The following is a 269,038-nucleotide window of genomic DNA, read 5'->3' on the forward strand; positions in this document are numbered from 1 at the left end:
TATTCACTGGAGCTTAACTTATGGGAATTAAATGTAAAAACCTGGTTCGAATGCGAATAATCGATAATGCGGTGACAGAGTAACCCGCAAATGCGGAAAATCGGACCAAATATATGTAAAAGTTACATACATATTCCTTGCATTTTCTGCAGTTTATGTATGATATTGTTCATAATATGTATCAAAATATTCTTTGAATGCTTATTCATTAACTATATTTTCCGATTTTACCTTGTTCTTTTAGGTTTTATTGCGAGAAGTTCGATAAATATGGTACCTTCAAATATAACGCAAACGTAAATATTAGGCAATGCCATATGTCCGTTTGTCACCACAACAATTATCCCGCACTCAATCTTTACGAGTTCCACAACTAACGAAATTATCACCCTTCAACTAACCTAGGCCTCAGACAACATTATAGAGAAGTCCGTAGAATAGATTTCCAGGGCGGTGTCCCAATATTGTGCTCCTGGCAAAGTATGTGTTATGCTTCAATTTTGGTCGTTGTTATGTAAACAAGGAACTATATGTCAGTATTATGCTCCAACTGCGTCTTCCTACACCTTGTCTAGTTTTTCAGAATCCGAGTTATGTTCATATGGCATTGTGTTAAACAATGCTGAATGAGGAATTAGATTAATTTTCTTTCTGACATGCATGCTTCCATGCATTGCTTAATTATACTAATTAATTTGAAATTGTGTGAAAATATTGTGTTATATTTATATATACTGCCTCATGTGCAACATGTGGTCTGTTCTTGTATTAGAAAATAGCAAATAAATAAACATAATTACATAGCCAGTGTGTATATTGTTGTGATCATACAGTCTAATTTCAGCTGCTTCCGTAATTACAAAGACCCAACTGCTAGAAATATGGGCCAGAGTCTCATCTGCTTAAAGGCTTTCTTGCATTTACTCACTAAACAGTTCTCGGAAACTGCTGATTTTCATTTTTTCATGCTTGAGATGATGATCAACACAGCAATTAGCAGTAGTTTGTATAGGCTGTCCCACATAACTGATACCATACTCACAAGGAATATTATAAATCCCTGGTACACTGAGCCTGAGAGTATGTTTGTCAGGTCACACCCTTTCCTTAATTTTCCTTGGTGACAGAAAGACTCATCCGATTCCTTGCCTGTTTACACTCTAACTTACTCATTGCACCACAGATTGGAAGCCATGCTGTGTCTTTGTCCTCATGACTTGGCTGATGATTTCTTCAACAGAATTGACATAATTTCATATACAGAATGTTTGTTTGGAGGGAGGGGGGATTGTGAAAGTGCAGTGGGAAGATGAGGTATGGTCAAGGGTATAAGTAAAATAAATAGTGATTAAATGGTGGTGGCAGGGGGGTGGTTTTGAGTCATAATAAATACAAATCCAGAAGAGATTATGTCACAGCATTATGACAAGACTACGGACTACATGTCATAGGCACGATCCCAATTTATACAGTAGTGTTCTATTTGAATTAATAGCAAACTTACTTCCAACTGGGAATTTGCATAGATAGCCAATAGATTTATTACATGCCTAATACTGCAAAGAATTCAAACATTATAAACAATATCATGCTTTGCTGAATATGCAAACACACACAACAATTCAATAATAATCATGAGGATAAAAAACATTGTTTGTACTATATATATATATATATATATATATATATATATATATATATATATATATATATATATGCCTTCAGCTGATTCCAAAGTCACAGAACAGAACAGACTAGTATCACAAAGACTATCATACTACACCTAATGACTGCCAATATCAATCATTATAAGATGATATCCAAATTTACCTATTAGTGTTGACATTGAAAGCCATCAAAACATAGAGGGTATTTTTTGGAATGTAGTTCCACAATCAAACAAAGATTTTCCTCTCTTCTGCTCTTATTTTGTACACATCCATGCCCCAACCCTCCTTCCACTGACCCTTTAATCCGTGTTCTGCTTACTTCTTTCCTTGATCATGAATGCTCACTTTACCATGTGCAGTCCACTCCCCCATCCCAATGATCTGTCTCAATGTTGACCCTTTGCCTCAAGTGATGCAAATGTATTACCGACTGCCACTCACCCTATGGTCAGGGCAGACCCACCACATCAGATACACTAGAAGGTGCCTCAACGGCAGAGCCTATGGTGAAACAAATGATACCTGAGCTGTTCCAAGCAATACAACAGTTTCTCTGCCACCATTACACCTGAATGCAGCAGCCTGAAGACAGGTGACCATAGTTAAAAGCACCTTCAGCCAATCATGAACTGCAGCCAGCTCCTATTGTGTCCAACACACACCCTATACATCCTACCATTTCTAACTTAAGAATTAAAGTATGAAAACAAACAAAAAAAGCTAAATATGTGACTCACTACTGTTTGACAGAGGCAGATGGCTTCTCCCCACTCGAATAACATTATATTGAATATATTGTGTGTTCTTATCTAAGTGCTGGAATAATTTAATAACCTGTTTATGCACTTTAAAGAAATTTCACCTTCAACTTATTATGCGTATGCGCAATACCTAATAGACTTACAGTAAGCCTCTATTCCCTATTTTAAGTTTATTAACACCAGAGATTGCTGGTTCTCATTTACATAAGCTGAGATTAGTTTGGAACCCTCTCACCACATCCCCCTTGCCCTTCCCTTCCCTCCGTTTCTTGCCCATACCACCCATCTTAATACTGTTCTTTTGTTCCAGTGTGATCTTTGCACTCTCAATTGCGATTATTAGTTTTCCTAAAGGAATAAAAATCATTTAGCATAATGTACTGTTTTTATGGTTTTTCAGTTGATTTTTTGTTAATTATCTGTCAAAATATGACAAATGAACCCAGCACTTCTACAACCAAGTCAATTAGTGGTATGTTATAACAGCTAATTATGTGATGGCAGAATGCTGTGAGTTGAGAGCTCCGAAGTTATGATAGATAACACTTGGCATGATACTCTGAAGTAAAGTTTTTTCTCTCTGGTATGTTAACTTATTTGCCTATGAATCTAAGTACGCTTAATGTGTCGTACATATTTTGTGATGTTTCTGGACAGATATTCTGATAATGGGCAATGTCTGAAATGCATTACTAATTAGTCATCAAAAGTGGCTAAAACATATACTGTTTGCTTAACATTTTCTGGTGATTTACCCATAATTATTTAATCCTTGCACACTATTTCCTTTTGCATTTATTTTAAATAAAAACTAACTTCCTATACAGATATAATGGTACATTGTACATGGAAATTCAATCTTTATTTTTTGTGTCATGGTCCTGCTAGTGTTTCGCTTGTATTTATATTATTTATTTTTAACTGAATTATTAGAATTTTTTTCTGTTTTCAGTGTGTTCACTTAAATTATGAATAATTTAAAAGTACATAAAACATTAAACCATATAACCTGCTGAAATACTAATTGTAAGAAGCACTTCCAGAATTTCTGTAGAATGGGTTAACACCATTATTCCGATCACTTTACAGAAAACTATCGAAACAATCATTTTAACTCTTTTACTTTACAATTTATTACTGTATTTGGTGGGATGAATTTGTATAAGATACATTACTTCTTGAAAAGCTGCTGGCAACCAAAACTTTTTTTATTGAAAATGTATGTACAATATTATGCAAGTGTTTATTTAGGCAAATAGTAATATTTAAATAAACTGAAAGTTAGTTGTTTCTGTACGCTGCAAGATTTTGAAATATTTTCCAATTAATTCACAAAATTTAGTTCCTTTATGCAATTTTCAAGTGCATCTTTACTTCAATGATACTTACTCTTTACTTTCACTTGCCTCTTTTTTTTCCATCACCTCAGTTAACTACCTTCATTTCTTTCTTTCACAAATGTGTGCCAAGTCATCTGGTGTAGCCTATCTAACCGATAACCAGTGTGGTGGGTTAATACGGATGCCAGGGAATTTTGTTTATGTTTAGATTGAATGCTTGTAATTGTAGTGCTTTAGGTGTGCATACTTTGCACTCTGAACTGTAAAACCAAGTGGTTGTGTTCAGAGCAGGTAAGTTTGGGGCCAGACTGACCCCACAATACTGCTTGTGGGATTTCTCTAGCGAACTGTTTCCTGTTCCTATAGATGCAAACGATGTTATATTCTCGTAAAGAAATGAAAATAAGTGATCAACTCGATGAATGGCTACAGTCTATCCTTGACTAAGTACTGTTACACACACTGATTAACCAGAACCTTTTGACCATCTACCTAATAGCTAGTATGTCTATCTTCGGCACGGATAACAGTGACAATGCGTTTTTGCACGGAATCAACAAAGCCTTGATAGGTCGCTGGAGGGAGTTGGCACCACATCTGTGCACACAAGTCCCCTAATTCTTGTAAATTTTGGGGAGTGAGCTCTGATGCCACGTTCAAGTTCAGTCACATGCCAGTCTGTGTGATGGGCAAAATCAAGTGTGTCTGTATGATCATCCTGTGTGAACGAGTTCTTAAATGCAAAATTTAGGACTTCTGTCTTCCTTTTGCCTTCTTCTACAGAAAGTAACCAGCTACAATGTTGAGTGGGGCCTTTATCGGGATTATATAGCAGCCATGACAGTAATTCAGAGTTAGGTGAAGAAGAAGAAAATGAAAACGAGGTAGAAAATGAAGAGGTGTTGGAAGAGGTCATATTTTGATCTAGCACTTACCAGGCATTGGTCCTGCATAGGTCTCCAACATTCTTGTTCTGAATGCAGCATCTGGTCATTCCATGTAATGGGTAATATTTTTGGAGAAATTCTTAGAGCAATTAATGATTTTTTCTTCTTTTTGTGAATACATCAGAGGTGGGTGCAGAGGGGTGCAGCTGGCTTCAAATTCTTGTGAAAAACCTTGTACCAAACAGCTGTTTTACTTTTTATAAATCCTTTACTATATGCAACTAGTTTCAGCATCCCATTAATCTTAAGGCTATACATAAACCACCAGATAAATATATCACATAGTTGGTCTGCATTATGCAGGTGCCCCCAGGTTTTTTTACTAGATTCCACGGACTTCTTCAGACTGACGTGGACACCTCAGTCATAAGACAACTAGTTATATTTCTGCAATTATATGCATGGTATCCATTCTTCACCATGCATACAATTTTATCTATACATAGCCTAGCTTGGCATTGGAGAACTTTCTTCAGTTCAGATGCACTCATACACTCAGAGCCATTTGCAGGAATATCTCGTGGATACAGCGAGTGAGATGGACTGCTGTAGTAGTGACATATGGAATTTTGGGTCAGATGGGAGACTTGCTGAGGTAATCCACATAGTCGTGATGGGCACTGTGTCTGGGTAGTGAAGTAGTCAGTGCAACTGCCTTGACAGCAGGAGTGACGGGTTCAAACCCCGATCCAGTAAAAATTTTCTTGTGTCACCATTGATATAGGTCAACACAGCAAGAAAGCATTTAATAAAGTTATCATAATACTTTTATGTCAGAGACATCCACATGGAACTGAAGGAGACATTCACAGAATCTAATAAAAAACTGCTGGGACCTGCACAATGCAGACCAACTACATAGACATGTTTATCTGATGGTTTGCATACAGCCTTAAGATGGCTGCCATTGGGTCACCAAAACTACATGCATGTAATAATGGATTGATTGTAGAAAAACAGCTGTTTGATACAAGGTTTTCCACAAGAACAAATGAAAAAATTCTGAGAAACCAGACTATTCTCCAACAGAAAATACCTGATTGGTGATATGTGTCATGCAATTTAAGGCATCTTGAGATTATTATCCAATTCAGCTTTCTTGAAGTAAAAATGTATTTACAATGATGCCTACACAAGTTTATCTTGTTGTCCATCTTTTCTATAACCTTTGCAAGCTTTATAAAAAAATTTGTATGAAAAGTTTACTGTACATGTTTACTTATCCTATAACTACAGCTAATTGATGCATAACATAATGCTATTGTGATGGGTTTACTCATATGTTAATTCAACCAACGGGTTTGGTTCTTAAGGTTTCAAGAAAACATAATTCCATATATTATGCACATGTCAGAACCATTTCAATGTAAACATTTAAATTATGGTGAGGAGTATGTGATTTTCAACATGCTTCAAAAGTTTGATTTTAATTGTTTTAACCAAAGAAAACTAGTTTGAACTTCTCGCACAGCCCACTTTTGTATATTATCCCTTAAATGTCACAAAATTGCCAGCAGCCATGGCAGACGGCTCTGCTGTGGCTGGTGTTGGCCTCATAGCACTTACCATGTTAAGTAATTACCAGACATTAACTGAATTTTGGGCAAAAACATTCCATTAAAGGAAAATTCCTCAGACAGACATTAGAATTTTGGCTGCACTTTTTAAACAAGACTTCTAGATGCATATACTTCATGCTGTTAACACATCGACTGCAGTATTGTCACTAAAAGCCACACACCTGATGCCATATGCCTGGTGACAAAACATGCATCACCAAGCATGTCATAACCGACATGTTAAATATAGAAAATTAGACCAAGAAAGTTAGCAAAATAGATTCTCGGGAACTGTTTTAATATAAATAATAATAATAACTGGAACTGAATAAACAATGTTCAGCTTGTCCAAGCAAATTCTGCTTTTTACTTCATTCAGTTGTCAACTGGAAAACATTCGTACTGTAGGATTCTGGTGAATACTCATACTTTACCTGTGAAAAATAGCAAAACCATTTGAAATGACTACGTACATAGTCCAATTAATGTTACAGTTTAGTAGATATTTCAGTTACATTTTGTTAACTATATGCAATAGGATAAATGAGTCAAAAGAAACACGCAAACAGTGACATTTTCTTTATTAAGTACACTCGGATTTCCACATCACCCTGAGGTACCGAGTATGATGCGTTACTCTCTTTTTTTTTTTTTTTTTTTTTTTTTTTTTTTAACATTTGACTTTTCAGCCAGGGTTGGTTTACCAACACTTTTTGGACTGAAGTTCTGTTTGTTAGATGTTCGTTGAACTGGCATCTTCTCATTGCTGGCACAGTGTTGACCTTCTTTCTTGAAGCGAGAGTTAACAAGTGACAGCAATTTCCTCCCACAGCTTCAGAATTTGCTCACTATCTCCTGGTATGTCTAAATTGTTCCTTTTGCTACGAGAAATCTGTTACACATGAAACTGGATTCCAATCTGGGTTCCATGCGTTGAGCGATACGAAAAAGAAACAGTTTATTCACAAATTATGGACAGTAAAAAGGTTTGTTAATTACCCATTGTGGATTACAATGATTGTGACTTAAATGTCTTCTAAGACTAGGCCGTTAATACAAATAATCCTTTCATGTGAACTGAAAGAAACTTTGCAGTACAACATTGCACCAGATTACTGAATGCACAAAGAACGAAATTCTATTGTTTTACCAGAAACGATCCTACTATTGAATAGTAAAAACTTATTATTATGCGGTGTTTCTTACCGTCCATTGACTGGAATACAATCTTTTCATCCGCAGTTCGAACCATGTGATTTTTCCTCCACATGTGCTCTCAAACTAGCCGATGTATTGAAGGAATAGCTGCAGTCGTCTTGTGGGCACTTAATCTTACCTTCTGTATTTGGCTCTACATCATGCAATTTCCTGATGTGCGGGTATAAAGTTTTTCGAAGCTGAAATGCATTATCGCACACAAAACACGTGTTACTGCCATTATAAACATAGACCTAGAACACACAACAGTGAAGTACTATAACGAGTTAGCCACATAATATCTCGACAGACGAATGGCCTCGTTTAAAGAACAGCGCGTTTCAGAAAGTCGCAACGATCTGGATTGGCTGGTGTGAGAGACGACGTCATGGCACGACGTGGCCAATCAGCAAAGCCAATTCTTTGGCGTCCCCTAGACGCAAGTTATCTTTATTGGCTCACAGTTCTCGCTCTCTGGCAGTTATCGGACTACCATTACAAGTAACCTGGAAGTTGGTAACGGAATAACTGTGTGTCTGTGTTCCTGATACAGAAGCGTCTCGCGGGCCCCGAGGAATCATGACGTCACATCATGACATGACGTCGTCTCTCACGCTAGCCAATATCGCTGGTAGTTTTCGAAACGCGGATATTCTTTGAACATGACATGCTAATGCCTTGTGGGTGTGGGTGTATAATGGCGGGTTTTGTGATTTGTGTGCGTTAAAGCTTTTCAATCACGGAAAAAAATTGACAATACTTGCTGCAAAAGCAGAGGAGAAAGGATAATTTATATTCCAGATAATGGACGGTAAGTAACTTCCGTTAGTAATCTTATAATGCTCAAGAAAAGTAAAGTGTATGGTAAATCTACAGAAATTTCATTCTTTGTGCCTATAGTATTCAGATGCATTATGTTACCCAGTAAAGTTTCTTTCAATGCATCTATGTGGATTATTTGTGGTAACGGCGTATTCTTATAGCAAATGGCTTCGGTATTTATGTTGCAATCATCGTAACTTTTTCGTGATCAAAAATTGTGTAGTAACTATTCTAACGTCAGTAACCTGCACATTTGAAAACTTTTGAATGTTCAAAATTACATCATTCGTCATAGTCGGTATTTTTTATGGTAAAATAGGTATGAATTGCAGTGACTGAATCCAGATTTGTGAGTGATGTAATCTGTTTTTGTAATGGATGTTTCAGTTTCTGAAATGAAAATCCAAAGAAGAGAAGACAGCGAGAAGTAGCTTTTTGCCTGTTTCATGGTTTATAGGCCTACTGGGGAAACTCGCCATGTAAAAAAACGAGTAACGCATCAAGCTTGGTACTTCTATGGTGATGTGGAAATCCGAGCGTTGTTAATAAAGAAATTAATTCAGTGTGTGTGTGTTTCTTTTGATTCCTTTATCATGTTGCTTATAGTAGACCAAATTTAATTAAAATACCCAGGTGATAATTTCAACATAAATTGGACTAAGGGCATAGCTGTTTCTAACGGCTTTGCTGCTTCTCAGAGGCAAAGTATGAACATTTACCTTCCTCAGGCATGTGCGTTCACTAGTCATTTATGGCAAAAGAAATCACTGACTGACAGCATAATTTGCTTGGTAGACATAATTGGAAATGGCCTTTTTAGTTATAATTTTAAATTTTTGGATTACAGTACTCCCTGAGAGATTAACTTCTGCATTTCTTGACCCTGACATGATTAGTAATGGATGTTTCACCACCAGGTCAGGCATACAGCATTAAGTGTCCTGCTCTGCTGTGAGCAGCATGGTAGTCAATGTGTTAAGCAGTGTGAAGTATATGCATCTGTACAGTCGTGGCTAAAAAGAACAGCTAGAATGCTAATTACTGTTTCAGGAATTATCCTTTACACAGTTAAATATGTATCTAAAAATGAATTCATGAATAACTTTGTAGTCATTTACTCGTTTGGTTTTGTAAGACATTTAAATAAAAATACTGCAGACCCAAAAATAGTCTGGAAATGGCAAGGAATATCAGATATAAGTAAATATTTTTCCTCAGTAAGATTAAAGAGTAAAATTGCAGATACCTGGTTGTTACCATATCACTGCTGGCCCTAGCTGAGCAGTCTGCTGTGACCACCGGCACCTTCATGCCAGCTAACGGGTTAATACACAAAATAGGGCAGTGCAAGCCTTGTCCGTAATTCTCATTGGTTGAAGCAACTAAAATCAAGTTTCTGAGGTGTGCTGGAACTGTGTTGTTGGTATATTCCCCAGCATGATTTAAAATTTTTGCATTGAAATGGCACTGACAGTGCGTAATATATTTTGCAATTGAGAATAGATACTAAAAAATTTATGTGGGAATATATTTCAAGAAACCCTTTCATACCGAACCTGACAATTATATTGACACACAAGTAAACCCACCTGAATGGCACACTGGGTTACACAAGCATTAGCTGTAGGTGTAGAGTAGGTAATTTACACGGAAAACTTTTCATACAAATTTTATTGTAAAGTACACTAAAGTTAAGGGAAAGGTGCAATGTCTAGATGAGATAAACTTGGACACACAAGAACTGGTTTTGCTCAGATATATGGAAAATTAACTGTAGTATTATATAACATACAACACATCTGAGGTGCAAATTTGTGGAGATGAGAGATTGCATTGAACCTGCTGTGTATGTATGGTGCACATTTTGTTGCAGTTCTGGGATGATGTCATCCAGATTTCAAAATTAGTGGTCTAGTAATGAAACTCTCATCAGTTTTAATATTTAAAAATAAACATGCCTGAAAAAGGAAGCTGAATTAGGACTTTCAATTAAATTTCAAAAATGTTCTTGTTTTGCACATTCACTGTGGATGACACTTAAAAGCACGGTGTTAGTAGCTCTTATTGACCTTTGTGTCAGCCACAGTGAACATGTTGAAGGTTTTAAAGTAACAAAGTAGTTGTTGACATTCAGGTATTAATGGATGACAGCAGCAAACAGCAATGAAATAATGTGAATTACTTAAACCAGGAATTAAACAAGTCTACATAGCTTTGAACACAGTCAAAAAATGGTTGGTTCAAATGGCTCTGAGCACTATGGGATTTAACTTCTGAGGTCATCAGTTCCCTAGAACTTAGAACTACGTAAACCTAACTAACCTAAGAACATCACACACATCCATGCCCAAGGCGGGATTCAAACCTGCGACGATAGTGGTCGCGTGGTTCCAGACTGTAGCACCTAGAACCGCTCGGCCACCCCGGCCTGCGAACACAGTCATTTCAAACTTGTTATTCACTGTATATTTGTATGCTATAACTAATACAGCAACCTTTTATTTTCTCATCTTCGATCTGGGACACGTGTCACATCTTACTTGTTTTCCTAGAGCAACTCTAGGTTTACAAGATCCACATTTCAGAATTCTGGTAATTGCTAGTCCTACCTCATGCTGAAAGTGTGGGTTGATAGCTGTCTCTTCAGATATGATCTCATCAACTGCCATTTCAGAAACTTGAAGCAAAAATGTGATTATTCAATTTTCTGTCAGTGGTTAATATATCACTAATGTATAGCTATATTCATGATGGTATAGAACAGTGCAGGGCCATCTTCTGGAACACCTGCTGGGTAGACTAAACTGTGCATTTCACATCCAGTGCATCAATTTCTTCATAGGTAGTATCACAGTACACTACTATCTCAGACTTGATTGTTGCGATGCTCAACAGCTTTATGCCTTGAAGACACTAAACTAACAGCCTTCTTAAGTTTTACATTTTGCTGTCAGGAACTCTTTTGGAATCTTTCCTTTTATTATTATTTTGTACATGTGTGGCCTTTTTGTTTCCTCTTCCCAGCTTGACAAGCTCATCTGATTTGCTTAATGGGGATATGTATGGTAACAAAAAAAAAAAAAAAAAAAAAAATGTGGAGACAATGAAACCTCCAAACCAAGATCATCCTCCAAAACTTTACGAGCTTAGGAAATAAGCACAATGATTTGGACATAATAGCATGTTTTAATAAACCAGATGTTTCAGTTATTACTGAGCACTGGTATACCAAAAAAGAATCTTATTATGCACCCATTAACAAAGAATTTCTGCTCATCTTTCAGTAGGGATATCAAACCTTATGGTGATGTTGCAAAAAGTGGCAATAATTGGTGCTCAAAGATGTAATTCCTTACGTGTTGAAGGTGTTACTGAACTTTCTGCGATAAGCTATAGATGGGAAAGGAAACATAATTTTTGATATAGAAAGACCTCCATCTGAAAGTACAGATATTTTTTTAGCTAATCTCTATCAATTGCTTGTAGAGAGAGATAGTAAATACTCTGGGAAAACAGCTGGGTAATTATGCTGATAATTGTTCACAGTTTAATAAAACCTTATCTAACACAAATCAGTTTTCACTCTTAAGGATGGTGAGTGACACACACAGATCTAACATTGCTGATATGTAATACAGGGTACCCAGGACTTTGTACTGGGATACTTTCTTTTGTTGATTTATGTAAATGACAAAATACTGCTCCCCAAATTCAAGGATAGTTCTGTAGTCCGATGCTACATCCATTTCACGCAAGTGTAAATATCACAAGCAACTACAAAAACTATGAAACTGTATTACAAATGAAATAATTCGGTATTTCTATGAAAATCATCTCATTGTCAGCACAAGATACCAGCAGTAATGGATTTTCACCCCACAAGACAGATTTTGAAATTCAGTTGTGCACTGGAACTGATATTGTCATGAAAGAAAACTACTGCTTGGTTACAGTTAAACTTTCTATATTTAACATGTTATAACGTGGAAACTAATTACCGTGCAAGAACATAACTTGGTAGCATTAATGTCAAGGACATGGGGAAGAGAAATAATGCAGAATCAATTCAATTGAAACACTTAATGTGCTGCTACAGTACACCATACCAGTACCATTACTGGTGATGGTGATGGAGGCTGTTATGAAAAGCTTGCAATTTCATTCAAATCTGATGTGGCAAGTCAATAGAACTTTTTATCCATGTGAGTAAAATTATTGTGTAAAATCGATAGCGCAGCTTCTTACAGAAGTCTCTTCAGGGCCCTTCGGAGTCTTTCACTTACATGTCAACATAGTTACTCCCTAGTAGTATTTGTTGTTCATAATAGGGGTAATTTTACTCAGTTCAGTTAAATTAACTTGCAAAATACTGGAAGTAAAAACAATGTCCATGTAGACTATACATCCATGCCTACAATTCAGAATGGAATTTCACATTCGGATCGAAAGTCTTCAATAGGTTGCTGCTAACCATCAGGCAGAAAACTGAAAATCCTAAGATATTAAAAAAATACAAAATAAAAAAATTATTTTACTAGCCTCTCCTTGTATAATTATAATTAAACGTAATGTTTCGACTCAAGGATGCATATGCTAGTTAACACTATGGTTCAAATTAACAGGAATTTAATTTTATCATTTTATGCAGGGCTGACAGTACTCATTGCTTTGTACGAAGTATGAGAGAAAAACAGAACTTGAATTAAAAAAAAAAAAACTTTTCTAGCTGTCACGGTCATTACTTCCTTCCTTTGTGAAGATGAATATCTTTTGTGACTGGAAATGAGGGGAAGATCACTTACGCCACCCGTATAGAACACTTATGTGACACATTCATGAGGATTGCTCCAATGTTTGAGATCCAGGTCAGATTTAAGCAACACACTGAAGCAACTCACAGGTTGGACACTAGATAGGTTACCAGTAGTTTCAAACTATGTGCGAGTATTATGAAGATGCTTGGCAAACTCACGTGAGAATCCCTGGTGGGGAAACAATGTTCTTTTTGTATAACACTATTGAGAAAATTTAGAGGGCATGAGAAAACAGGGCTCGGATAGTAGATAGCCTATCTTCCCTCTCTCTATTTGCGAGTGGAACAGGAAAGGGTATGATTTGTAGTGGTACAAGGTACCCACCACCAGGTACCATTTGGTTGCTTGTGTAGTATGTATATACATCAAAATACGAAAGAAAATTGTGACTGCTTACTACATTAAGAATGATAGTTGAACTAACCTACAGCTTCGTGATTTACTTCAAATGTTTTTTCCCACTGACACACTCTGACAATCAGTGACTTGCATCTATAGCAGTCTTACAATTTGGAGATGTCAGTATTGCTTAGATCTATTAATATTCCCTCAGTGAGCTCTTTTTATCTTAAGATCACATAAACTGGATTTTTGAGAAACTACACACAGGAAGATGGGCTATAGCTGTTTACAGTAAAACAACGATCAAAATTTAAGCATATCGGTAACACACACTGGGCAAGAGCACATATCTGGGCTAGAGCACTATACTGGATTTCGCCCCCATTTTCCCTAGAAACCTTGGCTGGAGTTATAAATTTATTTGTAGCATAGTCTGAGGTATAGATTAGGGTGAGAAGCGATAATTTCGTTGACAGTTGTGGAAAACAGCAAATGAGAAATAAAGGTTGTGGTAACAGACAGACGTGTGGCTTTGCCTAATATTTGTTTGCGGCATATGTAAATGTATTTTCCCACATTTAACGCATTTCTCATAATTAAAAAAAATAATAAAACTACTAGGTCATCCACAAATACGTATATTAGAAAATGAACAAGCATCCGACGTGTTTTGATGCATATTACGTACAGATATCGTACACAAACTGGAAAAATACAATGGGCATTCCACTACGTATCCTTTACCATATTTGATTCGTTTTTCCGCATTTGCTACTGCTGGTATGGGTTCAAAGACAAATTCGTGCTGCGAACGGCTCAGACGGTAGTTAGCCTACATTAGTAAGCTGCAGTTAATGCGTTAAAAACATTTAGACACATTGTCCTCAATGCGTAATATGTGTTATGCTATAAATCACTCTGCCTTTCGACCAATAATTTGTAATCAGTTGGCTTCAATCAATCACGTAAGACTCTAATATGTAACTTTGACTACGCTGCGGATTATTATGTCACCACAATCCAGATTATTCGCATTCAAACCTTCCTTCTACATTTAATTCTGTTAACGGAAGATTCATTCAAACAATCTGGACTGATTTGACTTTCCCAACGAGTTGAAATTTTAACTCGTTGGACTTTCCAAAACAACAGCTGAAGGCAGGTCTGTATAACCGCTGTTATGACGTCACTTGTTTACAGGTCTAGTCACCAGGCAGCGCTGTCACGCTTTCAGCCTTTCTGATGACGTCATGAAGCGATTCCTCGGGGCCCGCGAGACGCACGTTCCTGATACAGTGACTCCAGTCTTAGACCCCGGTGATATTACAGAGACGATAGTTACTGGAGCGAACAAATATTTACGTACTTCTTCGGAAATAGCCGCTGGCCGTCGCGAATGACAAATAACATGTCAGAACGTATAACATAATACAGTGGAATATAATAATTATTATCCTCATCATTTGTCAGGAGATTGTCAAAATATATGAATATATCACAGTAACTGCTAATATTTACAGAATTGATACACTGTCAGAATAAAACACAGATACACACTTTCAATACATTTATCATACACAGAATACCCGATCTTGACTGTTGCAACCTAGTGCTGTCAAAACTGAAATATAGCAGAATTTTTAACTAAGTTGGTCTATCAGTCTCTGTTACGATATTCATCTACAGAGTAGAAGGAGCAGTCAATGGAAGCGTCCGATTCCACCCGTCTGCTTCGACGTAAAGGTGTTGTGGTGTGTGAATGTCATTACGGCACGGTGTTTATGAGTTGGTTTTTGTGTGTGTCGATCTAGGTTGCAGTGCCGGAATTTGCTGGTGGTAATTATTATTTTTTTTTCTAGCTGTGATGTTTTGTGTATTTATGAAGTATTGAATGTGATTTAATTTATGTAGGGATGATTGATTTGCGGACTTTTGGGATTGTGGTTTTATTTTTCGCAGTTGTAGGTGTTGGTTTTTTGGCATCAGTAGCTGTGGTGGACCTATATAGGTCACCGGAAATGACTGATTCCCATTTTCATAGTTGTATGTGCTGATGTTTTATTATCGTCATCTGAGGTTGACCTATGTAGGTCAAGGGAAATGTCCGATTCCAATTTTCGTACTTTTAGTTGTGGGTATTGGTGTTTTGGTATGGTTACCTATGGTTGACCTATATTGTTCAAGGGAAGTGTCCGATTCATGCAGATTTTTGTTGGTGTAGCAGAATGCTGTATTTTTTTTCTTTTTGTTCTTCATTTTCTGTTTTGGGATCATGGTGTGTTTTTTTTTTTAGTAGTTTGTCCTCACTCTAAAACCCCCAACTTCCCGCAGTTGTCCCGTTGGTTTGATTGTATTTTTGGTGGGAAATGTTATTGTATTATTTATATGTATCCTCGTGTTTGTTGCCATGTGTATGTAGTAATGCCATAGACACACTTAAAATAGCTATTTCCGGCATATTGATGATGGGTGGACTCAGATACTTCTGTATCAAATAGTCTTTCAAACACACTGTAAACCGTGCTTTATCTGAAACCAAGTTTTTAATGGTTGCTGACTTGCCGGCAGTTTATTGAAAATGCATGTTCCTGAATAATAGACCCCTTTTGGACCAAGGTAAGTGATTTTAGGTCTTTATGTAGATTGCTGTTCCCATTTCTAGTACTGATATTATGTATTAAGCTATTGGTTGGAAATACTTGTAACAAATTTCATTAAGGAATAAATATACTAGGAAGCAGTGGTTAGATACAAAGTTCCTTGAACAGGTTCCTACATGATGTTCTTGAATTGATATCACAAACGATTTTTATTACACGCTTTTACATGCGAAAAACTTTTGCTACGTTTGATAAGTTACCACAAACTATGCTCCCTTATGAAATAATAGAATGAAAAAATGTGGTATGCCCTTCCCAACTGAATTTATTATCGAGTTGTAGTCCCAGAAAAGTAACACTGTCAACCTTTTCGATCTGCATGTCTTCATATGTTATAAACATGCTGTAGCTGGAGAAATCGAGCAGTTTCCAAATCTGACATAAAACTTGGATTAGCGTACTCACACTTTCCCCAATAGGACTAGCTTTTACAGCACAAGAGTAAACGAATCTGTCACATTACGCATATTTTTTGTTGTATTACTTTATTCTATTATGTGAGCAGCACAAGAAATTAAGCTTCGAATTTAACCTACAGTACTCAGTTTACATATTACTTCATACTTAAAAACGCACGTTGTTAACATTTTACTTAAACAGTGCTTTGGCAAAGTTCCGCATACTTTCTGTCGCAGCTGCGAAGATAATATTTCTAATAGCGACCGATAACCTACAAACATATAATCTGAAACACTAATTAATCGTTCTATCATCAACTAAAATGTACCCGGAGTTAATAAGCTGAGGTTATGACACGATTCATACGACATTCCTGCTATTTCACACTACTCGCAGTTATACTGATAACTAAACTGATGGATTCCAACTATGTCGTTATTTAACTGTCGGAGTTATCGGTATTCGCTAGCGAAAAATAACTTAGCAGTTATTAATAACCATTAACGATAACGGTTATCAAAGAATAACTGGAACTGTGATAACGGTTACTCCAGAATAACCGTTTGGCCCACCTCTAAAGTAATAGAACAAGTTAGCCACACAATGTATCGACTTCGGGATATGTTACAGATCAGTGTCACACCAAGATTGTGGAGAAAGAGGGGGGTGGGGGCAGCATGACAGTCTCCAACAAGTGTTTACCAATAAATATGTGGCGGAAAATTACGGGTATAGGACGGCTTAACATGTGGAAAATGAGATTTTCATTATTCGCTCACTGTATTTAACATTTATTATTCCTTTAAAACCGCACAACTACTTCAATAAAACACAGTTTAATCACTCATCTGCACACTTATTTCGCAATAATGTCACTTTTAAACTGCAAATCCTCTAAGAGCTCTCTTGAATCTTCATGAGTCTCTCCCAACAGCCTTGATGTGGATAGATACGTACAGCAACCAGAACTGTGTCTGCAAAATCACAAGGATTATTAAACAATTTTTGCTGTCACTAATTACAAGCAATATAATTGACAAAGTAGATTGCTAATATTTGCTGTAATGAAAGCCTCTCAATGGGGTATATTTCACATTTGCAAGAACGATCTCACTTAAGTAATTAAGTCCATCGAAACACTTAGAAACTAACCTCTCGTCTGACGAAAACGGTCTAAAGACGCAGTGGCAATTTCTCCAGATCTGCTGACAATGATTTTCGAGTTATCACTTTACTGAGTGACTGAAATGTTGTTCAGGTACCTGAGAACATAACAATATGTTAGAATTCATTTTCTAAACACGAACTATTACGGTACTGTATGGCTACTTACATATTAATTACACTATTAATATTTTCACAGTTGTTTCATTAATACAAGATTAAAGCCAACAGAAGAACAAACGTAAAACATACTTACCAATGACAGGTTTGTTGAGATGCAATTTTCTGTGTGGACAGATGTAGCTTTTTCATACGGTGGTAAGTCGCAGAAATCGCAGGAGTCACAGAAATCGCAGAAGTAGCAGAAGTCACAGAAATCGCAGAAGTCACAGAAGTAGCAAAAGTCACAGAAATCGCGGAAGTAGCAGAAATCGCAGAAATAGCAGTGGCGGAGGGATACGCGACTTAGGCTCCTTAACTGCGACAAATCACAGTTGAGAATAAAAGATACTGAAAAGTAGCATTCACAGAAATCACTGATATCGGAAAATCGTAGTTTAGCCCATCACTATTAATTACACTATTAATATTTTCACAGTTGTTTCTTTAATACAAAATTAAAGCCAACGGAAGAAAAAACGTAAAACAAACTTGCCAATGACAGGTTTGTTGAGATGCAGTTTTCTGTGTTGACAGATGTAACTTTCTCATACGGTGGTAAGTCGCAGAAATCGCAGGAATCGCGGAAGTAGCAGCGGAAGTAGCAGAAATCGCAGAAATAGCAGTGGCGGAGGGATACACGACCTATGTTCCTTAACTGCGACTCTTAACCGCGACAAATCACAGTTCAGAATAACAGATACTGAAAAGTAGCATTCACAGAAATCACTGATATCAGAAAATCGCAGTTTAGCCCATCACTAATCGACAGACGAATGGCCTCGTTTAAAGAACAGCGCGTTTCAGAAAGCAGCAACGATCTGGATTGGCTGGTGAGGGAGACGACGTCATGGCACGACGTGGCCAATCAGCAAAGGCAATTCTTTGGCGTCCCCTAGAACCTACGGTTGCAATCAGGTAAGGGGCCTCCACATGTTAAATATTTATTGACAATACTTGCTTGGCAGACCTACAATATATTGAAGCGACCTCACACTGTCAGCTGACACCGCGATTTTACAGTGTTAAGAATTGAAGACACAAACAAAAGCGTGTGATGCAATTACGTTAACAGTAGCTTGCAAGTAACAGAAAACAACGAAAAAGGGGAAGTGGGTCTGAGATTGGTGGAAAAATGGAGTCACTGGTCACTCGTTAATTTACTGACTCTTTGCAGAATCAGGGACCCGAAAGATGTTATACATTATTTTTCGATGAGTTCTACATCGTATGACACGTTATTAGTGTGGATACAAGATAAAATAAAGAAGCAAAATATGTTAATGGGAGAGGAAATCCCTTTCGACGAGAGATTAAGAGTAACTTAGGGATGTCTGGCGATAGAAAGGTCATTCTAATGCTCGATGTTTAATTCTCTAATATCAGCAATTAGTAAAATGATATGGAAACCTATGCAGCAATTATATCTGCCTCGCAAGGCTGTGTTCAGGAAATTAACATCAAATATTTTTTTTTCTCTTTTGCCCTTTCGATAATTTTGTGGAACTGACATGCATTTGCCAGACATCTTACCAGTTGCAGCAGATATACAACGTATTCTTCGAGATTGAAATGTTGTTTTAAAACTGCTATGTAACACAACAATCTACACTGTATTTTCGAATTAATAAAGCAATATAATTGAGAATCCTCCGTTAACCATCAAAATTGTCATGTACAATGATTACCCTTGCACAGGCCTATTAAAATTCTTTTGTGTTAAAGGGCTCTGTAAAAATTGAATCTATGGTATGTACACAACGGCAAATTGGAAATAAAAAAAAATAAACAGTGCACACTAACGCTGCGTTGCTGGTTCCTGAAACTCTGTCAACATCTGAATGGAGAATATTCATAAACAGATAACATTTGACCTCACATGTTCAGTATGTATTGTTAATATTGAGAATATTTTGAGATCCATCAACACTGCTCATCAATATTTTTAGTATTGACAATACATTGACAGTTTGACAATATTACTGAACGTGTCCTCTTAAAGAGGAACCTAAATGTTAAATAATACTGTGAAACCGACAACATATTGACAGTCTGAGGGCTCATACATATGCATTGTCAATACCAGAAATATGGACAAGCAGACCTTCAAAATATTCTCAGTATTGTCAATACATACTGAATGTGTAAGGTCAAGTATTGACGGTTTGACAATATTCTCCACACAGATGTTGACAGCTTCATATATTGGCCAAATTGTGTTATTGTGCTCCGTTTGTTCTCAATTCGCTTTGTTAGTATCATACCCCCAATTCAATTTTTCAATCGATTTTTTAACATAAAACAATTTTAATAGACCTATGCAAGGGTAGATTCTATATGACCAGGGCCCACTCTAGCATTAACGTCACCCCAGGTGAAAAAGTTAAAATGCCACTCCTCGTCAAGCGCGCATCCAAGGAAGCACGGAGTTGGAGGTGTTGGTGTCATGATCCACACATTATAATAAAATATTTATATTTCTGTTTTACAAATTTATAGACTTTGTTACATTATTATTATTTCTATTTTTCTCAGACCTTAGGTCTGGTTAAAAATGGAAAGTGACGCGGACCTTCATCAAGCGTGACTACCTTTTAACTGTACGGTATATGTTACATTGTATTTAGGAACTTTCGGGTTATTGAACACGTATCAATAATTATGGATTTCTGTAGTTGTATGTATACATTTGGATGTAGCTGTATTGCGTTGATGTACTGGTGGATACTGTGTGGTATGACTCCTGTAGTTGATAGTATAATCGGTATAATGTCAACTTTATCCTGATGCCACATGCCCTTGACTTCCTCAGCCAGTTGGATGTATTTCTCAATTTTTTATCCTGTTTTCTTTTGTATATTTGTTGTATTGGGTATGGATATTTCGATTAGTTGTGTTAATTTCTTCTTTTTATTGGTGAGTATGACGTCAGGTTTGTTATGTGGTGTTGTTGTATCTGTTATAATGGTTCTGTTCCAGTATAATTTGTATTCATCATCCTCCAGTACATTTTGTGGTGCATACTTGTATGTGGGAACGTGTTGTTTTATTAGCTTATGTTTTATGGCAAGTTGTTGATGTATTATTTTTGCTACATTGTGATGTCTTCTGGGGTATTCTGTATTTGCTAGTATTGTACATCCACTTGTGATGTGATCTACTGTTTTATTTGTTGTTTGCAAAGTCTGCATTTATCTGTTGTGGTATTTGGATCTTTAATAATATGCTTGCTGTAATATCTGGTGTTTATTGTTTGATCCTGTATTGCAATCATGAATCCTTCCGTCTCACTGTATATATTGCCTTTTCTTAGCCATGTGTTGGATGCGTCTTGATCGATGTGTGGCTGTGTTAGATGATACGGGTGCTTGTCATGTAGTGTTTTCTTTTTCCAATTTACTTTCTTCATATCTGTTGATGTTATGTGATCTAATGTTTATTGTTTACCACTCATCTACACAAAACATCGCGGCTACACTGGTCTGTGCATGGAATAATATTATTATTATTATTATTATTATTATTATTATTATTATTATTATTATTATTATTATTATTATTATTATTATTATTATTATTATTATTATTATTATTATTATTATTATTATTATTATTATTATTATTATTATTATTATTATTATTATTATTATTATTATTATTATTATTATTATTATTATTATTGCTGTTGTTGTTGTATTCATTTCACACAAAATGACTACTCCAAATCACGACCCTGTCAAAACCTGGATGGTGACTTTTCCCATCCTGAAAACCTCCATCTGCACGTGCCCCTTGTAATTAGGTAATTTAAATGTTTTATTTATAGTAATAAAATTTAAGTCTTTAAATAATATAAAAATCATGTATTTAAATGGATATAAGTTACAAAACTACATAATGTGCAAGGCAGAAAGTGTCACATTAGTAGAATGAACGAGTACAGCATAATCTCATAACTATATAATATTCAAAACTTAGGTAAACTCACAAATAGCACTGAAGACTTTTAAACTGAAACACTTTCCAAAGTTACATTCTGTATAAGATACTAAATGATGCATCATTAAAATAAACAAGTAGTGCAGTCTCATTACTACGTTTCTTAATATCAGCGTTTCTCGCTTAGGAAGTCCTTTTTGGCAACCACCTCATGTTTATTGTTTACCACTCATCTACACAAAACATCGCAGCTACACTGGTCTGTGCATGGAAGCAATATGCCCCAAAAGCACGGAACACTGCCAAACATTACGAAAGAGTGAAAAACTGAGCGGAAAACTGAACACTGTTGAGTTAGTAATATATTGTAGTATGAAACCAGAAACATAAGCCATTCAGACTCAGGAATAGTGTTAGGTAGATATTGTAAAATGCAGTAAACAGACCTATTCTTTACCCTGTGAATAGCACTCCATAACATTTACACACAGCAGAAGAGAATTTATGTGCTTTAAGTGAACCATAAAGACTGAAAGGTTCAAGACTATAAATAATATATTGCACCAGTAAAAATTAAACCTTATTCATAGTGCATTCAAACCTGTCAGCTGTCAGAAATGTATTAATGCTATTCGCAACACATAAAGTGCAAATAACTTGTAGTATAAGACATTAGGTAACTAGCTATCATTTTTAAGTTTTGATTTCTGGATTTTCAACCATATAATGCACATCACAAAACAATTTATACCTTACAAAAGGATCCAAGCTATGAAGTCTCTAAAATATTTTTCCTCACTTATAATACTGCAAACTGTTTAGTTACCTCTTAAGTTTCTTTCATCCGCTATTTCATGCTTAGTCGCCAACATGGCCAAACCGTTCAATCGATTTTGCTTATTTGTTGAGCACAAAAAGTTCTTTATTAGTTTTAACTTGGAGAAACTAGTTTCCCACTTGCAACACTTACAGAGATGGTAAGTAATATTCATTGTGCAATGCTAAGGTTTGGAGTAAAATTTAGAGTGGTTGTTTATTTCAGCACATGCCTTGGGCTTTCCTTTTTAACCAAAAGCGCAGAAACAGCAGATATTTTTTCTGCTAATTCTAAGCCATTTATATCATCTGATTCACTATCAGGTAAAATAATTTCCAGATATTTGCAGAAATTTATTAATTTTTCCTTAGACATATTTTCTAACTGATATATGTCATACAAAAAGTGAAAATAGTTGTGGTGGTGATTCAGTTGCTCAAATCTAAATTCTAATGCAGTTAATACCTGATCAAGTGTGACGAAGATGAAACCTGTTTTGTAGTTTTCTTTTGCATCTTCGATCATGTCATCTCTGTTCCCATACAAGAAACTCATTAAACTTATTAAACAGGCTGACGGAATTACAAAGTTCCAAAAGAAAGGGCTTATAAATATGAACCCGAAACCACCTGTACTCAGAAGCCAGTTTAAACTGCACAAACAAAATCATCCGATCCGCACTGTAGTGAATGGTATAGGCAGTCCACATCACACTCTTGCTAGGCGCCTCCATTTTAAAATTAAAGATGCTTTCACATTTGAAAATAACTTTTCTATAAAAAATAGTAAGGAATTAATTAACAATATTCAATCTGTAAGATGTACACCTGACACTAGACTGGTGTCCTTCGACATCGTCAGCCTCTATACAAATGTCCCGGTTGATGAAACCATAGACCTTGTAAAAGAAAACCTTTTTAAGCATAAAAAACTAAGTGAAACTCAAATTGCTGAACTGATTGGTTTGCTTAAGATCATATTAAAATACAATTATTTCACATTTAATGGGAAAATGTATATACAGCCAGATGGTCTAGCAATGGGCAGCCCCCTCGCCGGTATTCTAGCAGAGATTTTCATTAACGCCCTGGAAACAGCATTTTTCAATTCTAGTTCAGAATTACACCAAAAAATCCGCTATTATGCACGTTATGTGGACGACATTTTCATTGCTTTTGATGGCACTGACCATGAGTTAGAGCAGCTCTTCAACACTTTCAATGGTTTACATGAAAAAATTTCCTTCACAAAAGAACTTCAAAATGATAAACGTGAACTTAATTTTCTAGATTTAACAATTTCTATACAAGATAATACCTTCCATTTCAATATCTTCCGCAAGGAAACATATTCAGATAATGTCATTCCTGCTGACTCAACTCATCCTAAAGCGCACAAACTGGCGTTTTTTCATTCCGCCATTCACCGAATGGTAACTACGCCTTTATCACCTGCGGATCAACAAAAGGAACTGAATGTCATCAAAACGATTGCTGTTAATAATGGATACAACCAGAATATGATCGATCACTTGCTTAATAAGAAAATTTCCCAAAATTGTTCGACTTTGATTAATAACCTCCCCACAGATACCACAGAAACTAAAAAATTTATTTCCATCCCTTTCTTGGGTAACATATCGTATAGGATTAAACGTCTTCTAAATAAAAAATATAACTGTAATGTCTCCTTTTCTACAGACAACAGTTTAAAAAGAAATCTTATAAATTCAGTAGAAATTGCTAACGATTGGTTTTCTAATTCAGGTGTATACAAACTAACCTGTAATAACTGCCCCTCATATTATATTGGTCAAACAGGCAGAGCTGTTAAAACACGATATAAAGAACATCTATTAGGTAAAAAAGGAGCTAATGTTCACAACTCTACTTTTGCTGAACACCTCTTGATAGCCGGCCATACGCCTAAACAGTTAGAAGACACGGTTATCCTACACAGACAAGTTAAAGGATGGAGACTAGATCTGTGGGAAGAGTTATTTATTTTTTAACATCTAGAGCTCAAAGACGGTAATATACTCAACGATCAGTTGAACCTTGCCTGTAGACAATTTTTTGAAGGCTTTAAACCCGTACTATTTAATTCATAACATTAATGTTGATAACCTCAGTAGTCTATTTCCTCAGGAAGCTATAATGCACTTTTATATCTCTAAGCTCACTACCTTTTATGCAATGTGATTTACTCATGATGTATGGCTGCCACTACACTGGCCCTCATGTAATTCTCGCTTATCCTAAAACCTCGGATCCCAGTGAATGTATAATAACTAGAATGTGGACCAGGTCTCGTAATTTATGTCTTAAGATGCCATTACTGTTTATTCTTAAAGTTTTGACTTATATACGTCCTATGTGCTTCACTAATATGGTAATATAATTTAATTTGGCTGTATATGCCACTGCATGTAACTCATGGCGTATGCGCCACCTGCCTTTTTGATGTATGTTTCTACGTTATTGTTTCTAAGGCTCCCACATTGTCATAATGGGAATGTTAAATGCTTTCCTTTTATTTACTGCCACTCTATCTAAGGACGCAAGTAATACACTCCTGGAAATTGAAATAAGAACACCGTGAATTCATTATCCCAGGAAGGGGAAACTTTATTGACACATTCCTGGGGTCAAATACATCACATGATCACACTGACAGAACCACAGGCACATAGACACAGGCAACAGAGCATGCATAATGTCGGCACTAGTACAGTGTATATCCACCTTTCGCAGAAATGCAGGCTGCTATTCTCCTATGGAGACGATCGTAGAGAGGCTGGATGTAGTCCTGTGGAACGGCTTGCCATGCCATTTCCACCTGGCGCCTCAGTTGGACCAGCGTTCGTGCTGGACGTGCAGACCGCGTGAGACGACGCTTCATCCAGTCCCAAACATGCTCAATGGGGGACAGATCCGGAGATCTTGCTGGCCAGGGTAGTTGACTTACACCTTCTAGAGCACGTTGGGTGGCACGGGATACATGCGGAAGTGCATTGTCCTGTTGGAACAGCACGTTCCCTTGCCGGTCTAGGAATGGTAGAACGATGGGTTCGATGACGGTTTGGATGTACCGTGCACTATTCAGTGTCCCCTTGACGATCACCAGTGGTGTACGGCCAGTGTAGGAGATCGCTCCCCACACCATGATGCCGGGTGTTGGCCCTGTGTGCCTCGGTCGTATGCAGTCCTGATTGTGGCGCTCACCTGCACGGCGCCAAACACGCATACGACCATCATTGGCACCAAGGCAGAAGCGACTCTCATCGCTGAAGACGACACGTCTCCATTCGTCCCTCCATTCACGCCTGTCGCGACACCACTGGAGGTGGGTTGCACGATGTTGGGGCGTGAGCGGAAGAGGGCCTAACGGCGTGCGGGACCGTAGCCCAGCTTCATGGAGACGGTTGCGAATGGTCCTCGCCGATACCCCAGGAGCAACAGTGTCCCTAATTTGCTGGGAAGTGGCGGTGCGGTCCCCTACGGCACTGCGTAGGATCCTACGGTCTTGGCGTGCATCCGTGCGTCGCTGCGGTCCGGTCCCAGGTCGACGGGCACGTGCACCTTCCGCCGACCACTGGCGACAACATCGATGTACTGTGGAGACCTCACGCCCCACATGCTGAGCAATTCGGCGGTACGTCCACCCGGCCTCCCGCATGCCCACTATACGCCCTCGCTCAAAGTCCGTCAACTGCACATACGGTTCACGTCCACGCTGTCGCGGCATGCTACCAGTGTTAAAGACTGCGATGGAGCTCCGTATGCCACGGCAAACTGGCTGACACCGACGGCGGCGGTGCACAAATGCTGCGCAGCTAGCGCCATTCGACGGCCAACACCGCGGTTCCTGGTGTGTCCGCTGTGCCGTGCGTGTGACCATTGCTTGTACAGCCCTCTCGCAGTGTCCGGAGCAAGTATGGTGGGTCTGACACACCGGTGTCAATGTGTTCTTTTTTCCATTTCCAGAAGTGTATTTATGTTTTAAATGTTGCTTCAGTATGCCAATTGGCACATAGTACGCGACCTGAGCGCCACCTGCCCTGGCCGCAGTGCTACCATGCAGGCCGATTTTACTCAGTTGCTTATACGCTCTCCAACTTCCATGTACTTAATTTTATTTATCTGACAAACCCTACTCTTAGGGCTATATTTTATTTGGACTATTGGAGCTATGGAGATGTTTGTAAAAATGGCAATGACGTATCACTCCATGTTAATGTAATACTGTAAGTACAAGAAATTCTTCTCATATTTTGTAACAGAAGATTCTTTTAATATATGTTAAACTCTAATCTTGACTTTGTGTATACCTTTCATATAAAACACGATGTTCATTTTCCTCAGGCCGCCTTCTGAAGAAGATAGGTTTAAACCTATCGAAACCTAGGTAAAGATTACTTTATCCTTTGCAACTGGCTGGTTGTTTTTAATCTAATTAGTTATCAGTAATGTGAGATATAATAGGATGACGAACATGGTCTATTATTTCATTCTGCGTATTTTTCCAAGATAATGAGCTTTGTTTCCCTTCTTCCTAATGTATCTTCATTTCCTTTCTGTCGATATGGATTCGATGCTTGAGCTTCATGCTCTGTTTGTGTTCCCCCATAACAGGATCAAATTCAGACACTAACTCAACAATTTGTAAAAAAATTCCATTGTTGTACTCAAAGAATTTGTCGCTTGTGCCTTCAATAGCTAAACAACTTTTACCAAGCATTTTAATGATTAATACTATGTGTAGCAGCACTTGGTATCAGTGATTTATTTCTGCATTAGTTATTCTTTGAGCAGCTGAATCTATAGTTTGACTGGTTTTTAACCTTTGACTGAATTCTGACCAAGAGTTTTCAGTCTGAATACGATTTTAGAAGTTTCATGCTCTTTTAAATTTCTAGTGATGTACTTCCAACTCATAAAAACCTTCTTTTGAGAGAGAACTAGACATGTAGCCAAAAAGTTTGCAACAGAAACAGTATACGCAGTTTTTTGAAGTGGAATAAACTAACCAGTCACTTGTGACTTGCTTCCAAATTCTTAAAAGATGAATATAATACTTTTAGCTAAATTAATGACCAGTGTCATCATACAGAAATCTATAATCAGACCAAGTGTCACGAAAAAACTTCTGTCTGCATCTCCTAAAATTATAAGTCACAAAGCAGGATCCAAGCTCAAGGATGGTGAAATACTTTCAGTCGGTAACAATGTGCTGACTTTTGGTTTGGAAATACACTTCTTTAGTGGCTCTCCAACACTATCTGGAAATAATGTATCTTCATTTCCTTTCTGTCGATCCAGATTCGATGCTTGAGCTTCACACTCCGTTGTTTTGTGTTCACCGAAACTACCTTGTAAATAATTGGCTAAAGCTCCAGCTTGTTTCTGTATATTGGCTTGCTTTTCTAACCTTCTCATTTTTTACTGACAGCCAGACATCCTTTTAGGCTCCGCAGACATTCTGAAATAATAACATCCAAGTAAAAATGTGTACTAGTAAAATAATAGACGAGGAAGCAGAAATAAGACTTCCCAACTAGCCGCACCGTCTAATACACTGCTTCCCGAGTGGGAAGGCTTGCCTGTTCTTGGCACAAATCCGCCTGGTTGATTCATATCGATGTCCTGTGTGCCGGCCAGCCTGTGTATGGTTTTTAAGGTGGTTTTCCATCTATCTCAGCGAATGCAGGCTGGTTCCCCTTATTCCACCACAGTTGCAATTTGTCATCGATTGCTGTGCAAACACTGTCTCCATGTATGCGTACACCATAATTACCACGCAACCATTGGGGCTACAGACGTCTGGTTTGAGACGTTCCCAGGAGTGGGGGGTGGGGGGGAGGGGTCCACTGGGCACACAATAACCCTGGGTTCGGTGTGGGGCGGTGGGACTAAGCCTCCTGACGTTTCTAGATCCCCAGTTTAACACATGCGTACATACATACAAGCAGAAATAGCTTCACACCTTTGTTCTTCTATAAACTAATAATTGAATGGGCTTTTGTTAAAAGGGTAAATAGGATACTTTTGCCAAACACATTTTAATCAACTATGCATATTTTAGAAAAACTGCATGTATGTGTGTTCAGCACCAATGAAATCTCCTCATGTAACAGATCCTCCCTGACTGTGCCGCAATTGACATGGTGGCAGAAATCGCTCCAGGTCGGTGCAGGCTCATCGTCATACATTCGTTCCAGCCAAAAGTCATACTTCTGTGAATTTCGTTGAGACGAGTGAGTGAGATAGGGTTAGCTTAATGGAGGGAGCAGTGGCGTTAAGGAGGTAAGTGGTATATGGGAATACAAAAGCTTAACTACAAACATCGGTTCCTGGATCGGGTTGTAAATAGACTTTTCAGCCTGGAGGCAACAAAGGATTTTGCCACAACGCCAGAGGGATTCTTCCTATGAGACTCCTCCCAGCAGACCAAACTCCACAGTTTGGACAACATAGTGAAGCGACCGACTTCTGACGACTAGCCGAACCAACGACCATCACGAAGTAGAAATGTTATAAAACATGTTTTCCACACCATCCCAAAATGCCGCCTCTCAAATTTGCCACCCGGTAGAAGTCCATAATGTTCAGCCCTAGAGCGGGCCCTGTCTATGAAACTGGTTACTTTATGATACTATAGGTTGGTGAATTACATAGCAGTTGGGAAAAAAGCTTCCGCTTCAAAAATACATAATTTATCTGCAGTAAGTAGTGAGAGTGTGATGTACCTTTTGCATTTCTTGCTTTTATGTTTTCGTTTTCTTTAATGTCAAAGAGAGAGGGTGAAGCGGTAGCCCAGCGTAGAGCCTGCTCCTGAAATAACTTATTTTTGATTCTCAAATGTTAAAAAACATAAGATTATTTCCTGTTACCCAGTAACAGGAAGGACTTGCTGTATGCTAATGAACGAAAGTACATGCATGTTTTTTTTAGAGGATAATCAGAGGTAGCCATTTTAGTCATGTGGATAAGTGACATGTCTGTATTTTTTATGTGCATTGAAGGAAAGAATGTAGTATTATTTTTCTAACTCAAAGATTGTATGAGTCGTTATTCCAAGTACTACTGTAATAACAAGAACTGAAGCCCACCTATGTACTTCAGAGTATTCACGAGGATCCGATTAACGCAATGTGGGCACAGACAAGATGTTGTAGGCGGCTAGGGCAATCGGACGTAGTATTACTAATTGGTAAGCACAAATCTATGGCAAGGAAAAGAATATTTTGTTCATGTAAAACTAATATGAATCTGTTTACAGGTATGGCCCAGCTTATTGTGCTTGTCCAAGTGCCGAAAAAAGAATCTCGTTAATTCCATTTATCTTAACATTTTTTTATAATATTATAAAGTGGCGACAAGTGATAGGCACGATATGTAGTGAGCAAAAGTGTGATTACTAGTATTTTTAAGACAATGAATGTACATGTATGTAAATAAATCTTTCTGTTCCATGTACTCTGATGATATGACGGAGACGATGATGTAACACAGGAACAATACTAACTGAAAGAAAAAGAAATAGTAAATAAATTAGAAGGAAGAAGACAACAATACCAAGAGTGGACATCAAAGCACAATAGAGGGAGTACCACTTACAAGACAAAAATAAGGTAGGACCACGCAATGCCAGTAGAAAATGCGTTCCTAGTAGACCTATTAGAAAGTCCAAGCAGCTATTTTCTAAAATCCGGAACCTAAAGCTTCAAACATTAACGCAATTGCAATCAAGTAAAGAGAATGACATTTCTTTATCAGTATGTAAAGCATACTGAGGTAACAACAATTGACACTCATATTATATATAGCTTTAGATGCATTCTGTCGCCCAAGAAATAGCGCAGAAGTAAAATTGAAACAGAGAAAATATTAATTTTGGTAACTGCAGAGATGTAAAGAATCCTATAATGGATGGACAAAACAAGGAAATGTCATTCCAAAATCAAAATGATAATATAGTAGACTTGCATTTGCAAAACGCAACAATGAGTGGTTTGGAACCATTAAGTGGTGATTATTTGGATGCTTGGTGCGACACGCCATTGTTGCATTCAACGCCTGTGAATACAGTACATTTCATTACAAGTAATACGTTGATTACCGTAGACACCTCATGGCAAAGGAATATTTTGAATGAAAGTTGTATGCATAGTACAGATGCAGATGCTGACATGCGTAGGCCAGAATTGACTAGGGAAGATATGCAGGCCTTATTTTGAGCCTTAACAAAAACAATACAAACAGGCATGAATGCAATGAAAACAGATATAAATTCAAAATTTGGGTTTAAATTCAAAGATGTCGAGTTTAGGCACATTACAAACATACATAAATTCAAAAATGTCGAGTCTAGAAACAATACAAGCAGATATGAAAACAATCAATTCAAAGATGGCGAGTTTAGACAGAGTACAAACAGACATGAATAATATGAAAGCAGACATGTCCACAGTAAAGACCGAGATTGGAAAAGGTAAATATAAACATGACATACATTTCAGATGAGGTAAAAAATTTGCGCACAGAGCTCAGTAATCTGGATGTGAAGTTAACACAGCAGATTTCGAAAATCTCCACAGAAGTGGATGGGAAAATTAACGAACATGTACAAACTTCAGTTCACGATATGAATGAGAAATTAAAACGCATAATGGAAGAAAAATGTTAAACACTCATACGCATATATGGACAGGAGCTATCTGGAATCAGAGAAACTCAGGATAATTTAAAGGTAATGCAAAAGAATACGCAGGTTAACATAGATAATGTACAATCAGAAATAGTGAAGCTGCATTCTTTCTGTGATGATTTACCAGAAAATGTAGAGAAAATCGCAGTTGAGATAAGATTACTTAAGTTAGAACATAAACGAATCAACTCGGACATTGTGCAACTTTACAAAACAGTGAAGGGTAATACAAAAGATGAAAACACAACGCTCGCGGAAAAATGTGTACGTGAACAGCGTACTTATGTGGAGGTGGTAAAGGAAGCAATAGGGGACAAGGAAGAAGAAATTTTAAAACACGTAGAACATTATATCAAACAGGTAGAAAAAAGGTTAATAGACGAAACAGTTGACAAACAAACTACGGTAATATCATCGTCGGGGGCGGTAAGCAGAGCTCTAAACAGCGGTCTGCCGGTGAGAGAAATCAGTGACGCGGATAACAATGCACAAATCACGCCGCGCGTCCGCATGCCGACGCGCGACGTGAGCAACCAGCAAAACTTCCGTGAAACAGATATGTCCTTACCGCATACAATGCTCTTCCGACCTGCTGGATAGCGTTGTTAATGGACGAGAGTGTAATAAAACATCGACATTTTCCTGTATTTTCAAATGAAAACAAAGCGAAAGCACCCGGTAGTGTTTTTCTGAGCCTTTACGAATGTACTGCCTAGGACTTGGACAAAAGTTCAAAAGATGAAATATGTGGTATGACACACAGAAGATGATGCCCTTTTGTAGGCTATGGACATGTCGGAACTCTGCGAGACACACGATCAGTTCGAGAATGCATTTTTAGATAAATACTGATCAACAGCTATCCAGGAGAGATTAACAGGAGAAGTATTTAGCCCAGTATCATACCATCCAAAATTCGGGGCGCTAAGAAACTATTTTGAAACATATCTAAACAAGACCCGCTACTGGACTAATCTGATATCTCATATCGATGTATTGAAATTCTTAAAGAACAAGTTACCAGCAAATGTTAGGGAAAAATTCGTAACCATTCCCGAATATGATCTCGAGTATTTTCTCTCAGTGCTTCACTCAATAGATCTAATTCATGAGGATGGGCAAGCCATGCCTAGTTATCGTGACGGTAATGAACACAACCCAAATGGGAAGAACGACTATGGTAACGGCAATGGCTTTGGAAACTATAATGGTCGTGTGCATATGAATGAATGGCATCCATATGCACCGCCGCAACACAACAGAAATCCATATGATCGGTTTACCCATCAGCCACAGGATGACTGAAGGTACGAAAATAAATATCAGCCCCATAGGTACGGCAATGGCCGAGATAGGAGAAATTCGAGAGAAAACTTTGATACTAGGCGACAAGGAAATGCAAATTACCAGGATCGGAACGTGGAACATAGGGATCTACGAGAGAACTGGCAGCCCGTACAGTCAAACCGAAACAACGGGACACGAACTGGGGAGCACGTGAACATACGATGAACACTGAAGTAGTGACGACAGGAAATGAAACAATACCTTTATCGCTACCAGAAAATAATAATCGAGCATGAGTAGAGTTATAAGGCAATGGACTGTCAGTGTGCCACAGTAGTAATATTAGCGACATAAACACTAACACGAACAGAAAGGAGGAAGTAGACACTGAAACAAACTTACACGTACAGCATATCTCCAATCTATTTTTAAGGTATGATAAGGGAGCAGAAATGAAAGAAGATTTGTTTACTGAAGAGAAAGAAACAACACGTAAGGTAAGTGAAATTATTCAAGCAACAAAAAGGTAAAGGTGGGAAACATAGATATACCAGTTGTTTTGGATACTGGCACATCAACAAGCCTAATGTCAACTAACTTGTTTAAAGAGATAGTGTGGGAAGTAAATGTACCCACGCTACCACAGAACTGCAGAAATGCCTTAACAAATCTGTATTGTGAGTGTAAGCAGACATAGGCGACATAAAAATGAAAAAGCTTGCATACTTTGCCTACTTTCATTCCATAATGTCATATGGTATATTTTGGGGTAACTCTACAAGTCAACCAAAAGTTTTTGGAGTCCAAAAGCGTGTAATACATATTATTTGTGGAGTAAATTTATGGATGTCCTGTAGAAACCTCTTCAAAGAACTGGGTATACTGACTACTGCCTCTCAGTATATTTACTCCTTAATAAAATTTGTCCTAAATAATATCTCTTTTTCCAACAAACAGCTCAGTTAACACATATGATACCAGCAACAAAAATGATCTGCACGAGGACTTAAAAGCACTTACTTTAGTTCAAATAGGGGTCCACTACTCAGGAACACTTATCTTCAATAATTTGCCAGCACACAAAAAATTTAGTTATAAATAATGATCAGTCTGAAAGACTTACTAGTGGCCAACTCCTTCTACTCCATTGACGAATTTTTTAATAGAAACAAATGATGTATTGTATATACTAATATCATTAGTATTGTTATTTCAGCTTAAAAAATGATGTGTTGTATATACTCATACTATTACTATTGTTATTTCAGCTAAAAGAAATTGACATTTCTACATATTGTTATTTCCCTAATATGGGACGACATATAGAACAAGTTATCACACGCTGTGCGGTTTGTCAAAAGGTTAAGCATCACAAGAGGACATGTCTTAACGAACTACACCCCATAATACCAAAGCAACCAAGGGATCTTTTATTTATTGACGCCGCAGGACCTTATTCCCAAGCCCTCAGTGGGGTCAAATACATCATAGCCCTGTACGACGTTTTTAGTAAGCATCTCCAACTATACACAGTCATAACAATTAGGTGTGGACCAATAATAAGGCGGATTCTGGAAGACCTACGTACCACATGTTGGGAAAGCTCGTGCAGTACTAACTGATAACGCATCAAATTTTACAGGTGACCAATGGAAATCATTTTTGAAATCACAAAACATACAGCATATTTTAGTATCCAAGTTCCATTCGGAAGCAAGTCCCATAGAACGGTGCTTTCGTGAATTTAATAGGTTTATCCGAACATATATACCACAGAACAAAAAAAAAATTAATAGAATACCTGGGTCCATTTCAGCATATAGTAAATCACTTACCGCACACATCAACAGGGTACACACTGGACAAACTTACGTTTGAAAAGGTGGAACTAGATGAATGGGCAAAACCGACGTAGCCTTCGATGAGAAAGTGCGATGAGTGCTAATAACATTGGAAGAGCAAGCTCAAATAAATAAAGGAATTTACGACAGGAAATTGAAAAACTTAACAGAATTACAGATTCGGCAGGAGGTACTACCTTGAACTCGTCCAAAATCATCGAAGTTAAAAGCACTGAATAAAAAATGGCAATTGTTATATGTTGGTCCATATATCATTGTTGACAAGCCACATACTGGGCGCTACTTGATAGGAAATATAAGAGATGGTAAAATAAAAGGCATGTATTCACATAAGGATTTATTAAATGAAAATTGAAGTCTCGTTCTTTCCTTATCTGTTGCATCAAAAAAACACCTGAAGGTAGGGGCTTTGTCGCCCTTTGACGAATAAACCGACTGGCGCTCGGTTCCTCTCCAGCTAGGGAGTACAATACTCATATTTCCAGTACCCTATCCCTCTTTTACTATTTTGTTTAGTCAATAAGGAATTTTTTATATATATAAACAAGAACTAGAAAACGCAAACATAGGTGGTGGAACGCAAATTGTGATGAAGCCATTGAGAGAAGAAAGCAAGCATGGGACAAGTTCAGTAGCTACAGAAATTCAGAAACATGGAAAGAATTTCACGAAGTTCAGAAACTAGCATCGAAGGAAATCAGAAGGGAAAAACGAGCATATGACAATAACAGACTAAAAGAAATTGAGGAAGATTTCAAAAGAAATAACACAAGAAATTTTTACAGAACTTTCAAAGAAAATATTAAGGGCTATCAATCCCCTAGCCTCTGCTTCCGAAGAACAGATGGATCCCTGGAAACAAACACAAAAGAAAACTGTAAAATTCTCAAACATTACTTTGATAAACTTCTTAATTGCAAAAAACCTACAGGAAAATTAACATTCCAAAAGACCACACCTAATGCCGATTCTGATCCACCCACAATAGAAGAGGTAGAGGAAATCATAAAACAAATGAAAAATAACAGAGCTGCCGGAGAAGATGGTATTATCGCCGAGATCTGGAAACTCCAAGATGAAAACATCACCAAAAAAATCCATACGATTATCTCCGAAATTTGGATCACAGAGAAAGTGCCAGAGGAATGGAAATGTGCATTGATCCATCCATTACATAAAAAGGGTGATAAGTCAGATCCAAACAATTACAGAGGCATTTCGCTAGTACCAGTTACATACAAAATTTTCTCTAAGGTGCTATTAAACAGACTAGAACCACAAGCGGATCTGCAAATTGGGGAATACCAGGCAGGCTTCAGAAAAGGGAGATCATGCATCGAACAGATCTGGAACTTGAGAACACTTTTGAAAGCCAGACAGGCAAGAAACACTGTAGTTACCTTTGTGGACTTTAAAAAAGCATATGATTCCATAGACAGACAGACACTCTTTGACGTGCTGGAAGAATATGGTATCGACAGAAAAACCAGGGCACTTATACAACAGACGCTTACAGACACTACCTCCAAGATTAAGTTCATGGGAGAAATTTCGGAACCCTTCCACATACACACAGGTGTCCGACAAGGAGACGGGCTCTCACCAATCCTGTTCAACATGGTGTTAGACAAAATTATCAAGCAGTGGGAGGAACAAGTTAAAGGAATACAGCTGGGAAGAACACGTGAAACCAAAACAATCATAAAATGTCTGGCATTTGCAGATGATATAGCCATACTCAGCAATAATACACAGGAGGCAAAGGAAGCACTGGAATGCTTGCATGAAATAGCTGCCAAAACAGGTCTGCAGGTATCTTACGAGAAGACACAATATATGGAACGACAGACCAACAATGTACACACCATGCATACTGTATATGGATCCGTAGAAAGAGTCGAAAAATTTAAGTATTTAGGAGAGTACATACAAATGGGAGGATCAAACAAGGCGGCTAACATGGAACGAACGAAGAAACTCCAGAAGGCATACAAACTCACATGGTCACATTATGATAAGAAAAGCATATCGAGGCAGGCCAAACTTAGGCACTACAAAACAGTTGTATTACCAGAAGCATTGTACGCGTCAGAAACAACCACAATTGGAGCATCAGGCATCATAGACACAGAAAAAATAGAACGCAAAATTCTCAGAAAAATATTTGGACCAATTCACAGAGATGGCATATGGATGAAGCGACCTACCAAAGAGCTGTACCAGCACACTGACAGACTAACAGACGCGATCAGAAAACGCAGATTAACTTTCTATGGGCACATACAGAGAATGGACAACAACCGACTTACAAAGAAAATTTTTGATGTAGTAAACAGCTCAAGCAAGAAAACAAATTGGTATCATGAAATAGACGAAGACTTAAGGCAGATAGGGATCAACAGGAAATACTTCAGAAACAAAGTTAGGAGTGCAAAATTTATTGTAAAGGAGAGAAAGAAGACAGGAACATTATGGACAGAGCAAAGGAAACAGGAGCACAGCCAAAGGATGAAGAGATTTTGGGAAGAGAAGAGGAAGAAAGGAAAGAAGTGAAAATTGTGTCATCATGTGATTTTCGAGTTCAAACACTGTCCATAAGGGCAACAATGAAATGAATGAATGAATGAATGAATAAACAAGAACTAAAACAACTATACACAACACTGAACGAGCGAGAACCATTAGATGACATAGTTATACTACATCAGGCGCAAAAAACTGATGAAAAAGAAAGGAATTCACAGAGCACATGTTTTAAGCAGAGTCATGAGTGGTGAAGTGTACTGACAGTGAGATGCACAGCCACTCTCAAAGCAGAGCATACATTAACAAGACTATATGCAAAGTGGCTAACAACTGATCGTAGGGGCAGAGTATGCAAAATGCAAACTTGATTTCAGTGTCCCCTTTTAGGTGCGCAAAGACACACTGCGCACAGCGACGGAAACCATTTTAGAATTTAAGCAAATCGGCATCGACAGTACCAGGCCCCTACAACCGCACGAGTGGTCGACTGTGGAGAGCGGACAAATTGAACAGCTGGGCGGCGGCCATTAGAGTGGTAAACTGACACGTGGAGTTCGAATGTTTATACATCGCTTTTGGTTATAAAATACCTTCCCTTGAGTTAGGTCACAAACATAATGCCTCATTTAAATACGTTACTACAATATACTTTTTAATTTATGAACAAACAGCAAATAGTCACTGTTTATGAATTTATCTTACGTACTACATGGAATCTGCCATAGCTAAAAGTTATGTACTGGACCCCTAGCATTTTTCGTAGTTCATTTACGATAGATGTACGCAAAATGCATCAAAATACTCGAAGATTTGCCCACTATATTAATACATATTTTCTGACTCTACCTTGCTTTAGATTTTATGAGGAGAAGTGCGTTATATATGGCATAGTGCTTTGGCAACTCACGACCAAATTATCAAGTTTCAACCTAACCTAGACCATGAAAACACTACCGATCAGCCAACTTTCTTCAAAATGATTAGAACATATAAAATGGTTTTCTGTCGGTCGGAAATGTTGCCTACTGACAGCGTGTAACCATTTTTGTAACAGCTGTGGTTTTGAGAAAGGAAACCTGCAAATAGATGCACAGACATTATGCTAATACCGTGTTACAAAAACATTTATTAAGCAAGTGCACTGATATACAAAACAACTTAAAATATTCACATATCTGTGAAATGTAATATTCGTTCCTTTCTCGAATTTATTTGTACAATTAATCGCTTCACGACTCTTCACATTGTACTTCGTTTGATTGGAACGTACAGACAGTAGAATTACGAGTGACAAATACTGTATGTACATCCCAACAAATATGCAACGTTGAATCAGGGTCTTCATAAACAACAGTACTACACAACACATCAGACTACAACTACTATAATGGCGTCCAGCCGAAGGTTCAAATTATCCCCCGACTGCAGCGCCATCAGTGAGTCTAGTTATTTTTTACAAGGTCTTTGGACAGTACGCAGCCAACTGGGCAAAACAGAAGCGATACAAAATTGAGTACCTATCAGCTGACTACTCTAACATAAATCAGTTACACAAACAGAACGAATAGAGACATTTATTCCCAAGTCTGAGACTATACTGTAAAGAGCACTAATTTTAAGAGTACATCATTAAGTTAAGCATACATAGTTTTAAGAAAAGGAGCGCATCGGCGCAAGTAAAATATAAGGAGCGTAGAAAACGTTAAATTTGTAAATTAACATATGCTAGGTTTAAATTAAGTTTCACAAAAGAGAAAACTATCAAAATGGTCTACAGTGACCCTCAATTATCTTTAATTACTTATTTAACTTGGCGTAAATTACAGTGGCTGATGTGGCTTCTGAATAATTATATAACAGAAAAATTATTGCGTTTCAGATTTTAACTTACGTAGCAAATGTGAATACCACGATAATTGACGATCGGCGCTAGTATTACGTAAAAAGGGGATGTAACAGATGAGACTTCTGCAGTTCTGAGTGAAGCGTTATGTGCTGTTATGCGGCATCGCGTGCGTTCATTACCTTGATGGTGTTTAGGCAGCGTCAGGGGGGCTGCGGGCGGCGCAGCTACACACCTCGTCGTCTCGGAAGCAACTCCCTCCTAACTTCTCCTTACTACAATTTACCGAAGTTGGTTTAAAAAAAAGCTATCTGGCTGTGTTTTCAACTGACCAATCCGCCTACAAAAATTCTGTCTATCCAATGAGAAACGTTATACTTTTCGTGGTGGGGCAATGTTTATAATGTTTGCTATGTCATAGAGACATGAGAAAGTCTCACGCTAAAACTTGCAGCTGGTGTGGCCCTTTTAGTGTTATCGTAAGATCTATACTGTTCTTCTGGAGGGCTCTATCTTTTAACATGGGCTGGGGGGTTGTTTTGGCTGTCGGCTGGCGACGTGGGTGTCCGTCCCTTATCGTAGGGACTCCTACCCTACACGATTCTGCTCTCAGCTTCTATTCTCGTTTCTCCCCTCAGAACTGCGTCTGTTTCACGGTGCAAAGGTATGACATGCATTTAGGCGTTCTTGTGTTAGTCTGTGGTATTCCATTTGCTCACTCATTGATCGTATTACTTTGGTTAATTTAATGTCAGGATTTATTCGGAGCTATGTGACATACTGTCGGATTTGCTATCATGTCAGGGTTTTCATGGAAGGTGTTGGATTTGTCTGACACCTTACAACTGAAGTAGGGAATTTTGCAAATCAGGCTGGACATCAGACTATGATGTAACTTTATGTGTGATTTCACAGTTGCAGTGGTGTCAGAACACATAGTAGGTGCGGATTTTTGGGCACATTATCAGCTGTTTCCCAACATGGTGAATACGTGGCTTGTCAACGGCATCAGTGAGTTAAAGGCTGCATGTTTTCATCGAGATGCAGCAGTGCACATGGCTAAACTTGTGCAAGACCCGAATGATTCACACACAGATCTGATCCCTAGGAGCATCAAAGCAGATACCACATGACAGAGTGCATCACATACAGACTCCTGACAATCTATGCTCTTGGCACCATATCAACTTGCCATAGCAAAAGCAGAATTTGATGGCATGATTAAAGGAGTGAACAGCCCCTGGTTGTCTCCACTACACTTGATACCAAAGAAGAACAGCACATGATGCCCTAGTGGTGATTATCAGGCCCTAAATGCTAAATCAGTCCACAATCATTACTCTGTATCATTACTTTGGAATTATAATTATTGCATTATATGGTGTGACTGTATTCAGTGTCTTAGAGTGTGCAAAGTCATACATGCAGACTCTGGTGGCAGAAGCACATATACAGAAGACAACCATAATCCCTCATTTTTGAGAGTCTGTTCATGTGTCTGGCCTATGAAATGCAGTGAAAACGTGGCAAAGGTTCACAAACTCCATGTTACAAGGGCTAACCTTTTGCTCGGCTTACCTTGATGACTTTGTCTGCTCTACCTCTCCAGAGCAACATCAGCAGCATCTTACAAAAGTGTTCACAAGATTGGAACACATGGTGTCCTTCTAAACTCTGCAAAGTGTGTCTTTCACCAGGTACAAGTTAATTTTTTGGCCACAGGATCACATCGTCACACTCGCTATCCTTGCTGGAGAAAGCTGAAGCCATCCTGGAGATTACCCGGCCAAAGATTGGCAAGGAATTGTGTCATTTCCTCACCGTCCTCAATTTCTATCGCTGACTTTTATCTCGCGTGGCAGATTTGCAAGAGTCATTAACAGCAGCACTCGCTGGCCCAAAGGGTGAGGGAACTCACCAGTTTCTTTGCTAGATGAAAGGACCTCGGCTTGCAAAGCAGCCACGTGGAGTATATTTCATATGGCATTACTTGCATACCCGGAACCAAGTGCACCATTAGCACTGGTAGCTGACGTGAGTTGGACAGTAATCGGTGTAGCATTGCAACAACTGCATGATGGAGCATGGAAGCCTCTAGCTATCTTCTTGCACAAGGTTCCTTCATCTCTACAGAAATGGTGTACCTACGTCAGAGAGCCTTTGGCAATCTACAAAGCCATTAAACATTTCCGATCTCAGCTGGAGGCCAGAGAACTTACCATCTTTACCACCCAAAAGCTGCTCACATATGCATAACATGAATTGTCACCTTGACAGCACAATCAGTTGGTCTAAAGTTCTCAGTTCAGCACATTTCTGGAATAGACAATATAGTATCCGACTGCCTCTCCCATGTTGGCAGCATCACTTGTTTGATGTATTTCACAGAACTCATGGTGGGACAACAATAAGACTGGGAGCTGCTTGAATACTCTAAATCATCATTCAAACTCCAGATAGCAGAGATGCCTCGCATTGATGCCAAGTTGTACTAATGTGTGCCCAGCAGCAAACCTTGCTGTTTCGAACCCATGGTGTTCAGGAGGTGTGCTTTCGATAGTATACATAACCTGTGCCATCAGAGTGTTCTTGTGACAACACAACTGGTCTCCAATCATTTTGTGTGGCCAAGAGTCAATGAAGACTGCCGAGATTGGGCACAGATCTATATTAAATTACAATGCAGCAAAGTCAACAGACATGTGGATGTGCCAGTGGGCAACTTTCTGGGTACAACTGGTGGATTTGCACTCATTGATATCTATGTGGTTGGCCCCTTACCTCGATCGAATGGCTAACATTATGTATTAACACTTTCGCTGCGGCTGACGCTTATAAACTTCACAACGAACCATGAGCCAGTGCGGCTGATGCTTATAAGCAGCTTCGTTGCAGCATCTAAGCTAGCATCAAAGCGTGTAAACTTTTGTTTTGTGTGGTCAGTTGTCGAACGTATATTGTTCGTAATGCCGGCTAATGGACCGACACCTGGACCTTCCAATGCGAAAAGGACCAGGAAAAGTGTTAAATTGACAGAGGAACAGTTACTTAGTGTACTAGACGAATGATTTTCTATGTAGTGAGGACGAGGCATACCACGGAGATTGTCACTGAAGAGGCTGCAGAAGAATTGCAGAAAGATGATAGCGTGGAAGCACAGCTTTCAAATCTGTTTCGTGACAGTTCCGAATATGACGATACGGATCACGACGATTGTGTAGAAATCTACAATGAAAAAGAGCCCGACCTGTCACACGGAGATAATCCAGGTGAGTCCTGCCATAAAGAACCACATAATATGCAGTATCGCCCATTTACGAAGGAAGGAGTTTTGCAAATTCATCCTGCTGGCAATTCTCCTATGGATTTCTTCAGAATATTTGTAACGGACGAATTGTTGCAACTTTTAGTTGACGAAACGAACGATAAGGCATGCCAAATATTGCTAAGTGAAAATACAAAAGAGGGATCTAGTATCTGTAAATGGAAACCTCTAAGTATAGGCGAATTACTAGTTTTCCTGGGTGTTTCGTTACATATGGCTAACGTTAAATATCCGCGATTACAAGACTACTGGAAGAAAGAACCGCTGTATGAGAATAGAGGAATAGCGACGAGTATAAGCAGAGGCCGGTATTTGATCATATTACGCTCTCTGCATTTTGCAAAAAATCCACTTCCAGGAAACCCGAAACCAAACGATCGTTTATATAAGATACGTCCTATATTGGATTATTTTAACACGAGAATGTTTCAGGTGTATTAGCCAGGAAGGGATTTATCAATAAATGAATCAATGATTCTTTGGAGGGGAAGATCGTCATTTTGACAAAACATAAAAAGCAAACGTAATAAATATGGCATTACGATGTACATGCTCAACAATCCAGGCAGTTTCATAAATAAGTGCTCTGTGTACACGATAATTAGTGGAGATATGGGGGGAAAAGGTCACGCTGAAAAGGTCTTTTGCATTTGATGGCAGAAAAGCTGCATGTTGGTCATCACATTTACTTGGACAATTATTATAACAGTTTTCTTTTAGCTACAACTCTGTTGAACCTAAAAACGCTTTCCACAGGTACCCTGAAATTAATTAGGAAATATACCCCGAAGACGTTGTATGGGCAAAACTTGAGAGAGGAGAGACAATTGCTCGGTATTCTAATGGAGTTATGGTTGGAAAATGGAAGGATCGATGGAGATTTCCTACATTTCCAAAGAACATCTAAATGTTATGAAGCAAGTGACAAATGCGCGCCAGCAAATAGTCATGAAACCTTTGTCTACTATTAGGTACAATATGTGTATGTCTGGGACTGATATACAGGGTATGTTACCGTATTATTTATGTGAACTAAAGACTATCCGCTGGCCGAAAAAACTATTCTTTCATGTCATTGAAACGCTAGTTTTCAGTTCTCTATATTTGTACAACAAATGAGGTGGTCCGTTCCAAAACTTGCCTTATCCATGATAGAAAATTTTACAGAAGACACAAGAAACTACAAACTTCTTAATGCCGACAGAAACTGAACTCTTTTCCTGCTAGGAATACATAATTTTAATAAATATAGTCGTGATTAATTGGGAATATTAGGATTAGACAAGTTTTGTTGCAGCACACTGCAAGTGCTTAGTTCATGTATTCAGGAATATACTTTTTGTGCATTTGTGATAGAGCTGATGCATTCAGTTTATACTCATTTATTAGAACTTAAAAAACACAGTCTACAGTAAACAATAATGATTCTACATAATTATTCATAGAGCAGGATTCAAATAACTAAGTCTGTCAAATCCTCATGAGTTTCACGATATTCATTGATTGTCTCTTCAGGGGAGTAATTTGTTTCTCCAGTATTGGATGCTAACAAATTCTTGTAGAAAGCCAGTTCTTCATTCACCTTCCACTCCAATCCAAAAATGTCTTTGTAGCAAATGCTCTACGTCCTTAATCTTGGCTGGTTTCAAGGGCACTCCTGAGGACACAACTTGTGGAACATCCATAGTCATCAAACATTTACCTTTCTTCATCACAGACCTTCCTGAACCACAGTCTACATTGTAATTCGGTTCTCCTTGTAATGTACCGTTTCCTTCAGACGTTTTGCACAAGATGAACCGCTTTGCTAAAGAAAATTTGAAATGCCAGCTACTTGGTTTTTTCATCATATTGTCAGCAGCTTTCTTCCAGTCTCTCACTGTGCAGTCCACACCCAATTTAGAAACCTGAGCACAAAATGCGAAAATAACTTCATACTCCTTTGGGTTGCAAATTACTTGCCTGGTCCTAATGTCGTCCTCTATTTGTCCAAAAACTCTGTCTGATGGCAGAAAGGAGTGTCCTGAAGTGGGGAATATCAGTTCAATACGCTTCACATTTGGGGGACTCACTTTTGACAGAAAATGTCACACTATCACTGTAGAGTTTCTATTCTGTCCTCCGCAGTTGAGGAGTTCGAAAAATCACGTTTAGAAAGTCTGTCAAATATTGCAGAGGATATCTCATTTGATCCCTTTTTGTATTCATGTTCCATCCACGTATATGTGAAAACATTTTGTACTGCCAATTCAGTATGTGAATGGCCCATGACAACTGTAACATTATAGGTGTATATCTGACGACTGTAGTAGGCAATTTAATCCGGTATTTTAGAATTAACTAGATTTTTTCTGACAAATGACATTGTGAGCATATCATCCCTTTTTTTCCTGCAGCTTTGTGTAAAAAGCTTTAGCTTTTAACTTATGAATCCTAAACTGAATAATAATCGAATTCTTTTCTGACATATCCTTTGCGTGCTCAATTTTTCCCTTAAGTTCAATGCATGTAGAACATGCATCTTTTACAAGTGAACCAACACCGATGTTGTAACCTGTTGTGAAAATGTTGCGAAAGAACCATCGCTTCACTCTCAGATCATGACAAACCTCTGCATTATACATCCTGTGTAACTTTGCAATGCTTAAGTTTTCGGGAAGATATTTTCTTTGCAACGATTCTCCTCGACAATAGTGACTTTCACAGCACTTCAAACGTTCAATAAAAGACTTTACAGATTGTCTCTTTGCATCGCACTGTGGCCTGTCTCTAGCACCACCTCTTTTCTCTTTAGGTATTTCACCGTGATTTCTGGCAATTCTCTGAATTCTATCTTCACTGACATGTAGAATATTGAGAAATGTTTTTCGGCACATTTTTACTTGAAATTTATCGGTATTTGCAAGTTTAACAAAATACTCCATAGCCACACTCTTCCTACTGCTACCTTCTTTTGCGCGTCTGTCTCTTTTAGGCTTTTCTGATCAGATATTGCAGTATAAAAGTGTCTTGCTCCATTTTATTGGGAGAGCTATGGAAGTTCTTACGGAACTGTTGAATGTTAACATCCTTAATTTCCTGCATTTGTATGTTGGTCCATTATGACTGCATTGTGGATATTGTGGTGGTTCCAATGGCCCATGCCTGTAACGATAAAAATAATGGCCTGAAAATAGCTCCTGATGTAAATGGGACATGAAGAGGACACCTTCGTGTTTCATTAAATCAGAGGAATATAATATTGTTACATTCCCGTTTTGCAGTGGCAGCTGCTGTGTAAGAGCACAAGAGCATGTGAACACCCAAAGTTTTGACACCTTGTGGATGTAGTAGTTATTAAATTCTTTGAATACTGTTAATAGTAACACAGAGTTTACGTCAATGCCACTAGGTGGCAGCACATTACGACAGACGTTTGCAAGATGTATGTCCCCCTTTGATTGACATAAATCCCGAGAGATGGTAGCACACTCATCAGATATGCCAATAATTTTTTTTTACTACCATTATTACTACATTATTATTCTCAGTGGTTGCAGTTGTATAAATTTGTACAGACCGTCATCATAACTGTTACAGAAAATGCTATTTAACACTGAGGTTTACCTGAATCAAAAAATTTGTATGGAGTAAATGTTGGGGCGATCTACTACAGATGATAAAGCCCTGAGAGTTTTGAAACTGCTCGTCACCATAAATTAAAAAAAAAATATCTGCGCAACCAATCTATTGTATAACTAAAATTTTTTGAACACCTAAAATTTATTTTCAGCAGCCACCACCGCCGTTTTGTTAACCTTTATACGTTCACAGATCATTGACACCAGAGCCTAAACCAGCAGTTAAACACACTGCACATATTTGACGTCTTTCTTACCTTTCATATTTTTCCTTGGTTTCCTTCCATAAAGCAGGATCACTTTTACGGCATCTTGCTTTGCCTTTTGGAGCTGGAGTAATTCTTTCTTCCATTGTAATCCTATTTTGTCACAAAACTGAATACGTCTTCAGACTTCACTGACGACAGCTGTAAAAACGCGGGAAAAATATCGCGCGTTTCCTTTGACTGGAATATGAAGAATTTCATTGGCTGGTAGGATAAGGCGACTATTGGAACGACACTTTGAGTAAATAAGGCAAGTTTTGGAACGATGACCGATTTTTAGCTAATGATTTCTACTAAGAACAACTTTTAAGTGAATATAGACTAGTCAGTCAATACGCCGGGTACTGAAGAAAATCGGAGTTCGTAAAAAACATTGGATAATACCAGTTTTGGAATGGATCGCCTCAAATAAAATGACGTTGTACGATTACAGAATCATCATTATAAAGGGCTTCCTTCCACCAATGGACATTCCACGAAATGTGCGCAACAAACATCACAAACAAACGTTGTACAAAAGCGGGAAACTACTACAGGGAAGAAGCAAGTTATGAGGAAGTGGTGTAAGACTTGCGCGGAACAAGGGAAGCGCAGTGATACACCATACGAGTGTACAACCTGGTCAGACGAACCTGGATACTACTGTATAATTTCCCGTAAGTAGCAAAAACGCGATAATACCGCTTATCAAAGACAACTTTTATTTCTTTTGACATTGCATGGTTTCTTTTTATGACGTGAAAGGTTTGAATTTCTTTCACGAGCACTCAGAAAATGAGACTTTTTGTGTCAAGTCGACTTATTTCTTATTGCGTTGTAAAACGTCCTCTTCAGTTTTTTGCGAAAGAATTTGTTGTGCTAAAGTTGTTTTAATAACCCTGCAATTGAAGCGATGGGGGACACGAGAGGTCTCCACGTAGGGTGTGATTCGCTTACTAATTTCTATGATAAATGTAGATGGCTAATTCTCTCATACCAGGAGCAAACATGCTACTAAATTGGCTACCTTTATCGGAGACAATATTAAAAATGCGCATTTGAAGTAAATATAATTTCAAATGAATCCAATTTCCTTCTTAAGAATCTGCGTTTTGGAATCCAAATTTTTCCTGAATGCAATGGATTTGTTGCTTCTTTGAATTGGCTCTGAGCACTATGGGACTAAACATCTATGGTCATCAGTCCCCTAGAACTTAGAACTACTTAAACCTAACTAACCTAAGGACACCACACATATCCATGCCCGAGGCAGGATTCGAACCTGCGACCGTAGTAGTCGCGCGGTTCCGGACTGAGCGCCTAGAACCGCGAGACCACCGCGGCCGGCGCTTCTTTGAATTATATATTTTTTGTTACATTATCAACAAATCACGAATATTTGAATGACGCCTGTGACCCCTATAGGTCTCAGACAGCAAGCAGACTTAAAAACATGACTACAATACAGTCGAAGCTTATTTGAAGTAATGCATCTAAGGTGTCATTATTAAGTCAGTATAGAACATGATCCTACAAGGTTTTGACGTCAGCCTGTCGTTCAGGTGTGTTTAGGAGCATCGGCTCCGAGCGGTACCTGCCATTTCAGAGTGTTACCGGCCCGCACTCGCATCTTACCGGGCCGCACTGGATTGTTGCGCACCTGCACCGATGCCGCAGCGGAAGCGTTAACAATGACATGGCAGTCCTGATGTGGCATGATGCAAGTTGAATTACAGCCCCGCCAATGATTTGCTTGGTCTGAGAAACATTTAAAAGCCAGATTTGGACTTCAGCTGCCAAACTTGTGTAAGGTGAAACGTTATTCCTGCCAGGTAGTGTGTGGATCCACAGCCCTTGTAATTACCCAACTTGACAGATTGTGATTTTTATTTGTCAACTGAAAGACCACACAACTACATCTGGCATTGGCAAGTATCCAGACATGACACTGGTCCTATGTATGCACACCAAGTCCTGCACAAACATAATGCTCTGCTCAGATGGCATCAAACCGCCATTACAGTCACCTTACTTAGGATCATGTGAAGTGGTACAACAAGGAGACCACATGCCTCACATTATCGTTGTAGGGTGTATAATAATTGTATGTTATTTATGGTTGTTCACAGCAGAAAAATTCGTAAAGACTTATTATAGGTTAAGTGAACATTTTGGAGACTGACATGTTAAGCAACAATATTCGCAAGCAGAAGCAGTCGAACAAAGAAAGCTGGCATGTGTGTCGAAAATGGTCACCTTTCTGCCCAACGTGAGAAGGCCGATGACCAGCAGAGTTTGTGCAGCAGCAGTCCGCACTTCGACAGATCGACTGAGCAAACAGGCAATGCTTCCAAGGAGAACAACGACCAGTGCAATTTGCACATCAGTGGTCAATGCTCCAGTAACTGTCAGCATGTGCGATGTATGTGACGATGCAAAGCCAGCTCATGTGTCAACATTGGTCATGTTTCCTTCCAACCTGAGAAGCATAGACCGACAACTGAAGAATCAATCGCTGCCCTAGAAACTTTGTGACACCGAATGAATACCTCCGACAAAAGGGCGTGAGGAGGTCCTTCGAGAGGAGAAAGGAGACTCGAAGAAACATTGCCTGGTTGACCGGACCAATGGTTAGTCAGCGGATGTCATACTTCACTACGACTACACTACACTACTCGACAGAAGATGATGATGGAATTGCGCTAATAGGGCATTGCAGAAGATGCCATCCTAGATGTTATCAGAAAGAAATTCATGTGGTACTTATCCCAGTGGCAGAGGAGAATGAAGGGACAGTGACCTCATCAAATGAGTCACCTTTGAACTCTGAGGTTGTTGAACTCCACCAGAAGGCGCCAAACATGAGGGTTGTTGGTTCGATTCCAGGATGGAGAACTCATGCCATTCTGTAGCAGCTTGTTAATAACGCAACGAGCGAATTCACAAGGAGAAGACCACGCCACCGTCGCAATGAGCGACGGGTGTGGTACTGAATGGAAAAATATGCCATGAGCGTACATCAGCGGTCACCGGAACCTGCTGGCTCTGACCCCGCCGCTTTGCTTCCACGAGAAATTGAGCGAGTCAAAACACATTGTATTACTCTGTTTGTTTAAAGGGTCTTGTGTCTCAATAAATGACTGTCAGTGGAACCACCAATATTTCTCTCGCACCTCACCCACTGAGCCAAGTAAAGAACCTATTCCACAGCCCACGAAGTGTCGCTTTCTCTCCCGCCATCCCCGACACAATAATGACCTTTGCTCCCCTCTGTCACTGACACTGAATATCTAGTGTCACTAAAATCCAACCTGCTACATCATTAATGGCAAAACCACTTCAGTCTCACTGCACCATGTGAAACCTGCATACCTCTTTCAAGACGAAATTCCAACTAGGACAACACAGCATGATCCCAACACAGTTCCAACAGCTTTGTTGCTGCCAGCTCAGCCAACCATCGATGTGAAGTAACCATTAGAACACACAACATTATTAGGTCAGCGAGTCAATTTCCCTACGAGGTTTTTGGACATGCTCCACTTTCTTGGTGGAGGCTGATGAGCACACAATGCGACACTACAGTGCAGTGCAAAATGTGAGGTTTTCGTGCATAATTTTGTAATGCTTCTGAGCCAACTGCCAGAGGCACTGCATTCTACGACACTTTTGGGGGTACTTCCATTGTCAATTAGTTATGGAGTTACATTTGAATAATGAATATTCTAGACGTTGGGTCTGTTCTACTTCCATGTAAAATGCCTCAATATAGTTTTCATCGTCAACTAGCTGCCTTTGCAATTGAATAAAGTGTTTACTGATTATGACGTATAGAGTCTCTTTCACTGTGTTGGTGGTTAATAGTACTCACATAGTCATTTGTTTAGACAGCTGCAGACTCAAGGCTACTCCAACAAAAGATTCCGATCAGTAACATCTAAAACAGAACTTAGGTAAAACTCTGTGTTACTTGTATGCCCTTTTTCTTGTAGATAAGAGAATAGCAAAACACAAGTAATAGTTACTGTTATCTACAAGATAAAACTTAAACTATGTTTCATATGATCCCTCTTCATTGGAATCACTTGGAAAGCAGAGGATGTCAAAACAGAACAAACTCAGCTAATATATTTCATCACCCCCCAGCACCAGATCAAATAGATTTTGTTACTTTGCTTAGTTCTTTGCCATAAACAGTCCACAATGTTTTTTTTTTAATTTTTTATTACCATTTCCCTGCTTGTCATGGGATCAACTGCTCATAATTTCTCTATTGCAGAATTATAAGCAGCTGCCTTATCTTGATCACTGTATTTCCTGCTCTTAATTTTCTATAAACATGTGTGACTCCTCTACATTTCAATAAATTCAGTAATGAACTCTCTAGAGCACTGGCATGTATATGATATATTAAAATGTACTATACACACACAGAAGAGAAACACTAAAATGGTCAAATAGCTGTCTCAAACATGCCACAGATCAGATTTGTGGCGATCTTTTCACACACTACGATTCATCTGCACAGGTGAGTTTGATGCCCAAAGATTTGTGCAATTTTGCTCAAACCCCTAATTCCAACTTCCAGATTGCACACATATCATATCTACACAACTTTCCTGCTCATACACAACAATCTGTCTGCACATATGTAATGTGTGCAGACATTTGCACATTCTTTGTCTCATTTATATTAATATGTTGACAGCCACACACATGATGTTTTACTGCCGGGCCTGCCCAGACACATGATGTTAAGGCATGAGGCAATGCTGTGGCCGTCAATGGCATTGTGGTAGACAATGTGTTAATGATACACTTCAGAAAATGCAGGCAAAGCCATGTTATATTGTATATATTATATTCATCAAAGGAAACCCTATACACAGCTACTGAAAAAGTTCTCACATATGTCCAATCCTGGTTGACAGGAACATTAATGAGACGAATTACATGCAAATTGGGGAAATAAGGCAAAATAAAAGTCTAAATATGAAGTCAAATGATAAAAGTTTTAGAAACAGAACAATCTACAAACTACTTGGTATTAATGTTGACAAAAACTTAAATTATATGGACTATGTAAAGAAACCTGTACAGGGAGTCAACTATCTGTTTTGCTCTAAGAATTATCCTGAGTGTTTGCACCACGTAAGTTCCTTTTTAGTAAGGAAAAAACACTAACTGATCTGACCTGTACTGTGTGAGTGAGTGGAAGACATTACATGACCCATACACTGGCTGAGAATGTTGTATCTTCCCCATATTAGTTACTTGTGTTGAGAGTGTGATAACAGTAAAATACATGAAAGTTACTCTTGACTTAACCAGATTGCTTTCCTACCATAACAACTTACTACCTTCTGCATGCCAAGGTCATTCTCATTTGTTACTAATGCTATTTTTGTAGAGCTAAAGAGACTGCAGTGTTCCATAATAATGACTGACTGACCCTACCATGCCATTGGCATGTGTCTGTATAACGTTTTTTTGCCACAGCAGAACAGTCAAACTGCTGAAAAATCAGAATAAGCAGAAACAGGAAGTTCATAAATGGAACTAATTACATATTGTGTGCAGTAGGGTTCCATTTTTTGGCTCACACTTTGTGTGTGTGTGTGTGTGTGTGTGTGTGTGTGTGTGTGTGAATCAACATTGTGACTGCCATGAGCAGAACATTATGCAAAATGACATGAGCCCGCCGGAGCCACAATCAAGCCTCACCCCGGATGCTGTGGCCAGTAGTCAATGTGTTAATCAAAATAGTAATATTACCAAATGCCAATAGTTTTGTTTGAAAATGACAAAAATTTCAATAAATAGCAAATTAAATGTAGTTTTAGAAAGAGCTGACAAAATTTTCATCAACATTTATAACTGGCTTCTACACAATTCACCCTTCTTAAAATTGGAAAAAAACTTCCTATATGTAATTCACAAAATGCAAAAGGTTGTCTCTAATGACCTCATTGTCAACAGGACATTAAACCCTAATTTTCCTTCATTTTTTCCCAAGATGTTGGCTGTGTCAAACTGTTGAAATGAAATTTGATGATAAATCCAAGTTTGAAGCTGAATGAGTATGCAACAAACCTACTGGAATACAGAGATTAGGTTAGGTGTACCTTTTGTTCCAGTGGATTCACAGCGAGGAGATTCATCAGGATGTTGAACAGTCAGAAAAATATGAATAAACAATCAATACAGGTTGATCAAACCTGAACACATCTGCCTGGTGGGGAGTACATTTCCCCATCCATGGCAATGGCTTAGTCTGTGTAGAACTCTTGCACAGGTAGCATATGTTTATGTGACAATACAATATGTTGAGTGAAAGTGTTTCAAGTCAAATGGAAAAATGTAGGTATTCTATTTACCACAGAGTATTCATGTACGAGTCTGAAGTGCACACTGAACCACGTTCAGGTTTCAAATCGAGTATGATTTATTGATTGATAAACAAATTTAATGAAAGGGGAAGTGTTCTGGACAGGAAATAGACAACCACATACAGTACTCACAGAAGAAGCTCTGGATAATATCAGGCATGCTATGGAGAGGTCTCCTACAAAATCAGTTCAATATCTTTCTAAGCAGATGAGAATTTCTTATGGCTCTATTCAAATAGGTACAAAGTTACTGAGTTTACAACTCTATAAAATAACTAGTGCAAGAATTTAAACCAGACAATCCTGCAAAAAGACTGCAGTTTTGTGAATGGATTCTGAATAAGGTGTATGATGGAGAAACTGCCTCTCACCTAGTGGATAAGTTAATGAACAAAACTGTTCCACTAAAGTCATACTGGGGTATGCAACCTGAGTTTGTTTAACTGAATCACCTTCCTACATTGAAGTTCCACTGCTCCAGGTGTGAAAAAAAGGAGTACTCCATGTTAATTCTAAACGTAAATAAGGCTCCACACTTCCAGCAGCGGTTACTTAATAAAAAGGAAATTGCACTGGAGTGCAATTGGAAATGATTCACCATACCCTCTTATATAATACAAACGATATAACTGATAGAATATTCGGTAACATCAGCATGTAGCTTTCAGAAAACAGATTAATGCTAAACTGCAACAAAACAAATGCATACAGTTAATGACACACAACTTTTTTACAAGCAAAATTTCATTGTCCCAAGGTAGTCAGTAAGGTCAACCATTTTAAATTATTAAGGCTGAGGGTAGATGGGATGCTTCCTTGCTAGTATCACATTCAACATCTTGTGCAGAAACTGAATGCTGGTATCTTCACTATAAGAGAAACTTCGCTTAGTTTCACTCTATTGTGTTGTATGGTGTGGCGTGTCTTTCCATTTCTGGTTAAAAGGGAAATGTACCTTTCAAGATGGTATCTGTCAAAGAGTGTTTTATGATTTCCCTCTGTATTCTATAGATTCCGAATTCCTCTATAACACTAAATAAAATTTGTCTGTCAGTACAGTCATATGCTTTTTTTGAAATCTACAAAAATTTGACTTCTTATCGCTCTAGTTCTCAGAATGTTCTTGAGGTTAAATATCTGTTCCATGCGTGACTGCCTTTTCAGAAACCAGCTTGATACACACCAATGATGTGACTGGACTGTTCTGCAACTCTTCTCAGCAGGACTTTTGGGAGTACCTTATAAGCACCTGAAAGTAGTAAGACCCTCTTTAGTTCTTTGGATCCATTCAGTTACCTTTCTTATGGAATGACTGTATGAACGCATATTTCCAGTCTTTCGATATCTTTTCAGTCTTTCATATTTGTTCTACAACGCAACTTATTTCATCCTCATTGACTTAGCCTTCAGTCTTCCACACTACTGACACAAATTATCTTCACATGGTGCTTTATTATTCTTGAACTCCTTGATTACTTGCCTAATTGCACTAAGACTTGGCAGTCTAGAAGTAAATTAGTGTGGATTTGTTTTTGAGCATCCATCCTTTCTGAAGCTCTTTGTATTTTAGCAGCACTTTGAAATACTCTGCCAACTGTTGACACTTCTTTTTTGTTGTTAGTTACTATGCTTCCATCCACGCACCTCAACCACATATTTGGTGGTTGATACCCCCATAGCTCCTCGTTCAAGATTTTTTAATATTCCCTGGCATTGTTCTTTTTGAATCTACTTCTTCTTCTCTGCTCTTAACAATCTTGGCCATTGCTTTCCTTGTATTCTTGAAATATTCCCATTTTTCCTCAGTCTTTTTAAAGTTCCACTTCTTCAAGCATTTTAATGTTCTTTCGCATGCTTCACGACACTTTTCATTCCACCACTTGTGCTTCAGTTCTCATGGAGGGTTTACTAAACTTTCAGATGCTTTGGTTCAGGATTCTTCCATTTCTTCCCAGCTGTTCGTCTTCATATTAGACAAAATTTTAAGTACTTATATTTGTTTTGATCTGATGTGTCTGTGTCAGTTGTAGGTTTCTTGCTTCCTTTAAGCTTTGGCCTGTTCTTACTTTGGTCTCACACAGGTAGTGGTGTTAATCTTGACACTCTTTCTCACTTTGATGTTTAGTGTTTCTTTTCAGTTTTGGCTTGTTACTGCAGCATGATCAATTTGGAAATCCCCTCGTATTGTGTAGGAAGAACCCCCACAAATTATTCTTCCTTGGGTGGGCTTTGAAGTCTGTAGACACAAATTACAGGTTGAATTGTCTACCCATTTTTATTGGTCCATATATATGTCAGGTAGTCTCCTGGTATTGTTCTGTATCTTTTTCTCCTACCCACTTTAGCACTGCAGTCACCGAGCAAGATTCTTATGTAATCGTGAGGAATTTTTGTTTCACCTTCAAAAATTTCCTAAAAGTCATCCACTTTTTCTGAGTTTTCTGGAGGCACTGCATTGATAATAGAGTATGCTTTATTTTCAGACTTAAAGGGAGGAAATGAGCTCCTCTCTGATAGTGATGTAACACTGATGATGGATTCACTTTTATTCTTTCCGACTACAATGGCTGTACCTAAAATAATAATGTTTCATCTATTTTTACTGCAGGTTCTATCTTATCGAATCTGTACCTTTCCAAATCCATTGAGCTTTGTCCAGCTATCTGGTCTCTTGCAAAACACTGACCAGTTGCTCTAATTTCCCCGTTTCCAAGAGTGTATAGATATTAAGGGTTCCAGGTAGATATGTTCATTTGGGCCATATTTCTGTGTTGAGTTTCTGGGAAACTTTGATTCTTCTCTACAAGATGTTTCAGACACTCCATAATCTGACAGCCTGATTGAACCAATCATGACAGTGGAGGGGAGGGGAGGGGGAGGGGGGACGTCAGTTTCCAGTAACAGTACATAGAGTGGTTATGGCCAATTCTTCACATTTGAAACTGAGGTTGTAAGCCTCAGAGTTAATTTTAAGCGCCCCTAACCTGGAGAACAGGCACTGCTTGGTTTTTATTTCAGAGCTTTGTCTCATGAGGTTTTGTACTACCTCTAAAACTAGAGTTGTTTCATATGACAACTCAGCCATTCTAATGGTCTCCTTCTCCAGCTTCATTGCCAATGAAATCTTTGCTGTGGCCCTGGCAGGGGCTCCTACAAGGTATTATCACCCAGGTCACATTAACCAACATTTCTTTACTCAGATGCTATTCCTTACCCTCCCCTTTCTCAACTGAGATTTGGACCGAATATGGCAGAGTTTTTACAAATTTTCTAATCAGCATTCTGTAAATTGAGACTCATTTAATGGCCAAATAGCTACAGCTTGCATCATCCCATGCAACTTCACAATAAATGAATAAAACATAATGAATTAAATTAAATGTGCGATGCCTTTATACAGTGTGCTCCATTTACCTAATGATCGAACACACAGCGCAGTAGATGGCAGACATCAAACACACTGTTGCCTGGCAAATCAGATATCATGTCACACGTCTACTACCATAAAACTAAATTTAAAATAAATGCAAATAAATTTTGTACAAGCAAAGAGACACTGGAACTGCCTGCCATTGTTTTTCGTAACTTTCTACCATCTACCTGATCTAATTCTCAAAGAGAAATGGAATTAATTGACTTGCAGACATAATCCTCGAGTTCCTGTAATGTGTGCAGATTTGCTGAGTATACTTTATCCTTTAGAAATCGCATGGGGTTCGGGACTTCGAGTGGGCCTGATATTATTGCTAACAACTCTATCATGGAACACATCGTGAATCGAATGTGAAGAAACATTGGCGTAAGAGCTCTTGCTGAATCCCGTTGAACAAACATGAAGCTTTATTCTCTTTCATTCAATAAATTAAAAAATAGCTGCAAAATATTTTGCATATATCTTTCATGGTCAACTGTGTCATAAAAAAATCAGACCTGTTATTCTGTAACCACTAACTCCGCACCGCACTCCTATTTTCTGATCTTGAAGGGATTCCTAAGGGAGCAGGATGCTAGTGCTCCGAAGTCGAGAATTTTGCGAATTACAATACCTGTTTAAATGGAACCAAGCCTTTTCTGGAAACACAAAAAGGTGAGGAACGATTTCACCACTATGCACTTGTTTCAAAACCCATTCACAAATCCCAACCCTGTGTGTTGGATCACCAGGTTTAAGTTCTTGCTCTATGGTTACTTTATAGGGCCTTAGCCCAAGTAAATTAACATCTCTTTGTACAGATGTGCAAGAACTTTGTGTGTGCTCTGAAAGATGTCTAATAGACTTTTTATGAGAATTTTCCAGGCAATATACAATGTCACTGAGATGAGCTCCTATGAGCACTGTACATTGTAGTTTATGCTGCTTGTCATGAACACTTCCTGTTTCACAAAATTTATTCACTAGTTTGTGAATGGCATAACGAACTTGAATTCAGACATTTGGAAACTTCTGTTCAAACAAACTCTGCACAATACAATACAAGCAAATCATAAACAAACACTCCTTGTGGAATGGAATAATTGGGTCTTGCCATCGTTGTATTTGCAGATTTCACTGCTACATTTATGACGTTTGTTTCACTGACAAATTGACACTGGCCAAAAAGGCACATAGTGTGGCATTAACAGAATAATATGGGACCCATTTGACCAGCATGTGCAGCTCTAGTGGCTGGCAAACATAACCATGCATGTGCGGTCATCCAAAAAATGGAACACCCTTTATGAATGGTAATATGTGGTACAAAAAGTTGCAAGGAACACGGGGCAGTAATCGTGTTTTGGTACAAGTAAAACTGAAGTCTTTTATAATAAAAAGAGAATTTCCAAGCATCTTCAACAACAGTAACATTGTTAAGCAATAAAATTAATTTAATATGTTCTGAACTAAATGTAGTACAAGGAATAAAAAGATATATCAGTTGTTCCACAAATACTCTCACAATTTAGTTACTGCAAAACAATGACATTTGCAGAAGTCATCAATGTAATGATACAAGAAACAAAAAAATTCAAAAAATTGTACTACTAGATAAGCAACTAGGAAAAAGAAGTGCTACTGTTGCTGCTGCTCCTCCTCCTCTCAACTGGTTTTTTCCCTTTTATTTATCTACTACTTCATACTAAGGATGCATCAGCTTTCATACGGAATTTTGCAGAAACTTATAATTATGGAATAAAGAATTTTATTCCTGTGGTTGAAGCTATTTCTGACATACACATGACTACCAATAGGCTAATCATCTAATGTATGTTTTGCAGACCATCCAAGGACAAGATTGTTTCCAGAATAGGCTGTGTAGTGTACTCCAAGAAGTGAAGATGACGAAGAATGGTAAGAAGTCAACATCCACGTACACCTTAAAATTGTAGAAATCAGTTCAGTAACACATTCACAGCAATAGTTTTCATCTATCTAGATAAATGAAAATCTATGCCAAACCAGGATCTTCTGCTTATTCCGAGCAGTTGCCTTAACTGTTTGGTTCATCTGAGCACGTCTGAAAGAGTGATGCAAACCTGCAACATCTCCAATGATTTGATCCTTTTACTGCCTAATAAACTGGATGTTCTCCAATGATGGAAGTGAGAACAGCAGCAAAGAGGATTGGACTTAGAAGAGATTCTGGTCTAAATCACAGACATGGTGATGTTATTAACCATGAAAACATTGAAATCAATTAAATTAGTTCACTAATGTAGCCATATTGTTCATCTGTAGTGATAAATGAAAGATTCTGCTGTGAGGAATCTCAAATCATGGTCTCCAGCGTGTTATAAGAAATCACTTTATAAATAATTAGACCACATATGAGAACACTATTTGAGGATAATATTGGTGATTTTGACATGTTAGCGTTCAAGATCTCAACATGTACAGATATTTTAATTTTCAGGTATGGAAAGTGTAGAAACAAATATAATAATGGTGCTTCACTATGAACCTATTATGCTGTCATAACAGGCAGAGAGGTGCTACTCCGATGTGGCGCATCCCCAGGTGGGGCGCATAGGAGGGGTCCTCACTGGCTTGCCAGCGGACTTGAGCGAAATGAAATAGATCTCACAGACCAAACACAAATCTTATGTATTAACACTCCAGTTATATCTTGAGCAATCTTCGGAAAGCTCCGCCATTCCAACCTTACAAATTTTATGGATTATGAGTGGAAAAGAAAACAAATTACCCAGGGAGTAAAAGCTCTCGACCTCAGGTTGCAAGCAGGCATTTCGGATTCTGGGGAGCCAGGACTTCCTGCTCGTTTTATCGAAAGAACCTGAAAAACTCAAATTCTAGAAGAAATATAATACAGGAACACTGAGCATTAACTCATTGATAAAAACAGGGAAACATCAAGAACTGACCGAAGCACTTTAATACCGTAATATCCAAATTCTGGCGTTACAAGAAACTCACTATACTGATGAAAATTCTTTTGAAATGGGCAATTACAGAATTTATAAAGGAAAACCAGCAGAGTATATCTTTGAAAAATGCCCTCTATTAGATACAGCCTTTATTGTTAGAAGAAATATAATGAGTCCGTAACAAACTTCAGCTCTACATCCAACAGGCTCTCAACATTGATGATCAAATGTAAAAACAAAATGTATACACTAGTAAATGCTCATGCTCCAACAAATATTGACAATAAAAAGATCTGAACAAAGTACAGACTTTCTGGGAAGAAGCAGAAGACACCATTCAGAAGATTCCAAAGAAAAATGTCATAATTCTGCTCGGGGATTTTAATGCACAGCTCGGCAAGGAGAAGAAATACAAAAACATCATTGGAGAATACCCCGTGCATAAGAGGACAAACAACAATGGAATAAGACTTGTGGAACTCTGCCAAATCTTCAACCTCAAAATTATGACTACACACTTCAAGAAACATCCCAAAAAGATGAAGACTTGGAAAGCACCAAATCAACTCCTCAGAGAGTTCTAAATTGACCAGATAGCCATTTCTAGAAGAGAATTTAAGACAATTCAAAATATTAAGGTACAGAAAGAAGCCAAAATAAATACGGATCACTATCTTGTGAAGTCTAAAACTAAATTCATCCCAAATTCAGGAAGGAATAATAAACCTATCAGAAAGCATTTTGAAACCAGGAATATTGAGGCAGATACTAAAAATTATTTCTAATCAAAATTACAAGGTGAGACACGGGACAAAATGAAGTCTTAAATAATGAAATCTGCAGAAGAATCTCTTCCAACCAAAACTAAACACAAGAATATCTGATGGAATGGAAAGAGCAATGAAGCTCTGGAAAACAGACAAAAGCTATGGCAAAAATTTAAATTGAATCAGACACAAAACAACCTAGAACGGTTCAGAGAAGGTAGAAAAATAGTCTCCTACACAATCAGAAATGAAGAGAGACTGTAGAAAGACTATTCTTTCAACAAATACAGGTGCACTTTACTCAAAACAAATCCAGAGTCTATTATCAATCTTTCAAAAGACACCTGAAAGGTTATGAACCACCCACTTTATATTTTTGAGACAAATCAGAGAAATTAGATACAAATGACAAAGAAAACTGCAACATTTTAGCATACTATTTCGAAGATCATCTTAACTGTAAGGCAGCTCCAGAAAAACCAGAACTCAAAACTCCAGAAGAAATCCCTGCAGAGTCACATCCACCAACTCTAAATGAAGTCCGGCAAGCTGTAAAATCCCTGCTGAACTTTTGAAACTAGGCGAGAAAAAAGCAGCACTACACTCGGTACAATTATTAAGGTAATTTGGAGAACCGAGAAGATCCCAGAAGATTGGAGGACGGCACTTATTCATCCACTTCACAAAAAGGGTGACAGATCAGATGTGAACAATTGCATGGGGGGGGATTTCCCTTCTATCCGTTCCATACAAGGTCCTTTCCAAGATATTACTAAACAGGATTGAACCAGTTCTCGATGCACAGACAGGAGAATATCAAGGTGGATTCAGAAAAGGGATGAGCTGTTCGGAGCAAATTATTAACCTTAAAAACATAATTAGAACATGTGCCGGTCAACCTCATGTTAAGACGTTTATTGATCTTAGAAAAACGTATGACTCCACAGACAGAGAAAGCATCATTAGAACTCTGGAGGAATTTGGAAAAGATTATGAGGGAGACATTGGAGGAATACACACAACAAAAAGTAAAGGGAATTTCTTTTGGAGGATCAGTTAAATGCCTTACGATACATGCACTAGCTTCTGCAGATGATATTGCTCTCTTATCCACAAATATAGCAGATCCAATTTAACAAATAGAAATCTTAGCAAAGCATGCAGCTAAATTTGGTTTACAGATATCACAATAAAAAAACTAACTTCATGTCTAAAAAATATAAGGAAATCAAAGCATTGCACACAATTACTGGATGTATCGAAATATTTGTGAGAAACAATAACGGATACTGGCATAGAAAAAGAAGCTGTCAAACTTCGAGTAGCTGAACTTAGGAGGGCACACATTTTATCACAGAAGCTGTACAACAAAAAATGCCTATTTCAAAATGTAAAGTTATTTCACTAAAATACAGTGACGAGAACAGAAGTTCAATATGCAGCAGAAACACACTACCTCAAGAACAAAGGACTAATAGATGAGCTTAAGGAGAAGGAAAGAGTAATTCTAAGGAAGATTGTTGGTGGACAAAAAATGGTGAAAAATGGGAAAAGATGAGAAATGAGATGATCTACCAATTTATTAAACCAGTCTCAACGGAAATGAGAAAGAGAGGGCTGATGTTCTTTGGCCATCTGGTGAGAATGAATGATGGCAGATTAATGAAGAAAATCTTCAATATAATTCAACACAGGAAAACACCCAACTCCTGGTTGCAAGGAATAAAGAAAGACCTCGTTGAACTGACTTACAGAAATGGATGCAATGAATAGGGACAAGTACAGAGACGCAATAACTGAATTCGAGGTTTTACTGGAGGCTCCAAAACCAAAGACCAGCTGGTAAAAATGGCAGGAGGCAGAAGAGCAGCCCAAAAGAAGAGAAAGAAAAAAGTGAACATGAAATAGAATTTGTAACGCGGTCCTTAGTTGGTCAATTCATGTAAATAAATAAATAAATAAATAAATAAATAAATAAATAAATAAATAAAGGTGCTTCAACATGCCGTGTGATTGACAAGACCAAAATGAAAATGTTTTAACCTGTGATTCACATTTAAATGAGTAAAATATTTCAAAACTAATCACATTGTTGAAAGCTGCAATCTACTGTTTCAGGGAAGAGAACAGAAAACTTTTTAATACATTAAAAAAATGGGGCAATCTGTGTCAGTCAACACTTGTTATTACTTTAACTTCTGTAAGTGCTACGAAAGTGCGAGATACTCCTAATTCACTCAAATTCCTCATTAAATTATTGGATCTGCTATACTTGACTGGGTAAGTTGGTTCACAAGTTGGAGTAAGACATACTACTCTGACATGCTAATTAATATTAACCATTACGATGTTTCAACTGGTCTTCAGACTGGCTTATAACTACTATTCATTTTTAAAGACACATTTGTAAGGGTTTCAAAAATAATCTGGCCACTTCCACCACTTTTGGAAGTGTCCCTTTCTTATTGCCATAATTGTTGATTTTAAAAAAGTAAAGAAGGAAGACTAGGGTCTATGGTCCCGTCAAAAAATGAGAAGATTAGAGACATAGCACAAGTTCAGATTGACGAGAGAGAAGGATATCAGCGATGTGATTCTGAAAAGCACATCCTGGCGTTTGGTGTAAGTGATTTACAAAATCAACAGAAAACCTAAATCTGGATGGGCAGATGGAGATTTGGAGTGCTGTCCTCAAATGCGAGTCTGGTTTTCCTAATCACTGTGTCACCTTCCTTGGATTGTCGTCTTCAAAGACATCTAACGCAGACTAGATTTTCTCATGATGTGTTCCGTTATTTTTATTTCAAGGTAAAATCTACACTGTGTAAGATGTCATTCACATTATTAATTATTTCATTAATAATAGCAACAAAAAAGAATCATCAGTAAATTACAAGATAAAATCTGATAAAAGACAACATCACAACCTTTGAGTCAAATTTATTAATTTTTCCTTCCGATTCCGTAAGAACCATGAAAACTCACTGCTGATGTCTAAAAGTGTGAAATATAATGCTTCATTAAACAAGTTGGTCCTAAACCTAGTATGTCATACAATGACAATAGCATGTAATTTGTTGGCTCAAGTCACTGTTTAAAAATAGTTTATATCAACAGTGAAATAACTGGGTTATATAAATTCAGGGAGATTGCACACGAAGTGTTAATCAGTTATGTAGTCACAAAGTATTTAACTCCACCTGCACTTTGCTTATGAGCTTCAAACAATGAATTTTACATTAATTTTTGTTGTCAATGTTAATACAACAAAAGATTTACTACAAGAAAGTCCCTATTTTCAGGTTTTTTAAACTAGTTTTTAGTGATACGCAGGCTTTACTGGTTGCACACAGAAAATTTTGTTACTTGGGATTTTTTGAAATTTCCTGTGCTACTTGATGATCAGTGAGATGTCAGAAGAAAAAGAAGAAGAAGAAGAAGAAATAATCTCAGCGAGTATTGATTTGCCAGTCACTGAATTAAGCATTGTCTTTCATCAATGAAATGCCTATGATTTAGTACCATCTGCACAGCCTCCTACTTACCGTGACCACCCAGATTGCTTCTCCTGTCATGTGCTGTTGCTCACAGTCTGTCTTCGACAGCCAGAGACAGTGGTCGTGTGTGTGTGTGTGTGTGTGTGTGTACTTTTTGTCTTTTCCTGAAAGCTTACTTGTTTAGCAGTATTTTTGTTGTGCCTGTCTGGGAATCAACAGCACCACTATATGGTAAGTAGCTACACACATGCTACGACAGACATTCCCGACATCTTGAGGGATCGGCTATTCTGCCAGATATCAGTGTCATTCATGTTAGTTCAACAAAGTGACTGGGTATCTTTATCAGGGGCTAAATGAGGCTGCTTATTGAGTGGAACAGGTCCAGTATTTATACCTATTGCCTTCCGCCTCCATGGGTGATTTCACGTGTCCCATCTGCAGTCTACTCATTAGAGAAGCATTCCCTCCTCAGTTCAGTGTGCCAGGCTGAGTGCTGATGTTCCATCTTTGGTCCGGTACACTGGGGTTCTATTTTGGGGCCAGTGTGGTTCTAGGTGTTCTCTCTCAGTCCACTACGTTTACATCTACATCAACATACATACTTTGCAAGCCACCGTACAGTGCATGGTGCTTGGTATCCTGTACCATTAATGGTCATTTCCTTTCCTGTTCCACTTGCAAATAGAATGAAGAAATAATGACTGTCTATGTGCTTTCATATGAACCCTAGTTTCACGTACCTTATCTTCTATGTTTCTTGTGTGAAATGTATGTTGACATCTGTAGAATCATTCTGCAGTCAGCTTCAAATGCTGGCACCTTCCAATTTGAGTTCCCAAAACATCTCTGTAATACCTGTGTGTTGCTTGAACCTACCAGTAACAAATCTAAACCCCCTCCCCCCCTCTGAATTGCTTCAATGTCAATGTCTTCCATCAATCTGGTGCAGATCCCGAACCCTCTAGCAGTACTCAAGAATAGGTTGCACTAGTACCCTACATGGGACCGGACCTCCTTTATGGAGGAACCACACTATCTCAAACTTCTCCAACTAAACCGAAGCCAACAATTTGTCTTCCCTGCCACAATCCTCATGTGACCGTTTCATTTCATAAAACTTTACAATGTGCACCAGACACTTAAATGGTATGACTGCATCAAGTGGGACACTACTAATGTTTAATTTGAATATTATGGATTTGTTTTTCCTACTCATCCGCTAACTTACATTTCCCCACATTTAGAACTAGCTGCCATTCATCAGACCAAATATAAATTTTGTCAAAGTAATCTTGTACCCTTCTACACTTACTCAGCTTTAACACCTTACTGTACACCACAGCATCATCATTAAACAACCATAGATTGCTGTCCACCCTGTCTCCCAAATCGTTTACATATATAGAGAATAATAGCGGTCCTATCACACTTTCCTGGGGCACTCCTGAAGATACTTTTGTCTCTGATGAACACTTTTAGTCGAAGACAATGTGTTGGGTTCTATTACTTAAGAAGTCTTCAAGCCACTCATGTCTGGGAACCTATTCCATATAGTTGTAAACAGTCTGCAGTGGGGAACCGTGTCAAATGCCTTTCAGACATTTAGAAATATGGAATTTGCCTGTTGCCCTTCATCCATAGCTCACAGCACATCATTTGAGAAAAGGGTGAAATGAGTTTTCCACAAGCAATGCTCTCTAAAACTGTGCCGATTCTTGGACAGAAGCTTATCAGTCTCAAGGAAATTTATTATATTTCAACTCAGAATTTATTCAATAATTCTGCAGCTAACTGATGTTAAGGATATTGGTCTGTAATTTATTTCCTGTTAGAAGTATCTACAGGCATTCCCTCTTCAGTCTGGTGCAGTTCGAATCCTGCAATGCTACAGCTTCAGCTGCGTGTGCCTGGTACTCTGTCTGAAATTCGTTGCCCATGCCGTACTCTCAGTTTTGAGTTCTCCTGCTGCCCCAGTTGCTTTTTCAGCAACTCCAGTGCAGGATCCCAGGCTCTACTGAGTTGGTAACCAGTGACACGATTCATGAGGTTTTCTCTGTAGTCTCTCTTTATAACATTGTACCAGTATCCGGGGGTCAGTGCCAGAACCCTTGTCTCATCATAAATCATGGAATGGTTGAGTTTCAGACAGTGTGTGGCAATGGCTAATTTAGTTGTCTGCCTCAGTCTAGTTTTCCCCTTATGAACTTTGCATCTGATGTTTCTTGACTGTCATCTGTGACAATTATGTGGTTATTGTCTTAATGTGGTCTGCTACTATTTCTTGATATTTCATCCAGTCTTCTAAGTTTACTTTCCCCTTTCTTGATGGGTTGTAAGTCCCAAAGGGTAATATTGAATAATATGTATCTCTATTGCACACTTTTCTGTTCCCATGGGACAGTTGAGAATATTCCACTGTAGATCCATAGCGAGGTGAACACAAAGTTATATTGACATCAGATAAGCACTGTCCCACTCTCAGAATCAATGCTGGTGATCCACCATTCAAAACAAAAACCAAATGCATCAACAATTTCAAATAATGTGGCTATGTAACTATCTTGACAGTCACATCCACAAACATGGCCTTGGACATTAAAATCTCCACAAATAAGGTAAGGCGATTCTATCTAACTCATTAAATGGTGGCATTCCTTTCTTAGGATATCCATTCCTGGTGTCTATTTTCGACAGAGGCCTTGTTGGCCAAAAGCTCACTTTTCGACAGTCTTTTTGTTGTGCTGATTTGTGACTCAGCATCTCCCTTATATGGTGAGTAGGAGCTATCCTTTTCATAGTATTGTTACATTCCATCCTGGATTTTCCATTTTTCATACTTCAGACGTTTTGTTGTACTTGCCTGTTCTTATCTACAAACAAGGGTTGTACCAAAAATAAGGTTCCAATATTTCTTTACAAATAAAAAACATTGTTTATTGTTATTAATTTATACATCGTTGAAAAGCTTACACTTTTGTCTATTTATCAATATAGTCTCAATTTTTTTTGACACTTTTGAAGACTGTGCTCCAGCTTTTGTATTCTTAAGTCGAAGAAGTCTCCCTCCAACCTGTTGAGAAAGTATGTGACCTCTGCTCGGACTTCTTTATCGCTGTTGAAGCATTTGCCACCTAAGCATTCTTTTAGCTTGGGGAAGAGGTCATAATTGCTGGAGGCTAAGTCTGGGCTGTACGGGGGATGGGGCATAACAGTCTAACCAAATTTCTTCAAAAGCTCCTGTGTTTGACAAGTGGCGTGGGGTTCAGCGTTGTCGTGAAGAAGGGCTACTCCCTCCTTCAGTTGTCCACTCTGGCGATTCTGGATTGCTCGCCAGAGTTTGGCCAATGTTTCACAATATCTGTCCGAGTTTGTTGTCCCAGGTCGCATGAAATCTATGAGGAGAACTGCCTTCCAAATCCCAAAACACAGTCGCCATAACCTTTCCTGCCAACTGCGCTTGTTTGAATTTCTTTGGTGTGGGTGAACCGGAGTGACGCCACTGACAAGATTGTTGTTTTGTTTCAGGGGTGTAATTAAACACCCATGTTTCATCTCCCATGACAACAGAGTCCACCAACTTCTCCTTGTTGCCTCCCCCCCTCACACTGTTGAAGAAACTTGCGAGCATAGTCAAGGCGTTGCTCCTTGTGTCCATCAGTCAGCATCCGGTGATCCAGCGAGCACACACCTTGCGATAACCCAATGTTTCTCTTACAGTTCTTTCAGTGGTGCTGTGGGAAGCTTTAGGAATGTGCTGAACAAGTTCACGGACAGTGACGCTATGATCTTTGAGCAGCTCACTGTTGATCATCTGGACAATCGCATCTGAAACCGGCCAGCGGACTTCCACTCCGTTCATCATCGTGAACTTCCGTGCGACCCTCAGCAAAAGCACTGCACCATTTGCGGATGTGCTGAAAGGACATGCCCTCTTCACCATAAACCTCAGTCAGTAGCCGATGTATCTCCACAGGCAGCAACTTCCTTGCATGGAGAAACCGGATTACGGCTCTAACATCGCACTTGGCGGGAGCGGCTATCAGCACTTCCATCTCTGTCGGCTGCCAAGCCCACACTGAGCAGCTTAGCAAACTGCGGACGGGCGTGCTCGAGAGTGGGGGGACCTCTGCACATGGCACTGTTGTCGGCTTTAGCCTAGCACCTTCTCTCGAGGCTGTAGCTCAATGGGAGCATTAATTTTGGTACAACCCTCGTAACAGTCAGACAGACTGTATGCGAATGGCTCATGATGGTATGGACTCAGCTTCTTAAATATTTTTACAATAAAATTAATTGATGAAAAGAGGAAACTTAAAAATGAAGCAGTTGAAATGGAATACAACTGTTTAAAAAATGAGATTGACACGAAGTGCAGAACTGCTAAGCAGGAATGGCATTAGGACAAATGTAAGGATTTAGAAACATACTTCACTACGGGAAAGATAGATACTGCCTACAGGAAAATTAAAGAGGCATTTGGGGAAGAGAGGTATCAAGAACTCAGATGGTAAACAAATTCTGAGTAAAGATTGGAAAGCTGAAATGTGAAAGGTGTATACAGAGTGCCTGTACAAGGGACATGGATTTGAAAGCAATATTATAGAAAGGGAAGTGGACATAGACGACGATGAGATGGGAGACATAATACTTTGACAAGAATTTGGCAAAGCTCTGAAAGGTTTAAGTTGAAACAAGGCCCTGAGGGTAGTCAATATTCCATCAGAACTGCTGATAGCCTTGGGAGAGCCACCAATGACAAAACTCTTCTATCTGGTGCGCAAGATGTACAAGACAGGTGAAATACTCACAGACGTCAAGAAGAATGTAATAATTTCAGTTCCAAAGAAATCAGTTGTCGACAGTTGGGAAAATTACCAAACTGTAAGATTAATAAGTCATGGCTACAAACTAGGAATTATTTACAGAAGAATGGAAAAACTGGTAGAAGCCACCCTTGGGGAAGTTCAGTTTGGATTAAAGAGAAACATAGGAACATACGATGCAATACTGACCCTACAACATATCTTAGAAGATACGTTAAGGAAAGGCAAAGCTACATTTTTCAGCATTTTTAGACTTGTAGAAAGCTTTTGATAATGGTTCAAATGGCTCTGAGCACTATGGGACTTAATTTCTCAGGTCATCAGTCCCCTAGACTTAGAACTACTTAAACCTAACTAACCTTAGGACATCACGCACATCCATGCCCGAGGCAGGATTCGAACCTGCGACCGTAGCGGTCGCGCGGTTCCAGACTGCAGCGCCTAGAACCGCTCGGCCACTCCGGCCGGCTTTTGATAATGCTGACTGGAATACTCTCTCTCAAATTCTAAAGGTAATAGGATAAAATACAGGGACTGAAGAGCTATTTACAGCTTGTACAGTAACCAGATGGCAGTTACAAGAGTCTAGAGGCATGAAAGGGAGGCAGAGGTTGAAAAGGGAGCAAGGCAGGGTTGTAGCCTATCCCCAATGTTATTCAATATGTACACTGAACAAGCAGTAAAGGAAACTAAAGAAAAATTTGGAAGGAATAAAAACGTTGAGGTTTGGCAATGGCATTGTAATTCTGTCAGAGACAGCAAAGGACTTTGAACAGCAGCTGAATGGAATGGACAGTGTCTTGAGTGGAGGATATAAGATGAACATCAACAAAAGCAAAACAAGGATAATGGAATGTAGTTTAATTAAATAAGATTATCCTGAGGGAATCAGATTCGGGAACGAGACACTTAAAGTAGTAGATGAGTTTTTCTATTTGGGCAGCTGAAGTAGAGAGGACAGAAAATGGAGGCTGGCAACGGCACAAAAAGCATTTCTGAAGAAGACTGGAGCGTAACCATGTGTGTAAGTGAAACATAGACGATAAACAGTTCAGAGAAAAAGAGAACAGAAGCTTTCAAAATGTGGTGCTACAGAAGAATGCTGAAGATTAGATGGGTCGATCACGTTACTTGTGGTAGGGGATCAGTTGATAGGACACATTCTCAGACATCAAGGGATCACCAATTTAGTACTGGAGGGAAGTAAGGGGGTTAAAAACCATAGAGGGAAATCCAAGAGATGACTACAGTAAGGAGATTCAGGAAGATGTAGGTTGCAGTAGTTACTCAGAGACGAAGAGGTTTGTATAGGATACAGTAGCATATAGAGTTGCACCAAACTAGACTCCTGACTGAAGATCACAACAACAAACTCAATATGTAATATTAAGAATTAGCCCCATGTTGGTGAGATTTTGTTGTGCCTATCATAAACTTAGCATATCTGCTATATGGCAAGTAGGAACTATCCTTTTCATAATATTGTATTGTCTATAGTGAGTTGTGTGTGGATATGGATTATGTAAGATAGGGTGGATGGGAAAATGTTGCGGTATACATTTTTCTTGATACTCAATCGCTCTGCTGACAATTCCCTATACTTTTGTTGCCTGGATATTGTGTTGTACGAGTATGCTGTATTTGGTATTGTTATTGCCGTTGTTATGGTATTGGCTGCATTACATCAGGCAACTGATCTTGAGTTACAGGTGCACTTACTGCTTCCAACACCCATTGTTGTAGGGGTGGAAATTCCTTCTGTTATATATCATTATCTCTGCACATTTTATTGTTGGTGTTTATGAGATTGGCATGACTTGTCTGTAGTGAAATCAAACAGTAGAAAATCCAGGAATGGATAATGACAATATTATGAGGAGGACAGCGGCTGCCCACTACATAGCAGCAGATGAAGGCCTTTCTGGCTGAAAGTTTCCTTGCTAACAGTCTTTTTGTTGTGCCCATCTGTGACTCAGCATCTCCGCTATGTAGTGAGAAGCAACTATCCTTTTCATAATACTGTCTTTTCTGTAGTGAGGAGTGCACTGTGACAGTATACACAACACGGCACTTCTTGGATGCAAACATCTATTTAATGCAGACCATAGCATTTACGGCATCTAGTTTTGGTTTTGCACTGTGGGACATGATAGTTATATCATAAACAATCCCTGCATTGCATTACTGGAGCAATATATCTTTTTATTGAGTATCTCCTACCCAAGATCACCACATGACGCATAATATTTGTGACCTACATGAAAGTCTTGCAGACCAGTATTGGCACTTTCCGTGTGTATCATTTGATGCTAGTAACTACGTATTAACCCTGCATTTTTGTGTAGATTTGTTTATCTTTTAGCATTGTATCAATACAATGTATGATCACATGTTTATATAACAATAAATTGGGGATACACCCACACATGTTTTTTCCTTTAAATATAGGTACCTCCAGTGGATTGTTTGCTGCAACTGCTGACTTTAGTTCAATTTTCACTCTGTTTCTGTCTGACAGATTAATATTTATGATATCCTTTTTAAGGATGGCACTGTACGGATACATCAATTTACCAACAGAAATGGGATGCAAATATCCAATATTTTTGTCTACACTTTCCACAAACAATGAAAGGCCGTAGATCCATTATACTCTAACATTCACTGCTGGTCCCCTAACTGATTAGCGATGTCTTGCACCAATAGTACTACAAGGCTACATTCGACAGTATGTGTACCAATTCTCTCTGTCATGTCAACATCTAAATGAGGTAAGGCTTACAGTTATAACGTTTGAAATCACTGTTCTTCAGTTTACCTTTTTCTATCGAAGCATTTATAATGCAATTACTTACAAAAACAGCAGAAATAAAATAAATTACCTAATTACACTGTACAACTTACATATCATTTTCAAATTGTTTAAAGTACTAATCAGTACAAAGTCAGTCAACGTGTCAGTAAGTCACGTGAAACCTAAAGACAATATCTGAAAAAGATGGAGTATCAACTGTATGATTTTTTTTTTCTCCATCAGCATGCTAGAAGTCTCTTATGGACCTGGGGTCCCACATTTCGTGAAAATGTACTGAATGGATAGAAACACGGAGACCAATAACGTGCTAAAGCCGCTTCAATCTCTGACGGAATTACTGGTGTTATGCCATACTGAAACAAACAAAACATGAAAGGAAAAAAAATTAATTTTATCAACACCTGCAAGAAGTTCACAGGAATAAAGCTGCATACATACTCCTCAATATTGGAAAACTACTGCAGGACCGTAAAATTTGTGCAAATGCATGCATGCATGCACACACACACACACACACACACACACACACACACACACACACACACACACACACACATGAATAAAACATGACATGAGTATTCCCATATTAGTAACAATTCAGCAACAGTCCAGGTTATAGATTTTAGGAGCTATCATCATCATCTTTGATACTATGAAACAAATATTTCTTTGCTTTCCATATTCTGGGATGAGGTAGTATGGACTAAAACAAGAAAAAATTTTCCAGTAAACACTAGTTCTAAAATGTGTACCTTAAATCCTATGGGCACTTGTTCAATAGAAGAGATTTGCTTCACAGTATTGAGAATGAACAAGTGCTCACAACTCTTATGATGTACACTTAGAGCCTTTGTTTAATGGACTTTTTTGTTCTGGAAGATTAATCCTGTCATGTGAATATTGACAATTCTTCCTGGGAAACTGCATATAGAATGCACAACTTTCAATTCACAGTGTGCCGTGTATCCCATTAAGGGTCATACAAATATAATGTCCGAGACTAAATGAGCTAATGCTACAATTAATACGCATTTGGGAGAAGGAGTCACTGCCTGGCTACCCTAATTTAAGTTTTAACCTATATCCTTCAAGCATGACCACAACAGATTTATTTTATCATCCTACAAACTAAATCACTCATAACAACATTGCTGCTGGTTCTAATATCCTTGATGACTAGATACTAACTTGTCAGTTTTTCAATGAGTTCTAATGATTTATTTATACTGTATTTTATTTTATTTTATTTTTGTTTACTTGTTTAGTTACATAGGACCAAATTGAGGAGCAAATCTCCAATGTCGTGGAACACGTCAGTACATGAAATTACGACAAAAAGTAATAACAGATAAAGTAAAATGTTTATGAACCCAAAAAAGTCAAGCCATAAGTTTAAGTAAATGCAATCCAGAATATAATATAAGAATCAGTTTAATTTTTCAAGGAACTCCTCAACAAAATAGAAGGAGTGACCCACGAGAAAACTCTTCAGTTCTGATTTGAAAGTGCATGGATTACTGCCAAGATTTTTGAATTCTTGTGGTAGCTTATTGAAAATGGATGGAGCAATATACTGCACACCTTTCTGCACAGAAGTTAATGAAGCGCAATCCAAATTCAGATTGGATTTGTGTGTGGCCTCAGTTGCCTGAGACGGCAGTAATGTGTGTGCGAGTGGCGTTTGCGTGAGTGTTCTTGTGTGCGTTTGCCGTCTAATTCTGAAGGAGGCCTTACTGGCCGAAAGCTGTTATTTGTGACAGTCTTTTGTTGTACCTATCTGTGAATCAGCATCTCCACTATATGGTGAGTAGCAACTTTTCTTTTCACAAGATTGTTATTATGTGTGATCTTTAACTGTTTCATAACAGACCAGAGAAAAATCTTTGTGCATCAGTAATGAACAACATAGTATATTTTGTTTTTTTGTTTTTGAAAATTCTGATGAGCCAAAACATTATGACTGCCTGTGTATTAGCTGATGGTCCACCGCTGCAACATTATACAGAAGTGATTACAGACGGTATGAATTCCAAATGATGTGTCGACAGAGGGGCCGACACAGTGTTATTTTGAGGGGGCCGAATAGGCACGCTATAAGCTCACCCAGAATATCGTGTCTGAAACAGGACGCTCAATGAATGCTAATAAGAAAAGTACGTTGCTTTGGGAATACTTAACTTTAATCCATCCATTTTGGTATACATCGTTTTTGTTGAGACATGCTTTAGACGATAATTATCAATTGCTATGTAAGGCTAATGGCACCTTGCTAGGTCGTAGCCATGGACTTAGCTGAAGGCTATTCTAACTATCTGCTCGGCTAATGAGCGATGCTTCGTCAGTGTAGTCGCTAGCAAAGTCATCGTGCAACTGGGGCGAGTGCTAGTCCGTCTTTCTAGACCTGCCATGTGGTGGCGCTAGGTCTGCAAGTGCTGACAGTGGCGACACGCGGGTCCGACACGTACTAATGGACCGCGGCCGATTTTAAGCTACCACCTAGCAAGTGTGGTGTCTGGCGGTGACACCACACCAAAAGTCCTTGGTACGTTTCTGGAATCATGTTTCACTGGATACCTATGTACATGTCACACAATTTCCAAAAATTACAGGTTGCTCATTTGTGTCCACAGAGCTGGTGCCCGATAGCATCCCAGATACGTTCAGTAAGGTTCAGATCAAGCAAATCTGGTGGCCACAATATCTAGGCGAGTTCGCTAGCATGTTCCTCTAACTACTGTAGCATGATTTAGTCTTGCGACATGGACATTATACAGCTAGAGGATGCTATCACCAGTGGGGAAGACATCAAGTATGAAGGGATGCCGATGGTCCACAATAGTGTTCATGAAGTCTACCACCAATTGTTGACTACTAACACAGGTCCCATGGAAGACCAGCTGTACATCCTTCATAATATAATAATGCCCCTACTGACCTTTCTTCACAGCATGATCCATGTTTTGAGCAGTCTTTTGCCTGGACAATAGCCTATTCGGACACCATCATCAACCTTGAGTAACAAGAAATGAGTTTTATCTGCAAGGGTGGTCAAATTTCCATGATACTGTGGCCATGGATTATCTGCTGCACAGCCACATGTTCATCGCTGTGTGCTGAATCGTGTCCATCAAAACACTTGTGTGTGCCCCAGGAATGTACTATGTTGTCAATCTTCCACAGAGTGCCATCCATCTTCTTTTGCTTCTCTCATGTCATGGGATCTGCAACACCTTGTCGATTGTTCACTGTTTCGCTGCCCTTCAACCATTTTCAATAGACACTTAGGACAGTAGTATTAACCAGCTTCACTGATTTCTGAGAACTGTTCCCAGGTGCCAGACCATAAGAATGTGTCCTTTGAAGTCCATTAAAAGTCCGTGGATTTCTGCACCTGCAGCATGTATCATCACTAGAACAATTTTCCATTTGTATGTGCTCCACTTACATACTTTACTAACCATGTCATGTACCTGCAATGCCATCAGGCAACACACTGTTTCGTTGTGGGCACTCATTATCATGTTTTGGTTCTTAATGAAAACATTATTACTGTTTCATTATCAATTTAATTCGCTGACCTCCTTTATGTTTCTAACTTTTCCTGTAGCACATAACTGTATTGGTGAAAGAAAGAAATTCATGGCAATCAATGATATAATTCAAGAATTCACAACAAAATGGTATACAATAAGCTATACCAACGACTGAACAGGAGTATGACAGCTGCTATTGGCTTTAGTTATTGCTTTTTATTAAGTAACATTAAAAAGTTCACTAATTTATCCTGTAGTGTAATTTGTTGTTTATTTAATCACCCAGAAAAAAGTCTCAAGGTTTTGAACATGGCTGCAATTCAGCAATTGTCCACACAAGAGCTTTTCAGTACATTAGAAGTAACAGCCAACCAGCTGCATAATACGAGGTTATTAAACCTTCAACATTGTTTCAAAGGTTTTAAAACCGTCTTCTGAAGAAGACATATGACCTATTCTATGTTCAGTAAGAATAATTATCTTGTTATTTTTCAATGTACTTCGCCATCCACAGTTGATTGCTGTTCGACATTTTAGTAATGTACCATTTTTAGACCTACCCTAGTGCCTGAGCTTCTTTGTTAAATTGACCATCTCAACACACAGTCAGAATTGGGAATATTGAGGAATAATCTGTGGATCTTACTGGTCATGGGAGTAACTCAGTATCACACACACAGTTCGTAGACACATACGCCATATGAGGATGAGTATTGCCTCTCGTATAGAAGTACCACATGAGGAAGTAGGATGTCCATGACGTAACACTGTTCCGTCAGAGTTCCCTCAATTACTACCAGCTGCGACCTGATGTCACATGATACCAGAAGTAACACTCCTGTGATTCTCCAAAACATGGTTTCCATGATACTCGCTGGCAACGGTAATCCAGGGTAGTGCAGCACTGCAGTTCATAACACAATGTGACACCATTGAACAGCAGCCCATGCTTCCCGGTCATAGCACCACACCATGCACAGCCATTTGTATTATGGTGTTAACAGTAGCCTAAATATGGGATGATAATTCCTTAATCCTGGTACTGCTAGTCCCTAAACAATAGTGACAATACACACAATGTTGCATGGAGTCCAATACTTGTTCCAAGGTAGCAGATGCAGGTACGAAGGGATTATGACGTACTTTGTGTACGAGACATCCCTTGCTGTGGTCAGATATGGTTGACTGGAACTTTGATGATGATTATGCCTACCCTTATGTTCCCAAGTGCTCCTACATTAGGCTACTGTCACCTCCAAATGTCCTAAAATTTCAGATACTGCACGACTTGGCCAGCCAGCTGATGAGGCCCCTTTCGAAGTCTGTCAAGTGTTGATAATGCATCTCATCAAGATAACACAACAATAACCTCCACAGCGATCACTCAACTTTTGACACTGTTTATACATTTTACATACACCAACAGGTCTGGTGACAACACTAAACATGAACTGTATTAACACACACTGGTGGTTGACCTAACTGCGACAAAGAATTACATCTCTAATCAGTTACATTAGCCACTGTGTGTGTGTGTGTGTGTGTGTGTGTGTGTGTGTGTGTGTGTTACACTGATACGTAACTGGGTCTTCTGGCTGCTTAATATTTTTTTTGTTGTCTGGCACTGTATATGTGTATCTCTACTTCACAGTTGTTTTTAAAATAGACATGTGCAGACAATAGTAGTTCACAACAGGGCAAATTATATATGCAAAAAGTACTTAATATTAATTAGAAAGCCACACAATTAGAGAAATATTTTATGTTGAGTGTGTAATCTCTCTCTATATTCTACTAATTCTCCCTGCACAATTCTATGAGTGAATTAAGTTTCCTACGGGACCATCTATATACTCTCAGAATCAATGCGAAAAGTAGTACAGTACTATTACTATTCCATGAGCGCATAATTACTCTTTGTAATATTCTCTCTGGTATGTGTTGAGAGGACTTCTAGGATCTTCTCCGTGCCGAATAGCCGCATTGAATAATTGTAATTTTGCTATTGAGATTACTGGAAGAAAGAGATCAAAAATATATTGTATGCTACTCAAGAAAATATATATTGAGCATTTACATCAAAGGTGTGTATTATATATGTATTCTCTAATTGGAAATTTGCGCGGAGGTGTCGTTTCGTTGGTAATCAGAAGGGAACTTCCGATGAATTGGAAACGAACCTGCGATTATTAGATCCAAGAGCTCCATTAAACTCTGTCAAAGCAAAATTTCCGCTTGATCTGAGGTTTTCCGACTGAGTACGCAATGCAAGAAAACCGAGACATTTTATTTACACAGGATTGCAGATCGCTTCGAATCATCGAGACTGCAGACAAGGAGAGTCATCGTCCGATTCTGATTAAACAAGTAAAGCTTAATTATAACTTTCTTGAGTGACTGTGATATGGCTGCTTATGAATGAGATCATTAATAAAATACTAATAACTAAATTTCCTCCTCAACAGCAACCAGTATAAAGACCAATATTAATTACAACTATAAATGTTGAGAATCATGTGTCTTCCTTGGAGATGTTGCCAGCACAAGTGATTACAAGAAGAAACTATTTCTCCAACACAAACTATGTCTCCAGTATCTTTTACTAGTACTTTCTGTCCTTTCCTCTACAGCCTACTCCCTTCTCATTTCTAGTTATTTCTCCCTGATTCCCCAATTTCTTTTACCATCACTTTGCTCTTTTGCCGCCCTTTCCACGTTTTCTGTTACCTATTCCAAGGCTGCATGTTTTCCAGTGTTTCCTCATTTCCTTTTGCAAGTTTTTTAAATTTTATTTTCCTTTTCCAGTTTTCATGTTTTTATGAGTCCCCTATGCCTTCAGTTGCATCAATTTATATCCACTGTCAGTACCACTGTCTTCAGCATCAGCTCTGAATAAACTGTTTCTAAGCATGCCCAAAAAACAAAACAGAAGACACATAGGTATTTGTTTCATTATTTAAAGCACGACTCCTATCATGTAATTTTATTTCAATTAGTTTTTCTCACTGGTCTTTATTTTTTAATAGTCCCTCTCTCGCTCACTTCTATCAGAAGTATAGTTTGTTTACAACATTCTACATGAATTCTCAGGGGAGTGCAAGGAGTGGAGGAAGCAAGCTCCCCCCGACTCCCAGCCCAGTACGTGGGCAGCCAAGAGGAGAGATCGTGGGTGGGGAGAGGCAGCAGGTGAGGACAATCCAAGCTTTTGTCATCCAGTGCACATGTGCTTACTGGTTGACTTGACATGGCAGTCACTTCGTAACAACTGTGGTACATTCATGTTGTGTATTGTTATAGCCTGGCAATATTGTCAGCTGGCAGACACAAAACATCAGCAGGGCAAAGTCCAATGACTTCTAATGATCCAGAACTAGGGAGCTTGGTTGAGGACACTGAACAAAACAACATCCACCTCTAGGTATTATCTCCCTCTTCCTCTCCTCATAGTTCTCACCTATGACCTGTTGACTGTCTGCATTTCATTGTTACTGTTCAAACTGGAATCATGGCTGTTTCAGTCCTTTGCCATCTTTGTGTGCCTTACGTGTCTCTTCTCACATGCAGATTTGATTTACTTAATATTCACTCCACTATATGTCTTACTAAACTCATACTAACGATTCCCCTGTTACTGTGTTGCTTTTTTTGGCTGAACAAGGAACACCAGTCATCTGTAACTGCTCTGTACTTTTCAATAGATTCAGTGTACCAGTTCCTGTTGATATTAAAATTAATACTGGTGCAAAAATGTAATAACATTGTGATGGATGCCATCCATCTGAGAAATTCAGGATTAAAAACAATAAGAGTAAAGCCATTAATGCTGTTCCATGCAGGCATGTTCAAGAAAAAAATCATGTAACTAAGTGTTTCAACTTGGAATTTAGAAACCAGTAGAGAGAGAAAGGATGCTATTTTGTCATAATATTGTAAAGTCATTGTTACTATGCCTTACATAAAAAAGAACTGAACAGCCATTTGCAGGGCTGATGAGATGAGATACAGAGAAACTGTGACATCAGTACTATTTTTTTTTACAGGAAATGTTGAATTATGTTTACACTCTCCATGGCTGTACACAGTATTGTACTTTCAACAGAATACTGGAATAAGATGGGGAGGGGGAGTGTAGACTTTATATTTGCTGAAAGAGTAGTATTTTATTTTATTTATTGAAAGTTATTTGTATCAGAGTGTATTTAGTATTTACAAATTTCAAATACTGTTTACATTACATAATGTTATGACATTTTTGCAACAGTAGTAACATTAACAGCCACAGCAACTGGTATAGTGAATATATTGAAAATGATTCAGAGACACAAAAACAAATTTTTGATGTACCTCTCAGGGATAGACACTCCCAAGTGAACAGCAGTCTAAGAAATCAATTTATGCATCAACTGGGAGCAAAGGCAACTGCTAACCACGTGTAAATAGCAATTTTTTTTGCTTGTTTCGTGTGTGGCTCAGTGGTAAAATGCCTCATTACAAATCAGGAGATCTCTGGTTCAATCCCTGATCTAGCATAGGATTTTTATCTGTCACGTATCACTTCTTTCACCTCCACGAATATTTGTTGATATGAAAAATGCCAAGCTGCACTGGAATCCACATTAAACTGTAGGTTCTCCTATAACTGGCAGGAAAAGTCAGAGGAAGGCAATGACATACTGCCTCCAACAGGACCATGCCTAGTAAAGCACTGTGACATTTAAAACAGTCTTTGAACTGAAGACCGTTTCAATTTAAAACCGAGCAACATTTCATACAATAATGCTCAGGATGGTATTACTGTGGATTTTTTGATGCAACAACACTGAAAATTATACCAGATGTAGTAGGGAGCTTGAGGAAGAAGCATGTGTTTTTGTTTTTTCATGGTGTACTCTAACACAGAATTGGCAAAAGGTAGAAATGGACCGTGCAGGAGCTTTGGGTACTGTGACTGTTCAAGAGCAGAGGTTGTACATCAATATGTAACCTTTACATGGTAAAAACCTGACAGAAATCCACAGTCCATCAAGTGAAGTTTGTGATGAGTTTACAGTGGACCATAGTACAGTTTCACATTGGGTTAATCATTTTTGCAGTGGTCGTATGAACATACGAGTAGATAATAAGACCCAGAAGGCCAAAAATGTCAACAGATGAGAGAAGTGTGAAACTTGTGGCAGATGCTCTTGAAGAATATCACAGTGTGACTAGTGAGAAACACTCTGATGCCACAGGAATTCCTCCATCAGGCTTCTGTACTTTGACAAATGTTTTGAAGATGATAAACAATTCTGCGAGATGGGTCCCACACTGTTTTACTGCTGGAGAGAAGCAGTAATGCCTTGACATTGTAACCTTGCTCAGACAATGCTTCAACTGTGAAGGTCAAGGATTCGTGTGTTGGAATGTCACTACTGATGAAACATGGACTAGAGACTTTGAAACAGATTTGTAATCACAGTCCAGTGAGTGGAGAGCTTCAGATTCTCCAGATAAAAAAAAAAAAAATTCCATGTGCTCAAAAGCTCAACTAAATGGTCATTTTTGCTTATGATCACCAAGGAATCTCCATGACAGAGTCCCATGTGGATCAAGTCTCACAGCAATGCATTATTTTAACTTCATGCAAAACCTGTTCAAAAAAATGCACAACGAAACCTGTCCTCAGTTGCTTAAAGCTGAGCCACTCATTCCCAATGACAGTGCTCATCCACATATCGGCAATGTTGTAGCCCAAAAGACTGCACGAATACAGATGAGAAGTTTTGCCACATCCTCCCTACAGCCCAGACACGAGTCCACAAGACTTCAACTTGTCCATGAAGTTGAAGAAAACCTTGGCATGGATGTCGTCATATTTCTCTGGAAGAGCTCTCTACCACTGTTATCCAAGTCATTCGACAGCTGGACAGTAGTAGTGTCTTGGATGGAATAACGGATCTTCTAAGACATTGGGATTCAGTTAGAGAGAAGCAGGTAGGCTATATTGGCAGACTGTACAGAGAGACTGAAATATACAAACAAACAAATGTATAAGCAAAAAAAAATTAGGGTGCATTATTTATGAAACGTCCCTCGTATATCTGTACAAAAGGAATGTTTCCTTCTCCTTTTTCATTTTTTCTCATAGATACGGTCTTGTGATCACGTCATTCACTTGAGTCTGTGATTATATGTTTTAGATTTGTGGTCAAATACCCTTTCTGTTCCCACAGTCTTCAGTTACCATAAGGGAGATAAACCTTGTATCCCAATTGTCTTTGAACTGTGTAAGCTTTGATCTGTCATATTTTAAGGACATAATGTTTGTTGAGGCAGTGGTTAGGAAAAGCACCAAGAAGTAGAATTTACACTTAAGGTGAAACACTTACAATCTTCTCTACTCCTTCCATAGGAAATTGAGGCAGATTTGGTCCAAACAGTGCTGGATAATTTTTGTTAACTGGATCACGTGTAATTGTCATATCTTCTCTGGCTAGAAAGGTAAGGTCCATTATTTGTGACACAGTTTCTCGAGCCAAATAACCTGTAAATCAAAAGTCATGTGTTAGAATTAACCAGAGAAAATTTTTTGAGACATATCTATGTGGAGAGGGAAGGGGAGGCTAGTCTGCTGCTGAGTACCTACTCTATTTGCATGGATGATTCATTCTCAGATTCACTTTATACAACATGAGGGAGAAATTTTTTTAGGTACAAATCCTTTATTGTATCTCAAAATATCCACTTTCAAAATTTACACATTTTTACACATGTGTGAATTCTTGAAACTATTTTTTTAAATTCTGATGTTTGTGGCTCAAAAACATGGTTTGGGAGAATTCAACAGCTTCTGGAAGTGATGATAATCGATGTTAATGTATTTTTTATTTGACATATGGGGGGGGGGGGGGGGGGGGGGGAAACACACCATCAGGTAATAAACAACAAGAATGAAACAAATTCAAATACACTCCTGGAAATGGAAAAAAGAACACATTGACACTGGTGTGTCAGACCCACCATACTTGCTCCGGACACTGCGAGAGGGCTGTACAGCCAGTTTGCCGTGGCATACGGAGCTCCATCGCAGTCTTTAACACTGGTAGCATGCCACGACAGCGTGGACGTGAACCGTATGTGCAGTTGACGGACTTTGAGCAAGGGCGTATAGTGGGCATGCGGGAGGCCGGGTGGACGTACCGCCAAATTGCTCAACACGTGGGGCGTGAGGTCTCCACAGTACATCGATGTTGTTGCCGGTGGTCGGCGGAAGGTGCACGTGCCCGTCGACCTGGGACCGGACCGCAGCGACGCACGGATGCACGCCAAGACCGTAGGATCCTACACAGTGCCGTAGGGGACCGCACCGCCACTTCCCAGCAAATTAGGGACACTGTTTCTCCTGGGGTATCGGCGAGGACCATTCGCAACCGTCTCCATGAAGCTGGGCTACGGTCCCGCACACCGTTAGGCCGTCTTCCGCTCACGCCCCAACATCGTGCAGCCCGCCTCCAGTGGTGTCGCGACAGGCGTGAATGGAGGGACGAATGGAGACGTGTCGTCTTCAGCGATGAGAGTCGCTTCTGCCTTGGTGCCAATGATGGTCGTATGCGTGTTTGGCGCCGTGCAGGTGAGCGCCACAATCAGGGCTGCATACGACCGAGGCACACAGGGCCAACACCCGGCATCATGGTGTGGGAGCGATCTCCTACACTGGCTGTACACCACTGGTGATCGTCGAGGGGACATTGAATAGTGCACGGTACATCCAAACCGTCATCGAACCCATCGTTCTACCATTCCTAGACCGGCAAGGGAACTTGCTGTTCCAACATGACAATGCACGTCCGCATGTATCCCGTGCCACCCAACGTGCTCTAGAAGGTGTAAGTCAATTGAGCATGTTTGGGACTGGATGAAGCGTCATCTCACGCGGTCTGCACGTCCAGCACGAACGCTGGTCCAAGTGAGGCGCCAGGTGGAAATGGCATGGCAAGCCGTTCCACAAGACTACATCCAGCATCTCTACGATCGTCTCCATGGGAGAATAGCAGCCTGCATTGCTGCGAAAGGTGGATATACACTGTACTAGTGCCAACATTGTGCATGCTCTGTTGCCTGTGTCTATGTGCCTGTGGTTCTGTCAGTGTGATCATGTGATGTATCTGACCCCAGGAATGTGTCAATAAAGTTTCCCCTTCCTGGGACAATGAATTCACGGTGTTCTTATTTCAATTTCCAGGAGTGTATTTTCTCAATCAAATAATCAATTGCGTGGTGTGCCATTTGACAGTTAGCGTCATGATGATGAAGAATGATGCAATGTTTTCGGCTGTTATACCTTATTTATCGATGGCTGGTAGCAAACGAATTATTGCATATCATTCTGTATTAACTTTTTTCAGTTCTCTAAGCAATGATTGCAATTCATCAACTGTAACCAAAGAAACAAGAAACCATTTTCTTGGAAGTGGTTCATGAACAAGCCATTTTGTTGATTTCGGTTCATACTGTAAACTGTAAACAGCAAACAGCTGCTTAGTTTATGGATTGTATGAATATAATCATGTTTAATCTCCTGTTACAATGTTGTACAAGGATTTTACATTTCCTCTCTCACATTTTTTTGGGTAATTCGTTGCGCCTACATTTGAGCTCTGGTCAAACCTATAATAAACAAAATTCTCTGTAGGTTCTATTTATTACCGAAGTTGAACACAGTTGTTTGAGACACTTTGTTATTGAGTTCGACCTTTAAGTAATTTTAAACAATCGTCCAACAAAAAGCTTTATATGAAATTACAGTTTTTTCATTTTCTTTTTTTCTTTAAAGGCTGATTGCGCAAAATATTCACAAAGTCGATGCTTCAACTGTACCAGTTGTGTTCAGGTGAAACTCATATACCAGGCTCATTTAGAGTCTGTAAATGAAGTGGTGAACAGTTGCTGTTAAGGAAATGCCTCATTTTCGGGCAATAAGATCATTCATTCATGAGCCATATGTCTGTTTTGCATGCAAATGGCTGTGTTATTCCCTAACAAAAATAAACTCCACAATATACTTTCAGTATGTAATGTGAAAGCCTGTTTAAACACTAATGAACACATTTATTTTCATCCTTTAACGTATGTACTTACATAGATACATGCATAATTATACGGACAAAGGTTATGTTCATTCACAATCAGTATAAGATACAATTTTTCGACAAATACGGACTACTGTAAAATGGCATTTCTTTGCTGCATCATATCACAGTGCTCATGTGTCTTATTACAAAGTGTTCTTATTACAAAATGTTTTGGGCATAACTTTTGAGAACACTGCAAACAATTAATAACAGCATTGACTTCACAATGTTTTATACCAAAATCAATATTTCCTATTCGTAACACTGATTCTAGTATGACATTAAAATTCATTATGGTTTCCTCTGTCCAATATCCACACATCTGTCAGGCATAAATGATCACGTCCAAGACAACTGGAGAAGACATCTTGTGATAAACAACTAAATGTAGTTTCAATGTAATGCATCTTACAATGTCTCCAGAACAAACTTATTTCTAATGCAATCTTCCATCCTGTGAACAACAAGTTTATATTGTCTAAAAAAGTACACATATAACAGCTGGATGTATTTAGTGGTTCATGATCTCTGGTGAATATGTTTTCCATTTAAGGATTTCTGAATTTCACATTCTTTAAATGTAACTCCACTGATTTGCCCAGTCCAAGTGTCAAGCAACACTACGATGGTGTATTTTAAATCTGGAATGAAAACATTTTGACCAATGAATAATATGGTTCTTGGTAAGTTTGCCAGAGGTGCCAGTTCAACAACTACGTTAAAAGGAGTTTTCTGTGTTATTTGCTGCCTCGCCCTTGGTTCAATTTGTCCATTTTGTGATTGGGGGTGGAAAAAAGAAAAAAAAAAGTAGTACATCTTTGTATCAATAATGACATACGAAGTTGGGACAGTTTAAGAATGTGTTACAGATAAAATAGATTCTGCTACAGCATACATGTGCATTTCACCCATGTTTGATAAAATTCGACCATTTGCCAGTTCATACTCAAATTGTCATAGGTCTGCACCAAAAATACTGTTTCCACTATATCCTTCGTCTGCAGTTAAGGCACTGACCTAGTTTACAAATGCTGTGGCAGAATCCATTATATCTTTTATGTTTATTTCTTCCTTAGAAAGAAATATTGTTCATTTTCTCTTTTTGAAGCAAGGCATTTACAATCACGTTTTTTTTTTGGCAGAAAAAATAATCAAAGTTAGTAAATTGCAATCATGGCCAATCAGACCATGACCCTTATACTATCTAAATTTTTCAAATGTTTTCTATTTTGGATGGATTTTGCAAACTCTTACAACTTTATTAACTACATTTGTTGCAGAATTAAACTTCCTTGCAGTCACCGACAAATATTTTCTATTATGCTTCTTTTTTAACTTTTTTGCATATGCATTCATTTTCTTATATGTCTCTATAGTGATTTCTGTCAACTCTGTTTATCTCTTTCAGGTGATGACAATTCATACTCACTTGTAGAAAAAACTTTTTCCATTCTCACTTTCAATTATGCGGCTCCATAAAAAGATTCGCCATCAAAGTTATTCTCATTGTTAACATCTAATAATAATAATAATAATAAGCGTGAACCATGGACCTTGCCGTTGGTGGGGAGGCTTGCGTGCCTCAGCGATACAGATGGCCGTACCGTAGGTGCAACCACAACGGAGGGGTATCTGTTGAGAGGCCAGACAAACATGTGGTTCCTGAAGAGGGGCAGCAGCCTTTTCAGTAGTTGCAGGGGCAACAGTCTGGATGATTGACTGATCTGGCCTTGTAACATTAACCAAAACGGCCTTGCTGTGCTGGTACTGCGAACGGCTGAAAGCAAGGGGAAACTACAGCCGTAATTTTTCCCGAGGACATGCAGCTCTACTGTATGATTAAATGATGATGGCGTCCTCTTGGGTAAAATATTCCGGAGGTAAAATAGTCCCCCATTCGGATCTCCGGGCGGGGACTACTCAGGAGGACGTCGTTATCAGGAGAAAGAAAACTGGCGTTCTACGGATCGGAGCGTGGAATGTCAGATCCCTTAATCGGGCAGGTAGGTTAGAAAATTTAAAAACGGAAATGGATAGGTTAAAGTTAGATATAGTGGGAATTAGTGAAGTTCGGTGGCAGGAGGAACAAGACTTTTGGTCAGGTGATTACAGGGTTATAAATACAAAATCAAATAGGGGTAATGCAGGAGTAGGTTTAATAATGAATAAAAAAATAGGAGTGCGGGTTAGCTACTACAAACAGCATAGTGAACGCATTATTGTGGCCAAGATAGACACAAAGCCCATGCCTACTACAGTAGTACAAGTTTATATGCCAACTACCTCTGCAGATGATGAAGAAATAGATGAAATGTATGACGAGATGAAAGAAATTATTCAGGTAGTGAAGGGAGACGAAAATTTAATAGTCATGGGTGACTGGAATTCGTCAGTAGGAAAAGGGAGAGAAGGAAACATAGTAGGTGAATATGGACTGGGGGGAAGGAATGAAAGAGGAAGCCGCCTTGTAGAATTTTGCACAGAGCATAACTTAATCATAGCCAGCACTTGGTTCAAGAATCATAAAAGAAGGTTGTATACCTGGAAGAATCCTGGAGATACTAAAAGGTATCAGATAGATTATATAATGGTAAGACAGAGATTTAGGAACCAGGTTTTAAATTGTAAGACATTTCCTGGGGCAGATGTGGATTCTGACCACAATCTATTGGTTATGAACTGCAGATTGAAACTGAAGAAACTGCAAAAAGGTGGGAACTTAAGGAGATGGGACCTGGATAAACTGAAAGAACCAGAGGTTGTAGAGAGTTTCAGGGAGAGCATAAGGGAACAATTGACAGGAATGGGGGAAGGAAATACAGTAGAAGAAGAATGGGTAGCTCTGAGGGATGAAGTAGTGAAGGCAGCAGAGGATCAAGTAGGTAAAAAGACGAGGGCTAATAGAAATCCTTGGGTAACAGAAAAAATATTGAATTTAATTGATGAAAGGAGAAAATATAAAAATGCAGTAAATGAAGCAGGCAAAAAGGAATACAAACGTCTCAAAAATGATATCGACAGGAAGTGCAAAATGGCTAAGCAGGGATGGCTAGAGAACAAATGTAAGGATGTAGAGGCTTGTCTCACTAGGGGTAAAATAGATACTGTCTACAGGAAAATTAAAGAGACCTTTGGAGAGAAGAGAACCACTTGTATGAATATCAAGAGCTCAGATGGCAACCCAGTTCTAAGCAAAGAAGGGAAGGCAGAAAGGTGGAAGGTGTATATAGAGGGTTTATACAAGGGCGATGTACTTGAGGACAATATTATGGAAATGGAAGAGGATGTAGATGAAGACGAAATGGGAGATAAGATACTGCGTGAAGAGTTTGACAGAGCACTGAAAGACCTGAGTCGAAACAAGGCCCCGGGAGTAGACAACATTCCATTTGAACTACTGATGGCCTCGGGAGAGCCAGTCATGACAAAACTCTACCATCTGGTGAGCACGATGTATGAGACAGGCGAAATACCCTCAGACTTCAAGAAGAATATAATAATTCCAATCCCAAAGAAAGCAGGTGTTGACAGATGTGAAAATTACCGAACTATCAGTTTAATAAGTCACAGCTGCAAAATACTAACACGAATTCTTTACAGACGAATGGAAAAACTGATAGAAGCCGACCTCGGGGAAGATCAGTTTGGATTCCGTAGAAATACTGGAACACGTGAGGCAATACTGACCATACGACTTATCTTAGAAGAAAGATTAAGAAAAGGCAAACCTACGTTTCTAGCATTTCTAGACTTAGAGAAAGTCTTTGACAATGTTAACTGGAATACTCTCTTTCAAATTCTGAAGGTGGCAGGGGTAAAATACAGGGAGCGAAAGGCTATTTACAGTTTGTACAGAAGCCAGATGGCAGTTATAAGATTCGAGGGGCATGAAAGGGAAGCAGTGGTTGGGAAAGTAGTAAGACAGGGTTGTAGCCTCTCCCCGATGTTATTCAATCTGTATATTGAGCAAGCAGTAAAGGAAACAAAAGAAAAATTTGGAATAGGTATTAAAATTCATGGAGAAGAAGTAAAAACTTTGAGGTTCGCCGATGACATTGTAATTCTGTCAGAGACAGCAAAGGACTTGGAAGAGCAGTTGAACGGAATGAACAGTGTCTTGAAAGGAGGATATAAGATGAACATCAACAAAAGCAAAACGAGGATAATGGAATGTAGTCAAATTAAGTCAGGTGATGCTGAGGGAATTAGATTAGGAAATGAGACGCTTAAAGTAGTAAAGGAGTTTTGTTATTTAGGGAGTAAAATAACCGATGATGGTCGAAGTAGAGAGGATATAAAATGTAGACTGGCAATGGCAAGGAAAGCGTTTCTGAAGAAGAGGAATTTGTTAACATCGAGTATAGATTTAAGTGTCAGGAAGTCGTTTCTGAAAGTATTTGTATGGAGTGTAGCCATGTATGGAAGTGAAACATGGACGATAACTAGTTTGGACAAGAAGAGAATAGAAGCTTTCGAAATGTGGTGCTACAGAAGAATGCTGAAGATAAGGTGGGTAGATCACGTAACTAATGAGGAGGTATTGAATAGGATTGGGGAGAAGAGAAGTTTGTGGCACAACTTGACTAGAAGAAGGGATCGGTTGGTAGGACATGTTTTGTGGCATCAAGGGATCACAAATGTAGCATTGGAGGGCAGTGTGGAGGGTAAAAATCGTAGAGGGAGACCAAGAGATGAATACACTAAGCAGATTCAGAAGGATGTAGGTTGCAGTAGATACTGGGAGATGAAGAAGCTTGCACAGGATAGAGTAGCATGGAGAGCTGCATCAAACCAGTCTCAGGACTGAAGACCACAACAACAACAACAACAATAATAAGCGTATGGCATTGGTGGCAAATTGTTTGATTAGAGATATTTCTCCAAAGAACATATTGTTAATGAGTTTGAGGAGTGTATATGCAAAAGAAAGGTCTTCAGTTTCATCTCCCATCACATTACGATACACTGTTGATTGTGTCAGATAGTTTTGTAAAATGTCTATTGTATGAATGGTATTGTTGTGATGCCCGCTGGCTGAAAAACAAAAGTTTATAGTATTAATGTGAAAACCTGCAACTAGAACAACAAATGTACTAACTGTACAATCAAACACATCCCTACTACACTTTCTAACATACCTGAAGAATATTTAACAGCATCAAGCCAGAATGATCTAGGATGTGTAAATACGCACTAGCATACTATGGTTAGTTCCTTCTGCACGACAACAGCAGTGGGGACTGCCAGACTGAACGTACGGTACAGTCCCACTTCACAATACCACACATGCAGTGGTTTAGTTGCACTCCACAAAGGACATTTAGTTCATAAATCCTATTTCTTTATAATTTGAAAAGCTGGCATTTCCTCCACAACCACAACTGCAATCAGCGACATACAATGAGCCCAGTATGTATTTTTCATCCAATCATGACTCATACAGCTGAAACACCTACCAGGACAGCCGAGCACGCTGGCATCTAACCACACATGAATTTTCCCATTCATTTCTGTACTTTATTATGTTCTTTAAGGAAGAAGTAAACAGGTACTAAGGAGCAAACTGTCACAGGAGTAATCTCCTGGTGAAGTTATGGAAGGCCATCAAGATGAAACTGTCCAAAGGGGTGTTTCCGCTCCACAACTATGCTGCAGTTAATTTGGCACAGGACATAGTAACACATGTTGCTTCTTGCTACAGTCAAAATGCAGACTTCTGGCAACCAAGGTATCTGCCAATTTGCCCACTGTTGGAAGAAATATGTATCACTGAATTGTTGGTATGTACAGAAGAATTAATACCATTACCAAGTCACAGCCTCAATTTTGTGAAGTGATAAATAAGACAATGTATGATCTTACTAGCTATAATTTATGGCAAATGTGTTCTCTTTTTTATATAGAAATTTTAAAAGATCTGAATAAGACCTGTGAAGAACATGGCATAAAAAAAAAACAAAGGGCACGGTTATTGGTGTAGGAGGTAAAATAACTAATATTAAATAATAGAACAAATTAAAATTAGCTAAGTGACAGCTTTCACATACATGAGAAGCATAATAATGGATAAATTGAAGTGAAAGCTGTAATTGTGACAGCTGAGGAACCTTTTAATAGAAAGATAAGCTTATTATGTGGAAAGTTAGATAAATGGTTCAGGAAAAGACTAGCTGCAGGTCATTCCACAGTTATAGACATAACACCTGTACAATTTACATTGAACTATTAACATGAAAAAATAATAATAATAAACTAAAAAAAAAAAGATATACACCGGTCTGATGAGGCAAGCTGCATTGATTTGCCACTAAACAATGGAACAGGAAGTTTAGACTGTTGGAAATTATAAGGAAAAGACAGAAGAAATGGCTTGGACACATTTTGTGACAGGACTGTTTGATGATGAATGCACAGGAAGGATTAATGTGTGGGAGAAGAATGAAAGGAAGGAGATGGTACAAAATTGTGGATGACATTAAGAGAAGTGGAAGCTACAGCGGCAGAAGAGAGAAGAAGATTGAAAATAGCCACATGAAGACATGAATTCTGGCAGAAATAATAATAATAATAATAATAGAGGTTCCCACATAACTTAAAAGACTACTTGCTGTAACACCTACAATTAAAGGTTGCAGGAGAGAGATAAATACACATGACTAATTACACATTTTGCTGATGTCAACTTCTTGGAGAATTATAAAAAATTGTAGTGAACCAGGCTGCCCAAAGCTGTTACAAGTCAGGGAGCCAAGAGGTGGTGTGGGAGTTGTCTGATACTACGCCATGGGGGCATTAGCAACAATGAATACAAAGCAATGTAACTATTTCATAGCATTATGTGATGTGCAGGTTTCAGCACATGCTGTGGAGAACTGATGACACACCTCATCAGTGTGTCATGGTGCCGATGCCACAGATCTGTCGTGCAGGTGGGTGGCAGCAGGGAAGAAAAGCAGGTGTTGCCTGTTAACATTCTGTAGCCCAGGGTGGCTCTACACGTCAGCTATTTTGTAGACAGCTCGATGTGCACTTAGATGAGAAGACTGACTGTGCGGTCTAGGACGACAGTTGTTGTGAAGGACAGGCCCTGACATCCCATCATGGGATGATCGATCTGCAGCAGATGGTTACAGGAGGAGCCACACCTCGACAGTGTGGGGATGCAAATGACCCTCGGATGGTGGAGGGCTGGCAGCACACCAGTCTTCTCATTCGTGATGTCCAAGCAGCCTACACTGGCAGATCATGCCTATGGCTTACAGCGGGTTGGCTGCATCTCGGCATCAAATTTAGTGAGCAGGTAGCAGATAGACCATTATCACTGGAACTCTGTAGACCGTCATTCTCTCCGTTACTGGTGACAACGACAGAATGGCAGCATGACTGAATGTGCTTGTGAGCTCCAAAAGCTCCAGTATTTAAGCAGCAGAGCCCACACCTATGATACTGTGGCTTCAGGTGGATGAGCCCACACCTATGATACTGTGGCTTCAGGTGGATGAGCCCACACCTATGATACTGTGGCTTCAGGTGGATGAGCCCACACCTATGATACTGTGGCTTCAGGTGGATGAGCGAATTTGCCCCTATTTACTGGAATTGTCAGTGTTCGTTGTCTCGCTGTATTCTGGCGTGGCGAGCTTGGGTCTTACTGCAACATTTAACTATTGCAGTGGAATTACAGTGCCTGGAGCTATGGAGCATTATTTCATGCTGGCCTGTTATGACTTTTGCTGTGTTTGCTCTTTCACTTGCCTCGCTTGGAAGTTATGTGGCAATGCCCTCATAGTGTCTTCCTTTATACTACATTGGCAGTATGCCACATTCATATTCTGAATGGCACACCAGCCCTGATCTGGCCACCTTGGCTCTGAGCTCGGCGTGTAAGAACTTCAAAAAATTTAGGCATGCACACTGGATTCCTCCTTCCAAAAAAATTCATCCCTACTTTTGCTCTGCAACAATCTCAAACATTTACATACCTAATTGTACAATGTACGCACTGCATTAAAGTCTTTGCTCATGTAAGCTGAACCACATGGGCCCTGCTTTTGTTTCTTAATTCTATAACATTATTCGTAAGTTTTGGTTCACTGAACCACTTTTACGTAATCGCTGTGCTATCTCCGTTTCTGTTTTTATAAGCTATCACAAGTTTACAGTTTTCCTTATTCTCTACTTTCTGGTTTACATCAGTTAACCACTCAACAGGTATCTGATGTGTTGGTAGGTCAGGAGAAAGGATACTTCTAATGTCCTAGACAAAAATAAAGAACACAAATTGCCATTAGAAACATGGCAAAACTGGTGGTTGTGATGCTTATGGTTATGGTATTTTGTTATCACTTTTCCTGATGTTGTAGACTGAGTTGAAACATTTGTCCCAAGGAAATTTTTCCTAGCCCAGATGCAATTAGTTCATCTAATGTGTGCGCATCAGGTCTAGATTTAGACTTTTGTTAAGACTGGATAGATCTGATGCTGGCAGTACTTTCAACAGTTAGTTTTAGTACAGTTTTAACAGTGAGTGTAGGTGGGAGGCAAAAGTTCATCCCAGCTATGCCACAAGTTGTGCCGTTCACCAAAATACCACTATTATGTAACTTGAATTTACTCTCCCTCCAACTATTTCCCATTCTTATAGCAATTCATGATTACAGTTCCCAGGGCAAAATCTGAGTAGATCCAATGTGCTCTTACCTTGGGGACAAAATTTCCTTCTGGCATTCTGTTGCTTCTGTTTTCGCTACACACAGTTCCATTTTGCATGTCAGCACATCAAGCTGCACTCTTCTGGCTGAACAAATGGTGATGCTTTCCCTTAGATACTCCTGTACGTGTTTCCTACCTGGTTTGTGAATTACCTCATAATCAAACTCGCTGAGTTTGAGGGCCCACCTTGTTAATTTACTTAAAGGATCTTTCAGCCCTAACAGATTTCTAAGATGTGTGAACCATTCACTGCCTTATATTTCTGGCCATATAAAGAACAACAAAAACCATGTGATCTCATGTATAACCACTAGCATTATCTTTTCCATAGTGGAGTACTTATGCTCTGGTTTGTTCAGCTATCTTTAAGTATATGCTCTACATGTTCCTTTCCATCGATATTCTGACTCAGAATATGACCAGCCACCTCATGCTGTTGTTGCAACAGAGGCTAAATTCCTTCTCAAAATGAGGAGAGATCAGTACTGGATCAGAAATTAGTGCTGCCTTCAATGTTTCAAACACTGTTTGGAATTTCACATCCTCCTTAACGACTGATTCAATGGTTTTGCAATCTATGCAAAGTTTTCTACAAATTTTTGAAATAATTACATACATCCAGGAGAGATGTAGTTGTTTCAATATCTGTGGTGTTATGAAGTCCTAGATTTCCTTTGTTAGGTGAGCATCGGTTTGAACATCTTTCCGACTAAACACGTGCACAAGATAGTTCACCTGCGTCTGTGCAAAATGGCACTTACCTGTGCTAAGCATCGGACACACTGAATATAGGCTGCTGAACACTCTTCTAAGCATTTCACATGTTATGGCACAGCCTTTGAGAATACAATGATTTTTCCAAAAATACTATGCTTGTTTTAGGGCTCAGTCCACGTAGCAGCCCGTCTAATAACCTCAGCAATATGGAGGATGCATTTTTGACCCCACGGCACTGTGAAAGTTGTCTTCGGTCAATTCTCTGGGGCTACCTCTAGCTGGTAATATCCACTTCTTAGATCCATCATTGTTAAGTAGTGGCATTGTCCTCAGTTGTCCAGTGTTTCCATAATACTAGGGATGGTATATGTGCCAGTGACAGTCTTTGGCTCTGTTATCCCTCCCACCAGTATAGTGATCTATAAACTCATACATTACAGCTTGGGTATACTTTGATGTGTGGTACAGCTCCCCATTACTACCTGTAGATACACAGTGCCACACAACAGGTGTTGCTGGTAGAAGACCATCCATATTAAATAAAGACATAAACCACAGTTGCATTGCCTGCCGATCACTGCCTTGCGAGTGACCCTCTTTCCTTAGTACTGCTGATACATTGTGGATTGCTTGTGGCTCTGGTCACCACATGTGGCAATCATTAAGCTCTTTGAAAACTAACATCATCCATGCCCAAGTTATCCCATCTTACAGGAACCATAAATTCGCCATTATACTACTTACATGCATTATGCTTTTGTGCACAAAACAATGCATTTTGTCCAATCCCTCATTATTCACCAGTGAGTCTACTTCGTATAATGCTTCACATGGTAAATTGGTATTCACAAAAACCCACACCAACTTCCCCATACCTGCCAGTATCACATCATGGGAGCTAACCTTTAGCGTGCATGTCTGCAGTTTCGCTAACAACACCATCATGATGGGTGTGATGCGCAACATTGTCCCATTTGCAGCTGTAGCCCCCCAATGGAAACAAAGATCCACTGAGTTCTGCTTTATACTGTGAAAGATCAATTTTAGCATGACATTTGTTGAGAAAATCTAGTCCAAGAATTGCTGAAGACCCTTCACCCTTACACAATAACATTTCCACATGCTCATGAAGAATTTCTGTTACTATACTAAACCTGAGCAGTCTCATACCTAATGACTAAGTTACTGTCACCAACACCATGTAATTTGAAATGTGGAGATCCAAGTTTCTTCCTACCTACATTCAGGTTGCCGACACTGCTTCCGTACATGACCACCTCTATGCCCACATCTACACTCATGCTCATAAATTAAGGATAATGCTGATACATGGTGAAACAACACTATGTCCATGCGGTGCATCTGACCTGCGGTCGTCACACGTTGGCGCTGGTAGCAGTTCACGTACGCAGAGATGTGTTGGTGCATGTCAAAGTATGGTGCAGTGAGTAAGTGTGCAGATGTTTTCGGATGTGCTAATGGTGACTGTGTGTTGAAAACGGCTCAAAGAACACATATTGACGACATTATGAGGGTTACAAATACTAGGGCGACTGGAGCCTGGTCAAACACAGCTGGTCGTAGCTCAGACCCTGCATGTGCCACAAAATGTGATATCAAGATTATGACAATGATTCCAGCAGACAGGAAACATGTCCAGGTGCTAAAGTACAAGAAGACTGATATCTCACCATCAGTGCCCACAGACAGCCACAGAATACTGCAGGTCGCCTTGCTCGAGACATTACCGCAGCCACTGGAACAGTTGTCTCCAGACACACCGCCTGGAGATGACTGAACAGACATGGTTTATTCACCTGGAGACCTGCAAGGTGCATTCAACTGACCCCTGGTCACAGGAGAGCCCATAAAGCCTGATGTCAAGCACACAGTACATGGTCATTGGAACAGTGATCCCAGGTTATGTTCACGGCCAAGTCCAGGTATAGTCTGAACAGTGATTCTCGACAAGTTTTCATTTGGCATGAACCAGGAACCAGATACCAACCCCTTAATGTCCTTGAAAGCGACCTGTAAGGAGGTTGTGGTTTGATGTGTGGGGTGGGATTATGATTGGTGCACATACACCGCAGCATGTCTTTGACAGAGGAACTGTAGCATGTCAGGTGTATCGGGACACCATTTTGCACCAGTATGTCCAGCTTTTCAGGGGTGCAGTGGGTCCACCTTCCTCCTGATGGTTGATAACGCATGGCCCCACCGAGCTGCCATCATGGAGGAGTGCCTTGAAGCAGAAGGTATCAGGCAAACGGAGTGGCCTGCCTGTTCTCCAGACCTAAACCCCATCGAGCACATCTGGGATGCTCTCAGTCGATGTATTGCTGCACGTCTTCAAATCCCTAGGACACTTCAGGAGCTCCAACAGGCACTGTTGAAAGAATGGGAGGCTGCTCTACCACATGATCCAGAGTATGCCAACCCGTTGTGCTGCCTGTGTACGGGTGCATGGTGATCATATCTCATATTGATGTCGGGGTACATACGCAGGAAACAGTGGCGTTGTGTAGCACATGTTTTTCGGGACTTTTTCTCAACTTATCACCACTACCACAGACTTACAGATCTGTGTTGTGTGTGTTCCATATGTGCCGATGCTATTAGTGCCATTCTTGTGTAGTGCCACATTGTGTGGCACCACATTCTGCAATTGTCCTTAATTTATGAGCACGAGTGTATATCACTTTATCCCTGAAGCAAAAGCACAATGGTTAGTACATCCACTTGGGGCAATGTCTGTCTCCTGTAATCACATAGCAACTTTGAGAACTGTGGCCATGTCACCAGAATTCTCCACCCTCACTGCACACGACATCTCAGTGAGGATACCATGCAGAAAAACATCTAAACCTCTATTTTCAACTCCCCACAGTAAGACTATCGGCTTCTGCAATTTGCATCAGTTTGTACGTCTGCTCAGTGATCTTCCAGATCCAACCTGAAAAGGCCTCTACTGTTTCATTACACTTCTGTGTTAAAAATACTCAATTTTTCTCGGAAGAAACTTATACTATTTTGCTTATATAAAGCTAACATAAACAGTCAGCCAACTGTTGAAACATCTCTGCCTTACTAAGAACCTCGTGACAAAACGTACGCTTTTGCTTCGCCTGACAATCGTAAATTAGCCATACAGACAGAAGTTTTGTCTGATCACTCATTGCAGCGGTATCAGTATCACTGTTAATGAACATAGTTACACCTTCAGTCATTTTGCAGGAGAAAGATGTTATTAAGCTAGTTGCATTGAGAGGAGCTGAGGGTACTCTCAACTTCATCCGACCCGTTTTTGCAACTGTTGCAGAACAACCTGTAACGCTACAACCTGCATGTTTAACTCTCCCTGCTGCTGCTGCTGGAAATTCACATGTAACAATGCCTATACTTACTTTGGCAAAGAGGCAACAATCTCACCTGTAATAGCAGCAGAACATGTTTCTGGCATTTTGAACGACCAACTGCCATTTACAACAAGAATGACAACAGCACCAACAAACACAAATATCCAAACTTCACTAAACACACGCAAAAAAATGTTATCTAGTAGTCCTTTCACTGTCTCATTGCCCAACTGAACTCAAAACAATCTTGTACCAAACACCCAAACTGTCTAAAATTGCTACATACAGCTGGCACAGCCTTAGTGCCTGACAACTCCTACCTGCATTAAATACATTTGCTTATGATTCCCTCTAAACTGTGATAAATCTGCAGGCTCCTGGGGCCTGACGAGGGCAACTTGAAAGTTACGATGAAGATCCCTACATCCTACCATGGCCAAACAAGGTACACATACAAAACAAAAGGTCAATCAATAAAGGAAAAACTTTGATTCACCAAACCACATTTGTGCCAGTACTGTGAGAAGACACTGATGCTGATGTGTTATTGCCGAATCGTTGAGATGACAGTTACTGTTGCCACCAGACACAGTGGTTTCAGAGTATCTGATGATCACTTCCTGATGCAAAATTGTAGCAACCTAGGCTAGCCCATGCCACTGCATGTCAGTATGCTGAGCAGTGGTATAGAATGGTTGGGTGCTATTCCTTCGGATGCTAGTAACACAATGGTATCTGCAATGACAAATTACTCTTGTGGATCTATCCTGATAATAAATTTATCAGGCTTTTAGTGTCATGCAGCACGCAGGCACCAGGCGCACTGCAGAAAACTGCTGATTTGCCTTGTCAGCGAGTTATGACACTGGTACTGCAGATCAGTGAACTGCAGCCAGTGTGTTGTCTTGAAGGCGCAAGTGGGGATAGGAGGCTGTTGCTCATTACAGATGTTCTGCAATTCAGGTCAGCTCTACAACTCAGTACTGTCACAGACAGACCATCGTGGACTTTGGTGAGCAGAGCTGACTGCGTGATTCAGGGTGACAGTTGTCATGAAGGATGGGGCCTGGCCTCCCTCCCTGGGAAGACCAAGTTGGCAGCAGATGTTTACAGAACATGACACACCTGGACAGTGTGGGAATGACAGCATTCAGATCATCTAAAAATCATCCTCATTCAGTGGGGGGCTGCCAGCAAACCAGTCTTCTCTCATCTGTAATGTCCATGTAGGGTGCGATGGAAGAACATGGAGGTGGCTTGCATCAGGTTCACTGGGTCTTGGTATCAAAGTCAGCAAGCATGTAGTAGGCAGATCATCATCAATTGGCTTTTTGTGATTTCACTGAAACTTTATAGACCACCCCATTCTCTCTGGTAATGGGGATATGGACAAAATGACATGACTGAGTGTGTCTGTGATCTCCAAAAGCTCCGTTATTTAAGAAGCAGAGCCTACATGTATGACACGACAGCTCCAGGTAGATGACTGAATTTGTCCCGGTTTATCAGACTCGTCAGTGTTCTTTGCCTTGATGTGTTGGCTCGATAATTATTCTGGTTTTCTGAGCTCACGTCTTTCTGCATTTGAGTATTGCAGCGGCAATCTGGTGCTTGGGTTTACAAGGCATTACAACAAACTGGCCTGGTATGATGTATCACAGTATTTTCTCTTTTGTTTAACTTGCTCTGAGGTTTTTTGACAATGCCTGCCTGGGGCCTTGTCTTCTGCTACATCAGCAATAAGCCATGTTGATATTCCTATTGGCACATTGGCCCAGAGCTGGCCTCTTTGGTTTTGTGGTTGCTGGGTGAAAACTTCAAAAAATTTTGGCATGCACACTGAATAAGTCTGGGGCACAAGAATATGCTTTGGTGTGTTATAAGGTGACTTTTTGGAGACAAAATAGTGTTCTGTAGAAATAAATCTTGACTACAGACACTAAAAAGAAAAGAATACACGAAAATGATGATCTGCAAATTGGTCACAAAATAATATTCATACAGGTGTCAACAGAAAAAAATTGTAAAACTGTGGTAGCCGATGGATGAATGTGTGATGCTGTAGCACAGTTTCGCTGCGCATCTGACAAGGATAGTAATTATGGGTAAAGTATTTGCAAATTTCATCACGTATATTCAACTGGACAGTAATCATGCCTCTGATATAGGCACGTGAGCAGCATATATAGACTCTCAATTTTAGAGAGAATATGTACTTGGGCTCAAGGAAGCCAGTTGGAGTAATCAGCGAATTGCTTGGCCTACGAGTAGGAGTGATGTCACTATTCGACAATGTTGGCAGGAATGGGTGAACCAGGGCTGAACACAGTGTCAAGAAGGAAGCGGTTGACCTAGAGAGGCAACCGAACATGAGGACCACGCAATCATCATAGAGGCACTCAGAGCCCCAGATTCATCATTGTTATAAGTCCAACGTGCAATTGGTGTTTCAATAACCACAAGGACTACTAACAGGCAATTCACAGAATGGGGGTGAGCTCAAGGTGCCCATTCTGCTGACTACTACTGACCTCTGTACAACAACAAGCCCATTTGCAGTGGTGTTAGGCACATCCAGCCTGGAATCTCATTGACTGGAGCAGAATTGTCCTCACTGATAAGTCCTGCTTTGAACTGAGCCCCGATGACTGGTGAGAACATGTCTGGAGACACTCCAGACAGCGGTGGGATACCAACCTGGCAGTTTCCCACCATATAGCGTGAAAACTGAGAATGATGGTCTGGGATGCTATTTCTTTTTCATGGCAGGACCCCTTTGGTTGTCATTCATTGACACACTCAATACAGTGATACATCAACAATATTCTATGACCAGTTTTGTTGCCCTTCATGGTAAGCCAACCTGGGCTTACACTTTGGCAAGATCATCCCCAACCACACATGGCAAAAGTTTCTACAGCTCATCTTCATGCTTGCCAAATCCTACCTTGGCCAGCACAGTCACTGAATCTCTCCACAATTGAAAACGTATGTAGAATTATGGGCAGGGTCTACAACCAGTTCAGAACTTTGACAATCTAACATGCCAATTGGACAGAATTTGGCCCAGCTTGACATCAAACAACTCTATAAATTAATGCCAAGCCAAACAACTGCTTGCATAAGGGCCAGAGGTGGAGACACACACACACACACACACACACACACACACACACACCATTGTTGTCTTTGGCTGCTGAGGCAGCCAGAGACCAGAGACTGTGGGAGACCCTTACAGACTCAATACAATGTGTAGAATTCAGCAAGGCAACATCATTATCAGAAGTGAAAGTAGCAACTGGTGTACTCCATAAAAATTTAATGAGTCTTTTACTACTTCTTCTTCTTCTTCTTCTTCTTCTTCTTCTTCTTCTTCTTCTTCTTGGCAATGTTAAAAGCTATCTGAAATTGTTTACAGATGACTCTGTATCAGAAATGTTATCAGTAGAAAATTGGTGCAAAAGCCATAAAGATTTTCACATTATGAATGTCTGGTTCAAAGACTAACCTTTAACTCTAATTAAGAAAGTGTAATGTCACTGACATGGAAATGTGAAAGATGCTATTTTCTTTGTCTATACCTAAACTAATACGACAAAAGAGTATGTCACAACAGTGAAATATGCACAAACAGGCTTAAGATGAAATGAACAATATAAATATAGGCAAGAGAAATGTAAATGTCACAGTGAAATGATGTTTTAGGTACTTGGCATTTAGAAAAAGATCTGTGCCAGTTCACATTTACAGTTTTATCCATTAATTGACGAAAAAACCAATGGCCCCATACCTTTAATATTATGTAAGTATGTAGCACCCCTGCACCAACCCCCTCTATACACAGTTTCATTGCTATGTTGGTTCATCCTTTTGACTTCAAAAAATCTGGGTAGTCTTATTAAAAACAAAAAAAAAAAAACAAAGTTTATACATTGGTAGTAGAAACCAGAAAGTGGAAATTAGTTGTCTTGTTTTATGCACCAGAAAAGTACAAGTAATGCTTACAAATGTTAACAGCTAGGTAACAATGTTTTTAGTTGGACCATCACTCATTAGATACAGAGGTAAATGTTCAAGTACCTGTTAACGCCACACAGCACTCCACCACAAACAGTTGGTCTATAATTAGAGAGAGTGCTTATTTCCAGTAATGGTAGCTATTCCAACACATCTTTGCATGTGCTTCAAATATCATAACAACATGATATAAAAAAGAAAACATGTTTGTCAAAACTTACAGAGTATTTGACACCCAAGTGACTTTTCCTTTGGCAATCTTGGAAGTTTTTCACCCTTTGAAAGAAGCCACATATTAAGCCTAAAACCACTCTTCTTTGGTGCAAATGTGAAGGACACTGTACGAGCAGCTGCATATTCTAAGTATCTGCAAGAAAAAGGTTTTTTTTATTTGAAAGAACTTTAAAAATTATTATTATTATTATTATTATTATTATTATTATTATTGTGAATAATTCAAAATCTGTCACTAAGATTAGAAATCCTTTAATGGTACTTTAAGTCAACTATTTGTAATGTACCTTCCATGAGAAAATGGGATACAAGAAAGCCTGCTATGAAGAACAGATCAGAGCTCATACCGCACAATGAATTCACAACAAAACAATACAAAAATTATAAAATTGTAGTAGGAACACACATCACCCATGTTTCTGATAGTAGTACAATAACATTCGTAAAATACATATGTGCAGTGATGTCTCTGTAAACCGTGAGCAATGGCCTCAATATAGGAACTAAATTTATTTTCAGTACTGACATCAGAAATCATCAAATGCATTAAAATCATAAAATGTTTTTGTAATTTATTTTACACAGATGCCGAAATATCTGATAAAGCACTCTTAGCAATTCTGGCTCCAGTCAAGAAGCTATATTTGGTCAATAAACTACTGAAACACATGTCATCCCTAGGGTTCAAAACTTTAGTTCTCAAATTTGAGAGTGCAGTGTAAGGATAAAGGCCAAAAATGAGTTCCTGTTTTAAAATACACATGTCTTCTATCCACAAGAGAAATGCAACTACATTTCCCAACAGCAAATCAACACACAGCTTCAAAGAAATTTCCATGTCCCTTCACTTTCAGTAGGCATTCCATACAGTCCTGCATTGTTCTTTAGTGAACAAAAGAAAAGTTTATACCATGTCAAGTAATTCTCATATGGCAAAGTCAGCAAGTTGTGGTAATTTTGGGGGTATCCTAAGGAAGTGTTGTAGGGCAATTACTATTATAAGAATGTTAAGAAAATGTACCTTCCCCATGAACCATTGGCAGTGTGCCTGAATGATAGCGATAAGTATACCATAGGTGCAATCACTACAGAAGGATATCTGCTGGATGACCAGACAATTGTGTGGTGCCTGAAGGAGGCCAACATTTTGGATGATTGACTGAACTGGCCTTATAACAACAGCCAACATGGCCTTGCTGTGCTGGTACTGGCACTGCAAACGGTCGAAAGCAAGGGGAAATACAGCCGTTTTATTTCCTGAGGTCATGCAGCTCTACAGTATGGCTAAATGATGATGGTCTCATCTTGGGTAAAATATTTAAGAGGGAAAATAGTCAACCATTTGGATATCCAGGTGGGGACTACGAAGGAGGATGTCTTTGTCAGGAAAAACAACATTGCCAGTCTACAGGTTGTAGGGTGGAATGTTATATCCCTTGATCAGGAAGATAAGTTAGGAAATTTAGAAAGGGAAATGGTAAGTTGAAGTTAGACCTAGTGGGAGTTAGTGAAGTTTGATGGCAGGAGGAACAGGACTTCTGGTCATGTGGGCATAGGGATACAAACACAAAATCAAATATAGGTAACTCTGGCGTTTATCTGATACTGAATAAGAAAACAGGAAAGCGAGTAAGCTACTATGAATGGCGTAGTGAATTCATTATCATAGCCAAGACAGATAAAAAGCCAACGCCAACCACAGTAGTGCAAATTTATATGTCAACTAGCCCCACAGATGATGAAAAGATTGAAACACTTGATGAAAAGATAAAAGAAATTAACCAGATAATTAAGGGAGAGAAAAATTTAATTGTGATGGAGACTGGAATTCAATAGTAGGAAAAAGAAGAGAAGGAAAAATAGAAGGATGATATGGATTGGGGGAACAGAACGAAAGCAAGGCAAACACACTTCTCACTGATGTATAGGCAGCAGCTTCTGCTCTGAAAGCTGAGCTGGTGCCCTGCAATGCTAATGGCGAGCCCACGGTAGGCTGGCAGGCTTTCTAAGCTACAGCTGTTGACATCATCAGTGATGTGTTTCTTCCCTCAGTAGCACAGAGCCCTGGTGGCCCTGTGCTCCGCACATCAGTGCAGCTGTGCACAGGATACGACTCTCTGCCCTCTGGTAGGAGTCAGACAGTGGCTGGCACTGAGGTGCCAAGTCTTATTAGGAACTTGGCATTGGCAGCAGCTTGCATGCACAGCAGGTCAGTGGGGCTGTGGCACCATGTCCCACAAACATTTAGTGCAGGTGGCAGGCACAGCCCGGTCTCAAACCCATGGCTGTTGTTGGCAGTGTCCAGTTGTCTCACTGAATGGCATAGCTCTGGTGCTGTAGTGGTGCTGCTAGTCTCTCGTAACAAGAAGAGATGCCTGCCTCCAAAGCCACACTTACTTATGCGCCTCTGGCACACATTTGTTTCACTAAAACCTGGGACCTCGTTACATGGTCCACAATAAGAGACTTTCCCTGGTGTGGTAATGTCACCCTGCTTGCTATTCAGTTACCACTAAGCCGTGCAACTTATTGTTGCACTCAGCTGTCCTCACCTCACAATCTACTTGCATATCTGTTATAGTGACGGTGTCGCAACACTGGCAGCTACCAACTCGCAGCAGCTAATGCAATGCTCCATGGCAGCTATCTCACTACTTATTACCCTGGCTAAGGACTTACAACTTTTACCCACAGACTGCGTAGCGGCACTACACTACCCCCTCCATAGAGAAGACCCAGTCCCTCGGGTCTTGCTCCGCCCAATTCTCTACTGTAATTACTTTTGCCCTTATCTGTAAAACAAGTACATAATACTAAAATGGCTACTCCTAACTACTACACAATTGCTATTTGATCTGCAGCTTCATAAATCTATCTTTCATTCCTCACTCGGGGGATCCAGTCTACGAGAAATTTTAACTACCCCTGGAGTTAGTTTTTCCATGGCTTGTTGTTTCAAATACATCAGAGTTAGGCAGTGTAAATTGGAGTCACCATAGCAATAGGAATTGTGATGCTCAAGGTCACTCTTACCTGTTAAACACCGTCCAGATACTGTTCCACATGCTGCAACATTTGCTCTACAGTGATCCGTCCCTCCTGCGCTGCTACCATGTGACTCTATGAACAGTTCGTCTCAGTTCCCAGGTGCTGTTAAGAAAGGTATGGTTTTGTTTGGACAACATCTCTAGAGGTTCGTCTGCTCAATACAGCTGTAGCTGTGTCTCACTCGGCAGAGTAATTTCTGTTGCAGTAGCTGGTAAATGAAATGTGGGCCCTGTAATACTGCAATCTGCCCCGTTTATTAACAGTCCACTACCTCACAATTCTAATCGTCTTTCCCACATAGCAACTAGCAACGACTACTATGACATTGTACACCAAGTATATCCAATGTAAACCTGCTCCCAGGAAATACTTTTGGCAGGGACGTCCCTCTGTTTTACCTCTGAAACATCACATGATGCATGTGCTCCCATGCATCGAAATCTCACGAACCTGGCATACTGTGGCTACCTCACTCTGACATAGCTGAATCGCATACTCTGTCATCACCATGTGTCGATAACCATCTTCAGCCAATAGTACCACCCCTTCCTCTCTCACCTGCACAAATTTTCCAACTGCTGCTCTCTTCACCAGATAAGCGCACACAATGTAACGCCTAAACAATGCACGCTTGCTACCAGTACCTTTACTGATATGTACAACTATACATTACCTGTTGTTACACCCACCATAGCACAACAGTTGTACAATAGCAAGTTCTGGTTGCTTGACTCTGCTACTACCTATAAATCTTGGAGTAATTCTCCTCACACCTTACTCAATCCCTCTAGATACTGCTCAGATGGCAGCAAGGTTAAACTTACCTGTGAATGTAGCATATGATGGAGGCTTCCTACAAGTTTGTTAACTCCACTGCTGCATCCCATGTAGTATCCCCTAGTGATTGCAATAGTCTTGTCATTGTTATTCTTAAATCTAGTAACTGCACTAGTGTTTGTACCACTTCCAGATCCTGTTTCAGAGTGCTAGCCGAGACGCTGGCATAATCCACGACTTCCTTAGTAAGCTGTCAAAGCATGCGTGTTGTTTAACAAGCCACTCTCCAAATACACAATCTGCGTGGAATGCCACTCCATAGATACTTTATTTGCCTCCACTAACCCCCTTGTGGCCTCTGCTGTAGCGTTCAATTTTCATCTACTGCCCCGAAGATTGTCTTCAGTATTGTACCCTCAGCATGTATCTACCCCCTTTTCACTTCCTGAGATGTTCTGGTACCAGTCAGTCATCTCCTGCACCTGCTCCTCTAATCTTGCATATGTCCCAAGCTACTTCTTGTTCTCCTTTGAGACCTCTCTCAGACTTCCACTACTATCCATTAACTTCTGTACCCCTGAGAACATCTCCTCCAGCCTCCTAATTTTGTTCCATAATTCCCACACATCAAAACCTAAATGTAATGCTTTGCGCCTGAATAATATCACATCTGGTTGCCTGGAAAGGAAAACTTCATCGTCCAGGTGATGCTCTTGTAGTGCCCACACTCCAACTCTAGCATTCTTCTTTTCTCGCCCCTCTCTTATGGCAACATGAGGACAGGGATCAATATCACTTCCCTACCCACAGAAGCCTGCTGTCTCCGAACAGCACATCTTAATGCACTATAAATCCTACCCCAACACAAACATGTAACCTTATCTAAACAAGGTTAATGCCCTAAACTATATAAGCTGGCATAAGCTGTCACCAACACACCAGTCGGCAAAGGTGAAGCAAAGATCAATTAGTAGGCACTGGATCAAGTGTGCCTATCACGAGAGGGGCCAGAGACATACCCACAAGCAACACACTTTCAACGCCCTTTTGGCAGCGTGTATTTAGGCCACTGCTGCTGAACGGAGGGCTGCACGCACTCACTCAACCATCTGGTAGAAGCCTGTCAGTGTACTTCCAGAGCGGGTTTAGTTCATAACAAGCTACAACAGTACATAGCAACTTTATTATTGATTATAGTGGTTTACCACAACCAGAATTTTACTTCACTAGCTGTGAAGAGGACTATTACTGATGAGCTTGTACCACAACATGGATTCTATTCAAGTTACGTAAGTGTTCCACTTCGAGTAAATAAAGAACCATATGAATTCACATGTGTGTCTTCTTCCCTGCTGTCTTATGGTATAAGACACTACAGTGGTGAACGAGGATAATTCAGGGGCAATCAAAGATTTTGCTTGCTTCTCTTGTGTTTTAGCTTGCAGGGGTGATTGTGTTCAAGTGTTTCTATTTACAAATTTTTTTTTGTGTTCTTGCATGTATTCCAGGAGGGGAGCCACAGAACTAATCAAATTTCCCTTTTCTGAGGCTTTGCTTGCGTTTTGATACAAAGTATTTGTGTAAACCATGAATTCCCTGCTCCGCCACCCCCTGACCCTATGCCTAAGCTGCAGACAGCCAATGTGATCGATCTGACCCAAGTTTTTCAGATTTAGAACCAACAAACTGCTACCTTACTGACAACGGTACAATTACTGGCTGCACAAGTTGCGTCAGTGACACAATCACAACCGACCAACCAATCGGTCCAACAAGTGCCACCGACCAGTGTACCAACGTTCCTGCAATTTAAAGAAACACAGGAGGAATGGACTGAATACCTGACTCAGTCCCAAGCACTGTCAAGTTAACCATGTTCAAAGTACTATCAAGTTACAATAGTTCCTCAGGATTGTGGGGGTCCCAGTGTTCAGATTAATATGAAAACTATTCCCAACCGCATCTCCCGACAAACTCATCTCTGATCAAGTAATCACTGCAGTAACTCAATACTATGACCACCAAGTCCAAGTAGCTGCAGTCTGACATTAGTTCTTTTGCTAGCAGAAAAAGCCAGAACAGATGTACCGCGAGAGGTACACAGAATTAACGGGCATTACTAGGAAGTGTAAATTTCAACGCAGTTGTGGCAACTTTTACAGTGATTTAATGATATCCGATGCAGTAACATTCAGTGTCCCAAATAGCAGAATATGGGAACAGATCTTAAAAGGACTGATCCATCACTTCCTCAAGTACTGCAAATCTTACAGCATCTTTTCCATCTTCATGTGCTGTAGTGGCCGATAAGTATGACCAGGCCCTGATATGTTGGGTCGAGTCGCCTCTTATTCGTAACTGACCCAACCAGCCACAACAGGAAGTACGTACACAGCTATGGACAACCACGCAGACATGTAAACAGGCCTCTGAATTTAGTGAAGTCTTGCCCAAGATGTTTTGCTCACCATAAAATACAGGAATGCCAATCATGTAACGCAACATGATACACATATGGAAAAAGAGGGAATGTCCAAGCAGTTAGTTTGCAATAGCACAAAAATGCCAACTTTGACCACTCCCGGAAAAAAAAAAAAAAAAGAAGAAGAAGAAGGGAAAAAAAAAACAGGCTCATGGACATACCGTATTTACTCGAATGTAAGCCGCACTCGAATCTAAGCCGCACCTGAAAAATGAAACTCGAAATAAAGGGAAAAAAAAAATTCCCAAATCTAAGCCGCGCCTGAAATTTGAGACTCTAAATTCAAGGGGAGAGAGAAGTTTTAGGCCGCACCTCCAAATCGAAACAAAGTTGGTCCATTGTAATATGAGACACAATTTAGGTCGAATGATTGACGATACAGCTACAGTAGTTAGTTTCGTAGTTTATTAGGCAGACAGGATTTAAATGAGATAGAAGCAAACACGAAAGAATACATGGCAAAATGTTTATATTCGTATTATTCTTATGGTGAAGAGAATACTGCATGTGATTCACATTTCATCAGGTTCCTATTAGCAACCATCTCTTCTCACAGGTAGGAAAAAATTCAGAACGTAGAGTTGGCCATATTGACAAAAATCCCAGTATTACCAGTCGGATTTTCGTAGTACATTGAAATTCGAAGATGAACAATACGGAATTTGTATTTACTTCGTTGGATAATGTATGAAAATGCAGTGGTCGAAACTCGGGCGGAGAAAAAAAGCTCGCCTTCCAATTTTTTTTTTTTTTTTTAATTTTATTTATTGACTCAGAGGTTTTGGCGCCAGTATTTATCTTTGTGTCTACAAAGGATGCCTGTGTAGCGCTACATATATTCGACGGCAGAAGTTAGTTGTGGCGGCACCTATCAACATTTTTCAGAACTTCAGCTTGCTTTGCACTCGATTCTAAGCCGCAGGCGGTTTTTTGGATTACAAAAACCGGAAAAAAGTGCGGCTTAGATTCGAGTAAATACGGTACAGTGAGTGCTGTGTTTTCAAAACTTAAAACAGGTTCTGACAAAAGTAAGATTAAGATTGTGCCGCCTCCTCACCCTAGTGCTGTGCAATGACATTCTAACAAACTATTTGTCTCCTTATGAATTGATGACCACCATGTGAATTTTCAGTAGGACACAATTGCCTCAGTAACTTTGCTTAATCTTGCCACGTACAAACAGTTACGCTCACCACGCCCTTCTAAATCTGGCAAGCACCTCACTGCTTACAAAGAACAGGAAATTCCCAGTGCTTGGGCAGTGTACTTTGCCTGCCACTTACAAATCCCACACTAGGACAGTGAATTTTACTGTGTTGACATCAAAAGGCAGTGAGAACACATTCGGTTTAGATGCCTTTGATTTGTTTGGATTTAGCATCCAAGACAATGTACTTGCAGTGTCTGCTTTTGAACCAAAAGACAGTGTAGCTAGCTTGCTTAAAGAATTTCCTGAACTATTTTCAGAAGCAATGGGAAAAGCTAATAACTTTGAAGTACATGTTACACTGAAAGACAATGCACAGCCTAAGTTTTTCAGGGCCCACCCCGTTCCTTGTTTTAAGAGACAAAGTAGCCAGTGAATTGAAATAATTGCAAAAATAATGGTGTAATTGCTCCCAATCAAACTAGTCAATGGGCAAGTCCTCTTGTTTTGTTGCCTAAGCCTTCTGGTCACATTCACGTCTATTGTCAACCCACAAATAGTAGTTGACACTTATCCGTTACCTCGCCCTGAGGAACTTGTGGACAGGTTTGGTGCAGGACGTTACTTTTCTAAGACAGATTTTGTGATGCCTACTTGAAAATTCCATTGGATGAAGAATCACAGAAAGTGTTTGTTGTAAATACACACTTAGGACTGTTCAAATATTTGCGCTTACCCTTGGGCAGTGCTTCCGCACCTGCCATTCAATGTTACTTTTGAACAGCTGACTTCAAAAGGGCCATTTTGTTCAAACTACATTGACGATATTGTCGTCTCAGGTTGTACACCAGAGGAATACATTGCCAATTTTGATACTCTTATTCGAGTGTTGTCACAAGCAGGACTCAAGAGTTGTCTCGAACAGTTTGATTTTTTTCAAACTGAACTACAGTATTTAGGTCATTTGATAAACAGTCTGGGTGTGCACCCACTCCAATCTCATTTGCTTGCAATCCGTGACCTGCCTCTTTCTCACAATGTGTGTGAACTGCAATCAGCATTAGGCAAGATGACATACTACATTTGGTTCACACCTAATACCGCTCAGATCCCGGCTCAATTGCATCGCAAAAACATACATTTCGTGTGGATTAACGACTGTCAAGATGCATTTCAGAATCTCAAAAATGCCTTGCTCGGTGACAGATGTTTAGTGCCTTTTGCCCCTGCCAAGGCAGTACTTTCACAAGTTTACACTTCCTCCTACAGAATTGGTGCTGTGCTTTCACACAGAATTGCTGCACGAGACAGAGTCATTGCTTTTGTCTCAAAGTTGTTAACCCAAACTCAGTGCAATCATACTCAAATAGAAAAAGACGTTCTCACTACTGTGTATGGTGCGGCCAAATTCCATCACTATTTGTATGGTCACAAGTTCTTTTTAGTGACATATCACAAGCCTTTGCAATCCTCCTTTCATCTTTCAAAGCTGGTTCTTACACGCACTGTTCAAAAATTGCAACAACATTTGGCTTTGTTGCTTTCGCAGTATCAGTATGAAATTGTGTACAGACCTACAGCAAAGCATGGAAATGCAGACGCCCATCTCACCTTCTGATTGGCCAAGACTTATTTTTATGCATCTGCTACACATTGTTGCCAAATCGATGTGCAGGACTCTGAATTGCTGGAATCTTTTCTCTTTCACTACAGAAAAATTGCACAGGCCACTGAAGCAGGCCTAGATCAAGATTTAGTTGCATTACATTTGCACGTCATGGCCTCATTCACACAAAAGTATCCAGAGCTCAGTCATGCACTAAATCTTTGCAAGTTGGCATAACTTTTCAGTTCAACATGATGTGATTTTAGTTCAACATGACAGTGGACAATCATGTGTGCTTTTCCCCAAAGTGTTGCAGAAGATGTGTTACTACTTCTTCACCAAGGACATTGGGGAATCATTTGCACGTTCAGCTCGCTGGCACTGTACTTGGCAGGGCGGTGAACACCCACACTGAACAGATGACATCAGTGTCGTGGGGGTGCGGAAAACCAATACGCTCCGCCACAGTCATTCTCAGCTTGGCCTAAGACTATCTCCATGGCAACGACTGCACATAGACATTGCAGGACCATTTTTGAACACTCGTTGGCTCATAGTGGTAAACTCTTAGCAAGTTCCCATTTGCGGTGTCTATGAACTCTGCCAAATCACATAGCACCATTGTCCTCAATATTTTGCATAGAAGATTTGCCACAAGTTGTTTGTGTCAGACAATGGATCACAGTTCACTTCACATGAATGAAATGGCATTCATCATCTAACGAGTGCTCCATTTCAACCCCCATCCAATGGAGAAGCAGAACACTTTGTAAGTACTTTTAACAACATGTGGCTACGCTACACACACACACACACACACACACACACACACACACACACACACACACACACACACACACACACACACACACACACAAAAAAAAAAAAAAAGCAACATGCCACCAATGCCCTCTCGACAGCATGTATTTAGGCTTCCGCTGCTGACCGGAGGCCCTCTCTCACTCAATCATCCAGTTGGTGTGTCAGATTACTCAGGAGCGAGTTTAGTTTGTCAGAGGTTGTGACAGTACATAGTGACCAGATTAGTTACTAAGCAGGACTAGTTTACCAGAACCAGAAATGTACTTTACTAGCAGTGAATATTGACATCAGTCTGCAAGAGGACTATTACTGATGAACTTGTACCAAAAAACATGGACTCTAATCAAGTTAAGTAACTGTTTCCAGTTTATGTAAATAAAGAACCGTATTGATTCACATGTGCATTTGTGTTGTAGAAAGAGGGTACCAGCCACCCACAACAACATTCTCTCCCTTGCTTCCTTACAGTACAAGACTCTACACTATACACAAAAGAACAATATTCAGGAATCACAATACACATTAATCACTTCCTTGGCCTCAATGTATAATGAACATGAGGTATCAAGTCCTCCCTCTCCTGTTGCTCATCCTTCTGATTCTTCTTTGCCTCGTGCCTCACTTTCACTAATACCTCTAATGGAATTGCCCCTGGAGCACACTTGAATGGCTGTAGATGCCCAATATGCACAATTGTTGACCTCATTGGCAGCTGTAACTTTACATTTATTGATCATTTACTGATGAAGTGGTTTCAGTTACACTCTTGGAGCGGGGAGGGGGGGGGGGGGGGGGGGGGGGGGAAGACACACCACAGATGTAACATAAATTGGTAGCAGACAAACAAATGTTTACAGTTTCAGAAAAACTGGCTTATTTTTCAAAAGAAAGAGCTTCACAAATTGAGCAAGACAACTACATGTTGGTCCATCTCTGGTCCTTATTCCGGCAGTTTTTCAGCTTTGTGTTGATTGACAGGGTTATTCGATTTTGTCCTGAGGGATATTGTGCCAAATTCTGTACAACTGGCATGTTAGAGTGTCAAAATCCTGAACTACTTGGAGCGTCTTGCACATAATGCTCCAAACTCTCTCAATTGGAGAAAGATCTGGTGACCTTGCTGGCCAAGGTATGGTTTGGAAAGCACAAAGACATGCAGCAGAAAATGTTGCCACATGCAGGAAGCCATCATCTTGCAGCACTGTAAGCCCAGGATCGCTTGACACAAAGGGCAACAAAACGGGGTGTAAAATATTGTCAATTTACTGCTGTGCTTTAGGGGTGCCATGGATGACAAAGTGGAACTGGCTATGAAAGAAATAGCACACCAGACCATCACAACTGTTTGTCAGCCCTTATGGCGGGCAACAGTCAGGTTGTTATCCCACCAACGTCCTGGGCATCTCCAGACATTTCTTTGCTCAGTTCAAAGTGGGACTCGTCACTTAAGGCAACTGGTCTCCAATCAGTGAGATTCCGGACTAAAGACACCCTGGACAACAGTGGGATACCAATCCACCTGTTGTCCACCATATGGCCCGGAAGCCAGATGTGATTGTCGGGGCAGCCATTTCTTTTCAGAGCAGGGGCCCTTTGGTAGTCATCCACTACAATCATACACAGTACAGCAGTATGTTGATAATACTCTATGCCCTGTTTCGCTGCTTTTCCCGGCAAGCCATCCTGGACTTACATTCCCTCAAGACAATGTCTGCCCACACACAGCAACACTTTCTACTGCTTATGTTAATGCTTGCCTAACACTATCTTGCCCAGTAAGGTCTCCCAAATTGAGAACATTTGGAGCATTACTGGCTGGGCCCTCCAACCATCTCACTTTTCTCGATATGATGTGCCAATTGGGTAAAAATTGGCACAATATCCCTCAGGAGGACAGCCAATAACTATCAATCAATGCCAAGCTGAATAACTGCATGCATCAGGATCAGAGGTGGACCAACAAACTACTGAATTGCTCTATTTGTGAAGCCCTTTTTCTTGAATAAATTATCAATTTTTTCTGAAATTGTAATCTTTTGTTGGCCTGTGCACGTAAGTCACATCTGCCAATTTCTGTCTCATTAGGATAATTTCTTCATGGTGCGTTTTTTCCCCTTAGAGTGTACCTCATACAGGCCCTGGTACCATTTACAAACTTCTTCATTTTTACCTTCAGAGCATATGGGCTTAACAACATCATCAACTGGCCTACTTCACATGGAGGTGATGTCCCCACTCATTTCTTGCCTCTTTCTGCTTCTCCAATGACTTAGCAACTGCTTGCTGGACCTTTCTCCACATTTCTCTTACAGTTCCTGTAAATTTTCAGACCAACTCCCCCTTCCTGTCTTCTTTCTTGCTAAATATGCCAAATGGCAACAGCATCTTCTTTCCATATAGTCCTCCGAATGGCAACATCCCTGTCCTAGTTGTGTGCTTTGGAGATGTATGTACTCACTATGAAGGATACATATGTGTTCCAGTCTGCATTCACATAACGATTAAGCATCTTTCCAGTTCTCCGATGAACACTTCCATCCTTCTGTGAGCTTGTTGATGAAGTTCTCAACTTTTTTTTACTTTTAAGAAGCAACACAACTCTTATCAGGTCTGACATGAAGCTCATCCATCGCTCCATAATTATTGTCTCCGGCACCTCAAACTTCAATATCCGACTATTAACCACGGCCCGTGAGACTGTGACAGCTTGTTGGTCCGGCATCAGCACCATCTTGATGTAATGAGAAAAATTATCTATTATGGTCATGAAAAAATGACCATCTGCTGATGTTCGGTTGAATGGGCCTTACACGTACGTCCCAATGAAAATAAACATTTCAGTTGCTTCTGGCAATCACTGTAACAGTACCTTCTGTTGATATAAAGCTGCATGCCACTCTTCTGTTGATATAAAGCTGCGTGCCACTCATTTTCTGAAGTACTTATCAACATCATTCTTCCTTCTTGTCAGTAATTTTCTGTCATCCTATGACTCATTGCCTTGTGTCCCCCATAGCCCGATATAACATGATCGTGCATTTCACATAGTATTTCTTGCTTCAACTTGGTCAGCACTTCCCACAGTATTCCATCATGCCTGCTAAGCCTCTGTTGCTTACCGTACTGTCTGCACTCTTTGTCAATGCTCTGTGCTGCTTGCCATTCCCCAAGGTCCTAACCTAATGCTTGTACTATTGCTACTTTCCTGCTTAACTCATCCACATTTCCATGCTTCTTTCCGGTTTGTGGATTATTTTAAACTCAAATGCCAATGTTGTCAGTTGGCTCAATGGGCCCTTAAAACCTGGTAACCACTTCAAAGCAGCACAGTCTGTCACTACCTTGAACTTTCTTCCATAAAGGTAACACTGGAAGTATGTTACCCCATACACCAAGCTTAATATTTCTCCCTCAGCCATACAATTATTCCTCTCTGCTGCATTCAACTGTCTTGATGCAAAGGCAGTAGTATGTTCATAACCATCGACCTCTTGGTTCAAAACCCAGCAGTGGGCATGATTTGATGCATCACATGATTATATAAACTCCTTCTGAAAGTCTGGAAACGGCAACACAGGATGCGACTGTAACCCCCTTTTTAATTTCTACAAATACTCCCTGATATTCCTTCAGTCATACAAACTTAACACCCTTCTTCAATAATTGCGTAAGCAGACTTGCAATATCTGCAAACACCTTCAAGAACTTTCTATAGTAATTTGTGAGACCCAGAAAAGGTTCTAATTCTTTGGTTGTTACTGGAACAGAAAACTCTTGCACTAATCTAGGATTAGTCCTTAAAGCATACTTACTGATCACATGCCCTAAATAGTTGACTACCTCTGGCACACAGTGACATTTCTCAGTACTTAATGTCAAATGAGCTCCTTATTATCAATTCCTTTACTGAAATAAATATGCCACACCATTGGCAATTAGCCTATCCTTCTGACAAATATGCCCATCAGAACTTAGGATTTCATTGCTATTCACTTCTGGTTTCAACCAAATTTCTGTTCCTAAAACTATCTGGGCATTATAGCCTTCAATGAGCCCAATTCTGGGACCTTTCCTTGGGTGCTCCTGCAGTTTACTTATATTAACCTTTTCTACATCAAATCCACAAGGATGACCACTCTCTGAGAACATTGTGGCTCATGTAACTATGATTTTGGCAGGCAATTAGTCTCTGGTCCCAAGGGAGGTTTCTCTAACTCCTCTAAAGCTCCCATGTGTACCCCACGTACTATGCTATCCCGGCAACCATTTTCTGAGTGTAACACACCCCTGACATATTAAGGGAAACCCTACAGTTCTTCACCCAATTGCGGAAGTTGAGAAATTCGCATCTGGTACCAACACGGAGTCATCCAAGGCTCTGGTTGAGACCTTCCACTCTGCTCCAAATCAGAAGGCCTCGATCAATCCTGTGTATGGTGCTACACAAATATTCAGCTTAGTCTGCACCCCACGTGCAATGCTAGTTGCCTTCACAAAATCAGCCATGTGCCGAAAGGAGCTGAGGATGGCCTCAGAACCCAAGCAGTAGGCATCATTCTTGCCAACATGTGCCACTACTTACAGCCAGTGCACTCGATAACTGCCAGCAGAGCCTCCACCACATCGATGAGGCTTCCTGGCAAACATACCAAGTCCACACTGGCATTCTTTCCCACCCTGCACACTATTTCTTCAAGGGGTTCCATTACCCACATAACATTGGAGCTCCCAATGAGTAGCTTACTTGCCCTCTGTACTTGTAAGGATTGGGCAAATAATCAGCTGGTGGCCCAAAAGGGAGGCATCCCATGCTGGCTCAGAAGTATTATGCTATCTCATACCTATTGCTGAGGCACTAGGAGCTGGCCACAGAGCCTGTTTCCTCTTTTGCCTCCAGCCCCGTGACATTTGAGTCAACCACTGTCCACAACTCACTCTTGAGTAAGGATAGACTGGTCAGATGCTGCGTATCAGAAGCCTCAGTGACAACCTGGTCACCAGGAGATTACGTATGCACCAAAGGTGTCACATGTCTGGTCACTGGTGCCCCAAGTTACCACACCTTTGAGCAGTAGCCAGAAGCCTGCTGACTGTGGCCAACACAGATTTCAGCCGTTTTCAGATGGCAGCCTATTCTCCTTGTGTCCACTAATAACAAACACAGCACCTAGCCATATCGTTTTTTTTTTTTTTTTTTGTTGGGTTTAAGGGCGCTCAACTGCTGAGGTCATTAGCGCCCAGTCACTGTTGTTAGAGCACATGGAATCTGGTAAAACTCAAGGGGATAGAGGGGACACCAGAAGGACCCTACAAAGATGCAGACAAAATAAGTAAAAAGATTAAATGTCTTTGGACAAGCCAGTTAAAGTTATAAAACGCAGAATACGAGCAGCTGCTCGAGCGTCATCAGCTAAAACATCCGGTAAAGTAGATGGCAGGGACAGGACAACACGAAATTGACTAAAACGGGGACACGACAATAAAACATGGCGCACTGTTAATGCCTGACCACAAGGGCACTGCGGGGCTGGGTCACCGGAGAGCAGGTAGCGGTGGCTAAACCGGCAATGCCCAATCCGCAACCTGGTCAGAAGGACCTCCTCGCGCCGAGATGGTCGGGAGGATGTTGTCCAAGCAGTTGGTAGCGGTTTTACTGCCCGGAGCTTGTTGCCTTGGAGGGATGACCAAGCATCCCACCACAACGACACAAGCCTCTTACAGACATCCCCACGAACGTCGGATGACGGGACACAATGGGAGGCTGGCCGAGGCAGGAGGACTGCAGCCTTGGCTGCAGCATCTGCAGCCTCATTCCCAGGCACTCCCACATGTCCGGGAACCCACAGAAAGCTGACAGAACCACCGTTATCAGCGAAAGAATGGAGGGACTGCTGTATCCGTTGAATCAAGGGATGGACCGGATAGGGAGCTCCAAGGCTCTGAAGAGCACTGAGTGAGTCAGAGCAGAGTACATATGATGAATGGTGGTGGCGGCGGGCATACTGAGCGGCCTGATGGAGAGCAAAAAGCTCGGCCGTAAAGCTGGAACATTGGTCGAGGAGCCGGTATTTAAATGTGGCAGCCCCGACGACAAAGGCACAGCCGACACCATCGTCAGTTTTGGAGCCATCGGTGTAAATAAAGGTGTGACCGGCAAGTCGAGCACGAAGTTCGGCAAACCGTGAGCAATACATTGCAGCCGGAGTACCATCCTTCGGGAGTGAGCTGAGGTCGAGATAAATATGAACCGGAGCCTGGAGCCAAGGTGGTGTCGGGCTCTCACCCTCTCTGAAGGTGGTAGGGAGGGCAAAATCCAATTGTCAAAGCAGGCGACGGAAGCGGACTCCGGGGGGCAGCAGGGCAGACACATACAACCCGTACTGACGGTCGAGAGAATCGGCGAAGAAGGACTTGTAAGAGGGGTGGTCGGGCATAGACGACAGCCGGCAGGCATACCGACACAGCAGTACGTCGCGCCGGTAGGTCAACGGTAACTCGGCAGCTTCAGCATAAAGACTCTCGACAGGACTAGTGTAGAAGGCTCCGGTCGCAAGACGTATCCCCCGATGGTGGATGGAGTTGAGCCGGCGTAAGAGGGACGGCCGAGCGGACGAGCAGACGAAGCTCCCATAATCCAGCTTCGATCGGACTATGGACCGATACAAGCGAAGCAGGACAGTGCGATCCGCTCCCCAAGATGAACCGCTAAGAACTCTGAGGACATTAAGGGAACGTGTACAACGGGCTGCCAAATAAGAGACATGTGGAGACCAACACAGTTTCCTGTCCAACGTGAGCCCTAGAAACTTAGTTGTGTCCACGAATGGGAGAACAACGGGACCGAGATATAAGGATGGCGGAAGGAACGCTTTATATCGCCAAAAGTTGATACAAACCGTCTTTTCTTCAGAGAACCGGAAGCCATTTGCCACGCTCCATGAGTAGAGGCTGTCTAGACAACGCTGAAGGCAGCGCTCCAGGAGGCATGTTCTCTGGGCACTGCAGTAGATCGCAAAGTCATCGACAAAGAGAGAGCCTGAGACATTAGGTGGAATGCAATCCATAATTGGATTGATCGCGATGGCAAAAAGGGCTACGCTCAAGACGGAGCCCTGAGGCACTCCGTTCTCCTGGAGGAAGACGTCGGACAATACGGAGCCCACACGTACCCTAAACTTTCGATCCGTTAAAAAGGAATCAATAAAAAGGGGCAGGCGACCGCGTAGGCCCCACCTGTGCATAGTGCGGAGGATACCTCCTCTCCAACAGGTGTCATAAGCCTTCTCCAAGTCGAAGAACACGGCTACCGTTTGGCGCCTTCGCAAAAAGTTGTTCATGATGAATGTCGACAAGGTCACGAGGTGGTCAACAGCGGAGCGGCGGCGACGAAAGCCGCATTGGACATTAGTAAGTAGCTGTCGAGATTCAAGAATCCACACTAACCGAGCATTAACCATGCGCTCCATCACCTTACAGACACAGCTTGTAAGAGAAATGGGGCGGTAACTAGAAGGAAGGTGTCTATCCTTCCCGGGTTTGGGTATAGGAACAACAACGGCGTAACGCCAACGCATGGGGACTTGACCTTCGGTCCAGACGCGATTGTAGGTACGGAGAAGGAAGCTTTTGCCCGCCGGAGAAAGGTGTGCCAGCATCTGAACGTGAATGTCATCCGGCCCCGGAGCAGAGGACCGGGACAGTGCAAGCGCACGTTCGAGTTCCCGCATAGTAAAGGGGGCATTATAGGTTTCCAGATTCAGCGAGTGGAAGGAAGGTCGCCGAGCCTCTTCTGCCTCTTTCCTGGGAAGGAAGGCAGGATGGTAATGGGCGGAGCTTGAAACCTCCTCGAAAAAGCGGCCAAAGGCGTTGGAGACAGCCACCGGATCAACAAGGACCGCATTACCTGAGGTCAGGCCAGGTACCGAGGAGTGGGCCTTAATGCCCGACAGCCGGCGCAGGCTACCCCAAACGACGGAAGAGGGAGTAAAACTGTTAAAGGAGCCGGTGAAAGAGGCCCAACAAGCTTTTTTGCTGTCTTTGATGACTCTACGGCATTGCGCTCGGAGTCGTTTGTATTCAATACAATTCGCCAACGTAGGATGGCGGCGAAAGGTGCGTAAAGCACGCCGTCGAGCACGGATAGCGTCCCTACAAGCCTCGTTCCACCAGGGGACGGAAACGCGACGTGAAGAAGTAGTACGAGGAATGGAACGTTCGGCAGCATGGATGATAACAGCCGTGAGGTATTCGACCTGACTGTCACAACTGGGAAAATCGTGGTCCGGAAAGGTCGCCAGGGATGAGTAAAGTCCCCAGTCAGCTTTCAGTATGTTCCAGCTCGAAGGACGTGGGGATGGGGTGTGGTGCAGGAGACGAACGACACAGGGGAAGTGGTCGCTCGAATAGGCGTCAGAAAGGACATACCACTCGAACCGACGGGCAAGAGTGGTAGAACATATCGAGAGGTCCAAGTGGGAGTAGGTATGAGTGGAGTCCGAGAGGAAAGTCGGGGCGCCGGTATTGAGGCAGACAAGATTGAGATGGTTGAAGACATCTGCCAAGAGTGAGCCTCTTGGACAGGAAGCAGGAGAGCCCCAAAGGGGATGATGGGCATTGAAGTCGCCAAACAATAAAAACGGCGGGGGAAGCTGAACGATCAGGTGCATCATGTCAGCCTGACTAACAGCAGACGACGGTGGAGTGTAGATGGTACAAACTGAAAAAGTAAAAGCAGAAAGAGTAATGTGGACAGCTATTGCTTGGAGTGGGGTGGTCAATGGGATGGGATGGTAATAGACGTCGTCCCGAATGAGCAACATGACCCCACCATGAGCTGGGACACCGTCCACAGGGGTGAGGTCATACCGCTCCGAGGTATAGTGGGTAAAGGCAATACGGTCAGTCGGGCGCAACTTGGTTTTCTGGAGTCCAAGGACGAGCGGACAGTGCAGGCGGAGGAGCAGTTGTAATTCCTCCCGATGAGATCGAATACCTCTTATGTTCCAATGAAACAACGCCATCGCTAGTCAAAAAGTTGGGGGAACGAGACGGGGGAAGAGCTGGTCACCTCGACGGCCGCGGAGGGCCAGGTTGCGAGGGAACAACGCTACAACCGACGGGAGGCGGATCCGGTTCCATCGACTGGTCGCCAGCTGCGGCCGCTGTCCCTGGTTGTGTAGGAGGGGCAGCATCATTTGCCGACGAAAGGCCAGCTGAGCGCCTGGCAGCAGAGCGTCCCGGCGAAACTGAGGACGGCCGGGAGCGGTGACTCACAGATGGAGCGTCAGTCGAAACGCGCCGGGGTGGAGAGGGGGATAGAGACTTCTTCTTGGAGGCCTTCTTGGAAGGCCGAGGAGGCACAGGGATGGTGGTCTGGACCCGAATAAGGTCCTCACGCGCGGGGTCCGTTTTGGAACGCCGGACCTCGGAAGCCGGGGTCCGGAACGTTTCCCCGATGGACGCCTGAGAAGAGGATCGCTTCTCAGGTGGCGTGTGGGGAGGAGGAGGAGGAAGGGTGGCCCCTGGGGCAGAGGGGGTGGGGGCCACGGGGGAGGAGGATTTGGAAGGGAGGGATTTGGGAGGCGGAGGCAGAGCCCCCCGATGGGCGGAGGAGGCGGATGAGGGGACAGGAGAGGGGTGAGGATACCGCGGAAGGAGTGAACACAACTGAGGCAAACGAAGTGGTCAATGGCACGGGATGGAGGCGGTCGTACTTCTTCCTGGCCTCAGAATAAGACAGCCGACCCAAAGTTTTGATTTCTTGTATCTTCTTCTCCTTCTGATATGCGGGGCAGTCTGAGGATCTAGGCGAGTGGATGCCAGGACAATTAACGCACCGAGGTGGTGGGGTGCATGTATGTTCCTCACGAAGAGGACGTCCACAATCGCCACAGAGGGGCTCAGCCTCACACCGTGACGACATGTGCCCAAAGCGCAAACACCTAAAACAGCGCATAGGAGGCGGAACGTAGGGTCGCACGTCACACCGGTAGCACATTACCTTTACCTTCTCCGGGAGAACGTCCCCCTCGAAGGCGAGGATAAAGGCCCCAGTGTCGATGCGACGGTCTTTGGGGCCGCGCTGGACTCGCCGGACGAAATGCACGCCTCGGCGCTCCAGGTTGGCCCTGAGCTCCTCATCAGATTGTAGCAGGAGGTCACAATGAAAAATAACCCCCTGCGTCCTATTGAGTGCCAGATGTGGGACAATGGAGACTGGGATGTCCCCTAGGCGGTCGCATGCCTGGAGCGCCGCCGACTGTGTGGCGGACGTGGTCTTGATAAGAACGGACCCTGAACGCATCTTGCTGAGAGCCTCGATTTCCCCGAAGATGTCCTCAATGTGCTGAACAAAGAACATGGGCTTGGAGGTGGCGAATGTCCCCCCATCGGTTCGAGAACAGACCAAATAGCGGGGGAAGTACTTCGCTCCAAGCCGGCGGGCCTGTCCCTCCTCCCATGGAGTGGCCAAGGGGAAAGGGGCAGGAGAACCAGAACTAGAAACGGTACCTTTTCTTTTGAAAGACTCGGCCGCAGAGCGACCCGATACGTGGTGACGTTTCATCTGCGAAACGTCTGCCCCGATACCACCCACTCCGACCAGGGGCTCTCCCCACGGGCGCCACCCAGCCGCAGCAAGGGCCACCTGGCAGGATGACCATTGCCGGGAGTCCTGATGCCCCAAGGAGACGGGCATCTACTCCTTGGCCGACGTGGGGAGGGTGCAGCTCAGGTATCGGCAGTACGATCCCTGTGTTGTCAGGGGGCTACAACCTAGAGGGTACATGACGACCCCACCACAATGAGCTGGCTACCGTGCTGGATTTCTGGTGCCATGGAAAGTCCATCATGATCGCTGGTGCAGATGGAGACGCACTATGGGCGTAACTGGGACAACCCAAAAGGCGTTTAGGCCCAATTTGAGTAATAGTGGGTATGGTTACAACGCCGGTGCAATGCTGAGTGCCAAGGTCTGAGTGCACTTAGGACCAGTGGTACACCACATAAGGTGTCCTTCCCCAAAAGGCTCGTACTTCTGTAGAAATTTAGAAAAATGGAGGTCAAACCCCAAGGGGGACCATCACATGGAAGGCCGAAACGGTTGAAACTCCTTTTAGTCGCCTCGTACGACAGGCAGGAATACCTTGGGCCTATTCTTACCCCGGACCCGCAGGGGGGAGCCATATCGTACCGTGTAAAAAAAAAAACTTAAAGAGCTCAAAAAATACACGCAAATCAGTCAAGAATAGATTAGAAGGTACTAATACATCCCCACAAAAAAGAAAATTACCTGATGGTGGGTTGGAATGTATGCAAAAGATAACAAGATGAATAAAGAAACACTAAAATCTGCCCTGTAGGGTTTTCACTATAGCTGAGACCAAAGAGTGGCAAGTTCTTAAAACAGAAATAAATTTCTCTACTGACAATGGATGTACTAACAGTTACTTTTTACTAGAAACTCTGCTTACACAAAAGCTACTGCAGGAAATAAATATGCAAAATCTAAAGCACTGATCTAAATGACACGCTGTGTACTAACACAAGATTTAAACATTGTCAAGTGATGTGGCACTTCTGATGGTGAAAGCATTCTCATACAGGGATATGTACTAAGAAGATTCATGCAACGCAAAAACTAAAAGTAAGATGTTAAACACTAGTCTACACAGTAAAATACATAGATATAGTTCATTTCTTTGCAGAAGCATGTGGCGGGGTAAATAAAGGAAATTAAACTAAATTACTGTGTATCAGCCAACTGCTACAGTCGCTACCTTTACAGGGATGTCCCTCTCTGTTGGACACCTGCCACTGCGCTGCCATAGTAACTGCCATGTCCTCCATGTGATTATGAGCTTATATAAGAAGAAAACAAAAGCTTTCACCCAGCCCCTAAGAAGATCTAGTTGGCAAAAAGTGTAGGAAACTGTTCTGTGAGAAAGCAAGGGGGACACGGTTTGACCATGAGAGCGAATGACTTTCAAATGCAAAGGCCAGCAAGTGTGGCAACTCATATCACTGCAGTGTCGGCATGCAAATATAGTTTTAGTGTAGTATCCACTGCCATCCTCTCAAAATGTGTCCAGATCCCTATAGTGTTTATGCTATGCACATATGACTTCGGAGACCAGAACAGGCAGCTAGTTAAAATGGCAGCAAATTTCTGCACCAATTTTCATGAAGAGCTTGCGTAGGTGACGTGCCTCCACCAGTAAAATATAGTCCCTGGAACCAACTTTACGACCGAGGCTGCAATAACCTCCCCTACTGCTGCTTATGGAGTGGGGCACGAGTTAATTCCAGGTTCTCAGGTTGCCCACTGAAGTGGTGCCACTTGACCACACCTAGAAAAAACTGTTTTCCTCCATGCCAGTGTGGTCATGAAGGCATTTGAACGAAGTGGCTCTTTTCCCTTTGTTGTTCCACTCCATCCTGGGACCTTCTTTTAACAATATGCTTGGTGGGTATCACAATTACTCTGAGCTTATCATCCAACGGGCCTGTGTTTCTGTAACTTTAGTAGGTCCATAATCCCTTGCAAAATTTATTTTATGGGGAAAATTTGTGTATTACATTTTCTAACTCATTCAATACCCACACAATCAACTCATTACAGTGGTAACTGGATTTTTAATTTCCCCTACTGGACAAATCTGTGATTAGATTTTATATCAACCGAGGAATTGTGTTCTCTTTCATTTTGTAGTATGGACAAAACCATTCGCTAAAGATTCTCCATGTATGTGCGAAAAATGTAGCAAAATATATCAGATTTATGAAATCCAGAAGAAAATGTTACAAAAGAGGCAATGTACATCTCAGAGAGGTTTACCATTGGAAGTCCACGAGCGTAATTCCATGAAGACTTGGGTAACATATGCATTCCTCCCACACACACCTCTTTGAATGACCACAACAAGAAAATCAGAGAAATCAGTTCATGAGGAGGCTTACCGACTGTTGCATCATCCACAAACGGAACAGGAAAGTGGGAAGATGACAGTGGTACTAGAACTACCTTCGGCCACACACCATCAAGCAGCTTGCAGAGTTCAGATGTAAATGAACCTCTTCAAAGTGACTCACTGCAACTGAGGAACTTATGCACCAATTGTTGACAGCATAAAGTGTGAATTATGAGTTGTAACTGAAAAACTGTGGTGTATGATGTGAAAAATGATAGGAGGTATAAGTGTAAAAAAGGTTAGCTTTAGAGAAGAAGAAATTGTGAGGTCACCAAACTACTATTATTATTTCTTTCTATTCTCAGACGTTATGTCTGGTCAAAAATGGACAGTGACGCGGACCTTGATCAAGCATGACTTCCTTTTAACTGTACGGTATATGTTATATTGCATTTAGGAACTTTCAGGTAATTGAACATGTATCAATAATTACGGATTTTTGTAGTTGTATATATACGTTTGGATGTAGCTGTATTGCATTGATGTACTGGTGGATATTGTGAGGTATGACTCCTGTAGTTGATAGTATAATTGGTATAATGTCGACTTTATCCTGATGCCACATGTCCTTGACTTCCTCAGCCAGTTGGATGTATTTTTCAATTTTTTCTCCTGTTTTCTTTTGTATATTTGTTGTATTGGGTATGGATATTCTGATTAGTTGTGTTAATTTCTTCTTTTTATTGGTGAGTATGATGTCAGGTTTGATATGTGGTGGTGTTTTATCTGTTATAATCGTTCTGTTCCAGTATAATTTGTATTCATCGTTCTCCAGTACATTTTGTGGTGCATACTTGTATGTGGGAACGTGTTGTTTTATTAGTTTATGTTGTATGGCAAGTTGTTGATGTATTATTTTTGCTACATTCTCATGTCTTCTGGGGTATTCTGTATTTGTTAGTATTGTACATCCGCTTGGGACGTGATCTACTGTTTCTATTTGTTTTTTGCAAAGTCTGCATTTATATGTTGTGGTATTGAGATCTTTAATAATATGCTTGCTGTAATATCCGGTGTTTATTGTTTGATTCTGTATTGCAACCATGAATCCTTCCATCTCACTGTATATATTGCCTTTTCATAGCCATGAGTTGGATGCGTCTGGATCGATGTGCGGCTGTGTTAGATGATACGGGTGCTTGCAATGTAGTGTTTTCTTTTTCCAATTAACTTTCTTTGTATCTGTTGATGTTATGTGATCTAGAGGGTTGTAGAAGTGGTTATGAAATTGCAATGGTGCAGCCGATGTATTTATATGAGTGATTGCTTTGTGTATTTTGCTAGTTTCTGCTCGTTCTAGAAAGAATTTTCTTAAATTGTCTACCTGTCCATAATGTAGGTTTTTTATGTCGATGAATCCCCTTCCTCCTTCCTTTCTGCATAATGTGAATCTTTCTGTTGCTGAATGTATGTGATGTATTCTATATTTGTGGCATTGTGATGGTGTAAGTGTATTGAGTGCTTCTAGGTCTGTGTTACTCCATTTCACTACTCCAAATGAGTAGGTCAATACTGGTATAGCATAAGTATTTATAGCTTTTGTCTTGTTTCTTGCTGTCAATTCTGTTTTCAGTATTTTTGTTAGTCTTTGTCTATATTTTTCTTTAATATTTGTATTATCTATTCCTATTTTTTGTCTGTATCCTAGATATTTATAGGCATCTGTTTTTTCCATCGCTTCTATGCAGTCGCTGTGGTTATCCAATATGTAATCTTCTTGTTTAGTGTGTTTTCCCTTGACTATGCTATTTTTCTTACATTTGTCTGTTCCAAAAGCCATATTTATATCATTGCTGAATACTTCTGTTATCTTTAGTAATTGATTGAGTTGTTGATTTATTTCTGCCAGTAGTTTTAGATCATCGATGTATAGCAAATGTGTGATTTTGTGTGGGTATGTTCCAGTAAAATTGTATCCATAATTTGTATTATTTAGCATGTTGGATACTGGGTTCAGAGCAAGGCAGAACCAGGAAGGACTTAATGAGTCTCCTTGGTATATTCCATGCTTAATCTGTATTGGCTGTGATGTGATGTTATTTGAATTTGTTTGGATATTAAGAGTGGTTTTCCAATTTTTATTACTATGTTTACAAACTGTATCAATTTAGGATCTACTTTGTATATTTCCAATATTTGTAGTAACCATGGGTGGGGTACACTATCAAAGGCTTTTTGGTAATCAATGTATGTGTAGTGTAGTGACCTTTGTTTAGTTTTAGCTTGATATGTCACCTCTGCATCTATTATCAGTTGCTCTTTACATCCTCGTGCTCCTTTGCAACAGCCTTTTTGTTCTTCATTTATAATTTTGTTCTGTGTTGTATGTGTCATTAATTTCTGTGTAATGACTGAAATTAATATTTTGTATATTGTTGGTAGGCATGTTATGGGGCGATATTTAGCTGGGTTTGCTGTGTCTGCTTGATCTTTAGGTTTCAGATAGGTTATTCCATGTGTAAGTGTACCAGGGAATGTGTATGGGTCTGCAATGTAACTGTTAAATAATTTAGTTAGATGTGAATGTGTTGAGGTGAACTTCTTTAGCCAGAAATTTGCTATTTTATCTTTTCCAGGGGCTTTCCAATTGTGAGTAGAATTAATTACTTGTGTGACTCCATGTTGCAAAATAATCACTTCAGGCATTTGTGGTATCATCTTTTATGTGTGTTTCTGCTTGTATCCACCATGCATGCCTGTTATGTTGTACCGGGTTTGACCATATGTTGCTCCAGAAGGGTTCCATGTCTGTTATGTTTGATGGATTGTCTATTTTAATGTGTGTGTTATTTATTGCCTGGTAAAATTTCTTTTGGTTTGTGTTGAATGATGGTTTTGTTTCCTTCTATTTTCCCTTTTTTTGTATCTTTTAAGTCGTTTGGCCAATGCTTGTAATTTCTGCTTCTTTTCATCTAATTGCTCTATCGCTTCTTGTTCTGAGATTATACCTAACCTTTTTCGTTTTTCTTCTGACATTTCATTTCTTATAAATTGTGTTAGCTGTCCGATGTCATTTCTCAGTTTCTCTATTCTGATCTGTAGCCTGTGTTGCCATGCTGGTTTTGTGGGTTTCTTCTGTTTGTTGGTTGGTTATGATCTCTGCCTAGTGTGTATATTTAGTGTAGTGAGTGCTCCTATATAAAGCAGTAGTTTTAACTCTTCCATAGTTGTGTTTTCATTTATGTTGTTGTGTATGATTGTGTTGATAATTTTTATTATTGTTTCGACTTGTGGGTTATTTGGCGGTCTATGCAAGAATGGTCTAATGTCTGTATTCCATTCTTTGTATTCTATAAATGTCAGCTGAAATTTTTCTTCGACATCTAACACTTGTGTCACTTCGTGTTCTATTTGTGCTTGTTCTGGTGGCTGTCTTAAGATTTCGTTTTCCTCTGATTGTTTAATTGATGTGTGTTGTTCTTTGTTTGTTTGCTCTGGGATGCTTGAGTCCATTACTGTATTTTCTTCTTCTTCTTCTTCTTCTGATTACACATTATTTTGTTCCAGTATGTGTTGTACTTGTTGTTTGATGTTTTCTAATTCTGACTGGGGTATCCTGTTATTTTTGATTATTACAAGGATCTGATCAGCTAGTCATTGTTCTGTTAAAAATTTTAATTCTGGGTATCTGGTAATAAATGTTGTGTACGCTTGTGATCTGAATCCAGTTGTGTTGGTTCCTAGGTTTGTTGCTTGGTAATAATAGAACATGAGGTGTCGATTAACTTCAACTGACCATCTCATCCTCTGTCTGTTTTCCTTCTAGGGTGGTTGCAGGAAGCATATCCTGCAGAACACCTCTATTTGGATTTAAATCATTTTCCAGTTGGCTAGCAGTGTAATTACCATTGTGGGCAGGCATAGGGTTCAAGCGTCGTCCCCGACCACGACGGCGCTTGTCCGAGGCTTCTTTAGTTCTGTCCTGAACCAACTAATCACACTAAAAGGTGGGTCAGCCCTATTAGTGGTTTGTTCTTTTCGTCGCCTTTTACGACTGGCAGAATATACCTGAGACCTATTCTTTTCCCGGGCCTCCACAGGAATTATTATTATTATTATTTTCGATTATTACCATTTAAGAGAGCGTTTGAACTTGAATTTCTTTATTATGATTGTTTATGTTTTTTCTGAGCCTAAATTTTCTTCATGTGTTCACTGTGTTGTTTCTTTCGCTCCTCTGTCCATTTGCATCCTAGTCTCTTCTGTGTTGTGATGACAAATTTATGTTTTTTGATGATGTTCCTGAATTCAGTTCTATTTTCTGCATCGTTTACTGTTATGTGTGCTTGTACGAGGTCCTCTTCAACTTCTTTTATCCATTTTGTTTTTCCCCTGCCTGAGTTGATGACTTTAAGAATTTGCTTTGAAATTCTGTTTTCATTCATCCTGTGGATATGTCCGTAGAACTACATTCTTCTTTTCCTTATTGTATCCGTAATCTTGTCTGTGTATTTATATAATTCTGATGTTGGTCTCTTCTTCCAGATTCCTTACTCTTGTATCGGGCCAAAAATTTTCCTGACAATTTTCCTTTCTTGTTTCTCCATTTCTTTGATTTTAGTTTGCCCACCTATTTGTGTTGTTTCAGATGCATACAGTGCCTCTGGAAGTACGACAGTGTTGTAGTGCCTCAATTTTAGACTTTTTGTTATAATAGTTCCACGTGAGTTTATATGCTTTCTGTTGCTTTTTTATGCTTTCCTCATTGGCCTTTAGGTTGATCCCTGATGGCTGGATGATTTCTCCCAGGTACTTAAAATGTGGTACTTGTACGATTTTCCCATGGGTTGTCACAATAGGCAATTTGTCTTGTGGCACTCTTTCTATGCACTGGGTTTTCTCATATGAGATTTGCAGGCCAGTTCTTTGTGCAATTTCGTGTAACTTCTCTATGGCGTTAGTGGTTTCTTTTCTATTATTTGTGAGGATTGCAAGGTCATCCGCAAAAGCTAAACACTTCACACTGAATCTATTATCTTTTCTAATGCCAATTTGGATTCCTTTGACTTCTTTTATCATGTCCTGATAATGTTTTCAAGAATGATATTAAAGAGTAATGGTGAAAGTTCGCCACCCTGTCGCACTCCTGTTTGGATTTCAAATGGTTCTGAGATATCCCCCATAAATTTAACCTTGGAGACTGTGTCAGTTAATGTTTCCCCGAATGATTGCTCTCGTCTTTCTATCAATGCTGAATTCTTCCAGCATCTTGCAGAGCGCTACTCTGTCTATTGAGTCGTAGGCCTTTTTAAAATCTACAAAAGTAACCACTGTGTTTCAGGTGTTAGTCACCTGGAGAATCATTTTCAGATTCCAGATCTGCTCTATGCATGATCGTCCCTTGCGAAAACCAGCCTGGTATTCTATTTGTGGGTCAGCTTGTTCTTCTAATCTATTCATGAGAACATTTGATAGGATTTTATGTGCGACCGGTACGAGTGAGATACCCTGTAATTATTTGGTTCAGTTTTGTCCCCTTTTTTGTGGAGTCGATGGAAGAGTGCGCATTTCCATTCAGAAGGGATCTGTTCTGTTTCTCAAATGTTTAATATGATTTTGTGAATTTTTCCTGTTAATCTTTCATCATTTAGTTTCCATAGTTCTGCAATAATTCCATCTTCTCCTGGAGCTTTATTGTTTTTCAGTGTCTTGATAATTTCTACTATTTCATTGATGGTTGGCGGTTTAGCGTCAGGATTTGGTGTAGACGTCTCATAGTGAATATCCTCTGTAGGTCTTTCACAGTTGAGAAGTTTGTTGAAATAGTCTGCGAGGATTTGGCAGTTATTCTTCGTGTTAGTTTCTAGTGAACCATACGGTTTCTTGAAGCAAAGATCGGGTGGCTGGTATCCTGCAATATGTTCTTTAAACGTCTTATAAAAATTCCTGGTGTTGTTGTTCTTAAAGTCTTGTTCTATCTCATCTAGTCGCCGTTCGTCAAAATTCTTTTTTCCCTCCGAATAATTTTCAATGTTTGTTTTCGGATCACTAGAAATTGTTGCCATTTTTCTGATGTTTTGTGACTACTGAAGTTTTTCCGGGCATTGGTCCTTTCTTCTATTGCTTGGTCACGTATTATATTCCACCACCTGTGTTTTCTCCTTGTCGGGGGTTGACCCAATTTCATCGTGGATTTGAGGACGTCCACAAGTTCTGTCCAATTTGTGGTGTTTGTCTGACTAATTTCCTGTAAGATGTTTTCCTTGTTGAGTTTTAAGTATTCGGGGTCTGGTCTCAGCACTTTGTTTAGTTTTGGCTTTTTTCTATTGGGTTGTAATCTGGTCTTTATCTGTAGAAGATGGTGGGGTCTGAGTCTCGTTTTCACATTCAGAATTTCTGTTGTGTTACTCTTGGAGATGGCCACATGGTCTATCTGGAATTCACCCAACATTGTGTTGGGCGACTTCCAAGTATACAGTTTCTTTTTGGGTTTTTTGAATTGTGTCGACATAATTACGAGGCCGAAATTTTCGCAAAAGCTTATCAATCTTTCCCCATTCTTGTTAGTTCTCTTGTGAGCTGTATGGATTCCGGTGATTTTCCTGTATTTTTTTCTCTTTACCTAATTGTGCGTTAAAGTCTCCTAACAAGATTATTATTATTATTATTATTATTATTTCTTTCTATTCTCGGACGTTATGTCTGGTCAAAAATGGACAGTGACGCGGACCTTGATCAAGCGTGACTTCCTTTTAACTGTACGGTATATGTTATATTGCATTTAGGAACTTTCGGGTCATTGAACATGTATCAATAATTACAGATTTTTGTAGTTGTATATATATATGTTTGGATGTAGCTGTATTGCATTGATGTACTGGTGGATATTGTGAGGTATGACTCCTGTAGTTGATAGTATAATTGGTATAATGTCGACTTTATCCTGATGCCACATGTCCTTGACTTCCTCAGCCAGTTGGATGTATTTTTCAATTTTTTCTCCTGTTTTCTTCTGTATATTTGTTGTATTGGGTATGGATATTTCAATTAGTTGTGTTAATTTCTTCTTTTTATTGGTGAGTATGATGTCAGGTTTGTTATGTGGTGTTGTTTTATCTGTTATAATCATTCTGTTCCAGTATAATTTGTATTCATCGTTCTCCAGTACATTTTGTGGTGTGTACTTTTATGTGGGAACGTGTTGTTTTATTAGTTTATATTTTATGGCAAGTACCGTATTTACTCGAATCTAAGCCGCACTTTTTTTCCGGTTTTCGTAATCCAAAAAACCGCCTGCGGCTTAGAATCGAGTGCAAAGCAAGCAGAAGTTATGAAAAATGTCGGTACATGCTGCCACAACTAACTTCTGCCGCCGAATATATGTAGCGCTACGCAGGCATGTTTTGTAGGCGCAAGGATAAATACTGGCGCCAAAATCTCAGCGTCAGTAAATAAATTAAAAAAAAAGTGGAAGACGAGCTTTTTTTTCTCCGCCGCGAGTTTCGACCACTGCATTTTTATACATTATCCAACGAAGTAAATACAAATTCCGTATTGTTCATCTTCGAATGTAGCACAATTTCAGTGTACTACGAAAATCTGACTGGCAAGACTGTTTGGGATGTTTGTCAATATGGCCAACTCTACGTTCTGAATTTTTTCCTATCTGTGAGAAGAGATGGTTGCTAATAGGAACCTGATGAAATTTGAATCATATACAGTATTGTCTTCACCATAAGAATTATACGAATATAAACATTTTGCCATGTATTCTTTCGTGTTTGCTGCTATCTCATTTAAATCCTGTCTGCCTAATAAACTACAAAACTAGAGTGAGACAACAGCAAACACGGAAGAATATACGTATCGTGTCATGTTTATATTCGTATTATTCTTATGCCTAATAGTGATACAGTCAGAAATGAAGCACGGCAAGTGACTAGATTTTTAAATATAAAATGACTAATTTCTGTGCAGAATTTGATGTAATAAAGAAGCGACCGCAAAGATTTTCAAACGGAGAAAAATTTTCGCCTAACTTTCGTTCAGAACATGTTCTATCATACGCAGTCTATTATTTGATTCTTGTTGATCATTATCAAAGAAAGCAGCAGTGTAAGTAACAACAAATTGCGATCTCTTGCCATTGTTTCGCTAATGAGACGATTCCTCTTTTTTTTTTAATTGTACGCGGCGGTAGCACGCACAAAAGCAAGCCGTGCTGCGAGCCGCGACAGGCCGTAAACACGCACTATCAGAATGCAACAAACAATGCATGACACAGTGCAGTAATGCATTTTCAGCTTAAGAGTGACGCAAACACCTATAACAAAGAAAACGGCAATTATCAGATCAAAGCAAAATAAGCAATCGATTCAAACCAGACGAAGCACGTGAAAAAGGAAGGGCACCCGTATAAATATGGACGGAGCGCCTGACGCATAGCAATGGCTACGTGGTAAAGCTTAACTGCTAAGCTTAGACTCGAACCAAACTACTGTAGCTGTATAGTCATTCATTCGACCTAAATTGTGTCTCATATTACAATGGACAAACTTTGTTTCGATTTGGAGGTGCGGTCTAAAACTTTTCTCTCCCCTTGAATTTCGAGTCTCAAATTTCAGGTGCGGCTTAGATTAGGGAAATTTTTTTTTCCTTTATTTCGAGTCTCATTTTTCAGGTGCGGCTTAGATTCGAGTGCGGCTTAGATTCGAGTAAATACGGTAGTTAATGTATTATTTTTGGTACATTGTCATGTCTTCTGGGGTATTCTGTATTTGCTAGTATTGTACATCCGCTTGTGATGTGATCTACTGTTTCTATTTGTTGTTTGCAAAGTCTGCATTTATCTGTTGTGGTATTGGGATCTTTAATAATATCCTTGCTGTAATACCTGGTGTTTATTGTTTGATCCTGTATTGCAATCATGAATCCTTCCGTCTCACTGTATATATTGCCTTTTCTTAACCATGTGTTGGATGCGTATTGATCGATGTGTGGCTGTGTTAGATGATACGGGTGCTTGCCATGTAGTGTTTTCTTTTTCCAATTAACTTTCTTTGTATCTGTTGATGTTATGTGCTCTAAAGGGTTGTAGAAGTGGTTACGAAATTGCAATGGTGTAGCTGATCTATTTATATGAGTGATTGCTTTGTGTATTTTGCTAGTTTCTGCTCGTTCTAGAAAGAATTTTCTTAAATTGTCTACCTGTCCATAATGTAGGTTTTTTATGTCGATGAATCCCCTTCCTCCTTCCTTTCTGCATAATGTGAATCTTTCTGTTGCTGAATGTATGTGATGTATTCTATATTTGTGGCATTGTGATGGTGTAAGTGTATTGAGTGCTTCTAGGTCTGTGTTACTCCATTTCACTACTCCAAATGAGTAGGTCAATACTGGTATAGCATAAGTATTTATAGCTTTTGTCTTGTTTCTTGCTGTCAGTTCTGTTTTCAGTATTTTTGTTAGTCTTTGTCTATATTTTTCTTTAATATTTGTATTACCTATTCCTATTTTTGTCTGTATCCTAGATATTTATAGGCATCTAGTTTTTTCCATCGCTTCTATGCAGTCGCTGTGGTTATCCAATATGTAATCTTCTTGTTTAGTGTGTTTTCCCTTGACTATGCTATTTTTCTTACATTTGTCTGTTCCAAAAGCCATATTTATATCATTGCTGAATACTTCTGTTATCTTTAGTAATTGATTGAGTTGTTGATTGGTTGCTGCCAGCAGTTTTAGATCATCCCTGTATAGCAAATGTGTGATTTTGTGTGGGTATGTTCCAGTAATATTATATCCATAATTTGTATTATTTAGCATGTTGGATAGTGGGTTCAGACCAAGACAGAACCAGAAAGGACTTAATGAGTCTCCTTGGTATACTCCACGCTTAATCTGTATTGGCTGTGATGTGATGTTATCTGAATTTGTTTGGATATTAAGAGTGGTTTTCCAGTTTTTCATTACTATGTTTAGAAACTGTATCAATTTAGGATCTACTTTGTATATTTCCAATATCTGTAGTAACCATGAGTGGGTTACACTATCAAAGGCTTTTTGGTAATCAATGTATGCGTAGTGTAGGGACCTTTGTTTAGTTTTAGCTTGATATGTCACCTCTGTATCTATTATCAGTTGCTCTTTACATCCTCGTGCTCCTTTGCAGCAGCCTTTTTGTTCTTCATTTATAATTTTGTTCTGTGTTGTATGTGTCATTAATTTCTGTGTGATGACTGAAGTTAATATTTTGTATATTGTTGGTAGGCATGTTATGGGGCAATATTTAGCTGGGTTTGCTGTGTCTGCTTGATCTTTAGGTTTCAGATAGGTTATTCCATGTGCAAGTGTATCAGGGAATGTGTATGGGTCTGCAATGTAACTGTTAAATAATTTAGTTAGATGTGAATGTGTTGAGGTGAACTTCTTTAGCCAGTAATTTGCCATTTTATCATTTCCAGGGGCTTTCCAATTGTGTGTAGAATTAATTGCTCGGGTGACTTCATGTTGCAAAATTATCACTTCAGGCATTTGTGGTATCATCTTGTATGTGTCTGTTTCTGCTTGTCTCCACCGTGCATGCCTGTTATGTTGTACCGGGTTTGACCATATGTTGCTCCAGAAGGGTTCCATGTCTGTTATGTTTGATGGATTGTCTATTTTAATGTGTGTGTTATCCATTGTTTGGTAAAATCTCTTGGTTTGTGTTGAATGTTTGGTTTTGTTTCCTTCTATTTTCACTTTTTTTGTATCTTTTAAGTCGTTTGGCCAATGCTTGTAATTTCTGCTTTTTTTCATCTAATTGCTCTATTGCTTCTTGTTGTGAGATTTTACGTAACCTTTTTCGTTTTTTGTCTGATATTTCATTTCTTATAAATTGTGTTAGCTGTCCGATGTCTTTTCTCAGTTTCTCTATTCTGATCTGTAGCCTGTGTTGCCATGCTGGTTTTGTGGGGTTCTTCTGTGTGTTGGTTTGTTCTGATCTCTGCCTAGTGTGTATATTTAGTGTAGTGAGTGCTCCTATATAAAGCAGTAGTTTTAACTCTTCCGTAGTTGTGTTTTCATTTATTTTGTTGTGTATGATTGTGTCGATAGTTTTTATTGTTGTTTCGACTTGTGGGTTATTTGGCGGTCTATGCAGGAATGGTCTAATGTCTGTATTTGTGTCTTTGTATTCTATATATATGTCAGCTGAAATTTCTCTTCTATATCTAACACGTGTGTCTCTACGTGTTCTATTTGTGCTTGTTCTGGTGGCTGTCTTAAGATTTCGTTTTCCTCTGATTGTTTAATTGATGCGTGTTGGTATTTGTTTGTTTGCTCTGGGATGTTTGAGCCCATTACTGTATTTTCTTCTTCTTCTGAATGCACATTATTTTGTTCCAGTATTTTTTGTACTTGTTGTTTGATGTTTTCTAATTCTGACTGCGGTATCCTGTTATTTTTTATTATTACACGGATCTGATCAGCTAGTCGTTGTTCTGTTAAATATGTTAATTCCGGGTATCTGGTAATAAATGTTGTGTATACTTGTGATCTGTATCCAGTTGTGTTGGTTCCTAGGTTTGTTGCTTGGTAATAACAGAACATGAGGTGTCTATTAACTTCATCTGACCATCTCATCCTCTGTCTGTTTTCCTTCTAGAGTGGTTGCAGGAAGCATATCCTGCAAAACACCTCTATTTGGATTTAAATCATTTTCCAGTTGGCTAGCAGTGTCGTTACCATTGTGGGCGGGCATAGGGTTCAAGCGTCGTCCACGACCATGACGGTGCTTGTCTGAGGCTTCTTTAGTTCTGTCCTGAACCAAGTAATCACACTAAAAGGGGGGTTAGCCCTATTAGTGGTTTGTTCTTTTCGTCGCCTTTTACGACTGGCAGAACATACCGGAGGCCTATTCTTTTTATATATTATTATTATTATTATTATTATTATTAATAATAATAATAATAATAATAATAATAATAATAATAATAATAGCCCCATAACATGCCTACCAACAATATACAAAATATTAACTTCAGTCATTACACAGAAATTAATGACACATACAACACAGAACAAAATTATAAATGAAGAACAAAAAGGCTGCTGCAAAGGAGCACGAGGATGTAAAGAGCAACTGATAATAGATACAGAGGTGACATATCAAGCTCAAACCAAACAAAGGTCCCTACACTATGCATACATTGATTACCAAAATGCCTTTGATAGTGTACCCCACTCATGGTTACTACAGATATTGGAAACATACAAAGTAGATCCTAAATTGATACAGTTTCTAAACATAGTAATGAAAAACTGGAAAACCACTCTTAATATCCAAATAAATTCAGATAACATCACATCACAGCCAATACAGATTAAGCGTGGAGTATACCAAGGAGACTCATTAAGTCCTTTCTGGTTCTGTCTTGCTCTGAACCCACTATCCAACATGCTAAATAATACAAATTATGGATACAATTTTACTGGAACATACCCACACAAAATCACACATTTGCTATACATCGATGATCTAAAACTACTGGCAGCAACCAATCAACAACTCAACCAATTACTAAAGATAACAGAAGTATTCAGCAATGATATAAATATGGCTTTTGGAACAGACAAATGTAAGAAAAATAGCATAGTCAAGGGAAAACACACTAAACAAGAAGATTACATATTGGATAACCACAGCGACTGCATAGAAGCGATGGAAAAAACAGATGCCTATAAATATCTAGGATACAGACAAAAATAGGAATAGATAATACAAATATTAAAGAAAAATATAGACAAAGACTAACAAAAATACTGAAAACAGAATTGACAGCAAGAAACAAGACAAAAGCTATAAATACTTATGCTATACCAGTATTGACCTACTCATTTGGAGTAGTGAAATGGAGTAACACAGACCTAGAAGCACTCAATACACTTACACGTTCACAATGCCACAAATATAGAATACATCACATACATTCAGCAACAGAAAGATTCACATTAAGCAGAAAGGAAGGGGATTCATCGAGATAAAAAAACCTACATTAAGGACAGGTAGACAATTTAAGAAAATTCCTTCTAGAACGAGCAGAAACTAGCAAAATACATAAAGCAATCACTCATATAAATACATCGGCTACACCACTGCAATTTCATAACCACTTCTACAATCCTTTAGATCACGTAACATCAACAGATACGAAGAAAGTTAATTGGAAAAAGAAAACACTACATGGCAAGCACCCGTATCATCTAACACAGCCACACATCGATCAATACGCATCCAACACATGGTTAAGAAAAGGCAATATATACAGTGAGATGGAAGGATTCATGATTGCAATACAGGATCAAACAACAAACACCAGATATTACAGCAAGCATATTATTAAAGATCCCAATACCACAACAGATAAATGCAGACTTTGCAAACAACAAATAGAAACAGTAGATCACATCCCAAGCGGATGTACAATACTAGCAAATACAGAATACCCCAGAAGACATGACAATGTAGCAAAAATAATACATCAACTACTTGCCATAAAATATAAACTAATAAAACAACACGTTCCCACATAAAAGTACACACCACAAAATGTACTGGAGAACGATGAATACAAATTATACTGGAACAGAATGATTATAACAGATAAAACAACACCACATAACAAACCTGACATCATACTCACCAATAAAAAGAAGAAATTAACACAACTAATCGAAATATCCATACCCAATACAACAAATATACAAAAGAAAACAGGAGAAAAAATTGAAAAATACATCCAACTGGCTGAGGAAGTCAAGGACATGTGGCATCAGGATAAAGTTGACATTATACCAATTATACTATCAACTACAGGAGTCATACCACACAATATCCACCAGTACATCAACACAATACAGCTACATCCAAACTTATATATACAACTACAGAAATCCGTAATTATTGATACATGTTCAATGACCCGATAGTTCCTAAATGCAATATAACATATACCGTACAGTTAAAAGGAAGTCACGCTTGATCAAGGTCCGCGTCACTGTCCATTTTTGACCAGACATAACGTCTGAGAATAGAAAGAAATAATAATAATAATAATAATAATAATAATAATAATAATAATAATAATAATACCAACAACAATTCACAATTTATAAGGGTGAGTAATTTTTTTGTTGTTCGGGTGCACAGCAGCTGATGAAACACTAATTAGTGCTTAGTCTTAGATATGGTACAGCTTAGAAAAATTACTGTAAAGTAGCAAAAATCCATGATCTAAAAAAATGTTGTAAAAACCTAAAATAATGCACCACTCACTAGCTGAACTATGAATCACTCCTCTGGTGCAAACTGGGTGCACTTGGCCAAAGTGTAACATGCACATACAGGGTGACAATTATTGAACTATATGAAATAAAATTGTCATAACTTCTGAACGGTTTGCGTTAGGACATTCAAACTGCATTGTTGACTGAGGCGTGAAGGGAATTAGTATGAACATGCACACGCGTCTTCTTGTTGTCGGCCATTTGCATGTGAAAATATCACAGTACAGCATGCCTGAGCTTATAGCACTTGTGAAGGCTTACTATGAGAGCAATAACAGCCCAACTGCGGCTCAAATAAAGTTTGCGACTGAGTCCAAACTGAAGACAACCGGTCCAAGTATGTTAAGAATCACGAATTTGATTCACAAGTTTGAGAGAACGGGTAGTGTTCAGAATGACAGTGTTGGCAATGTCACTCGTCCAAAAGGCTGAAAATGCCTGAAAACATGGGGAAGACAAGCATTGTGAGCGTTTCGAACCAGCCACAGGAAATCAATCACACAAACTGCACAACAGGTGGGAATCAACCAGGAGACACTGCGACAAATTATTGTTAAAAACCCTCTTCCCATACAAAATTCAAACCCATCAGCCACTAAGCTTCATGGCCATGGAACGGCGGTTGTGTTTCGCCAACACTATGAGGGGTGTTTGAAAAGTCCGTGCAAAAATAAAAACTACTTATGCATTTGGAGTAAACCTTTTTTATTTTTCGACACAGTCTCCTTTCAGACTTACACACTTCGTCCAACGCTTCTCTAATTTTTGATCCCTTCTGAATAATAAGAATTGTCCAAGTCTGCAAAATAGCTATTAGCTGCTGTAATCACCTCCTCGTTTGAATAAAATCTTTGTCCGCCAGCCATTTCTTCAAATTGGGGAACAAATAGTAGTCGGAGGGTGCCAAGTCTGCAGAATAGAGGGGAGGGGAGGGGGTGGGGATGTTGAACGAGTTGGAAACCTATTTCCATTAATTTTGCTACCACAAATGCTAAGGTGTGTGTTGGTACATTGTCGTGATGGAAAAGGACTTTTTTTGCAGTCCAATTGTCGGAGTTTTTCTTGCAGCTCTGTTTTCAAACAGTCCAATAACGATGAACAATATTCACCTGCAATAGTTTTACCCTTTTCTTGATAGTCGATGAGGATTATCCCTTGCGAACCCCAAAAGACAGTCGGCAGAACCTTTCTGGCCGAAGGAATGGTCTTAGCCTTTTTTGGTGCAGATTCTCCCTTGGTAAACCATTGTTTAGATTGTTGTTTGGTCTCAGGAGTATAGTAATGTATCCATTGTTTCATCCACAGTGATGAAACGATGCTAAAAGTCCTGCGGTTTCTTCCTGAACAGCTGCAAACCATCCTTAAAACACTTCACACGATACCGTTTTTGGTTAAGTGTGAGCAATCGTGGAACCGATCTTGCAGATAGATTTCTCTTGTCCAAATATTTATGCAAAATGTTATGTACTCGTTCATTCGAGATGCCCACAGCACTAGCAATCTCACGCACCTTAACTCCTCTGTCATCCATCACCATATCATGGATTTTATCAGTGATTTCTGGAGTCTTAACTTCCACAGGGCATCCAGAATGTTCAGCATCACTTGTGCTCATATGGCCACTCCGAAAATTTTGAAACCACTTATAAACTGTTCTAATCAAAGGTGCAGAGTCACCGTAATGTTTATCAAGCTTCTCTTTAGTCTCCTGAGGTGTTTTGCCTTTCATAAAGTAATGTTTGATCACCAAACGAAATTATTTTTTGTCCATTTTTCCAATCACTCAACTTCCTTGATTCACACGAATGCCAAACACAAAGAAATAGACCAATATGGCTGAAACTGTGTGCGTTCTTTCCAAAGATGCTACTAACTAAAAATGACCTCGATATGCGCTGGTGGTGCCATCTCTCGGACTTTGCATGGACTTTTCAAACGCCCCTCATATAATCCACAGAATTAACAAGCAGGGCTTTGATGTGAATATGGTTTGGTTTAGTGATGAAGCCCACTTTCATTTGGATGGGTTAGTCAATACGCAAAATTGGTGCATTTGGGGAACTGAGAACTTGCATTTCGCGATCGAGAAGTCTATTCACCCTCAATGGTGTGGAATGTCCAGGCACGGAATAATTGATGAAATATTCCTTTATGGCACATTGACTACCAAATGGTATGTGAAGAATTTGCAAGATGATTTCATCCCCATTATCTAAAGTGACCCTCCAGATCTGAACACAAGCAACTTCTTTTTGTGGGGCTAAATTAAAGACAAGGTGTGCAGCAGCGATCCCAAAACCACTGCTGAGCTGAAAACAGCCATTCAGGAGGTCATCGACAGCATCAGCATCAATGTTCCGACACTTCAGCAGGTTATGCACAATTTAGTTAGTCATCTATGCTACACCATCGCCAACGATGGCAGGCATATCGAACATGTCATAACCCAAGTCTGAATATCTGTTGTGATGTTTACATGTTCAGTAAGTGTGTGCATGCCATAGTTAGTAACTAACTTTACATATAGTTCAATAATTGCCACCCTGTAAACATATTCAACATGAACTGCACGGTACTGGGTCCTACTTCTGGAGGAGGAAACCATGTGGCTCTGAGAGCAAGTTTTCATTCTGTCTCGGTGGTTGGAAGGAGTTATGTCGTGGTAGGAGAGCTGGTTTCATTAACTAGAACATGTTTTACTCATTTCTAGACATTTCACTCAATGGCACATGATCTTGCTCCTCATGAGGGACGTTACAACTTTTCAGGCTTTAGCAATTCGGCACAGCAGATGTACGGGCTTCCAGCCTATACCTTGAATTCTAACATACATTGGTACCCAGCAAAATATGATCTTCCCAAATGACTACACGGTGTGCAGGTGGTTTACAAGACCAAACTGCACACTGTGTTGAGGAATCAGGTAGAATGCCAGTGACTGAGGACAAGATAAGAATTTATAGGCTTGTCACAACATGAGGAGTTTAACAGATGCCACCACCAGCCTGGGCAAAGTTTGGTACTGTGGGCACCTGCAGCCAGCATAATCTAGTCATAGATGAGTAGTTATAATCTTTATATATTTAGGTTTTGTTGATCAATGTGTCTGATACCTATGAACATATAGAGACCACAGAAAGGCTTTATAAAATTAGAGCAGACTCTGAAAAAACTGGTTCAGACAGTTCAGGACATTCGCTGCCTTGCATCCAGCTTTCAAATTCCTCACTTTCTGTATCCAAGACATTGTGGTGTCCAAACCAAGGCCGAAAAACTTCGTTGCATCATTCATTTCAAAATGATGTCCCTCATGACAAGTGATAGAGAGTTTCAAATGCACCATGACTGGCTGAAACCAACACACAAATTACTCTGGTGAAAACATTTTTGATGTTGCCATTGCAGAATGGGAGAAGGAGTACAATCATCCACAAATAGAAAAGTTTTAACTTATTTCCTAATCATGGACATCATGGTGTTAGTGGTGATAGCAAAGGTGATAAAGCTCTGGATAGCTTCCAGAAGGACACAGATCGCCTGTTCAAACTTTTATGTTAGGACTTCTGTGACTAGAAACATGAAGTAGAAATGGGACAAGAACAGTCATAAAAAGTTGGGGACACACCGAGAGAAGCCCTCCTGAAGCAGTTTGGAAAATTTTACCCTGTATAGAAAAATCTGCTGTACAGCTGCCTCTATCAGCATAATGTTATCAGTGAAGTGATACTTCATTAAGCAACAACTTCTACGGAGCTGTTCGAGTTCTTGAACCCAGAGAAGACTGTTCAACTTCTGTAGTAAGGCCTTTCCTATGCAGCTAGTGAAGAAAACACTAGAACAATTACCCAAGCAAGCAGAGTCCTTTTCTTGTTTCAGAGGGGATATTAGGAGGGCATTCCAGCACACATCTGCCATCCTCCCTGTAAAATACTGATGAACTGGATGAGAAAGATTTTTTTATGCTGTCCTCATGAGGTGTATCAACTTGTTATGACACCCTTTATCCTCACCTTCATGCCATGCCATGCCATTCCTGGTGGATAACACCTAATTTAAGTCACAGGTGGAGAAGCTGCAGTCACTGATTACTCACTACCGGACCATAAGTCCCGATAGTTCTTCTTGGTGATCACACTGTGATGTTGGAACATTGGATCCAAAGTATTAGTAAAATTTTTTCATCACTGTACACATGATGTGTGTCAGGTTCATTTGGAGGCTACCATTTTGCATAACACAAATATCTGGGCAGCTAACATCACACCCAGAAAGTTGCATACGGTTCTCATATTAAGAGGGATTTAGTGAAATTTTTTATGGTGTTCAGGAATTTATGCCACAATCTCTGTTAGCTCTACTTAACAGTACAGTGAGACTTGGTCCTTGCCAAGTCGTGATGTTAACTGTTCACAGAATTTCAACCTGTACTATTTCATCAGAGGACAGAGTCTTCTGTAAGTGGACAGAAGACATTGAAATGTATGGCATCTGTAGCTTGGTGGATCACAGTTGTAATATAACCCACCCATTCCAGGGCACTGTCATGATGTACAAACACAAAAAACTGACTATACACCCCAGTTAGCCTTGCTGAGCACCCATTTCTTGTGCTATCCTTTCATCCACTACTCAGTCTTGGGTGCATCCATATCAGGAACTTTCCACTGGAAAGCTGATTAACCACCACTTTGCCCTGAGCAGCATCTGCTAGGGCTAGAAAGCAGATCGATAGTAATATCAACATTTGAATGGTTTATTTTTACACAAGAATACTGAGGCAGTTGTTTTATTAGCTTCCCCCTCCCCACCATCCACAGATTGTTTCTCCCATCAGGCACTGTTGCAGTTCACAGTCTGCATGCAGCAGCCACAGACATTGGTCATGTGTGTGAAACTCAGGAATGTGTGAGCATTTTCTACTTCAGAAGGAGGCCTTTTGGCCAAAAGCTGAAGTGTATAGCAGTCCTTTAATCACGCCTATCTGCGATTCATCTTTTCCTCATATGTATCTCCACAGGGTTCAGTTACAGTTACAGTTCACAATTACAGAAAATTGTAATATTTTTGTTATGTAGATGGCAAAATGTATGTTAGATGAACAATCAGCAAATATAATAGCTAAGATCCCATGGTAGCTCAGCACAATGGAGATATATTAACCAATACAGAGAAAAGTATGCAAATTTTTATTATGATGTAGAAAATATCTTTCAATAGTCTTAGTTTGCTCATGGGAAGAACCTGTATCTGTCAAAAAATTATTACCATACTAATGGAAAAATAATAATCATATGTGAATGATTGTCATTCTGCAATTGAACACACAGATCAAGTGGAATGGAGTAATCAGAGACGACAAATAATAAAGGCAGATTTGTGCTACATCACTGTTAGTAAGAAGGCAATCTACAAACTTGATGAACAAATCAGTACAGTCAAAATGAAGGAGACTGATCTATCAAAACAAGGCAGGTGTATGTATGGGCACTCAAAGTTGAGTAACCAAAGAGAAATAAAAAATAATATTTATATAAAAATAGTGTTAGTACATGACTTATGTTTCAATATTTCTTCAGTATTAATATGCAAGGACAGGAAAATTTCACGTAAATGCTAAAGCAAAAATTAATGCAAAATCTGCATTTTTTAGTAGCATAACACAAAACTGGAATGTGTTACAAAACGTCACGGAATTTGGTATTTTCCCCGTTCCATGCAAAAATATCAAAGACCTGAGGCTGGTAGATTAATGACATTGGTAACTGATAGTTACTGAATGCTGAAACTGGATTCTCAAAGCTGAGAATTGCATATCAGCTAAAATGACAGTTTATTTCCCATGTAAAGAATTAATGGCTCTGATGGCTCTTGATGTGAAGTCAAACAAAAATGCTCTACTTACAAAGAGATGCCCTTTTGAAAGATATCAATCTGATGCATCAATTAAAGAACATAGTTTCATAGTATGCTTGTGTAAATGTGATAAATACCAAATACAGACAGTACTTTAGTAGTACAACATGGTATGATCACCTTTCAACCTAATCTAGGCCCCATCCATGCAACTGATCATTGCCACCACAAACATCATTCATAGAATAGTAAAAACAATATTACAAAAATAACATTGAAATAAATATTCTCAGTGTTCTGTTTTGGCACCAGAAACATGTTTGCATGAAGTCATGTCATGTTACCCGATGTGACATGAACCACATTAAAGATACCCCTAACAGTGCTGTTTTTGGTGTGTTTTGTTGGGTAAAAATATTGCGAAATCAGACGTCACCAGATAAAACGATTACCTACATTCCAAGTTAAAAGAGAAGATATTGTGGGACAATGAATTTGTCGTGATTAAAGTAGCAAGATTTGGAGAGTGGTGTGAATACTTCAAGTAGAGGTGAAGATAAAACTTAAACCTCAACACAAAAAACTCGAAAAAGTAAACGAAACATGTATTGTCCCTTTAAGTTTAATGTACTTAGTAATATTTTGAAAGTGGCATCATGCCAGGGGACAACAAAAAAGAAGTAGTTAACAGTAATTATCCTCTCTAGAAGAGCATACTTTCATTATTGTAAGCCACTTCTGTTTGGCATCGTCTCTTCTAGCCCTGCACATTTCACAACAGCCAATTAAATTATAATTTCTTATTATATATAAAATATGAACACCAATCTGTCTTTAGCTGGCCTAACATTGTTAAAGGATAGAGTTATCTATTTATTTTATATTATATTTTTACATTATTATATACGAATATAGTTTCATGCATTAATGTATCTTAACATGCCTGTGTCCAGAATTTTGTCTGACAATAAAGCACTAACTCAGGCTTCATTAGACTGTGAACTTGGGTCACACAGTGCACAGTATGCAGCATACGGGGTGTGACCAAGTGCAGTGACCCGAATGGCAAACGTGATGGCAGGCATCATTGATGGTTGTGTCTATATTACAAATTTTTTGCAGTAAATTAATTATGACAGACTCAGTGATTTGATATAGTTGTTTTGATATTTGCCTACACTGCCTAGATAGCTTACTTGTATTTAAACTTCATGCATTAACATTTTCTGATGATACTTTGATCAAAATATTATTACTTATATTAAACTTAAAGAGTCAATACATTATTTTTTTTATTCCCACAAATGCTTTCCAGGACGAAACACAAAATTGCGATGAGTTCTTTTTCACTTATGAGACATTTTTCTTTTTTTAATTCACACTATATTCACTTACTATAGTCTAGTATATATTTAGCTAATTTAGGTAACCTAAGCAATAAGCAGTGGCAATAATTCTAAATCAAAGAGGAAAGTGAGCTGCCATTGCATTCTCTTGCAATAGGCTGCCTAAATCACTACAGTAAAATCATTTGATTTAGTACTGAATTTTACTCCTCAAACAGAACTACAAAAACTATGTGAGAGCAATGTTATTTTTTGCAGATGAGTCACAATCTCCCTTTCTCTGCGTTTAGGTGCCGAAACAGATGACTTCAAAAGACAAAAATCATCATCACTGTTGGTCAACCTTAAAAAATAAACACTATGTTCTCACGGACTTAACATCTTTTTGAGCTCTACAGTCTGGTACTACATAATATGATGTAGCTTTTATGTATTACATAGAGTATATCAAAATAGTGTGCTGGTGGAAAATATTTTAACGTAATTTAGCTGATGAAACTTAAGCAGCTGCATTACAATTGGACCATTTGTATGGGAGTGATGATGCCACAGACAGATACACATGTTAAACTTATGACATCAATCTGTTTGCATTAGGGGTTAAAAATGCTGGAACACACTGGGCTACACCTTCAAATTGGGCTAACAACTCTTATGACCATAGATCCATGAAAATCTGTGTTCAAAGCTCTATGTTCTTGTTTCAACCACAGGACATTAATAAAGTCTTTTAATGCAGACATGGCGAAGTGTTTGTTACATTTATCTTGAATGGCAAGTCTCAGTCCTGCAGAATGTTCTGAAGCAAACAAATTCCCTTCATAATTTAGTGGAAAAGCAACTTTCCATGCCTGGACTCTGTCAAATGTCTGGTGTTGCGCTGAAACCAAATTTTGGTCTGCACTGCTGTTTTCACACAATAGTGAAGTGTTCAGCATAATGTCTCAGGAGAGATCTTTGAAGTTAGAGTGTGTGACAATGTTTTCTTTTGAAAAACTTTCAACAGTGTATTGTTGCAAAGTTATTTTTTCTTTGACTGATTAGATTTAGGTTTAACAGAAATTATTTTTTTTTACAATGTAAATAAATATGATGTGAATACATATTGTGTATTTGAGCGGCATGTTTTCATTTCAAATGTAACGCTGAAATACAATATGACAAAAATAAGAAATGTAGTGTACTAAAAAAAAAACTATCGTAAACTAACACCAAAATTGCAGAAATATCGCGTTAACAAACATTTGATTATTTATGAGTACCTAAAATCTGTGCATGTTAAACATAATACCGATTTAAATGAAAATAGCATTCTGTGCAAATAGTGAAAATGTTTCTTGCCACATTTAAAGAGAACAGATTTCATAGGCACATATGCTGCACACACAAGCATCTGATACTATGCTTACGTACACAGGGTGAGCCAGAAGGAAAGGCACAGGCTTTGAGGGTTGATAGTATTAGTAATTCTGAACAAAAAAGTCATTTGGACAGATGTACAATGTAGGAAAAGATGGACTGCTACTTACTATAAAGAAGACTCAATCATATTGCAGACAGCCACAAATAAAGGACAAGATATATATACATATCTCGTGTTCTTTACACTTCCACAGAAAACAAAAGGAAACAGTGGGGAAAAGGAGAAATGCTGGTGATAGCAAATGACTGTGGTGTAATGTTGTACATTTCCTCACAAAAGATGTTCAAAATGTCCACGGTCAACTGCAGTACATTTTGTAGCTGTTTTAGACAACTGCTGTGTTGCTGAACTGAACTCACTCATATTGTCCTTTACTTGAGCTCATCATGTAAAATTCCATGACAAGTTCCTCCTCTGTGCCCACTCTGCAGTTGCAGACTTTGCTCTTAAGCCAATCCCACAAACAGCAATCTAATGGTGTAAGATCAAGTAACCTCGGTGGCCAAGAAATGACTCCACGGCAACCATTCCAATGCCTAGGATACATTTCAGTGAGGTACTGTATCACTGGCAATACAAACAGTGCAAGAGGTTTGTCGTGCTGAAAGTACATATGACACAATGTTGCCAAAGAAATATACTCCAGATATTCTGGTAACACATTTCAAGTTACCACATTACATTAAGATGGTTAGCTAAAATAATTGGACCCATGAGTTGTTCGTCAATAACACCGCAACACACGTTCACAGAGAAATATCACTGAAAATTTGTTTCCACTGTAGCATGCAGGTTTTCATCTGCCCGCACACTAGAGATGCATGTGTTACTGATGTCATTATGAGTAAATGTCAATTCATCAGTGAACAGAATACATGGAATACAGTGTTCATTGGCAATGATCCACTGAAAGAATTCCTTTTGTTTGGTATCATCTCTGTACAAAATTTGCATGTAAATCTGCCGATGATACAGATGCAGATCCTGCTCATATAATGTGTGCATCACTTGTGTTTGTGTAATACCAAGTTATGCTGTAATTCTTTTTGAGTAGGTAGCTAGGCTGCATTATCTCACCTTCACTATGACGACGTTGGATGGAGTGTTCACATAAAACATGTCCACAGGAAGCACCCTAAGTTCACGCAATCTGTCATACACCCTGTTAAATACCCTGTTACATGGAACTCTGCAATTAGAAAATCTTTGTGCACATTCATGAACAACAGCACTGGAATTCCCATTGCAGAACACGTAGACAAAGATCATGCACCATACTCTGCATGCATGAAGACCTGTGGCATTTCCACTACACTGACCCGTACTGTTCTGACTGTACACATACTCTGGTGCAAGAACTGCTATATGAAGCGTCAGGTAAACAACATACACTTGTAGGACTCGTCACCCCTTCATGTACAAGTAAGGCGCACGCTGAAATGGCCAGTCAAGACAAAACTACATACGCTAATGTCACTTTGCTTGTATTCACATGTGGGTGCTGGTGAAGTAGGACATGAGACTGACTCCTACGATTTTCAAACAGCTATTTGTAGGATACGGTTAAGAAAAATGCATATATTCATTTAAAGTTTTTTGGTCAGAATCGCCAGTACTACCACTCGTCCACACCATGTACCTTCCCTCCCGATTTAACCTGTACAGGAATTTCAAAAATAACTCTAAAGCTAATATCTAGAAACCTATTTATTTACCCATTCGTACTAAACAGACTAGCTTGCACTTGTGATAACAACTAAATAGTATCAAACCACAGAAAATCCAGGATGGAATGCAACAATATTATGAAAAGGAAAGTTGCTACTCACCACATAGTGGGGATGCTGTCGCAGATAGGCACAACAAAGATACTGTCACGAATCAGCTTTTGGCCAGAAAGGTCATCAAAAATACGTGTACACACACACACACACACACACACACACACACACACACACACACACACACAAAAATGCAACTCACACACGACTGCAGTCTCTGGCAACTGGAGCCACACTGTCAGCAGCAGCATCGGTGCATGATGGGAGTGGTGACTGGATAGGGGTAAGGAGGAGGCTGGAGCGGGGAGGAGGGAGGGATACTAGGATAGAGGTGGGGACAGAAGTGCTGCTGGAGAATGTGCAGGGACGAGGTGGAGAGAGGGTAGGACAGCTATGTCCAGTTGGAAGGTTAGACGGAGGGCAGAGGAGAGGTGGGGGGAGGGGGGGGGGGAGAGTAGTGGAAAAGGAGAGAAGTAAAAAGATGGTGTGATGGTGAAATGAGGGTTGTGTAGTGCTGGAATGGGAACAGGGAAGGTGCTGGATGGGTGAGGACAATGACTAACAAAGGTCAAGGCCAGGAGGGTTACGGGAACGTAGGATGTATTGCAGGGAAAGTTCTCACCTGCACAATTCAAAATAGCTGAGTTGGTGGGAAGGATCCATACGGCACAGGCTGTGAAGCAGTCATTGACATGAAGGATATCATGTTTGGCAGCGTGTTCGGCAACAGAGTGGTCCACTTGTTTCTTAGCCAGAGTTTGTTGGTGGTCATTCACGCAGACAGACAGCTTGTTGGTTGCCACACCCACAAAGAATGCAGCACAGTGGTTGCAGCTTAGCCTGTAGCTCACACGACTGGTTTCACAGGGTATCCCCTTTGATGGGATACGTGACGTTTGTGGCCAGACTAGAACAGGTGGTGGTGGTGGTGGTGGTGGTGGTGGTGGGAGGATGTACAGAACAGGTCTTGCAACCAGGTCTATTACATGGATATGAACTGTAAGTAAGGGGTTGGGAGCTCGGGTTGTGTAGGGATGGACGAGTATATTGTATACGGTTGGTGAATGGTGGAATACCACTGTGGGAGGGGTGGGAAGGATAGTGGGCCTGACTCAGTTCACTCCTCCATCCAACCTTGATCCACCCCCAAATCACCTCCTGCTAACTTTCCAGAATTTCTTAACATCGAACCTTGCCTCACCATCATTCCCCAAATCCCTCAACGTGCAATATAACCTTACATCTGCAGAAAGAACTGCAGTCCACCATCTAAAAATTGATCCCAACCTTGTAATCCTACCTGTGGATGAAGGCTCCAACCCTGTAGTTTTAAATCGCAAGGATTACCTGGCAGAAGGACTGTCAGCCGTCAGATGCATCCACCTGTGAACCTTGCCACAATGACCCCATTCCAGGAATCCAGCACTCTTCAAATCCTTAGACCCATCCCAGAACCTCTCCTCTGAGGTCCATCTCTCTGCTCACTCCTACCACTTCCCACACTCCTACCTTCTGCACACTTCATAAAGTCCATACACCCAACCACCCATGATGCCCTATTGTTGCTGGTTACTGTGCCCTCACCGAGGGAATCTCTGCTCTTGCAGACCAACACCTTCAACCTGTTACCCATAACCTATCCCCCCCCCCCCCAACCCTTATCTCTATCTCTCTATCTCTCTCTCTCTCTCCCCCCCCCCCCCTCCTGAACAGGCCATGTAGGCCAATCCGGCCACCGTGTCATCCTCAGTCCACAGGCATCACTGGATGCGGATATGGAGGGGCATGTGGTCAGCACACCGAGGGGCATGCGGTCAGCACACCGCTCTCCCAGCCGTATTTCAGTTTCCAAGACCGGAGCCACTACTTCTCAATCAAGTTATCTCCTCAGTTCGCCTCACAATGGCCGAGTGCACCCCACTTGCAAAGAGCACTCGGCAGACCGGATAGTCACCCATCCAATTGCTAGCCCAGCCCGACACTGCTTAACTTCGGTGATCTGACGGGAGCAGGTGTTACCGCTGTGGCAAGGCTGTTGGCAGAACCTGTCCTCCTATATTAAAAAATACCAACCATTTCCTTCACCAACTCTCCATAGTTCCTGTTTCTTTGGCACACAGTGCCCTGCTGGACACTACTGACGCCACCTCGCTTTACACTAATAACATCCCTACGCCCATGGCCTTACTGTTATTGAACACTACCTTTTCAAACGCCTGACGGATTCTAAACCAACAATCGCCTTTATAGTCGCTGTGACCGACTACATCCTGACCCGCAAGGCACCATCCTCTGCCAACCTATTCATGTGCCATCTTCAGGAATCCTTCCTAAACATCCAGAATTATAAACCCCTAACCTGGTTCAGATTCACTGATGATATCTTTGCAATCTGGATTGAGAGTGAGTACACACTATCCGCATTCCTCCAGAGCCTCAACAGTTTTTCCCACATTTGCTTCATCTGGTCCTCCTCAACCCAACAAGCCACTGCCCTAGATGCTGACCTCCATCTCAAAGATGGCTCCATCAGTACCTCCATCCATATAACCACCATCAATCCCTCCACTTCCAACAGCTGACACCCATTTCATACCAACACGTCCCTAGCCATCTGTGATCATCACCACTGCAGTCACGAGTGGTCCCTCTCGAAATATACTGCGGGTCTCACTGAAGCCTTCACAGATCATAATTATCCTTCCAACCTTTTACAAAAACAAATCTCCCATGCCTTATCTTTCCAGTCTCCAACCAGCTCCCAAAGACTTACCATTCAGCCACAGAGAAGCATTCCCCTCATAACTCAGTACCACCCAAGAATGAAGTAACTGAATTACATTCTCCACCAGGGTTTAGACTAACTATCCTTCCAACCCTTCCCACAGTGGTAATCTGTCGTCCACCGAACTACAGAATATATTCGTCCATCCCAACACATCCCCTGCTCCCAACCCCATACTCAAGGCAGAGCTACCTGTGAAACCAGTCATGTGATCTACCAGCTAAGCTGCAACCACTATGCAGCATTCTATGTGGGCATGATAACTAACAAGCTGTCTGTCTGCACGAATGGCCACCAACAAACTGTGGCCAAGAGACAAGTGGACCACCCTCTTGCTGAACACACTGCCGAACATGATATTCCTCATCTCAATGACTGCTTCACAACCTGAGCCATATGGATCCTTCCCACCAACAGCAGCTTATCTGAGTTGCGCAGGTGGGAACTTTCCCTGCAATATATCCTACGTTCTGTAACCCTCCTGGCCTCAACCTTCGTTAGCCATGGTCGTCACCCATCCAGCCCCCTTACCTGCTCCCCTGCTCCCATTCCAGCACTACACAGCCCACAATCCACCATCAAACCCAGTCTTTTCACTTCTCCCCTTTTCCACAACTTGCCGTGCCCCCCCCCCCCCCCCAACTCCTCCTCTCCTGCCCTCTGTCTAGCCACCTGACTGCACATAGCTGTCCTATCCTTTCTCCACCTTCTCCCTGCACACTCCCCACTCCAGCCTCCTCTCCTCATCCCCACCCAGTCGCCACTCCCATCATGCACTGGTCCTGCTGCTCACAATGTGACTTCAGTTGCCAGAGACTACAATCGTGTGTGCGAGTTGAGTGTGTGTGTGTGTGTGTGTGTGTGTGTGTGTGTGCGCGCACGCGCTTTTTTTTATTAAGGCCTTTCTGGCCCAAAGCTTATTTGTGACAGTCTTTCCTTGTGCCTATCTGCAACTCAGTATCTCCACTATATGGTGAGTAGCAAGTTTCCTTTTCATAATATTGCAACTAAATAGTGTCATTCTTATTTTATTTTTTTAATTTTTATGAAAGTCATCCAGAGCACTTTATTTTATTCGTGTGATTTTTTCCAGTTTTGCACATTTATTTTGCCCTGTCTGCTTCTAATGCTGAGGCTATTGATTTTATTCTTATTTTTGGCTATGTTACTGTGATAGTGTTATCACAGTATACTTCACACATCTCATACACTATGTGATCAAAAGTATCCGAAACCCACAAAAACATACTTTTTTTCATATTAGGTGCATTGTGCTGCCACCTACTGCCAGGTACTCGATATCAGTGAACTTGGTAGTCATTGGACCTCGTGAGAGAGCAGAATGGGATGCTCCTTGGAACTCACGGACTTCAAATGTGGTCAAATGATTGGGTGTCATTTGAATCATATGTCTGTACGCGAGATTTCCACACTCCTAAACATCCCTAGGTCCACTACTTCCTATGTGATAGTGAAGTGGAAACATGAGGGGACATGTACAGCACAAAAGTGTACAGGCCGGCCCGTCTGTTGACAGAGAGACCGCCGACAGTTGAAGAGGGTCATAATGTGTAATAGGCAGACATCTATCCAGACTATCACACAGGAATTCCAAAATGCATCAGGATCCACTGCAAGTACTATGACAGTTTGGCAGGAGATGAGAAAAACTTGGATCTCACGGTCAAGCAGCTGCTCATAAGTCACACATCACGCCGGTAAATGCCAAACAACGCCTTGCTTGGTGTAAGGAGCATGAACATTGGATGATTGAACTGTGGAAAAACGTGTGGAGTGACGAATCATGGTACATAATGTGGTGATCCGATGGCAGGGTGTGGGTAAAGCGAATGCCTGGTGAACGCCATATGTCAGCGCGTGTAGTGCCAACAGTAAAATTCGGAGGCAGTTGTGTTACGGTGCGGTTATGTTTTTCATGGAAGGGGCTTGCACCCCTTGCTGTTTTGCGTGGCAGCATCACAGCACAGGACTACATTGATGTTTTAAGCACCTTCTTGCTCCCCACTGTTTAACACCAATTCGGGGAGGGTGATTGCATCTTTCAACACGATCGAGCACCTGTTCACAATGCACGGCCTGTGGCGGAGTGGTTACACGGCAACAACATCCCTACAATGGATTGGCCTATGAGGAGCCCTGACCCGAATTCAATAGAACACCTTTGGGATGTTCTGGAATGCCGACTTTTTGCCCGGCTTCACAGACCGACGTGAATACCTCTCCTCAGAGCAGCACTCCATGAAGAATGGGCTGCCATTCCCCAAGAAACCTTCCAGCACCTGACAATGTATGCCTGTGAGAGTGAAAGCTTTCATTCCAGTATTACCGATGGACGGCACCACGAACTTTTAAGTCATTTTCAGCCAGGTGTCCAAGTACTTTTGATTGCATAGTGTACATCAAGAAGTTAACAGTTTAATGGAAGTGGTTGTACATTAATCGTAAAAGAATGGTATTTGTGTCCCCGAACATCACATCATCCTGTTGGCAGTATCTACGATGATATTCACACTCCCTCAACCAATAGTTATTTAAGAGGTTCTGAGGGGCCATGAAAGCTACAGCTGCTCGGTTATGGAACAAGTCAGTACATAGTTTACAAAATGGCGATTAGAAAATTTATGAGCAAAAGAAACCAAACAATTACTAAAACACAAAAAAAAGAGTAAGTATACAAATAAATACTGCATTACAGAGAAAAGTTCTCAGCTACTGCAAGGAACTCTTGCATAAAGTAGAATATGGGTGCCATTAGCAAACTGACTTGGCATTTCTGAGAGCCTATTGAAAATTAAACCTTCTGAACAGTGCACATATTTCTGTATGATACAAAGGAAGTGTTATCGATGTACAAATCTTTTTCTTTCTACTGTTCAATGAATGAATTTTGCAGTTTCTTTTGAATGAGTCAATACTGTCAGTTTGACAAACCACGTGATTGATTTAGATTCACAGACACCTGAATACACAAAGTCTCTGAACAAACACATAAGATTTGCCCAGTCCACCTTCACTGACCTAAAAATATTTTTGGTGAGGGCACAGAGTTGCCCAAAATGTGATACCACAGGAGATGATACAATGAAAGTAACGAAAGTAAACAGACTTGCCTTTCAATGCCGCACACAATGGAGATTATACCAATAGTGAAGAAAGCAGCACATAATTCGTTACAGATCATGAATTTGATACCACCATGAATGTTTTTCAGCTTTCCTTAGTCCTAAGAATTTAAAATGTTTGTCTTCAGTAGCTGTCAACCATCTTGGGACAATGAAGTTCTGTTTTTTGTGTCCGAAATTGTATCCATTATGTTCTGTTGCATTAAAGAGTTAATCTGTTCTCTGAAAAACAGATGCTGATTTTATGAACCTTTTTTTTATTTTGATGTGCTTCCAAACAAATCCTCAGTCCAGTGACAAATGTAGGTACGCTAAGACAGCTCTCATAAAAGTAACTGCACAGCTTTAAAACCTTCAATAAAGTCTATGACCACAGTGCTTAGGGCTTATGGTAGAACAATGAGAAGAACACCACACTGGAAAATTCTCAATATTTAGTTTTTAAAGATAGGTTATGAAATTTCATGTGCCAGTTTTCAAACAGATGCTTTCCATTTGCTTATATAATGATGGCATGTGACTAGCTCAGCAAATCAAAATACAAGGGCCATTTGGAAAGTAAGTTCCAATTGGTCATATAATGGAAACGGCTGTGAAAATCCAATGAAGCTTTGCACAAGACGTGTTGGCCAGCGTCTCTAGTATGTCCATCAATCGCGTCACATCACTCTTCAGTTCTAAGCACACATGAGCATGCAAAAATGCCTAGAAAATCTTGTCTCCCACCAAGTACGAGGGTCTGCTGAGAAATTTCACATGAAGCTACGCAGCTCATATAACATAACTTCATGAATTTCCTTCTTCAAGACAGTTCTTAGCAACACCCTGCAGGGGCAGTGAAGATGCTCCTGCAGCATTTTCAGTCAGAAGTGTTTGATCACCCACAATACAGCCGAGTCATTCCACATCAAATCAACACACTTTAAATAAAAATTTTACCTCACCCTCTTAGATTTTGTTGAAAGTTGGTATACTTATAGTGGGTGCTGAAACTAAGAAAAATACTGAATTTCAATTTTTTACCTCAAACCATTCCTGAAATATGGTCATGTAAACTTTTTGAAAACTGGCCAAAAATGTGTGAACGGACTTTTTTAAAATTGCCCTAATTGAGCTAGAGAACTGGGGAAGGTGTCATTTTGCAACATTTTTCATGCTCTTTCCAGTGATAGACAAAAAAACATAGCTTCTAATTAATAACCTTTTCAAAATGGCAATATTTTGATTTAATTTTTTTACAAAAGTGCATAATTGAAAATTTTCAAAATATTTCCATAACTACTTCATACTGTTGTAAATCACATGGCAAAATATAAATGTGGGATGATTTTGGGTTTATTGTTAAAAAAAATTATTCTGGACTCTTGTTTTTCACTAACGGCCCTAGTTTGATAAAACTGACCTTAAGGTAGTACGTCAGTAGAGGACCGTATACATAGGGCTTGATGTCTGTACAATAAGTCAGAGACTGGAGCCATTGTTGAGATGATGTAGTCTGTATTGTTACCTTCTAAGGCTTTGTGCGCCTACAGCATTATTGTGCACTATGGTTTTAGTGCAAATCAATTGTTACCTCTGTGTTGACCAGTCTGTATCTATTATATTTAATAGTTCATTTTCAAGTAAATCTATACATTGAAGGACAGTTTATAAGTGGTTTTTGTATAAATATGGAACCAAGTAAAAAGTGCAGTGTTTTAAGAGTGCAGTGTTGTAATCCATTGAAGTCAAACCATTTTATTAGAGATAGAAAAAACTGAGAAATGTCACAACATAGATGCCCAAATTATTTCCTCAAATACCAAGTGGTGCGAAGATTTGTGATAAATGTAGGAAAGATGTAACCAAATAGAAAAATACACCAGTGCCCATCAGTGTTGAAGAAGAATCTTCTGGATCAGAGATAATCATCTGAGACCAAGACCCTGACTTCACTCCTACTTCAGTAGCTGTTATAACATGTAACACAACACTTCAAGAACTAGGTGAGTCCCCAACTGACAAGAGAAAACCATTATCTAGGCATTACGCCAAATCAAAAGTGAAGAAAATCTCATCAATGACACGTAAACTTTTTGTTGCTCCTGAAACTTCGTCAGATACTGATGAATCCGTTCTTGAAAATCTTAAAAGAAACTTTAAAAATTTTATAAGTAGAGCAAAAAAACTAATGCTTCTTATAAGTTTACCTGAAAAGTGGAGTGTCAGGAAAATAATGAGGGAATTTAATGCTCCTAATTACATTGTTCGGCAGTCCAAAAAATTTTGAAAGAGAAAGGATTCATGGAAGGTCCAAACCCAAAACCAGGGAAGTGTTTACCAACAGAAACTGTCAAAACTGTACATTCATTTTATGACAATGATGACAACAGGGCAATGACAGGTATTAAAGACCGTGTGACAATTACAGAAACAAGTGGAAATAAAACAAAAATATCAAAAAGGCTTATTTTGTGCAACCTTAAAGAAGCTTACACACATTTTAAAGACAAGTTTCCTAACATAAAAATAGGTTTCTCTAAATTTGCTGAGTTGAGACCAAAACATTGTGTATTAGCTGGTCAGAGTGGCACACACACTGTCTGCGTGTGCACAACTCACCAAAACATAAAATTAATGATAGAAAATGCCAAACTAAATAAAGTAACAAACAGCAGCTTAAACAATTATAAGCAGTGCATTGCAAAAATGCTTTGCAACCCATCATCAGTTGATTGCAACATGGGAAACTGTGAATACTGCCCAGGAGAAACTGTCATACGTAAAATTTTAAAAGACTCTTTTCATGAAAACTTAATTGAACAAGTTCAGTTCCGAGAGTGGATGTCAGCTGACCGATGTAATCTGGAAATTGTTCAGAAAACTTCTGAGGAATTCATAGATTTATTTTGTAGTAAGATGTCGACTTTGATTCGGCATGACTTCATTGCCAAGCAACAACAAACATTCCTTAACTCCACAAGAGAAAACCTTCTGGAATCTGAATTTGTTGTCATATGTGATTTTTCGGAAAGTTATAGTATAGTTCTACAGGATGAAGCCCAGAGTTTCCACTGGACAAGACAACAGATTACCATTCATCCTTTTGTTATATATTACAAACAAGAAGACAAAATTGAGCATATGAGCTTTGTCATTGTTTCTGATTGCCTGGAGCACAATACAACTGCGGTTTACACCTTCCAAAAGAAGCTAATTTCATATCTAACAAACAAATTTCAAAAGATTCCACAAAAGATATACTATTATTCTGACGGTTCTGCTGCTCAGTATAAAAATAAGAAAAACTTCCTGAACCTTTGCCTTCATGAGGAAGACTTCAACATAAAAGCTGAATGGCACTTTTCAGCCACAGCACATGGGAAAGGCCCTTGTGATGGAGTAGGGGGTTCAGTAAAGAGACTGGCAGCTCGTGCAAGTTTGCAAAGGCCATACCAAAATCAGATCCAAACCGCACGAGATTTATTTGAGTGGGCAGTAGATAATATCACAAATGTTGATTTTGCATATCCCACTCAAGAAGACTATGCTGCTTCAAAAATATTCTTAAAAAGCCGACTTGAAGAGGCGTTGACAATCAAAGGAACACAGCAATTTCACGCCTTCATTCCCAACACTACATCAAAATTAATAGTCAAATACTTCTCAGGTGACATGCAGAGTTGGGAGAGGGAAGTAACTACATCACCAGACAAACTGAAGTTACAAGATGTATCAGGCTATGTCACCACTGTATATGGCAGGAACTGGTGGCTTGGGTACATTAAAAAAAAACTTGATGAAGTGAAAATAACTTTTCTCCATCCATGTGGACCAGCTAAGCCATTCTCTTATCCTGCACATGCAGATGTCCTGTGGGTGTCAGTTGTGGATGTTCTCACAAAAGTGATCCATTTACTCCGACAGGGAGAACATACATTCTTAATGAAAGTGGTGTAAACCAAAGCCAGTCAGCTTTACTAAAATGTAATATGTGAAGTTCCAAGGTAATTTATTGGGAAACTGCTTTCAACTCAAAACTTAATTTTTGTCTCAGGTTAGTGTTAATGTATATTTTATAGAAAGTTGTTTCAAAATTATTGTTAGTACCTATTGTGTTAAATTTAGCTATGTACAGATACCTGTTACTCAAAAACAAGCATTACGTATTTAATTTGTTTAATAGTTCCATTTCAAACAGCATGGACCAGAACTATTATGTAAATACTTGTAATTATTCATACTTTATTTCAGTTTGTAGTTAAATGCTCAATTTCTTGTTTTTGTTATATCGGTTAATCTACTGTTAGTGAAGTTGTATGAAATTCAAATAAGCAATCAACTTAATTATAAAATATGATGATTAGTTTTGGTTTAATAAGGTGATGTTTTGATATTTCTAATACTTTTTTTATTTACCTTTCAGTACATTTTAAAGAAATTCCTGTTTTTTAAAGGTCAATTTGGTCAAACTAGGGCCGTTAATGAAAAACGAGTCCGGAATAATTTTTTTAACAATGAACCCATCATCATCCCAGATTTATATTTTGCCATGTGATTTACAATAGTATGAAGTAGTTATGGAAATATTTTGAAAATTTTCAATTACGTACTTTTTGTAAAAAAAATTAAAATTAAATAAAAATATTAATTAGTATTTTGAAAAAGGTTATTAATTAGAAGCTATGTTTTGTTGTATATCCCTGGAAAGAGCATGCAAAATGCTGCAAAATGACACCTTTCTCAGTTCTCTAGCTCAATTAGGGCAGCTCCTAGGACAATTTAAAATAAGTCCGTTCACACATTTTTGGCTGGTTTTTGAAAAGTTTACATAGCCATATTTCACAAATGGTTTGAGATAAAAAATTGAAATTTGATATTTTTCTTAGTTTCAGCACCCGCTATAAGTATACCAACTTTCAGCAAAATCTAAGAGGTTGAGGTAAAATAGGTGTGTTGATTTGACATGACTCAGCCTGTAATTGGCTCCCTTCGATTTTCATTTCTTCTCACATGAACCACTGGTTATGAAGACAATTTGGCACAGACAATGAGCTGCAGCCCAGTACAGAGAATTGGTGGAAAGCACTGCCAGCTGCCTTCTATGATGACAGTAACGGAAAGTTGGTACAACACCACAACAAATGTCTAAGTCGGAGCAATGACTATGTAGACAAGTATGGCGATGTCCTGTATTTCCCCAATCTTTCATCATTCATACAAAGCTTATGTAACGTGGGGATTTTCACATAAACATTTTTTCCTTTATTTTGTCTGTCTGTTTATTGGAGCTCTAGGTCACAAATAGCTGAGATGATAAGCATTCACGCCCCAACTTAAAATGTGTCATTTTCGAGGGAAACCTGTCCTTAGTTCTTGAAATTAGTAGACACACAACCTGGGTAGCATTAGCAGATGCATAGATCTATAATGAACAATGATAGTGAGTCTGGAATGGTAATTAAAAACCAAAACACAGTGGAACGGTAAGATGAATAAGTACAGTAACACTCAGATTTCGAGGAACTGTTTGGTAAGAGCTTGTAGGGCAGCTGATGACCATGGTAAAAAATTAAATCTCATAGCCTTTTGATTAGCAGTCTGGCATTTATACACTAAGCCGCTTAACAGAATATGTGACTTATCTTTCTTTTATGAATATGACATGATCTGCAAACAATACTGTACATTAATCTCTCATTGGCATTCTTGGTTGATCAAACACAGTTCAAGGAAATTAATACTACAATTCTTCTTATTTATTTCTGTGTGTCAGTTATGGAATGTATGTACAGTATTTGGTGAAAGTTGTGGTAGCTGAATACAGCATCTACTGTAACATTTTATTTCAACTGTTTGTAATAAATCCAATACAAGGTAGATCATACAGATTAAATAAACAAACAAAAGTAGCACCTTTTTGCATGCACAAGCGGCCCTTGGCAGATAATACTCCTATCATTAAGCATAGAAACATTTCATGTCCTACCTCTTCTCATTTAATAACCGAGACACAAGTTCAGCACGAAGTCGTCTCCTGTTTTTGACTTCATCAAACAATTTAATCCTTCTGTCTGTCAGTTCTCCAGTAATATCAATCTTTCTCAATACTTTTAAACACTTTTGTAGAGTGCATGATTTCTGAATAGGTTGGTCAGCTTTGAGAGCTTCTGCATTAAATATGCTTCTAGCATCCTTCACAGCTGTAAATACAACATTATAAAACATAAATCATAATTTCACAGTCACGTTAGCATAGGCATCTACAACTAAGATAAAACAGGGGAGAAGCAAAAGGTGGGAGACAAAACCTTTCATTGGTACTATGTCTTGAATGTCTCCTGACAGCGTAAATATTTCATACTTTATTTCTTTAACAGTTTACTGAATTGTTATCCAAAATTGTTCCTGTCCTCCTCTGTTCTACACTTTTGAAAGTAATTATAATTAATTAAATTATAATTCTTGTGGCATCTTTCCCGATAAATGTTACAGCATTGAATTTTTCCTTAGTTGTGTGTTTCAAAAGTGTGACAATAATGTAAACAACATCAAATACGCATCCTCGCCCTACAAACCGGGGAACTTTGATAAAGGTAGCCAGTTTTATCACAAGTGAAACCACATCAGAGGGATATTTGTGGAGACATTTGATTAATATAAGAGGGTAATCCCAAAAGTAAGGTCTCCTATATTTTTTTTTTTTTGTAAGTATATAGACCTATTTATTTCTACAAGGGTTTACATCAGTTTATAGCTTGAACATTAAGTTATTTTTCAACACAATCATCATTTCTGTCGATCCATTTTTGTAGACGCTGTGGCAGCTTTTGTATGCCCATGTCATACCAGCTCGTCGCCATGCTATTCAGAAAGTTATGATCCTCTTCTTTCACCTCGTCATCGAAGCTGAATCGCTTTCCGAACAAATGTTCTTTTAACCTAGGGAACAGGTGGTAGTCACTGGGCGCCAAGTGAGGACTATAGGGTGGGTGATTATATTCCACTGAAACTGCTGCAGGAGAGCAACGGTTTGCTGAGCGATGTGCGGATGAGAGTTGTCATGGAGAATGTGTGTGCCCTGGTTCAACATTCCTATTCTCCAGTTCTGAATTGCCTGTGACTTTTTTCAGTCTCACAGTACCAGTCAACATTGTGGTCCCAGCGATTCAGCTCTGATGACAAGGTGAAAGAAGAGGTCCATAAATTTCTGAATAGCATGGCAGCGAGCTGGTATGACATGGACACACAAAAACTGCCACAGCGTCTACAAAAATGCATCGACAGAAATGGTGATTATGTCGAAGAATAGCTAAATGTTCGAGCTGTAAACTGATGTAAACCATTGTAGAAATAAACAGGTCTATGTACTTATTAAAAAAATAGGAGACCTTACTTTTGGAATTACCCTCTTATGGTTGCTGAAGAGGGGGCAGCAACCTTCACAGCAGTTTCAAGGCAACAGCTGGAATGATAGCTATGTTGGTACTGTGAACAGTTGAAACCACGGGAAACTAAAGCAGTTATATTTCCTGAGGATAAGCAGCATATCTGTACGACTTAGGATTATGGGATTCTCTCACGTGAAATACTCCAAAGATAAAATAATTCTTCAAAATTCTAGAGTAGCAGAGATAATATATAGGGAGTGAAAGGGTATCCACAACAATAAGAAACCGTTCAGATTTCTAGGAGAAACAGAACTGGTACCTTAGTGCAGAAAGTTAGAGTCCTGTAGGAGGGTTTGAGAATTTAGGAAGAGAAATGGCTAGTTTGAAGTTTGATATGGTGTGAAATAGTGAAGTGTGACAGGAAGAGCAGTACTTTTGAGCAGGCAAGTACTGGATTATTTAAAAAAAAAAAAAAAAAAAAAGAAATGCGGCAAAAGAATGCCTAATAATAAATAAGGGAATAGGAAAGTGAGTAAGTTCTTATGTACAGTATAGTGATAATATTACAATAGCTAAGACAGATACCAAGCCAACATCCACCACATTAGTACAAGTTTAAATGTCTACTACATCTGCACCTGCAAAGAGATTGAAGGTATGTCTGATGAGATATCAAAAATTATCCACACAGTTAACGGAGATGTAAACTTAGTTGAGGTTGACGATTGGAATTTGATAGTAGGTAAAGGTAGACGAGGAAAAATAGTAGGAAAACATGGACTTGGGAAAAGGAATGAAAGGGGAAGTCACCTTGTAGAATTTTGCACAGAGCACAGTGAGTCAGAAGGAAAGGTACATGCTTTGATGTGTGATAGTATCGGTGATTCTGAACAAAAAACTTTCTGTTGTCAAATGTTCTATTCTGAATGGCTTTTCAGAGATAGAAAACATTTAACACAACTTTTTCAGGTTTTTCAACAATGTAGGAAGAGATACATGGCTTCCTATGTGGAGTTTCCATTCTTTCATTTTGTAGGTTTTTCTTTAATAACTCCAGTGGAAACTTCTCGCAGCACAAAATTAAACTACATTAAATTTGCTACGCGAAAGATCCAATTCATTTTTTCTCTAGGATTAACAGTCTGCATGTAGAGAGCACAACTATAATGGAAGTCTTGTGCTACGGGCATGCGCTGTAGCTTAGAAAGTCTTTTGTAGGCCAATATAAGGTAGTTTCCCCAGCTTGATAGACCATGAGTGCCCTGAATAAAGTTGTTCCTCTCAATTTCCCCTACAACACTGTGGTATGTTGTAAACAATGGCACAGATTAATAAAGAAAATACATAACAATGTACATTAAATGTGTTCTATCTCAGAAACCATATGGAATGGGGTTTATGCCTATTTTTTGTTCAGAATCACTAATACTATGACCACTCAAATTACATACCTGTGCTTCTAACTCAACTTGTATATAATCATGATTAATGGTTTAAGAAGCATGAAAGGAAGTTCTATTTGTGAAAGGCACCTGGAAACATTGGAAGGTTTCAGATATAATACATAATGGTATGACACAGGTTTCAGAATCAGATTTTAAACTGCAAAAAATTTCCAGGGGCAGATGTGGACTCTGTCCTTAATTTACTGATTATTAACAACAGATTAAAACTGAAGATACTGCAAAAAGATAAGAAATTCGGACGGCAGGCTCTAGATAAAGGTAAGTAAGCAGACACTGTTGAAACTTTCAAATGGAGCTTTAGGCAACAACTGACAAATGGGGGACAGGTATACTACAGAAAAGAAAGAAGGGAATTACATGCATTATGAGTGTTCCCCAGACACACTCTTGTCAAAATTTGTTCTGGAAGCTACAGGCTGTTACAATGATGTCTCAGCATATCTTCTCCCTTATAGTTTTCATTACTAAAAACTGCTCTCTTTTCGAAACCAATATTATGAACACAATACGAGGTCAAAATAACCTTACATAACAACCAGACAAACTTCACCCTTGTGCAGAAAGGAGTCAATAGCACAAGCATGAAAGTTTTCAACACTGTAACTAGACATACACAGCAATCTCCCCCCCCCCCCCCCCCTCGACAAACTATGGACCCTGCTGACATGAGGTGGCTTGCATGCCCTAACAATACAGATAGTCGTAATGTAGGTGCAACCACAATGTAAGGCTATCTATGGAGAGGCCAGACACACATGTTTCTGAAGAGGGGTAGAGCAGCATTTTCAGTAGCTGCAGGGGCAACAGTCTGGGTGATTCCCTGATCTAGCCTTGTAACATCATTCAACATGGACGTACTATGAACAGCTACAAGTAAAAGAAACTTTTTTGTAACTGTTATTCTTCCTGAGGCATGCAGCTGTACTGTATGGTTAAATGATGGCATCCTCTTGAATAAAATTATTTGGAGGTAAAATAGTCCTTCATTTGGATCTCCAGGGGGCGACTACTCAGGAGGATATCTTCATCAGGAAAAACAAAACTGTCATTCTACGGGTTGGAGGGGGAATGTTAGACTCCTTTATTAGGCAGGTAGGTTAGAAAATTTAAAAAGGGAAATGGATAGATTGAAGATAGATATTGTCGAAATCAGTGAAGTTTAGTGGCAGGAGAACACTTCTTCTTGTCAGGTGAGTATAGGTTTATAAATACAAAATAAAACAGAAGTAACACAGTAGTAGGTCTAATAATGAACAACAAAATAGTAATGTGATTGAGCTACTATGAACAGCATAATTAGATAGACATGAAGCTGACACCACAGCAGAGTGCAAGTTTGTGCCATTTAGTGCCAAAGATGATGACAGTGAAAGAATGTATAGTGAGATAAAAGAAATTATTCAGCTAGTTATGGGAGAGGAAAATTCAATTGTGGTAAGGGACAGAATTCGATAACAGGAAAAGGACGAGAAGTAATACTAGTCAGAGGATATGGATTGGGGGGGAAGCCACCTGGTAGAATTTGGCACAGTCATTGCTAACATTTGGTTTACGAATACTAAAAGAAGGTTGTATACATGGAAGATACCTGTAGAAAGTGGAAGAGTTCAGATTGATTATACAATTGTAAGGCAGATTCTGGAACCAGATTTTAAACTGTAAGACTCTTCCAGGAGCAGATGTGAACTGTGAGCACAATTCTTTGGTTATAAGTTGTAGATTAAAACTGAAGAAACCGCTACATTGTAGGAAATTAATTAGAGGGGACTTGAATAATTTGAAAGAACCAGAGGCTGTTGACAGTTTCAGAGGAAGCATTAAGCAACAGTTAATTGAAACAGGAGAAAGAAATATGGTAGAAGGCAAATGGGTAGCTTTGAGAGGTGAAATAGTGAAGGTAGCTGAGAATCAAATAGGTGTAAAAAATCTAATAAAAATTCTTGGATATCAGAGGATATATTAAATAAAATTGACGAAAAAATAAATTAGAAAAATGCAGCAAACGAAGCAGACGAAGAGGAACATAGACATCTAAAAAATGAGATTGACTAAGAGCAAAATGGCTAAGCAGGAGAGGTTAGAGGAAAAATGCAAGACTATATATGCATATATAACTAAGGGAAAGATAGGTATGGCTAACAGGAAAATTAAAGAGGCCTTTGGAGAAAACAGAAGCCGCAGTACAAATATCAAGAGCAAAGAAGTGAAAAAAGGTAGAATAAGTATACAGGGTGTTACAAAAAGGTACGGCCAAACTTTCAGGAAACATTCCTCACACACAAATAAAGAAAAGATGTTATGTGGACATGTGTCCAGAAACGCTTAATTTCCATGTTAGAGCTCATTTTAGTTTCGTCAGTATGTACTGTACTTCCTCGATTCACCGCCAGTTGGCCCAATTGAAGGAAGGTAATGTTGACTTCGATGCTTGTGTTGACATGCGACTCATTGCTCTACAGTACTAGCATCAAGCACATTGGTACGTAGCATCAACAGGTTAGTGTTCATCACGAACATGGTTTTGCAGTCAGCACAATGTTTACAAATGCTGAGTTGGCAGATGCCCATTTGATGTATGGATTAGCACGGGGCAATAGCCGTGGTGCGGTACGTTTGTATAGAGCCAAATTTCCAGAACGAAGGTGTCCCGACAGGAAGACATTCGAAGCAATTGATCGGCATCTTAGGGAGCAAGGAACATTGCAGCTTATGACTCGCGACTGGGGAAGAACTAGAATGACAAAGACACCTGCAATGGACGAGGCAATTCTTCGTGCAGTTGACGATAATCCTAATGTCAGTGTCAGAAGTTGCTGCTGTACAAGGTAACGACCATGTCACTGTATGGAGAGTGCTACGGGAGAACCAGTTGTTTCCCTACCATGTACAACGTGTGCAGGCACTATCAGCAGCTGATTGGCCTCCACGGGTACACTTCTGCAAATGGTTCATCCAACAATGCGTCAATCCTCATTTCAGTGCAAATGTTCTTTACGAATGATGCTTCATTCCAACGCGATCAAATTGTAAATTTTCACAATCAACATGTGTGGGCTGACGAGAATCCGCACGCAATTGTGCAATCACGTCATCAACACAGATTTTCTGTGAACGTTTGGGCAGGCATTGTTGGTGATGTCTTGATTGGGTCCCATGTTCTTCCACCTACGCTCAATGGAGCACGTTATGATTTCGTATGGGATACTCTACCTGTGCTGCTAGAACATGTGCCTTTACAAGTATGACAACATGTGGTTCATGCACGATGGAGCTCCTGCACATTTCAGTCGAAGTGTTCGCACGCTTCTCAACAACAGATTCGGTGACCGATGGATAGGTAGAGGCGGACCAATTCCATGGCCTCCACGCTCTCCTGACCTCAACCCTCTTGAGTTTCATATATGGGGGCATTTGAAAGCTCTTGTCTACACAACCCCGGTACCAAATGTAGAGACTCTTCGTGCTCGTATTGTGGACGACTGTGATACAATACGCCATTCTCCAGGGCTACATCAGTGCATCAGGGATTCCATGCGACGGAGGGTGGATGCATTAATCCTCTCTAATGGAGGACATTTTGAACATTTCCTGTAACAAAGTGTTTGAAGTCATGCTGGTACGTTCTGTTGCTGTGTGTTTCCAATGTTTCTTGAAAGTTTGCTCGTACCTTTTTGTAACACCCTGTATAGAGGGGTTGTACAAGAGAAATGAATTTGAAGGCAATATTGTAGAAAGCAAAGAGAACATGCATACAAATGAGATGGCAGATATGGTACTACAAGAAGAATTTGACAGATCACTGAAAAACCTAAGTAGGAACACGGCTCCTGGTGCAGACAACATTCCATCAGAATTACTGATATTGGGAGAGCTAGCCATGACAAAAAACTAAGATTTATGAGACAGGCAAAATACCCTCCAACTTCAAGAAGAAAGTAATAATTCAAATTCTAAAGAGAGCAGGTACTGACAGGTGTGAATATTACCAACCTATCAACTTACTAAGTCCCAGCTGCAAAACACTGACAAATTATTTATAGAAGAATAGAAAACTTGGTAGAAGCCGTCCTCGAGGAATATCAGTTTGAGTTCCAGAGAAATGTCTAAACATGCGATGCATTACTCACCCTATGACTTGTCTTAGATAATAGGTCAAAGAAACTCAAACCTACATTTAAAGCATTTGTTAACTCTTGAGAAATGCTTTTGACAATGTTGATTTAAATATGGGGTGCTACCCACAAAATCCAAGAATTTCATTGTAACAGTAAAACCAGTAGCAGTATGACATTCCACTGTTAGATATCTCGAGGTACACATCTTAGCTACTGCGGCACAGAGTTGCGTCATCTTTGGTTCAAGCAGTTGAGAGTTGTAGTGGTGTATGTCAGGATGTGTTTCAGTGCTTCTGCAAATTGTGAAATGGATAATGTGAAAGAGTAACAGATTTGCATCAAATTCAGTTTCAAGTTGAAGGAAACTGCAGCTGAAACCCTCCACATGCTGACAGGGGTATTTGGTGAGTGTACTGAATCAAGCAAGAACATTTCACTGGTTCAGGAAAGGCTGATAATCTATGAAAGGCAAACAAACATTCTGGTCCAGCATCGACATGCACAGCACTGGAAATGACCACGACAGTGCACGATTTAATTCACAAAGACTGAAGGCAGACAATTCATGATGTTTATAATGCACTTGGGCTGCCATACTACACATGTAACAAATTCTAGCCAATAAACTGAATGTGAGAAATTGCAGCGAAGTTTGTCCTTCGCCTTCACAGCACTGATCAACAAAATCTCAGATTCAGATGTGCACTGAGCTGCAACAAAGAATTCAAGACTCAAAAATTTGTATCCGGAGTAATAAAAGATGATGAAACTTGGGTCTACAGTTATGAAATGAAGCAGCAACCATCACAATGGAAAACATCATCTTCTCCAAGGCTGCAAAACGGTCAAAAAGTTCACAGTGACATGAAACCAATGCTGATAATTTTTTCGAAGTTTGGGGATTAGTGCACAAGGAGTTTGTTCCACATGGTCGGGCTGTCAATGGGCAGCTTTTCTGTAAGGTTTTAAGGTGACTGAGGAAAAATGTTAAGAGCAAACAATCAGAGCTGTCAAAAAAGAAAGACTGGTTGGTGCACCATGACAATGCACCCATGCACACCTGGCACGTTGTGAAGGAATTCCTGGTCAAAATCAACATGGCAATGGCACCCATTCTCCCTCCTGCCCAACCTAACACTGTGAAACTTCTACCAGATCGCCGAAGATGTAAACTGGTTTCAAAGGGTTTCGTTTTGTCTCAACTGAAGACATCCAAGTGGAATTGCAATGGGTCCTGAACACTCTTCACCCTGTGGACTTCCAGGAGTACTTTCAAACATGGGAAAAATGCTGGAATTGTTGCACACATGTCCAAGGCGACTACTTGGGAGGTGACAGAGGACATTATGATGTAAATATAGTTTTCTAACTTTTACAATGAAAGTCTTAGTTATTATGGGTAGCACCTCTTACACACTTTGAAATTCTGAAGGTAGCAGGAGTAAAATACAGGGAGCAAAATGCTATTTACAAACTGTACAAAAAACGGACTGCAGTTATAAGAATCTAACGGCATAGAAGGGAAGCTGTGATTGAGAAGGGAATGAGACAGGGTTGTAGCCAACCCCCAATGTGATTCAACATGTACACTAAGCAAGCGGTCAAGGAAAGGAACAAAAAACTTGGTGGAGGGTTTAAATTTCACGGACATGAAATAAAAAGGTTTGCTGATGACAACGCAACTCTGCAGAGACAGCAATGGACTTGGGAGAGAAGCTGAACAGAATGGACAATGTCTTGAAAAAGAGTATACAGGGTGATTCAAAAAGAATACCACAACTTTAGGAATTTAAAACTCTGCAACGACAAAAGCCAGAGCTAAGCACTATCTGTCGGCGAATTGAGGGAGCTATAAAGTTTCATTTAGTTGTACATTTGTTCGCTTGAGGCGCTGTTGACTAGGCGTCAGCGTCAGTTGATGCTAAGATGGCGACCGCTCAACAGAAAGCTTTTTGTGTTATTGAGTACGGCAGAAGTGAATCGACGACAGTTGTTCAGCGTGCATTTCGAACGAAGTATGGTGTTAAACCTCCTGATAGGTGGTGTATTAAACGTTGGTATAAACAGTTTACAGAGAACGGGTGTTTGTGCAAAGGGAAAAGTTCTGGACGGCCGAGAACGAGTGATGAAAATGTAGCACGCATCCAGCAAGCATTTGTTCGCAGCCCAGGAAAATCGACTCGCAGAGCTAGCAGAGAGCTGAAAATTCCACAATCAACTGTATGGAGAGTCCTACGAAAAAGGTTAGTTATGAAACCTTATCGTCTGAAATTGGTTCAAGCACTGTCTGCAGCTGATAAGATTAAAAGAATCAATTTCTGTGATTTTATCCTTGCTCAAATGGAAACAGATGAATCTTTCGTTTCAAAGATTGTGTTTAGTGATTAAGCAACTTTCCACACTAACGGGAAAGTCAACCGTCACAATGTCTGTATATGGGGCACTGAGAATCTGCGGGAAACAACTCAGTATGAACGTGACTCACCTAAGGTGAACGTTTTCTGTGCCATTTCAGCCAATAAAGTTTTTGGTCCCTTTTTCTTTGAAGGTGTTACTGTAACTGAACTACAGTATCTGGAGATGTTAGAGAGTTGGCTGTTCCCTCAGCTCGAACAAGAAGCACAACAATTCATATTTCAGCAGGATGGAGCGCCACCACATTGGCACTTATCTGTCCGTAACTACCTGAACGTCAACTACCCGAGGAGATGGATCGGCCGCCAGTCAGTCCGTGACAGAGCACATCACTGGCCTCCAAGAAGCCCTGATCTTACCCCCTGCGATTTTTTCTTATGGGGGTATGTTAAGGATATGGTGTTTCGGCCACCTCTCCCAGTCACCATTGATGATTTGAAACGAGAAATAACAGCAGCTATCCAAACTGTTACGCGTGATATGCTACAGAGAGTGTGGAACGAGTTGGAGTATCGGGTTGATATTGCTCGAGTGTCTGGAGGGGGCCATATTGAACATCTCTGAACTTGTTTTTGAGTGAAAAAAAAAAAAAAAAAAAAAAAAAAACCTTTTTAAATACTCTTTGTAATGATGTATAACATAAGGTTATATTATGTTTCTTTCATTAAATACACATTTTTAAAGTTGTGGTATTCTTTTTGAATCACCCTGTATAAGATTAACATCAACAAAGTCAAAATAAGAGTAATGGAATACACTCAAATCAAGCGATACTGAGAAGTAGTTTAAGGAAAGAGATACTAACAGCAGTAGATGTGTTTTTCTATTTGAGCAGTAAAATAAGTAACGATCACTGAAGTAGATAGGTTGTAAACTGTAGACTGGAAATGGGAAAAAAAGCATTTCTGAAGAAGAGAAATTTGTTAACTTCTAATACAAATTTAAGTGCTAGCAAGTCTTTTCTGAAAGTGATGCCATGGACGGAAGGGAAACCATGCATAACAGACAGTTTAGGTAAGAAAAGAATATAAGCTTTTTGAATGTTGGTTGGTTTAAAAGAGAGGGGGGGGGGGGGGGGGGGGACCAAACTGCTTGGTCATCGGTCCCTTGTTCCGAATAAAACAATGGCACAAGGGGGAGAATAAAACAAACGAGATGTACAACACAAAACGGAAAGAAAGGAAAAACCACAAGAATGAAGGAAAGGTAACAAACACTAAAAGGAACAAAAGAGGACAAGAAAACAACAGAGAGACACAAGAAACAGTTAGAAGAGAGTAAAACAAGAAAGCAGATTACAGTGGCTGGCCAATCACGAGAATAAAAAGGAGAAGCCAGCCACTCTGCAACACATTAAAACCTCCACTCTAAAAGCACGAGGGTGGAGGACACAGAGGGACAAAAGGCTTGTGCAAACACTTAGATCAAATGATAAAACCCACCCTCACAAATAAAACTTAAAACTAAAGCTGCTGTTTATGCATTTTCATCAACAGGAAGTGGCAGCAGAAAGCCACGGGGTTAACCGAGTCCTTAGGGCCAAGTGTTAGGTCCAGGCGAGGCTACGGTCTATGTGTACACCATGGAGGTGTATGTGAATGGACTTCAAGTATAGGTGGTAAAGGCAAGTACTCCAATTTGAATAGAAGAGATCGCATGCAAACTGCAATTTTAAGCCCTGACCTGGGCCACTGACGCGGCAGATGAATCGCCACGGGTGGGAAAAGGAGACGGTAATTCAGATGCGCAGGAGAACTACGAACGTGTACAATGTAACTGGCAAGCAGTTGTGCACACCTAATCTTCAAAGGAGGGAAACCAGCCTCTACCAGGACACTGGTCACCGGACTCATCCTAAAAGCTCCTGTCGCTAGTCAAATGCCACATTGGTGCACTGAGTTGAGTAAACGCATCACTTAGGGTGCTGCCAAAACCATAAACGACACTTCTATATTAAAGGCGGTATTGAACATGGCCTCTGTAGAGATGCAACAGTGTAGATTGATCTGCACCCCAGTTGGTGTTGCTCAGGCAGTGGAGGGTATTGAAGTGCTCCCGGCACTTCCACTTAACCTGACGAAGGTGAGGAAGCCAAGTCAATTGAGCATCGAAAACCAGTCCTAAGAATCAATATGTCTCCACTACAGTGAGTGGATCATCATTAAAGTAAAGTTCTGGTTCAGGATGAATGGTATGACATCGACAGAAGTGCACAAAAAACAAATTTGTGGCCAAAAACTGGAAACCTTGGGCTAGAGCCCATGACTGTACCTTGTGGGTGGCTCCCTGTAGGCGCTGCTAAGCAAGACCAGTACTGGTGGAGCAATACGAAATGCAGAAGTCATCCGCGTAGAGAGAAGGTGCGACGGATGGTCCTACAGCTGCTGCTAAACCATTAATGCGTGACCTCATTCTCCTGAATATGGGGGGAGGGGGGGAAAAGGGGGGGGGGGGGGGGGGGGACTATGGGAGGCACGAACTTTGACACGGAAAGTATGAAGCGACAGGAAATTTTGAATAAAAATTAGGAGCAGGCCTCTGAGACCCCACTCGTATAATGTGGGAAGGATGTGATGTCACCAGGTGATGTCACACGTTTTTCATAAATCAAAAAAGACGTCAACAAGGTGTTGGCGTCTGGAAAAGGCTGTTCAGATGGCAGACTCAAGTGACACAAGATTAGCAGTGGTAGAGCGACCCCGGTGGAAACTGCCCTGGCATGGAGCCCATAGGCCACATGACTCCAGGACCCAATCTAACCACCGACACACCATACATTCTAGCAGCTTACAAAGAACGTTGGTGAGGCTGATGGGCTGATAGCTATCCATGTCAAGCGGATTTTCACCAGGTTTGAGCACTGGTATGATGGTGCTCTCCTGCCAGGAAAGATGCCATCGCACCAGATCCGGTTGAAGATGACGAGGAAATGTCGCTTGTAGTCAGACGAGAGATGTTTAATCATCTGACTATGGATCCGATCCAGCCCAGGAGCTGTGTTGGAGCCACGTGCAAGGGCAATGAGGAGGCCCCACTCTGTAAAGGGGGCATTACAGGGTTCACTGTGGCATATAGTAAACGAGAAGACTTCCCCTTCCATCCACCGATTTGAGAATGCAAAAGGCTGGGGGGTAATTCTCCGATGCAGAGGCTCAAGCATAGTGCTCAGCAAAGTGTCTGGCAATCGTGTTTGTATCTGTAGATACCACACCATCGATGGCAACGCCAGGGACACCTGTTGGGGTCTGGTATCCAAAAACACGTCTGATCTTCATCCAGACTTGGGAAGGTGATGTATGGCACCCAATGGTCGAGACACCTCTGCCAACACTCCTGTTTCCACCTGTTGATAAGCTGGTGAAAGCCGGCAAGGAGTCGTTTAAAGGCTATCAGGTGCTCTAGGGAAGGGTGCCGCTTATGTTGCTGCAGAGCTCGCTGACGCTCTTTAACTGCCTCAGCGACTTCCGGCGACCACCAAGGTACCGACTTTCGCCGGGGGGGGGCACTCCAAAGAATGAGGGATCGTATTTTTCTGCAAAAATGATTGTAATTACCTGCTCAATCACAACATTGATGGCACCACGTGGGGGAGATTCAACGGTGACAGCCTTAACTGCGTAGGCATCCAGGGCATGATGCCAGGGGAGTGACAGGAAGATGGGGAAGTGGTCACTAGCACACAGGTTATCAGGTGCTCTCCAGTGGATAGATGGGAGAAGTCCTGGGCTGTGAAATGATAAATCAATGGCCGAGTAACTACCATGAGCCACACTGAAATGTGTGTGGCCCCAGTATTTAAGAGGCTGTGGTCGAACCGAGACAGTACAGTTTCGAAACCTCTGCCTCTGCCAATAAGCATGGTGCCACTACAAAAGGAGGTTATGAGCATTAAAATCTCCCAAAAGTTGGAAAGTTTTAGGGAGCTGAGCAATCAGTGCAGCCAATGTGTTCAGGGGTACTGCATGATCTGGAGGAAGGTATACATTGCAGACAGTTATTTCCTGCGTTGTCCGTATCCTGACAGCCACAACTTCAAGGGGGGTATGAAGAAACACTGGCTCACTACATACTGAGATCAGAATATAGACACGAACTCCACTTGACACTCTTATATTCGCTATGGTTCTTGTAATATCCCCTGTAGCAGCGAAGGCAGGAGTCCGCACTGCCGGGAAGCAGGCACGCAGAAATCAAGTGTAAAGCTTAAAAATTGCCATAGCTCAGCCTGGTGGTGGAAAAACTGCCACAATGCCACTGGAGGATAATGTGATCATGAGGCTGGGAAGGCATGGAACATTCAATGAGGCACTTTACGCCTCAGGGTCACCTGCTGCCACTGATTTATTTCCTGAGTAGTCTATATCTATTGTGTCAAAGGGTCCGGCGAGATCTAGGTCCTCAGCGGAGGCCAGAATCTCCACCCCATCCTCAGACGTAGAGCTTGTAGGTAGCAGTGGTGTGGGTGCCACAGCAATTCCCTTGGTTTTCAGGGTCTTGTTTTTGGGTTTCTCTCGCTGCTCCTTGGGTTTCTCTGGCTGGGAGGGCTTCACTGGTTCAGTATCAGGGACTGAGGATGACCATGAAGCCCTATGACCAGCTGCTTTTGGGCACTTCAGCCACTGGCGGGTGTCATCTTTCTCACTAGCAGAAAACTGGAAAGGGAGTGGCCCAAGGGACCCCTTCCTCCTGGCGTCTCCGATGGTTGGAGGAGGGGGGGCAGTGCTCCCGACTCCCGAGGTAGGTGGTGTGGGAGCAACAGGGAGGGAAGTGCCTCCCACTATCAAGGGGGCAGGTGTAGTCTTCTGGCTCTGAGAGCCGACTGGAATTTGTGGAACTGATGGGGCTACAACTGTTCTCGTAGAGGCAGCGTAAGAGGATGTCATAGCCACAGGATGGAGTTGCTCAAATTTCCTCTTAGCCTCGGTAGGTCCAGGGTCTTACACGGCACGATTTTCCTATTTTCCTTTCTTGCTGTAAAATATTGCAGTCTGGCAAGCAAGGGGAATGATGCTCTCCACAGCTGACCCAGATGGGAGGCGGGGAACATGGAGTTTTGGGATGCGAAGGACATTCACAATCTCGACATGTGACACTGGAAGTACAGCAGGACGACATATGGCCGACCTTCCAGCACTTAAAGCACGGCTTCGGGAGAGGGATATATGGCGTGACATCACAGTGGTAGACCATCACATTGACCTTTTAATGTGTCACCGTCAAACGCTGAGATGAAGGCATTGGTGGCAACCTGGTTATCCCTCAGACCCCTATGGACACGCCAGAAAAAATGAACGCTTCGGTGCTCTAAGTTCACACGGCTTTTTGTCAGACTGCAAAACAAGATCCCTGTGGAATATAACACCCTGGACCACATTTAAGCTCTTACGCGGCATGATGGTAACAAACATCCACAGCGTATCACAAGCGAGTAATGCCTGTGACTGGGCAGAGAATGCTGTTTTTATTCAGACAGACCCTGGTTTCATTTTGGACAAACCCTCCACCTCCCCAAACTTGTCTTCTAAATGCTCAACAACAAAAATTGAGACTTCATTGAAACAAAGAAGTCCCCATCAGCCCTCATACATACGAAGTACTGGGGCGAGTAAGGTTCACTGCCATCCTTAGCCTGGCGTTCCTCCCATGGTGTGGTCAGGGAGGGGAATGATTTAGGGTTGTACTACCTTGCTTTGCACTGAGACTCTGAATGCTGAGAGACTGCTGGTGCGTGATCACCAGCAAGTGATGACTTTGTACACTTCATAGCGTGTCACCCACCATGATGCCACCCACTCTGACCACGGACTCTCCCCACGGGTGCCACCCAGCCGCAGCAAAGGCCACCTGGCAGGATAGCCATTGCCAGGAGTCCCAATGCCCCAGGGTGACGGGCATCTACTCCTTGGCATATGTGGGAAGTTAACAGCGCAGGCATCAGTAGAGCAATCCCTGTGTGGTCAGGGGGCACAACCAACATGGTACATGGCAGCCCCACCACAATGGACTGGCTACCGTGCTGGATATCAGGTGTAACCAAGCAAACAGGTCCATTATTGTTGTCAGCACAGAAAATGGTAATGCACAGTGGATGGAGGAAAATGCACCCAGGAGGGTGACCTCGTCCAACAGCTGGAAAATGAGCGGAAGTGCAGATCTACATTGACAAAGGATGCAAGAGGTCTCAGTGCATGATGAACATGATGAACACGATGCACCAAGTAAAGCACCCTTTCACAATTGGCTCACTCTTCAGGAAAATTTGGAAAAATGGAGGTCAAACTCAACAGGAGACCAACACATAAAGGCTGAAACATGTGAGACTCCTTTTAGTCACCTCTCACAATAGGCAGGAATACCTCGGGCCTATTCTAACCCCCGGACCCGCAGAGGGTCTTTTTGAATGTGGTGCTACAGAAGAATGCTGAAGATGACAAATGGATCAAATAACTGAAAAAGTATTTTCAGTCGAACTGAGGGAAAAAGAAATTTATGGCAGAACCTGACTAATAGAAAGGTTTGATTAATAGGATACGACACATTCTGAGACAGCAAGGAACCATCAATTATTGGGAGGAAGGGTGGAGCATTACCAAGAAACAAATACAGTAAGTATGCTCAGATGGATATAGGTCCTATTAGTTATTCGGTGATGAAGAGGCTCAGACAGGATAGTGTAACATGAATAGTTGCGCCTTTGAGCTAATGGCCACAACAGCAACTTAGAGATACCAAAGTCTTCCTCTCGAAAGGCCTAAATTCTAGAGCAATTCAAATTTGAAAGAATACTTGTTGAAGAATTCATTTTTATCATAACATAATGTGGACATGTATATTGTTACTGAATAACTGAGATGTCACACTTAGTGGGCATAAATATAAGTTATTTTTTTATTGTCAGAGGTAACGTATTGATTTTCAAGTGTTCAGATATTATTAAGATGAATGTCTCATATAGTGCATGTATAAATATTAATTATGATGCCTTATTGTATTAAATACATTACTGAATGCCATGTATTGTGATGTATCTTTAGTTGTGCGAGTATTAGCAAGCATACACCATATTGTATCCTACTTTATCTGTTAATGTAAATTTTGTGAAAAAATCATGTCCGTAAATATTATTTAGCGACTCTAATGCAACCAGGATAAATGGAACTTGCAATAAAATAAAATGGAATTAAGTATGTTCATTCCATTGCAGATCATTTTGTAACAGGACCAGGAACCAAAATTCAGTGCTAGTTTTTATAGGTTACTCATTTACTGTTACAAGTGGTTGAGAGGGATGTGTGTTTTGTATGTGGTGAAAATTCATAGAAACAGTATTTGTAATCGTGATTGTTACTATATAGTTTGCAGTCCAGTTTCAGAGTCGTTCAATAGTAAACTTCACAGCCTTCTATACTGCTGCTGTGTTGCTACCTTTGAGGAAGTTCTGTGAGCATCTACATACAGGAAGAATATCATATGTCCCAGCACTTTGTCCTGGGTCACACCTTGCTCAGCTTTTTGGGTCAGAAATTGCTCAGCTTTTTAACTTCTACATTGATTCACAGTAACTAAATTGAGTTCCTTGTCTGTGTACATCAGACTGACATTCTGTAAGTAATTGCTTAGGACAGATGCAATCCATTTTTTTTTTTCCTTAACTGAAATTATAATTAAATCCAGACCTTTAGCTACTTACAGGCATTGATAAATATCTTTTTTTAAGTCCTCTGAAACCACACTATTCAACTTTTATCAGCAATATATTATGAGCCACTGTGTCAAAAACCTTTGATAGATCAAAATATGCCAGCAGTGGTTTGTTTTGTATCCAAATGATTTACGAGGTGCAACCAGAAAGTAAGTTCTGATAAAGAGAACAAAAACATTACTAAGTAAGAAATATTTATGGGAATATTTACATAGATTCACTGGCTGCTTCTAAACGTAGTCACCACCATTGCAGACGAGTTCATTGTTAACGGCTCATCATCAATTTTACACCCATGTGGTAGAAGTCTGCCAACATATGAAGCCATTATGTCACTTCAGTCTGCACTTCACTGTCACTGTGGAAACTTTTTCCTGCCAGAAAATGCTTCATGAGATGGAAGAGACGAAAGTCACTTGGGGTGGTTTGGGGCTGTAGAGGGAATGGTCTAAGATCTCGCACCCAAACTGAATCAACACACTGTCATGCACAAGCGTAATGCCTCTTTTTAACATCCTGCTTCTCTCCTTATGGATTGCCCTCATCAGATTTTTCAATGTCCGACAGTACTGATCAGCATTTAGGGTCTCCCACTGTGGTAAAAATTCGTTCAGGACGATGACATTGATGCCAGAGGATAGCGCAAATGATTATTCTGACAGAGATTAACTGCTCGAGTTTAGTCTTAAACAGGTGAACCACTATTCCGCCAATTCACTGATTGTTGTTTTTTCTCTTTTTTCTAGTGTGGCATGTGACACCTGTTTCTTCCTCACTGACCATTGTCAAGAAACTCATCCTTCTCTGCGTACCATTGTAGGAATGTCAATGTTGCACCCAGACATTTGATTTGTGTTCATCCATCAGTTGCCTTGTCACCCATCTTGCACACACTTTGTGAAAACCAAGCCACAGGGGGAGAATTTTGTGCAACAGCGAGCAAGACATCTGGGCGAATTGACATGACAGTTCTGCAATTGTTAAGTGTTGGTTCTGCAAAACTGCTTGCCGTACACTTTCCATCAATTCTCATGTCACCGGGGACAATCGACTACAACAGTCGATGTCATGAATATCAGTTCACCCTTCACCAAATTGTCTGCACCATCATCTGACCATATTGTTGCTCATTATGTCATGTCCACATATGAGGTGCAACTGATGATTGATCTCTGCTGGAGATTGCTTCTGAGAACACAAAACTCATAACAGAACAAACCTTGCAGTTGGCGGGAGACAATACCAGACCAGCCACTTTATCCTAGCACTCTGTGGTAACCACACTGCTGTCACAAGACAAACTACACTGAATTATTCCCACATACCTACTCTTTACTCCTGCATACACATTTCTATCTGACTACTCATGCCACCTCTGGAGGCGAGCAGAACTTACTTTCTGGATGCTCCTCGGACAACCGCATTAATGCATTCGATTACGCCTGTTTGTGAAGTTTTATTTAGTTCATTTAATACTGACCGGCTCTCCACCTATAACTCTTTCAGTCTGCTGTGGATGCAGACATATACATGAAGACAGATTATACAACTATCTACTGCCACCAGGTGGTGGTGTTGCTTACCACAGGAGGCATACTGAAGCAGCCCTTGTTCCACCTTGCAAATATGCTGGTGGACATCGATAAGACAATGTATAAGCAGACAAACTTGGGCAATGACGGGCAATGCGATTTCTCTGGAGGGAAGGAGTGACTGCCTTAGACATCCACAAGAGGTTATCAGCCATATGTGGAGAAACAGCATCAAGTTGCAGGTCCATGTTTTGTTGAATATCAGTGTTCCAGTGGCAGGATCTGTTGCTGGAAAATGCAGAAGCAATGGGCATCCAGCAACTGTACACAAACCGAACAACGCCCTGCGTGTCAATGACTTTGATAACAGGGCATAGGTGAATCACATTTGATGAAGGCAGCACGTCTATCATGGGGAACTCTCCATACCATCATCCATGACAATTTGAAAGTGGTGACAGTGTGCACACAATGGGTGCTCCATTCCCTCACCACTACCCAGAAAAAGAAGCATGTGGACATAAGTCAACAGTTGGTGCAACACTACACTGCAGATTCAGCAGAGTTCTTTGAGTGCCTGGTCACCATTGACCAGTCATGGTTCATCCACGATCCCTAGAAAAGGAACTCCATTCTATGTAGTGGAAGCATACTGAGAGCCCTAGTCCCAAGAGGTTGCAGAGAAACATATGGCAACTGTATTCTGGGATCAAGAAGGGACATTGCTGGTGAAGTGGCTCCCTCCCAACACAATCCTCAACAGTGACCAGTACTGCACATCACTGTTCCCGCCCTGCCAATGCATTGAACAATGCCACCACGGAAAATGGGGCCATAAGGTTGTACTCAAAAATGACAATGAGCAACCATATGTCAGTCGCCAGACCACTGCCACCTTGCATGAACTAGAGTTTACTGTGCTACCACATTCTTCACATTCACTGGATCTGGTTCCTAGCTATTACACCCTATTCAATGCAATGAAAGAGGTCATGCAGGGTAAGAAGTTCACAACCAATAACAAACTTCATGCAGCTGTCCATAAGTGGCACTGGAATACCCTGCAAATATTGAAACTGCCACAATAAGGGCAAAATTGCATTGACACTAGCAGGAAATACCTGCAACATAATCTGTGTTCATTTGTTCAGCACATGGTTCCCATGAACACAAAATTTTACTGCCAATCATTTTTTAATGCCCCAAGTATTTGTCTAAAACTATGTTAAATAGGATGAAACTGTGGTAGACCAATAACTACTCAGGTCTCCTTGTCTCCTTTTTTGAAAACATGAATTATTTTTTAGATTTTCAGAGACTCTGTAACATACCTCCAGGAAAGAAAAGTCACAGAGGTGAGGCAGTGGTTCATAAATAGTATGTCCGCATTTCTTGATGACAGTTGCTGTTGGAATATTGTCAATGCCAACTATATAATAATTTTTTAATCCTCAGAGCTTTTACATCATCATCTTTACTGCCTGTACCAATGGATATTGACTCTGCGTATGTGCAAATTTTCTGGTCTACTGCTTGACATTTTGTTTTTGGGTTATTTTTTAACCAATTCTTTGGCTACACCTGTATTTTTTTTTTAATTGGTCACAATGGTTTCAGGACTACTTATCATTTAATTGTTGTGTTTCATTTCTATGTTTGTGTGCAATTAAGAAAAATCTTTAATTTTATCAGTTGATTACACATTAATCATGATCTACAAGTTCTTTTAAAGTGCTGTTCTCAGCAGTTTGAAGGAAAGACTAAAAGTGTGGATTAGAATAATTTATAAAACTGCTAAAGAGACAGGGAAGGGACAAGAAGCTGGATCAGTATGAACAATATCAGAAGCACTCACTATGAGGTATGACACGAATGTAAAGTAACGTATCGCCAACTGGTTAAGTAGCCAATGAAAGAGCAGTGGGAAAAGGTGTTTCATAACAAAGCAAGAAAGCAAGTGTCAAATCCTAACAACATGAAGATAAAATGCACAGCATGTTCACAGGAAGGCTGATTACTATTACAAACAATTTATACTGGAACCACCACACAGAAGATGATGTAGGGAAGGCAAGTCAAAGACTGCATTTTGTTGGCAGTACACTTCTGCAGATACAACAGACCTACTACAAAGACTGTCTGCACTATGCCTGTCCAATCTCTTCAGGAGCACAGCTGCACTGCACAGTATCCTTAACATATTAAAGGACTGACAGAGGACACCAGAAGAGTTCAAAGAAGGGCATCTCATTTTATATAACCACAGAATAGGGGAGAAAATTTCTTGGTTATCATATATGTGAAATCAGGCTTTCGCTACAAACTTTGTTACAACAAATTGTTTCTTGTCATGTCACATTTGCTGTCTCCAGTAAAACAAATTACCACCTTTCAAGTAAAGCTAGACCTCAAGCTGGGCTACAGATCAATCTGTCATTACACTAATTCTAAAAAGAGCTTTTTGTTGTACCACATTTGTCAGTTTAGTGATCTCACAACTGGTCAGTCTTTGAAGCTGACCTAGGCCTGAGGTTATGCTAAAACACACTCAGCTTTACCACAACCTTCACTTCAATCAAGTAATAAAACAGTGGCATTATTGTGAATCAACATAGAAAGAAGGATCCTTTATTGTATGATTATATGATAGTGGAACAAACACTGGTAGCAGTTACTTCCGTAAAATATCTGGGAGTATGCGTGCGGAACGATTTGAAGTGGAATGATCATATAAAATTAATTGTTGGTAATGTGGGTACCAGGTTGAGATTCATTGGGAGAATCCTTAGAAAATGTAGTCCATTAACACAGGAGGTGGCTTACGAAACACTCGTTCGACCTATACTTGAGTATTGCTCATCAATGTGGGATCTGTAGTGAAGGTGAAGACCATTTGCTATCAGTAATTGGTGTTCCACTGGTAGAATTTGGAGCTTTAATAACTGTATTTCATTTGACAGAAATGTTCTGTGTTAGGCTGCTTTTGCAATTTCTTAATTCCATACCGACAAGCTACATGTTTGATAGATACTATATACTTGTGGCATATTGTGTAAAGTGGCTTGCTGTGCAACGATGTAGATTTAACAAGTGTCATTACAATTTTGTTATATGCATTAGTAGTATATATTTCAGGTTTCAGTCACAGTTTTGGCACCAATGCCAAGTAGTCACAACATCATTTAATGAAAATACTGATGAAACACTCTGTATTGACAATGAAGCCCTGCAGCACAACATCTGCTTTCAAACACTGAAGCTGTAAAAGAGAGAGAGAGAGAGAGAGAGAGAGAGAGAGAGAGAGAGAGAGAGAGAAAATTATGGTGGACTGAATCACTTTCTCTTTAATGATGTCTGGTGTAATCATGTGTCTCAGATTTCAAGGACATCTGAATGTGGATTTGCACAAATCAATATTGTTTATGTTCATACAATTGACAGTAATGGAATTCCACTTGTAGCAGACTCAACATATCATTGGTTTTTACTTTCCTTCATAGTGAAATAAACCTAACATTTCTCAAAATATTATTTTAATTTAACAAATTACTTTTTTCCCTTTGATATGGACATTTTATTTTCGCATGAGTGGAAACTGTGGAAGCTGCCATGGGGGAATGCAGTGGGGAGGACTTTGGGGAGGTTCCTGAGGCCCCCTCCTGTAACTGCAAAATATGCAGCAGGAATAGATAGATAACAGAGGAGCAGGAAAGGAAGATCTGCACCCTTCTGGATCACATGGATGAAGCTAGGAGAGAGATAGTGAGGATGAAGCACGAGAGGGTTGGTTGGGAACCAACAGTTGTATCAAGGCTAGCAGGAGGAGGATGCAGTCAAACAGATTCATTGTGTGTGCCAGTAATACGTTCCTGTTGCCGGAATTGATGGGAGTGAAGCGTCAAGACGGTGTAGAAGTAGGAAATGTGAAGCAACTGCTGCCTATGTGTAGGTAAGCCATACAGTGGAACTTCGATTTTACATTCTCCGATTTTACGTTTTCCATGATTCTGCACCATAAATTCTTAGCCCCCTGTGAAAAATCAAGATCAGTGCTAAAAATTTTACATTTCTTCCTAGTAAGGTTTAGGTGGACGGTTTCAAGTACCTAGGATGCATATTCTCACAGGATGGCAACATAGTGAAAGAACTGGAAGCGAGGTGTAGCAAAGCTAATGCAGTGAGCACTCAGCTACGATCTACTCTCTTCTGCAAGAAGGAAGTCAGTACCAAGACTAAGTTATCTGTGCACCGTTCAATCTTTCGACCAATTTTGTTGTATGGGAGCGAAAGCTGGGTGGTTTCAGGTTACCTTATCAACAAGGTTGAGGTTACGGATATGAATGCAGCTACGATGATTGCAGGTACAAGTAGATGGGAACAATGGCAGGAGGGTGTCCACAATGAGGAAAACAAAGAAAAACTGGGAATGAACTCTATAGATGTAGCAGTCAGGGCGAACAGGCTTAGATGGTGGGGTCATGTGATTTGGTTAAGAATGATTTTGAAGTAATAGGTTTAACATCAGAAGAGGCACCAATGTTAGCACTGAATAGGGGGTCATGGAGGAATTTTATAAGGGGGGCTATGCTCCAGACTGAACGCTGAAAGGCATAATCAGTCTTAAATGATGATGATGATGATGGCAGTCTCTTAAAAATAAAGGACACCAGCTTCAAGCTGGATTACAGTCTGAACAACACAGTGGTACGCATTATAGAGGACTGATGTACAGACAATACACAATTGAAACAATTTAAAAGAATTTTTGGTGGACAACTCCTATTCCATCCATGAATTTCTCAACAAGTGCAGTAGACCATTTTAATGAAAATTTATTATACTTTAATTTTTGACAATACTTGGTTGCAACAGCCAAGTAAACTACCTACCAATGTATGGAAATCAGATGTAAGTCTTAAGTCTGTAAATAGTGGAAGTTTAATTTTAAATCTTTTACATAATTTACTGTTCTTAACTGAGGATCATTGAAATGAATAATTTACTTTAACTTTTGACAATACTTGGTTGTAATAGCCAAGTAACTAGCTACTGTGCGAATGATGGATTTAATGAAAGCAGATGTAAGTATTAAACCTGTAAATATTAGAAGTTTAATTGTAATTCATGTACATAATTTTACTGTTTATTGATTGAGGATCATTAAAATTAATGAAACTCAAGTTTTTCTAATTGCATTTTTGTAATGTGTTTATCTGACATGTTCCACACCCAGGAGGATCATTTCATTTGTGGGTCTATGGAATTAATAATTAATCCAATCTAATGAAATTCAGTATATAGTGCTGTTATCCTATGAATGTGAATGTTGCTACTGTCTAACTGCCTTAAAGGGCATGGAATCATGTATTTATATCAGAGGTGGCACACATTTTAAAGTTCGGGATGATCTGATCACAATTCATGTAGATAAACATTTTGAATTGACAGCCACTAACTGAAAGCTCATTCTGTGAGAGTAGCACTCACCTATTGGTAATGTGGACACTTTCTTAACTGAAGTCTAGGAAAGAGCCTCAGTCTCAAAAATGAATGTAATAATATATGGAGATATGAAAGTGTTGAGATTGAAATCAGTAATAACTTCAAAAACATTCTGAACACTTTTGGCATGGCACAAATTGAAAATACAGCCACTAGGGCATCAAAAAATTCAGCATCAATCTTAGATCACGTAATTTTACAGACACCGGCAGGGAAAACTAAAGTATTTACAAAAGAACTTGGGCTTTCTTATCATTACTATCAAATATTAAAGCTAAAAACAGGCTTGGTAACACCCGGGGAAACAGCAGGCCTACAAAAAAGATCTTATCAGAATGCAAAATGCTTGACTTCTCTAGGGCACTGACAACTTTAAGGAACTGTAAATGGAAAAGAATGTAGACACCAAGTTCTCTAGATTCTGCAAATTGTTTAAATTAAATTTTCAAAAAACATTCTCAGAAGTTGCCGCTTCGTCAGTAGCAGCTAAGGAAAATAGATGGACAACTGTAGGCATTGGGAGGACCTCCCAGACAAATTTGTCCGTTATTTATAAAAGTGCTAAATGAATCCACAGTTCCTAAATTACTATCACTGATTTAGAAAGTGTAGCATACAGGAGGGTACTGCTTGGTGCAAAAAAAATTCGGTTACAAAATAATATGTAATGCAGAAAATAAAAGCCTAGTAGTATGGAGTGTCATAAAACATGAAACTGGAAAAGACAGACAAGTATAACATGCAAATCAAAGATGGGTGTAGATTAATAGAAAATCCTCAGAAATTTGGAAATTTTATAAATGCCTATTTCAGTGGTATTTTAGAGAAGTTGCAACAAAATCTACCTAAAAACATGTAGCACTCATGATGAATTACAAAACAGCTGGCACAATGATGATGTTTCCCACAACAGGGCCTGAAGTCAAGAAGAAATTACAAAATAAGAAGTCAGCAGGTATAGATGAGAATCAGACACTGATCTGAAGGCATGTATAGACAGTACACAAGCCCATTAACAAACATAGTAAATGGATCATTAGTTCAGATATTTTTTCAGAATTTTAAAAGCATGCACAAGTTATACCCTCAGTAAAAAAAAAAAAAAAAAGTCATGCAGACAGTATTTAAAACTGCAGGCAAGTTTCACTATTGTCTGCACTCTAAAAAAATAACTGGATGACTCATGAAAGACATGCTAAGAGTTACGCGAGTAAGTGTAATCTTGAATGAGATTTTCACTCTGCAGCTGAGTGTGTGCTTATATGAAACTTCCTGGCAGATTAAAACTGTGTGCCGGACCGAGACTCGAACTCAAGACCTTCGCCTTTCACAGGCAAGTGCTCTGTCAACTGAGCTACCCAAGCACGACTCACGCCCCGTCCTCACAGCATTACTTCTGTCAGAACCTCTATTTCGAGTCTCGGTCTGACACAGTTTTAATCTGCCAGGAAGTTTCAAGTGTAATGTTTTTAATGAGGCACAGTTTGGTTTCCAAAGTGGGTGAAGCAAATCTGGCCATAAAGTTAACAGAGTGGTGCTTTAAATTCCTGATAACAATGATGATGATACAGGCATTTTTTAGACATGTCCAGGACTTCTGACATTGTTGACTATAAAATATTACTGAACCAGCAAGCACTAGGTGTAAGAGGAGCAGCAAATTAGTGGTTTCAGTCTTACCTGGAAAACAGAGCACAAAAGGTAGAGATAGTTGACATAACTGCTGATAATATTTTAGTAAAACAGTTGTCAGATAAGAAACACACAAACACAGGCATCCATCTGGGTAGTGTATTGGGCCAAATTATGTCTGTTCACCTTTGACTTTTCCAGTAGGATAAGACACAGAGAAAAAGTTATTTTTGCTGATAACATTAGTCACTAATGAAACACCATATAAAAAATAAAAAATTCAACACAGCATTTTCTACCAGGGAACGAGATTGAATAATAAACTGCCCAAGGAGATAAACACATATGCTCAAAAAGGTTGCTAATACATTCTTCACAAGTAATGCATACTACACAATTAAAGATTACTTAGAGGACTCAGAGTAGTGGTTGATAATGACAGAGCAACACCCTACACTTTACAATACATGATCACAATGTCACACTTTACAAGAAAATTATGTGCCGAGATATACAGCAAGTTCAACACCTCACTCAGTATGATGGGATACTAACTCAGTTTCTTCAGACAGATTGCGGCGAGGACATGATTATTACAGAAGACATAGTTGCATGTTTAAGGGACTAGAGGCAGTTTTCCAAATAGATATAAGCTAGTGCAAGGGGCATAGCACCATGTGCATGGTTCACAAGTCACCAGTGGGCGGCCTTAGTGTATGCAATGATGAAATACAAAATCCTTGGTGTTTGTGATGATGAAATACAAAACTCTGTTTCATATGATAAGTTATTTGGAGAAAAGTATGTGTAAATCAAAAGAACACTGTCCAATACAGACCAACTGAATGAGACAGTGCAGTTGATAAGACAATGACCTCATATCTGTGAGGATGGAGTTTGCTCTTTCCTGTCATCCTGATTTAAGTTTTCAATAATTTTTCCTAAACAGTTTCATCCAAATACCAGGATGGTTCCTTCATCAAGGCCATGGCTGACTACCAGTTATATCCTCATAAAAGCTTACTTACACATTCTATGTATAAGTATATACTGAGATATTTCTTTTCATTGTATTATGGTGACAAATCCTATCTATCTTAAAGGACATTTTCTATACAACATTAGCTGCATTACAAACGTTTATTTGCCAGTTCCATGTTTACACTACATGACAGTTATGTCAAAAGAAATCAAGAATTGTCACTGCCTAACATCTGACAGCAGCAACATACATGACAACCCGTATACTATGTGAAAGAACGGATTCCATATCCTGTTGTATTAACTGACATGCATGTCAGTGCTAAAGAGGTACATAAAATGCCACTGATGATGAGTTACAAACCCAAAAACCAATTTTGACACAAACATTTGCAGCAGAGTTCATGCTACATGGAAGAAGTCCTTTAATGAATATCTTCAAGCTGCGGAGCAACAAGAATTCAAGACTTTTAAATCTTGTATCATTGTGAGAGGATCCCTGAATGAAGAAGTAAATAAATCACACTGAAAATGGTTCCTTTCCCCAAAATTGTATTTTTTCATGTCTGGCTCTGCTATAATGAGGGCTCATGGCAGTCAGCACTGAGACCTTACACAACAGATGTTTGATGCTAAGAATTTGATGGCAGCTTGTGATCCTCATCAAGATTGAAACTTCATTGTTTCTGCTATAATTGGAGGTAGAATGTCCATGGAATAGGTATATGAACAGATGCTCAACATCCAAAACAGGAACACCACTTTGTCGAATTGACCCCAATGTGAAAACTGCACTGTGTGACATTCCAACCCATAGGATCAAAGTACACTGATCGTCAGAATAAGAGCTGAACTCAGAAGGACAAGGCAGATTGTGATGCAAGCAGGTAGATAGTATCACTCATACAGAATGATTACACTTTCACCTCTGAAAGATTAACATTTATTGCACTACATGGCCACAAAATGTACATGTTACTATGGTGTCCGAGCCCCCGTGGCTGTGAATACAAGTGTCCAGACATCACTGCATGGAGTTCTACAGGTCTTGGATGTAGTCCTATGATACTGCATCCCATGCTGCTTGCACCTGGATGCACATTTCTCATGATCAGAGGGTGGAAGTGGAGTCCCGATGAAATGCTCAATGGCACCCCACACACTATCTATCGGGCAGAGACTGGGTGAAGCAGCTGCCCATGGCAGAGTATCCAAAGCTGCAATGTGTGCATGGGAGGTTGCTGCATTATGATAACAATGCTTTGTTCTGTTGAAATCAGGTGTACAAATTTTCTTTCCAGCCTGCCTGCTCCTATCTCTGCCTCAACCACTAAAGCAGCTCAACCTGCTGCAATGGAGACACACAAGTATATATGTACTGAAGCACAGTGGTTAAAGCAGGCCAACTTGGTTTCTGCTGGTCTGGCAAGCTTCATGAGATCTGGGTTCCTGCTAGTCTGACAAGCTTCATGGGACCCGTTCAGCCTGCTGCACCTGACAACAGGTTGCACTGTCAATTTACGTGACTAGCCAGCTATATGTCTGCTTAACAATTTTCTCTGCAGCTCATTTATCATAATGGTAAAAGCAGAAAAATGAAGAAACCAAACTTAAAGGATACTGAGAAGAAACTAAGAATTCGAAAATATATACTAGTCATGAAATACTAGCACAAGTCCAGCAGTGAAAAGTTGTGTATTAGGCAGCTTAAAATAAATCAGTAGGTGTCTCCATGCAAATTGTGTAAAACTTACTGAACACTTATTCAGGAACCTTGAGTATGGCACGACATGTTTGTAAAATTTGACCAGCACTTTCCCCACTCAATAAATATTTAGAAAGAGGACAAAGAGTTAGTGGCTGCTTTTGATGCTAGTCACACATCCAGATCCTAAAACCCACACCTGCATGCCTTCTTGGATCCTCTGCTGTCAACAATAAGCACTAGTGGTATCTGTGCGACTGGTGTGGCACATAATACAAAAATGGGACCTTCAGGCTCCTGTGGCCCCACAGAGTACATTCAGGTGATGCTCTAATAATGCTACCCACTGCTGCACTGGTTATCAGCGTCATTTGGAACCATATTGTATCAATTGATGGGCACAACCCAACAGCCCCATCTGCCATCCCCAAGTGCACAGTCAATCATGAAAAAATTATCATTGGCAAAGTCAAGGGTGAGCAACATACTCATCCAGTTGCAGTGGGTCAGATGGGTTCTTCTGGGTGCAGCTCTTTTCATAACGATGAGACCATTTGCTACAATCATTCAAAAGTGTGCTCTTATCCAACATATGGTGGGCCTGCGAATTGTGAAGAGAAAGGGAGGCAGATATTGCAATTCAGTCAAACTTTTTAATACATAGATTATATGAGAAATGACAATTTGCAATAAATATATGAATATACTTACCAAAATAATCAAGTAATCGACGTACTTTCACTCTATTCTTTCGCATTAAGAAAAGAAAATCAATTGCTTCAATTGATTTTGCTCCTCTCATTTTAGCAATTTCATTTGCTTGATTTAAGAGGGACTTCATTTGCTGGTACAATACTTTTTCTATGTGAGCTGCAGAGCATTCAAGAGGTCTTGGACTATCGCCATCAGCGTGCATCATCTTTTGTAAAGCTGCAAAATAAATAATTTCAATTACTACTTGAATACTTTAATGGCCATTTTATTTTTAAAATATATGATTTAATACTGCTGTTCATAATAGATGAATTTCAATTAAATTATCTTTCCACACTGTTAAAATGGTTGAAAAGTGTAACTGCCACGCACAGTGTCATAAATATAATCTGCTGAGCTTTGTTTTAAAGAAGAAGGGGAAATACAGAAGCGTCCAATTCCACCTGTCTGCTTTGACCCATGATGTCACAAATATGGCGGAAACGACACGTAAACATGACCACAAACACGAAAATACATAGACAAACCAACACACACACGTTCCACAAAAAACCAAATGAAACCAACAGGACAAGCATGGGAAATTGGGGGTTTTTGGGTGGGGACAAAGTAAATATAAACAAATTTAGACACACACACACACCCCACCATACCAAACCACACAAAACTACAAAAAAAACCGACAACACAAAACTCCCCAAATTCCACTAAACACAATATCCTCTGGAATCTGACACTTTCCTTGACCTATATAGCTCAACAGCAACTCCAGATACCGGAAAACCCACAGCCACAACCACACATTGGAATCTAACACTTCTGTTGACCTATATAGGTTAACAGAAACTACCGATACAAAAATCAAAACCCAAAACTACAACCACGTCCACAATCATCACTACATCAAGAAACACAACAAACCAACAAAATTGGAATCTAACACTTCCTTTGATCTGTTGTCCTTATGACATCTCCACATACAGCCGTCCCTGGTCCGAGATGCCGGAACTTTAAGTAAGCCTCATTTCTTCATGACATACTGCACACTTCATGGCTTCATCTAAAAATCTGAATAGTTGAAGAAATTTTATCAGAGACAACGCACTGTCCCCCACCATCGTCGACAACCGGAAACTGTTGACCCTGTCAGTCATATCCATACCTACCAAAGACATAAAAACAGCACTTTATCAAAATTCACACACAACGAACAGAAAAAAAAACTACAATAACGTCGATATAACAAAACAAAAATCGTTAACTCACTGAAAAATATTCCGCTGAAAACACAGTCCCGATACCACACACGTGCAATGCTATCACGCAAATGAACCCCATACGCCACGTAACACTCTACCCATAAACACACCACCAGAGAAAACCACCGACCGCAACAATACACCACCTATAAACACGCCACACACGCAAACTAAACCAAAAACATCACGTAACACCACCAGAGAGCACCACCGATCACATCAAAATGACACCTACAAACACGCCACTCTCACAAACTAAATTCTGCGCCGTCATGACGTCACACACCACAACAATAGCCTTACGTCACGAGTCAAAGCCGACGGGTGGGATTGAACGCTTCAGTCTACCCGAAGAAGGCTTACTGCTGTTTTCTATCACTACTAAACAGTATGTGATATTCAAACATAATGTGCACCAAAACACTGAGACTTGTCCATTGTATAGTACTGGTTTTCTGAATTTATCTTGCAGGATGAATTTGTATAAGAGAGTGCATTAAAATAAAGTAAATGATTTGTTAATTTGTTTGCTTGATCTTAGCAGTAGGAAAAAAATTAATGTCATTTCTCTCTTTGAATGCCTTGCAACCTCAGAGATAGAAAATCTTAATACAAGCGATTATGGGTTAGCTGCACATTCATGTAGATACAAAATGGAAAAAGAAGTGTCATATTTTAGGAAGAGAGAGAGAGAGAGAGAGAGAGAGAGAGAGAGAGAGAGTGTGTGTGTGTGTGTAAAAGGGGGGGGGGGGGGGGGGGAGAAGAGGAAGAAGAAGAATAGAAATGTAGAAACATCTAAATTCTGCATACATAAGGATATGGAAGAATGTGTTTGTGAGTTAGTATTGGGAATGTAGCAATTGTATGCATGTCTACACTGGCAAATGGTAACATGAAACTTTGATGGTTTATTAATCTGTGGTGATTGTGCTGTAAATTTCTTGAATAATAATAAATACTAATAATAAAACAACTGTAAAAATGTTGTGTGTCTCTGAACTCACTAATCTCCACAACTACTATGGGGTTTTCACAGGTAACTTGAGTGTAGCTTGTGGTAACACGTAGGCTTTACAAAACAGAACAAAAAAGTTCCAAATTAAAGCTTTATCTAAAACGTCTGCTCAGATTAGTAGTTCTCACATTTAAATCATCACGGCGTAGCACACCAACGACCCAACAGATAGCACTGTTAGTTTCACAGTACACCAAAGAACAAATACAGTAGCAAGTTTTTTCTTCCCTCAGTGACAAACATATTTTCAAAAGTTTACACCAGTGACAGAATTATGTGCAGCAATCTCAACTTTGCGAATACAAATTATGATATACAGATTTACTGATTTAATTTTGAGAGTCTGCTTTTTGATAAGCCTACACGTATTTTTTTTTAATTTTGTTTTGATTAAGAATTAAAAAAAATGGCTAAGTCTTTCTGAATACATCAGACTGGCTAAAATACTAAGGACCATGCAGTCTTGCGATTCTGGTGAAGATTCTGAGGCGAGACTTGCTGCAGCTTGAGAACATCCAGCTTTGTGAACTCTTTCCAAAAGCAAGGCATACACATCTCTGGTTGATAATGTCATGCATTATTTCGCTCCTCAAAACTCTTCACTCACAAAGGCTTAAAGTTGTTTCTCTTCAATCTAATGTCATAGAAGTGGCAATTTTGATGTCAAGTGGTGCAGGTGAGAGTTTTTATACCCCAAATCTAGCTTATTCCTAACAATTTATTATTTCACTTTAAACATGTACAATGCCCGGTGAGCTTACATTATGGCATGACCATAAACAAACCATAAAGCCAGAACCGAGCATTGCGGGTGTCGCCCTTGTTGCAGTTGCTTTTCACATGGCCAGGTATACATGACTCTCCTGTGTTAGTGAGGCAAACAAGCTCTTCATTTATGCCACAATCATACTACTTCATACATAGTACACAAAGAAAACAAAATTCACACAATGAAGTCCAGGCACAGCTACAAATAAATATCTAGGCAAAGTTGGGTTCCTCAGCTGGTATATAACAACTTTGTAAGGCTCATTTGCCTGGTGAAAGTCTTTCAATTGAATGACATTTTGGTGACTTGCATGTCCCTAAACTACGTCCATTATCCAACAAGGGAAAGGTGACCTACAGTTTAATGTGAAATCCAAACCTCATGTCATTTCTGTTTACTTCTCATGTCATTGAGAGATGACGGCTGGTTATAACAAAGAGTGAAAATCTATAGTCCAAGCAGGACCTGATCCCATGATCAACTTCTAGACTGAATACAGCAGAAAAAGTGATCTAGAGATGCCATTAGCCATGTCGAAGAACATGGCATCAGTGACAAATTTCCCTATCCAATTTGCTCAAGATAGTAGTACCCTTAATTTTGTCATATTTTAATACAAGGTAAACTTTGTGGTAAATGGATGTTGGATAATACTTTACAATGCCAACATTTATTGGTGGTAAGCAATTTTTTTTTTGTCTATTTTTCTCAAACTGTAATGTTTTGTGTATTTACTGTGTACTGAATGTTTTTTTAAATTTACATAGGGATGTTTGACTTTTGAATTTTTCAGGTGTTGTGGTTTTGGTTTTCATAGATGTAGGTGGTGTTTTTTTCGTGTCAATAGTTATGGTTGACCTATATAGGTCAATGTAAATCACTGATTGCAATTTTCATAGTTTTATATGTAGGTATTGGTGCTTTGGTATCATCAGCTGTGGTCAAGGGAAATGTCTGATTCCAATTATCATAGTTTTTGCTGCAGGCGTTTGTGTTTTTGTACTGTCAGCTGCGGTTGACCTGTACAGTTCAATGGAAGTGTCCGATCCTGTACATTCTGTAATTTTTTCCATTTTGTGTGCTTTGGGACTTTTTTATTTTTACTATTATGTTTAGCTTGTTCCCTCCCTAAAACACCAAATTTCCCGCGGTTGTCACGTTAGTTTGATTGTATTTTTGGCAGGAGATGTTACTGTCTTATTTATACGTATTTTTGTGTTTGTTGCCGTGTGTATGTAGTGACACCATAGGCGCCATATTGGAACGCTTAGAACAGCCATTTCCGCCATATTGATGACATCATGGGTCAAAGCAGACGGGTGGAATCTGACACTCCAGTAATACCGAAAATTTTTAAAAGAATCCCAGAACATGTATGTCTTGTCTGAAATTGACAGATCAGACAATAAAATACTGTTAAGAAACATACAGTGAAAGAAGCCATAGATGATATCCTTGCTGTTAAAGAGAACAGGAGCATTGTAAAAGACAGTTCATGTGCAGTAGAATTTTTAATAATTATTATTATTTTTTTAAATTGGTGTAAATAGCAAACCAGTACATGGAATTTAGTGAAACAAATATTAATCTCACACCCCTACTTAAAATAAAGATGAGGCCTCATTCTAAGTTCACATGGAATGGGACACTAAAAAACATGGCATACACTACAACATATTCTTAGTCACTTATGTAAATCATCATTAAGTATGCATGTTTATCCATACAGACTGAAATATGCCATTGTTAGGCATCTCTACAAGAAGGGTGACTACACGATATCATTTATGACCACCCAGTTCACTCCATACACCATTTTCAAAAATATGTATAAATGGGATGGTTAGCCAATCACAGTTTGGATTCCAAAATGCCCTCTCCACTGAGCCAGCTACTTATATAGTAACTGAGCCCATAACCAAGTCTTTAAATGAAGCACTATTAACAGTTGGGATCTTCTGCGACTATCAAAGGCTTTTGACTGTGTCAGCCGTAATACTCTATTAGAGAAGTTAAGTTTTATGGAATACATAATTCAGCACATGCATTGTTTCATTCTTATTTAAGAAACAGAAAGGCAGAAAATTATCCTAGACTGTTCAAGTAACAGAAAGAGAAGTGCTACACCATTTGGATGAGGAGAAAGTACAACAGAATTCCTGCAGGATTTGGAATTGCCCCACTGCTGTTCTCACTTTTAAGTTAATAACCTGCCATGTTATTCAAATGAAGACACAAAATTAGTCCTGCTTGCAGATGGCACCGAGTAAAGAAGTGTCAACAGAGAAAACAGTTAATGACACTTTGTAGAAATTACTGACTGGTTTTGTACAAATATGCTACCCTTGAAATTTGAAAAATAATTGCTCATCCACTATTGTATTGCTGTAGACATCCAAAGTTCTTAGGCCTGCATAGTGATTAAAATTTTAAATGGAAAAACTGGATAAAGAGCAACATTCAACATGAGTCACCGACTTTGACCAGTGACTTAGGAAACATGACAAATGTTGTAAACAACATGGTGACTACAATGTAATATTAGTGGCAATTTTTCAAAGCAGTTAAGCTACAGATCGGTCTGTCACCACAACCAGATATTTTGTTTCACATTCATTGGCTTCACCAACTCACAACCAAACTGTCACCTTCCAACTTACACTAAACTTTGGGGTGGGCTACAGACCAATTTGTCACTACAAGTAGGTCTTTTTCCTTTCACATTTGATGCCTTTATCAACAAGAAAATGGTGAATATACGCACCAAAATGCGATGTCACAGCAGCCATTAACATTATATTAGCGAACAAAGATGATGACTTATCAAATATTCCTGTTCACCCAAATACCATATAGTTTGCCTACATTTACCATAAGAATAATTATCAACTTTAGAGTTATAGAAAACAGGTAGTTACCACATTTTGCATATTTTCATTCACTGTTGTCTTATGGAATCATGTTCTGCGACAACTCCTCTCTTCGGCCACATGTAAACTTAAGAAACATGAATTTCTTGGGGGAGGGGGGGGGAAGAGGTATTACAATTGTGTGTGGGGTTACACAAATACATCTTGTATGCACCTCTTTAAGGAGACAGGAATAACAACAACAGCTTCACATTAAATTTGTTCACTTATGAATCCTGCAGTCAAAGTTACATAGTGAAATCCCATTCCATTTTTTGTAGTTTTTGTCAGATAAGCAAGACTTGATTTAAGCCTGTACACCGTACTGGTAACTTTGACGAGAACCGCATATTTTGAGATGTGGTACGGACACGAGAGAACTTTTGCCGCACTAGAAGCTGTGTAAAACAAATGTTGAATTCACACTTTTAAAACGTCCAGAAAAGTGTTAAAAAGAAGTTTTAGGAAGTCTAAATTTCAAAAACGCCCCTGGCAAGCACAGTACTCAAGCACTGTAAATGCGCACACACAACATTCATTCATTTACTTGGGATTTAACTTTTTTGCAATATGCGGTTTGTGAACTTAGTTTTTATAATGAAAAGTGCGATACAGATGACGTGAAGGTAGGCATGCGGGTTCACTACAGATCAATGTGTTTCCACAAAATTTATTTCACTTTGTCAACTCAAAGAAATTATCACTTACTTTAAGTTAGACCTCCGATTACGCGAGGGATCAGTCTGTCATGACAACAAATATTCCAAGGGGGGGGGGGAGAGGATCCCGCACTTGAAGAAAAAATGATCAATATTATCTTACGTCTATCTTTGTCATGGAGAAATGTGAATAGTAACGATGTTTCTCCTTAGTGACTCCCTCGAAACCACCGTGGAATTCCTGAACAGAAATAACTACCACCTTCCTACTTAAAAGAAATCTCTGGCTACAATACAGACCACACTATAAACACAACCAAAATTCTAAGGGGAGGGTCGAGCTATCACAACCCATCTCAGATTCCAATGTATTCCTGTTAATGTGTTAAAGAATAGTTTGGTAACCTCAAAAAGAACAAAAGTACTTCAGTACAATTTTCAATGGATTACATCTACGCGTGTGTTGACTTTACTTCACTAAATCCTATAGAATATAACCAAGTAACGACGTTTTCACAAAAATTGGTGTCCAAGCGTTATTAAATCTGTTCCCTAACTTTCTTTGTAAGGAGTCATATATATACACAGTGTATATATAGCACATTTTCCGATTTAACTCAGCATTTGTTTTATTTCAGCCCACAGCAATGAGACCTAATATTTCATCTCTACATGACCAAATCAACGGCACATATTTTCTGAAATAAAAAAAATTTACAATAACTTGTCGTTAGTAATAAAAAGAAACCAGTTTCTCAAAAGTCGTCACAGTTGACAGATCAAACACTCACAATCCTTGCTCTCTTTTATTTCCAAACACTGTCGAAAGCCAAGAGTTTTCATCAGTCTACATAGTTGTAGAATATAGAAGACAATACAGCAACTTCAAATAAAATTCGCACTACGAACCTTGTATATACGACTGATCTTCGCCGTCACATAACTTCGACAACGAACCATTCATCTTCGTTAACTAAAAAACAAATTCACCGCGCTGCAACGCAATCGACCAGTGACTACAAACCATCCTAAAGATCCTATTTATATTTATAAACAGCCCGAGAGCTAAACCACAGCCCTTCGACCATAGATACTAGTAGACTGGCCTTGCTGTGCAGAAGCTATAGAGCTAGTGTGGCTCCAACATAAACCACGTGACTGTTGGCAAAATGGGGCGGGATTTCAAATCAGCGGTCTGCCATCCTATGTTTGTATCGTATTTTACCCACATTTCTCAATTGACTGCCAGACGCTTCCAACAAAAATTACTTTTTTATTTGCGAAAAATTATGTCAGAACTACATTTGACCTGGATTTGTTCACAGTACCATTTATAAAATCTAACAAATACATCGAACGCCCCACTGGTGGGCAGCGGGGCGAAATTACTATAAACTATCAATTAAAGTAAAATGTTGTTAAAATTCTTTTAAACAGTAAGAGTGGGCTTGTGTCAAAACTTTAAACATTGGATTCGCAGCGTTTTGAGCTCTAGTCACTTATAAAAGAAAATTGGATATGGGAATTATGTCAACTATAGGTGCCAAAATTGTCGACTTTAGGAGCAGGTCCATTTTAGAGTATCAATTTTAGGTGCACTTCAAAGGTTCAGTTCCCACTACTTTTACAAAAGTTTAAACTATCATTTTGGGAAAAAAATGATGTTTTAGATGAAAGGTGAGACTTTGAAGTTTCAGAAAATAATTTTCGAGCCCACATTTGTTTAATAGTATTAGAAGGTAGAAAAAAAAATTCTCTTCATGTGTCGACTATAGGTGCTCTTGGGAAAAAAAAATGAAGTCCCATGCTTCTTTACAGAGCGTAGGGGAACGATGCGGGAGACCCGCACCGCCTTACTAGGCAAGGTCCTAATGGAGATGGTTTAAGTTGCCTTCCTCCGACCGAAATGGGGATGAATGATGATGATGAAAACGACACAACACCCAGTCATCTCGAGGCAGGAAAAATCAATATAAATGCCAGTCAAAGATATAAATAATAAGGTTTTTTCTGTACTTCAAGCGCTAATAGTGCTTCAGACATATCAGATAGAATGTTGCTGAACACTGTTGCAGTCACAAATGTTCCTTCTTCATCAGGTTCTACAAAAGAAGCATTAGGTAGAGGAATATCTAAAGTATTGGCACTTAGCGATGATTGTGTCATTCTAGTTTTTACATCTACTAGAGTTGGGTAGTCATGAAAATGTCCCAGACCCCTTACAAGAGAAAAGAAGTTTTCAGATGGCACTGATTCAGCCTGGTAATGAGTATATATTTGATATTGTATTCTCCTAAATCATTGTATATACCTATAAATGACTGAATACATTTCATGAATCCCTTCAGAAAAGGTAACAATTGTCTTGATAACCGAATGCGCATGCTCTCAGTATTTGCAGAACTTGTGCAGACATTCTTCATGTGCATCGAAATGAGTTCCAAAGCCACACACCAGAGGTTTCTTTCTTTCGAAGGTCCTTGAATTGAGGAAATCTAAAGTATCGTCGACCGTTGTATGAACTCACTGGCGTCTCCTCCTGGCATTAAATACAGAACGACCTGAGAAGTTGTGTAAGACAGCAATTCGGCTGCTAAACGCACCCTCTGTTACTCTCTGCCCTTAAAGGTGATGTGCTGCTGTGTTAACTTTGGACACACTTTCATCTCGCCACGGTCTAAAGACAAAAGCCTCTCGAACACGAATTTCGTCACTGCCTTATTTTCTATAATAATACCTTCATCCAGCAAATGATACTGTAAGAGCATCAGCAAATGTGGGGCATCAACGAACACTCATCCACGTTTCCGTATGTCGCTAGGAAAAGGGAAACAACATTACATGCATCACGCAAAGCTTTTATATTATACCGATGTCTGCAACACAGACTACAAGCTTATATGAATTACTGGCTAAGGTGACAAAAATTTCATTCAAGAGGTCAGCTGTCACGCGAATATCAAAATCAAAACAAACAGGTTGTTCCCACTTTGCAAACAGTCCACACACTGTAACAACTAAAACATCACTGTGGAGTTCTAAAACACAGTTCCCTAGCGAAAACACACACTTTCTCTGTCGGTGAAATTTTTATCCTGTATTTCCATCATAATCAAAACATCTTTCAAAATGCAAGGACTGCACCTAAAAGGACGGCTTATCGAGGTCCTCAACGTCGACACTGCCAGTAGGGATACCCGATTTTTTTTCCTCAGGAAATATAACATTACCGCAATATAGCATGCAGACTAATGCTTCACTAATGTCCTAATTACTCCCTCGAACTCTTTTTCAGTCATTTAATGAACTTCCAATTTGATTGGGTGAAAATATTTTCGCAACACACGAGGAATTTTATTAGATACAAGAACCACCTTATTAATTTCTTCCTCATGCAGAAGTAGTAGTGTTCTTGACAGCTGACACCATAGATCCTTATTACATGCTTGAAGTTGCATACTTGTTTGTAAGACCAGCATTCCTTCTTTCTATCGCCGCTATAGCATTAATCAAAGCAACTTCATCTGTGCCAGAAGAAAGACTGGCATCCATAAACATGCCCTTATTAAGATGTTTCTTATTTGGTGACAGCTTTTCCAGAGTCTCAAGAGATCCTTTATGTAGTTATCGTTTCTTATTGCGTTTGCTTCCGTCTTTATTGCAGGTGTCACATTGAAAATCGCACTGCTACATGGCAAATCACACAATGGAACTGGGTCTGAGTTGAGTACTTTTTTGGGGGGCAAACTGGCCAATTCAGACTGTAAATCCCTCATGTACTGTACTTACGCGATATGGTGAGAGCATAATCGTGTCTTTCCTATAACATTTGGACAGTCATAGTTCTTGTAATGTTTCATTACACGGGAAATTGTGATCTGTTATGCCAGTTCCCTATGCGTTCCAGCTGTGGGAAAAACAGGCCTTAATAACATAGCCTGCCAATGTAAAATTTAATTTTCACACTCACTTGTACATTCTACAACGAATGGATAAGATTAGATTAGATTAATTATTCATTCCATAGGCCCACAAAAGAGGGGTACTCTTGGGTGTGGAACATGCCAGATAAACACATTACAAAAATGTAATTAGAAAAACTTGAGGTTAATTAATTTTAATGATCCTCAGTCAATAAACAGTAAAATTATGTACATGAATTAAAATTAAACTTCTTATATTTACAGGTTTGATACTTACATCTGCTTTCATTAAATCCATCATTCACACAGTAGCTAGTTACTTGGCTATTACAAGCAAGTATTGTAAAAAATTAAAGTAAATTATTCATTTCAATTATCCTCAGTTAAGAACAGTCACATTATGTACAAGATTTAAAATCAAACTTCCAATGTTTACAGACTTAAGACTTACATCTGCTTTCTACACATCCATCATTCACACAGTAGGTAGTTACTTTACAGGATAAATCACAAAGCTGGCTAACGTAATGTTGATCCAGCTCTCCATTGTTTTCTAACTATTTAAGTTCTGAAAGAAAACTCTATGCAATTACAGCAAAAATCGCAACACTCCCGAACTCGTTTCACTATTGACTGTGTACTTCCAAGGGAAGAACTAAATCAAAGTATTCCATGGAATAAAGGAAAAACTGTTGCACACAATGCGAACTAGTTCTCTGTTTGGCGCGGTTACTTCTACTTTGACATCATACGCACAACCGAAAACACACGTTACTTTCCTTTCTGTGCACTGCTTACTGCACCCCCCCCCCCTTATGAGATGCGTTCGTATTCATTTGATATCGTATTCAGAAATGTCGCTTGCTGGCCACTTGGGGTGCTGCCTATGCCTTGGGGTAATAAAAACGAGACAGAGTGTTACAACTGATATATTAGACTGTGGCTAAACGGGGTAACCTACAATTCACAAGACTTTGTGCACACATGACGTTATTTTGACGTCACACGCTGTATCTAAGGCGCAAAGAACTGTCTGTCGATTTTCGTGATCGTTCAGTTCACAAAACTAGTGGAGAACGGGAAGTTCAAAACAATAACATTCATGTCAAATAGAGAGAATGTGAGGTTATCTTTTTCTTTATTGTAACATACATTAGCCTCAAAGTTATGTTGTTTATAAATGCGTAAAGTCCTGCAGTCATGTGGACTGTCCAGTGGATAAGGAAGAAATTAAAGTGTTGGCAGGCATTAACTCCCAAACTTAGTGAACAATTTTTACTATTTTTCCTAATACTCCCTCATCAACACTGAAAGTGAGAGTACTTACTGTATTACAAGAAAAAAAACTGAACCCAGACAGCACCGAATTCAATAATATATATATATATATATATATATATATATATATATATATTAATCTAATCTAAAAATAAACTTATTTTGTTGAGACACCTTCATTACACTTGAATATATATTCAAGTGTAATGAAGGTGTATATATATTCAAGTGTAATGAAGGTGTCTCAACAAAATAAGTTTATTTTTAGATTAGATTAATACTTGATCCATAGATCATGAATACGACACTTCCTAATGATGTGGAACGTGTCAGGTTAATAAAAGATGTCTGTACAAGATATTACATTACACAAAATATCGCATGACACTAATGTTTAAGTTGTTTTTTTTCCGTAATTTATATCTAAAAATTCAGCCAATGAGTAGGAGTTGTCATCTAGAAATTCTTTTAATTTATTTTTAAATGTTCGTTGGCTATCTGTCAGGCTTTTGATGCTGTTTGGTAGGTGACCAAAGACTTTTGTGGCAGCATAATTTACCCCTTTCTGTGACAAAGTCAGATTTAACCCTGCATCGTGAAGATCATCCTTTCTCCTGGTGTTATAGCTATGCATACTGCTATTACTTTTGAACTGGGTTGGATTATTAACAACAAATTTCATAAGTGAATATATATACTGTGAGGTTACTGTGAGGATCCCTAGATCCTTAAATAGATGTCTGCAGGATGACTGTGGGTGGGCTCCAGCAATTACTCTGATTACATGTTTTTGAGCAATGAATACTTTTCTACTCAACGATGAATTACCCCAGAATATGATGCCATACGAAAGCAGTGAATGAAAGTAGGCATAGTAAGCTAATTTACTGAGATTCTTGTCACCAAAATTTGCAATAACCCTAATAGCATACGTAGCTGAACTCAGACGTTTCAGCAGACTATGGAAACTAGTTTCAGGAATTGGTTTGCAATTTTTTAGAGGTGTGTAGCCTTTCTAGCAGGTGAATTGAAGCAGCAGATCGTTTACGCTATGCCCAATGAATATGCTGTGGCCCATGAGAAATTAAGGCACTATTTATTGTATAGCCTGTTCATACAGTGCAATCTGATAGTACATCAATGTGAAGAATCAGTAACAGAACATTATACAAAACAAGGAATGAACAATGCAATCACTGTGCAATTTGTGCACTTCTACGCCTTGATCCACAGCCACTAAGGTTAAGTATAATTGCTAGACCAGTGCAAATTTTTGTGCATTAGTAATATCTCCCTCATTACCTTTTCCTTCACAATTTATAGGTATTCTTCAGATCTTGTATTTGACTTTTAATGGTTCAAATGGCATATTTGTACAGTGGTGTATCAGTGGAACCATACTGAGCACTTACGTTTCCAAAACTGTTTCACACACAACCCACAGAGCTAATTAACAATAAATAAGCATGTCACAAACACACATTTAAACAAACAACTCTACTACGTTATTTGATGCACACTTGACAAGAAAAGCATTTTGCCACTGTTCCAGTGTCTGAAGGTTTCAGTCTACTTCGTTATCAGACATTACAAATGCCTGACAACATACAAATAAATTCCAGTTACAAATCAATTTGATTCTACCCACAGTACACTTTTACTTCAATTTGCAGGCATGTTGCAGTCCATTTTATTGTAAACTATTAAATATTGGTATGTGTAAAAATCCACTTTAAAAAATAGCACAGGGCACATAATTTGGAAATGCTTCTGAAAATCCATTTCTGGCACATGATGGTTACAACACAAATGCGTTTAAGATGTTTGCGAATCAGACTTCACACATTCTTTGCATTGAATGCAAATATTAAGGTGAAATAGAAATTTGTGGCTTTAGATATTTAGAATTTTTGACCTTCACAGTATTCCTGTGTAAATATAAGTGTTCATAATGGGCTTATCATTGAGTAATTACTGTTATGCACAATTGTGCAGAGTTTGGTTATAAAGATAAGTACCATACCAGTAAAACAAATGTACATTTAAAACATCTATGATCTTGACTAACCCTGAAAATGAAAACAGAGCTGAACTGTTGAGACAAAAACTTTACTCTCTGGTGCATCTTCATTGTATTGTACAGTGCTCTTCGGAATGCAAAACCTGATTGACAGTAGGGCCAGTTACAGTTATTTTAATATTACTTGTAATTTAGTGCGAACTGGCTCGTCATTTTCTTCATCTACATCTACATCCATACTCCGCAAGCCACCTGACGGTGTGTGGCGGAGGGTACCCTGAGTACCTCTATCAGTTCTCCCTTCTATTCCAGTCTCGTATTGTTCATGGAAAGAAGCATTGTCGATATGCTTCTGTGTGGGCTCTAATCTCTCTGATTTTATCCTCATGGTCTCTTCATGAGATATACATAGGAGGGAGCAATATACTGCTTGACTCGTCGGTGAAGGTATGTTCTCTAAACTTCAACAAAAGCCCGTACCGAGCTACTGAGCGTCTCTCCTGCAGATTCTTCCACTGGAGTTTATCTATCATCTCCATAACGCTTTCGCCATTACTAAATGATCCTGTAACGAAGCGCGCTGCTCTCCATTGGATCTTCTCTATCTCTTCTGTCAACCCTATCTGGTATGGATCCCACACTGCTGAGCAGTATTCAAGCAGTGGGCGAACAAGCGTACTGTAAACTAATTTCTTTGTTTTTGGTGTTGCATTTCCTTAGGATTCTTCCAATGAATCTCAGTCTGGCATCTGCTTTACCGACGATCAACTTTATATGATCATTCCATTTTAAATCACTCCTAATGCGTACTCCCAGATAATTTATGGAATTAACTGATTCCAGTTGCTGACCTGCTATTTTGTACGTAAATGATAAGGGATCTATCTTTCTATGTATTCGCAGCACATTACACTTATCTACATTGAGATTCCATTGCCATTCCCTGCACCATGCGTCAATTCGCTGCAGATCCTCCTGCTTACATTTATTAGACTTCTGCATATAGCGAGAAATATGGCTCAAAAAGATTTCTAAATTGATTTTAGTCATTTGAAAATGATTTTCGAACGAAACGTCGTCCTCGACAGATAAAAGCGTAATTAGCATTTTGGATTTTCCCAAACAGTTCCTATGAGGTGACTGTATGCTAAAAGCTATGCAACTCCCGTGTTTCACTTACCACCATCTTGAAAGTCACGTTTCTACCATCGGCGTGTAGAAACGCTAACACGCATATAAGGAGAGTGGCTGAGGGGGTTGTATATATAAAGGTATCTGCACACGATGCCCCATACCTCGTGCACAATCGCAGATGCACAGGAATAAAACGCATTTCAAAAATTTGTGGAAAGAACACATGTTCGCTGCCCTATTACACACACTGTTTGCTATGGATTCCCCTATTTGATTGAGCTTGTGCCATGTTTATTGCGATGAAAAGGCGACAGAAAAAGAAAACGCGAAAGCGAATGTAAGTAAAGATGTATCTAAATTAGAGAGTTATGAGAAATACTATGTGACGTTTATTTTTTTTTTTTTAGATTTCAGAAGGTTACAGCAAGATTTTAGATTTTTTGCTTGGGGAACTACAGTGATAAGGCTGGCAATAACATTTCGTTTGATAGAAACTGCTGACTTGTTTATCAGTTTGAACTGTTTATTTTCTACTTCAAAACAAAGCATTACAACGCTTATTTCTGAAACTGAGAAATACTTAAGGGAGGTTCTTAGTCCTTATATGAAGCTTAATTAACTTTCAATCCATCATTTACAATTTTATTTTATAAAAAAATTGTTTACACAAATTGAATAATGAAAGATTACATCCTTGGACTCGAGAAATGTGGGAATTTCATAGACACCAGAATCCATTACAATGGAGGCTGTGTTTCCCATTTTGTATTTTTTGCATCATGAATATGATTCATTTTTGTTTCTCATTGTCTGATGGGGCATTACACACACACCGTAACATTTCTTTTGTTCAGATGCCACGATCTTCTCTTTTTGTGCTATTAAGTTGCCATAGCATGAATATGCATCCACAGCTTTCACATACACCTTTCATAAATTTCCGGCTTACTCTATCCTGTTTTCCTACTTTGAAACTTACTCTATCTTATTCCTTACAATAATATTTATTTAATACTTGATGTATTTGAGAACAGCCCTGAAGCCAAAATCAGAATTGTGTAAGATAAATGAACAATGAACAATCAACAATGGGAATGTCTTTTTAAAAATGAATTAATTATGTTTGGTGCATGCCTATTTTCCACACAAGTCACAGTAATTTGTTCATTTTCAAAAACTGGATATGCCTGTTCATATGACTGCTTCATCTCAGATTTGACAATTAACTGATAAACTTCAGACTTAATTTCCACAAGCTGTGCATCACTTAAAGATGCAAAACTCTCCAGTTCTGAACCTTTAAATATCACCTGTTCCAGATCTTTGGTTAACTAATCTCTTTTAATACTAGAAAACATATAACCTTGTCATCATTGTCATCTGCAGAACTTAAACCATCAAGTTCTACACCATCATCACATGAGTTAAATACATTGTCATCACTAACTGTGTTGGGTATATAAATATTTTTGGCAGTAATTCCATCAATTAGTTCATTCTTGAAGTCGAGATTCGCCTGATCACTTGCTTGTTCTACCACTTATTTTTTGATAACCAAAAGTTCGTGTGTTCCTGAATTAACTTCTGCAAGTTGAATGCTGCATATATTGGTAGCTTTCATATCGTCTCCTGCCTGAAAGATTTGATTCATCGTTTCACTATTTAACTCAGTTGTTTATTCGTTACTGGCAATTTATGGTGCAGTCGATCACATTTTCTATCTCTTTTGTTACTCTTCCCTTTACATTGTTACCCACTTGTGCCTTAAGCCATTCTATAAATTCTTAAAATAACTTGAACACTGATACTGAATAACTTTTCAGTTCAATATTTTGAACAACACTGCAGCCAACCAATTACAATAAATTGTGGTTTTCAAATAACCTTGACCACGGTTTCGACAGATTAAAACCTGTCTTCTTCAGAAGGACATACAAGCATCACACTAGCAACTCACTCAGTAAAAGCTGTCTCCACATGACATCTGTCGGCAATGATCTGTATGTCCATAATTAAAAGTTAAGGCCTCTAGATTCCCCTTGATTCTAGGGGCCTTAATTTTTAAATATGGACATACAGGCTATTACTAACAGATGTCATCTGGAAACATATAGAGTGAATTGCTAAAGTGTAGTTTGTACATCCTTCTAAAGAAAACAGGTTCAAATCTATTTCTAAATGTCCCCAAAAGTGGTTCATCACATGCAGTGTGTTTGCATAATACCCAAAAGAAATAAAGTACTCATCTAATTCAAAGTACCATTTCCATAACTGCTGCTCTTCTTCCAAGTCCAAATTTCCATTTTAAATTTTGATAAAGTGGGACTCTGGTTTCCCTTGAAAGGAATTTTGATAAAGTGAGCAGCAAACTTCTTTCCTTACAAATTCATTATCCAATTTTGCATCATGTTCTGTCCTTGTTGACCCTCAGCATTTCAATAGATTCCAGCTCCTCCACTATGTTGTGATGTAACCGTTTAATTTTTTAGGATTCCAACTCAAAATAGTCAGATTTTGTTGTCAATGTTGATAGATGTGGCGTATCTCTTCACTGCAGTATGCTCCACCTGAAAATTAGCTCCTGGATTTTGGGCAATTTAGATCACAGTTAGTTTTCTTCTATTGAATGAGGGAGCCAAAACATATAAATCTGTTTTATAACAATTATATGGCATGACAAGATTACATCACACACAACTGAGTCTCATAAAATCTGTAGTAAAACCCAAAGATTCCACTTATAAAACTGACTGCCACAAAATCATAACGAAAACCTCCTCTCTTCAGCTGTTCTCGCCGAGATTTGTATACATGCTAACAGTCGGAATATAGCTATTTACATCACTTAACCCTTTCACATACATGGGACACATTTGTCCCACATATAAATCACCTTACTAATTGGACTGTAATCACAGTTGACGTGCTACTTGAAGCAGAGATATTTGTTTTCTTTAATATCGTACATCTTTGGTGGTAACAATTACTATAACTACCATTAGTCGTCGGTTATTGTTGGTGGTTCTCACTTCGAGCAGACACACAAATTTATTCACTCATTGTGTACATGTTGTGTTCTCTGCCTTACTGTCAAAGCTTGAAAGTATATTCAAGTAAGTTTCTCTTTTACTTTAGATCATTCATTTAGAAAATAACTGTGTTTCATCAGTGGAAATCTTTATTTTCATTCTTTGGGACATAGTTGTCCCAATGTACCACAATGGTAACTTCTGTACTTGTTTTTGAATGTCATGAAATCTTTACTATTATGTAAAAAAAAACGATCAGAATGGTATTTAAAATTCGGTTGAAAATATATTACCTTTCATTTTATTAAATAACCGGAAAAAATTTGTACTGGGATTATTTCAGATCTGCTTTTAGGTCATGTGCTCCAGAAAAAGAGAATTTTTCATCACTGATGAAAGTGTTATGCAGATTTTGAAGGGTTGCATTAGTGATGACGAAGATAATCTATTACTGGATGAAGTAGATAAAATTTTTCTTGAAGGAGATATGGAAGATGAAAGAGAGCATGCTATTATAGAAAATTCTGAAAAAGAAATACGTAGCCCACCTAGCAAAAGAAGGCATGCAGGCGAAATATCAGAACCAAATGCTGAGGTAATCCTGATTCCCTTCCAGATTTACCAGAATTTAAATGGTCCAGAACTTACCAACCAAGAGAGTTCAGTGATAACATGAATCATGAATTTGGGAAAGTGCTTTCGTTTAGTGTCAGTGAAAATCGTGAAATGCCACAGCCATTTGAAATTTTTTCTTCCACTATTGGCCTAAAAGATTTGGTGCATGATATATTAATTCCTGAAAGTATTCGGTATGCAAAACAATCAGGCAACGCATTCAGCACAAATGAAGATGAAATCAAGGCATTTTTTGGTATGAACCTGGTAATGGGCGACCATATTTTGCCTACATTTTGAAGCTACTGGGCAACTGAACCCGATTTAGGTGTTCCTTACATAGCTCAGATTATGCCACTGCAACAGTTTGAAGAGAATCGGAAGTACTTACATTTTTCTAAAAATGTAGATCATTCAATAAAAAAGACCGCACATACAAAGTGAGACCTGTAATTACCCATTTGAACAAAACCTTCCAGGAATCTTTTAGTACTACTAGGGCTCAATATGTAGATGAGCATATGATCAGATTCAAAGGGCATAATATTATGCGACAGTATGTCAAAAATAAACCAGTCAAATGGGGTTTCAAAATGTGGTGCAGATGTGATTTGGAAACTGGCTACCTATATGAGTGTAATTTATACATTGGCAAAAAGAACTCAGGTCCTGAAGTAGGGCTTGCTGAGTCAGTAGTTCTGTAACTGACAAAATCACTGTCCGGACTGGGATGTGAAATATACATAGATAACTTTTTTAACTCTCCAGCTTTGCAGTATTACCTTGGTTTACAAAATATTAGATCATGTGGAACAGTGCGCACCAATCGTAAAAACATCCCAAAGACATTCCCTCCAGACAAGGAAATGAAAAGAGGTGATTCATACAGTCTCAGTAGCAATGGTCTGACAATCATCAAATGGATGGATAACAAGCCAGTTTTTCTACTGACTAATTTTATTTCCCCAATACCATGTACGACAGTGAAGAGGTGTCAGTCTGGTTCTTCTGAAAAGATCAATGTTCGGTGTCCTCTTATGATAAGAAAGTACAACAAGTGGATGGGAGGGGTGGACCTTATGGACCAGAAGAAAGTGACTTATGAGATGGACAGGAAGGCAAAGATTAAGTATTACATGAGAATTTTCTTCGATCTTCTTGACATTGGTGTAAACAATTCGTATGTAATATATTCATAATTGACAGAAGAATCAGGATTCAAATCAACACTATCATCCCTAGAGTTCAGACAATGCATTGCGAGAAATCTAATTGGAAATTATTCAAGTAGACAAAGGAATTTATCAATAGTAGTGAAAACATCAAGAAGGTTGTAGTCCAGTTGCAATCCAAAGAGTCCAGAGTGCTGAATGATAAAATCAGATGTAAGGAAGAGATGAGTTCATTGTGCTCCAAAGTGAGTTGAAAATCGCACTTGCAATATTTGTGAACAGTGTATTTATGCTTTACTTCAGGAAGAAACTGTTTTGCAGAATTTCGCGTCAAACAGACAACATATACACAGCCTCTGTAATTTTTCGATAAATTAAGTGCAATGTGTTCTGTAACTGTCCTTTAAGGACCACAGGGACAAATACATCCCAGCTTTTTTTTTTAGCAGTACAAATAAAAATGTTTGAAATAATAACATATTTTTTTTATAAAACCTGCAGTTACCACAGAGATGCAAAAATTTTAATCATTAGCGCTTTAGTTTTCTTATGTACCTGAAAGGGTTAACATACCATAATATTTTTAATGGTTTTAATTAAATGTGGTATACTTTTCGAGGGTGAGTTACCGAATTTAGATTAATAAGTTATTGCAAACACTCGAGAATAACAAACAGTTCGAAATAATATCGTTAACATTGCTTAATTAATTTACAGAACTAAATAAATCCTTAATTACAGAATTGATTTTAGTACTAACATGTTTCCTGGGTCTTTTCAATTAACTGAAACAAATAGGTTTTACTGCAAGAATTTTATAGCTGTGTGTTTTACTATTGTTCATATTCATTGAGTATATATTTGAATAAAAAGTATATTCCTTAAAAGTTTCATATAACTCGTCATAAACTGTGCTCAGAGCACCATAGTTCCGTCAATTTTGTCACTTAATAACGTTACAGCATGTGCTTATTAAGACACACTATACTGTGTACACATCACAATGTGATATCGTAAAGTTCAGTTACCTGAGAATTGAAGTTTTCTTCAAGACTCAATCTATTCTGCTACTTTACAACATCCTTGCACTCGCACCTGCTTTATACAACAGTCTAACTCACAGGAGTGATAATAAAATGACATAAAACGATAAAACTATTTTCTGGTCCAGGAGAGATGAATTCCTCTGCTGTTCCTACGCCAGAGCCACACACATTGGAACATTTGAACCACACTTTCTGTGTATTAGTAAGTCAAAAGAAATACAACAATGAGCAAATCTTTAGATTTCTTGCAAAATTGTGGTGTGTCACAGAATGTGCCAGTGATAACAACAGCAAAAAAAAAAAAAAATAAAATAAAAAACGAAATATGAGCTTCTTATGAATAAAATTCTGTGCTCATATTCTGAATGGTATAAGCTGCAATTGCCAGCAGTTTTGCGTGTATTTCTTCATGAAAACATTGTAGCTTATGTCATTCCATTAATGATCTTTTATGTTTGATGACTGCATGTATTTTACAATTATTCAGTCCTGTTCTTATTTTACTAACAGCTGTGTCGCAAAAATATAATGACTATTTCATGAAAAAGTAGTAAAAGTTTTAAAAACAAAAATTAATTAACCTTCTATAACACAGTCGCAGTTAAGTGAGGTCGTTACTGTGACTTCACATGTTAGAGACAAAGGAGTCGCTGCTAAGAGTACAACTAGCGTTCACCTGAAATTGGTCTGTTTGGTTGCGATGCTGGGTTTCCAGAGGCATGGATCTCTTAAGATATGTCCACATGATGCCTCTTTCCTTGTGCACAATCACAGCCACAAGGAAATTAAAGGGCGTGCACAAAAATTTGTCGAAATGTTACATGTAGGCATGGGCGTTATCGTTTCTACACATTGCCTCATTGCACAAGCATTCTGCTATGTATCCCATTCTTTACTTGTCGTCGTGTGCAGCATTTATTGTGTTGAAAAGGCGACAGGAAAGAAAATGCAAAAGCGACAGTAGGTAAAGAAGTATCTAAATAACAGAGGTATGAGAAATACAAAGTGAAGACAACATTTTGTTCGCAAATTTCAGGAAGTCATAGCGAGATTTTTCAGCCAACTGAACTACTTATTTCGTATTTCAAACCAAAACAGTTTAGTGACCAATACTGAAACTGTGCAATACTTAAGTATTATTCTTAATCGCCATGTGAAGTTTAATTACCTTTGTAAGCATCATTTGCATTTGATTTTATAATAAAGCTATTTACACAAATGTCATAATGAAAAACTATTTTTAGATTAACACCCTTGCAATCGAAAAATTTGGAAATTTCATAGATGCCAAAATCCACTAGAGAGAAGGTTGTGTTTCCATATTCGTTATTTTTGACATCATCAATGCCCTTCTTTGCTGTTTTTAGTAGTTTGTTAAGTAGCTACACATATCCCATCATTTCTTTTCTTCGGGAGTCCAACTCCACAGTTGTTGTACTATAAGTCACAATGACATGAATATTTGTTCACACTTTTCATACACATTTTTCTAAAATGTTGGCCTTATTCTTCCCTTTTCCTACTTCGAAACTTAAGGCATTTATTCTTTACATTAATGTTATCACAGACTTTTCATCTAATACTTGACGTTCAAGCATCACATCTCAAATTTTTATTCAAATGGGATTTGTTTGTAGTCATTCATAAATTTTATCACACATCCTTTGGAATCAAAAGACATTATTGCACATAAATTGCATGACAACATAACCTCAACACACTGCACAATGAAACACACATACGCCCCAGCTACCTGTCATCTGACAAAAAGCAGAATCATTCCCACTGAAGGGGGGAAGCAATGATCTTAACGCACGGCCTCCATTTCCAGGAAATTACTCATGCTCAAACATGTATGTATACTTGCACTGTTGCAAATTTATGCATATGTGTGAAGTTGAACATAAAGAGGCATCGTGTAGTTGCACCTTTAGTGTGCATGCCTATTATGTCCCTTTTGTGTTCAACTTTGCTGATGTGCATAAATTTCCAACAGTGCAACTATGCATACACATTTTGCGCCCTTTAGCAGTCAACAGACAGCTGCAGTTCATGTCTAGTGTATTGAGGTTATGCTGTGAGGAAATTTATGTGCGGCATTATCTGTTGACTCTAAAGAAAGCACTCTTGAATTGGTAGATAATTACAGACAAAGAAAAGTCGTATGGAATGCCACTTCTAAAGATCATTTGAATAAAATTTGAGAATTAAACAGTAAATAGTTAAGTAGTGAAATGAAGAATCAAATTTTGCAGGCAGAAGACGATATGAAAACTGCCAATATAATCAGCATTCAACTTGCAGAAGTTAATTCAGAAACTCACAAACTTTTGGTTAGCAAAAAATAAGTAGTAGAACAAGCAGTGTGGAAATAAAGTTCATCAGGTAATTGTCAAATCTGAGATGAAGCAATCATATGAAAAGGCAGATACAGTTTTAGACAATGAACAAATTACTCTGACTTGTGTGGAAAATAGGAATGCACCAGACATAATGAATGACATTTTTAAAAAGAAATTTCCACTGTTCATTGTTAATTGTTCATTTATCTGATGCGATTCCGATTTTGGCTTCATAGCTGTTCACAAATGCATGTTGAAATTTTAAAATATGTCTGACCCATCTGTGATAGGCTAGTTCTGAAAAAATATATTCTGATCTTATAGACCAATTGTCATATCCAAGACATGTAATTTGGCTGACATTATGCACAATGGAAAACCATTAATCTCCAGTATGGAGTATTTAACGGGTAATATATTCCTGTGACCTGCATTCACCACTTCTCTTCAGTTGATGATGTCACTGATTTCGGCTACAGGCGCAAAATTCATTGGTTTTGATGCATCATGTGCTTTAAGTGAAGCAATAATAGTGTTTTGTAAATGCAGAAATGTGTCTGCTTGTCCCAAAAGGACATGGAGTCCAGATATAAAAGTAGACTCAAAGGAAAATTAACAGTAAAATGTAGAAGCAGAAGAATGTCCATTATTGCAGGAAAGATTCTACAAATTGTACTAGGAGATGTGCCAAGGAGAGCGCCTGGTGGATGAAATGTAACAGAAGATCATTAATGATGCACAGAAGGGCATTTTTATCGTGTTTTTCGTTTGGACGGGAACTCTGGATACTGATAACATTTGTATTTGCAACTTATGTTGGACTGATATAACTTGATTACTATTTGATGCTCATGAATATATTGCATTAGAAGATACACTGTAATTTAAGTACTGAGGACTAAGTTGAAAATCTCTCATTTTATTGTTCCAATGATTCTGTGGTAGAATTAAGATCATGTTCAGAATATTTAGTGTTTTTTTTTCTCTTTGTGCCTCTTGTTCCAAAATGATTTTATTGTTTCCTAACCACATAATATATACTGGGAGATGTGATTGGTTGTACTTTCATATGTTAACTACAGTCTAAAATAAGTAATTCTAGGCCATAGGATGTGGTATACTGAACCTTGTGTTGAAGCACTACTAACTATTATGTGAAATAACTGGTATAGGAAGTTTTGTCAAAGTTCTACTGGAAGTTTTTGTTGTTGTTAACCTGATCAGGTTGCAGTTAGGAAACTTGCAAGATCATTTTTAGTCCTTGATTAGCATGTATTTAGAAGTCAATTAATTTGCATTTTACTGGTACTACTTCACATGGTGTTTCTATCTCTTGGTGCTGTGTAAGCACATAGTCAGTAGTGAGGAGTAAGTTAGGTTCCATTTCATGCCTCCTGTTAAATTCACTATGATTTGGGAGTACACAGTACAATGTGTGTAATTAAAACTAATGTTGTACATTATTAGTACCTTTATGCAAACATGACTGTATGAATGTTATTACATGCAGTGATAAATGCACTTTGCTTTATGCTGACCAAATGCTGGAATTACTAATATTAATGATACTTTGTGGTAAACTGTTTTAAGGTTTTACGAGAACATCTTAGAGCTGATGTAATTAAGAGAAGTATCTTTCTGAAAGAATGGTCAAGTAGAAATATTAGGATGTGTCAGAGTTACCTAATGTCTGTGATTTGTGAGGGAGTGTTGTGGTAGAAGTGACTAGTAGAAATATTATTTGTGAGAGAATGTGGCTGTTAGGAGGATTATAGCTATGTCAGGCATATTGTGAAAATAAAGTACTACAAATATTTGAGAACTTTTGAGTTGGTTAATGCAAAATTTATACAATATTATGATCTGCAATAATTATTGCTGATATTGTTTATTGTGTGATGAGTCAGTTCTGTCTTGCACTTAATTTTAATTAACATATTTTCTAATTATGTACCATTTTATTCAGATTTCTGAACTGTATTACTAACTGACCTGCTATAGCTTGCCTGCAGTAATTGACTCGAGAAATGAAATTTCATTAAGGTGACTGATCATTAATTAAACTGTTATTAACAGAAAAATGGTAGAATCAATGTAATTAGATAACATGCAATGTCAATAATCCATAATTATTAATTGTAGGATGTAAGAAAATTACACTTGAAATGAATTTCTGGACATTTTTACAAATATTTGCATTTTCAATATTTCTTGCTTTATGGTTGCTTTCTTGCTCTGTTGGATGAGAAACACTGCAGAATAGGGTAACAAGAAGGGAAGCCAATAGCTAACATCAATGTTGCTAAACAGTAAATTAATGAAGTTTTGTACATAGTTGCATTTTTAATTTTTTTTTGTAGGCTTTAGGTGTTTACATGAGAGTGTTATTTACTGTTGCCATATATAGGCTAGTCACTGGCTCAGATTTGTTTTAGTAATGGTAACAATATATGAAAACTTAACTGTGAGTGGACAGTTAAGTAATTTTTTAACACTTCCATTTCATTGTGCTTTCTTAATTATCGTTACGCCAAGTGAGGAACCTTGTGCACTGTAACTGATCTTTATATGGATTTACCACTTCATTTTGTCATAAATTTTGGTTACATTTTGATTGTATTGCAAAATTGTGATTATAATGAAATCTTTAGCCAAATTCAATTTGTTACAGATAAAACCATGAAGAGAGGGAGATTTAGTTTCATGATTTCTGCTGTCATGGAATGAGAATTAATGAATAATGGGAGAGGACAGAATAAATATTGTATTGGAAACAGAGAGGCAAACGAAAATATTTGTTGCCTGCAGCAGCTATATTTGCTTGTTCTATGTATGTTTTATGATATTTTTTGACTAGTAGAAAAGAATAACTGTGTAAGAAGTCAGACTTTGAAATCCTGTGAAAACCTTCTAAGGCAAAGAGTTAGTGTAGTAATATCGCTCTTGTCCTCAGCTGAATGAAAACAGTATTGACTAAAGGGGTTTAGAATGTTGTTTACATTGTGATGATCAAGTGAGCATTGTTTTGTTGCATTTATAGTACTGAAATTATGTGAGATTTAATTATGTTATGATAGTGAAGCATTAGGATTTATTATAAGATGATATGAGAATGATTATGTATTAGGAATTATATGAGGTATTTTATGTTGCCATTAGGTTTCTTCAAGGATGATGGTGATTATATGAACGATAAAATTGGCGGTAAATAGCTCAACTGGGTACCTCCCCATAACGTATTGTGCCCCTTCGATATTCGGTTGTTGAACACGAGCTGCTTCAGCTGAGACCTGAGTTATTCGAATAGCCCCTTGCCTGCTCTGTCAAACTGATTGACTCGTGAAATCAATATCCTTTTGTGTGGGGCTGCTTGGGATTCGATCCTGAAACTACCCCTTTTGCAAACCAACTCTCCCACTTCCTGGATTTTTTGCCTATCGTCCTATTGGCGAATACTAGGAATGCATATTTGGCGGAAAATTTTGGGGCTGTTTGGGATTCGATCAAGCAACAACATGCTTTCTAAATTCTGCACTTCCCCCTCCTGGATTTTTTCATTGCATCCTATTGGTGGATACTAGGACTGGTATATTTGTTGGGAAATAGGATGTGATTCCGAAACTTCTGGTTTCCAAACTCTACTACTGCCCTTTCTGGATTTTTTCCTTTTTTCCTATTGGCAGATACTGGCTGAGAGAACTCCAACGTCTTGGTACTGGCACAGGTTGCAATGACCTCCAGCATATGTGGACTTTGTGGGCATGCTGGAGCGCCCCTCATCAATTTATGTGATAATGGAGACACCCAACCGGCACCTGACTCGCAAGAAGGTGCAACAAGGGTGGCGCAAGGACGAAGTCTGGATATGAATATACCAGTAGCTCCCTGTGCACTACTACTATTCACTTCCACATATAATTAAAGTGCTAGTGAATCAAAGCACCTCAATATTGGCATAGAAGAAGTAGCAGACAGTGACAGGTATGTGGTGATGGGGACCAAATGCAACTAAGTGTGTTAACCCTAGAATGACAAGGAAGGGTAGAAAATTACCTCAGTCCATATAATATTTTATCCTATGTCTGTCAGGAGGCTTGTCCTATGGCTTGCCAGGAGGAAGACATTGTTTAACTTTCCAGTTAGTTTTGTTGTTCACGTTGAGGAGGTAGATTGTGATATTTATCTGTCAGGGTAAAAAATCACCCTGCCTTGTTATTTACATTAAATTTTTTGTTTACAAAATAGTTGGTACTTTCTTTTGAAACATAGAAAACGACATCTGACAAAATATTAAGAAGTCCAGAAGAAATAATAAGGGAATTTCAGCGTCAAGAGGCTGAAAATGTATATTTCACTGACTCACATGAAGAAGTGAGTGAACCTGAAGACTGTCATACCACAGATGACAAGGAGGATGACGAATCTGATGTAACACCATTTGAGGTTGATTCATCAGATGAAGGTGGTAGCCAAGTAAGGAAAATTTTATGTAGCAAAAATGGGTATTGTTGGAACACACACCCCCTTCATAAAAATGCGTCGAGAGTACCAGTAAAGAATATAGTGATAAAAGTAATAGGTGCAACAGACGAGGGAACAAACGAAACATATCCCCCGAAATTATTTGAGCTGTTGTACACAAACAAAAAAATTGCTGATTCAAGGGTAAAATTCATACTGCCGCAATGGTTATTTGAGATCCCAACCAAAACGAAATAAAAATATTATTTGATATACTTTTTATGAGCGGATCTTTAAAAAAATTCGCATGTCAATTGTACTGATGCATGGTCTGTCGTATATGGTCCATATTTTTCCAATGACTTATGGCAAGAAACCATATTCGACTTTTTGATCAATAATGTGAAATTTGATGACCAAAATACAAGATTGGAAACTAGAACGGCAGACAAGTTTGCTGCATTCTGTGATTTATGTCGAATGTTTGTCAAGCATAGTCAAGAACAGTACACTTCCTCTGCTCTTCTAACCACTGACGAAACACTCAGTTTCTGAGGCAGATGCCCATTCAATATGAATCTGCCAAGCAAGTTGGACAAATATGGACTACAGATAATTTCATTATCTGAAGCGAAGACGTATTACTTTTATGAGGGCAACCCATATTTGGGACAAGAGACTAGGTGTAAATGTGTTGCAGTACCTACATATTATGTGATGAATCTATGTGAATCTGTATGTGGAACCTATCGGAACATTACAATAGAATGTGTTAAGCCTAATATGCCATGCCATGCACAACTGCCTCACTGTCTTACAAGTGCGCCTGGACTGCAACTCTAATGAGTGACACATTGCGTCTTAAATCTGGTGGGTGTATGATAGTATATACGTTTCACAAACCTTCTGTGACGTTTGGAACCTGGAAGATTGGGTGCTGGCAGAATTAAAGCTGTAAGGATGGCTCATGAGACATGCTTGCGTAGCTTAGTCGGTACAGCACTTTTTCACAAATGGCAAAGGTCTTAAGTTCAAGTCTCAGTCTAGCACACAGGTTTAATCTGCCAGGAAGTTTCGTTTTGGATGCTATTCGAAACAGGATTCTCCAACTCGATGTTGTGGAGTATTGCTAGTGTGATGTGAGCCAGTGACAAGTGACTATCGCACTAAGCTGCTATGCAGATTGCAGCATGATAAGTCACAACATCCCATAAACCTATATATCTTCAAAGATGTGGTGACCTGGTGACTATTGCCGTCATTGCTACTGTGATGTTAAGTCTGAAGTGGAATCGCAAAGAAACCGAACTTTTAGATCCCTGCAGATAAAAGAAGGTGTGAGACCCTAAGGCTAGTAATTATCAAAAAAATGAAATAGTTATTGACAATGGGTACTGCCTGATCTTGGCTAAGTAAACTGATGACGATCTGTGATGTTTTTTGGATATCATGAATAGGCACTGCAAAATTAAAGCGATCTCCAGTCACTACAGAAGCTTTGGAAGTACATTTAAGAGAAGGATGGGGTATGCATTTTCGGGGAAAAAACACACACACACAATTTATGCATCTCTCAGAATAGCAGTCACACTTTGCATTCATAATTGAAAATTTTAGAATCATTAAGTAACCTACCCAAAAATTATTTGTGTGAGGAAGTTGTGAATTTTTAAAACAGTTTGCTTTCATGACAATCCGAGTGAACCCTTTCTGTTCTCTCTCCCCTCCCCACATGCAGGTATTTCGTTTTAATCCTCTGGAGGTAATTCCTGTGCTTTGTTTTGTTCATTACATGCACATCCTGTGATATGTGGCTGCCTGCACAATGGCAACAATGTTCACCCCATCCCCCTGCTGCTGCCACTGCAATCGATCACAAAGTAATTTAGTCTAAGTATACACTCACTCATGCTTTTTTATGTTCACTTAGACCTGCTTCTCAAGACTTCTTCTACTGTATTCATCTTCCAAATCTTTCTGTCTGACAACTATTATTTCATTCGAAATCTCAAAACTTACAGGAACAGTTCCTTAACAACGTTCATTACTTGAACCCACAAAAATAAATGTTATGTATGAAGCTTTTTCAGAAAATTTAAAAAGAGTAAACACCGAACTTTCACACTTCGATAAGAAAGAACAGCAGTAACTAATACACAGCATAATTATACGAATAAGAGGCAAAATTTCTAATAGTGAAACAAATGTGACATTACCTTACTAGGCCCTATTCTTCCAGCTGTTCCTATGTTGGGATTATTTGCACATTTTTATGGGAAGTTCAGGGTCCAAAACCTGTAAGTATGATTATATAATCAGCATACAACAAGGTGAAGTTTGATTATTGGAAGTGCTACAGCTTCTGCAACCAAAAGAAATTTAAGTACCGTGAGAATCTTAACCACAGTGGCACTCTTCATAGAAGTAACATGTTTAGTCAGTTTCTGAAGCAAGTTCTGTGAATTCAAACATAAGAACCATAATTGTGGTAGCAGAAAGGATAATGAATCTCTTAATGTTTTGCACAAAGTTAGGAAACAGACAAGCAAAAATTGTGGTTCAAACAACAAACTGCTATGCATATCAAAGTTTCGCAATTACAAACAAACCTGTATCGCCGACCTCTCAATTAAGCTGGCATAGATGATACTTCACAACCAATCAATTAGGACTTGTCCAAAGAATCATTGATACTTTCAGTTTTAACTGAATGCCACAAACCTTGTGTTTCACAAGGCAGGAAGATTTGGTAGAAACCATTCTGGCAAAGACGCCTGAGCAATGGTAGATCTGTTACAGTCCATGTTGCTAACCTCTCTCTGTATTGCTTTACCAACAACTTGTCTAGTTTTTCTTGAAACTGATGGAAGGTAGTACAAATTTTCAACTGATGTAGAAGATTCATTTATAATCCATTTCTCTAGGTGCATCTTTCTCAAATAATTATATTTTTTGCCTGAATTTTGGAGAACATAAATTAAACTATTTTCTGAAGCTAAAGAGTATCTATACAAAGCATATAAGCTGTACCACTTCAAGAATTCACTGGACTATATACATCTGTAGATAACACGCAAAAATTGCAGCTCTTCCTCTCCTACTCTATAAGACAGCACATTGTAACAGGATCTTACTTTCTATTCTTTCAACCTAGTGCATAACTGTTTCATTTCCACTAATGGCCTTAAAACACTTCATCTGTTAATAGAGATTGTTTAATTAAACTGTACTAAACATTTCACATGTAAATTAATAAAGGTTATTTCAAACCACAAAGCCCATGAGAAAGACAGCTGCTTGGAGAAATATTTATTTGTATTACAAGATGAGTCTATAAGGTGATACAAAAGTCATAAAATAACTGCAGATTATAAAAAGGTTCTATCTTCATCTGCAGTAGCTTCCTGTTATTGTTGCTACTCCGACAAATAACATTCTTAGGGGTTAGTTTTACTCATCGTATCTGGCAATCTGTTGCAGCATAACATCTGGAGACAGTTACTGTAAAAAACTAACTACAAAGTTATTTTTTAAATAACTAGTTCTGTTTTTGTTTACACTGAAAATTTATTGTATTCTCAAATTAATTAAAAACATCTTTACAAATCTGAAATACGTTGTAACATACTTACAATAAATTATCACAGTAAGCTACATGCTTTCTGTCTAAAATCACACATTGTTGTTACTCCCCTATACCAATATGGCTAACCCTATATGTAAGTTTTAAACCATCCTGAACAATCCTCGGCATTGTTTAAAGTGAATGTTTCATTAATTAACAATTAAAATTTATACCAAAACTGAAAATACATATATATATATGCATGTCTGCTCAGTACAGTAACAACACTATGATTATTAGTACATGTCTGTTATTTCTTTCGAAAATAAACTCTCAAATAAGAAATTACAATAGCGAATTTATATTTTTTATTAATTATTAGAGACTCTCTTCGTGGGAATTATTCCCTTCATTTACAGAGCTTCTACACTTTGAACTGAAATAGATTAAACAGTTATTTTTTCAGTTATAAGTTTTCCTAGGCGAGTTACATATTTTGTTTACATGTGTGATCGTGAATTAGACTATGATATGTTCGTTTTAAATGGTGTTAATGTGCTGTTACATTTCAACACCCGCAAAAGGATTTGTGCAACTGAAAGTTGAACAATCCTTTTCTGACAGATCTATGTAACAGTCCTCATTTTACAATAAACTGGAGGAACAAGCATTTTACTTATTGTATGAATAATTCCTAGGTTTGATTAAAAAAGAACAAGTTATTTCTTAACTGTATGAGCTAACATGCAACTTAGAGTTTCAAACTATTACAATATTCCTAAGTGTAAATGTACTAATCTCTGTACTTTACATAAATGTAAATAGTCTTGATGTCTGCAGTTCGCAGACTGCTCCTTATTGAATTTTAAAGTATACAGTACGCAGACTGCTTTGTTGAGAGTCTTGAAGCTTGCAGTACACAGACTGCTTTTTGGGATGAAATGTCTGACCAATGACTAATCTGACTATTTTTCATTCATAAAGACACCTCCAACGCCACTTTCCCACCTTTATGGTCATTCAAACATTATATGTAAGAGTTCAGTTATATAATACCGTGTGATCAAAAAGTCAGTATAAACTTTAAAAACTTAATAAACCACGGAATAATGTAGATAGAGAGGTAAAAATTGACACACATGCTTGTAATGACATGGGGGTTTATTAGAACCAACATGTTCACAAAATGTCCAACAGATGGCGCTGGACAGTTAAACATGACGGGTGAGAGGTACACCGATATGTTACAGAATCGCATCATCCCCAGCCTAGCTGATTAACACCTGCTGGAATGTACGATGTTTATACAGGATGGCGCTCCACTTCATATTGCTGGATGCGCGAAAGACTCTTGCGCGCATCATTTGGTAATGATCGTGTGCTCAGCCGCCACTTTCATCATGCTTGGCCTCCCAGGTCCCCAGGCCTCAGTCCGTGCGATAATTGGCTTTGGGGTTACCTGAAGTCGCAAGTGTATCATGATCGACCGACATCTCTAAGGATGCTGAAAGACAACATCCGACGACAATGCCTCACCATAACTCCGGTCATGCTTTACAGAGCTGTTCACAATATTATTCCTCGACTACAGCTATTCTTGACGAATTATGATGGACATATTGAGCATTTCCTGCAAAGAACATCATCTTTGCTTTGTCTTACTTTGTTATGTTAATTATTGCTATTCTGATCAGATAAAGCGCCATCTGTTGGACATTTTTGAGCTTTTGTATTTTTTTGGTTCTAATAAAACCCATATCATTCCAAGCATGTGTGTTAATTTGTACCTCTCTATATACATTATTCCGTCATTTATTCAGTTTTCAAATTTATACTGACTTTTTGATCACCCAGTACATCATATTGGTTGTGTTTTATAAGTAATTGAAACAGCACCGACTACTATGTGGTTGACCCTTATATACAGGTCCATATACACCACTTGGGTGTAAATACACGATAAATGAATCATAAATAATTGGTAAACATATAATATTGAAACCTGTGACATATCTAGGACATATACATGAAAATTACTAAAGCAACATACAGAATTACAGTGTTCCTCTGATATCTGTTGCTGCTCAAACATAAAATATTATATAAATATAACAATATAGAAATAAGGTAGCCAAATGCATAGAATACAGCATATCTCATATCAAAAAAGTAAATAAAGTCAACTGCCTCACTGGGCAGATCATCCTAGTGTTACAATGTTCACATTATGTGAAGTACTTTCATATACATCAAACATATTTGGTAATGCCCCTGCAGCCAGACGACTAGCGCGAGTTTTGGTGTTCTCGTAAAGATAAGTCATTTTAGATTATAAAACGTTTAGTACTGATTACGTGGTAAATAGGTGTATTAGTGTGCCTTTTAAGTGTACCATTAAAGGTTTCATTTTTCTTTACGTAACATAGTAGAAAACGCCAAAAGATCATACAGTCGTATTTTCTGCTTACGTTTTGCTGCAGCAAATCTATAGAATTTCGTTTAGTTATTCTTTGCTCTCTCCAGCAATTTAACTTAGCGTACCTATTCATTATTTAAGTAGCATTTCCGGAAAGTAGCATAAAGTTTAAGTTGTTGTTTCAGAAACTTTGCACCGTTGTTTTTGTTTACACACAGTTGCATATAGGCCAAATTTGTGGAACCATATTTTCGTTTTAATCTGTAATTTAACTGACTTATTCTTAATAAACTATTACGTTTATCGTGAGTGAAAAGTGCTTCACTTGCCATAGAATTGTTAGGTCGGGGCTTTGGTGCGATGGGTGCTGTAGTTTTTTCCATGTGGGTGACTGTAGTGGCGTGGGAATAGGGGAAGTAAATGAGATTGATCAGCGGTTTTGTAGGATTTGAAGTGGAGATAGGAAGATACTAGAACAGGAGGGGAAAATTGCCGCCCTTCAGGCTGAGTTAGACAAGGCCAGGGGAGATCTTGACAGGTTAAGGAGGGAGAAGGGTAAAGAGAGGTGGGAAGTGGCAACAGGCAACAGGTGGAACATGCCTAGAACTTTATCTGACAGCTTCATGATGAATGTGGAAAATAGATTTGACCTGCTGCTTCAGTTAGAAACTGGTGAGCCTCAAGCAGTTGCAGGTGTAGACAGGGCAAAACAAACTTTCAGCAGCAAATTGAAAAGTAAGAATGTAGGGAAATCAGTAAAGAGAAAGAAAGTGTTGTTGTTAGGTAGTTTCCATGGAAGAGGTGTTGGCCAACTTTTGCAGGAGGAACTAGGAGCAGAACATCAGGTCACAATTTTTTTTAAATTTAGTGCTGGTCTGTAGCTGGTAACGGAGGTTTTAGGATCACTTTGCAAAGATTTCACTAAGTAAGACACCGTGGTTATAATGGGTGGGGCAGGTAACAGTATTGGCAGAGATCCTGGGTACAGTATAGAGTGTGACCTGGCAAAGATTGCATCAGCATCGAAGCATACTAGTATTGAGTTTGTATCTGTTCTTGGGCGCCACGAGCGACCTCATTTGAACGCTTCTGTCAAGAGAGTTAATTTGGAGTTGGAATGGCTGCTTATGTTGGGTGCAGGGTCAAACATTGGTGTGGTTCCTGTTGATTCTCTCAATAGGAGGGATTATACTAGGCATGGCCTTCATCTAAACAGAAAGGGGAAGGAACTGGCTGGGAAAATAGCAGGAAAGTAAGGGGAGCCAGAGGTGGTCAAATCCAAAAAATTACGATTTTTTTTTGTGCTACCGAAAATTAATTGGAACATTCGTCTTTGATGTAAACTTTGAATTATTGTTCTACTCGCTCTAGAAGTGGAGTTACTATTTTCCTCCACGCCTGCAGAGGAAATGGGCGGCCACTGAATGCATCTAACACCCTCTCGTGACTTCCTGGCGAACTGCTTGGGATTTTCTCGGCCTGTTACGCATACAGCGCCTTATGTTACGCATACAGCGAGTGTGCAAGGGTAGGCTACATTGTTTTCTGTGACAAATGAAGCGCTAAGAGGGTGGAACATCGTCTCTTTGCTGTTTACCGTTTCGAATTAGTTCAGTGTTGCGCCTGTTATTGGTAGTATCATACTTCTTGTGTAAAGCGTTGTTCTGGTTACGATGCCACGTTTTAGTAACCGTGTATATAAGAAGAGGAAGAATGCAGGGAAAAGAAAATTAACACTAATACCAAGTTGCGATACTACAATTACTGAAACAGTGCGTTCTTTTGCTAAGCAACACATGGCCACCCATAGCCCTGTGACATCTTCTAGCAAGAATCTGACTGGTGGAAATGACAGATTTCGTGAATATGTTAATGACAGTGATGATATTAACGAATTACTGAATATTGGATTATTATCTGTGCAAAATGTGTTCAAGTGTAGGAGTGGGACTAGAGATAAAAAAGTACTTTGGTTTAGCTTGTGAGATGAAGATAATCTGTGCGTGTTGCAAGTATCAAGTGACTTTCTACAATTCAAATGCCAGTCTCTTTGGTGAAAATGGACGATCTAGAGTGTTTGATGTGAATGTTCGACTTGTGTATGGGCTTCGATCCTTTGGAAAAAGGTCTGCTGCTGGTAAACTGTTTTGTGGTATTATGAACTTGCCATTGCCTCCAAGCAAATTTGGGTACTATTGTGAACTGGTAGGATCCTCTGTTGAAGATGTGGCTTTGAAAACCATGAAGAAAGCAGTGGAGGAATCTGTAGAAATGAACAGTGGTTTTAGGGATTTGGTAGTGGCATTAGATGGTTCCTGGCAAAAGAGGGGTCATAAATACCTGAATGGGGTTGTAACTGCTACTTGTGGTGATAGTGCAAAAGTGATAGATGTTGCAATATTATCAAAACATTGTAGGTGCAAAAATAAAATCAAAGGAGAGCACAGTGGAACCTGTGAGGCAAATTTTAGTGGATCAAGTGGAGCAATGGAAGTGGATGGAGTGAAACAAATTTTTGAACGTTCAGTTCCCAGATACAACGTTAGGTACAAATACTACCTTGGGGATGGTGACTCCAAAGGTTTCAAGAGTATAGAGGAACTAAAACCATATGGAAATGAATTTGTAGTTGAAAAGTTGGAATGCATTGGGCATGTGCAAAAGCGTATGGGTGCACAGCTTTGAAGGCTCAAACAAACTTTGGGTTCAAATAAGCTCATTGATGGAAAGACAATAGGAGGGAGAGGCAGGCTTACTGATGAGGTGATTGAACGTCTACAGAGATACTATGGGTATGTTATAAGGCAAAATACTAGTAATGTTAGTGACATGCGAAAAGCAGTGTGCGCATTGTTCCTTCAAACTGCCTCTTCCAATGAATACCCTCAACACAGCCTGTGCCCAAAAGATTACTGGTGCAAATATAATGCAAAAAAGGACTATGATCACAAACATGGTTTGCCAGCAGCTGTGATAAATGCAATAAAACCAATTTTTCATGACTTAGCACAGCCAGAATTGTTACACAAATGTCTACACGGAAAGACGCAGAATCCTAATGAGAGCGTAAACAATTTGATTTGGAAAGTGATTCCTAAAAGGGTGTTTGTAAGCATAAAAACACTGCACTTTGGCATTTATGATGCAATAGCAACCTACAAGCAAGGGAACAGTGTGAAGTGTGAAGTTAGGGTTTACAGCTACAGAAGTTTACAGCTAGGGTGAACACTGTACGAGCACTAAGAAATATTGACAGAGAAAGGATAAGAGTAGCAGAAAGAAGAGAAAGGCATATGAAGTATGATGGAACAACAGGCCAGAAAAGAAGACAGAAGAGGACGCTTTTGGAGGATGAAGAAGAAGACCCTGATAATCCTTCCTATAGTGCAGGAATGTATTGAGAAACTTTGATAGCCATTTCCCATAAATTAGAATTTTTCGAATATAAGGGACATTTTCTCAAAATCCACTCAAGCTAGAGAGATGAAATTTTTATACAGCACTACTAGTGCTCAAACTTACATTGTAACACAGCAATTTGGCAATATGTTCAGTAGTTTCATTTCAGTTTAATTATGAAGCTATTATTTGTAACACAATTTGGGTCATTAATAAAAAAATAATTGGAAGGAAACTAGAAAAGATACTCCAAAATCCCTCTGTCATAACTTCAATACTAAACCACTCTATTGTTGTTGTTGTTGTCTTCAGTCCTGAGACTGGTTTGATGTAGCTCTCCATGCTACTCTATCCTGTGCAAGCTTCTTCATCTCCCAGTACCTACTGCAACCTACATCCTTCTGAATCTGCTTAGTGTATTGATCTCTTGGTCTCCCTCTACGATTTTTACCCTCCACGCTGCCCTCCAATGCTAAATTTGTGATCCCTCGATGCCTCAGAACATGTCCTACCAACCGATCCCTTCTTCTAGTCAAGTTGTGCCACAAACTTCTCTTCTCCCCAATCCTATATGTAAAAAAAATTCAAATTTTTCTATTTGGTAGTTTATTCATAAATGTTCCTCAAACTTAGTGATTTTAACATGGGCAGCATAGGCTCCACTGGCTCCCCTTAAAGGGGGGAGGAACTGTCACGAGTGGTAAAATACCAGTGGTTATAGGGTTCAGAAAAGACCTTTTTTATGGTAGGGAGGACAGAAAGAAACCAAATTTTAAGAGAGGTTAGAACTGAGAAAACCTTCAGTTTGAGAAAGAAGCAAAAAAAACATAATTCTAGCTTATTACATCAGTATAAACAGCTGTTGTTGTTGTTGTTGTGGTCTTCAGTTCTGAGACTGGTTTGATGCAGCTCTCCATGCTACTCTATCCTGTGCAAGCTTCTTCATCTCCCAGTACCTACTGCAACCTACATCCTTCTGAATCTGCTTAGTGTATTCATCTCTTGGTCTCCCCCTACGATTTTTACCCTCCACGCTGCCCTCCAATACTAAATTGGTGATCCCTTGATGCCTCAGAACATGTCCTACCAACTGATCACTTCTTCTGCTCAAGTTGTGCCACAAACTTCTCTTCTCCTCAATCCTATTCAATACTTCCTCATTAGTTATGTGATCTACCCATCTAATCTTCAGCATTCTTCTGTAGCACCACATTTCGAAAGCTTCTATTCTCTTCTTGTCCAAACTATTTACCGTCCATGTTTCACTTCCATACATGGCTACACTCCATACAAATACTTTCAGAAATGACTTCCTGACACTTAAATCTATACTCGGTGTTAACAAATTTCTCTTCTTCAGAAACGCTTTCCTTGCCATTGCCAGTCTACATTTTATATCCTCTCTACTTCGACCATCATCAGTTATTTTGCTCCCCAAATAGCAAAACTCCTTTACTACTTTAAGTGTCTCATTTCCTAATCTAATACCCTCAACATCACCAGACTTAATTCGACTACATTCCATTATCCTCGTTTTGCTTTTGTTGATGTTCATCTTAGATCCTCCCTTCAAGACACTATCCATTCCGTTCAACTGCTCTTCCAAGTCCTTTGCTGTCTCTGACAGAATTACAATGTCATCGGCGAACCTCAACATTTTTATTTCTTCTCCATGGATTTTAATACCTACTCCGAAATTTTCTTTTGTTTCCTTTACTGCTTGCTCAATATACAGATTGAATAGCATCGGGGAGAGCCTACAACCCTGTCTTACTCCCTTCCCAACCACTGCTTCTCTTTCATGCCCCTCGACTCTTATAACTGCCATCTGGTTTCTATACAAATTGTAAATAGCCTTTCGCTCCCTTATTTTACCCCTGCCACCTTTAGAATTTGAAAGAGAGTATTCCAGTTAACATTGTCAAAAGCTTTCTCTAAGTCTACAAATGCTAGGAACGTAGGTTTGCCTTTCCTTAATCTTTCTTCTAAGATAAGTCGTAAGGTCAGTATTGCCTCACGTGTTCCAGTATTTCTACAGAATCCAAACTGATCTTCCCCGAGGTCGGCTTCTACTAGTTTTTCCATTCGTCTGTAAAGAATTCGTGTTAGTTCCATAAAAACACGTGTTTTTATGGAACAATCAGTACGCTGGGAAAGCTTTAAACATCACAATTCGTGTTAGTATTTTGCAGCTGTGGCTTATTAAACTGATTGTTCGGTAATTTTCACATCTGTCTACACCTGCTTTCTTTGGGATTGGAATTATTATATTCTTCTTGAAGTCTGAGGGTATTTCGCCTGTTTCATACATCTTGCTCACCAGATGGTCGAGTTTTGTCAGGACTGTCTCTCCCAAGGCCGTCAGTAGTTCCAATGGAATGTTGTCTACTCCGGGGGCCTTGTTTCGGCTCAGGTCTTTCAGCGCTCTGTCAAACTCTTCACATGGGCGCTAATGACCATAGCAGTTTTGCGCCCTAAAACCACAAACAAACACAAACAAAAACTTTTCACACAATATCGTATCACCCATTTCATCTTCATCTACATCCTCTTCCATTTCCATAATATTGTCCTCAAGTGCATCGCCCTTGTATAGACCCTCTATATAATCCTTCCACCTTCCTGCTTTCCCTTCTTTGCTTAGAACTGGGTTTCCATCTGAGCTCTTGATGTTCATACAAGTTGTTCTCTTATCTCCAAAGGTCTCTTTAATTTTCCTGTAGGCAGTATCTATCTTACCCCTAGTGAGATAAGCCTCCACATCCTTACATTTGTCCTCTAGCCATGCCTGCTTAGCCATTTTGTACTTCCTGTCGATCTCATTTTTGAGACGTTTGTATTCTTTTTTGCCAGCTTCACTTACCGCATTTTTATATTTTCTCTTTTCATCAATTAAATTCAATATTTCTTCTGTTACCCAAGTATTTCTACTAGCCCTCGTCTTTTTACCTACTTGATCCTCTGCTGCCTTCACTATTTCATCCCTCAAAACTACCCATTCTTCTTCTACTGTATTTCTTTCCCCCATTCCTGTCAATTGTTCCCTTATGCTCTCCCTGAAACTCTGTACAACCTCTGGTTCTTTCAGTTTATCCAGGTCCCATCTCCTTAAATTCCCACCTTTTTGCAGTTTCTTCAGTTTTAATCTACAGGTCATAACCAATAAATTGTGGTCAGAGTCCACATCTGCCCCTGGAAATGTCTTACAATTTAAAACCTGGTTCCTAAATCTCTGTCTTACCATTATATAATCTATCTGATACCTTTTAGTATCTCCAGGGTTCTTCCATGTATACAACCTTCTATCATGATTATTAAACCAAGTGTTAGCTATGATTAAGTTGTGCTCTGTGCAAAATTCTACCAGGCGGCTTCCTCTTTCATTTCTTAGCCCCAATACATATTCACCTACTACGTTTCCTTCTCTCCCTTTTCCTACACTCGAATTCCAACCACCCATGACTATTAAATTTTCGTCTCCCTTCACTGTCTGAATAATTTCTTTTATTTCATCATACATTTCTTCAATTTCTTCGTCATCTGCAGAGCTAGTTGGCATATAAACTTGTACTACTGTAGTAGGTGTGGGCTTCGTATCTATCTTGGCCACAGTAATGCGTTCACTATGCTGTTTGTAGTAGCTTACCCGCTTTCTATTTTCCTATTCATTATTAAACCTATTCCTGCATTACCCCTATTTGATTTTGTATTTATAACCCTGTAGTCACCTGACCAGAAGTCTTGTTCCTCCTGCCACCGAACTTCACTAATTCCCACTATATCTAACTTTAACCTATCCATTTCCCTTTTTAAATTTTCTAACCTACCTGCCCGATTAAGGGATCTGACAGTCCACGCTCCGATCCGTAGAACGCCAATTTTCTTTCTCCTGATAACGACATCCTCTTGAGTAGCCCCTGCCCGGAGATCCGAATGGGGGACTATTTTACCTCCGGAATATTTTACCCAAGAGGACGCCATCATCATTTAATCATACAGTAAAGCTGCATGACCTCGGGAAAAATTATGGCCGTAGTTTCCCCTTGCTTTCAGCCGTTCGCAGTACCAGCACAGCAAGGCTGTTTTGGTTATTGTTACAAGGCCAGATCAGTCAATCATCCAGACTGTTGCCCTTGCAACTACTGAAAAGGCTGCTGCCCCTCTTCAGGAGCCACACGTTTGTCTGGCCTCTCAACAGATACCCCTCCATTGTGGTTGTACCTACGGTATGGCTATCTGTATCGCTGAGGCACGCAAGCCTCCCCACCAACGGCAAGGTCCATGGTTCATGGGGGGGTATAAACAGCTATTGGTTAAGAATTTTCAAAAGTCAGCAGATATTTTAACCGTACCCAATTTTAACTCAGCCAATGTGAAATGTCAGCTATCTTTATTGCATCAAAATATTCGAGGACTGAGAAATAAAATTAATGAATTAACTATCTGCATAGATGAATTAGAGTCTTCAAACCCAGCTGACATAATCTTCCTCTCTGAACATCATGTGACCACTGGCATAGAACTTTTAAATGTTACAGGCTTTAGGTTAGCATCTCACATTTGTAGATCAGAAATGGAGAAAGGAGGAGTTGCCACATTCATCAGGAACTGTCATAAATTTAAGAACATAGATATTCATAAATTTTGCCTAGAACAGAATATGGAAGCATCTGCAACAGAAGTAGAATTTCACAACAAATCCTACATAATATTAAGTGTATATCGAGCACCTGCAGGTAACTTTAATCTGTTCATAAACCACCTTGAAGCTGTACTGGCCCATTTAACAACAAAAAACAAAGAAATAGTGGTTGCTGGTGATTTCAATGTAGATTTCCTTAAAGACTCTCCCAATAAGAACTTAACTGAGTTACCAAATTAATTCCCACTGTAAAGTTCCCCACTAGGGTAGCCAATTACTCACAAACAGCCATTGATAATATCTTTATAGAAAAGTCCAATGAACAAAATTATATTACAAAACCAATAGTCAATGGCCTCTCGGACCATGACATGCAGTTCCTTCTGTTAAATGTTAATACTGAACAGGATATAAAATCTATTAAATCTGAGCTCAAGAGGGTAATCAATAAGCCAAATTTGATTATTTTAGGACACTCCTCAGAGACATGCACTGGACTGATGTTTACAGTGCTCATGACATAAATGAAAAATATAATACTTTTGCTAATAAAGTGCTTACCTTATTCGAACACTGTTTTCCCCCAAAAACTTACCAAGGTAAGAGCAAAGTCTACAAAGAAGCCATGGATTACTGAAGGAATAAGGGTATCACGTAAAAACAAAACGAAAACTGTATCTGTCAATCTGAAACAATTCCGATGTTGATGCTATAGCACATTACAAGAAATACTGCTAAATATTAAAGACTGTAATACAGACATCAAAGCAAATATATTACAAGGAAAAGATAGTCGTATGAGATAACAAAATAAAGACAACATGTGATATAGTGAAGGAGGAGACTGGTAGAACCCGACATGAAGAGGAACAAATAGCATGAAGAGTAAGTGATATATTGGTGACAGATGTGTATAGTGTTGCAGAATTTTTTAACAAACATTTTATAACTGTTACTGAAAAAATGGGGTTGTCAGTTTCGGTAGATGCTGCTATGGAATACCTCTGACCAGACATTTCAAGTAACTTCCATAATATGAATTTGACCCTCACTATCCCAGCAGAAATAATGTCTATCATAAAATCTTTAAAATCAAAATCATCTAGTGGGTATGATGAAATATCAACATTGTTAATTAAATAATGAGATTCTGAGCTAAGTAACATATTAAGCTATCTGTATAACCAGTCGTTTATCAGTGGAATATTTCCTGAATGCTTGAAATATGCTGAAGTTGAGCCACTGTTTAAGAAGGGAACTAAAGGAATAGCATCAAATTTCAGTCCAATTTCACTGTTGAAGGAAATTCTCAAAAATTTTAGAAAAAATAATTTAGAATCGGCTGTATAACCATCTTATCTCAAATAACATACAGTCAAAGTCACAGTTTGGATTTCTAAAGGGTTCTGATATTGGAAGGCTATCTACACTTACAGTGAAAATGAGCTTAATTCATTAGACAAAAATTGCAGGCAACTGGTATATTTCGTGATCTGTCAAAGGCATTTTACTGTGTAAATCACAATATCCTTTTAAGTAAATTAGAATATTATAGTGTAACACGAAATGCTGCAAAATTGTTCAAATCTTACATCTCTGACAGGAAACAAAGGGTGTTATTAGGAAATAGACATTTATCAAGCTATCAGACATAATCCAACTGGGGACTAATTACATGTGGGGTCCCACAAGGTTCCATTTTGGGGCCCTTACTTATTCTTATGTATATCAATGACCTATCATCAGTAACATTACCATATGCCAAGTTCGTTTTGTTTGCCGATGATACAAACATTGTAATATAAAGCAAATCAAGTGTAGTCTTAGAAAGATCAGCTAATAAAATATTTGTGGACATTAATCACTGGTTCCTTGCCAATTTGTTGTTACTAAACTTTGAAAAAACACACTACATGCAGTTCAGAACTTGTAAGGGATGTCGCACGAGTATATACCTAACATACGATGACAAGCAGATAGGAGAAGTGGACAGTGTTAAATTCTTGGGATTACAGCTTGATAATAAATTCCACTGGGAGGAGCACACCACAGAGCTGCTGAAGTGTCTTAACAAATTTCGATTTGCAAAGCGAATTGTGTCAGACATAAGGGATATAAAAATGAAAAAGCTGGCATACTATGATTAGTTTCATTCCATTATGTCATATGGAATCATTTTCTGGAATAATTCATCAAGTCAAGCTAAAGTTTTCCAGGCACAAAAACGTGCAGTAAGAGTTATATGTGGTGTGAACTCAAGAACATCCAGCAGAAGCCTGTTTAAGGAACTAGGGATGCTAACTACTGCTTCCCAATATATTTATTCCTTAATGAAATTTGTCATTAAAAATATATCACTTTTTCAAAGCACTAGCTCAATTCATGGAATCAATACTAGAAATAAGAATAATCTTCACAAGGATTTAAAGTCATTTGGATATATATATATATATATATATATATATATATATATATATATATATGTATGTATGTATGTATGTGTGTGTGTGTGTGTGTGTGTGTGTGTGTGTGTGTGTGTGTGTGTGTCTGGGCGTAAGTACAATCTAACTTCTGCACCATTTCAGTGCAGTAATGTGTTCACTGTAAATAAGTATTATAGTAGTTGTATTACACATTTATTACCTTATAAATAAATAATAAAACTTTTTATTGTGCATTCAGTTCATTAGTAATTGTAAAATGACTCTTCCATATAGTGTTCATTAAAAAACGACGATCATTCCACTTGGGACCTGTGGAATGGATCATTAGCTTATTTGTTTTGGTTGTAAATATTTGTCATGTATTGTTGTTTTTCTGACATGTTCTACACCCTGGAGGACCTCCTCACTATGGATCAGTTGGAATGAAAGTAAATCTAATTTAATCTAATCTCTAAACATCACAGAGTCAAGTGTGACAATGACAAAAGAAATTTTTTGTTGCAGTTTCCAAATTAAACAAGAGGCAGGCCTGGCCACCATGGCCACATGCCACTGTAGAATCAGATTTACATTGGCAAATTAAGTACCAGCAAGTTACTTCCAGAACACATGCTGCTCAACAACTAGTTGACAGATTTATCGTTGGTCATCACTACATTAGACATGATTTAGCAACATCAGATCAGACAGTAATTAAAATTGGGCACAGATAAGGTAAATTCCAACATAGGTTAAGGTGTAGGGTAAAGTAGTAGTGGTTAAATATGAATGGGTTAATATTAGGAGTAAACTAGTTACTTCAACCACTCTAAAGTTATATATATATATATATATATATATATATATATATATATATATATATATATATATATATATATATATATATACATGTTGTTGTTGTTGTTGTGGTCTTCAGTCCTGAGACTGGTTTGATGCAGCTCTCCATGCTACTCTATCCTGTGCAAGCTTCTTCATCTCCCAGCACCTACTGCAACCTACATCCTTCTGAATCTGCTTAGTGTATTCATCTCTTGGTCTCCCCCTACGATTTTTACCCTCCACACTGCCCTCCAATACTAAATTGGTGATCCCTTGATGCCTCAGAACATGTCCTACCAACCGATCCCTTCTTCTGGTCAAGTTGTGCCACAAACTTCTCTTCTCCCCAATCCTATTCAGTACTTCCTCATTAGTTATGTGATCTACCCATCTAATCTTCAGCATTCTTCTGTAGCACCACATTTCGAAAGCTTCTATTCTCTTCTTGTCCAAACTATTTACCATCCATGTTTCGCTTCCATACATGGCTACACTCCATACAAATACTTTCAGAAATGACTTCCTGACACTTAAATCTATACTCGATGTTAACAAATTTCTCTTCTTCAGAAACGCTTTCCTTGCCATTGCTAGTCTACATTTTATATCCCCTCTACTTCGACCATCATCAGTTATTTTGCTCCCCAAATAGCAAAACTCCTTTACTATTTTAAGTGTCTCATTTCCTAATCTAATACCCTCAACATCACCCGACTTAATTCGACTACATTCCATTATCCTCGTTTTACTTTTGTTGATGTTCATCTTATATCCTCCCTTCAAGACACCATCCATTCCGTTCAACTGCTCTTCCAAGTCCTTTGCTGTCTCTGACAGAATTACAATGTCATCGGCGAACCTCAACGTTTTTATTTCTTCTCCCTGGATTTTAATACCTACTCCGAATTTTTCTTTTGTTTCCCTTACTGCTTGCTCAATATACAGATTAAATAATATCGGGGAAAGCCTACAACCCTGTCTTACTCCCTTCCCAACCACTGCTCCCTTTCATGTCCCTCGACTCTTATAACTGCCATCTGGTTTCTGTACAAATTGTAAATAGCCTTTCTCTCCCTGTATTTTACCCCTGCCACCTTTAGAATTTGAAAGAGAGTATTCCAGTCAACATTGTCAAAAGCTTTCTCTAAGTCTACAAATGCTAGAAATGGAGGTTTGCCTTTCCTTAATCTTTCTTCTAAGATAAGTCGTATGGTCAGTATTGCCTCACGTGTTCCAGTATTTCTACGTAATCCAAACTGATCTTCCCCAAGAACGGTTTCTACTAGTTTTTCCATTCGTGTGTAAAGATTTCGTGTTAGTATTTTGCAGCTGTGGCTTATTAAACTGATTGTTCGATGATTTTCACATCTGTCAACACCTGCTTTCTTTGGGATTGGAATTATTATATTCTTCTTGAAGTCTGAGGGTATTTCGCCTGTTTCATACAATTTGCTCACCAGATGGTAGAGTTTTGTCAGGACTGGCTCTCCCAAGGCCGTCAGTAGTTCCAATGGAATGTTGTCTACTCCGGGGGCCTTGTTTCGACTCAGGTCTTTCAGACCTGAGTCTTTCAGTCAAACTCTTCACGCAGTATCATATCTCCCATTTCATCTTCATCTACATCCTCTTCCATTTCCATAATATTGTCCTCAAGTGCATCGCCCTTGTATAGACCCTCTATATATTCCTTCCACCTTTCTGCTTTCCCTTCTTTGGTTAGAACTGGGTTTCCATCTGAGCTCTTGATGTTCATACAAGTGGTTCTCTTATCTCCAAAGGTCTCTTTAATTTTCCTGTAGGCAGTATCTATCTTACCCCTAGTGAGATAAGCCTCTACATCCCTACATTTGTCCTCTAGCCATCCCTGCTTAGCCATTTTGCACTTCCTGTCGATCTCATTTTTGAGACGTTTGTATTCCTTTTTGCCTGCTTCGTTTACTGCATTTTTATATTTTCTCCTTTCATCAATTAAATTCAATATTTCTTCTGTTACCCAAGGATTTCTACTACCCCTCGTCTTTTTACCTACTTGATCCTCTGCTGCCTTCACTACTTCATCCCTCAAAGCTACCCATTCATCTTCTACTGTATTTCTTTCCCCCATTCCTGTCAATTGTTCCCTTATGCTCTCCCTGAAACTCTGTACAACCTCTGGTTCTTTCAGTTTATCCAGGTCCCATCTCCTTAAATTCCCACCTTTTTGCAGTTTCTTCAGTTTTAATCTACAGGTCATAACCAATAGATTGTGGTCAGAGTCCACATCTGCCCCTGGAAATGTCTTACAATTTAAAACCTGGTTCCTAAATCTCTGTCTTACCATTATATAATCTATCTGATACCATTTAGTATCTCCAGGGTTCTTCCATGTATACAACCTTCTATCATGATTCTTAAACCAAGTGTTAGCTATGATTAAGTTGTGCTCTGTGCAAAATTCTACCAGGCGGCTTCCTCTTTCATTTCTTAGTCCCAATCCATATTCACCTACTACGTTTCCTTCTCTCCCTTTTTCTACACTCGAATTCCAGTCACCCATGACTATTAAATTTTCGTCTCCCTTCACTATCTGAATAATTTCTTTTATTTCATCATACATTTCTTCAATTTCTTCGTCATCTGCAGAACTAGTTGGCATATAAGCTCGTACTACTGTAGTAGGTGTGGGCTTCGTATCTATCTTGGCCACAATAATGCGTTCACTATGCTGTTTGTAGTAGCTTACCCGCATTCCTATTTTCCTATTCATTATTAAACCTACTCCTGCATTACCCCTATTTGACTTTGTGTTTATAACCCTGTAGTCACCTGACCAGAAGTCTTGTTCCTCCTGCCACCGAACTTCACTAATTCCCACTATATCTAACTTTAACCTATCCATTTCCCTTTTTAAATTTTCTAACCTACCTGCCCGATTAAGGGATCTGACATTCCACGCTCCGATCCGTAGAACGCCAGTTTTCTTGCTCCTGATAACGACATCCTCTTGAGTAGTCCCCGCCCGGAGATCCGAATGGGGGACTATTTTACCTCCGGAATATTTTACCCAAGAGGACGCCATCATCATTTAATCATACAGTAAAGCTGCATGCCCTCGGGAAAAATTACGGCCATAGTTTCCCCTTGCTTTCAGCCATTCGCAGTACCAGCACAGCAAGGCCGTTTTGGTTATTGTTACAAGGCCAGATCAGTCAATCATCCAGACTGTTGCCCTTGCAACTACTGAAAAGGCTGCTGCCCCTCTTCAGGAGCCACACGTTTGTCTGGCCTCTCAACAGATACCCCTCTGTTGTGGTTGTACTTACGGTACGGCTATCTGTATCACTGAGGCACGCAAGCCTCCCCACCAACGGCAAGGTCCATGGTTCATTCCAGAATGAGATTTTCACTCTGCAGCGGAGTGAAACTTCCTGGCAGATTAAAACTGTGTGCCGGACTGAGACTCGAACTCGGGACCTTGGCCTTTCACAGGCAAGTGCTCTACCAACTGAGCTACCCAAGCACGACTCACACCCCATCCTCACACCTTCACTTCTGACAGTACCTCGTCTCCTACCTTCCAAACTTTACAGAAGGTCCCGAGTTCGAGTCTCAGTCCGGCCCACAGTTTTAATCTGCCAGGAAGTTTCACATGTATATATATAATTCCTCATCAGTTACATATTAATGAATCAACTAGTCTTCAATTGAAAGTAGATGTCTTTAAGAACCATAACTGTATCATGAAAACAAATCCTTAATCATTATCTTTTCCTTTGCTACTCATTACACATGAATTATTAGTGGTCAACAGAGTATGTTCAATAAGACAATGGAGAAAATTAACCAGTTTTCATCAGTTGCGTAGGTTGGTTGTATAGGTTGGGGAGATTCTACAGTTATTATAGGGAGACTAAATAGTACAATAAACAATAATTTAAACAAATGAAACAAAATGTATCAAATAAAACAACAACAACTACTACTACTACTACTACTACTACTACCACTACCACTACCACCATCACTAATAGTAATAATATTAAAAATGATAATAATAATAACTAACTTGTTCAAGAAACGATGACGAATTTGTAGAACTCCAGCAGCAACAGAAGAAGCACTTATATTTTCTTGTACACAAGTGCAATGCGCCTGTCTTTTCTTTACATGAATAGGTCCATAACTCAGTCTACAAAGATCTCATCATTGGATAGCTCTCCAAGTATTGTCTTTTCTATTGCTAACTTTCTCAAACACGATAGCCGGGTGTTGGACATTGAATTCCTTAAATAATTCTTCACTTGTTTAAGAGTATTCATTCTATGCTTGCTATAATTATGCGTAGGTTCAAAACCAAGTGCAGGACCTTCGTTGTTTCTTCTCAAACAGAGTTTAAATCATTGTTGACAGTGTACTTTAAGAGGATTCTTGGAGACCAGTGTCTTTTCTCATATGTTACACAGTTCATTCTCAAGTTGTTCTTGTTCGTAAAAAGGGTACTGTTCTTATAACTGAAACAGTTTCAACTTTGGGAATTCTTTTCGATAGTTTGGGAAACACTTTTCGTTCAGAAGTTCAACAAACTGAATTTGGGATAAAGTCTTTAAATCTTCTTTCCATCTGAAAATTTTACAAATCCAGTATCTCGTAAGTTAGTGCCTTGAGAGATGTCTTTTGACTGTCACAGAATGATAAGTTGCCATTCAAACACAAGCTGCATTTAATGCATTCATTAACGAATGTTTCTGTTCTTAATTGTCATAAGTTTCTCAAAACAGTTCTTATTTCGTCGTGGCAAGCAGTTATACCGACCAATTTTGACTAAAGTACATTAAAGAGATGATTTAAATAAACAAAGCACCCTCGGTAGTAGACAAACGTAGGATCATCCATTCGTCAGTTCATTCCCACAGGACATCTCAAAGATTCTGGGTCCCATTGAGAGTCCGTATCGTCAATTATATAATTAAAAACACTATATAACTCTGAGAAACGACAAGATATTGTTGAAACTGCCCTGGAGCGAAAGTTTCAGCGAATGTTGCTTGCATGTAGCAACTTAAATCACTTAACATCTGTGGTCATCCGTCCCCTAGAACTTAGAACTACTTAAACCTAACTAACCTAAGGACATCACACACATCCATGCCCGAGGCAGTATTCGAACCTGCGACCATAGCAAATCCTTTCTCAGTTAGGAATACAGTGCATTTTGATGATTTGCTGAAAAACGAATGGAATGTAGTACGATCACTTACAAACATGCGTACTTGTCATATGATTTTGGAGGCATGTAACAGTACCAAATGAACAATGAATAAACAGCGCATAGAGACAGAACTGCTTCACCAATTGTTGTAGTCCTCTTTCTCTGCCCACCATTACTGAAGCGCCATGTTTGACTAACCCCTTTTCCTTCCACATTCCATTCTTTAAATACTGCACAAATAATGTTTGACAAACCTTCAGCAGTTTTATCTCCAGAAACATTGTAAAATCCAACGAATCTTTCCTCAATTTTGTCTGCAATACAGTACCTTAATATTATAATCCTTTGACTCTTGCAGGAGACGCCTAATGTTTCAACAGCCTGAATCGAAATGAAATTTCAGTTCTGAATTTCAGATTTTATGTTCTCATAAACTGCCAGAGTTATCATTTCTATTACATCATTCTGTATATCTGGAGAAGTTCCTTTAAAGGTTGCAGATGATGACAGATGGTCTCTTATTAATTGCTCTCCTTGAGCTAGTAAATCAACAATTCCAGATAGTTACCGTTGTTGCTAGAGGATTCGTCTTCTCGATGGTCGCAAAAGGCTAGTTCTTGTTTACAAATAAATAGAACTGCCTGAATAAGACGAGCCAATACTCTCCTGTTGGATGCGACTTGTTCATTGTATTTTGTTGTTGTTGTTAGACGAGCGGCTTCAGAAAGAGCGCGCTCAATTCTACTTTTGCCCAATAACTGAAATGATTCTTTGTTCTGCAGGTGACGTTTTGATATCTGATGCTTTTGTGCTTTGCTGTCAAAGTTCTTTATTGTACAAATGCCCTCATTGCACTGTTCCTTTTAACCACCAAACAGACGACATACATAACATTATAATCTGTTATTAACTGCATTCACAGTCAGCTGTCTGAAAAGTTTGGCTTCACTTAAAACTAAACTGAGTAAAGGAATAGGTCGTTTGTCCTTCAATTCCCACTTTTTTCGTTAGTTAATGTAGAAAAAGCCGTTTTCAATAAAAATTCTATATGGTGTTCACTTGCTGGCTCACCCATGTTGGCGACACAAATATACACTAAAATCACACAAGAATGACTATGAACACAAATGGCATGACTGTTAAAAGCCAGCATAGAAGCGGCAGAGACTAGTCTCGATACCTGCTAGCAGGTGCAGCGCACCAGCCTTCGTGGAACAGGGGAGTTGGAGGGGACCTGAGAACACCACTTAAGTGCAGATGCACACAGCCAGGTAGGGGAAGGCAGGCAGAGACTGAGAGCAGTCGAGTGTCAAACAAGCAAATACACCAATACTCAGGGTGTGGCACGGGCTACAAAACTGATATCTTTGTACATTTAGAGCTCTTAGTACAAAGTTGTTTATATTTTTGTTATGAATTACTATTGCATCTATTTTTAAGCATGAATACAGGGGAGACTAAGACTCTAACATATTTTTGAACATCATGTATTTAATATCCATACCACACAAGCAGTCAGTCACATCATCTGCTTTTACATTAAAAGTTTCATGTAATAAATCCTGGTTTTCATTAATAATCAGATAATAAGCTAACATTTGTATATATTGAAAAACATGGACTCAATACAGCAGTATTAAACAGTTCAGATTTGTGTGGACATGGTGACAAAGAACACCTCGTATCTATACCCAGGAGATAGCATGACTTGTACAGATACCAGACATGTTGTAAACATCATCCATATTTTATAGCATTATGATGGCAAAAGAGTAATTAAATAAGACTACCAATGGTTTGGTCACTGAAGTGGTAAAAAATTACATGAAAATAAATCTGTGTGACTCTAAAATCCTGGGAATCAGAACACTTCTGTCTCAATAACTATTTCCAACATAAATTCCATTTTCCTTATGCTCCACAGTAGAAGTACAGAAGTAATTTCTTTCCTTTTCCAATTATATTTTAGAGCTAATATATGTTAAGGACAAGATCATGAAAAGTATTTTCATACTTCGTAGTAAATCAACGTCTCTCGAGTTACTCTCACATAATTGGTATAGTAACAGGTCAAACCAAATGAGAACACACATATAAGGCCACAAACATCTAACCTAATTGTAATCACATCTCAGCTGTAAAGTAATAGCACAGATATCTTAAGTAAACTTCACACCAGTTCTAAACATTTTCTCAACTTTTCACAAAATCAAATGAGGTTATAACTTTATCAGCATAATGAGAATAAGTGTATAGGCATCATGAGTAAATATTACACCAACTCTCCTCAAAATTCATACTCTGGTTATATTATTAAACTACACTTTATTAAATCTGACCAAAGTTTGTACTTGTATCCAGATAACCAGAAAAAAACAGCTTGCCCAGTATAAAATACATGCACCAGTTCCTTTTGACATCCAGTCTCTAACCACTCGTCCAAATCAGAAAGTGGAAGAGGATGAGTTTATACAGATAAGTAAGAGAGGATGTGACTTGAAAAGGAAAGAGTCACACCAACTCTGAGCCTTTGGTTCGCCACCCCCAAATTGCAAAAAGAGCTTGCAACCTCCTGAGGAATTTTTTGTTAGAATGATTTAAGGTTGTCATCATTTGAAATAGTATCTGTTCTTACTGTCCTCACACAATTGTTATACTTGTCACTACATGTTTCATCAGAGTTCATAGCTTTAATAGAATCGCACGATATTTTTGAACATCATCTGTCACATATTTAATATCCACACCACACAAGCAGTCAGTCACATCATCTGCTTTCACATTAACAGTTTCATGTAATAAATCCCGTTCCTTCACATTGTATGACCATATACTAAATTACTCTGTTCATAATTTACTGGTACACAGTAGCAAGTCACTACACAATGAATCTTAATAAGGAAAACGAATATCATACATTTTTTTTAAAATATTGGTTTCTAATAAAATTGAAGTTGGTGTTGTTTTGTTCTTCCACACTCTAAGTCAGGTGCCTGGTCAAGTTATAGATTTGTGTTTTACAAATTGCACACTGTATACTCTAGGATAGTAGAAGGATTCTAACTGCTCTTAGTAACTAGATAGGATAGTAAAAAGGGGAGTGATTCCAGAAAATAAATATGGAGTCACTGGCTGGGGCAAGGCACCATATGCCACATGGTGTATCTATAGAAGTACCGCAGATCCCCTACCTGTTAAATTTCACCACAAAACTACTGGAAAAATTAATCTGAGAGGATGTTCACCCCCATATTTTGCCTTGACTATACAGTGCACAGAATGTATTCGCAACTATTTCAATTCCTCAAATAACTATTTAATTAATAATTTATGATGGACTTAAGAATTTTTTTAAAAAATGTTCAGATGATCAGTGATGACAAAAACAAAAATATAAATTTTCTCTTATAGGTTATTTCACTTTCACTGGGTTAAGGTACTCACCGTAGAGTTTGCTGAAGTATACAATATGACCTTGACTGTGTAAAGTAAGATGCATATCAAATAAATTTCCAAAGGTGTGTCAAAAATCAAAGAACAAATATCATGACGCTAAACAGGTGATTTAAGGTTATCTGCACAATATCAGCTGTGTCACGTTCCTCCAAATAACAACAAATTCAAATGGTCCTACATAAAATCAAACAAACCCCAATCTATGCCAGGTAAAAGCATACACTAGTGTTCAAATATACCCTTTTCAACCCCCAATCTATGAATAGACAAAATGTAGGTAAAATAAGCAAATATTCACACATAAAAGAAATATGAATAAAAAACTACAGAAAAATATTTTACAGTATTAGGTTCAAATGTGTTAAGTTATCCAATTTCTCACTTGTCGATGTTTACATTTGCAATAAGCAGTGAACATTAATTGAGTTTTTTATGAGTAACAAGGTGTACATCATGGGTTTGTCTGTGTGGCATAGAGTATACATTCTTCAACACAATTTTACTGTTTGCTGGTTTTTTGTTCACTTTTGTGGTACTTTCATTAACTAGGTAATTCTTATTGCAAGGCTCCCTGAAATCTGTCTGCAAGCTACTGATTTCAGTACACAAACTCCGTTCACTACTTGTACACATTCACTAATTGAGTTACTATTAGATGCCTGTTCCAAATTTCCGAAACATCTTTCCTTTCCTTAAACACATTTTGACAAATTTCATTTATGGTTTTACACTTTTGGCCACTATTGTTACGTCTGTCACCATAGTCACTAACTATTTTCACCACTTTATCACAATCACTACCTTTTACTACAATACTACACATTTACTAATCACACTACCACAAGGAGTCTGTTCCACATTTTTCGTGGCAATTTTATCATCTGAGTGCACACTTTGACAAATTTCTGTTAAGACCTTACACTTTTGATCACCATACTGACATTTGCTACCATATTCATTGACTATATTTAGTACTCTATCACTAATTAGGTCTTCCTTTCCATTTTAACAAACACATTCAGACGCATCACTGACATCAACTAGTAACAATAACCTATCAGGCACTGCTTTACTCAGTACTCGAACACTCACCAGAAATTCCAGAATCATTCAGCATGAAACCATCAACTTTAACTTCTACATTTACTATCATCTAATTCTGTAAGTAACATATCATCACCAACATCATTATCATCATCATCTGAAATATTCTCATGAGAAATATCACCATCATACTTAATATTATTTTCAACACCAAACTCATTTCTCTCGCCACACACTTCAACAACCTCAACACTGTGAGTACTCTGTTCTACAACATCCTCATTTTCCTGTTTATTATCTACTGTAAATTCATCTGGAATTACACTGTCATTCTCAGTTCCATTGCCTAGCACATGAACATCAGCTTCCACACATACAGCATCAGTGTCACCATATTCACCAATTTCACAGCCACTCAACGTTCTCACTAAACCATACTCATCAGATGTGTTCTCATCACTATCAACACCTACTACTGCATTACAATTGTTAAAGAAATTTGTCAAAGTGTTTTCTTCTAATTCCAATTCAGATTTTTTACTCTTTTGTTCATCTTCGGCTTCAGATAAAAATTTGTCACAAAATTCCCTATCAAACTTCATTCTACTCACTTCAGGTTGTATTCTGGGTACAAAATATTGGTGTGTTCTATTTGTTCTGCACCTTCCCCTTCTAAAATTACTCCAATGTGCCTGACTGTAATTCCCTTGTCTATCTGCCCCATTTCGTCAGGCTCCAAAAGAGGCAGGTCTTAGTTTAATGGACCATTTCTTCTGTTTTCAAAATTGTTAGTATTGTTTCACTCATTTTGCCCCCACTGCCTATTTCTTGTTTTAAAATTCCTATTCTCAGGTCTCTGCCGATATTTCCTCTTCCCATTTCTTCTCTCATCATTACTAAATCTACTATTGAAATGATCATTGAAAGCTCTGTTATTGTTATTCCTGTTATCATCAGGTCTTTCATTACATCTGTCATTTCTCTCCCATGATAAATCCAATTTATCTATATATCTAAGGAATTGTTCAACTGTATCATCAGGTCTGTAGACAAGACTACACTGAACCCTATTCGGTAACCTACGTTTCAAGGTGTCTATTTGGATCATTTGATCGAGTACTTTATCAAGACGTACAAAAATTCTTAACTGTTGTTCACAAAAAGTTTTCATGCGTCCACTACCCGTTTGAAATTTGACCCATTCAAAAATTTTGACTTATTTCTAGCTTGTTTAGTTTCTGACCAGAATTTGTTCACGAAAGTCGTTCTACCTCATTAAACGACATTTCAGGTTTGATTGCTTGGTTTGCTCATGACAAATCCTCCCCATCTAAGAACTTTTCATAAAACTTAATTTTCAAATTATTACTCCTTTTGTCATTCAAATTGTCTTTAATCTGGAACATGAAGTCAACTGGCTGTATATTGCTCTCCCCTGAAAATGTTTTGATGTTTACATTACTTCACAATGGACTGTAACTACAGAAAGATTTCACAGCAACAGAACCTTCGATTTCTTGAAATTTAGATTTGAAGTTCGAAATTTCGCCTAAGCAAGTGCCTGCATCATCTTTTCACTCCGCAAAATTATCAATTTTAGTTAATTGTGTATATTTTGGCCCGTTTCTGCGAATTTCTTTATGAAATCTTTGTTGAGCTTTTTTAATTGTAATACTTCAACAGTAGCAACTTTTTCGAAATTTTCCACGAAATCAAGTCTCTCTTCGAATTTTTTGTTTTCCTGTTTTAAAGTCACTATTTACCCTTCTATAGTCGACACGTTTTTGGTATTCTCGTCTATCTTTTCCCAACACCTCTCTAAACTCTCTTTTGTCTCGCGTATTTGGGTCCCCAGGTTGTATAATTTTTTATCGATTGAATCAAGAAAAAATTTCTGGTCATCAATTGATCTTTTTAGTTCATCCATTGATCTTTTTTGCTCTTCCACTAACTGTACTAACCTATCTACATTTGATTCAAATCCACAAAAGGGTGTACATACAGTACTGTGGTCACTATCCTGTCCGATTTCATTGTCACAATTAACTAAATTATTAGCAGTAATATCTACGCTGTTTTTTTCCAAGTTTCTATTAACCTCCCCATTATCATCAACTTGCCTATTGTTGTTAACCTCTCTATTATCCTCCTTAATGACAAAACAGACAAAAACAGTTTCCAAAAGTACAATTCAAATAAATTTTGTACTTACAAACAGTTGGTTTTCCAAGATGACTTTTCACATAAGTATACTTTGAGGTGTTACTCACGTTCTTCTTTGTCCAGTTCTCATAAATATGGAATATTATTTCAACGGGCAGGTTATCTCTGAAATAAATTCCAACATTATTTTACAAGTTTACACTGTATCCCATCTCCATACACAAATTATTACATTCTTAGGGGTTAGTTTTATTCATCGTATCTGGCAATCTGTCACAGCATAACTCCTGGAGACAGTTACTTTAAAAAATAACTACAAAGTTATTTTTTAAATAATTAGTCCTGTTTTTTGTTTCCACTGAAGATTTATTGTAATCTCAAATCAATTAAAAACATCTTCACAAATCTGAAATAAGTTGTAACATACTTACAATAAATTATCACAATAAGCTACATGCTTTCTGTCTAAAATCACACAATGTACTGACTCCCGTATACCAATATGGCTACCACTATATATATGTTCTAAACCATCCCAAACAATACTCGGCATTGTTTAAAATGAATATTTGATTAATTAACAATTAAAATTTATACAAAAAACTGAAAATACATATACAAACGAATGTCTGCTCAGTACAGTAACAACACTATGATATTAGTACATGTCTGTTATTTCTTTCGAGAATAAACTCTCAAATAAGAAATTACAATAATACATTTATATTTTTATTAATTACTAGAGACTCTCTTCGTGGGAATTATTCCCTTCATTTACAGAGCTTCTACACTTTGAACTGAAATAGATTAAACAGTTATTCTTTACAGTTATAAGTTTTTCTAGGCGAGTTACATATTTTGTTTACATGTGCGATTGTGAATTAGACTATGAAATGTTCGTTTTAAACGGTCTTAATGGGCTGTTACGTTTCAGACACCAAGTAATTCATATTCGACTCTGACTCAGTAAACTTCATTTCATCCATCCCCACTCCAGTGTACCAATGAAGGAAATCTTTACGGCGGAACATAGCAGTAACCTGCTCAGATATGCGCTTGAAGAGCTCCTGAATAGCAGTAGAATTTCCAATGAATGCAACAGCCATTTTCAGCCCACGGGGTGGAATGTCACACACTGCAGTTTTAACATTATTTGGGATCCATTTACAAAGTAGCTGGTTTTCTTATTTTGAACGTTGAGCATCTGCTCATCCACTTCCTTCATGGACATTTTACCTCTGAAGATAGCAGCAACAGTCAAGTATCGACCATAGCGAGGATCACAAGCTACCATCATGTTCTTAGCATCAAACATCTGTTGCGTAAGCTCTGGAAGAGTGAGGGCTCTCTACTGCTGATTGCCACAAGCCATCAGTGGGGCAAGCCCAGGAACGAAAAAATGCAGGCGTGGGAAAGGAACCATATTAACTGCTAATTTGCGCAAGTCTGCAGTCAGCTGTCCTGTAAACCTGAGACACATCGTTACACCATACATAGTTAGGGAGACAAGGTGTTTCAGATCGGATCGCCTGCTTTTCACACTACTTTCTGCATTCGTGACGTCTCTAGTTGGCTTTCGACTATCGAGTTTTGCAAGTGCCTGTGAACTGTGTGCACTTCGATTACGTATTTCCTGTGTAGCTCTAGCCGGTTAAATAATAAATAATGTGGGACAATGTGTGCCGAACTAGTAGATGATTATAAAATGCTATTTCAGACAACGCTTTGGGATTTTAATGTTACTAGAGAGGATCAGTGTGTTTTTTCTGATTCAGCTAGTGGGCTAGATAGACTTTTCGAAAAACTGAAGTGTCTTGGCTACTAATACACGATGAGAACGTTTTTTAGATGCAACCAAAAGTAATTGAATAACTAAGTTCGTATCAGTATTTTATCTGTTTGCTGCTAGGACGGTCCTTGTTTCGTAGCATTACGTCACTTATGTTGAATAATCAGTGTGTAACTTCGGGTTACCAAACATTCAATTACCTTTGTTTATGCCTATCTGAGATTCATTTTGAACTGATTGTGGCGATTAAATTCGCTAATTTGCAAAAAGTGTTGCCTTAAATTGTTTAATAACTACTGTGCGTTTTAAAGCAACAAATTATCAGTAAGTTGATGGAAGAAGGATTGTTTTATGTCGAAAGTGCAGTATCAAAGGACAAACAATTTTCTGGAAAATATCTCAATTCCTAGCAGTAGTTTTGAAGATTTCCAGGAATCAAGGTACTTGTGCAAACATTTTTGTGCTATATTCATTCATTATCCTGGGTGGGGATTTAAGAAAGTTGAGGAAGGGTATAGAACCAACCCATTATTATGCGTCGACGAGACTTATGGATTTGGATTGAACAGCAGTTGCACAGCCAATATGAGTGCTGTGGTACATTCACAAGACACCAATATGAGTAGTGATGAGGAGGCAGGTGAAATTAACAATACAGTAAGTTCTCACTCTTCACGGAAGCGGGAGGTGAGATAGATTTGTAAATATATTACAAATACCACCTACAATTGCAGCGACGACACTGCCTTAGACGAAGTTCTGGAAATGATGAAGATATGTTCCATGAGGCTAGAAAAATAAAATGCTCTAAGTGATGGACTTCCCTTAATGGTAACGTCGCCTGCTAAGTAACATAATGTTGAGAGAGAGAGAGAGAGAGAGAGAGAGAGAGAGAGAGAGAGAGAGCGAGAGAGAGATTCAATCAGTGGACTGTGTGTGTTTGGAGCGGGGGGAGGAGCGATGTTACGCTTTATTCATTTTTTCTTCGCAAGTTTTGCTTGTATTATGGTTGTTGACTTGATTCTTTGCATGTATGTCATTTGCTAGTTTTAAGTAGAATATGTTTTATCATATAATAATTCCAATCCCAAAGAAAGCGGGTGTTGACAGATGTGAAAATTACGGCTGCAAAATGCTAACACGAATTCTTTACAGATGAATGGAAAAAACTAGTAGAAGCCGATTTCGGGGAAGATCAGTTTGGATTCCATAGAAATATTGGAACACGTGAGGCAATACTGACCCTACGACTTTTGACAATGTTCACTGGAATACTATATTTCAAATTCTGAAGGTGGCAGGGGTAAAATACAGGGAGCGCAAGGCTATTTACAATTTGTACAGAAACCAGATGGCAGTTATAAAAGTCGAGAGGCATGAAAGGGAAGCAGTGGTTCGGAAGGGAGTGAGACAGTGTTGTAGCTTCTCCCAGATGTTATTCAATCTGTATATTGAGCAAGCAGTAAAGGAAACAAAAGAAAAATTAGGAGCAGGTATTAAAATCCATGGAGAAGAAATAAGAACGTTGAGGTTCGCCGATGACATTGTAATTCTGTCAGAGACAGCAAAGGACTTGGAAGAGCAGTTGAACGGAATGGACAGTGTCTTGAAAGGAGGGTATAAGATGAACACCAACAAAGGCAAAACGAGGATAATGGAATGTAGTCGAATTAAGTTGGGTGATGCTGAGGGAATTAGATTAGGAAATGAGACACTTAAAGTAGTAGAGGAGTTTTGCTATTTGGAGGGCAAAATAACTGATGATGGTCGAAGTAGAGAGGATATAAAATGTAGACTGGCAATGGCAAGGAAAGCGTTTCTGAAGAAGAACAATTTGTTAACATCGAGTATAGATTTAAGTGTCAGGAAGTCGTTTCTGAAAGTATTTGTATGGAGTGTAGCCATGTATGGAAGTGAAACATGGACGATAAATAGTTTGGACAAGAAGAGAATAGATGCTTTCCAAATGTGGTGCTACAGAAGAATGCTGAAGATTAGATGGGTAGATCACATAACTAATGAGGAGGTATTGAACAGAATTGGGGAGAAGAGGAGTTTGTGGCACAACTTGACAAGAAGAAGGGACCAGTTGGTAGGACATGTTCTGAGGCATCAAGGGATCACCAATTGTAGGTCAGCGTGGAGGGTAAAAATCGTAGAGGGAGACCAAGAGATGAATACACCAAGCAGATTCAGGAGGATGTATGTTGCAATAGGTACTGGGAGATGATGAAGCTTGCACAGGATAGAGTAGCATGGAGAGCTGCATCAAACCAGTCTCAGGACTGAAGACCACAACAACAAACATGTTTATCATGATCTGTGTTCTTCTTGTATTATGCTTGACAGGTGTTTTAGGCATTTCCTCATTATTTTGTGCAGGGCTAGGTTGAACAATGGTTAGGATACTTTGAGATTAGTGAATGGTCTTTAACAAATCGTTGTCCCATTTTAGAGAACTTTATTAGATACCATGTCTGGTTCATTGCAAATGCTCATCTTCAGTGGACTTCTCTTACTGCAATGGATTTGTTTGACATTTGAAACTTGCTAGATCTGGGCCTAATTTCTTTATCACCTTTGTTTTACATGGACTAGTTTTTGTGTGATCATGGTATCAGTTTACCTGTCAGCCGTAAATAACAGTGTATCATCTGGAAACAAAAATGCTAGTTTGTAATTGTGTTTGCAGAGTATATAAGCACTGTGAACATTGGGAATTGTTAATAATTTATTATTTTTACCTTGCTGTACACATTTTATGCTGTTTCCCACCCCAAAACCCGCCATGAATGTTTAATGTTACTTTACCTATTTTGCTGTTCCTGTGGTATTTCATGAACTTTTCTCATGTATGTATCTGTCCCATTCCTAGGTTGTTGGAGTCAGATTTCCATGTTATTATTTTTATCAGTGTAAATAGGATTCTGATTGGACTTTAGTAGTGATCTATATTAAGATTTCCACATCTGAAGACTAGAATGGATTTTCTTTCGTAATGGATGGGAAATTGCTCTAAGGTGTATCTAAATTTCCACCACCTTTTGTACAGGTGATCATGGTTTCTGTTTCCTGAGGGACATTGTCATAATCTACAGGTTGTTTTGCTGGTAAAGTTCGATTAGTCCCGTTGTAAGGTGTCAGGCAAATCCAACACCTTCCATGAAAACCCTGACATGATAAGCAAATCCAGCAGTATGCCACATAGCTCCAAATAAATCGTGACATTAAATTAACCAAAGAAATACGAGTAACGAGTGAGCAAATGGAATACCACAGACTAACACAAGAATGCCTAAATGCATGTCATACTTTCCCACCGTGAGACAGACGCAGTTCCGAGGGGAGAAACGAGAACAGAAGCCAAGAGCAGAACCGTGTTAATCTAGAAGGCCCTACAATAAGGGACGGACACCCACGTCGCCAACCAACCGCCAGGACCACCCTCCAGCCCATGTTAAAGGATAGAGCCCTCCAGAAGAACAGTATAGATCTTACGATAACACTAAAAGGGCCACACCAGCTGCAAGTTTTAGCGTGAGACTTTTTCCGTCTCTGTTACGTTACAAACGTTAAAAACATTGCCCTACCACGAAAAATATAACGGTTCTCATTGGATAGACAGAATTTTTGGAGGCAGAGCTTAAGGTTAACACTGAGACCCTGATTGGTCAGATGAAAACACAGCCGGATAGTTTTTTTCTAGACCAACTTCGGTAAATTTTAGTAAGGAGAAGTTAGGACAGAGTTGCTTCTGAGACGACGACCAGTATGGAGCTGCGCCGTCCGCCGCCCCCTGACATTGCCTAACCAACAACAAGGTAATGAACGTATGCAATGCTGCATAACAGCGCATAAAGCTTCACTCAGAATTGCAGAAGTCTCATCTGTTACACCCCCTTTTAGCGTAATACTAGTGTCGATCGTCAATTAAAGCTCATGGTATTCACATTTGCTACGTAAGTTAAAATCTGAAACACAATGATTTTTCTGTTGTATAATTATTGGGAAGCCACATCAGCCACTGTAATTTATGACAAGTTAGATAAGTAATTAAAGATAATTGAGGGTCACTGTAGATCAGTTTGATAGTTTTCTCTGTTGTGAAACTTAATTTAAACCTAGATTATAGATGAGATATGGCATAGGTCATCCTTCGATCCACTGTAGAACTTGGAAACCCACTCAGGGAATATTCGTTCACATTTTTGTTGAATGCAGTTGGTTTTTATCATCCTGTATTAAAATATTTCCTTTTATCAATAGTGCAATTTATAAACAATGTTTTGTGAGTAGAATAAAATTTCCAATGGTAAACTTAACTGCTTTTTCGACATTATTTTAACAGCTAACTAAAAATAGGAAAACCTTGAACCCCTTCCACTAAATTTAGTTAGTATTAAGATTCTAGCTAACTAAAAATAGGAAAGCCTTGAATCCCTTCTACTAAATTTAGTTAGTATTAAGATACTCTGACGAAGTACGACAATGATCATTTCCTCAGTCAGAAAATTTCGACGCTTTCGAGAAGGAAACTCATTACATCCACGAACTTTTATTGATCAATTCCGAGTAGGATTACCAGAACACTGGACGCTAGCACACAAATTAGACTTTATATGTGCACACATGTCAGGAACAGTCGCAGAAACCATGCAGAATGTTGCAGCGACATGCCGATTGTACGAAGATTTCAGAGAGAAGTTTCTCTCACGATATTGGTCCAGCGAAGCACAGAACAGAGTGAAGTACGAATTATTACAGAAACCTTATTTTGAAAATTCAGGAGAGAAGAATCCCGTGAAATTTTTCGAAGTAATGGCAAAGAAAAATCAATGCTTAGATGTACCATACAGTGATGGAGAGTTGATTAAATTATGCGCGATGAAGTTACCATTGAAATACCAGCAATCATTAGTAGTTCGCGGAGGCAATGACGTCGAAGCATTTAAAGGTATTCTAAGGGAACTAGAGTTCATATTTTCGGAAGATGACGCAAGAAAAAGACGAAGCGCACGTGAAAACAAGAGCAAAAAGCAGTGGAATCCACAAGAGACAGTACGAAGAAACAATAATTACGAACCATGTGATAACTTTGCACCAAGAAACGGCAATAGAGTTCAACAAAGAACCGGTTATGGATTTAGAAGAGAATATGGCAATAACTATAATCCACCCAGGATCGGCAACAACTATTACAGAGGGAATAACGACAGCCGGAACGGTTATTGGAAAACAAATAGACCGACAAATTATCAACACAGAAACCAATATCTACAAGCTGAACAAGAAAAGAGAATACAGATAGAAGAGGTGTAGATAAGACCACCGAACCCCAATAAACGTTCGAATTGACAGCTAAGCGCCCATGCCAAAGAGAATGACGCACCGACCCAGGATAATTGCAGCACCTTGAACAGAGAAGTAAATACCTTATCACGAGAAGAGAAGAAGGAAGAAACAAAACCGCAGGGACCATATGGAAACGAAGACAGGAAAATAACAATATCGTGTTGGGACGAAATTAATTGGGAGAATACTGACGAGGAAGATGAATTACCAGAGGCATGCATAACGAATGTAGGAGGAAAGGACTAAGTAATGAGTATTGCAGAGCTATTTGAGATGGAAACCAGGGAAAGCGAATTCAATGAGGATAATGCGCAGTCGACAGAAGTTGAAAATAAGTTACTAGTGGTCACTCCACTCAACGTATATAATGAAGGGAGTTATGAAGCGATAATTAGAGCATTTAGATGCGATTATGTGGAAGTAGCGACGAAGAAGGAGAAGACAGACGAGAATGAGGAAAAAGTAGAGGATGTTGAAGAAAGCATAAATGAAGGAAGAAATAGAGAGGAGGAAATAAAAGAGAGAGAAGTAGCAGTCGAAGCTTATCCTACAGAAAGTTCGGATTCACAGGGGAAAGTCCTGAGAAGACTCATGTATGATTCAGTGGAGGATTCGTTGATGCAAGAAGAAGAAGAACAGAACCAACCCTTTCAAATTCAACCAGTTCTGAAGACCATGGTAAAGCATATCCCATTCAATATTGTAATTGATAGCGGAAGTGAATTGACCGCAATCTCAGAAAATTTATTCATGCAGTGTAATGCCAATGAGGCCAGTTCTGAAAAAACATAAGATTAAAGTAAGAGGTCCTATTAGAAACAATGCTGCGGAAGTTACGAGACAAACAAGGTTAACGCTTTCGTGCCAAGGTTAAAAGATTGAAGCCAACTTCGTGATTATACCTAAACTACTGTAGATTTGATTATAGGTGCAGATTTTTCAAATGAGACGACGAGCGATAATAGATATGGGGAAAGGTAGCGTAACATTCGGGAATGTCACACTTCTCTTTGAGCAAAAGCTAAAATTAGAAGAAATACCAGTTATAAACAAACAATTAAGAATGATGCGAAATAAAGAGGACGAAGAATTAGAATGGTATGCACAAAAGGGGGAATCGCCTCAACTCATGTCAGAAGTCCATAAAGTAATTGACGAAAAATTGCAAGAAGTTCAAGGTATTTCGGAACACAGTAAAAGTGAATTAGAGGGTATTTTACAAGATAAAGCAGAGGTATTTTTACCTAAGACTGGCAGTATTAAACACTTTCAGCACAAGTTTTAAGTAAAACAGCACAAACCATTTAGAGTTCCACCCTATACAATCCCATTAAGCTACAGGAATAAAGTTTTCCAGGAGATATCTAAAATGTTAGATGATGATATTATTGAACTAGCTACCTCCACATATAACAGCCCGCTCCATATTGTACAAAAACTAGATGGGAGCATCAGGTTAGTGCTTGATTCCAGACAGATCAACACAATCATAATCACAGAGACAGTTCGCCCAGATAAATTAGAGGAATTGATACAAAACTTCCATGGTGCTAAGATATTTTCATCAATTGATTTACGGAGTAGTTTCTGGCAAATAGAATTGGCCCCAGAATGTAGAAAATTTACAGCATTTATCGCATTCGGTAGATGTTACCAATTTAAACGACTGCCATTTGGTTTAAACATATCATCAGCAGCGTTTATTAGGGGATTTAATACTATACTCAGTCCTGAAATTTTACAATAACTACTTGTTATGTTGATGATGTGATTATAGCAGAACCCTCTTGGGAACATCACAATGATACATTAAATCAGTTTTTACAGATCATGAAAGAGCATGGGGTCACAGTAAATATAACAAAATCCAAATTTGGAAGGCGAGAGGTCAAATTTCTAGGATACATAATTTCAGAGAAAGGGGTACTGCCTGACCCAGAAAAACTAACGGCAATCAAAGAATTCTGTACTCCATATAATAAGAAAACTCACAGAGTATTTCTAGGTCTCACCGGGTTCTATAAAAAATTTATTTGGATCGACTCTCTCGCAACACCACGCCTATGTGCATTGACTGGAAAAAACACGTCATGGTTATGGGATCAACAAGCCAATGAAGAATTCTTAAAAGTGAAAAACGTATTAAAAACAGCACCGATTTTAGCACATCCTGATCTAACACAAAATTGTAGTATGGCCACTGATAGCGCGAAAACAGGTTTAGGAGTTGTTTTATTCCAATAATACGAACAGGCAGGGCTAAGATCATATAGAACAATTGCATTTGCCAGTCGTGTACTCACAAAAAGCGAGAAAACTATCCAGTCACGGAGCTGGAAGCATTGGCCATTGTATGGGGCTTGCAACGTTTTCGATACTTCCTGTTCGGAAGAAAAACAGAAGTATACACTGACCACAAAGCATTAGAATTTCTGTTATCCGCCAAACTGACACATGGGATGTTAGCCAGATGGATGTTAATACTACAAGAAGTTGACTTCACTATTACACACATACCAGGACCAGCGAATGTATTAGCAGAAGCTTTATCACAATGTCCACAGGGTGCATCAAATAGCATAGGTTTGGAAGCAGCAAAGACCAGTTTACAATGTACTATATGAAACAAGTACCTTTCGAAAACTACATTACGACAGCATTGAAAAACATAGGCAAAGAACAGGACAAGGATCCCGAAATACTAGGAATCAAACACAAGTGGAGAAGTAAGGATTTTCCAGACATTCGACAGCACTATCTCGTAAAAACAATGTTTTATTTTTTAGACGAAATGTAGCAACGAATGAATGGTTAATTTATATCCCAGATGAAATAATTAATAAGTAGATATGGTATTCACATTTAAGTAATGGCCACTTTGGACCAAAGAAATGCTTTTTAAAAATAAAACAAACAAGCCATTTTCCTAATATGGAAGGACGATTAGAACAGTATTAGTCAAATGCAAAAAAATGTATGAGGGCTAAACACGTCAATTTCCAAACCAAACCACCTATGTTTCCAATAATCCCATAAAAATTAAAACAAATAGCTGCAACAGATTTGATGGGGCCCTCCCATGCACAGAAAATGGATATATTTTCATATTTGTCGTTTTGGAACTTACTTCTAAATATGTTACCTTGACACCATTAAAACGGGCAACAGGTCTTACTATAAGTAAAGCATTTAAACAAGATTTTCTCAGACAAGTAGTTCGAGTGGAACGAATGATTTCGGATAATGGCCCACAATACAAAGCAGTGCAATGGCAGAGCACGTTAAAACAACACAAAATAAAACCCATCTACATATCTAAGTACAAACCTAGCGTAAATCCAGCAGAACGATCTATGAAGGACATAGGCACTTTATGCCGATTATATGCAGGCAAAAGACACAACACTTGGGATATATACCTTAAAGATTTTCAAGAAGTGATAAATGAAATGCCACATAGCAGTACACTACTACCTCCAGTTACTGTACTTAAAAATATTGAACCCCAAACATAACCAGGGAAAATGTTAGATTTCCTACTGTACCACATAGACAGCACAAACAAGTCATAGCAACAGCTCTCTCCAACATCAGAAAGGCAGCCATTAAAAGAAAAGAAAGAGGAGATAGAACAGCAATTAAAAGAACATTCTCAGTAGGCGAGAAAGTATTTGTAAAAACACACCATCTCTCCATCAAACAGAAACACAAAATACATAAGTTTTACGCTGCATACAATGGACCTGTCATAATTAGCCGAATTGCTCATGATAATGCTGTGGAACTAATGAACCCAAAAACAGGCAAAACCTTAGGACTTCACCATGTGAGCCATATCAAAAAGTATGAAGATGAATTTTATTACTGGTAAATAATCAGAACAATATTTCAAGATTATGTTGCAGATAAGATCGTCAGGAGAAAGAAGAATCAAGAAGAGGAAGGTGGGAAAAAGAAAGTAGTTTCAATAAAAACAAAAACAAAAATAACACCAATAGTACCATAGATTAAGGTGAAGGGATAAAGCGTAGATAGTCTAACAGCATGAAATACTAAAATGCTATACACCACGACACTACACAAAAATAAGAAACGAATTTGAGGATTCTTGTAGAACTTAAGACTCAAAATAACTTAGAATTGTAACATGGAAAGGCTTTTAAGAAAAGGAGAAATGTTGGAAAGCCAAAGGTATGTGTTATTACTGTAAACAATAAAGACGATAACCAAGTGAGTGAACCTAACCTCTCAAGTACACCTGCGCATAGCAGTCAAAGTGGGAAAGAAAATACTTCACAGCTTCGTACAAAAAACAAAAACTCAGTGATGGTAAAGGGTTGGATGGGAAGGGAAGGTTAACTGACAGTGTAATTGACAAAATACAGAACTATTATGGAATGGCTATTAGGCAAAATACACAAAGTGTCGACGAAATGAAGAAGGCTGTTTGCGCTCTTTTTTTTCATACTTCTTCAACCGATGAAAATCCCCAACATAGCTTGTGTCCCAAAGAAGAAGACAGTTGGTGTAAATATAACAAAGGATTGCTAACTGGTGAAGTGTACACTCATAAGCATAGTCTACCTCATGCAATAATGGAGGTGATAAAACCTATTTTCAGAGACTTAGCAGCACCTGAACTGTTGAAAAAGTGTATTCACGGAAAAACTCAAAACCCCAATGAAAGTGTAAATAGTGTTATATGGTCGAGAATCCCCAAGACTGTATTTGTTGGAATAGAAACACTTCACTTTGGTGTGTATCATCCTGTTGCGACTTTCAATGATGGCAACATTATAAGGTGCAAGGTATTTAGAAATATGGGAATGAAGATAGTTTCTAACATGGTACAAGCGGTGCTTGCTTTAGACAAGGAAAGTCTTCGGGCTGCAGACAGGGCTGTAAAGAGTCTAGAAATACAAGCAAGAGTAAACAGGAGGAGGAACAAGAGGAAGCTGGAGGAGGAGTTTGCAGAGGATGAAGGTAATCCATCCTATGGACCTGGAATGCACTAAAAAGTTAATCCAATCTTTGTCGCTCGATTCCCAAAACTTTTATTTTCTCATACTAATTACATGTTTTCTAAGGATCTTCCAAACATATTTGTTGCAAACTTTCATCAACTGTTACACAGTACCTTCTGCATAATTTAACAGAGCCTTTTTCCAAAAAACTGTACATTTTTGAATATATAAATAAAAAATTGCAAAAAAATGTTGTGAATTTTCATTACAATTGAAAAAAAAATCATCTTTAATAACTGAACTAAAATTTTGTAAAATCCCTGTGTTAAGTTGTAGCCCATATTCCAATAAATAATCTGTAAAAAGTTCAACTTCCTACCTCAAATACTTTGTGAGGAAAGATGTAATTTATAAGCATTATTTTAACATTGGAGGTATAGGGCGTTCCGGAGCCCCTTAAGACTCAAAATATCTTATAATTGTAACATGGAAAGGGTGCCGAAATTTGTAAAGCTTTTTAAAAAGGCGTAAAACAATGTAGGTACTAGACATATGTTAGATGAATATAAGTAAAACTTTTTGTAAGAACCATTGTATTAAACTCCAGCAAAAAACCAGATGAAACGACCCACAAGTTGCAACCAGAGAAGTATCAAGAAAGGAAAGGACGTAATATGCAAGACACGATTCCTACAAGGCAGAAGCGTCGAGAGAAGGGAAAGGACAGTGAGACCAACAAAGGGCACTTGTAAATCTACTGCTAAAGGGACAGACAAGCAAACACCAGTCTTTCACTGCTCGTAAACCCCGGGACGCCCCGACTCAGCAGAGCGAGCAAAAAACGGCCCAACGAGAAGACCGCTTGGGCAAGCCACCACTGGCAAAAAAAAAAAAAAATGTGTAAAAGTCACACTACTGCTATTAAACAGCACGCTGATGCACGAACCTGAAGAAAATTTCCACAAAGTAAAAATGACATGTCCAAACAATTTATCAAACTGTTACTAAGAGGAGAACTTCAAAGCGACTAGTTATCAATAAATATTCCCATATCCTGCCCAGAGAAGAACCAAGAGTCAAGTAATAAGCAGAGAAAAAGCAGGAAGAACAGAAGTTGAAGATTCGCAAGATTGAGACCAAGAAAGAAGATGGGTGAAGAATACACGACATACCTTCCCAAATCCCTATCCTATTGTAATCTAGTCGTCTGTGAAGTATCACAACGAAAAACGACCGCTTTCAGCGACACATAACGATGACTTTCCACGCATACAAAGCCAGTAAACAACAAGAATCTGCACTCACAGCGCCATTCCATTATGGGACCTCCACAACAGCAACACACCATTGCAAAGCCAACGAGGAACGACGAACGAAGCTGTACATCAAATACTTGCCCACATCCTTCTCAATCAAGTGCATCACCTGCGTGCAAAAACATTCGCCAACCTCATGCTTAAACATTCATAGGATTGTATGAATGTGTGAAATCAAATTAAGTGATGTAATGATTGTGCAAAAGAAATGTGTGAAAAACTAAATAAGTTAAGCACACCAGACAGCTAATAAACTACAAAATAACAGTCACTGACTATGGACTTAAGTAAAAAATAAACTATCGATAAAAATAAGTTAGTTCTGAAATGGACAGTATATAAAGTACAAAAGTAAGGCATAATAAACACTAAAACTATATGCCACTTATTTTCTCCTGATAAAAATAAAAGAATAACTATATTTTACTTATTTTCTCCTTATAAAAACAAAGAATAAAAAATTGTCTTGTTGGATGTTTTCCCTTTTTTTAACATTTGTACCATTTGTCAGGATAATATCTCAATACTTGTGTACGTATATTTCTTTGTCAAAGCAATTCTTGGAAATAATTCTTATTTGTTTGTGTAACAATGTTGAAATGAGTGTCTAGAAACAAAAACATTTTACTTATACATGATATTTAGAAAAGTGTTAGGAATAAATTTTACTTAATTACTACATTTATAAAAATATATATTTCTAAGAAAATCGATGTGAAAGACTCCGCACTTTCGATAACGAATTTCTTAAAGAACAAACTTCACACTTAACTAAAGAAAGAAAATAATTAAAAATAAATAATAATAATAATAGCATAAAAATATTCTTCTCTTGTCAATATAAACATATTTTTGAGAATAATGTGGAAGAATATAAAATATAAATTAGTAATACAAGCTAGTATAGAACCAGAATAACGTGGCTGAACAGTAGGCAACAAAATTTAGATAAAGGAATAATTTTTGACCGACACAGACAACGATTCAATCATTGCCTAACTTCAGTGCAAAAATTAAGTTCGAAGGGTGGTGATATGTAAGGTGTCAGGCAAATCCATCACCTTCCATGAAAACCCTGGCCGGCCTGAGTGGCCGAGCAGTTCTAGGCGCTACAGTCTGGAACCGCGCGACTGCTACAGTCGCAGGTTCGGATCCTGCCTCAGGCATGGATGTGTGTGATGTCCTTAGGTTGGTTAGGTTTAAGTAGTTCTGAGTTCTAGGGGACTGATGACCACAGCAGTTAAGTCCCATAGTACTCAGAGCCATTTGAAAACCCTGACATGATAAGCAAATCCAGCAGTATGTCACACAGCTCCGAATAAATCGTGACATTAAATTAACCAAAGTAATACGAGTAACGAGTGAGCAAATGGAATACCACAGGCTAACACAAGAATGCCTAAATGCATGTCATACCTTCCCACCATGAGACAGAGACGCAGTTCCGAGGGGAGAAACTGGAACAGAAGCCAAAAGAAGAACCGTGTTAAGCTAGAAGGCCCTACGATAAGGGACGTACACCCACGTTGCCAGCCAGCCGCCAGGACCACCCCCCAGCCCATGTTAAAAGGTAGAGCTCTCCAGAAGAACAGTATAGATCTTACGATAACACTAAAAGGGCAACACCAGTTGCAAGTTTTAGCGTGAGACTTTTTCGCGTCTCTGTTACGTTGCAAACGTTAAAAACATTGCCCCACCACAAAAAGTATAACCGTTCTCATTGGATAGACAGAATTTTTGTAGGCGGAGCTTAAGGTTAACACTGACACCCTGATTGGTCAGATGAAAACACAGCCGGATAGTTTTTTTTAAACCAACTTTGGTAAATTGAAGTAAGGAGAAGTTAGGAGAGAGTTGCTTCTGAGACGGCGAGCTGTATGGAGCTGCGCTGCCCGCCGCCCCCTGACATTGCCTAACCAACAACAAGGTAATGAACGTACGTGATGCCGCATCACAGTGCATAAAGCTTCACTCAGAACTGCAGAAGTCTCATCTGTTACACCCCCTTTTCGCGTAATACTAGTGTCGATCGTCAACTAAAGCTCATGGTATTCACATTTGCTACGTAAGTTAAAATCCGATACGCGATGATTTTTCTGTTGTATAATTATTGGGAAGCCACATCAGCCACTGTAATTTACAACAAGTTGGATAAGTAATTAAAGATAATTGAGGGTCACTGTAGACCAGTTTAAAAGTTTCCTCTTTTGTGAAACCTAATTTAAACCTAGATTATAGATGAGATATGGCATAGGTCATCCTTCGATCCACTGTAGAACTTGGAAACCCACTCAGGGAATATTCGTTCACATTTTTGTTGAATGCAGTTGGTTTTTATCATCCTGTATTAAAATATTTCCTTTTATCAATAGTGCAATTTATAAACAATGTTTTGTGAGTAGAATAAAATTTCCAATGGAAAAACTTAACTGCTTTTTCGACATTATTTTACCAGCTAACTAAAAATAGGAAAGCCTTGAACCCCATCCACTAAATTTAGTTAGTATTAAGATTCCAGCTAACTAAAAATATGAAAGCCTTGAACCCCTTCTACTAAATTTAGTTAGTATTAAGATTCTTTTTCAGGGAGTGCAGTGGAGCTGACGCTTAAATCCTTAAGTATTTGGTTATATCATCGCTAGTCTCACTGAACTCTTCTGAATTCTACATGTCATGTGTGGTCTGGCGCCTCCTTCCCAGCAACAGGTCCCAGGTTCAAGCTAGTCAATTCCCTAAAAAACACGCTCAGAGCGTCGTTGAGCGAAAGTGGTAGGTTGACACGACTTAGAAACAGACAGCACGCAGAATGTTAGACCATGTCATTTTTGACTGTAAATTCATGTGGGAAACTTTCTCAAATATGTATAGGACACACACACTTAATCACTTTATGGAGATCGTATGCAGCAAATGTTTGTTACCACTTCCTTTGAGATTTTCTATGAGTATTACCTATAATATTTGCTACAAAAACTCCAGTAGTGATGGGAACATCTGAAGTAACAAGAGAAATGGAAAGAAAGTAACATAATTTCTGTGCATATGAAGTATCCAGTAGTAGTAGCAGTGTGAAAATGTAAGTACAAAGCATTATATGCAAACACATTATAAATGTTACAGTGTATATGAAATAATACTTTTGTTCTCCTAATTGGTTAATGATTAAACAATTCTTGCAAGGAATAGCCAGAAATTATGTATCTGCATTTCTAATTTTTTAAATTGTTTATGTAGAGGATTAATAACGAAAACACAAGTCTCAGTCAAATCATTAACCGGGAATGAAATGTGTAACAGGGACTTTGTATTGAGACAACAGTTTGAGCTAGCAGATGCAAAAATATATGTTAAACAACACTAACTGATTTTGTGAAACTATTTATTTTGCAGTTTGTAAATTTTGGCAGAAAGAAGAACATTTTGTGCCAAATTGGGACTTAAGACCCGGATCTCTTGACAGATGTGCCTCCACTTTGCTACCCAGCTGACTCAGGATTTTCCAAAATGTATTTTACTAAAGCACTGTGGCAAAGAGCTCATTGTATAAAACCTAGCTTGAGTTGGCAATTCCTGAAGGTACCTTAAGAACTTCTGCAGGGTGCAGATGTATTTAGAGAGACACATGAAAATGTTGAAGTTATAGCGTAGACTGTGAGTCAGCCAGGTAATGTGGTGGAAGTGCACTGGTTGTGAAAACCAGAGTTGTACATCCATACTCCACAGACTAATGTTAAGTGCATGGCCATGTGTACATCCCATTGTACCACTTAGTGTTAATTTTCCCATTCCTTTCCTGTGGAGCAAGGGTAGAATATCTATTTAAATGCCTGTGTGTGTGACTCATTGATATTGTAGTCATATGACATTAAGATTTTTTCTTTTTGGGACGTGCACAACTTTCATTTCAGAACTTTTAAGAAAAAAAATCTTAATACTGCTTTATATCTTTTTTAAGAACTGACTGAATATTTATATGTTTATTTCAGACTATATTTCATTCTAGATAACTGCAACGTCTGTGATAAGTTTGAGGTTACTATTAATACTGTCTTTAAGATCATTAATATAAAACATAAATAGCAAGTGACCCAACACACTTCCCTGAGGTACACCAGAAGTTACTTCTCTACCGTCAATGACTCTTTATCCAGGATAACTTGCTCTGTCCTCCCTATCAAGAAATCCTCAACTCGACTACAATTTTCACTTCATACCCCATAAAATTTATGAAGTAAGCATAGGTATGGAACCGATACGAAAGCTATTTCGACAATGAGAAATACTGCATCTGTCTGACTACATTGATATGTTCTGTTCCCAGTTGAGCCTAAAATTGTAACCTCTTTCTAGTGTTCCAAAGCAACAAAGACTCTGCATGGAAACATTTTAGGCCTTCTAATGACAAACAGGCCTGAACTTATTGATAGTGTTGATGTAGAGACAGGTATTCATATGATATCATAGCAAATGTAGTTACTAAAGTTAACAAGTGTGTCAAAAAGGCTAGGAGCAGATAAGCAGTTGTTAACATCCCACTTGCACTATGAAAGGATGTCATTTAGTTATGGCAGTAAGGGCATAGAATTATGAGAAAAGTTCATACGGAGAAGTACCTGCTGAGTAAGTGGGTTAAGGACGGAAAAGACCCACTGTAGTTTAACAACAACAAACCTGTTGCATTGCGGTTCTAAAATAATTTAAATGGTATCCAGAAAAACCTCTTAAGCGGTTCATGTGTTCATAAATTTCCACCATCATACCTTCATGAAGGATCTTGCCAGGCACAAGGGAAAATTCTGGCCCTATGTAAAATTGCAAAGTGGGTCAAAGGCTTATATTCGGTCACTCATAGACCAATCTGGTGTGTCAATAGAAGGCAGCAAAAGGACAACTGAAGTTTTAAATTTTGTGTTTGAAAAATCATTCATGCAGAAGGATTGTACAAACATACCATAATTTGACCATTGCAGATTCGGTATCTGGGATAGAGTTTGACATGATCCGTGACTGCAGACTGTTCAGAAAGGTATGAGCATGTGGTATAGGTTCCCAGATATGTAAGTGACTGGAAGACTTCTTAAGTAACAGAATCCAGTATGTTGTCCTCAGTGGCGAATATTCATCAGATATAATGGCATTGTCTGGAATACCCCAAGGAAGAGTGATTGGGCGGCTATTCCATATATACATAAATGATATGACAAATATGGTAGACAGCAGTCTGCAGCTGTTTGCTGATGATGCTGTGGTATACAGGAAGGTGTCATTGTTGCTTGACTGTTGGAGGTTACAAAATGATTTTTGACATAATTTGTAGTTGGTGTGATGAGTGGCAGCAAGCTCTAAATGTAGAACGTAAGATATTGCAGATGAGCAGGAAAAACTGTTGTATAACATAACAGTACAGCATTAATAAGTGTGCTGGTTGGAGCAGTCACGTCGATTAAATATCTAAGTATAACATCAGAAAGCAATATGAAATGGAATGAGCCTTTAAAGATTGTAGTAGGGAAGGTGAATGGTAGACTTTGATTTATTGGGAGAGTTGTAGGAATATGTGATTTGTCTGTCAAGGAAACTGCATAGAAAACACTACTTAGACCCATTTGTGAGTGTATGGGATCCCCACCAGGATGGAAGGAAGATATTGAGGCAATTCAGATCTGAGCTGCCTGATTTGTTACTATTAGGTTTGATTATAATGTGAATGTGACAGCTATGCTTTGTGAACTTAGATGGGAAATGCTGGAGCAATGTCTGTGCTATTTTCATGGAGGAATATTGAGAAAATTTAGAGAACTGGCGTTTGAAGCTCTGGCGTACACTGTAAGAACCACAAATATAAATTAAGGCTTCTACAGAGGCATACAGTAATTTTTCTCTCGCTCAGTTTGTGAGTGGAACAGGAAAGGAAATGGCTAGCAATGGTACAGGGTAACCTCTACCAAGCACTGTACAGCGTTGTGCAGAGTATGTTTATAGATGTACAACATTTCATGAGGATTTTATCAGTATGGGTGAGGGTAATTTTCTCCTTATACCTTTATTCTTATGTTGTACTTGGCTATTAACTTATGCTAACAAAACTGTGTACAAGCAAATTTGGTATTTTGTTCAAGCATATTGTATATGAAAAGCAAGTAAGAGGATTTCAGTACAAACCTGGTGGATCAAGGTGATATTAAAATCAGTTTCTTAATGTCTAATGCATTTTAATGCTTTCCACATTATGTGGAATCTGGAGATTTGGGAGATCTGATATGTTAATTCAGCCATTATTACAAATGTGAGAGTATTCATTATAGAATCCTATACTGAAACTGTGACAAGTAAAGACTGATGGTACTGCAGTTAATGTTTTCCCATACAGCTGGATTGTTGATTACTAAAGCTTCTCCCAGAGAGCGTACTACTTGCCTTCATCAAACCTCTTTCAATGTGTCACCTAGCCTAGAATTTAAGTTTTGAAACAGTGTAAATTTTCATATGTATACCCAAAAAATAATTATGTTCAGCCCAGGGTAATATATTTCACACAAGTTCACAGTTTATTGTGTTAAAATTACCATATTTTACATCTGCTCAGCATTAAAGGGAAATAGAATAAACTTGAAACATTGTGCTGGGTTGCCATAAGCCATAAAATGGATGGTATATATGCAGCTATGCAGTTGATGTCAAAAGAATTTGCCTTTCCTCGTAATTTCATTCAACTATTGGAGCATCTGTGATGTCTGTTCTTTAAGGCATGCATGTCTGAAGGAATGTACATTGCAGAATGAAATAAGTAATTTTTTTTTCGATGTGTAAGTGTCATGGCTACGTAAGTTTATCTTCTACAACTGAGCACACACAGTAAATTTTCTCACACTTCACACCTTTTAACTTAATTTAATGTTTAACTCGTGAAACTGATTTTTACCATTTTTAGGTAACACTGATGTGTATCCAGTACGTGAAGGGCAGTTTTCAGATTTTTGTTTGTGAAAATTGGACACCACTGCCACCAGCAAGTAAAATGAATCTCTGACCCTGATGAACCCATAATGTACAATGAATTTCAATCTGTTCTGATGTTTGAAAATTTTTAGTGTTTCATGGGTTGACTTCGCAATTCCTCTCTGAACAAATGCGCTAACAAAACATTCAGCTAAAGTACAGGAACATCCCAAGAAAAGTGATTCTTCTTGAACATTCATAATTGTAGTTTATTACGGTAGTTCTGACATTTCCTTTGTTTGTGGTTAACATTTATTGGTCTTTTGGATAAAACACTATATCGATTGTTGCGTCTGAAGACTTGTCAGCTTTAACATTTATTTCTCATTTGTGTAGACTTTATGCTAATTAAAAGAAATGTGATATATAATGAATATTGAAGGTACATTTAATATTTTGCCTTGATCATTGTATGTATGGGAAAAACATAGTATAGGGTTTATGGAACAAAATTCCTCTTTAGTCTGTGGTGTTTGGTGGCAGTGTTAGAACAGAACAATAAAATTTTGTGAACATTGCAATAAATGTGATTTTTAAACACTACTGGCCATTAAAATTGCTACACCACGAAGATGACGTGCTACACACGCAAAATTTAACCGACAGGAAGAAGATGCTGTGATATGCAAAGACTAGCTTTTCAGAGCATTCACACAAGGTTGGCGCCGGTGGTGACACCTACAACATGCTGACATGAGGAAAGTTTCCAACCGATTTCTCATAGACAAACATCAGTTAATGGGCGTTGCCTGGTGAAACGTGGTTGTGATGCCCCGTGTAAGGAGGAGAAATGTGTACCATCACATTTCCGACTTTGATAAAGGTCGGATTGTAGCCTATCGCAGTTGCGGTTTGTCATGTCGCGACATTGCTGCTTGCATTGGTCGAGATCCAATGACTGTTAACAGAATATGGAATCGCTGGGTTCAGGAGGATAATACGGAACGCTGTGCTGGGTCCCAACGGCCTCGTATCACTAGCAGCCGAGATGACATGCATCTTACCCGCATGGCTGTAACAGATCGTGCAGCCACGTCTCGATCCCTGAGTCAACAGATAGGGATGTTTGCAAGGCAACAGCCATCTGCATGAATAGTTCGATGACGTCTACAGCAACATAGACTATCAGCTCGGAGACCACGGCTGCGGTTACCCTTGATGCTGCATCACAGACAGGAGTGCCTGTGATGGTATATTCAACAACGAACCTGGGTGCACGAATGGCGCCGGCCAGAGTGGCCGAGCGGTTCTGGCGCTACAGTCTGGATCCGTGCGACCGCTACGGTCGCAGGTTCGAATCCTGCCTCGGGTATGGATGTGTGTGATGTCATTAGGTTAGTTAGGTTTCATTAGTTCTAAGTTCTAGGGGACTGATGTCCTCAGAAGTTAAGTCCCATAGTGCTCAGAGCCATTTGAACCATTTTGCACGAATGGCAAAACGTCAGTTTTTCAGATGAATCCAGGTTCTGTTTACAGCATCATGATGGTCGCATCAGTGTTTGACAACATCGCGGTGAACACCCATTGGAAGCATGAATTCGTCATTGCCATACTGGCGTATCACCCTGCGTGATGGTATGGGGTGCCATTGGTTACACGTCTCGGTCACCTCTTGTTCGCATTGACGGCACTTTGAACAGTAGACGTTACATTTCAGAAGTGTTACGTCCCGTGGCTCTGCCCTTCATTCGATCCCTGCGAAACCCTACATTTCAGCAGGATAATGTACGATTGCATGTTGCAGGTCCTGTACGGGGCTTTCTGGATACAGAAAATGTTCGACTGCTGCCGTGGCCAGCACATTCTCCAGATCTCTCACTAATTCAAAAACGTCTGGTCAATGGTGGTCGAGCAACTGGCTTGTCACAATATGCCAGTCACTACTCTTGATGAACTATGGTATCGTGTTGAAGCTGCATAGGCAGCTGTACCTGTACACGCCATCCAAGCTCTGTTTGACTCAATGCCCAGGCATATAAAGTCCGTTATTACGACCAGAGGTGGTTGTTCTGGGTACTGATTTCTGACGATCTATGCACCCAAATTGCGTGAAAATGTAATCTTATATCAGTCATAGTATAATATATTTGCCCAATGAATACCTGTTTATCATCTGCGTTTCTTCTTGGTGTAGCAATTTTAATGTCCGGTAGTGTATTTGGATGCTGTTTATGTAAATTGGCAACTGTAAGTGTGTGCTTTATGGAATTAATGTAGCTGAATTTTATAAAGTTTCCTCAATACTGTGATGTTTACTGACTGAATCATGTTAGCACAAGAAAATATAACCACTCTTACTAACATGTTTACTGATATGAAAAGAAATCAGATAGTTAAAAAGATTCATAAACACTTTTGATATCCTGTGTAACTGTCCTCTGAGCAAGATAAAACTACTGTCTCTACCTTGCAGTTGAGCTTTTTGACTGGCATATTTCATATAGTTGTACTGGTACAGGTGAGTCCATAATCTTTGTGCAGATACTATGTAAAGAGTTTCGTTAACTTCATTGTCTTCCTACTTAACTTCAATTGAATGTAGTTAAAGGACCATGTGGAAACATACCTGTAGCAAGATGGAAATAATTCACAGAAAGCTGTATATGCCTTGTGGGAATAGTTGTGTAGCCAATCTTGGTACATAGGTGGTAATATCAGTTTAGTTTTATTTACAGCTTGTGCGATGTGGTGCGGTGATTTTGGCAAGGACCAACGAATGCTGGGGATTATTCTCTATTTTGTTTCTTGTAATTACTTTTTCTAAACGTTCGCTTTACAAGGGTAATTAATTTACTTAGTGGACAAGGACCTGTAAACCATAGAGCAGGAACAGCACTAATTATTTGCTTCACAGTTGGTCATCGCCACCATCAACAGACCATGCCACTTAAACCGTAAGTAAAATTTCACCGTGTTCACGTATTC

General features: G+C 39.1%; 1 protein-coding gene and 1 pseudogene across 3 annotated transcripts; both read right to left on the reverse strand.

Annotated features, from left to right (window-relative positions):
* Positions 1-70,633: 70,633 nt before the first annotated feature.
* On the reverse strand, positions 70,634-196,628 carry LOC126162115 (transcription initiation protein SPT3 homolog). Of its 3 annotated transcripts, none has more exons than XM_049918399.1 (6): positions 196,447-196,628; positions 188,924-189,142; positions 159,761-159,974; positions 100,334-100,479; positions 80,566-80,720; positions 70,634-71,017 (listed from the first exon to the last, which is right to left on the reverse strand). In XM_049918399.1, the coding sequence occupies exons 1-6, from the start codon at positions 196,499-196,501 to the stop codon at positions 70,883-70,885; spliced, it is 924 nt and encodes a 307-aa protein (XP_049774356.1). In that variant the 5' UTR covers positions 196,502-196,628; the 3' UTR covers positions 70,634-70,882. The 3 variants fall into 3 exon arrangements, with proteins under 3 accessions (XP_049774356.1, XP_049774358.1, XP_049774357.1); XM_049918401.1 differs by lacking the exon at positions 196,447-196,628 and adding an exon at positions 195,701-196,313; XM_049918400.1 differs by lacking the exon at positions 196,447-196,628 and adding an exon at positions 194,888-195,603.
* A 49,988-nt stretch (positions 196,629-246,616) lies between these two features.
* Positions 246,617-247,209, reverse strand: LOC126156089 (tubulin beta chain-like; annotated as a pseudogene).
* Between the last annotated feature and the right edge of the window lie 21,829 nt (positions 247,210-269,038).

The sequence above is a fragment of the Schistocerca cancellata genome, chromosome 2, assembly GCF_023864275.1.
Source record: "Schistocerca cancellata isolate TAMUIC-IGC-003103 chromosome 2, iqSchCanc2.1, whole genome shotgun sequence".
NCBI classification, from domain to species: Eukaryota; Metazoa; Arthropoda; class Insecta; order Orthoptera; family Acrididae; genus Schistocerca; species Schistocerca cancellata.

Coding starts and splice junctions, on each gene's coding strand:
- LOC126162115 (XM_049918399.1), bottom strand. CDS start 196,501: ATGAATGGTTCGTTGTCGAAGTTATGTGACGGCGAAGATCAGTCGTAT. Junction 159,975..188,923: donor TCGATTACTTGATTATTTTG/GTAAGTATATTC, acceptor TTGTATTTACAG/CTGTGAAGGATGCTAGAAGC. Junction 71,018..80,565: donor TGGAAGGAGTAGAGAAGATT/GTAAGTGTTTCA, acceptor TGTTTGTTTCAG/TATGGCATAACACCAGTAAT.